The 288,358-nt window shown below is 38.7% G+C and overlaps 2 protein-coding genes across 2 annotated transcripts in view; one reads left to right on the top strand and one right to left on the bottom strand.

Moving 5' to 3' along the window:
- Positions 1-24,564, top strand: part of Col3a1 (collagen type III alpha 1 chain) — a 36,344-nt gene extending 11,780 nt beyond the window's left edge. Inside the window, exons 6-51 of the mRNA XM_028887056.2 lie at positions 1,587-1,640; positions 2,166-2,219; positions 2,884-2,937; positions 4,062-4,115; positions 4,275-4,328; positions 4,719-4,772; positions 5,153-5,197; positions 5,332-5,385; positions 5,796-5,840; positions 6,470-6,523; positions 6,967-7,065; positions 7,557-7,601; positions 7,710-7,808; positions 7,996-8,049; positions 8,159-8,266; positions 8,909-8,962; positions 9,518-9,616; positions 9,941-9,994; positions 10,145-10,243; positions 10,554-10,607; positions 10,718-10,771; positions 11,093-11,146; positions 11,631-11,684; positions 12,170-12,214; positions 12,751-12,849; positions 12,936-13,043; positions 13,282-13,335; positions 13,925-13,978; positions 14,061-14,114; positions 14,770-14,823; positions 15,382-15,489; positions 15,761-15,814; positions 16,094-16,147; positions 16,341-16,502; positions 16,613-16,720; positions 17,581-17,688; positions 18,657-18,710; positions 18,795-18,902; positions 19,424-19,477; positions 19,949-20,056; positions 20,332-20,385; positions 20,483-20,590; positions 21,419-21,710; positions 22,640-22,827; positions 23,157-23,399; positions 24,135-24,564. Coding sequence (XP_028742889.1) covers positions 1,587-1,640; positions 2,166-2,219; positions 2,884-2,937; positions 4,062-4,115; positions 4,275-4,328; positions 4,719-4,772; positions 5,153-5,197; positions 5,332-5,385; positions 5,796-5,840; positions 6,470-6,523; positions 6,967-7,065; positions 7,557-7,601; positions 7,710-7,808; positions 7,996-8,049; positions 8,159-8,266; positions 8,909-8,962; positions 9,518-9,616; positions 9,941-9,994; positions 10,145-10,243; positions 10,554-10,607; positions 10,718-10,771; positions 11,093-11,146; positions 11,631-11,684; positions 12,170-12,214; positions 12,751-12,849; positions 12,936-13,043; positions 13,282-13,335; positions 13,925-13,978; positions 14,061-14,114; positions 14,770-14,823; positions 15,382-15,489; positions 15,761-15,814; positions 16,094-16,147; positions 16,341-16,502; positions 16,613-16,720; positions 17,581-17,688; positions 18,657-18,710; positions 18,795-18,902; positions 19,424-19,477; positions 19,949-20,056; positions 20,332-20,385; positions 20,483-20,590; positions 21,419-21,710; positions 22,640-22,827; positions 23,157-23,399; positions 24,135-24,281 — 3,867 coding nt within the window. The 3' untranslated portion in view covers positions 24,282-24,564. The remainder of the gene's footprint in view (positions 1-1,586; positions 1,641-2,165; positions 2,220-2,883; positions 2,938-4,061; positions 4,116-4,274; positions 4,329-4,718; positions 4,773-5,152; positions 5,198-5,331; positions 5,386-5,795; positions 5,841-6,469; positions 6,524-6,966; positions 7,066-7,556; positions 7,602-7,709; positions 7,809-7,995; positions 8,050-8,158; positions 8,267-8,908; positions 8,963-9,517; positions 9,617-9,940; positions 9,995-10,144; positions 10,244-10,553; positions 10,608-10,717; positions 10,772-11,092; positions 11,147-11,630; positions 11,685-12,169; positions 12,215-12,750; positions 12,850-12,935; positions 13,044-13,281; positions 13,336-13,924; positions 13,979-14,060; positions 14,115-14,769; positions 14,824-15,381; positions 15,490-15,760; positions 15,815-16,093; positions 16,148-16,340; positions 16,503-16,612; positions 16,721-17,580; positions 17,689-18,656; positions 18,711-18,794; positions 18,903-19,423; positions 19,478-19,948; positions 20,057-20,331; positions 20,386-20,482; positions 20,591-21,418; positions 21,711-22,639; positions 22,828-23,156; positions 23,400-24,134) is intronic.
- Positions 24,565-52,452: 27,888 nt separating this feature from the next.
- Col5a2 (collagen type V alpha 2 chain) lies at positions 52,453-183,965 on the bottom strand. The gene is made up of 54 exons (XM_028887045.2): positions 183,501-183,965; positions 117,236-117,460; positions 112,478-112,491; positions 110,186-110,218; positions 109,211-109,243; positions 107,568-107,621; positions 103,192-103,302; positions 101,364-101,441; positions 98,886-98,930; positions 97,571-97,624; positions 97,162-97,215; positions 96,431-96,484; positions 93,971-94,024; positions 92,980-93,033; positions 91,833-91,877; positions 91,333-91,386; positions 89,997-90,041; positions 87,893-87,946; positions 84,042-84,140; positions 83,699-83,743; positions 83,497-83,595; positions 82,997-83,050; positions 82,688-82,795; positions 81,469-81,522; positions 80,868-80,966; positions 80,341-80,394; positions 79,535-79,633; positions 79,373-79,426; positions 79,225-79,278; positions 78,260-78,313; positions 77,157-77,210; positions 75,292-75,336; positions 74,693-74,791; positions 73,242-73,349; positions 72,903-72,956; positions 71,377-71,430; positions 71,143-71,196; positions 70,629-70,682; positions 70,141-70,248; positions 69,979-70,032; positions 69,425-69,478; positions 68,363-68,524; positions 67,697-67,804; positions 66,554-66,661; positions 65,453-65,506; positions 63,598-63,705; positions 63,029-63,082; positions 62,103-62,210; positions 61,675-61,728; positions 59,437-59,544; positions 57,343-57,634; positions 55,129-55,316; positions 53,598-53,837; positions 52,453-53,327 (listed from the first exon to the last, which is right to left on the bottom strand). The coding sequence occupies exons 1-54, from the start codon at positions 183,589-183,591 to the stop codon at positions 53,181-53,183; spliced, it is 4,494 nt and encodes a 1,497-aa protein (XP_028742878.1). The 5' UTR covers positions 183,592-183,965; the 3' UTR covers positions 52,453-53,180.
- Positions 183,966-288,358: the final 104,393 nt, after the last annotated feature.

Raw genomic sequence — 288,358 nt, 5'->3', positions numbered from 1 at the left:
ATACTTTGGTACATATTCTCCTCATAGACTGTCTAATTGAATGTACTTTTGCTAAGGCTTGTTTCTACTTTTCACTTTCCCATTCAAGTTGCTCAGTATCTTCTTTTCATGTTTTAGTTCACTGAATTTTTCAGTTAAATTTTTCATTCTAAATGAGAGTTTAAGTCATGAGTGTTCAATATCACATTCCATATTTTCTTCAAGTTTTAAATCAAGCATGAACATTTTTAGAAATCATTGATCTTTTATGTTCATCTATCTTAAACAATGCCTATTCACCTTGACTGTGAAGGACTTTCCGAATGTAAATGGCCTGGAGTTTTAATAACAGAAAACAGCAAAAATCATTCAAAGCTGGACTTGGATGTATAATAATATGATAAATGTTGATGACTCTTGCTTTGGAATACCTCTCAGGAAGAGGAATAATATTGAAATTCATAATTTACTGCAAGTAACAGAAGTATCAGTGTAAATAAATACAATATGCCAATACATTTGTGGCTTCTAAAGTTTAAAAAGTTTTATCAGTACATCCAAAAGATCTGCTAAAGAGTGTTGTAAGTGGTATAGATGAAATTGGAAAAATAGATGTTTATAATTTTCTAAGTTTTTGATATTTTTTAATCTTTGAAAGTCACATGGAAAATCAATAATTTTTGTAAACATTGGTTATTACTACACTCATGTTATAAATCCTTCTTTAATAATATACACAAAACTGAATAAAACTACCATTTATTGACATTCCAGAGAGATAATCTAAAATTAACTTAAAAATCTGTTGTCAGAATTTAGAAATAGTATACTACTGGTTTTCTAGTTTAGTCTGCATTTCTGAATGATTATATCAATTTGCTTTAAGTTGTGAATGGCCCATACATAATGTTTACACTTAAGTCTTCACATCAAAATGACTGTGACATATCAATACAGTCATGAGGTTTGGAGCTGACTGACATGATTATTTAAGAAAATTGCATCACAAGATCTATAGTGTCAAGATATTTTCCACACAATGCTTAGAACAAAAAACAAGAAATTGTTTACAATCCAGAGTGGTATCCATGAAACATTATAAAGCTTATCAGGACATTTTCTACTGACTTTCTTCCCTCTGAATTCACTTTCTTAAGGGTTGAGGTTAATATTTTTTTAAAATTTTACTTATTTATAATTTATTTATGAGTGCTCTGCATATATGCCTGAGGCCAGAAGAGGGCATCAGATCCTATTACACATGGTTGTGAGCCACCATGTGGGTGCTAGGAATTGAACTCAGGTCCTCTGGAAGAGCAGCCAATGCTCTTAACCACTGAGCCATCTCTCCAGCCCCGAGGATAATATTTTTAATACTGATTAATAATCTAGATTGACTCTCTAATTTCATCTGGAGTAAGGTTTTCATGCAAAGATCTTTATTGGAAATTTCATAGAAATAAGCATGCCCAGACTTGTTACCAGATAACAGGATTTAGTTGTATATGTTTTAAAACATGTTGGCATCATGTCTGAAAATATGTAACTCTGTGTAATGCACTTCACATTTATGTACTTTGTGCTTATTATTCAAATTTACATTCTAGGGTCCCCCAGGCCCTCCAGGTCCCCCTGGTTCTTCTGGACATCCTGGCTCCCCTGTAAGTATAATTTCTAATGGTGTTTCCATCTTCATGAATATATGAATCAAGTTAATATAGATATGGATATAATTCATCCATTTTAGCATGCACAATTCCAGCTAAATAAAGCAGTTACAACAATAAGCATTATTTTTAAATGTTACAACTTTATATTTACTTTACTTCCTAACAACTATTATCAATTAAAACCTTGATAAAGTTAAAATACGTTTCTTTTGTACACAATATTCCTTTGAGTTAAGAATCATTCAGTGCCAACTTCAATGAAACAAATTCAATGGAATATGTTAACTTTATCTGATCCGGAAAAGATGTTTTAAATCTTTATAAACTGTAATGAGATTCCTGACTACATTCACTAATCATGACTTCTCACTATCCTCAAGATATAAATTACTCATATGAAGCTGTTGTTACTGTATTTACATAAACATATTACATAATATAATAATGTAATTATTATGTAATAATGGAAATATTATATAAGGTACAAAATATATTTACAATATTATTCTACTTTAGGGTTCTCCAGGATACCAAGGTCCCCCCGGTGAACCTGGTCAAGCTGGTCCTGCTGTAAGTAACCCTTAAGGATTACTGAACACATTGACAATTCACTTCCCACATGAAATCTATCAATCCCTAAGTCATTCATGGCTTCATATAAAGTGTAGATTGCATATATGCTTGAACTTATACATAATAACTTAGCATTTTTGTGGTGTTTGAGGTAAATCCAAAGATTTTAGAGTTTCCTAACTGGTTAGCCATCAAAATCGTCCACTTCCCAGAGTTAACAAAAATCATCTGCCTTGTGTCTATTCTATCACTGTGCTTATAGGTTTATATGCATCTACATATAGTGGAGATAAAGATTAGAGTCCTCCAGAATCATATAGCATACAAATATGCAGAAATTAAAATGAATGTTATCTTAATACAATATTTCAAAATATTGAGAATGTATAATATTTTTATATTGTCAGTGTCTCAAAACGTAAAATTGTCATAGACATTTTAATATGATATAGATATATGATATTTAAAAATTTCATTAAATTTTAATCAACAGTAAAAATAAAATATAATGAAGGTATATTATTAATTTGGTGTAATTTTCATGGTGAGAAGGACAGAAGGATGTCTCAGAGATAGATTTCCTTCCAGAAGGCACTTAACATACAATGACAAAATGTAACAGAAAGTTCTGAACTTATCTATTTCAATTTTCTCATTTCAGGGCCCTCCAGGACCTCCTGGTGCTATTGGTCCATCTGGTCCTGCTGGAAAGGATGTAAGTGTTCATAGGTTGGATAGGAATACAGCAAAACTCAACTTGAATGATAGATAATCCATCTGTACCTCATGCCACTATAGAAAAATCTTAGTAAACCTTAAAAACCTTTATTCAAAAGAATTTTGAAACTGGGTGGTAGTAGCACATCTTTAATCCCAGATGTCAGGAGGCAGAGGCAGGCGGATCTCTGTGAGTTCCAGGCCAGCCAGGTCTATAATGGGTTTCAGAACAGCCAGGGCTGTTACACAGAGAAACTATGTCTTGAAATACATAAATTGTACCCTAACAAACATCTTCTGTTATATTGGTGGTTGTTAGGATTCTCATACTCATAGCATTTTATACTGAATTTCCTACCTTCTAAATTCCCCTTCTTAAGGGTGATGGCTAGCACTGATCAGGACTTCTTATTGCTTCCAGGGTCATTTCATGGAGAGTCATGTTCTCTTGCTGAGATCTTCATTAGAAATCTTGTAACACTCATGTCTCTCAATCACCGTGAGACAAGATTGTTGTTTTCACTTTTCAGGGTGTTAGCATTGTATCTACACACTAATCTCTGTGCTGTATTTGCAAAGTTAGACATTACAAATTCTAAGGTGATAGAACTCTCAGATATGCTTCATTTTCATTCCAGAAGTAACAAGATTTTTCCCTTACATTCTGTAACATATAATCACTATATTAATATCATTACTTTATGAGCATAAATCTATAAATATTAAATATTCTTCCTTTTCCTCAATTAATTTCCAATGGTAAATTCTTTTCATTGACTTGGGAAAAATTTGAATATTTCAAGGATGAGAGACATCTGTACTAGTACTTCATAGGTTTATGTCAAGGTGGGAAGAGCCTCCCTCAGTCCTTCTGTTGAGAAAACTGATGTCACTCAGAGCAGGTGGCTCTCACCTGTAATTCCAGCACTCCAGAGGTGGGCACAGGAGGATCAGGAGCGCAGCATCAGCCAGGGCTGCCTATGGAGACTGTGTCTCAAATGAATACATAAGCAGGAGCAGTCTGAGCTCACAGCTATATGTTTAGCCCAGCCAGATTGCTCCTGAGTTGCACCACATTTGCTCCCACATAAGCCTTTATGCATTTTTTATTTCTCTGCCTAGGGAGAGTCAGGCAGACCTGGACGACCTGGAGAACGTGGACTGCCTGGACCTCCAGTAAGTCTTCTCCATTTGATCAACTCTTTAGTCATAAGTATTTTCAGTTCAAAAATGCATAATCAAATTGAAATAAATGTTGAAGTAAAATGTATTTTATCACTGGATTTTGATTCTATTTGAATGTTAATTAGCATCTTTCCCATTCATTACTTTTAGGGTATCAAAGGCCCAAGTGGCATGCCTGGATTCCCTGGTATGAAAGGACACAGAGTAAGTGACCCTAAGCATAATCCTAACCCTAACATTATATTCATGGACTTAGCAGATATAATTTATAAAAGGACAAAATATCTTTATTTTTAACTAGGCGTTAGATAAAATCAACCAAGTCAAAAATGTATTAATCTAATAAGAACAAGATCCATCAAACTAAGTTTTACTCTTCTACACTGAAGGCAACTTTCTAATCAGACTAAATTGAAATTTTTTTCTTCTATAAAAACTATGCCAATATTTAATGCATAAAATACTTTATATTATTTAAATTATCATTGCAGATAGTCATATTTAATAAAAGCCAGTAATGAAAATTCAGCGTAAAACTTCCATTCTGAATTGTGAGCAAATTTTAATAATTTTTCTGTTTTTAAACATTTCTAGGGCTTTGATGGACGGAACGGAGAAAAGGGTGAAACGGGTGCTCCTGGATTGAAGGTGAGTTGCAGCACACTGTGTTCGTGAGTAAACTCATTTAGTCTCGAGCCATGTTAGATTCAATTTATGGGACCTAGCTTTGTTCATCAACTGCTCTTTTCATATTATTGATTGTTTAGGGTATCCCTTAACGCTCCAATGACAGCCAATAACAAAGAATCTGCATAGAAATGTTTGTGCATCCCAGTGTGACTAATGAATCTGTATAGTTGTTGTATACTTAAAATTCAGAAATTTAAATTTCTGGTAATTAAAATTAAATGCTTACAGCAATTTAATATTACTAAGAATATATTTTCCTTAGTATTTCCTATGATACAGTATTTGTATTATCAAAGTGTTTGTTATACAAAATAGTAACATTTTGTCTTACCTCCTAGGGTGAAAATGGTCTTCCGGGAGATAACGGAGCTCCTGGCCCCATGGTAACTATGTTTCCTTTCACATGATTTTCAGTATTCGTTTAGCCATCCGGCTCATGCCATTGCCTTTCTCTTTTCCATCTGTTCTCACACATGTCAGGTCCACAGTAAGATCATACTCTCCATTTTGCCTGCAGGGTCCCAGAGGTGCTCCTGGTGAGCGAGGACGGCCAGGCCTTCCTGGAGCTGCAGTGAGTATTGCCACTGTGTACCCAGATGAAAGTGGGGGCTGTCGTTGTGTAAAACTGTCTTTAAGATCAGCTCACTCAAGATTCGGATGCAATGAAATTTGAAGGAATGTCTTGCATTCGATCTCTCTACTGGTTATGTCAGCTGATGTGGGATGTCAGTTTCATACATTCACTAAAGCCACGTGTCTGGACTCAGTTCTGAAAACCCAGACTTCAGGCCTGCTCGACGCCACCAGTGTGGTGTCTCAACAGCCTGACACTGACTCTAAAAATAGGTGAGAGTAAGTGGATTTTAAAATATTTGAGGACAATTCAGTTAGTTCATCTGATCTTGAATTGTAGTCAGACATTACTGGTTATTAACCTTTCATAAATAAGAAAGTAATTGAGACAAACTTCTCTTTTTTTAGGGTGCTCGAGGCAATGATGGTGCTCGGGGCAGTGATGGCCAGCCAGTGAGTAACTTTGCATCTAAACCTGCATTGTTCCAAAGTACTTAGAGCTTATGGATTATATATTCATTATCATATCATTATATAACAAACCCATATTGCCTCTTGATGACTGTTTTTAACCTTAAAAATGGAAACAATTTGTAGATCTAGTACTCCATAGTATCCATCAAGATATCATTCAAATTGATACTGATCCAATAAACTATGCCTCCATTCTAGCCATGACCGTTATTCCCAGTCACTTGCTGACATGTATTTAACATGCACTTGTGTTTAATATCCAATATTGGATATGCCAATTAAGAGACATGCAAAATAGATGGTGATACTACCTCTATGTGGTAAATAAGATATAAAAGCTCAGGAGTAAGTATCCTGCACAGTCACAGGATGTATGGAAAAGTGGAAAGGAATACAGATGTTCTCACCTCAGATTTAACCCTCTTCTTATCTTACACAATGTTCCTCTATAGAATACTCATGTGAATGGCAAACGCTCTTTCATTCATATGGTGTCTTTTGTATTTTAGATTATTCACGTATCATTTCCTAGGAGGCCTCATTTGATTGTTATTCTAGGTGTTCAGTCTAGCCAATTTTATTACATGCAGATTGTACATTGTTTATAGGGTCCCCCTGGTCCTCCCGGAACTGCAGGATTCCCTGGATCCCCTGGTGCTAAGGTAAGCATGTAGTTCTTTAGAAGAATGTATAAATATCTTATAGACAAAAATGCTTTGGATTACTTCTCAAAGTTGATTTGTAAGATAATCAAATCTATATTTTCATCTACAGAGAACTTTAATGCCCTATTCTTAATTCTAATATATGTATATATAATCTTGATTCATATGTATATACATACATATACACAAATATAATCATTAATATTCTACCATTCTGATATTTATTCTGATGACTTCTGCCTTTTCCCAGGTCCTTTCTGGGAAACAACTAGATCATGGGCAAGCCCAAAGCTACATTTGTCTTGTCTTTATGATTGATGATCCTTTATTTTATTATATTAACCACAGTACTATAGCTTTAGGGAAATGCAGAACTGAAGGGTAAACTAAGTTATTAGACGTGGAAAGGAAAACTGACATGTTGGGATTTGACTCTTTAGGGTGAAATTGGACCCGCAGGGTCCCCTGGCTCAAATGGATCTCCAGGACAAAGAGGGGAACCTGGACCACAAGGACATGCTGGTGCTCAAGGCCCTCCTGTAAGTAGCAGATAAGGCCTGAGAGGAACCAAGCTGCTAGGCTTACTTCTTCGAAGCATGCTTCAACATTGCTAGCAATCAAAATAGATTCCTTGAAAAAGTGTAGTTTCTTGCTCTATCATAATTCAATCAGTATTGGAAACGGGAGTTTGCGCATTCAGGAATTCATGAATTTTACATTAACATAGTACAAAGTAGAGAATGGATAGGCTAATTATCCGATGCTAGGCAGGTTGCCTGCACTAACCACCAACCAGAAAATAAACAAAGCAGAAAACTTCTCTTATTCGTGTATTATTTAATAATTTAAACCAAGTACACATTATCTCTGACAATTCATAATTAGTTTTCCTACTTTTATACGTTGTGCTACTGTTAGAGAAATGACAGATTCTCTACAGTACATAAATAAATTCCCTAAACAAAGAGCTCCAAATACGTGCATGCTATTGGCATTCCTGCTAATCTGCTCTGTTCCCTTGTGTGACTAGGGCCCTCCTGGAAACAATGGCAGTCCTGGCGGCAAAGGTGAAATGGTAAGCTGCGCCACCCTCCACTCCTCCCACACAGATTTATGTCTTTAAGTCTGATGGTAGAAAAGAAGGTCCGTTCGTGGCTCATGTTGGTGTTTGTGTTGTTCTTAGGGTCCTGCTGGCATTCCTGGAGCTCCTGGACTAATGGGAGCGAGGGGTCCCCCTGGACCAGCTGGGACTAATGGTATACCCGGCCAGCGAGGTCCTTCAGTAAGTTCGCCTCTCCTTTAATGCCTGAAGTTCATACTTAACTCTCACAACAAAATATTGATAGTCCTTTTGCTCCGTCTCAGCTGAGTTTATATGGCTCTCCCTCTAGCTGTGTAACATCTGGCTGGTTATGATTTTTTTAGTCAAAACCTCTTTGTTTTTACATAGAGATTTTCTTCCATTTTAGGGTGAACCCGGCAAGAACGGTGCCAAGGGAGAGCCGGGAGCCCGTGGTGAACGGGTCAGTACTGCACCAACATTCTGGGCTACTTAGAAAACTACTGTGCAATGAGAAAATAATAGGTGAAAGTTTCTCTACTAAATTTCACCGCAATTCTTTACGTTTTTAGGGAGAAGCTGGTTCCCCAGGAATCCCAGGACCTAAGGGTGAAGACGGCAAAGATGGATCCCCTGGGGAACCTGGTGCAAATGGACTTCCAGGAGCTGCTGGAGAAAGGGTAGGCTTCCATAATTACCTGCTCCACCTTGTTGAGACAGGGTCTTATTTATAGATTAGGTTAGCTTGGACCTTACTCTGTAGCCCAAGCTAGTCTCAAACTCATGGCAATCCTCCTGCTTCAACTTCCCCTAGTACTTGGATTAGAGGTACGAACCATCACACCGGTTTAAAAGATAACAAATCCTGTAATAGTGAATTGCTTTTACACAGTGTTTCGCTACAGACTGACCTCAAATTTAGAATTTCTCCCAACTCTGCATCACAAGTGTGGGGATTAAAAGTGTACACACACACCCTTCTGTAAATTGTTTTTCTTTGAGTACTCAATTTAAACTTAAAGCCCTGGAGAGTTTCAGTTTGCTTATTTCTGTTTCGTCTGTGCATTTGGTTGATTAGTTGTTCTGTATGTTGGTCTTTTTCATGGTCTCAGAGTTTTGGTTTTGTCTTCTTTAGTTTTATTTTTTCAGTTCTGGGAAGTGACAGCATGACCTCTACTTGATGGGCAATGCTCTACCACTAAATCAATACCTAGCTCCTGTTTAAAGAACTTTGTAACATAAGAAAATCTGTATTGCTACCCATGAATTTTGAACAAGTTCTAATCTTTTAGACTGAAATATTTAACTGTCATTGTTTCCAGGGTGCTCCTGGCTTCCGAGGACCCGCAGGGCCAAACGGCATCCCAGGAGAAAAGGTAAACACTTCAGTTCTTAAATGTCATTAGTACACATAGCTATTTCTTCTATACATTATCCCATTAATGGAAAGATAAATATCAGGAGGGGATGTATCAGAATAACAAAGCACAAATCATCTCCTCGTGACTCTAGTCCCTGTCTCATTACTTGCTGGGCTTTGTGATGAGTGAAGTTACTTCAACTGTCCTGAGTGAGAATCACTAATTCCAATGTCACCATAAGAACCAGAGAAAGCCGGTGGAAGTGCAGTGAAATCTCTAAAGTAACTTCTAACCATTAATGATGCTTAACTTTAAACATACATACACCATACACATATAGCTAAGTCCAATTAATAATGTTTGTTACAATCATGGGATATTCCTCACAGTTCCCTCAACTTTTTTTTCCCCAACATGACATTCCAGGATAAACCACATGATCTTAAAGAGCAGAACTCAGCAATAGAACAACTCTCCTTGAGAAGTCAAATAACTCCACTAGTCACTGATTAAGTGTGTCATCGTCTAAATCAATCAAAAATATCTAAGATTTGTTATCTTACAACTTAGGGTCCTGCTGGGGAGCGTGGTGGCCCAGGTCCTGCAGGGCCCCGAGGAACGCCTGGAGAGCCTGGACGAGATGGAGCCCCAGGAAGCCCAGGAGTGAGGGTAAGGAGACATAATTGTTTGAATGACATAATGTGGTAAGAAGAGAGACAAAGCAAATGATGACAGATCAAAACCAACTCCAACCAGACAATACCTTTCAGAAGACTCAAACTAAACAAACCAAATTCCTTTAAGAAAACATGGGTTAAGACAGATGAAGAAAAAAAGGAAAATTCAATATTTGACTAAGATGAATTTTTTTAACAGAAAATAGGGAGTACATTTATAAGGCTACATCTAAGCATGAAAATCTGGAAATTGTTCAAGTTGAATATGTTGTACTTTTTCATTTTAAGTCACATGACTTTTATATTTTTCATTTAGGGTGTGCCCGGCAGCCCAGGAGGACCAGGCAATGATGGGAAACCAGGACCTCCCGTATGTACAATTATGATGTGCCTTTTAATTAGCCCAGTAAAAAAAAGGGAGGGAATGCATCCTTTGGCTAGATTTGAATATGTGTATGTGTATTATACTTAGATTATGTGTTCATCAAACTCTGACTAAGGCAATTGTTTTTCTTACTAGGGAAGTCAAGGAGAAATTGGCCGCTCTGGTCCACCTGGCCCATCTGGCCCCCGGGGTCAGCCTGGTGTCATGGGTTTCCCTGGTCCTAAAGGAAATGATGTAAGTGCTACCATTACTTTCTCCAATAAATACTTGATAGATGGCCTTTCATTCTATATGAAATGCAAAGATGCCCAAGACTTAGTGTCTTCCTCAAACTTGGAAGAATATGTGAAGTTGAGTAGCATGTCAGAGACAAACATATAATTTACCCTGTGTGTGAGTGTGTGAGTGTGTGCATGTGTGTGTGTGTGTGTGTGTGTGTGTGTGTGTGTGTGTATGTATGTAACTTTGCATGTGTAGGAGGATCAAAAAATGGGGTTTAGACTTTGATTAGGTTTTTTATATAAACACTTGTCCTTTTCTTTAGGGTGCTCCTGGCAAGAATGGAGAACGGGGTGGCCCTGGAGGACCTGGCCTTCCAGTATGTGGCTTTCTTTTGTCTTTTTCTGGCTAGCTAAGCAATTTAGTCATCTCCAGTCTCAGAACTGGCTTCATGTATTAATTCTGCTTCCCTAACTGTCATTGTTGTAGGGCCCTGCTGGAAAGAATGGTGAAACTGGACCTCAGGGTCCCCCAGGCCCTACTGTAAGTACTTACATAACTGAGGATAGAGGCAGAGTGGAAATAGAGCAGGGCAAGCCTTCAGAAATTATGCTATCGCTACACTGTGTTATAATATTTCACCAAAAAGTAACTATGCTTCCTTATTTTGTTATTGAGTTAAATGCTGACATTAACTGTCTGTTGTACTACCTTGGCTTGAGTATCTTCTATAGCCCAAGTTTTCCCTAATCTTCATATTCTTAACCCTTAAAGTAAGCAATAGGCCTGTGGAGATGTGAACAGTATACTAACCAGGAAAGGACGATTTTACAATGGAGTATATCATTGTGTTTCTCAATATAGGGTCCAGCTGGTGACAAGGGAGAGTCCGGACCCCCTGGTCCACAAGGATTACAAGTAAGAGCTTATTCTTTGAATGTTATTGGCTTTTCACAGACAATTCCATAATTTCATTTCATACCTATTTTGTGCCATATACTTCAAAATTTTTGTTACCATGCTACATGTTCACAGAAACAAAATGTTAATAGTAGTTTCTTCTTTGACTATTCTAGAATGTACATGTAAAGCTATTAAACATGAACTGAGCTTCTACAATTCTATATGCTTTCTATCACAATAAAAAGTCAATGTAGCTAAATTCATCTTCCCTTATTCATCAATCCATCTGTATATACAGAAACAAAAATACAGGTATGAGCACAGGTTTGTAAGGCACAATCACACTCTATCTGCCATTAGTTTAAATAGGGCAAACATTCTATACCTTAAAAAATATGAAAATCGTGTCATGTACTACCTTCAAAAATATGATTACTTGTGAGAAGCTTTCACAAAGCCGTGTTTGAAGTGATCACACGGTGTTACTGTTCATTTGCAGGGAATACCTGGTACCGGTGGTCCTCCAGGAGAAAATGGAAAGCCAGGTGAACCAGTAAGTTGCACTTTATTTTTTAAAAGTTAGCAACTACATAAAAAAATCAAAAGCATTGATCTATTAACTTTGTATGACCTAGTAGCTGAGTTTTGATGGTGTAGATCAATTGAAAGAATGGCTTGCTTGCATGTGTGAAACCCTCTGTTAGATTGCTAGCAGAGTATACACTAAGTACCTACCTGTCTGTCCATTTCCTTTGGTGAGGTATATAGGATTATCAGAAGTTCAAGGTCATCCTTGGCTACACAGTGAGTTTGAGTTACATGAGACCCTGTCTCAGAAGCAACAACAAAACAAAGATTAGTTACTTATGTCATTCATACAGTTTAAACTTTTCTATAAAACAACAGAGCTAATTAAAGTGCATAGCTTTGAAATTTAAACAACTGTACAACATACAGACACAGCAGATATCGATGCGACTTATTAATTGTGCAAAGGATACTGGCAAATGCTTACCATACATAATGCTGATCTTCTAGGGTCCAAAGGGTGAAGCTGGTGCACCTGGAGCTCCTGGTGGCAAGGTAATTTCTATGTTAACTTTTTAACTATGTTATGGAGCAACTGATTAGGGGAACACTTTTGTTTTCTTTTAGTACATTGAACCAAAAGGTTCTTTGCTTTGAAGGTAAATCCATGTAAGCGCACTGCATGCATTTCCAATGCGTTGCACTTCTTGCTCCATTGGCACACTCTGTTTCTCTAACATTAATAAGCACCACAGCCTCAGCCACTCAAGAAGAAATGCTGCTAATATGTGGGTTTCCTACAGATATTGTCCTGCTGGAAGAAATGTAAACTTTACCTCTATGAATAATAGCAGTAATTATTTCAAAGACACTTTTACCTTAACCAGAACATATACACATTTCATTGTTTTACACTTGCTAAAGATCCCTGTTCTCAGACAACTAATCAAGGTTTTATACTCATAAGAATTTCAAAACTATTAATAAGTATAAGTTAAAAAACCTAGTAGACAATCAAAATTATATAATTTACAGTGGTTTTCTTTTCTAATAATGTGTTTCTGATGTGGATGTTACATTTTCATTGATAGGGTGACTCCGGTGCCCCTGGAGAACGGGGACCCCCTGGAAATGCAGGGACCCCTGGTCTTAGAGGAGGAGCTGGACCCCCTGGCCCTGAGGGAGGAAAGGTAAATGTAGTTTCTGATTGCCCTGGACTTTAGAAGATAAACTTCTGTTGCTTTCTTGTCATCTGCCGTTCATCTTTTCATTGCAGGGCCCTGCTGGTCCCCCTGGTCCCCCTGGTGCTTCTGGTTCTCCTGGTCTACAAGGGATGCCTGGAGAGAGAGGAGGTCCTGGGAGTCCTGGTCCAAAGGGTGAAAAGGTATTGATTGTTTTATCTTGATTCTAAAAAAAAAAAAACCAGACTTTGTAGATTAAAGGAAAGCTACATTGCTAGAAACTAATTTCAAAATTATTGCTATTTTATTTTAAGTGAAATTTGACATAGAGTCCTACAGCAATTATTAATCCAACTACCAACTTTAATGCCAGCAAATCCTGAGGGCTTCCCTTCTTGTTCGACTTTCACTGGGTGGATGACACTGGCTTTTGTTTGGCAGGGTGAACCAGGAGGTGCAGGAGCTGATGGAGCTCCAGGAAAGGATGGGCCAAGGGTGAGTATTCATATTTCTGAGAAATGAGTCTTGATAATATGCAATGTGTGGTATACCCTACTTCAGCTTCCACTGCTTCAAAAAACTACTCTCATTAAATGAAACCATGTTACCACATTCTGGACATTAAAAAGACACTAATCACTTGACTTTTTAAATTCTTAGTTTGTATCTATCACTCCCTGATAGTTCTACAGTGCCATAAGGATGAAGAGAATCCTTAATAATATAAAAATCAAAAGCCAGGAATGACTATCATAATGAGTCAACAAAATCCAAAGCAATTAGTATTGTTAAATAGTTTTTAAAAGATATTATACAATCTTACATCACTTTTTATTTATCTTCTCTAATAAAGGTTAAAAAAAGAATGAATCAGTGAACTCACTGAATTAAATTACCTTCTATGATCATACTCACAGAATATTGAATTTACTAGGCTCTCTCATATTCACACATAGCAATGAAGGTATCATTGAGCTAGGAGAGAACAAAAACCTTTCCACTTTAGTAGATGAGTGTCTCTATACTCTGATTAATACAAGAAAGGATGTTCATTTCTCTCAAGCTAAAACCTATCTTTCTGCAGGGTCCTACTGGTCCTATTGGCCCCCCTGGCCCAGCTGGTCAGCCTGGAGATAAGGTAATGACACTTTTGGAAACAAAAGTCAACCTTTGCTTTAGTAGATACAGAACAACGACAGCATCATTTGGCTTTTTCTCAGGGTGAAGGTGGTGCCCCTGGACTTCCGGGTATAGCTGGACCTCGAGGTGGCCCGGTAAGTGTTAAAGGCATTTTCAACATACTCGACCCCACACAGGTCATTGTCTTGTTTTAGTAGCTTTGCCCCTGGTACTCTACCTCATGCTTGGCTCTACCTTTAAAATACAGGTGATGCAAGAAAATATTTAAAAATTTTAAAATCCACATGAGGTTATTTTAAGATACTGTTATTTCCTGAATAACTCTGGGGAAAGTACAAAAATTGAAAAATACTATACATTTCTAAATGATCATTTCTTAAATTTTGTAAGAAGCATCTTCCAAATAAAAAGATCCTTTGCCTTTAAAAAGGCTTGAAACTCAAAGCTACAGCCCATGCTTTTGTTTAATCAATATATTAATTGATGTCTTAACCTTTTGCCATATTTTAAATACTTTATATTTAGAAGTTATATAATTAAATGTATTCATATTTGAACACTTTGAAGACATATTCCTTTCAAGTTGCACCACAGTCCGGAGACAGAAGAAATCAACAGTTCCGGTGTTCCTTTCTAATTTTGATGAGAAGTAAAAAAGGCTTTTAGGTTAAACTGTGTTTGCTGCATTAGCACATTTCCCATGTAAGGATGACGAGATGATACAGAAGACACTGCATGATCCGTGTGGGGAAGGTCTTCACTGTGAACTAACACTATCTTTCCCTTCAGGGTGAGAGAGGTGAACACGGGCCTCCAGGACCTGCGGGCTTCCCTGGTGCTCCTGTAAGTATGGATGTCTAAGCATGAATGTCACAATACCCATTTTACCATTGTGCTGAACACTAGCATATACAAGTTACTCTGGTTCTGGTCTTTCTTCAGCCTCTTTACCCTTTGAAGTTACTTTACCAGTTTTTAAGTTGATGTTTAATTAATTTTCAGTGTTTAAGTTTTAGGCAGATTAAACACCAATCCTCCTTAATGCTTCGACAAGGAGGCAATGCAGCATCATGATGCTCACTTTCAAATTTACAGCCCTTGGAAACACTTTCTCCCTAATGGCAAATCATGTCTTCTTCTTCTTCTTCTTCCTTTTCTTCCTCTACCTCTTCCTTCTTCTTGTTCTTGTTTCCTCCTCCTCCTCTTCCTCTTGCTCCTCCTCTTCGTCTTCCTCTTTTTCTCTCACAATATTTTGACTGATTTTGCTTTGGCATGTCTTCAGAGAGCCTCCTATTCCTATTTGATGGCAACATCTTCCCAGTTTTAAACATGTTTCTATGTTCTAAAAAAGTGCATTGTGAAGGAAGCCGGCTCACAGGCTGTGGCTGTTGCTCTGTGCAGGGACAGAATGGCGAACCTGGTGCTAAAGGAGAAAGAGGTGCCCCTGGAGAGAAGGGTGAGGGAGGCGCTCCTGGACCTGCAGGGCCCGCTGGAGGTTCTGGACCCGCTGTAAGTCTTATTGCTAAACAATCCCATAAAACATTTTGGTTTATTAATAATTTAACATTCCATGTAAGATTTTTGTGTTATGGGAGAATATAATCTCTATAGGAATATAGTCCTTAATTTGAATTTTGGATTCAGTAGTCTAGCTATGATCAGATGTGAGCTATTTTAATCTCTTCAGGGGAACATTGCTAGTCGCCTAATGCTTAATGCTTTTGTCATATTTTTATTTCAGTGCTCTGCTTAATATGCCCTTCTTCCCTTTTGTGTTTAGGGTCCTCCTGGTCCTCAGGGTGTCAAGGGTGAACGTGGCAGTCCTGGTGGTCCTGTGAGTACTGATCCTCTTAACCATCACTCTATGAATCGTTACTGAAAAGATTTATTGAGTCCAATCTACTTAAAGACCACCTAATGACACTAGAGCCTCAGAGAGAAAGTGAAAGTCAGTTAGTCAATGATAGCGGTGTGTGAATTTGAAGCAGAGGGGGCAAACCATAAATAACCTTAAGATGGAATTCAGGTCCTGGCCCATTCCTTATCTTCACATTTGTGTGTGCACAGATTCATGTTTCAGTGTTGCACTAATGAGAGTGTTTCCATTTCACAGGGTGCTGCTGGCTTTCCTGGTGGGCGTGGTCTTCCTGGTCCTCCTGGTAACAATGTGAGTAAAGTACTTTCCAGCCTTTTTTCAATATATCTTGGAGAAAGACTTCGTATATCTAGAATGAGGAAGTGGTATTTTGATATGCATCTGCCAAATCCCACATGAAATTGAAAATAAGTAAAAGGCAAGGACAAAAATAAAACAAAACAAAAACTATTAATGTGCATATTTAAATTTCAATTATTCGCAGGGTAACCCGGGCCCTCCAGGGCCTAGCGGTGCTCCTGGCAAGGACGGCCCTCCAGGTCCTGCTGGTAACAGTGGTGCTCCTGGCAACCCTGGAGTAGCTGGACCAAAAGGCGATGCTGGCCAACCTGGAGAGAAGGGACCACCTGGTGCTCAGGGACCTCCTGTAAGTGTCTCTGTTGTTCTGTTGATCGACCATATATTTTGAAAACAGATTTGATAAGGGAAATATAACTGTGTAGAACTGAGCTTCATCTTCCTTATCTATTGCAACAGGGATCCCCAGGCCCACTTGGAATTGCAGGACTTACAGGAGCACGAGGTCTTGCTGGACCACCAGGCATGCCAGGTCCCAGGGGCAGCCCTGGGCCTCAAGGTATCAAGGTAAGTGTAGTGACCCTGCACCGGATTCTTGTTTCCCTTCCTGGAGGCAGAGATTTGCTCACTGTATCAGATATGAGATGGTTTCTGGTGAATATGAAAGAGCAGACCTTCTTGACACTTCTAGGCTTGCAAAAAGAAAACTTTTATTAAATCATTCCGAAATATATAGGCAAAGCAAGTCATAAACAAGCCTTGAATCAAGACAAGCCAAGATCACAGAAAAACAATCTTGCATTTTCAAACACCACTGTTTGGAAACTTGTGAGCATTCTTCAATTTATTCACTATAACTATGAAGGGAGAAACTGTTTCAGCTCATAAATACATGAGGCTTTAATTGATGTCAATTACTCATCACTTCAAGTCATTTTTGCACTCTTGGTTTTCTTTCATTGACATTACCATAACATTACAGTGCTTGGTATCTGAAATGTGCATTCAGCAAATAAGCTAACACAGTTCCATTTGTATCAGATTTCATAATGTGACACTTCATGCATCATTTTCAAAATAAGTCAGAAAAATAATAGCAGGAAATTGATAGGAATTAGCATATCTAGCAATATCTAATAAATCCTGATTTTCATGGTCACCAAGATGATAGTGTCATTATTATTTCTATTGCTCTACAATCAAATTTTTTAAAAGAGCTTTTTGCCATTCTAAATCCCTGTGCAGTTAGGAAAACCCAAAAAGCTTGCTCTCCCAATTTTTCCCCTATGAAGGACATGGTTTCAAGAAAGCTGAACATCAATAGAAATTGAATAAAACGCATTTCCCCCCTCCAAAATAAATAAATCTTGTAACACCCTACTAGTTGGTGTCTTAAAGTGAAATGTCTTTTATTTATTTTTACACAGGGTGAAAGTGGAAAACCGGGAACCAGTGGCCATAATGGGGAACGAGGTCCTCCTGGACCCCAAGGTCTTCCTGGTCAACCTGGTACAGCTGGTGAACCTGGGAGGGATGTAAGTAGCAATTCAAAGAATGTGTTCAACCAGTTAGCTAAAATTCAAAATTGTTTGATCTACTTTCTTTTTCAATTATACTTACTTGGTTGTGTTTGTGTGTGTGCGCGCACATGTAGCTCCCCTGGACTGAACTCCAGTCATCAGATTTAGTCAGAAGTCCCTCTAGCCACTGAACCATCTCTGCCGTCTGAAATTCAAGTATTAGTTAGAGAACCCCTAATGTCTGTGAAAATATAGGTGTGGGTCCATGTAGCCTCTCTGATAATCATCCTGTTGTAAGTTAGGATAGCATAAAAGCCTATGACCAATATGTCCCAAAAAATTTATTAATGAGAAAAATGTAGCTGCTTAACTGATTTAGGAAATGGGTTAATAAAGAAAATTACAACATATAATTTTGTATAAAATTTCTTTATTCATTGATAATTACACTTAATTTTTCAGTTAATATTTACATTAACAAAATACATTTTAACAGGGTGCTATGTGATTTTTGAGAGCTGTATTTAATGTGGGAATGTTAAGTAAACTTTAGCTTTAGATTTCCATCATAATTATAGATCTGCATTTCTCAAACTTATTTGTTAGCTGTACCATAAATACCATTTTAAGGTTGTTTTTTCCATTATTATTCTCTTCACATTATTTTGTGAAATTTTAAGAAAATAGACATCCTACATGTCTGCCAAAGAATTATAATTCTTCAAAGAGCTAAACCACGTTGTAATATATGGAATTTCTTGTCACCAATAAACAACCTTTTGCTCCCACTGGGAGACAGGGGCAGCAAGAGGATAGGACATGAGAGGGAAGGAAAATTTACTAAAATATTCTTTGTTCAAAAATGTCATAGTGGTATCTAATACTGTGAATACTAATTAGACATGATCTTTAAAAAGAATAAAAGGCTTGCATAGTATTTGGATAATTTCAAGTCGTCCGTCTCCTCTTCCCCTTTTAACCAGGGAAACCCTGGATCAGACGGTCAGCCAGGAAGAGATGGATCTCCCGGTGGCAAGGTATAACAAACCCATGTATGGCAGACAAACATAATTAAATCCGATGGCCGTCGTAGTTACGTGAGATCTGTGAATGTGTTCCAGGGTGATCGGGGTGAAAACGGTTCTCCTGGTGCTCCGGGCGCTCCTGGTCATCCAGGCCCACCTGGTCCCGTGGGTCCATCTGGGAAAAGCGGAGACAGAGGCGAAACCGTGAGTTCTGACCCGCTCTTTCTCTACATCTGTGCCCTCAGAAAGAGAATGGGGTCTGATAGGATGTCACCGTGCACATCCTGATCTGTCTGTGTGGATTTCTGTCAGTATGAATCGGGGTGTCTGTCTCTTTGCTGCAGGAATGCAGTCAGAATTAACAGAACTCTTTTCCTGCTTCTTTTGTTTAGACTCCTTTGTAAAGATGGAGGAAGGGAACAGATTTTGAAAGACAGAGCAATCTTAGCTTCCAATAGTAGTATGTGTACTATTACCAAACCACAATGAAGCCAGGAGAACTATTTTCTTTTTTGTGAAATTTCAGAACTGTTCATTGTATTTAATTTTTTAATTAAATTACATTTTTTAGTTAACTTTTTATACAATATATCTTAATCATGTTTCCCCTCCCTTAGTCCTCTCAGATCGTCCTGTCCTCCCTACACTCAACTTTTTAGATGGAGTTGAATGAGTGACTGTGCTCAGTCCCCATGCAGGCGCTCACCTGTGTGTTTGCCTCCTAGGGGCCTGCTGGTCCTTCTGGTGCTCCAGGACCTGCTGGAGCTCGAGGTGCTCCTGTAAGTATTGAGTGCTGTTGTGTTCTTAAACTCATGTTAGAGTGTAAAAAACATGCTGCTGCTTTTTGAAATGTCTAGAAAATGGTTAGGATGACAGACACACAACTATGAAGAAAATACAAACTTAAATTTGATGATACAGAAAACAGTTCAGCTTCTAAACTCCAAGTTCCATGCAGCTAATCATACAGACATCAGTGATGAGGACTGCAATCACCAATCCAAACTTTAAACTGAAATAACCTTTGTTATTTGTGAAGTATCTCTGGGTGGGGATTTCTAGCTAATGGGATTCTATAGAATATGATACATTTATTACAACAATCTAGCAGGATGCTATATAATATAACAGATTTATTATTATAAAGCTAATAGAATTCTGTAAATTATAATAGGCTTATTATGAATTCAATTTTATTCTCTCAATATGTCTGTGTACTAATGACCCTAATTTGAAATATATTTCTATAGGGTCCCCAAGGTCCACGAGGAGACAAGGGTGAAACTGGTGAGCGTGGTTCCAATGGCATCAAAGGACACCGAGGATTCCCCGGCAATCCAGGTCCCCCAGGTTCTCCCGTAAGTGCGTCTGCTTTCACAAGCACTCCTTCACTGCGTGACTGATGAGAGACACTCAGACGAGAACACTTCCCACCTCTGAACTTATAAACTACAAGAGATGAGATGCGAACTCAAGAGCTTATTGAAAATAATGGTTTGGCATGGAAAAAAAAATGAAGTGAAAGGGAGAAGTTTAGTTCATCATGACCATTGCATTCTGGACTGATCTTTAACAGTCCCTTCCCTAAGCCGTGGGAGATCTTCACTGGATTTTATCTTTCCTTGCTTTCCAGGGTGCTGCCGGTCACCAGGGTGCAGTTGGTAGTCCTGGACCTGCAGGTCCCAGAGTAAGTGTCATAGAAGTACATCAGAAGGTGCACATTTCGCAATGCTTACACTGCAGGAATACATTCTAGCATCATAACACCGTGTTCATGTCTTAAGGGACCAGTTGGACCACATGGGCCTCCTGGAAAAGATGGAACGAGTGGGCATCCGGGTCCCATTGGACCGCCAGGACCTCGAGGCAACAGAGGTGAAAGAGGATCTGAGGTAAACGCTGCTCACATTCACATGATTTAACTTGGTGTAGTCCATTGTTTCTCAAACACAGCCTTGCTTTTAAACTGAGGTAGTCAGTTGAGTACAGTGTAATCACTTACTGTAAAAAATGAGGGTTAATTCAACACAGTCTTGATTACATTAAGACTTTTTATGCCACAGCAACTTAGAGAAAAAAAATTATAGTTGGATGAGTGATATGTTGATATAATGACATCTATTCAACTAACCAAATAAACTATGCCATGTTGATCTCACACCAAAGAACTCACAGAAATAATTTTATTTTTGTAGACATTTTACAATTAAACAACTTTTACAATTCCTGTCTTGCTACTGATAAAGTCATGGCTAGTGCCTTCATACTCCACAGCTTTGGGGCAAATGCAGTAACAAGTCATTGTTTTGACAAATATACATGTGACAAATGAAAAACCAATTAAGTTGAAAGCACAAAGATACAATGGTAATGGGGAATTTGATCCAGAAGATAAAGTCCCTGTTTTATTCTTTCTCATGGCCATATTTAAATTGTGCCTTCTGGGCTGTTTGCTTACATCTTCATACAGGAGAAACGATGAAGTTTTTGCTCAATCCTGTTTATTCTTACATAATAAAATAATGTATTTGTTGGTAATGAATTACATTTGCTATAAATTGACAATCATGAGACTACAAAATCATCTACATTTTTTAAAATTAAAGTAATTGTGGAAGCGTATGTGGATTGCTTACAATCCATTTTCCTAGACAAATGGCACAGTCCTTCAGTGGAGATCCAAGGAAAACACTTCAATGTGCATATTTTTACTCACCTAGGGCTCGCCAGGCCACCCTGGGCAGCCAGGCCCCCCTGGACCTCCTGGTGCACCTGGTCCTTGCTGTGGTGGAGGTGCTGCTGCCCTTGGAGGTGGAGGTGAAAAGTCTGGTGGATTTTCACCATATTATGGTGATGAACCAATGGATTTCAAGATCAACACCGAGGAGATTATGTCTTCACTCAAATCTGTCAATGGACAAATAGAGAGTCTCATTAGTCCTGATGGTTCTCGTAAAAACCCTGCTCGGAACTGCAGAGACCTGAAATTCTGTCACCCAGAACTCAAGAGTGGTATGTTTGAGTCTTTATCACTTGTGGCTGTAGGCTTACAGAGAAATCTGCCTCTATTAGAATTTGGCCAAGAAAATTTTTCTGATAGAAAATATTTTAAAGCCATTATACTATTCAAACATTGTTAATTAAGTTTAAAACACTTGATAGTAAAGGGGAAAAACAATATTTGAAGGTCTATTTGAAGTATAACATAAATAACTGAAAAATATTTCAAATATAAGAAATTTTAAGGACAGTTTCACAAAAAATTTAGTACAAATATTTCTAAATATCAAAACAAAAATTATTTAAATGATCAAATGGCATGTATCATTCTCTTCCCATAGTTAGATATGCATTATTTTATTATTTAATTGTTTTTATTATATATTTATTAGAATTCATTTTAATGAAATAATGATTAAATTTCAATTTTTTTCCTTAAACTATTTCTGTCTTCTATCTACTATTGGATGTCTAATTTTATTTTTATTACTAAATATATTTATTATAATCAATATAAAATTGGTCTATTATTTTCAAATTTTGAAATATCTTTTAAATATCTTGACATAGATCACTGCTTTTGCTCAGAGTAACCTTTGGGCATTACTTAACACAGGAAGTAAGTATCAGTTAAGTTAAACTATGGTGCTGTAAATCTGGACTAGAATGTTATCTTTAAAACAAAAGTGAGATTTAGACAAGTACAACACACCAATCTATATATCAGTCAATGACAATACTATTTTTAATTTTAGTACTTACATAGTTCTTACTATCTTATCACTTCAGAAATATCAACCAGTTGTGCTATATATATATATAAAAAACAAATGCATTAGCACTCAATACTCTCAACCAAATAAACAAGCAAATCTTCTGGCCTAGGCTCCAATTCTGAATTTTATAACCAATTCCCATTATCTGTTTTGGTGACTTTTCAGGAGAATATTGGGTTGATCCTAACCAAGGTTGCAAGATGGATGCTATCAAAGTGTTCTGTAACATGGAAACTGGGGAAACATGTATAAATGCCAGCCCTATGACTGTTCCACGGAAGAACTGGTGGACAGACTCGGCTGCTGAAAAGAAACATGTTTGGTTTGGAGAATCTATGAATGGTGGATTTCAGGTAAGAAAAGATATACCTTTTAAATCAGGGTATGTCTAAGTACCTGACATTTTATTTTTCCTTTTACTTCTTTATGGTTACTAAGTAGAACACCACAAACACTTGTTTGTTTAGAAAACTATTACTCCTATAAAAGACTAAATTGTACCAGATCAGTTGAGTATAAACCCTTTCTTTATTTGCTAAGGCATTTACTTCTGCATACACTAAAATATAATTATATAACGTATATGAAGAACTTACAGTGCAATATATGTGCTAATATTGCATGAATTCTTTGCCTTGGGCTGCAGTCATGACCTTTGATATATTCTTTTGTCTTGTTACAGTTCAGCTATGGCAATCCCGATCTTCCTGAAGATGTCCTTGACGTACAGCTGGCATACCTCAGGCTCCTCTCCAGCAGGGCCTCCCAGAACATTACATACCACTGCAAGAACAGTATTGCCTACATGGATCAGGCCAGTGGCAATGTCAAGAAGTCTCTAAAGCTGATGGGCTCCAACGAAGGGGAATTCAAGGCTGAAGGAAACAGCAAATTCACTTACACAGTTCTGGAGGACGGCTGTGCTGTAAGTAACAACGTCTTTGAAAGCAGGATGGCAAATATTGTCAGAATTTGTTGCTTAATCATCCAAACTATTTTGTTAAGAGGAAACAGAAACAATAAGGGAGACAGAAGCTGTCTAGTGGCATGAATTACTTAACATCTACCTATTTGTTCTAGAAAATGTTAAACATTGCAAAAATTGAATATACCCTAACTTCTAGATGGAAAAATGTTGAAATGAAAATGATTGAAATTTAAACTCATAAAACTCTAATAACTGGGATATTGGCTGTATATTATACATAATATTTATTATATAAGGTCTATCAGACATTACTATGCTTTTAAAAATGTAAAGATGTAAAGTCTGTCTTAAAATCTATTCTTTTTTTCTCATAATTTATTAAAAGGAGAACTCACTTCTAACACTAGCCACTCCCATTGTGAGTGACTCACCCACTTCTTACTAAAGCAGCTATAATATGAAAGCAACAATCAGAACCAGACTTGAGAATGGGTTAGGCTATGGTAATCCCCCTTCTGGGTTAACTATTGAGTCTTACCAGGCTTTGACTAATACTTTTATTTATCAACCAAGAGATTTAAAGCTTCAAATACAGAAGTTCCCATATGTCTAGAAGGTTCCATGTGCACTTCAGAGCAGAAGACAGTTTTCCAACATGATCAGTTAAGTAGACTATCTATGTAAATATAATGCCATGGCTCTTTTCTTACAATTTTTTTCTCTTTTGAATAGAAACACACCGGGGAATGGAGCAAAACAGTCTTTGAATATCGAACACGCAAGGCCCTGAGACTACCCATCATAGACATCGCACCCTATGACATCGGTGGTCCCGATCAAGAATTTGGTGTGGACATTGGCCCTGTTTGCTTTTTATAAGCCAAACTCTATCTGAAACCCCAGCAAAACAAAATTCGCATCCATGTGTTCTTTTTGTTATAATCTTGTCAATCAGTGCAAGTGACCTACTAAATTCCAGTTATTTATTTCCAAATTTTTGGAAAAAAAGTATAATTTGACAAAAAAATAATACAATCTTTTTTGCCCTTCCATCCACCCAGTACAGTTCAAATGCTTTTGTTTTATTTTTTTTTCTACCAATTCCAACTTCAAAATGTCTCAATGGTGCTATAATAAATAAATGTCAACACTTTTATGATAACACTGTGTTACATTCTTTGGACTCTAGCCCACCTGCAGAACAACGGTCACACTCACCAGCAAAAGAATATCTTTCTTTTCTAAACAGGCAAAGGTGAAATTAGAAATGACCTCCCTATTCTAACTACCTCAACTGGTCAGACAGATAAATTCTGAGTTCTAGAAGACTACACCATTATGTATAACTTGACAAAACTTATGAATTTCATCGGTTACATGTAGAATGTTGGTAAAATAGAAAAGTAGACTGCAGAGTAGGAGTTTGAAGGAGTGCTTTCAGTTCACAAGTGTCTTCATCATAGATACCAATGCTTTTAAAGGTGCTTTTCTTCTGTTATTGCTGGTGAACTTTCAAATATTTGGGAGGGCTTTAAAGATACATGTTATGGTGCTAATGTATTTTTACTTTCAGAACTCTAGATCAAAATTAGTGAACATCATTCAAGCCATAAGTGCATAACATCTGTCCCTGTCATCTACTAGAAAGATTAATTGGCATACTGCAGGAGCCTTTCTCCCTTTATCCTGTAAAAATCAACAACAAAAAAACAAGTTTGGGGTTGTTTTTGTCACAATAATACAGAGAATATTTTAAACATTTTCTTTTGTAAGCTTGTATGTGGTTGTTGATTTTTTTCTCTCTTACAGTCACTCATAATAAAATATCATAATGAAACATTCCTGTTTTTGTCACTTCTCACAGATTTCACAATGGCATGTTTACATGCAAGAACTTCAGTAATTTTCTAGAAATTTTCTAACTGTATTTCAGTAATACAATGATTTAAAAATATAACATATATGTGCAGAATAAAGATATGTGTCCTAGTGAATTCTGTACATTTTAGATCATATTTATTAGAAACTTTAATGTTATTTAAAACTGAGAACACTAAATTTGAAGGGACCAATCCCAAGAAAGAGTTCCAGAGAACACTGGGTTTTCCTCCATGTGGGAATTACAAAAAAAGGATGCTAGCAAGTTAACAGGAAGTGATCAGCTCTAGCCCAATGCCAATACTAGGTCCCTTCACCTGCATGTGGAATGTGAAGATGTTGAAGAGAAATAGAAAATTGATTACCAGGGGCTGTGAGTAGGGTAATATTGGGGCCATTTTATCAATAGATATAAAATAATAGATAACAGGAATAAGTTCAAAGTATCTACTGGCGACTGCAATACTTGGAGTAACTTTTAATTTTTTGTTGTCCAAGTCCTCAAATAAACCACTTTTTTTTTTTTGAGACAGGTCTTGCTAAGTTGCCTTCCTTGCTAAGTCTCTTAATGTCAGTGTGTAGGTTAAGAATTCTGATCCAGGCGGTGGGACCGGGTCCTGTGCTCAATGCATGAGCTGGCTGTCTGAAACCTGGGGCTCATGCAGGGACGCTTGGCTCAGTCTGGGAGGAGGGGACTGGACCTGCCTGGACTGAGTCTACCAAGTTGATCTCAGTCCTTGGGGGAGGCTTTGCCTTGGAGGAGGTAGGAATGGGAGGTGGGCTGGGGGGAAGGGGAGGGGGGCAGGAGAGGGGAGAACAAGGGAATCCGTGGCTGATATGTAGAACTGAATGGTATTGTAAAATAAAATAAAAGGAAAAAAAAAAAAAGAATTCTGAAATGTGATGCTTCTGTCCTAGACTCCTGGGAGGTTAGAATTTTAAGCATAGCTATCATGTTCAAGTAATAATAGACTTCTTCATGAGACTTCCACACATGCATTTAATATATTTTGTTCATTTCCATTTTCAATTTGAAATGTTTTCCTTAGTAATATATAGAGTGGTAAAACATTCAATTATAAAGCGAAATGTCCTGATTGATTCTGTTGTTAATTGTGGTAACTAAAACAGTAAGAACAACACACAGAAGGACCAACTGAGTCATCAGCAAGGCGATGTGTAGAGCTAGGAGTATAATCCAGTGTAGTATTTGCCTAGCAGATGAATAATAAGGAAATCCATTATTTTAGACAGTCAATATACCCTTATAAGAAATGTCTAATAAAATCTTTCCAATCAAATATTAACCTAGAAACAATCTGTGTTAACTGCCTCTTGTTTTGTCATTAGGATATGTTTAGTTTGTACATGTATGATGTTATAATGCATTCTGTACATATGATTTACATATAAATTATATATGCATAATAATTTTAGACATAAGGAAAAAATGAGTGCAAACTAAGAATATTAATTAAGATTTATTAGAATTTTATTTTTTGTCAAGAGAAAAACATAAAGTATAACATTCTACCTCCTGCATCTATAGCTCAATATATCATGGAGCTTTAATGCATTGTGTGCTACTAATATTTAATATTCAGTTTAATGCATAGAATAACAGTTTTTAAGCATCTAAATCTAAACTAAGCATCTAAACATCTAAGCATCCTGCAAGGAACTTACAATTGGATGTAACTTATTTTATCTTGGAAAACCCAAAGACATTTTATTTCCCAGAGACCCACCTTTCCAGAGACCCATCTCACTGAGTAGGGTGATCTGAATTTGATCAATCAGAGCACATGCCTGCAACTGTCTGTCTAAAATACCTGTGTTAGTTCCAAATTACTGCTGAAGCACATATACAACATTTGGGCTTTTACATGTCTGGAGAACAAATAGTAAACTGGATTGACTGAGCTAACATGAGGTGTCAACCAAGTCTATGTTCCTCCTGAGAGACTCTGGGGCAAAGTATTATTGTCCTTTTCCAGGCTTCTGGAGATCACTGAGTTTCCTTTGTCCATGTGCTACTTTCATTTTTAAAGCCACAGTGTTTGCTTGAGTATTTCTCACATCGCCAGACTCTGATGTTGCCTCTTTTATTCTTTCACATAAAAGCACCTTTCTGACAATGTAGGCCCAACTGGAAGATCTGGGACAATCTATTTTCAAAACATGGCAATATATCTGATATTCTTAAAAGACTAAATAACTACAAGGTCATTTCTCCTAATATCCTATTCCCAATACAGCGTGGTTTATCTAGACTTATAACTAGAATCAGATCTCAGAATGTTTCATGGAGTAAAAATTAAATGTCAGTCTCAGGAGGAGGCTGACAAACAAAAAGAATGAGCAGACTTCATTAATTTATACGGCCTAAAATTTGGAAAATACGTGTGTCAGTTCTGAGAAACATGACAAGGGATAGTACATTTTAGGAAAAAAATGATCAATACATGAACATAGTAGGAAGTTGTAGGAATATTTATTAACATGGCTATTTAAGTACACTTAGATCTCAGATATGCTGAAACTGAACAAATTTGAGACTTCAGAAACTTCCTCGCAGGCAAAAAATGTCATTCCAAAATATTAGAAGACAGAAATGCTGGCATAAATTTATAGCTCCTGATGGACCATTCCTTTTCTAATGGGTGTCACTTTCTGTATAAGATATCTGTCTTTTTTTCTGCAACAAAGTACCATACAAAGGCATCTTAAGGAAAGGTTTGGAGGCCAAAGTTTTTGGGGATCCTCCCATCAGGGTAAAGATGTTATGAAGGCAGGCCCAAGAGGCATCTAGTCATATGTGTCCATGTCAAGAAGCAGAGAACTTTGAATACTTGGGCTCAGCTAGCTTTTCACTTTTTATTCAGTTCCGGAAACCCAGCCCATGAAATAGTGCTGCTCATTTCAGGAAGGGTTTTCTCTTCTCAATTTATATTATCTAGATAATAGTTCACAGGTGTTCTCAGAGGGCATCATAATCTAGATAGTCCCTTGAGGCATACCAAGTGGCTTATCTCCTAGGCCATTATAGATGCTCTCAATTTGGCAAACAATATTCATGCTTTGATGGTATAGAATATCTATTTTTATTGAGCCATGTGAAGGTTTTGGCCATTGCTCTCAGGGAGCAATGGGAGATGAGGAACACCATATTAACAGATGTTATGACATAGTTAGCACAGAGTACTCTGCTGAGGCTGATTTTGTGAGATAATATTGCATGAGGAAAAGAGTTCAAGATTTAGTAGTCTGTTACAATAATCTTAGCCATGGATGATGGTAGCCTCTACCAATGTGGTCATGGTAGATGGGATGTAAGTAATTGTATTTTGAATGCATTTTGGGTACATGGCCGACAGGAATTTCTAACAAATTTGTATGTGGTCTAAGACAAAGAGCACAAACCAAGGCATATGACATGATTAACTAAAGAGTTGCATGATGGCACACATCATTAATCCCAGTGCTCAGCAGGCTCAGGCAGGAAGATGCTGTGGAGCTGGAGACACATGTGTTACATAGTCATACCCAGTCTCAAAAATACAACAAATTAATTAAAATAAGAGTTGCCAGAAATTGTCAAAGTACAAAATACCAAGGGGTTCAACATTCCTAACAGGATATATTATGTTTTAGATACTTCATTGATCCAAGGAAATAATTGAGATTATAAATCTATTGAGTATAGAAAAAAAAAGAGAGAAAATACAGAAGCTAAGACCTATCTGCATTTCAATGTTTACAAACTACCAAAATGAACAGAAAGCAGTCAAGGAAAGAGCAAAGGAATGGAAGTAATGTGGGGAAGTGTAGTAACATAGATGACAAAGTTTGCTGATCACATTTTGGGGCTATGACATATCAAAAGTTGTAAAACTTATAGGCCCCTCCCAAAAGCCATACAACAACAAGCAAACAATTGACTTCAGTGGAGCAACCAGCAAGTTGGGCATGGGGCTCTAGCCACGTAGCTTCTGTGAGTTTTTGTGCCTGCTGTGGTGAGTGCTTTGGTGGTGCAATTGCCTTTGAGCCACACATGCACCTGTAAGTAACCCTCAGCCATGTCACTGTAATTCTAACACACCCATTGGTTTGCCAAGCTAGACTTGGATGCATTCTTTATTTGGTCTATTGTAAGTACCCCATCTGAAATGAATAGATATTTGTTCTGTTGTGATGAGTGTCCAACCTAGTACCAACATACCCAAAGACATGTTGGGGAAGAGAAGTTACATGGATGATACAGTGTGCAACTAAGGTTGATCTACCTGAGGGTAAAACGTTCATGGAGACAATGACAATACAGCTATCTTTAAATGTGCGGTGTGAGATTGAGTGCTTTGTTGATGTAGTGACAGTTGTGTGCTCCATATGATAGGTGACAACACTTGGAACCAAGGATGAGCCTTCTGGAAGTAGTGTCTTTAGGGGAACTCTAAGGGCAGCTGCTTTCCTCTATGTGGTATGGGGTGGCATGTGTGGATGAAATCTGCCACACAAATCTAGGAATACACCCAAAATGACTGATGGACTAGTGAGTGGACTCCCTGAAAAACACATATGAATATGAATGTTAGCAAACTGTGAAGGCTGCTGAATGGCCTTTGCTGTGGATAATAAAACAGAAACTGGGGCTCTGCAGTCTGTCCAGAAAGAACTTGCCAAGTGAGGGAGAAATTGCAATGGGAAAAATACCTGTGGGTGCTCTCCTCTGTTCTCACGTCTGATGTGGCAGAAAAAAAAATAAAAGGAAAGGAAAATGCAATGGAAAGATTGGCTTGTTGTTCCTCACAGCTGGTAGGAAAGAGAAGACCCATGAGATATGTGCTTCCTCAGATCCAAAAGCTTGAAACCCAGGGCAATAATCAGATGGTGGGAGGAAAGAAAGTAGACACTCTATAAGCTTCTACTAAGGTCAGAACTTTAATACAGAGGAAGTGGAAATCAGAGTTGAACATGCAAATAGAGTCCTAAATTGTGCCCCAGAAAAGGAAACTGATAACCACACAAGAATTAGCATTCAAAGTGCTCGAATTGAAAGACTTTTAAACAAAGAATAATAGAAGTCCTGGGGCTGTGGGTCATGGAGGGGGATGGGATTGGTCTGCTCACTCTTTAAAAGTGGAGAAACTGAGTGATATACTTATTCATTCTTACTTGAAATAAGGGCTGCATAACCCAAGACATTAGGGAAATTAGTCTCTGATGGATTGACTTGTATAAGTCAGCAGAGAAACTCGTTTTTGTCATTTGAGATCTCGTGAATATGAGGAACTGGACAACAATAGAGGAAGGCAAACATTACTGAGGGAACAGGGCATGCAGGATGCCATGCTTTTTACAGCCCAGTGAGCCAAATAATACTGTTCATTAGAGAACTACAAATGATTCAGCAAGGACCTCTGGGCTGGTATGTGTCTTTAAAGTCTTTGTTGGGCCCCATAATAAGATGTGATCTTTATGAGGTAGAAGATGCTCTGTGCTTTATATGATTTAGCCCATCATGTAAATTGGGTTAAAATAATATAACATGCAGAAGGACATGAAAAGAGGAAAACCGTACAATGCAGGCTGTCCATGTTACCAAGAAGCAAACTCTTCAAGATTTGTGTAGGCCGAGTTCCTAGTAGAAAAACTGACAGAAAGTTAAGTTCTGTGTCACCACGCTTCTGGAAAGATTTAAAGCTACAGCAATTGCTTTTTAGCAGTGGAGAAGGATGTCAAAGACAGAGCAGGACAAGTACAAAATTTCAGCTTGATCTTGGCATGGGCACTTATCTTCACAGAGGATGTGCTGTCCATTTCTCCTTCGCAAGGAACGATGCTCAGGTTAGAGATAAAGAAAAGGACACCCCAGCACCTTTCCAACAGCCAAGTATGGCCAATGGAGGAGCATGGGGCAGGGAGTTAGCTCTAGTAGCAGCCATGGCAGGCAAGAGTATATATAGTCCAAGCCAGGCCAAGCCACATAAGACTTCAAAAAAAACCAATGATGGCAGCCCAAAAGCAGTGCTCTTGAATAAGGAGACACAATGGCTTACGGGGAATGATCATGTATTTTGAAAAGACAGATGGAATAGTGTCCCCACATCCATCTTACTTCCATCATGGTTTGTTTGAGAAAAGAAATGACACAACTAAGGGGATCATTCTTGCTCTTTTGGCCCTTGCTTACTTTTTAAGTGTCTTCCTAGCTATTTAATCACAAGTCCATTTGGGACATACTTGGGATATACACTAGTGGGAGGGACTTCAGGAGTCATGTTCACCCCTACAAACAGGTTTACTCACATACAGCTTATATTGGCTATCTGACAGTGTAGCAGGAATCTTAAAAGTACTTATTAATAAAATCAAACCCCAGGCCAGTTATTGGGGTCCATGCTGGTAGATCAGAGAGACAGAACAAGCCACAGCTAACCTCACCTGGCCAATTCCTCAGCTGGTCCTGTTTCCTCAGACTGGAAGCTTCTGTGTCCTCATCCCAATAGCTCTCAGCTGAACTGCTGCTTAAAAGCCTGAATGCTTAATCAGCCAAATGCTTAACCAGCCAAATGCCTCTAGTTTCTGGTCCTCAAGCCTTATATACCTTTCTGCTTTCTAACATCACTCCCTAGGATTAAAGGCTGGCTTCCTGGGATTAAAGGCGTGAGTCACCATGCCTGGCTGTTTCCAATGTGGCCTTGAACTCACAGAGATCCCAGATGGATTTCTGCCTCTGGAATGCTAGGACTAAAGGCGTGTGCTATCACTGTCTAACTAGTGGCTTTTCTGTTCTCTGACCCCAGATAAGTTTATTAAGGTACACAATATTTTGGGGAACACAATACCACCACATGACAGATTTGGAAAGGCATCTGGAAGGACAATAAAAATCATCAACTAAATAATTTTAACACTGTCTTACCACGTGGATGCAAAAAGAAATGCACGAAAGCCATGCAGTTACAGATTATTATTTGAAGCCCCATACTTCAAGGACATGACCGCTTACCTGAAACCTCATGTCACCTGTGTTAGGTTCATACTGATAATAGATTCTAAGTCCTTGTTGGCAGAGCTACCACACACATGGTTCCAGGGCACGGAGGAATTGAGCTAAGACTAGGTTGGAAGCTCCTTCCTTCTTGGTTGGTTTTTGTAGTTCTAGAAGGCATGGTACCCGCTGCTAATGGAAAATTGACAGTGCACACTACACTGTTGTGTGAGTTACTTGTTTTATTTCTGTGACAAAGTATTCTGATGAAAGCAAATTAAGGAAAAAATGTTTATTTTGGCTCAGAATATGAAGTTGGGTTTTATCATGGCAGGGAAGAGGTGACATCAGGAATGGGGCTGATGGTAATATGCTTTCTGTTGTCAAGAAGCTGAGAATTGAATGCTCATGCTTAGCTAGCTTTTTCTCCATTATTCAGTCAACTTCTTGTCCCTGTACCTTTGGAATGGTAATACCCACATGCAAGGTGTGTTTTCCCACTCAATTAACCCAATCAATGAGTCCCTAACAGACCTAACCAGGGTTTTGTGTGGTGATATATTGTGTACCCTGAGAAAACTTATCTGGGTATCAGAGGACAAAGCCAGCCACTAAATTAGACATAGGGGTCAGGCAGTGGTGGCAAATGCCTTTAATTCTATCACTCAGGAGGCAGAGATCCATCTGGATCTCTGTGAGTTCAAGGCCACACTGGGAACAGTGTCAGGCTTGGTAGCACATGCCTTTAATCCCAGCACTTGAGATCTCATGCTTTTGCTTGGGAAGCACACACGCCTTTAATCCCAGGAAGTAATATGACAGGACACAGAAAGGTATTTAAGGCATGAGCAAACAGGAACTTGCTCTCTTTAGACTGAGGATTTCGTAGAGGTAAGCTAGTGGCTGCAGCAGTTCAGCTGAGACCTCAGGGGTGAGGACTCAGAGGCTTTCAGTCTGAAGATTTGTGGAAACAGGATCAGCTGAGGAGTTGGTGAAGTGAGGTTGGTTGTGGCTTGCTCTGCTTCTCTGATCTTTCAGCTTTCACCCCAATATCTAGCTCTGCGTTGTTGTTGTTGTTGTTGTTAAATAACATTGTTTAGCAATTGGTGTTACAGGCTTGTTTTCTTGGTGATTCTAAGTCCTACATGTAACTAGAGTTTTCCTGCCTTTGCCCACAGTCAGGACAAATCTGTCACCCGCCAGTCCCACAGCCACTCAGACCCAACCAAGTAAACACAGAGACTTATATTGCTTACAAACTGTATGGCCGTGGCAGGCTTCTTGCTAACTGTTCTTATAATAAATTAAATCATTTCCATAAATCTATACCTTGCCATGTGGCTTGTGGCTTACCGGCATCTTCACATGCCATGTGAATGCCACATGTCATGGCGGCGGCTGGCAGTGACTCCCTTCCTCAGCCTTCTGCTTCCCAGAATTCTCTTTTCTGCTTGTCCTGCCAATACTTCCTGCCTGGCCACTGGCCAATCAGTGTTTTATTTATACAAAACAATATCCACAGCACCTACCAAGTTGAAAATCAAGTTTAACCATCAAAACTATCAAAATAACCAAGATGTCAGCATGAATCAAGAGTGGCATGACTGTTATGGACATAACCAAATGTTTTTCAATTGGATTTAAATATTGCTCTACAAGAATGAAATTATATTTGATATGATAAGTTAGGACAAAAGCCTGTGGCTAGGAAGGTGATAGGCCCCAAAATGCAAGCAATTGCTATTGTTTTCTTAAGCGAATATAATGTGTCTTGCTTATTAAATTGCTTTATGAATATTTATGATTACACTGATAGATTACTACTGTTGGCAGGCTTTGTTGTGAAAGGAAACTTCTTTGTGGCAGTTAATGTGGTGCTTCATAACTGGTCAAGCTACTGAGATTAAATAATTCTTACAAGTGTCTTAGTTATAGGTCTGTTACAGTGAAGAGACATCATGACCAAGCTGACTATTATGCTATGGGCTTGCTTACACTTTTAGAGGGTTAGTCCATGATCACTATGGTAATAAGCAGATAGGTCTGGCATTGGAGCAGTAGCTGAGAGCTTTATATCCTGATCTGCCGGCATCAGGCAAACAGAAAGACTTGGTCTAGTATGGGCTTTAGAAATCCCAGTGATACACCTCCTCCAACAAGGCCACATCTCCTAATCCTTCCCAAACTATTTCACTAACTAGTGACTAAATATTTAAATATAAGCCTATGGGGGGTCACACCCATTCAAACTACCACACTATGGCACAGTGAAAAAAATAAGAAAAACAACTAAAACATTCACCAAGCTATACTTGACCAGAATAATATCTTTATCACTATGCCTTATCTGGGATAAATAGACATTTTCTTATAACACTTTAATGTTGTATGAACTTTTCCTGGAGAGATAAACAAATGTTTATTCATTCCAGATGGGATGAGTAGCAATAGACCAAAGAAATCCCCTAAGTCTAGCTTGGTGAAGTAATGAGTTTAATTAGGGCTGCTTACAGGAGTGTGAATGAAGAGTTACTTCCAGGTCCAAGATGGACTTCTGGGTGGCTGTGCCACAGAAGAAAAGAAAATCTCCCCGCAGTGGCCATTAATTATCTATATATCCTTGAGGATGACTTTGGCCTCATGAGCCTTCTCTCCTTGTAATCATGAACTAGACATTCTATAAATCATGAGTGGCCTTGTGAGACTCTTCACCTATCATTGAGAGTTAATGGACCAATTCTAAAGTAGTTCTCCTTCAGATGATTATAGCTGCTGAGTATTCCAGAGTTCAGCAGCCATGTCATGACTAGAAGAGAGAATTCCACGATAAACAGGAAAAGCCATACAACAATAATCATTAAAGTACATTAGTAAACTATTTATAAAAAAGGTATTATCCAAGACCATATTGGTGAACATTACCCTCACATATTACAGGTATATTTTAAGGTGATTGTGACAATACTTGGTATGCAATTCTGTATGCTGCCGATTTAGTTAAGCATGAAACAATTTTTATCCATGAAGGAAGTATTATTCTAGATTTAATAATAATTGAGAAAATACAAAGCCATTTGAAGTAATATTCTGAAACTAAAAACCATGTCAAGGGGCATTAATTTTGTCTGGTTTATACTAAAATTATATTTGTCTGGGTTCTATCTTAGAGGAATGTTCCTATTTTTATAAGTGAGTCAGAAACTTTGAAAAATATTTTCCATACAAATATTATTCTCTAGCGAGGTAAAACTCACTAGGAAATCCTAGTAAAATATTAGAGCATTCTATATGAACATCTACACACAAAAGTTCTCTGCCATACCAAAGGTTTACAGAAATATTGTGAATAATTTGTTGAGCTAATGCCATAAAACAAAAAGGTTTGTCATCCATGGCCATTAATCATGGCCATTATCATATGCTGTTCTCCATGGTCAGCATTGTTAAAACAAATTCTTCTCTGATGATGTCTTTTCACTTCTCGTCTCCATAACCTTTCTCCAAAAACATGTTTCTCTTTAAAACTCCTGAATGCTTTCACTGAGGTGCACTGAATTACTTTGTTGCAGGTCTATATTTGACATGGTGCTTAGTAAGTAGCAAGAGTCAGGCTGTATTTTGTGATCTATAAAATTTAGAAGTAGTAATTATCGTGTTGTATAATATCAGCTTAGTGATTACGTGAAATGAGTGCTATACTTGCTAAACTCTTAGAAGTGAGAAATTCTATCATTTAATAAGTGTGATAAAATAATATTCAAACTCTGTTTTAGGATGAGTTCTTTGTAAACTGGCTCTAAGGTCACAAATTATTTACTTGGCATTTGTTAAGGAGTCATTTCAAGATGTGTTTGCAAGAATATGTAGAAGGCAAGATGGGCAGAGAGAGGTTGACCCTCATGCAGTAAACACTGGCTTCAGAAACCTTACAAGGTCTCCAATTTAGAAGACAGATTATTTTATCCCTGAATTAAATCACTATTCTGTGGACCAGAGCCAAGAAGATCTTGGGGATCTTCAACAAGACAGCCTTAGCAACTGAGGAGACTCATCAGTAATGGCACATCTGTGAACTCTATGTAGCTCTCTGAAAACAGTGGAGGGGAACATAAGTGAAATACCAAATTGTCTACTATAAAGTCCTCCAGCATATTCAATCCTATACTATACAGATCATTATAGAAGAAAATCGCATGCAATTGTTTCTACGTAGAAATGCATTATCTAGGACAGATAGACAAAAATGGGCCCAAAATGTAAATAATCTAATTAACAAAACAATTAGATATAAATTTAACTTTGCTACACATAAGGGATATCAAGAGTCAATTAGAAAAAAAATTGGCCTGTGTGGTTGTAGTGTCATGATGTTCTTTAAAAAGATAAAAATTTGTATATAAATCGAGACTGTAAGTGCCAGATAAAAGCCATTGCTGACTGAGAAAGAGAACAAAAGTAGAAATAGAACCAGGACTTTTAGCCTATGTTCATAAGACACTGAAAACTCCAGACTCACCCCTGAGTCATTAATAAACATAGGGGTCAGAGCAAAGCACTGAGCAAGACCCAGTGAGAATGTGAGACCATGGCATTTGGTAAAAGCGTGGTGACATAAATATTCATGCCAGAAGACTCAGCATAAGTTGTATTAGAGAAACCTGGAATACTAGAAAGGAGCAAGGAAGAGACAATTGTGTTTACTTTCAACATTCATACAGTGAGTAGTAAATAAGGACAATTTTATATAATACTGTATTTTCAATTAGATAAAGAACTAAAGAACCAGGTCCAGTGCTGTTAGGCGCCATTGGCAAGTTAAACATTCTCATTTCAAGATGGATATAGTTTTTACAAGAACAGTAAGAGATAAAGCTAGAACTGTTGTGTAGAGCAGAGAGCTCAGAATAACAAAACGAGGCATTTTCTTACCTATTCTACAACACAGGGCCACATGAAGTTTATTTCATTTTGTTTTGTTTTATGTTGCTGAAGCTGGAACCCAGAGCCTGGTCCACAGATGAAAGCAGCTGCTCTGCCACTGAGCTACTTCTACAGGCTCAGGGTAAGCGTTTTTACCTGTGGAGAAATGTTGCCAGAAGAAAGTACAAACGAAAGGACACTAGAGGAGCCATTATCCCCTTACGGGCCATGAAAGACGGTCCTAGTCGCTATCCTGTCATTCATAACGTAAGTGACTAGGTTATAAAGACAGCAGGTTTGTTTTGGCTAATGGTTTTCACTCTAGGAAGAAGGTACATAGCTGGTGACCATCTCCTGGCTAGCAGCATCATGAGCTGGAAGTTTACAACGTAAGAATCGTTGAACAAGTACACTTTCAACATAATCACTAAGACAGTAATGCATTAATCTTATAATGGATTAAACCATTCATGAGGACAGAAGCCTGGTACTTTATTAATGGTACCATCTGGACCCTGGCCCTTTGCAAAAAAAAAAAAAAGCTTTACAAAAAACTAAGTTTTTGAGGTTTTATTCATAGCAATCAAATTAAACACAAATTTTAAAAATATTTTTATAGAACTATTATTTCTTATTCTTATGAAAAAATGTTTTTTTTTGTTTTTTTTTTGCTGTGACTCTTTTTTTTTAAAGTAAATTTATTTTACAACATCATTTAGTTCAACATAATAGCCACAGATTCCCCTGTTCTCCCACTCTCGCCCCCTCCCCCTCCCCCCACCCATCCCCCATTCCCACCTCCTCCAGATCAAGGTCTCCCCCGAGGACCGGGATCGACCTGGTAGATTCAGTCCAGCCAGGTCCAGTCCCCCCCTCCCAGACCGAGCCAAGCGTCCCTGCATAGGTCCCAGGATTCAAACAGCCAACTCATGCAAACTAGCCCAGGACCCGGCACCAACACACAGCTGCCTCCCAAACAGATCAAGCCAAATGACTGTCTCACCCATTCAGGGGGCCTGATCCAGTTGGGGGCCCCTCAGCCTTTGGTTCATAGGTCCTGTGCTTCCATTCATTTGGTTATTTGTCCCTGTGCTTTATCCAACCTTGGCTTCAACAATTCTCGCTCATATAAACCCTCTTCTTTCTCACTAATTAGACTCCCAGTGCTCCACCAGGGGCCCAGCCGTGGATGTCTGCATCCAGATTCCTCAGTCCTTGGATGGGGTTTATGGCACAACTAACAGGGTGTCTGGCCATCCCATCACCAGAGTAGGTCAGTTCCTGCCGTCTCTCGACCATTGCCAGCAGTCTTTTGTGGGGGTATCTTTGTGGATCTCCGTGGGCCTCCCTAGCTCTCTGCTTCCTCCCCTTCTAGAGCAAAGAACAAATTTTCTATTTCAATTTATTTTTATATGTCCACATGATAAAACTAGTAAAATGGTATTTAGTTTACATTAAGCAATGAGTTCCAGACTTTATAAACAGTATGTCTTAATGAATAATTAAAACACACACACACATTTCTGTTGAAGCAACCACTCATGTAGAGAAAACAGTGTTTTACAGCATCCCTCCCCATTCTCTGGCTTTTACATTCTCCTTTTCTGTGATATTTTCAGGCAGAGTAAGGCCTGATAGAGATGTCCTCTTTATGGCTGATTTTCAGCAATTACTTATAGTTAACTACTTAAATAGTTTTAAGTCTTTTAAGTTACTTCTTCCCACTGCAAACAGACAAAAATTGACATCAGCAATAACCTGTGGGTATAAACATAATCATTTACAGTGATTCTCAACCTATGGATCATGACCCTCACAGCCTTGCAGGGGTCACACATCAGATATCCTGCATGTCAGATATTTACATTACAATTCGTAACAGTAACACAATCAGAGCTACGAAGTAGCAATAGAATAATTTTATTGTCATGGGTCACCATAACATGAGGAACTGCATAAAGGGGTCGAAGCATTGGGAAGTTTGAGAACCACTGCTCTAGAAGGTCATGTGACCTGGCCTCGCTGCTTAATATCTCGTAATGAAGATTCAAAATTTGTTTCAAAGGTAACAAATCACATTAAAAACAGCAATACTTATGGTGAAAAAAGAAAGATGGTTCTACAATTTATAGAAAAAGATGAGACAAACATAGCAATGGGTACAGCACCTCTTCAGAGAAGAGTTACAGAGTGTAGAGAAATGTGCTGTAAAATAAGGCCAAGGAGGGGATGGGGCAGCTGAAGGAAGCCTTCAAGAGTCCTGTGAGAGAGATCTCCTTTCAGAAAACACTAAGTACAAAGTCACTCAACTCTAGCCTTGCTCACAGCCTCCTACGTGGAAGCTCACACCAAAGGGACTCATTTGGAAGGGTGGCTGAACATGACAAAATGTGTGACTGGTTGGAGAATTCTAGGTCAGGGGTGGCTGAATAGATGTGGAAACTCTCCTTGAACAGATGGCCGATGAAGTCATCTGACTCCCAAACAATGACCTCAGAGAACAGAACATCCCACGATGGGCAAAGGTACTTATTGGAAGGAGGGTGTGGACAAAGGGCCATTCAAGCTTAGGTTCCAGAATTTGAGAATAAGAAGATTTGATTTTGAGAGATGACAAGGGCTATAGGGATACAAATATATAGGATACAATAGGAAATTAAACAGAAGGCAGAAACCACTGCTGTAATGATTTAAAAAAAAAAGAACAAATCTGGTTTTCAAAACTCCCCTTGGATTTTCCCTCACTGGAGCCCACAGAAGCATACTCTGAAGGCAGGAAGGCCACTGCTGTCCATCAGAGCCTGCAGCACTCAGCATCACACAAGGAAACCTGTATGAGGACTCAATGCTTTGAATCTCAGTATGCCCGTGAGCCTTACAGCTCCAATTCTAAATAAAGATGTTTTCAATTCATGTTTCATTTTTCTCATTAAATGAACAGTTGTAGTCATTCTGTGTCTCCAGCTGCCTTTTATTATGAGATGTACTTCATAATAGCCTTGGATGCTGGGAAAACTATTCACATTACCGACACAGTCCTGCCTCCCTCCACTTCCTCCATTTCAGTCTCCATTTTGTATTTCACACATCTGCTGTCCAATTACTTACAAATATAGATGGTATTTAACCCAACATGTTTCTATGTATGTAGTTCCAATATGTTATCCCTTAGCTTATGACAAATCACATTCACTGATAAAAATTAGGTACATTTTTCACTTTTTAAAAATTGTAAATTAGATTACCTAAGGTTTTTTATTATGGCAGAAAATTGTAAATAAAAAATCATATAGAATTTTGCAAAATAAGCACAATATTATCTCTGTGGCTCCTTGAGAGTCTCACAATGTTTCTACCTTGTAATTTTCAACCAGAATTTTCAACTTCCACCATATTTCCTTACACTGATTTTCATGAACTAAATCAAGAAATTTTGGAAATGAGAGGAAAAACAAAGATGTGTCATCACAGAGTCAGAGGTGGAGTAAAATTTTCTTCCTTTAAAGTTTCTCTTTCCTTTAAAAATCTTTCTACCTCCCTCTCCCTCCCTTTTCCTTCTCATTTTTTCCCTCTACTCCAAATCCCCTAAGAGCAACTTTCCCAGAGACCTGTTCTTGGCCAACTGTTCAACTCTTATAGCCTTTGTGCATGATTCAATGCACCAACAGCTACTTGATGAGTCTTGTCTACTTTTTTTTAAACCTATTTTTCTTAAAATAGATTTTTTAAACATATTTTATTAAAGATAGATTCTTTCACCAGGAAGTGGTGGTGCATGTCTTTAATCCTAGTACTTGGGAGGCAGAGGTAGGTGGATCTTTTAGTTTGAGGCCAGCCTGTTCTGCAGAATGAGATCCAGAACAGCCAGGGCTATACAGAGAAACTCTGTCTCAAAAACAAAACAAAGCAAAACAACAAAACAAAACAAAATATTCTTTTTACCTCACCAGGAAATGAATGCTCCCTGTTTCCAGTCATCTCTCTCAGTACCTTCTCCTCCACTTACCCCACCTGATTCCTTCCTTACCTGCCACCAGTTTGCCTACGAAATTTATTATATTTCCCCTTCCTAGGGAGATCCAAGGGTCCCCCCTTGATCCCTCCTTGTTTCCTAGCCTCTCTAGTTCTGTGAACTATAGCATGGTTACCCTTTACTTTATAGCTAATATCCACCTAGTCCAAGGGAAACTCTCAGGAATCTACAAGGATGACCCCAGCTAAGACTCCTAACTATAGTGAATACATAGCCTGAACTGGCCTTCTCTTGTGACCAGGCAAGACTTCAAGTGCAGGGAATTGAGACACCAACCCAGCCACATAACCTTTGGCCTATCCTGCCTATGGGATGTGCCAGGATTGGTGCCTAGCCCAGTTGACATCAGAGAGGCTTCATCCATCAACTGATGGAATCAGACAGAGAGATCCACAGCCAAACATTAAGCAGAGCTCTGGGGATCTTGTGAGAGAGGGGGAAGAAGGGTTGTAAGAGTCAGAACTGTCAAGGACACCACACACACGAAAGAAAGAAAGAAAGAAAGAAAGAAAGAAAGAAAGAAAGAAAGAAAGAAAGAAAGAAAGAAGGAAGGAAGGAAGGAAGGAAGGAAAGAAAGAAAGAAAGAAAGAAAGAAAGAGAGAGAGAAAGAGGGAGGGAGGGAGAAAAGAAAAGAAAAGAAAAGAAAAGAAAAGAAAAGAAAAGAAAAGAAAAGAAAAGAACCTGGTACCACTGCGGGACTGGACCTGCCTGGACTGAGTCTATCAGGTCGATCCCAGTCCTCGGGGGAGACCTTGATCTGGAGGAGGTGGGAATGGGGTGTGGGCTGGGGGAAGGGGAGGGGGGCAGGAAGGGAGAGAACAAGGGAATCTGTGGCTATTAAGTAGAACTGAATAGTATTGTAAAACAAAAAAATATAAAAAAATATAATCCAATGGGAAAAAATGAAAGGAAAAGAAAAGAAAAGAAAAAAAACACAGAATCAGCTAACCTGGGCTCACAGGGGCTCATAGAGACTGAACCAACAACCAGAGAGCCTGCGTGGGACTGACCTAGGCCCTCTGCATATATGTTACAGTTGTGTAGCTTGGTCTTCTTGTTGGATTCCTAAGAGTGGGAGCAGGGACTGCCTCTGACTCTTTTGCTGGTTTTTGGAACCCTATTCTTCATACTGCGTTGTCTGTTCAGCCTTAATACGAGGGGAGGTGCTTAGTCTTACTACAACTTGATATGGTATATTTTGTTGATATTCATGGGAAGCCCACCCTTTTTTTCTTTAATAAAAATGGAGAAGTGGATGGGGAGGCAGAGGGGAGGTAGAAGAGAGGGTCAGGGAGGAGAGGAGGGAGGGGAAACTGAAGTTGGGATGGAAAAAAAGAAAGAGAGAAAGAGAAAGAAAGAAAGAAAGAGAGAGAGAGAGAGAAAGCTTAAACAAAACAAAAAGATTCTTTTTTTTCACAAAATATACCCTGATTACAATTTCCCCTCCCCCCACTCCTTCTACCCACCCACCCCCACTCCCATCTGGATCTACTTCCTTCCTATCTCTCATTAAACAGACAGACTTCAAAGAAAACAAAAACTAACACATCAGAACTGGACAAAACCAACCAAAGGAAAAGAGGCCAAGAGAGGGCACAAGAATCAGGAATCTAAAAAAAACAAGACAAAAAAACCCCACTAAATTGGTAGACCTAACACAAGCAGAGAGGACCTGGTGCAGACTGGTGCAGGTCCTGTGCATGCTGCTGCAGACTCTGTGAGTTCACATGAGCTTTGCTCATGTTTGTGGTGATATTTTATTTGTACTGAAATGTGATTTTATTTGTATGTTAATAAATAAAGTTGCCTGGGGGTCAGCACTATTAGAGCCATAGCAGAGCCAGGCATTGGTGGTGCATGCCTTTTATCCCAGCACTTGGGAGGCAGAGCTAGGCAGATCTCTGTGTGTTCAAGGATACAGCCAGCATGGAAACACACGCCTTTAATCTCAATACCAACCACAGAAGACCTATACATCTAGACTGTGTATAGATGGGTAGTGATGAGGAAGTCATGTGGTTGGGTTAACAACCAATGAGAAGGCAGAATAGAAAGGCAATTAAAAGGACAAACACAGAGGATGTAGCTCTCTAGCTGAAGAGGACAACAGCAGCAGTGAAGGGTAAGGTTTTTAGCTCTGACCTCTTGGGCTTTCATCTCTGCATTGGCTCTGTGTTTCTTATTTAACAAGACTGTTGATCTACACATGTTGATTTAGAGGATCTTGTTTTCTTGGTGTCCTCTATCCTCTCTGGCTCTTCCACTATTTTGGCTTCTTCTTCCTCAGAGTTCCCTGAGCCCTGAAGAGAGGAATTTGATGGAGCCATCCCATTTGGGGCTAAGTGTTCTGAGGTCTCTCACTCTCTGCATAGTGTCTGGCTGTGACTCTCTAAACAGTCCTGACACAGCTCCAGCTGGCCTGAGGACAGCACCCCACAGCCTCATCAGCTCTCTCTCCCATTGTCCTTCTCAATCAAAGCTGTCACAATTCCACCAGCTACCTAAATGAGAAACTAAAGAATAATCATAAATAACCTGCTTCCTCATCTCATCACTTTCAGTAGATTCTTTGATTCTGTTTCTTAAACATCTCCCAGATGCTGCTCTTTTGCCAGCTAAAATGGTATTGACTTTTCATTTCCTGCTTTAGTCTCATTAAAAGTTCTTCCCGAGAATTTTTACCAAAGTGACTTCTCTCCCATGTAAACCTCTGCACACACTTTACTTTCCTAAGACCAGTGTCTTCTGCGGTGAAAGTTCCATTGATATGTTTTGGTTGTTCAACTTTGGTCAGTGGAGATTGCTGTGCATGTAAAATTTTCAACGTGCTTGGCACCTTCACAAAGGCCAACCACAGGCATCCTTCTCACTCATGCTGGAAGGCCTCTAGAGGGTGTGGTTGCTCTCTCAACTCAGAACCAGTTCCCTAAAACACTTTCAGAATAATTTTCAATGTCTTCAGCTTTACATACACATCCATTTATGGCACATTTTCCATCTCTCTGTCTTTCCCATCAACCTTTTGCATTCCATCTACTGAACACCAACCTAGTAGGGGTCCCCCAAACAAAGCAGACTTGGAAGAACTTTGCGTCTGTCCGTGTTGCTGCTGTGCTGGCCTACTCTTTTCATTACTCACCACTGTCTTTGTGAGTAGTTTTTCGCTAAGAAAAAGCAGCTTCCGAGTTGTTCTTGCCTGTGCTCCTCTTCAAACCCCAATCTGTTGGCCATAATTCCCCCACACATAACCCAAGCCACATGTTTACTCAATATAGTGATAGGTTTTATAGTTTTGTCGAGTAAATGATAGAAATGGTATAGAAAGCTTAGAGTCACTTTCTGTAGCATCAGATGGCAACTCATTTTATACTCCAAAGCAAAAAGTACCAATATGTGCAGAAAATTCAGATGAAAACATGTGGTTCCAAGTGTTTCTTGGGCTACAATGTGTACATCAGTCTGTCATCGTGGCTCCTGTTTTTGCCATGTGATTTTTTTTTGTACATTTATGTATGTATTTATATGCTGTCTTTCAAATCATGAATCAAATTACTTGAAATCAAATAAAATGAATATTCTGAGAGGTCACCCCAATTTATTCCATTCCTTGACTTTGATCATGAATCTTCTCATACTTATGTGAACTCTAAATAAAATCACTTGAAAAGATAATTTTATGCCGCATGCAATCCAATGAACCAAAGAGATAAAGTATTTATGAGAATTTTACTTCATCTGGTATCAAGTACATTGACATTGTGAGACACAAACTGTGAAAACTGATAGAATTTAGTGTTATTTCCATTGTTTTTATTTCCTATGAGGTCATCTGTCTCCCACAGGTTCAGCAGCTCAGTAAATCACCTACAAAGTTCTTCATGCATCTTAAATATCTACTTTGTCTTTTCAAATAAACTTTATTCAGTCTTTTGTGTCATATTTATTGCAGGTTTTTTCCAGTTTGAACATACTTTAAGGATATGTACTGAGTGTCATGATGCACATAAAGATGTCTTATGGAACGTATTCCTTCAGTCTTTACTTGGTGTAGATTTCTTTTCATTCCCATGTCAAAAGTATTAAACTACTCAATAATTCTTATGTCAATAAACTTAGAGATTTTAAAAAATTGTAATATTCTGTCCATTTTGAAACTGTTTTGTTACAATATTTAAAAAAGAAATGTGCTCTCAAATGATGAATGACAAATGATAAACTGAAGCTAGTTTTGATAATATGTTAAAGTCTAGCCAGCTACATAGATTAATTCTCACTATGCTTTTTCCGTGACAAGTAACTTTTCATTACTGTGTCATCTGGGCGACATGCAGGGCCTGCTTTCCCAAGTGCCACAGTTGGTGAGAGGCAGGACCAGCTCTGTGGAGCCCTATCCCCTGCTTTTGATGGCAGCAGGAGCCACAGACCTCACCACAGACAGGCTTCAGCAGGGCTGAGGACCCAGCCCCAGCCCCAGGTGGCAACATCAAGGTCCCAGATGGCAGCACAGGCCATCTACATCTGTATGGCCCAGCAGAGGCTCAGCCCTTGGGCACTAAGATGGCAGTAGGTGGCAGCCCAGACCTCTGACATCCGGGTAGCCCTTGGTGACAACACAGACTACGGAAATCCACACAGATCCCAGCTGTGGTTGGACTATAAACCCAGATATGGTCCTTGGCAGCAGCTCAGGCTGGATGTCGCCTTGGCCTCTGCTGGCAGCGCAGGTCACTCAGGCAGGCATGGACCCAGCAGCGGCAGCAGAGCCCTCGAACACTCACCTGGCCCAGGGTGATGGCCTAGACGCGAGTCATCCACGTGGTCTTTAATGGCAACAGGGACCTCGGACAACTAAGACCCTGGCTGTGGCAGCGCCACGGACCCAAACACGGCCTTCAGACACAGTTTGGGTCTGGAAGACACCGTGGCCCCAGGTGGCAGCTCAGGTCCGTGTGGTCTGAGCAGCAGCTCAATACTCAAAGACCAATATAGCCTCATGTGTCAGCCTAGACTGTGGCCTTTGCACAGCCCTCAGTGGTAACAGGAGCCACGGATGTCACTTCAGAGCCTGGCCACAGCAGGGCCGTGGACCTAGACATGTTCCCCCAGACGTGGACCTGGACGACACCATGGTCCTGGGTGGTAGCACAGGCCTCCTGAATCAGCATGGCCCCACGGTGCCAGGTGGCAATGCAAGCCTCTTAGGTTGGCATGGATCTGAGGATGGCACATCCCTCAGACACTGACTTGCTCACAAATGGTGGCTCAGACTCTGGGCCGTCAGTGCTAACAGGAGCCACAAACATCACCAGCCACAGCTGCATCAGGACCACAGATAAAGACTTAGCCCTTGGCAACAGCCCAGGTCCAGACATCATCATGACCCTAGGTGGCAAGCAAGCCATCTACTTCAAGCATGTTCCTCACCACCCTCACGAATTCAGATCTGCCTCTCTCCCCAGCACATGAATCATTCTGCCCCTCTCTCTCCCGTTTCTCTACCCTGTACTCACTCATCATAATGGTGGTTGACTGCCTGGCACCTCTGGTGCCAGACAGGCTCATGGTTAAATCTGCTCCTGCAAGGCCAGGGTGCCTTGGGGAAACTGTGTCGATCATCTGGGCACTGCTGACCGCCCCCTTTTGTCCCTTGCCACCCCCTGCCACCCGTGGCAGGCGGGGAAGTTGGCCCTGCCCCACACCAGCTGCAGCAGAGCAGAGAGTGGTCACTGCACACCTCGCGAGGGGCGCACACAAAAGCTGCCGCTGTTGGTAGGGTCTCAGGCTAGCAAGTCCTGTGAATGCGAGAAGAGGAGAGTGGCACCGGCCCCCTCCCTTGTTTGCCATGTGGTGTCATGGGTGAGGGAACTATGCCCTCCCTCCACCCCTTGCCAGCTGAGGCAGGTGGGAGAGCCGGCCTCAGGGACATGAGAATGGAAGAGCTGGCCCTATCCCTCACCAACTGTAGAAATAGGGAGAGCGGGTTCCGTACCTTGCTGGGCAAAACAGGAGCGCTGGTCCTGGCAGTGCGGGTGTGGGCAAGCTGACCCGAGGGCAGGAGAACGGGCTCTGCTGCTCCTTGCTGCCTGCTGCATTGGGTGAGCTAGCAGAGGCAGTGCTGGAGACCTTGCCCTGGTGGTGATGATAAGGGAAAGCTGGCGGGCTGACTAGCCCAGCTACCACCCAAGCCCAGAACCAGGGCAGTGAGTTAGCCCACACCAACATTCATCTCATCTATGAACTGCTGATGTATGTGAAGGAACCAGATCTGCAGGTCCAAGGCTACAAGATCTCTGTGACACATCCTCCAACAACAGGATATCCAAGAAGAGTCCCAGTGAGGCCCATTATGGATACGGTAGCAGAAGCCAGAGGCTTCAAACCAGATCAACAATTCAACGATCCAGTGCGATGAACACTTGACAGTAAAGATGTATGGACTAAGATGTATACTGTGTGACTCACTATATCATGCCACAGCCTCTACAGAGAGATTTTTTTCTTCTTCTTGTTTGTTTTTGTTTTGTTTTGTTTTTTGTGGCTATACTTTTAAATTTTGTTTTGTTTGAGGGGTAGGTCGCAAGGGCAGAGGGCAGAGGTGAGGGGACAGGAGATGAAGGGGATCGGGATGCAGGATGTGAAATCCACAAACAATAGAATGTTCAAAAAAAATTGTAGAGACAGTTTCTCGCCTTAATTCATTATTTTCTTTCATATTTTTCACACAAAGAGCTTGAGCCTGTCATATTTCGTATTTGAAAAAGTCCATGATGACTGAATTTAGCTATTAACTTAAAAATAATACATTTTTCAAGTATTAATTTCCCAATGGGAGAATAAGTCGTTACTTTTATTAGTTTTATTTCATGTAGCTCACTCTAATCTTCCTGTTTTGCTTCATTAATTCCTAAAAGTTAATTGTATGACACTATTGCCATGAACAAAATTAATTTCTTCCATTGTGCATTCTGTATGCTAGGACTAATATAGTAATGATGATATATGCATAAAATAGTACATGAATCAAGTATGAACATACCCTGAGTGCACTTTGCAATTATATAGTATTACATTTTTATCATTCATTCAACAAATATGCAGTAATCTGGAAAAAAATGCTAAGAAAATTTATGTTTCTCTGTAAATATGTTTCCTTGCCTTTGTAAAAAATCTGTAGAAAATAGTACCAATCACTATACTCATAAAAATGAAATAAAACATCATAGTTTTTCATAAATGAAAAGTAGAATGTTAAGAAAAATTTTAAGATGTAAACATTTAACCTGGATGTGGTAAGGGGGAGGGGAAGCTTGCTAGGAAAAGATAATGGACAGGCCTCTGAAACATGAGGGATGTCAACTGGGAATGTCTCAAGCTCCAAAGAGAATGGTTGGGATTACATTTTAAGCTGTTGACACTCAGATGATAACTAAATGCATAGGTATGGATAAAATCAGATGAGGGTATTGAGTATGAACATTAAGATAATATTGTCCCCTAGGGAACAGATACACTGAAGCAGCTGGAAAAATAGCTCACTGGCAAAGACAGAGGTGTGGTGATATTGTGTTCTCCAATATTGTGCACCCTAATAAACTTATCTGGGGTCAGAGAAGAGAACAGCCACTAGATATAGAGGCCAGAAAATGGTGGCACACACGCCTTTAATCCTAGCATTCCAGAGCCAGAGATCTGTCTGGATCTCTGTGAATTTAAAGCCACACAGGAAACAGCTAGGCATGGTGACACATGCATTTAATCCCAGGAAGTGATAGCAGGAAGCAAAAAGGTATATAAGGCATGAGGACCAGGAACTAGAGGCTGGTTAAGCTTTTAGGCTTTTAGCAGCAGTTCAGCTGAGATCCATTTAGATGAGGACTCAGAGGCTTCCAGTTTGAGGAAACAGGATCAGCTGAGGAATTGGTGAGGTGAGGTTAGCTGTGGCTTGTGTTATATTTCTCTGATCTTTCAGTGTTCATCCAAATACCTGGCTCCAGGTTTGTTTTTACAAATAAGACCTTCTAACAATTCGTGCTACACAGAGGAAAAGTTCCTTTGGAATGGAGTAGTTGTTTTGATTTTAAAAAGAAAGTCAGCTGACTGCCATGCTCCATGTTCTACAGATTGTCTGTGGCTCAGGGCATTCATTGCCACTGTTAGTTTTTTTTTTTTTTTCTCCAAAATCATCTTTTAATGGTTTTTCACAATGTCTTCTGAAATCTTTATAATTTCAAAGTAAAATGGGTTCCCTTGGTAGGATAGCATTTCATAAGTGTGATAGTTTCAATCATTACTCTGTCCGGATTTTTTTTCTTTTGTATTTTCTTACTGAACCTGGGCTAGGTAGTGTTTTCTCAACTTGACATAGCTAGGATCACTTGGGAAGAAAGAATCTCAATTGAGCCAGTGCCCATGGGATAGGACTGTATGCAAGTCTATAGGACATTTTCTTATTAATGATCGATGTGGGAGGGCTCAGCCTTTGGTGAGTGGTACTACCTCTGGGGGAAAAATGTCCTACCTAGTATAAGAAAGCAGGCTGAGCAAGCCATGAAGGACAAGGCAATAAGAAGCCCTCCTCCATGGCCTCTGCATCAGCTCCAGCCTCCAGGTTCCTGCCCAGCTTGAGTTCTTGCTCTGACTTCCTTTAAAGATTGACTATAATGAGCAAGTGTAAGCGAGATAAATCCCTTCCTCCCCAAGTTGCTTTTGGTCATGATTGTAGCAGGAATCTTAAAAGTTCTTATTAATAAAATCAAACCTGAGGCCAGTTATTTGGGGTCAATGCTGGTAGATCAGAGAGACAGAACAAGCCACAGCTATCTCACCTCGCCGGATCCTCAGCTGGTCTTGTCTCCTCAGACTGGAGGCCTCTGAGTCTTCATCCGGAATGGGTCTCAGCTGAATTACTGCTCAAAAGCCTGAATGCTTAACCAGCCAAAATCTTAACCAGCCAAATGCCTCTAGTTTCTGGTCCTCACGCCTTATATATCTTTCTGTTTTCTACCACCACTCCTTGGGATTAAAGGCTGGCTTTCTGGGATTAAAGGTGTGTGTCACCATGCTTGGCTATTTCCAATGTGGCCTTGAACTCACAGAGATCCAGAGGGATTTCTATCTCTGGAATGCTAGGGTTAAAGGTGTGAGTGCCACCATTTTCTAGCCTTTGTATCTAGTGGCTGTCTGTTCTCTGACCCCAGATAAATTTATTAGAGTATACAATATTTTGGGGAACACAATACCCCCACACATGATATTATATTACAGTAATAAAAACCCTAACTGAAACAGACCCTAAATCCATAATACCATTTTTGGGAAAGTATGATGTTTATAATTTATAAAATTGAATTTTTTTAAAACTGGGAACAAATTATGGTAAAGGTAGTTGGGATTTATCAAATTGTGTGGTGAGTTTAGGATTTTTTTCTCACATCACTCATTTGCTATCTTTGCTTCATTTTCTTCATTTAAGTTAATTTGATTAACTTTTTAATTGTATTTTTAATAAATTAGCAATAAAGAAATGCCACTATCCCCCCCCCACACAATGTAGATCTATCATCTGAGACACCTCTAGGTCATGAAGGTAAAGAAGTCTACTTGCTCTGAAGAGACCTGTGTACCTAGAACACAGAGTGAGATTTGAAGCTTTGTTGTAGTGTGGATGAACTGCCCTTGTAGCATCCCTGACATTCAGGTAAGAACTGGTATTTCTGTGGGTGGAAACTATTAGTATTTCTATTTAATGGAAATCAGCATGAGTTTCTGGATTACTTATATGAACCTGTACAACTTATACAGGTTGGAATAAAAAAGAACCCAAGAAAACTTACTCATATCCTTAGTTATATAGCCAAATTAAAGATAGAGAGCTCAGATAATAATCAAATTAGAAAAATGAAGTTGTGAAACAGACACTGGAAAAAAAACACTGATAATGCTCAGGCTAAATTCATACTTGATACACATTGAGGCAGTTTTATTATCAGTTTATTCAACCATGGAATTTTCATTTCCTTTACTCCTTATCAATCACTAACCGGAGTTTTCTAAGGCATAGACTGTCTTCATTGATGTCTTCATGCCTTTGAGGGCAGTTCACAGATAGATTTTTATTTGTAAGCCAGTGCAGACATAATGGAAGGTGCTCATTGCATCTTCTATTAAATGATAAACAACAACTACCAAAAGACCTTAGTTTTCACTATTGGAAACCAGAAAGATCTAATATGTTCAAAGGAATTCAACAAACAGAATGACTGACAGAAGCGTGCATTTAATTCCTTGCTTTGCAGAGATACATGACAAAAGTTGTGTGCGTGGCTTGTCCTTTGGGAAGGTCCGAACTATTTATTTTTAAGTAAGAAATAACAATGGAGCAAAAAAAAAAATCACAATTAAGAAAAAAATAATCTTGAGGCACAAAGGGACCTGTGTGTCTTGGACTAAGACATATGCAAGCAATACAAAGTATTCCAAATACAGTATGAGAACAGTCAACAGGCCCTGGAATGATGTTCTGTCTCTCAGAAATGGGATGTTTAACAGTTCTGTGTTCACAAATGGCATTGATGAAATAATCTTTATTTTTAAAGGATTTTATAGAAATAATTTTAGCACCATCATTAAAAGAAAAAATAATACTATTTCAGCCCTGCCTATCTCCAGTCTCGGATTAACAACAGAAGCGCAGCACCTTTCAATATCTAAAGTATAAACAAGAACAGGAAGTCTATCCCAGCTTCTAGAGATGAGGTAGCTCATGCTAAGAAATGTTGGGTCATATTTTCTTACGAATGTTCTAATTCTAATCCTCACATTTGATTTGAGTGATCATCACAACTCTGGGTTTCTAGATCTTTCCTTTATGACAGGCTTCAGAAAAATGAGATTGTACCTGTAGGGAGTCTCAACTTTGGTTACTGAGTGTGTTTAGAAAGTTATGTGGGTATTTGAGTTTTTTGTTATTGTTGCTGCATTCAATATCTTCTTACATAAAAACACAAATATAACTTCTATCTTATTGAAAGATTACAACATGGGAGACCTCAATTTGGGGGATGTGGGGATGCGGGGTGGCTTGGGAAAGAGGGCTGGGGATGGGAGGAGGGAGGAGGGGGATCTGTGGATGGTATGTGGAGTGAGTAGAAAATTTCTTAATAAAGAAAAATGAAAAAAATTGAATGAGGAAAAAAATATAAATGAATCAGACTTTACAAAGTAAATTGGAATGTTGAAGCAATTTTATGGGTTTTTTTTTCTCCTGAAATTCAATGAATTCTATGAAGTTCTATGTGTTGGTTAAAGATTTCATTTAAGAACGTGGAAAGGTGATATATTATTCTCATTTAAGAATTTCTATAATTGTAGTACAATATCAAGACCTGCATGAGAGGTTCAGCCACAAAGTAAAATATTTTGCATTCATTTTTCATGGATGATCTGGGACTAAGAGGACACAGAAGGGCACTGCTCTCTACTTTCCAGACTGCAGCCAAGCAAAATCAACATGTGCTGAGGTTTGACTCACCCCGCTCTGTAAGCTACCTGCTAGGAAGAAGAGTTTCCTCATAAATACTAAGCAACTTATTTACTCATTACAGTGAAATGGATTGATGAAAATGTATTTATTTTTTTAATCAGTTTACTATTTGGTAAAGGTGGTCATTGTCATTGGTCATCTGAAATCTAAACTGCCGTATTGAAAAATATTTTAAGTCAATTAAACTTGAGGATTGTAAGTAAAATAAATATTCTGAAGGATCAGGAGGCCAGGCACTTCAGACTGTATGTACAAAAGCTGATACAGGACCAGCCATTGCTTCAAGAGTCTCAGGATCAACCTCAAACAGGCAAAGTTCTTGTGAACGGTGGTGGTCATTGGTAGCAGTGCGCATTGCCGAGGTGGTGGTCATCGATGGCAGTGCTCATTGTTGATGCTTCTGGGCTTCTGTTACATGAAACAAACTGGCCCAATTTCAATGCCAAATTCCTGGTCTGTGCTGCCAATATCCACAGGAGCAAGATCTATGATGGGCAAGCGGGCCACATTCTGTGTTCTGTATTCAAAGATAGTCTTGCCTACATTTCCATTTCGCTTCTGGAATTCAATAGGGAAATAGGTGAATGGTATACACTCTTTTTCTAAGAATTTTGCACAGCAGCACCCTCCCAAGGCAGCTTTTTTGTATTATAAAAGCAGTGGTCTATACAGCTCTGGGAAGTGTGACACCACTTCCCAGAAAGGAGACATGCAAATCAGCGTTTCTCTATTGTAGACTTACAGAAGTTTATGATTGAAAGTGAGATTCAGTAACTTTACTTGCTGAGAAAAGAAGCTACAAAAAAAGTGTAGTTCAAAAGCACTTACAGAACAGGTATCTTGAAGAACGGTGTATCTGAATCTAATGTTTCCCTCTCCTTTGATTTCTAAGTCATTTGATCCTTTGAGCACCACAGCTTTCTTGAGGTTTTTGGCTTGGTCATCCATGTACCCCACAGTGTTCCTACAGACGTAAGTAATGTTCTGGGAGGCTTCTTTGGATAAAAGGCGCAGGAAGGTCATCTGAGTAATAGCTGTATTAGGTGACTGGTAATCTCCATATGTGAACTAGAGAAACAGAGTAGTTTATGTAACGTGACATACCTAGGATTAAAACTGCTACCCGAAGAGATGGCAGATTTATGACAGGTAGACAGACGATAGAGGACTGACTATAGATAAATCAAATGTGAAAAATATTACTTAGTTTTTATATAATAAGATATTGTACCTATACAAAGGAAAATATTTTCAAATATCTATCCATAGTCACAAGTACCTGTGTCCTTATGACCTCAAAGGAGAGGTGAACAAAAAAGTTATTTTAATTTCCCAGAGAAAAATTAAATATTTTTAAATCTGATTTAATTTTATATATATTCTATACATTATACTTAATAAATACAATTCAGTTTTTTCACTAATTAGAATAAAATAGGAATTAAGTGTAAGTATAAATCTATTTTACTGAACAGTTACATACATATCAGAAATATTATTTTGTATAACACAAATGCCCAAAACTCATTTCCAGTGAGCTCTTTCTCTTCATTTGCAGCTTTGACTTCTGCATTCAAGGGCAGCATTGTGGATTCTGACAGATTATTTTGGTTCAGCTACATTTCACCTGTTTGTGTTTAAATTTTCATTTTCACTAAATGAAAGTAGAGTCTAGCTTATCATATGCTGAATTAAAACACTTTCATAAAATGTTAATTGGGGCAAAGTTGGAATCAGAGGAAGTAAGCTGGGGTGAAACGCTGACTTTGTAACATGAAACACCAAGATCTGATAAACTCTGAAAAATTATAACGTAATTCACCTAATTAGAAAAATGAGTAGACTTTAAGTAACACCTCACAGATTTCAAGGGATTTCCTTCTTTTAAGAATTTATCTAACATGTATCATCATTTATCTTTCTAAACACTACACTAACCACTAACATGCACAGAGACAGTGACATTAGTCTTACCACCTTTACTTTAAAGTAGCTATAAGGTTTTAAAAGGTGCAGTAATTTCATAAGTTCCAATTATGACCCAGGTCTCCTGGAGCTGAGACAAGACCAACCGCTCCCACTGTACTCCATAGTCAGTGACATGTATTAAAGGAACTAATATTAACAATTATTTATTTCATTCTACTAAAAAGAAAAATAAAAATTATAAATTCCTATTAATTAATCTTGATAAAACTTTTTAGAAAAATATTTTGCATTTCTAGTGAGAACATATCATTTAAAAGTAAGCATAGTAAACTTAAACCCAGTCAAAAATAATAGCACAGTTTTAATAAATGTGGAAGCATAATAAATAATAAAAAGTAAGAACTATAATTCAGAGTGCACATTAAATCACCTGAGACCCTCTGTTCATGTCGAGACCGTACCACACAGGCTTACTGTCAGGAGACTTGCTGGCCCACCAGGTTTTAAGTGGAACGCTGGCTGGGTTTGCTGAAATACATGTCTCTCCTGTTTCCATATTACAGTAAACTTTGATTGCATCTTCCGCTGACCCCTGGTTAGGGTCAATCCAATATTCACCTATTTTTCAAGATAGAAATATTTGTTAAATGAAGATTATCTCAAATATGATTGAATCTCTAAAATAATCAATAGAGATTTGATCCTTCATTCAAAATGGAATTGTTACAGGAATGGGGAGAAGACTCAGCAGGGAAGGTGTTTGCTGTAAAAGCATGAGGACTTGAGTTGGGATCCCCCAAATCTGTACAAACTAGGTAGTTATGGTGGCCCAGTTGCAGTCCCAGTGTGTACAAAGATAGAAACAGGAATCCCAGGGTAAGTTGACCAGCTAGACTATCTAAAACAATAAGCTATGCACTCAGCTAAAAAATGAGACTTAACAAGTAAGATGTACAGTAATTGAGGAAAATATCTAATGTCAACTTTCTCCACGTAGTCATATGCACTCACACACGTGTGAACACACAAATACACATGCATGCAACCACTCAGATACACATATAGGGAAGAATGTAACTGTTAAGCATGGGGAGCCTTCCCCAGTTCAAAAGCACTTTTCCAAATTGTGTATTTGAGACTCAAAACATCCAAGTGATTCTAAAACAAAATATACCAAGACAGTGCTTGATGTTTGATATATAGTCACATATATATACAAACAAATATATTTACTCATATGTATTTAGTTAGGTAGGTCCATACATATGTGTATGCTATTATATGCAAATTATAAAAAATAAATTTTGAATAAAATGAGAAGGGAGATATCAATTATACAGTTAATAAGAAAAGTGTATTTTTTTAAAGAGAACATTTTTAATTGTCCCTGTTGGTGTCATTTCAAAATTAACTGAAGCTCTGGTATTTTACAGCTCATTTTCACGGAGTTAGATACCCCTTTTCTGGGTCTAATTAGATTATTTAAAATTATTGGAGAAAGCAAACTTGGAACACGGCCATACTACTAAGGTAGAAACACTACTTCATTCCAAACTGCCTTAAAAGCTCACTCTACATGATCCTGCCAGGAAGGACTGCAAAAGAGTGATTGTCAGGACATTAAACTACAACAAATAGATTCCATATGCAAATAATTTAGGGAAACATACTTTACTGGGCTCTCAATGGTTCACCTAATTACAATTCTGAATGATCATGTAGGTAAAAAAAAAAAAAAAAAAAGCATCTTTAATCATGCAGGAGCAAGTATTTTCTGAATGTACATATGTATGTGTTGGGACCACTTCCTCAAAATTAGGTTTTAGATAGGATTTTATTTTATTTACTCTATTTTATTTTACTCTATTTTATATGTTACCTGTTAGGGTCCTGGAGAAGTACCACAAAGACCATCATCCATGTATGCAATCAACAAGAGTGTTTGTTACCAGCATGTTGGGGCTGTTCATCCCACATAAAGGCAAAATAGTGATGAACCCCAGAGAAGCTCACAGGCTTCTTTTAAGCATAGCTAAGGAGAGTTCCTAGGACAGTGAGGTCATTTCAGATATGATTGGTTTAAGCAAGTGGCAATCATATTAGTATGTTCTAATTGGCTAGGGCTAGTCAGAGGCTGGCTAAGGCTACAGTTTTCCCAATTTTGGTCAGGCCTGGACAAGTTCTAAATGTCCTTATTTGATTATTACCTTGAGCTTATTGACTGTGGAGGCTGATTGGCCTAGTATGTGCTGATTGTGGGGGCTGGCTCAGGCCTGGTACTGCACATACCAGGCCTCCTCATCCTTGCTATCAGAGGTTTTGGAAATTGATTGTCCTTTGTTCATGGCTCTTCCTCAGAACCTGCCTGCTCAGTACCAAGAAGCAGGGACAGAGGTCTAGTTCTTAATTGAGTTATTAGGGCAGGCTGTCAAAGATATTTGCCTGGCCTTCTCATAACCTATCATCTTGACTCTGTAGTTTTTCATGTAATTGTCTCTACCACAAAACTATAAGATCTGTGGCATGTTGAAAGTTTTCTTTGTGCCTATCATTAATTATAAAGTTAAAAACTATTTGGGGCTGTGGTTGAGAATAACTCAACCCAAACAACATGCTTTGCTCGCACAGGCTCCTATCTACTCACCACTCTGCTTGGTGGAATGGCAAAGTTTTAAGTCATCACAAGTCCGGGCTGGGTGCTTCTTGGAACCATCAGGGCTGCGCATGGTTTCAATCTGGCTGCTGAGAGACTTCAGGGTCGCATGGACCCCAGGATCAGTTTTGTTTGTGTCATCAGGAGCCGCCTGGTCTTCGGTAAACTCTGGAAGTGGATCTGGCATGTTTTCATCATAGTGGCCCATGATATCACCAAGAGCAGCAGTAAGATGGCCAGGGGGACCCGGAGGACCAGGGGGCCCAGGTTCACCAGGAGGACCCTAGTACAGAGAAATTGGGAAGACATTTAAAAGTGTTTTGACAGTTACAACTTGGCACACCAGTTCATCATTACTGAAGAAGTGTGACTCATGCTTTTTAAACAGGCAGGGCTGGCCTGTCCAAGCAATAGCATTGCAAGAATGGGGAGTGATGTAGAGCTGTTTTTCAGGCAAATATCTACAAGTCAGGCTCTGAGATAAACAAAGCTTAAAGCCAAACTCTTCACTTTGATGTCTTCTTTGAAGACACCATGTATCTCATGTGAAGAACATTCAGAGTTACATTCTTTTCAAACAATTTTGGACAAGATACAACTGGAATTCTTCAAAAGCAGCTATGTGCAGAAGGCAAAAGGGCTGCCAGGGAGTGGGATCTGGTTCTGAAGTCTGCATGTAAATACCAGGGAAACAACCACAAGACCCCCAATGTGGAACTTCTAGCTCCTCCAAATCAAAAAGAAAGACAGAAAGTCTTTTTGTGTGTACATGAATTATGGTAAATGTAAAAATTTTCAGTACTGAACAAAGTTGAAGAAAAGTTCCCATTAGCCTTTTCGTAGCCATAAGGGTGTGTCCTGATCTTCTATTTTCAGGAACAACTTAAGGAATGTGAGGTCTCAAATAAGCCCCAAAAAGTGGCAAAGTTTATGAGTTGAGTACATTCCATTAATTCCTCTGCATTTTCAGAGGAAGAACTGAGTCCTGAAATAGCCCCATAACTAAAGAGAGGTGGAGTCCACATCTCAGGTAGAGAGCACAGCCCTGGGTATCAGAGCCTGATGTGCCAATAACAGCTCTGCCATTCACCAGGTAAAGTGTCCTAACCTTTATGCCAATACTTTCTGATTCCTAAAAGACTGGTGATAGGGATACAGTCAGACAATAGATAGATGGATAGGCAGATGACTGATTTTCTGGGATGTCATCATGATTCCATACATCCTATTACATTAATCTGAGAAGAGCCTTATCTCACCAAGACCACGGAGCCATAAAAAAGTAAATCAAGAGCCACACAAGTCAAAGATAAATTGTATAGCTGTCTTCTTTTCATGGAGTAAGAAGTAGGAAACTTTCTTGACTATGACAAAAATAAACCTACATACCTACATAAAAAGTAATAAGTATTTGAATCAATGGCACTGTCACTGGGGGAATAAAGACTAACATGGTAAGGTCCAATAAATAAAATGAAAGAAACACCAGATCAATAAATGCACACAGCACACATGTGTAGATAAATGATGCATGTCTGAGGACAGAGAAGCTACAGACTAACTAATATGGTTTATTAATTGATATTACCTTATACTAAATACCCTTAGATTTGGATTTGGAAACTTCCAATTGAAATCTTGAATGTCATTTTCAGCAAAGAAAACTTTCAAACTTACATACTCATCTTGTTCCAAGCTCCTGCTACCTTGATTTCCCTACTGTACCATGAACTACAAGTTAAAATAAACTCTTTCATAATTTGATTTTTTCAGAGTATTTAACAGCAACAGGAAAGCAAACTAAGACAAATGTAATTTCAAACAATACATTAGCTGCACAACTTCTATAAGAATGCAATCATAGCTTGATATTTATCAATTCAAGGACTTGGTATCTTGAGCTCTCATTTTGTATGCTCTAAATACTATATATTAAAAGATTTTAAATAATTAATTAAGTGGATAACCTTGTGATTTCTAGGTTTATTTTAGGAGTCTCAAGACTTGTTGGCAAGGTTGCTCAGATACTATTGGGTAGACTCCATCTGGCGTCAGCATCTCCCATGCAAACACTTGTGAGCTCACCTCTGGCCCTGCTTCTCCTACACTTCCCCGCACACCAGGAGGTCCAATGGGTCCAAGTGGCCCAGGGTTTCCTTCTTTGCCTGAAGGACCTACTGGTCCTGGAGGACCCTGTCAGAACACAAAAACTGCATTTTAGAAGAAAGACTTTGCAATGTTTCTCTGATAATAAAAGAACTGTTACAGAGATTGAATAATTACCATGATTGCTCAAATTCCAGTCTTAATAACTAATAAGTGTCCTTTCAACATTTTGTTACATTTACAATTTCACTGAGTGGGAACTGTCCATCATTAATTCTGGTTAAAGGACCAACATTAAGTTAAAGACACTAATAGGCTGTGGTGGTTTGAAAGAAAATGGCCCCCAAGGGAAGTAACACCATTAAGAGGTATGGTCTTCGGCGCCCCAATGCCAGCTTGAAGCAGTTCCAGAAGAGAATATGTCATCCCATTTTCCTTGTTCAGAAAAGGTTGAAATGCTGGGTCAAAAGAAAACTCCCTGGCATAGAGACAAGATGGCTAATTACACATGGACTATGCACGGCCATTACAGGCCAGGAGTTACTAAAATAGGTCATGAGTTACCAAATATAATACCATAATTTTAAGATTAAAATTTGCCAAAAAGAAAATGGGGGAATGAAAGACCCTAACCCTTCAGGCTTACACCCCCAAGCCTCAGGAAAAGAGAAACTTCAAGCACCAGGAAATGAGAAACTAAAAATCGAGTTCCAAGGGCAACCTGACTTAGCCATTGTTCAATCTCCCCTGCAACCATATAATAATGTAAAGAGATTTCTGTTAAGAGATGTGCTCAACTGTGACTGGGATAGTTGCAGGTGTTCCAGGAAGGACCACTGTGACCTTTGTGTAAACTCCACTCCGGACCTGATATCCCCCATTGAGGTTTCAGGAAGAATATACCTGTTGACGTAACTGTACCCCCTCTGTGATCACTCTGTACCCAGTTCATGATCTTGTGAAATGAAATTGTATGGGAATTGTAATCTTATGGCTTTTGTGGGTTTTTCCTTTAAAAATCCCATGTGGCTGCAGTAAGATGCGCTCTTGCTCTTAGGAGCGGGGTTTGCCCTTCTATATAGAAGCTTTAATAAATCCTCTTGCGTTTGCATCAAACAAAAAAAAAAAAAAAAAAAAAAAAAAAAAAAAAAAAAAGAGGTATGGTCTTGTTGGAGGAAGTGTGTCACTGTGGAGGCAGGCTTTCAGGTCTCACATATGCTCAAGATATTACTCATTGTCTCAGACCATGTCTTATGGCCTGAAAGATGATGGACTCTCAGCTACTTCTCCAGCACCACGTCTGCCTACATGCTGCCATGTCCCACCATGATGATAATGGACTGAACCTCTGAAGTGTAAGAGAGCCACCAAAATTAAATGTTTTCCTTTATAAGAGTAGCCATGATCCTGGTGTCTCTTCACAGCAATGGAAATCCTAACTAAAACACATGCTAATCACTGACTTTCATTGGTAACAACTGTTTCATTTAATTGTTAATAAATTTGGTTGGAATTTCAATTACTTTAGAAGGAAATGGTGTAAGTTGAGTGTTTGCTGTAGTTGAACCTCTCAGTACTTATATCACAGAACCTCATCACATCTTAGCACTCTTCTTAATATTGGTCTCAATTTATGTAAATTTATGTTGTACTTAAATATAGTGTTTTATTTTGCTAATTCATCTTTCTAAATTTTTCTGTTTTCCTAAGTATCTGTGTGAATTGTCTTATGACACAATGACTTACAAGAAGTAGATTTATATGAGTTTAGAATTTCTAAAAGCCTCCCTATTGATTCTCTTTTATGATTTGTTTCCAAATTATCTTTGTATAAATGTCTTCTAGAGCTTTATCACAATTAAAGAACAAAATATGTCTATCTCCAAAATCTATTCCACTTCATGAGTATGTCCAGTCATGTCTAAGAATTCATGTTTAATGGAAATTTAACCCCAAATAAGAAACTGAATAGAAGAACATATAAAAATCTGGGTAAGAGATTTTTACTGTGGACTCACAGTACAACACATAATGTGCCATATTTCAGGGTATTTCTATTTTAAATCATTTGCTAAGTTTGTCCCATACATTTAATGTCAACCTCAATGAACATGAGCAATCAATATTTAATAGCAGGAATATTGTCCTCAAGAAACAATATTGTGTCACTAAAGCGTGTATTATACACACTGACACTTAGGAGTTTCTGTTACTTACTCTTGGGCCAAAAGGACCAGGGATTCCAGCACTTCCTTGTTCTCCATTTGGACCCTACACAGAAAGAATATTCAAAGTGCTGCTAAGACATTTAAATCTTGCATCAGGCTGCATTCTATGTTTAAAAGTATGCTGTTACCAACTTTAGCACTAGAAATGAAGCCATTAACTTCCTTAACATCCAACTAGTACTAGAGACAACTGTATAGGTAACGGGGTATGTAGCTCTTTGCTCCATTTCTTCCCCATAATATTATAGCTTATGTATGCATACTTATATTAGGTAATTATATAATTATTCATCAAGATAATTTTTAATTAAAATGATATACAAAAGCATTCATCTATTTCATGGAGGGATAGGTGGTCCTGTGAATACACCAGTATATCCTCACATGCAGGGAAGGACCTTTAAACAAGTAACTTACAGGAGGGCCAGGCAGACCCTGAAGGCCAGTGAAGCCTCTGTGGCCTTTCTGACCCCGGTCACCTCTGTCTCCATTGTCACCCTTGTCACCTCGAGGTCCTTGGGGTCCCTGTAAACAGTCAGTCGTTAATATTACTCCTTAGACTACAATTTCTTTGTGATCTTACTCTTTATGATTATATTTACTATAGTTTTTAAAATTTCTTTGAAATTATAACTCAATAACTTTTACTTCCCATACTTCAGCTTACCTCGACATGCCTCAGCATAGCTTTTGCCATAAGTTATATAAACAGTCCCTAAACTAGCATCCCACTGGCAACTCATCCTTGAGACACACTCTTGCTGTTCAGGACAGCTTGCTTCCTGTCTCTCTAGCTCTCATCTATGACCTACGGCAAACTTTTTTAAAAACTCACCATCCATGTTGTCCATGAAATCTACATGGACCTGGAAGCCACTAGTTGGGGAAGCTTTGTCAGTCTTTGATTTCTCAGGACCTCATCTCCCCTGGGCCCCCTGAACTACTGTCCATTTGATGCAAGAGAGTTTCTGTTACTCTGAAGTGTCCTCAATCTTCTCCTTATCACTTAAAATTCAATTCCCTTGTGCTTTTTAGTGCAGCTCTAAAATGCACTGCCATTTGCATAGTTTCTTTGTAATAAAATCTTTCAAAAAAATCTATCTTCTACCTTTCTGAAATATTCCTTATTACTGTTACCTTTCCCAGCACATATCATTACCACTACCCATCCCACTACACATCATTACTGCTACCGTCTCACAGAGTTTCTGGCTTCTCTGGGTCAGTAATTATCCAGCAGCCTTTCTTTTCCTTGCTATTTAAGAATCTTAAATTATATTTCTTCTTTAGGTATACATTTTATATAAGAAAACATTTATTTGTTCATAAAAAATAGAGCTTACAGGTAAACCACGTTTTCCAGCTCGGCCAGGGGGTCCTACAGGGCCGCGAGAACCCTAGAAAACATTTCATAAAATTTATTATCTTAAAATATAAATGTAAATAGGAATGTAAAGATAATAGTAATACATTAACATAAGCATAAACATATACATAAATATAATGTACACAATTATAAGTAATTAAATGAAGGCCAGCAAATGTCTCTACATCAAGTAAAAATGCACTAACTCTAATAACAGATTATAGTGAATATTTTTATTAGCTTTACCAAACGAGGTTCAACTTAGTTGACTATTAAATGACATTGTTTACTTAATTTTATTTATATGTATCACAGTTAATATAAATCACAACCTGTTTAGATTATTAAAGTAATCCTGATAGAAGAATCATACCCACATTCAAGAAGCAACTCATTTTTAAACTATGCATATATTTCATTCATAATTGTCTATTATTAATTAGAGTTCTTAGCTAACAACATATACAGGATAGGATGCATATACTCATCATTACAGAATAGCATATCAGTGTCATATAAATGTCAATGTGAAATTGACTTTCTTACAGGATCTCCTCTTTGTCCCGCATCTCCTGGTGCACCAACAGGCCCGGGAGTCCCAGGAGCACCCTGAGAGCCTGGCAGACCTGCAGGCCCGGGATCTCCACGGTCACCCTGACAACAACAGACAGAATATTGTTCTTTAAACATTTATTCTATATCAGCAACAATATTATATATTGCTCACATTATATACAATATGAAAATATACCATTTCAAACATGTTGGTTTATTATTTACTTAAATATTTTACTTTTATTCACTAGTCAATAAATTAAATTCAAGGGAATAGGATTGTTTCTCCTCAGCTTCAGATCTTACCAACCTTTGACTCTTGTTTCCTACACTCACATTGTTAGAGTACAGGAGTGTTCACCTCCAGAAGTTAACATTTACTAGTCTGATTTCCTAGACTAGCAGTCTTCAAAGGACTGTCCACATTTGTAAAACACAATGTAATTCCAGAGTGGGAAAACGTTAAGGAGACCACTTCCTATATTTTCAGCTCCACAGAGTCTCTCAGAAAACTGGTTCTGAGAGTTCTTTGCTTCCTAGCTTTCCCACCTCATGGAAGAAGAGCAAACAGCATGCTAGCTGCAGTCCTGGATGGTACAATGCCCTTGAAAGCAACTGCTTCTGGGAGGCAAACAAAGATGTCTTCAGATTGGAAGAATTGGGAGACAAAGAGTCTACCCTCCTTTCACTCAGATGACCCATCTGACAGGGCTCCAGACAGTATCTCACTATGCTGGTACAGGTGAAATCAATGTGACATGAGCTTGCATAATTAATGTGGACATAATTAATGACTCAAAAATGGAGTCAAACTTTATCTCCTGGCAGAAATTAATTCTTACTTAACTTATTAATTTGGCAGCTAGAACAAATACTTGCATCTAAGTTAAAGAACACACATACAATACACTTAAGAGAAAATTTTGAAAAGTAAGTTATTTAAAGCATACAACTGGAATTTATAGGGAATTGCCTGTGTTGTATGCATTTAACTTTGTGATTAAAAATGAAATAGCAATTTAAAGTACATGTGAGGGTTCAAGAAGCTGCAATAATATTTCAGGGAGTACACATCAAGACCTTTGAATGCTTTCTGCATTGCATGTGTACACCAGCAAAGGCAAAGACTCCAGATGTTAGAAAAATTTCTGTGGCTATGATAGATAAGGAGAGTCTTAGCCCAAGAACCTCTAAGCTTCTCCATCCCCTTGTTAATAATATGATAGCATTCTTGAGTCGTTACTCTGCAGAAGTATTTTAAGTCTGGTATTAGCATATAAACACTAGTACTAAGCATATTTAAGGTATTTGGAAATAGATTCAGAAAACTCAGTGTCATGTGGTTGACTTGTCGGTGGTGGCCAGATCTGTTTCCTAACAGCTGTGCAACCACCAAAAGGGACTCAGCTGCCGACATACCTGGGAAAATTGTCAGCACAACACAGGCCTCATTTAAAAATACACAGCATATCTATCATTTAGAAATCATCATTGCTTATATCCTTGTAAGTTATTCTCTTTAGGGAATGAGTAGAAAAATGTAGGTGTCATTCAGCTATGTGAGTGATATGGAAATTCAGAAGATCCATTTACATCTTCATCCAAATATGAAAGCAATTTGTTTCCTTGCTCTTGAAAATGTGTGTAATACTTTGTCAAGCATTCAAATATTATTTCATTTAAAAGATTATCCAAGGTTATAACCTTACTAAAAAGCTTGCCATCAGAAAAGTCAGAGCTGCACTGGGGAGAAAGAGTAGTTATTATTGTTGTTGTTGTTACACTAGAATAAAATGATTTCAGGTTTATGTGGCTCTAATATTCTAATCAGTAGCATTCCACTTACCCGTTCTCCAACTGCACCATCCCGTCCTGGGGTACCATCATTACCAGCTGGTCCCTAAAAAGAACAGTGTTTGAGACGTTGGCTCAGGAGGAGATTTTTAAACTCTCATCCCAGTTAACAGGAAATGGACCAATATGTTTTATTTGTCTTTGAACTATAAAATAGCACTCAACAAGAGCCTCAGCAGGAGAAAGATGGCTACCAATTTCTTTTTATTTTCAATTGTTTGTAAAGTTACCATATTCTTATTTACTCTAATTATTCATTTCTAGTTCTCAATTTTAAAAAGAAGTCTTCAGGCACATTGAAATAGATCACATCTACAGTGCTGCTCTTTTACATTTTGTCTGAATTCTCATTTTGTTTTTCCAAATAATATTTTTAAGGTTTTGAAACCAGATGACTGCATCTATATTATATAATATTCCATTTTAAAGTGTATATTATTATTTCCTCATTTTACTTTGATTTTTTTCAGAACTACGTTTTTATCTTTTGATAAAATTAGCTGTGAAATCCCTGACTAATTCTTTCAGGAACGTGTGATCCTTTGGTAATTCACTCATTAAGTTGCTCAGCAGAGGGTATTCCAGCCTTTAGCTTCTGAAATTGCCTGTCATCACTGTATTTCCTCTCAAAAGAGACTAAAGGGACATGACAACCATAATGTTACTTCACAGTGACAAAGAAAAATGCCCTCTACTTCCTCTCCCTTCTTCATGAGCTGTAAGAGTTTCATTAATCCTATCATGGCAATGCTTGGCAATTGTGATAAATATCCCATCGCAGAACAAAATAATAACCGGGGAAAGATGAATGGCTGTGTCCTTCCACCTTCAAAACCATTTCCACAGGCTAAATCAACCGAAATGCTCACTGCAGCTTTTCCGAAAGTCAGTACAAGGGCACTGATTGGGTTTCTCTCTCATTTAGCTAAGTCTCTAGAAAGGCTGAGTACGTCAAACAGCATGACAAAAATCTTTCTTAAGCTCATGTGTGCAGTCTATCTCTAAATATCCACATCAGCTTCATAACAGAAGAATTATCCCCACCACACTTAGCTAAAATAGGAGGTATTTTCCTTAGGATTGCAGCACTCACTTCTGGCCCAGGTTCTCCGACTGGACCATTGGAGCCTGGGGGTCCTACGGGCCCAGGGGGACCTTTATCTCCTGTAGCACCGGTTGGTCCTACTTTCCCTGGTGTGCCCTGAAATTAAAGCACAAGTATGTCAACCCTTGCACAAAGAATCAAGAATATCAGTCTTCATAAGGCTTCATTTATTCAGTAGTACGTCAGTCTCTTCTCCTATAGAAACAGTTGTCCAGTATCCTACAGCAACCCATGTTTGCTCAAAGACATGCCCACTTCTGATCACATTAGTCCTGACATATCAAAGAGATGAAAAGTACCCTGTACCACCTCCTTGCATTTTGTGTTTGAAACATATGTAGTAAATTATGACTGCCTTTCTGGAGTCTGTATCACTACAAAGATATACACACCCTTATCACTCCTGTTTTTCTGCTCGTTTGTTTTAAATGTGTTCCAGTACTTCACGCTCATCACTAAAAAATTTTAGTTTCCAGTTCTTGGCTCAACTCTGATATCACCAAGATAAACTTTAACTCCTAATGTGTTAGCTTCATATTTCTACCCAAAGGTCTTCTAGTTTATCGTACCAGGAGTCCAACCTCTGTCCACATTCCATAAAAGCACCATTTTCCCCTCAAATACTGTAAACACTCACTGGTAAAATCAGTCACTTCAGAGTTTTTACAGCATCAAACTCTCCTCCATATTCCAAAGAATATGAGATCCTCAAGCACCCATGGGAAACAGGAGATTATAGTTCATCCACAATCACTTCTAACGTGACCTCAGCTCACCTAGTTCTTCTCTTTGTTGATTAACTGTGAAGTATGGCTGTTTTGTTAAGGTTGTTTCTTTTAAAAGATACTAGCAAACCACCAGAAGTAATCCCCCTTTGCTAGCATCATTTTTATCTTTGAAGAAATATTTGAGTCACCAAAAATCCAAACACTTGTTATCTACTTCTGTAGCTCCAAGGTTAAACAAATGTTTGTCAAGGTGGTTAAGCATTTAACATTTAAGATCAAAGGTTTTTAAAAGCTAGGAATTTATGTCAGCTTAAGGCTGTTTGAACCAACTCATCTAGCAAAACAAATCAAGTCTTTCTGCAAAAGTTATATCGGATGAATATTGACCAACACAGCTACTCACCGCTGGGCCAGGAAGGCCGGGCATGCCTCGCTCCCCACGTTGTCCAGGCATTCCTACAATCCCTCTTTGCCCAGTGGTACCAGCCGGACCAGGAGGACCATCTGGACCCTAATGGTGATATCAGACTATAATTACTACTCTATAGGATGAGTCTATATCTGAGTAATTTATATAGTTGACTATAGTTTTATAGACTTTGAGGAAGTATGAGGATGAAAACCTCTCTTTTCAGTAGCCCCAACATTATTCAACACTTGGGAAGGAACTTGATAGCTAATGAAAATAAAAGGAGAGAGCTATTCAAAAAATTTGTTTCCTCTTTTTAAAAGGATGAAAAGAAAATTTAGAAGCATTATATTTCTAAAAATAGTAATATTTAGTAGTATGTAAATATTAAATATGATAATATATGTTTTATTTTCTTCACATAGGAGACAGTCAATAATGAACGTTTTTTTGGTTTAGTTTAAGAAAACCATGTCCTTTACCATTTTGTAAACTTTTATATATACACTTTCACAGCAGAGGATTAGAAATTGAAAATGTATATAACTTAGTGAGATAAAAGCATTTAGGAATGTTTCCAGATGGATTTTATGGCAGTGATTATTACAGTGATTATAAGTATTTCAATTAGAGTTGCAGTAAAACAGATGCTAAACTTACAGTTTGTCCGTCTTCTCCTGGGTCCCCTTTGTCTCCTGGGCCGCCAGGTGGGCCAGCTGGTCCTCTATCACCCACTCGCCCATGAGAGCCAGGGTCCCCACGAAGACCGGGAGGTCCCTCCTTCCCAGGCTCCCCTATGGGCCCTGCAGGTCCTGGAGCTCCCTGACATCACACAAAAAGAAGCAATGAGGAGGGCAAAGTAGAAACTAAGTAAGAAGAACTGACCCAGAGTGCTCTGCCTCAGACATCGAGGGCACTGTCCTACTGATGGTTGGTTATCTTCTTAGATAATCGGTCACTTCGGATACTTAAGAAAGTAAGGCATACCACTGGGAAAAGCCAAAATTTCATTTTTAGATGATTATTTACTCCCTCATTATTACAAGTTATGAAATTAATTTTAATTTTCAAACTTATTTAGGGCACTGTTCCAACTATAGTTTATGTTTTATTTTACTTGGACTGGTCTGAACTGGTCATATGACAGATTTACTAAAGAAACTCTCAGGGGCTGGCGCAATGGTGAAGCTATGAAGAACCCCCTTGGCTCTGGCGTATGACATGGGTTTGATGCCTGGCACCCACGTGGTGAGCACAGCTGCCTCTAACTCTAGTCCTAGAGGATTCAACACCCTCTCTGGCCTCGACCAGCTTCTGCATGTACATGGAACATAAACTTATGCAGGCACACACACATGTATACATAAAAAGACTGAATTTTTAAGAAGAAAGTTTCAGAGATTCTGCAGATGCTTTCTAACTGAGATTTATTATTAGCACATAACAAAAAAGTATTTAATACTCAAACAAAATCATGCTCAAACATTAGGTTAGAAAATACATGCAAATAAACTTCCAAGTTTGTTGATTGGTAACTTTGGATTTGTTTTGGTGAAATGTCAATATAATGCAAGAAGCCTTAACGAAGAGGAAAACAAATCAGTAAGAGATTAAATACAACTAATTAAAATTAGTTGTAATTAGTTGCTACATGTGTTGTGGTACACATACAAGTACATGCATTAAATTTACTACCAATGATTTAAATCAAAGTTGACTTACAGCAGGGCCTGGGGGCCCAACTCTGCCGGCAGAACCAGGAAATCCTGTAGCACCCTGAGAACAAAATACCACACAATCAGTCCAGATAAGAAGTTATTTCTTTATTTTCCTGAAGCCTACATTTCACACAGGAGACTCCAGGCCTGTTGATTCCCTTATTTAGGACCATGTAGCTTTTTACTCTTCTCATTCCTCAAATGTTTTAGAGAATCTGGATTAACTGATAGAGTTAAACAGTTTTTCTGTTTTGACTTTTTCTTTTAAACATATAAAAGGAGAGCTAAAACCACACAGGTTCTTTTGTGTAATCAGCTACATAATTTGATACTTAATACTTCTGCTCCACATGAAGCAACTGGGTTTTCACGATTAACAAAACTGATTTTCACCCAGATCTCCAGCTTAAGCTAAGCACCCTTTGCTCTATAATACAGCGGATACATAGGATAACATGTTATTGCATCCTAAGATGACAGTTAACATTTATATAACCAGGTCACATTCAATATTTGCAACTGGCTGCGCACAATTCCCAGAATAACAAAGAGACTCACAGGTGGACCCTGGGTTCCGCGACCGCCTTTCAGTCCAGGAACGCCATGAGGACCCTAAGTGGAAAAAAAATAAAAGACCACAACAGTAAGCCACATGCAGGCACTGCACATTGTAAATATTGGGCCCTGGTATCAAATTTTCCGTTTTAGTTTTTAACTCACATGAGGACCAGGTGATCCTGCTAGCCCTTGGGGTCCAGGAGAACCAGCATCTCCCTTCTGCCCAGGTTCTCCAGGCTCACCCTTGACTCCAGGCTGCCCATCAGGACCCTAAATGCAATTTTTCAAATGAGTAATTATTTTTAAGATTTATAAATAAATTATTTCATAGTTTATTATTAACATGCAATTTAGTCTTATAGAATGTTTCTGTATAACTAGTCTAAGTCTGGTATAAAAAAACTCAATAACTTCTTTAACACTTTCTAGGAAAAATCTTAGACTATTTTCATCAAAGAAAATAATTACATATACCAAAATATTATAAGCACCAACTTTTGTTCCACCTATGAAAAATATGTTGAATAATACATAAAATATTTTAAAATTTATAGATTTTAATATATCTTAAAACATATGAAAATAACACAAACTCATTTCTCTACTAAGAAGAGTATTTGTTTGAAGTTAGAAACATTTACAAATTTTACCTGGGGTCCAGCAAAACCAACAGCTCCAGTTGGACCATTTTCACCACGAGAACCCTAAAAGAAGACAAATAGTAATGAAGCTTCCACATTTAATATACATTTTATGTAGCTAACTGTATATAGAGAAGTCAGCTACATTGCTTGAGGAAGATCCTTAAGTGAAATAATAAATTGGAGGTCATTGAACAAAATTCTCAAGATCAAAGAAATGTCTTATTACTTATAAAAAAAACTACTTGCCTAGATTTAATTCATTGTGCAACTGATAATTTTTTAAGTTTAATGAAAATAAAATTTGAAAGACAGGGAGATATAACATAACACAATAAGCATGAAAGTTACATTAAAGATTCTACAGACAGTGATTAATGATGATAGATAGATGATAGATAGATGATAGATAGATAGATAGATAGATAGATAGATAGATAGATAGATAGATGATAGGTCAAAAAGAGGAAAATTCTTTAGGATAAAACCTCACACTAAAGAATGTCAAAAGATTTTCACTTACAGGATTGCCACGCGATCCAGGAGGACCAACTAAACCTCGAGGACCAGATTCTCCCTAGAAAGTAGATTTTAGATAGCTAAGTATCCAATGCACAGTACAATTAGAGACAAATAGGCACCTTGTATAGGTAGACAAAACTCTGAGATAATCTATCTCAAGCACAGTGGTGAGAAACAGCAACACTTTAGGTAGGCCTTCTTATTTTGGAGTGCACAGTGACATCTTTCAACTTACCTTTTCTCCAGTAGGGCCTGCAGGACCTGGCGGTCCCAAGGGACCTGGAAGACCCTGGAAATTAATAGAACAAAGTACACTGAGGGAAAATATGTACAGAAATTTTCATGTTTAAGTAAATAAGCAAACAAGCCAGCTATTATTTTTATAGCATGATCTACAAGTCATGCAAGTCATTATCTACCATAGATGACATCACCTCTACATTGTCAAGACTTTTGCAATGTTGTCCATATACTAGCAACTAGATTTTCTTTACAAAATGTTTTTCCCTCTTTCATGTAAGTCTGTTCAGTATATGAAACTGTCTTAAAATTAGATCTAAATTAGCAGCTTTCTTTGACAATGTTTATTTGCTTTTTATAACCTGTTACATTTTGCTAGTATCTATTTTGAAATTTAGGTATAGATTGAAAATTGGCTTTTCTTTTGTGATATTTTCTTAAATGTTAATGTCATAACAAAATATAATTCTTTTATGAAAAATGCAATTATACTACTAAACACATCTTCAGTGTCTAAGATGAAAGTGTCATTCACAACTAAGGTTCACTGCTGCTGATGTAGTTCTCTACACGGGAAGTGTAGGACAGCCACCACCTGGGGCAGTACCTGGAGCTTCAGGACACATAATCACAATATTTAAATGGCCAGATTGATGGGGTTCTTTAGGAACAAGTGCTCTGTTGATTTTCTGTTTCTTCTTCATAGGTAACTCAATATTTTTTTGTCGTTAAAGTTATATATGCATTGTTGAAAGAATGCAAGGAATCAAATTTACTTATTAATTGTATATTCTTAAGAAAAAAAGATTCTGTTTTCTTCATATCTATAAGAGAAAAACATATTCTTCTCATAATTTTCCTAGAATACCTCCTGAAACCTGAGTAAAAACCAGCTCATTGCTTATATGCTAGAAAATAAAAGTGCCCTGTTCATATAGGGGAGGATGTTATTAACACAGAGCAAACATGTTATTGTTTTCTTACAGCAGATGCCTCTCCCCTAAAACAATACATTGCATTTACTACAAATAATGCGATCATTCTATTTGCCCTGATCGTTCACACATAGTTTTATAAGCACGGTAGATATAGAGATAGCTCTGTGTGTTCTAGCTCATTCTTTCAGGTCGAATTTTCTTTCTCTCTTCCTTCCTTCCTTCCTTCCTTCCTTCCTTCCTTCCTTCCTTCCTTCCTTCCTTCCTTCCTTCCTTCCTTCCTTCCTTTGCTCCCTCCCTTCCTCCCTCCCTCCCTCCCTCCTTCCCTCCCTCCCTCCCTCCATCCATCCATCCATCCCTCCCTCCCTTTCCCCGTTTCTTTCTTCTTTTATTGAATTGCTGTAATGCAGGGTAAATAAAATAAGTACCCACTGTCAGTCTACATCATGTCTCAAATGACATCATTATTGCAGTCTTGATGATAAGTCAGCGTGAGTAACTTGACTGTTAAAATTTAAAGCAAGTTTGTAGGATAAGGAACAATGAGTCAGTCTGTAGCCCACGCGAGAAGACAGCTTTCCCTTACCCTTGCTCCATCATTTCCAGCTGTCCCTTCAGCACCTTTTTCTCCTATACCACCCTGGGAAAACACAAACAACAAGATATCAGCTGTGCACTTAACTGTGCTTCCTATGCTCCAGATGACACTCCATGAGGGCAAGCATCTACTTGTCTCCTTCACAGTTCCACCCCCTACAGACTACAGCAGTACCTGACTTTGCATATTCTCAATAAATAAATGATTAGAAGGAAAAATGGCTCTTAACTCAGCCTGAGAGAAATAAAAGTCTGCTCAAGAAATCACTATCATAGAAAGTCTAGAGACATGCAATGGGAAAATTAATTAATAAGAAACAGAACTTACTCTGTCACCCTTGGGGCCAGGTGTTCCTGCAATTCCTCTTTCTCCGGGCATACCTTGAAGACCTGGTGGCCCTGTGTCCCCAACTGTCCCAGTTGGACCTGGATTGCCCTAAAGTGAATAAATGATGAGATAATATTAATATGTTAATATTAAAACCTGTGAAGTTGCTGCTTTAGTCAGTTTAAATAATTAAATGTCAGCAATTAGATAAGAATTTGGATTAATGCTTAGATTTGCACTTAGGAAATATGTGTCTTAGTGGGGTTTCTTGAAAACCACATAGATTTACATTCTGAGTTTTGGTTTGCATTCTTAACTTCTTTTTTGTTCACTTCAACCCTTCTATCATGTTATTCTCTTTTCTGACTTACCTCTTTGGTAATATAATTTTAATTTTTATTTGCCATTAGTATATAAATTATTGGTTTCGATTTGGAATCTTGAACATAATTTGTTTCGATGCCTTCCCAACCCTCTTGGCATCTCTTGTACTATACCACTTCCGGTGGCTTCTTTTCTACTTTCATGTCACATATGTGACATGCTGCCCTCCCCAAAGTCAACATCACTTCCCCCCTCTCATGGCTCTCACCCTAGTTTCATGACCCACACCCATCCTGTCTTTATAGATAATTAAACACTAATTCCAATAAAAAGAAAAATAAATGTTCTGTCAAATAAAATTAATTGAATTGACCTTGCTTTCCCCTTCATTGACCATGACAGACATATTAATAAAGAAAGAAGATACTGTATTTAGGGAAAAGAGGCATTTCTCTATTTCCTTGGGAAACTTGTGAGATTAAGCTTGTTCCCAGATTACTGCACAATCAAATCAAGATTGGCTTCATTCCATCATCCCAGACCTTGATGATGTTAAAGCCCTCTCAGTCATATGACCATGAATTCCACTTCGGTTTCACACATGAAACTTTGCTACACTGTTGTCTGCCAATCCTAAGACGGCACATGAATGCACACAGGGATGTTCTCTGCACTATATTCTCTGTGTTGCACTATGTTCAAAGCTGTATCTTTTCAAAAAGGTAGTAACTGTAATCACAGAGCCAAGATGTAGAGCATGGCACATGGCTTAACACACCTACTAATAAACTGTGATGCTCCATTCCTTGTTTCTTTCACTCACAGATGCTACCAACAAGTGACTTTCCATTTCTCATCTCTGCTAATTCATAAATGTTACCAACAAAACGCAAGGGCATCAGGGACACGTGCATGTACGACAGAGCATCCTGAGCCTGAGCTCCTCATTCCTACCACAGAAAGTTCACTCTCTAGGTGCCAGAAAAAAAGGTCAAAATGCAGCCACTAAAGATTTGTTGAAGAAATAATTCAATCAAGTTATCCTAGAAAATCAAGAGAAAATGCATTCCAGAGGAAGCTGGTAAGTTCCAAAGCTTTTGGAAAGCCCAGGTCAGAACTGCACTCACCTTTGGACCATCAGGGCCATGTCCTCCAGCCATGCCTTTCTCCCCAGGCAGCCCGGTAATTCCTGGCTCTCCTCTTTCTCCAGGGTTCCCTCTTTCTCCCTAGTATAACACCAGAATGTCAAATAACCTCAATATTAATCTAAAATGAGTTTTAAAAGTTCTTACAAAATGTATTCGACTGGAGATTTTTTTCTTTTTTCTTTTCTTTTTTTCTTTATTTTCAGTTTCTCAAGACAGGGTTTCTCTATGTATCTACCCACCAGGACTGTCCTGGAACTCACTCTGTAGACCAGGCTGGCCTTGAACTCACAGAGATCCACCTGCCTCCTGAGAGCTGGGATTAAAGGCGTGTGCCTCAACAGCCAGGCTGGAGAAATTTTTTTAATAGAGCCACTATAATGGCTCAGGTTTTCTAATTTAGTACCAAGAAATGAATAAAACCAAAGATACTCTTATGTTCACAGGACAGGTATCCCATGAATTTTTCAGACAATAGAACAATTTAATACTTAAAGTAAAATACCCCTTAAGATAAAAGACTTCATTTTGTTCTGAGGCCAACGGGAAACAAAATGAATCACACAACAGAAAATACCTACCCGAGGTCCTAAAGGGCCAACCGCTCCAGGCTCTCCAGGAACACCCTAGACAATTTGAAAAAAGTGGAAGAAAAACATGCATCTAGTTCTTGTATTATTGGAATTATTTCCAGATCAAACATCACATTTTCTGCAGTGTGCCATTAAAATAAATATTAAAGAGTGAAAAATATATATACTTTTACAATTGAGGGAATATCATATTTTTCTGAAAAAATTTACATTAACACAAAAGTCTGAATTTTTGGCAATGAGAATGTGTAGAATATTCCCTCACAAAGATAGCATATTAGATTTCTCAGAGATAGCAGAGCATAGTTATAGTGTCTTTTTTAAAACAGAGTATTAGAAAGTGTTTAAATATTAGGAAAGACACATACAAAAGCACATAAGAGCTGGTCATTTCAACTAACTCAATTTCAATTACATTGAATCTAGAATGAATATATATATTCCACTAAGAATTCCGGGATCAAAATAGCAGTAATGCTATTTCAAAACTTCTTCCTTTGATAAGCTTGGGGAAGCCCATGGAAGATGGGGAGGAAGGATTATAGGAGCCAGAGAGGTTGAGGACACCAGGAGAACACAACCCATATAATCAGCTAAACAGTGCTCAAAGGAGCGCTCGGAGACTGAAGTGGCAATCACAGAGCCTGTGTGGGTCTGTGCTAAGCCCTTGTGGTTGTTTAGCTTGGGGTTTTTGTGGGACTCCTAAAAGTGGAAGCAGGGGTGTTTCTGACTCTTTTGTCTGCTCTTGGGACCCTTTTCCTCCTACTGGGTTGCCTCTTCCAGTCATGATATGAGGGTTTGTGCCTTGTCTTAGTGTAACTTGTTATGCTATGTTCAGTTGATATCCCTGGGAGGCCTGCTCTTTTCTGAAGGATGGGGAGAGGGGAGGTGGGGAGGAGGAATTCGGGGGAGTGGAGGGGGGAAACTGTGGTCAAACAATAGTATGAGAGAATTATTTTTTTAAAAAGATAACTTTATCAAGTCTGCCTCCAGATTTCTCTTTGGAAATGTATTGCTCTCACTGTGGTTTCATAGTCCTGAAACCCAAGTCTGGCTGCAGCACTTCCTACTTAAAAGCCTTTTGCCAGATTCCCTCTACTCTAAGAATGAACAGATGAAGCTCGGTTTAGGACTCCCTTCAATCTAGTCCCTGGTCCACACCTCCAGCCTCTTCCCCACCACCTCATGCTGTGCCCCCCACTGCTGACACTGCATTTTTATGGTACCTTAAATTGTTCAGCAAGCATTTGAACTTGTTATTCCAACTTCCTGAAATACTTTTCCACCTTTCATCCTTCAGATTTTATGTACAATATTACTTTTGGAAAGTCTTACTATATCATGAAATCTACACATATAGTGCCTCTCCTGCTGTATGCAGCATTTGGGTCATGCTAGTATTATGCTGTTTTCCTATATTCTCTTTCTTCCATTATTTGGAAATATAGAGCTACACAGTCACCCACCAACTGTCCAGCTGAGAAGGTTGAGTGATTAATAGAGCCAAGCAAATAGAATGTTCAGCAAATGTTTATTGAACAGTAATGGTAATAAACAAATTAATCTATCAAAGATAAAAGAGCAAATCTGCACCATTAAGGTGTTTATATCAATTCCTGACGGTGAGTCATCCAGTACTACTGTATGCATAAGATACATAGAAACTGTGTGAGATGGATTGAAAGTGGAGGAGTTGTGTGACTTTGGGGAAATCACACAACATCTGAGTTCTTTCATCTGTAAATGGTCATAATTGAATCATTAAACAGAAAAAAATCCTAGAGCTTTACCAATCAAAGATGATATTATAATCTACCAATTTATACTTTTGATGCTATTACTTAAAAACTTACTTGGTCACCTGACTTTCCACCTTCCCCAGGAGGTCCTGGAGGCCCAGGAAGCCCCTAAAACAAAAGTGATAAATAAAACTAGTGATTCACTGGAAGTTTATCAGCTACAAAACCAAAAAGTTTACATTTTATACTTCATTCAACTTCCATGCAAAAGACATTGCATGGACATATTAAGCAAAAGTTATGAAAAATATTGTCCAAATACATTAGGAAGCCACCTATTAGAAGGCATGGGGATTGTCGATTTATAAGGCTGGATTCTTATTTATCCATACCACTTAAAAATTAAGGTAAGAGCTGGGTGGCAGTGGCACACGCCTTTAATCCCAGCACTTGGGAGGCAGAGCCAGGCAGATCTCTGTGAGTTTGAGGCCGGCCTGGTCTACAGAGTGAGAGCCAGGACAGGCACCAAAACTACACAGAGAAACTCTGTCTCAAAAAACCAAAAAAATAAAAAATAAAAAAAATTAAGATACAAATATAATACAAGGCTCTTCATGTTTCTTTTGACTCTAGCATGTTTGAACCTGCTAGAATATTATTGGAAGAAGGTCTGATGTTTCCACAAACTGACTTTTTCATGCCCTTAAATAATGTATACTATATGGAAGCATTCTGTGAACAAGTCTTAGTGAGTACACCAATAAAACCAGGTAAGCTCAAGTTTAATGAGCCTGTTGAGATGTTGGGAACATTCTATTATCATTAATTTCTTACCCGCTATGTGTTTAATCATTTTTTTGGAGGAAGGTCATTCCCTATTTTTGATCAATGATGTTTGACTATACACAACTATCCTAAAAGATGTCTGCTTTGAAAATTAAAGGACTTTGCCTCATTTAAATGTTCTATCATGTGCATGCATACATGTATACATACATATTCATACATGTAGGTCTCACTCTATACTCTAGCCTGGTCTGGAATTTAATAGGTAGCATGGGTTGGCTGTGTACTCGAAGCAATCACTCTAACTCAGTCTCCCAGCTGGTAGGAATGCAGGTGTGAGCATTCACAATCGGCTAGTTTCTGTGTTAAAAAAAAAAAAGTATTTCTATAAACAATTCATGGAATAAATAAAAGCCTAAATTAGTGCATACCTGAAAGCCAGTAGGGCCTGGAGGTCCCTGCTCTCCTCTTTCCCCAGCTAGGCCCTAAGTAAAAGAGAAAAAAAACGCATGAATCCCACCAGACGTTTATGTCTGTTTTTCATTTACATGAGCCAGGGTTATTGATCTATTGGTATTTCTTCCAACCATCTGATCTACATATTAGCCAGATAATACATTAGTAGTAAGAATCACCAAATTACATTATTTGAAGTCCTTGAAAGTGAGAAAATTTTATTTAAAAAGCCAGTGAAGAAATTATAGCATGGTTTTTGTTTTTGTTTTGGTTTGGTTTTAATTCAAACATAAAAGGCCTAGAGCAAACCATAGATGGAATATAGGAAATCCATTATTTCCTAAATCTAATTTGAAGGGTTGTATTTCTATTAAAGTTTATTTCTATTCATTGTAATTTCAAATAAAATGATTAAAGAAGGCAATGCCATCATTTCAGAGGCTACTTAAGCTGACCCCATGAAAACTAAATATGTCAAAACACTTTTGATAAACAATTAAAAAGTCTCAAGATAAAAACATAGCATGGAAAGATGAACATTTCTTTTTACCTTTTCAAAACCAGTCAACTTAAATACATTTTTATAAGATACATTATCAGAATGGAAGTATAATTCTGCATTTATACATCTTAAGTGACTACATTATAAATATCTTCAAAAACTATTCTTGTCAACTGATATATTCTTCAAGTATGGTGTACAGAGGGTAACCACCTCTGTCACTAGATGCCATTTTACAGTTTAAAATGAGATCAGTCTTTTTACCCAAGAAGGAGAGAGCAATACACCAATAAAATGAAAAGAGAACAGAAGGAATAAAATGAAAACACATATCCAGTCCCTTATTTCCTCATTCTCTTCCCTGAAACTTATTCATGAGTAATCTTGGAGAAACACTGAGAAATACAATGTACAATATCATCGAAGAAAGTCACATACCGGAGGCCCCACGGGTCCTGAAGGACCAACTTCTCCATCTTTGCCAGGAGCCCCCTAGGGTCACATGGACATGACATTTTAGGTGAGGCCATCAGAATTTGGATGGTTTTATATCTTCTTTATTCAATATCAGAAAATGGATGCCTACCCTTTGCCCAGGAACACCAGCATTCCCTGCTTCTCCCGGTTTTCCAAGGTCACCCTAAAAAAGTACATGGACACTATTCTAAATTCATGCAGTTCAAGAAATATACCTTGATCTCCAACCGCAGATTCCAATGATCTGTTAAATGTTGTTCACTGTACTCACACTGCTACCTTTGGGGCCTGGAAGGCCCATGCTTCCAGGCTGCCCTCTGATGCCAACTGAGCCTGGAGGACCTGACCGGCCATCTTCCCCAGGAGCGCCCTGCAGGGTTGACAGCAGGCAGGTAAGTTGAGTTCTAAGCACAGCCATGTGTGTACCCATTGTCATCTGAGTTAGATAACCTTAAAAGTCATCTTAACTAAACATTAATTTTCTTGTGCTTATGAATAAGAAAGAGTGAATGAGAAAACCCGAATAGTTGTTTTTTGTTTGTTTGTTTGCTTGTTTTGGGGGGTTGGTTTGATTTGGTTTGTAAGGCCCTGAGGTACTTTGAGCATTTAGAGCAGAAATTCTAATCCTGCTCCATTCATAAGCCTCATTGTCCCCATCTCCTGGCCCTCTCATGTTAAGGGCAGGTCTTCTCTTCTTTCATTCATTCTGTTTTGTGGTCTTGAATATTTAAAATTCCCATTTCACACTAAAGCAAAGACTTAGGATACATAAGCTGACAGCATATTTATTTCTAAAACATGTGAAAGTGGAATGCCATCAGGAAACGAGAATAATGTTAAACAAATTTTAACAATATTAAAATACATTGTCAACTTTTTCACTGAATAAATTTTAATTATCTAATTGAGAAAATTCAACTTACATTTTGCTCCATTTGAAAATTCATAGATACTAAGAAATTGTTGCTAGGGACACTTAAAGAATGTAATCATGAACATCATTCACGGGATAAATAAATATAACTTACACGTCTAGTGGGAAATGTTAAAAGTGACGGAATTGTTTAAACTACTTACCAAAGGCCCAAGTTTTCCTTCAGGACCTTGAACCCCAGGGTTTCCTGTCAGGCCCTGACAATGAAAATCAACTGTTAATTTGTTGCTGAATAGCAGTTGATGTAAAGACTTTAAGTAGAAAAACAATACTTTATTGTAAACAACTAAACAGAGGGGCAATTTCACAGTTCAGGTAAAATTTTAAATGACATTTTGTTAAATTGAAACAACAACTTTCTTTACCAAAGTTCAAACAGGTTATTTTTTAGCATAAAAATTAGAAGTTGTAAAAATTTATAGATACCCTTCCCAAGAAGAGCAGTGGAGCTGTTTGTATACACTCCTTTAAAAGGCTCTTTTAGAAATTACTGTACTTTATGTACATGTCAAAAATAGCACACCAGTGTTTCTAAAACAATGCATATATTCAAAACATTTAAAATGACGCTCTATGTTGTACAACAAGCTAAACATAAAAATAGGAAATGAAACACCAATGAATTCAGAAGTACTTGGATGCTGACAACATATAGCTACAGAGCTCTTACCCGAGCACCTGGCAACCCAGGTTCACCGGGACGTCCTGGGTCTCCTTGGCCTCCTTTAGGCCCCGAAGAGCCTACAGGACCACGCTCTCCCTGAGCACCCTATTCCAAAGAAGACAGGGCAGAATTGAAACAAAGCAAGAAGATGTTAAGTTCTTATCTTCCAAATACACATTAATATGCGGTCATTTTATCAAAGATTTGACAAAGATGTATTTGAAAACAATGTCATGGAATGTTTAGTTCTAACTTGTATCCTCTGTGAAAATGGTCTTTTTCACCATTAATTAAAGAAAAATGAAATCACAGCCTCACTTCAACAAGGAATGTTGGAGCTTAAATTTCATCTAAAGGTTGCATCATCCATACTAAGGTTCTACAACCTTTTGCTCTCAGAAGTGACCTTGGAAAGTCTGGAAGCCAGGCCTCATATTATTCAAACAACCATCTATTTCCCAGGACCTCCTAATGCTAAAAAGAAAAAGAAATAGGACAGGTTTGGGGTTTCGCCCAATACCTGCTTCTGTGTCCCATATGGGCATGGACTCGTGTGGTCCAGGGACACATCCCCATCCTGAAAATGTCAGCCTTGCTGTGGTCTTACCTTTGGTCCAGGTAACCCATCAGATCCTGGAAAACCACGATTGCCAGGAGCACCCTACAATGAATCAAAATGCAGTTCTGAGATGCTGTCGTTCATCGTGTGATATAACTAGTGAAGAGGCTTTGTTTTCAGTATTATAAAGTTTTCAGAGCTCTGATCAAGTTAACACAGCAAAAGATATATATATATATATAAGATATATACAAAAGATATTTATATATATAAAGAAGATAATCTTACTAGAAAAAAATTAATTGAAAATTTGATGACTATGAGTATTGAACCAAACCTTCAAGAAGAAATCTTGAAGAAATAATTAATTGTAAAATAAACACAGAAAAAAAAACTAATGTGTAGACCCAAGAAGCAAAATCACTGTCCATAGCGATCAAAATGCCAGCGTTAGCATGCTTCATATTATCTTATAGAGGAAGAAGACCATGGATTTCACTCAAACTGCTTGCAAATGAAGATGATTACAGTCCCTTCAGGTCTGTTTTCTTATACTCCACTGACACTAACCTCTTCTACTCTTAAAACCACTAAGTCCTTTCCTGTCTCCTCTGCTAGGAATGGGAATGCTCTGTCTCCCACGCTCCATCGCAGGCTTTGCTTCCACCTCAGCCAAGCTGCTGCCTTCTCAAACAACCCTCTCTCCCACTCACAACCTAGCACCCATCACTGTCACACACTCCTTCTCCACTCACTGACCTAGCACCTAGCACCGTCACACACTCCTTCTCCACTCACTGACCTAGCACCCATCACTGTCACACACTCCTTCTCACACTCACTGACCTAGCACCCATCACTGTCACATACCCGAAGTCACTGTACACTATCACCAATTATTGAATACCGTATGGGGCACCTATTAAACAGTTTTGTTTAACTGTTGACTTATTGTTTACCACTCAGTAAAGTAGACCTGTTCACAACCCACATGAGGATTAGAACCCAGGCTGCTTGGTGGCTGATGTATCCTGAGCACTTAAAGCCCCAAGTGGCTTACACTAACCAGTCAGCCAGCATTTGATGAGCACATGAGTGAAGTTTAAATAGGCACTTGTCTCTTTTTACACAGAGATAAACATAGTACACTCTGCAAGGCGTCTACACTGTCTCCTAATTTATGTTCCTTCCTATTCACAAAGTTACTCATGCGACCTCCTAAAGCACACACAGGAAAAGAGAGAAAATGAAATTTATTCAAATGTACCCTTTCTCCCATTGGGCCTGGAGGACCAACTGTGCCTGGGTCACCTCGAGGGCCTCTTTTGCCTTCTTCACCAGGTGGGCCTATGGGACCCTGGACACCATGTGGCCCCTATTAAAACAGAAGAAGGGGTCCAGGAATAGTCAGCCGTTAAGTTTAAGTTAGGAAACTTACATAACTAAGTCAGTAAAAAATTTAAATATATTAAATGATTATTTTGTGCCATTACTATATTACATACATGAAAATTTTCAGTAATACACCTCTAGACAATATTTATACTTTTCATCATTAAAATAATTGAAGGCTTACCGGTTCTCCCTTTGGGCCAGCTTCTCCTTTGAAACCTGGAACTCCTGGATCACCCTAAAACAAAATATCAGCAGTTGAAAGAACCGGGAAATTTAGCTAACCTCCTGCTCTAATTGAGAACAGTGAATGGGCTGCTGGGTCTATGTTGAATTAGTACTAAAATGAAATACAGTATTTTGTGTGGGTGTGTGCACATTCGTGTGGAGTCGGAGAACACGTATGGGGGGAATCGGCACAAGTATTACAAGTACAATCCCCCACGCCCGGCATATACATATATACATACACACATGCATGCACACACACACACACACACACACACACACACACACACACACACACACACGTACATATCAACAATGAATGGAAAAAGAGGTCATGAATTTGAAAGAGAGCAAGGAGGGGGTCTATGAGAGAGTTTGGAGGGAGGAAAAAGAAAGGGGAAATGATGTAATTACACTAAAATCTGAAAACATTTTAAAAATAATGTGAGACATTACTGGTTGTCCTCGGATTCCCTGAGGTCCAGTGCTGCCCTGAGGGCCAGGAGATCCAGGAGGCCCCGACAAGCCAGGAGGACCAGAGGTTCCCGCAGAACCCTGACAGCAACAAGAGTGACATGATGAACATAGACCTCGTAGTAATCTAGAACCAAGGACCGCATCCCTTTCAAAACCACCGGACATAAATACTGTTACTTACTGTGGGGCCTTTGGCACCAGGAGTACCATCAGTTCCCACTGCACCCTAAAAAGTACATGAAACATTTTTGGAAATATTAGGCTATATCTGACCCATGTCACATAGTATTCAGGTCATCTAAGAAAAGGCAGGAAATTTTCAAACAAAAAAAAAAATCCACAATTTTATCAAAACAGCACTTTTCAAGAATAACTTTTTCTATAAGACAGACAAAGAAGGATGTATTGACAGGTAAAATGTTCTTTTTCTGAGTGTTAATTGGTTATATTAAATAAGTTATGTCTTCTGACACTGTAGCACATAAGCATCCTTCTGGGCTAGCTCTTAGATGTGAGACACTTACAGGAAGGCCGTGAGAGCCCACTGGGCCAGGCGGTCCTGTTTCACCTCTCTGCCCCTGAGGACCTTCAGGGCCTCGGGCCCCAGTGGGACCTGCTTCTCCCTAAAGGGATGGAAAAGAAAACATTAACTCAAGTAAAATACTAGGGTTGTGGTCTAGGGGTAATTACACGTTTGGAGTTTTTCATTTGAAATCTACGTGTCTGAAGCTAAGAGCTCGTTTATGTTCAGTGTAAACCTGGATATTTGAAGTCTAACCTAGAACCACACGGTTAAAGCTTGACGGAAACACAGAAGGCAACAGACGATTTCTGAATGCCTCCGCCATCCAGTGCTGTTTTATAGCTAAAATTTGTTACAGGGCCCAATAGCTCTTTGAATGGATTGAACTCACTGTAAAATTACACGTGAAATTTCACACTATACTTTAGAGGCAAGAAAACCATTTCCTTTCTATAGAAGCAATATAGCAAATCATGTTTCAGAGTAAAGAATAAGCTTTGACTTATTAAACATTCACTTATTGACCTTCAAATAAATGTTTATTCAATAAGATGGAAAACACCTGGTTTTGAAGTGGCTAATAAACTTGATGACTTCTAGCAACGTAAAAGCAAAAGCCAATGCATTATCAAAATAAATAACACTTTCTCTTCTAGGAACTAGAAGATATTAAAATAACAGCATTAATAACAGAGCAAAGGGCCATGGCAACTTGTACTTCAGTCCAAGATGACAGTCAAAATAGCAAGTCCAAATCCAGCATATTAGGGTAACTTTTGGTTCATATAAACAAATTCAGTATGAGTTTCTTCTAAGCAATTTTTAAGATACACTGTTACCACAAACATTTCCTATGTTTCTCTGAAATTCAAGGTTGGTCCTGTATTTTTATCCCTCATATTCCTTATGGAAACTAAGAAAACTAAAATTGTAAGCTTTAGGAGGCTAATTTATAATAATAAAACATATTAAATTCCTTTCACCCTTTACTGAAATGCAAATGACTGGATGTGAAAGTTGATCCATATACAGTCAGAAACTATGGTATAGTCTTAGAGAAATAGCTAAGACCAAGGACCCAGAGATTTTATGATTAGGAAATGGGGAGGCAGAGACAGTGAAATAAATTCTGAGATATACCTAACTTAGTACATGTTTGAGTTTTATTAAGGAAGATTCAATGGCCAAAAATGAGTCCCACCAACACACAGGGGTACAGGGCAGTATGCCAAAATAACCAATTGTGCATGTCGCGAGAGAAGCTGAACTAATGTCCAATTGCCGGTGCAGTGAGAAGACACTCCTTTCTGCAAGTTCACAGATCATGGCTCAGTGAGTATCATTTCATTATTTTCCTAGCCAGCACTCAGTTTAAGGGTGGGGAGTCTCCATGGAAGTGTGTAGGAATATTCTATATGTTTTAAGAAGAGCATAAAGGGAGGTTGGGTCAAGAGTCAATAATAAAAAAAAATTGGACTTCAGGGCTGGGGTTGTAACACAGTGGTGGATACCTACTTAAATAGCATCAGAAAAACAGGGAGGGAGGGGGTCAAGAAGGAAGAAAGAGGGGGAAGAAGAAGAATGAATGGCCAGTATTATGTAAGAGAAACAGGAAGAGAAAAGGAGGATGAGGAGACAGAGGAGAGGAAGGAAGAGGAAGAAGAGGAATGTGGGCTTTTGAGAGATCAGAATCCTAAAGGAACAGATTCTCAGGAAAGCAGGGACCAGTTACTGAGATGACTTAAGACTTCAACTTAAAGCTCAGCCTAGAGAATAATTTGAGTAAATGTGTGGTAGTATCGTGTTCCCCAAAATATTGTGCACCCTAATAAACTTATCTGGGGTCAGAGACAGAACAGCCACTAGATGCAAAGGCTAGAAAATGGTGGCTCTCACACCTTTAATCCTAGCATTCCAGAGGCAGAAATCCCTCTGGATCTCTGTGAGTTCAAGGCCACATTGGAAACAGCCAGGCATGGTGACACACGCCTTTAATCCCAAGAGGTGAGCCTTTAATCCCAGGGAGTGATGGCAAAAACAGAAAGATATATAAGGTGTGAAGTCCAGAAACTAGAAGCATTTGGCTGGTTAAGCATTTGGCTGGTTAAGCTTTCAGGCTTCTAGTAGCAGTTCGGCTGAGTTTTATTTTGGATGAGGACTCAGAGGCTTCCAGTCTGAGGAAACAGAACCAGTTCAGGAACTGGCGAGGTGAGGTGGCTGTGGCCTGTTCTGTCTCTCTGATCTTCCAGCATTTACCCCAATAATTGGCCTCAGGTTTGTTTTTATTAATAAGAACTTTTAAGATTTCTGCTACATAAATTATTCTCATATTTCAAATAATACTTAAAATGGCAGCTTCTTTCTATTTCTAAATTCACATTCTGTCTGACTACGGCTTAAGAAGCATGAGCCTGTTCTATATTGGCTGGACCAGCCCCCATATTAAGGATTTACACAAATCATCACACTGAAACCTGGACAGAATTCTATTGGAAAAGGAGGCACAGAGCAGCTCCTGATGGGCCAGCTGTGGATGCAGTTGCTTTTGCAAGATGAATGTTATAAGGAAATTTGTTTTCAAGACCAAGAAAGTAACTGCTCCTGGGGCAAAGGGAAATCAAATCCTGTGGCTCCCAACTTAGAATCAGTGTTGTGAATTTATTTGTGATTTAGCGAGTATACTCTTTTTGTCCTCCTACTATATTCTTTGACTCTCTCCAGAGAGCTGAGAGAAAGAACAAGCTGTGACACAACACAATGCCACAGAATGCTTTATTCCATTCCCACATGGAAAGCCAAGTGTTCTCCCTACTCACTTCTTTAAGGGCTTGGGTGGAGAGGAACTGAGGAATGGCCAGCATGTTGGAACAGAACAGCTTTTGTTTTTTTTCAAGATCTAATTTATTTTAACTTCCTATTGTTTAAAACAGTCTGCTATTAGTTACTTCCCACACTCTATCCAAGAACAGAGTGTCCACTCGCTCCAAGATGTTCTTTCTTACCTTACAGCCAATTCAAAAATTTGTCTATAGAGTTCAGTTATGTGACTCTAAGTACGTTTTCCTTAATGGCACATCATATAACATGTTTCATTTTTCCATTTCCTTTTTTAATTCCCTTGCATAAGGACCACGAGCATACTACTCTAGGCTCTTTCTCTTGTGAAATGTGAGTGGAAAAAAACAATAGTCAATAAATGATTCCTAATGATATTCTGCTACACTCATATGTTCCCTAGCACAGTTGTTATCAGTCAGGCTTCACTCAGCAACAGATGGAAACAGATGCAGAGACTAACAGCTAAACCTTAGGTGGACCTCAGGGAATCCTGGGAAATGAGGGGGAGGATTATGGGAGCCAGAGAGTCCAAGGACACCACAAGAAAATCCACAAAACCAATTAACCTGGGCTCCTAGGGGCTCACAGAACCTGAGCTGACAACCAAAGAGCTTTCTTGGAACTGACCTAGGCCTTTGGCACATAGCTTGGTCTTCTTGTAGTACAGTGGAAGTGGGGTCTGTCTCTGACTCTGTTACCTGCTTTTGGGACCCTTTCCTCCTACTGGGTTGCCTCTTCCAAACTCAATAGGAGAGGAGATGCCTAGTCTTATTGCATCTTGATATGCCATAGCTGACTGATACACGTGGGAAGCCTGCCCTTTTCTGAAGAGAAAAGAGTGGATGGTGGGGGGAGTCTGTGGGGAGGGACTGGGAGGAGAGGGGGGAGGGAGGAAAGGAGGGAAAACTGTAATTGGGCTAGAAAAAAATCAATCAACTAATTAAAAAAGAATAACCCACACACTCTTCAGCTACTTAAATGCCCATCACTCATCAAGTGCTGTTACTATTTTACCTTCATTCCAGGATTTCCTGGAAAACCAGAAGAGCCCGGTATCCCAAGGGGACCCTATGAAAAAGAAACCAGTAAAGCAATCACATATTTTTAGTCCGTATACGATGATGTCATTTTTCTATTCTTTGGAGGGGGAAATCTGTATTTATAACAGATAGGAACAATCTGTACATCATAAAAAACAATGTGGTTATATTACAAGTATCATCCAACATTGGCCTAAAGTAGTGCTCAAAGATGTATACAATGGCATCAACCATAAGAACTGAATTTCCAGGCCTGAGGAGATGGCACAGCAGCAAAGATCACTTGCTGTTTTTGCAGAAAACCTGGGTTAAGTTCCCAGCACCTACATGCAGCTCACAGCTGTCTGGATGCCAGACATGAATATGGTATACACACACACTAGGCAAAATACTCCTACACATAAAATAAAATTAATAGATCTCATCCAGAAGCACACATTTCCTAATTGTACCACATAAAATTGATTAAATCACAGTTGAAACACTTGTCTTTTGAAAGGTGCGCCTTGGTTTGTCCATGTTGAGTCACAAGGACAGTTTAACACTTCAGCACACAGCTGGAGTGATCACTGTAAACCAGTTTAGAGGCTATGACTTTGGGATACAGTGCTAAATTACCACACTTCTTTGAAGAGCATGTTTTGATTCTTGGAGTTTTGAATTAATAAAATTCTTTCAAAGTATATTCCTTTTATCCTATATTTCACTTCATTTTTTGAGTGACAAGGGGAAGAAAAATCCACAGGGTCAAGAATTTTGATTAATATATTTCTATTTCACCTGACAATACCCTATTATGTATATTTTATGAATAACCATCTTGATTGTAAATGGAAAATTCCACCTTTCAAAAACTACAGTACCACTACTAAAGAACTAAAGAGCCACTAAAAATTATGCAATTTGATAAAGAAAAAGAATCAATTTCTTTATAGCTCAGGAAAAAATTAGATCACACATCTATTAGAGAGAATTGGTTTTGCTTTGCTTATAGAGGTGTAATTTAAGAGTTCTTGGCATAATAAATGCATAATATAGAGAGAGATTTATATCGACTGCAATCCCTTTTTTTCCATAGATACATGAATACCCTTTATACCTTTGGGTAACTCAACAGTTAACAAGTAAAGATTGAAGATATACACAGGGGAGAACCACAAGTAAGGCAAAACTGAATGACATGACATGTTTATCAAATTAGAGAACTATGACTTTGTCCTGATGAACGTAGATTCAAAAATTCTAATAAAATACTTGCAAACAGAATACACACGCACACACACACACACACACACACACACACACACACACACACACCAATTTCAGATAAATGTCATCATGTGCCGAACTCCTTAAACCAGAAAACCAATGTGTAATTGTACTTTTTTAGCTCACTAATATGTAACTGAACTTCACTGCCAATATAAGAGATTTAGTTTACAATTTTACAGTCCCTTTCTGGAATTAAGCTAATGGTGCTTTCACACTCAATCTTGACCACCTTCATCCATCTACAACATCAATAACTGATGCTCTTTCTGGTAATATATGCCTACACTTAATGCCACAGAATGGTTTCTCAATACCTGTGATAGGAAAGAGATCAAGCATTCCTTAGCATAATAAATGTAACTGTGTGAACGATTTATTACCTGCCAGCCAGTTCAGCTCTTTCTTTAATATTGCCCTGAGTTCACCATATTTTTTTATTTACTCATTCTATAGATGAAATTACACAACTGCTATTTTATGTACCAATAACTGAAGATTTATTTGATAATTATTCAGTTTTAATTCTTTATTTACATACTTCATGTATTGGAGGTTTAAGCAATCCTCCTCTGTGCTCTATATTTCAAATTCACTCTACATTACATCATTGACAATAGTAATCCACGTTTATATCCAGTTTTCAAAAATAAGACCTATGCTTTTCAGATTTTTATTTCAAGTGTCTAGAACACTTGTGTAATTGTATACACAAAAGTAAATAAAATATGAATAAATACATAAATGTGAAAATATACAAATTAATAATGGATTACTTGATCAGTTAATACTAAAATAACACAACTCACCATTGGTCCAGGTTTTCCAGGCATACCATGGGCACCTCGTTGTCCCTAATTTAAAAAGAGAGAGAGAGAATTAAAAGAGGGAATTGCATCTTCCACAGTGTTTCCTCATAATTCATTTACTTCCCAAACAATTTCCCCTGAAAAATATTGAAAAAATATTAAGTCTGACTGACAACAAGGGCCACTGAACTACTAATGGCAATAAAAGCATGAGTTTATTCAAGACAGATTATATATATATATATATATACACATATATATATACATATAAATGCAATAAACATATTTATCCTTTATCCGTAAAAAACAATTAAAAGTCAAGATTAAAGAAGGAAAACAGATCCAAATGTTGGCTTTACTTAACTACATCACCTTGTGTCATGTAAACTCAGATCCAATGATAGTTTGGGCATCTTGTCTTTCTTACTGACCAGATTAACTCTGAGGACAAGTGCTTTTACAAAATAAACAAACAAAATAAGAACACAGGAGGCACAAACAAAAATTAAGTTCAAATTAATTCTTTCTAGTTCAGAGATCCCTGTCAGGATGGAATATCACAGAAGGGTCCACTGAGTCATCTGGAACAACACCTGCTGAGGGCTACAGTCAGACTCTCCCTGGAGACGGCAATGGCTCTTCCCATTGCTGCCCTTTCTTTGGTCACGTCTACATAGGCTGAGGATTCCCTGGGTATTTGCTGAGGTCTTTGCTGTAATTGCAACACTACCCAGCTTCTTCTCTCAGAGTCTGCTTCCTTATTCATATTTCATGGATATATTTTCTAATGTACTCCCTCATCAATTTCCCATATACAAGTCACAGTTTTCAAGCTGTTGTCTAGGAAAACTGACACAAGGCCCAAAGTCTACTGGTGTCAAATGTGCTACAAGACGGCAGATGTGGAAGTAGACATTTTAAGCTGTATTCCTCACTGGCCAGTTAGCATTGCATGGAGGGGATCATCCTCAGCTTGTTGTACAGAGTTAGTGTTGGCTCCTGCAATGAACTGAGACAGCATACAGAGTAGAGGAATGGTCTGAGCATACAATAGCTGTCTCAGGAATTTAGAAAGGCCTACTGGAGAATAGACCAAAAGGATGATGGTGGCTGAACCTGGGGGAGGTGTGTTCTGTGAATTCTCCCAACAGCTTTCAGAATGTCAGGGCACGCTGTCTAGTATTTCAAACTTCAAGTTTGTTTCAGAATAAAAATAATCCAACCATTAAGTTACATGCCCTCCTATTACTCTCATTTAAAAACCATATCTACTAAAACCAAACTGAAAAAAAGGTGAATATAGTTCTCAGTAAATACATGATCCAGGTATACTTACAGGGGCACCCTGCGGCCCAAGTCTTCCTCTCTCTCCTGGCATTCCTCTTGGTCCCTACAAGTGACATAGAAAAAAGTCTCCTGAGACATCTAACGTGAGTTCTAGGCTGGTTTGATTTCACTGTGTCATCTGATTTAGACATAATATAAATAAAAATAAAGAGACCTGTGAAATATAATGGATATAAAAAGCAGTGTTGAAAGGAGCGAATTTGGATGTGAAAATCTGTTCATCTATGGAGATGCATACCTGATACAAACATATTCCACATGACATGGGTTCAAAAGCTAAACAGACAAGAGTAACTTTTTGTTATTGTGCTAAAAGAAAAACAGTGGAATCCCAGAAGGGCTAACTTCCAAATGGAGAGCAGCATTCTCTCTGCTTGCTTTTCTATCAGCTACTTTTCAGAATTATTTACTATCCAGTATGTGGACTTTTATTTGGACATTTTCTTATTGTGATATGAAAAACAAAGAAGTAAGGAATGTGAGTCTTACCAGAGGGCCTGTGGCACCCATTGGACCAGTGGGGCCAGCTTCACCCTAGAGCACAGGAGAGAGCGCAGTACAGTGTGAGAGATCCAAACGTGGTCACCAGAATGCTGTTCCATAGGGGCGTGATGTCGAAGGCACAGTTTCAAAAAGGACGTTTGCAAAGTGCACTTTCAAAGGAAGATCTCAGAGTTTGTTTTTACTAGATCTTCTTAAAATTAAGTGAAAGTATAGTTACCATAAAAATAAAGTCTAAAACTGGGATATTAAGCAAGATTGATATAAACTGTCACCTCTAGTCAGTGGGCACTTACATGTCTGATACATTCCAAATAAAATTCACAGTGCTAAAAGTAACTAGGCCACTTTCTTAGGAAATTTAAGAAAAAAAATTTAAAGCCTATTTTCTGTGTGTATATCCCATAATGATATTTTCCTCTTAAGAAGTCCTTGATGTTTCTGTGTTATTTTCTCTGCTTACAAAAGTAAATCACTTTGGGAAGAAAGAATGGCTAGAAGTTCTTGGAAAACAGTAGAGTAACCAGGAAGCTGAGTCAGGGTCAGTGCTGTCCATGGCAGCCGCAGTGAGTCAGGGTTAGTGCTGTCCACGGCAGCCGCAGTGAGTCAGGGTCAGTGCTGTCCACAGCAGCCGCAGTGAGTCGGGGTCAGTACTGTCCATGGCAGCCGCCACAGCGAGTCTGGGTCAGTGCTGTCCATGGCAGCTGCAGTGAGTCAGGGTCAGTGCTGTCCACGGCAGCTGCACTGCGCAGTGAGTCAGAGTCAGTGCTGTCCATAGCAGCCGCAGTGAGTCAGGGTTAGTGCTGTCCATGGCAGCTGCACTGCGCAGTGAGTCTGGGTCAATGCTCTCTACGGCAGCCACAGTGAGTCAGGGTCAGTGCTGTCCACGGCAGCTGCACTGCGCAGTGAGTCAGGGTCAGTGATGTCCACGGCAGCCACAGTGAGTCAGGGTCAGTGCTGTCCATGGCAGCCGTAATGAGTCAGGGTTAGTGCTGTCCACGGCAGCCGCAGTGAGTCAAGGTTAGTGCTGTCTACGGCAGCCACAGTGAGTCAGGGTCAGTGCAGTCCACAGCAGCTGCAGTGAGTCAGGGTTAGTGCTGTCCACGGCAGCTGCAGTGAGTCAGGGACCAAATACCTTGGCACCAGTTGCTCCAACTTCACCTTTGGGGCCTTCCAGACCTTTGTGTCCCTGCAAAGAACCATGCAAATTTATGAATATTTCTAGCTCTCTTCAGTCTTCAAAAGGACAAAAACACATTTACACACAGGGCCATGTGGAGACAAGCATTACAGATGAAATAGTTGCTCACTATTTTTCTAAAATTTTGATACTTTCTTGAAATGTATTAGAAGAAAAAAAATAAGATTTCACAAACAATGTTCTAAGTTTAAAGCACTGGTAATAAAAATATGGCCTCTTAGAAAGATAATCTACACTACAAAAACATGTAGTGACCCTAAACAGGTTACAAGGTTTACATAGTTTTTTTTTTAATGTATTCTTGGGTGGGGGTTGTCCTAGAACCTTTCCCCAACAGACGTCAAAAAGTAATGTTATTTGGTAACTCTTACAGCAACACACATTCTACTCATAATTTCAATGCTCAAAAAGTGACTACCCAGTATACCGTAACTGATAATGGCCTTTCTTTTTGATACATAATTTTGATGGAAGGTAGAACGGGTGATACCTACATTCCAATACAGACACATATATAATATATGGCTGATGATGGATTACATTTGTGAGCACTGTATTTAATAGTTACTTATTCATTATCTCTGGTTTAAAAAACTTCTACCGTCTTCCAAGTTGGACCCTTTTTTGACCTCGTGTACTCCATTTAAACCACATCACTCATTGATGATTGTCTCTTTTCCTAAGTGTGTCCATTTATCAGTTGAGGTTGTAAATCAGACACTCTTCTTGCTCACCATGGCATCATTTCATGTAACAGTATTTCTTCATAGACTCAAAGGGAAATTTATGGCAGCCTTAGGATTTCAGTAGTGCAGATGAATATTGCAATGATAAGTATAAGGACACTTGGCACAGGGAATTGCAAAGGTTTTGACTGAATTATCCCCAGGCCCCACTCAGTAAAACAGAGAATAAGACAACTTACTCTGTGACCTTTCAGGCCTGGGAGACCGGGAGCACCAGGGAAGCCTCGAGCACCCTGTCAGAGAGATACGTAGGCACATTATGGTCATTAATAAAAACAGAAAATGACTTCATATGCCTTTGCCCCCAGGCAACTGACACATCTTTCTTACCAACATATTAAAGTAAAGAACAGGATACTTTCTCTATAAAAATGTTACTAGGGTAATCAAACTAAACCAACCAACAAACAAAAAAACCCAAGCACATTGTTGGAAATGGAAGCACAACACATAGAGGTGCGGATTAAAGGGTCAGCTACTCATGTGGTGATGCTTCACTGTCTACTGACAAGGGACGAGAAAAAGGAATGATGAAATATTCATGGATCAATATGTGCAGTGTGTAGATTGACTAGGTCTGCAAAGGGAAGAAACTTCAGGAGAGGACACTGGCGTTTCCCCATTTTCTCCTTATTATTTTGACTACATGAATTTAGTATTTCATTGAATTCCCATTACCGCTGCCACTGGAAGGTTCTATACCCAGATAGCACGAATGGGTGCCATCAAACAACTGTCAAATTTCAACTGTGGTCATTAATCATCCAATCCCTAACACTTAGCCTTATGCTCGGTTAGTGAGCAATCAATAAATAATCATTAGCTTGACAACAGACTGAATTAGAGTTTCAATGCCTCAAAGCCAGGCCATGGCTTTCACCAGCCCTTTCCAGAGGAACCTCCTTTGCCCCAGCACTTACATAAATGACAGTCCTTTTGCTCCACACACCATAGTCTTTATTCACTATTTACTAAATGAATGGATAATAACCAAATTTTAAAAAAATCAGTTGATGAGATTAGAGCAGTGTTTTCTGTGACTTCTTGCAGGGAAAGCACCTTAGTGTTTTGAGAATATCACAGTAAAGATATACTAATCATCTGTGAAAAGATGAGGTGCCACTAATTCTTCTGTGGACACAACCATGCTAAGAAAATCTTTCACATCAAGAAGTCCCTTAAAGGTTTTTTACTGGCACCCTCCCTTTCACTGAGATACGTCTCCCATCATGCTGAACAAGCAACTTAGTGCACACCCATCCAAGCCTATGGGGGAATAACTGAGCTGTTATTTCAAATAACTAGTTGACTTCAGCTTTTATGACTGTGGGGGAAATTCCCATGTGATTGCATATTCTAGTGTAACACGGAAATGAACTAGATGTACTAACGCTCATAAAGAACGCTCCCTTTGCTGACCCAGGGCTGTCATCACAGCACAAACCTATGCTGTGGCAGTGAGCTTGCCGAGTTCATCTGCGCTGTGCTGGCAAGATCCCTCTCCTCCCCGTGGAGATACATGTTGTGAGTACATGCAGCGGTGCGGAAGACCACAGGAGTCTCCAGCCTGAGCGGGTTGAAAGGACATCTGTCCGCGTAGCTAAACCTCATGTCTTTGTCTGCACCTCTACCCCAGGCTGGTAGGGGAGCAAAGGAAAGGAAGAGGAAGAGGGGGGTTTGGTTTCTGAATTGAAACTAAGCAATCCTTAGAGCCCTATAAATCCTGGTTAAAGATCAACATTCCTCTGTTTGGAAAAAAAAATAATCCCAGCAATGAATCTCATCAATTTTCAGAAAGTAGACAGAGTCATGCAGTATTGGGTGGTTATAATAAGGGTAAACACATTAGAAAATTACAGGAACTAAACAAAGTGGCTGGATTAAGCTGTTGGGTGAGAGAAATACACTGGCATGTTTGAGGAGGATTTTTGCTCACTTGGTTTCTGATTTTCTCCATTCTGTTCTAGCACACCCTAAAAGAAACTAAACAAAGCAACATGCAGATTTGGAGGCCGTTCAAGGTCCCAGATCTTGAATTCCGGTTGACACATATGTGCTCCTTGAATTAGTTAAGGAGGAATAAAACAGCTGTGTTAGGCAGCCTGGCAATGAATGCATCTTGTCCTGAGATTTTAGGGCCCAGGATACTAATAAAGGATTTCAGGCAACTTCGGGACTTGGGGAGCAGCCAAAGGAGCAGCCTGTCCACAGTTTAGTTCTCAGCTGATTAAAAACACACATAAGGCAACAAACTCAAGCTGTTATTTCAGACAGATGGGCTGCTATACAATAAAAATATTTAGAGATCAACAGAACTCAGGTGTTATGAATTGTAAATGGGTCCCTTTGGTGACTTCTTAATTGTGGAAATGTTGAGTTTTGGGAGTATCCATGAGTATTATAGTTATGATACAATTGTTTGGCTCCAGGGTTTCCATCTAGTGCCAATACAATTCTGGGAACTAGAATTCACTGTAATGCTGGCAAAATGTCCCTCCACATCTTGCATTTTGACACAAGGGGACATCGCTTGGGTGTCTGCATTTACCTAGTGTCTAATGCATGTGTGTACAATGAGCTGCAAGTTTCACGTTCTTTATTCAGTCTTTGTGCCATTATAACAATAATCATTAACTTACCGGTGACCCTGAAAACCCCACTTCGCCAGTATTGCCATTTCTTCCAGGTTCACCCTTTACAGAAAAAAAAGAGGGTGAGAAGCATGGAGACATTAAATATTCTTCTCTGAGATTTCATGATAAATCGCAGATGAAAAGCCTGTAGCAAGTTTTTGTGTTATACTGCAAACAGTGTAAAAACAGAACACAGGTTCTGTTTCTGGAAACATTTAATCCTGCAGTTCAATTTATGGTGCTTCCATTAAGTTATCACTGAGAATAAATGGATGCAAAGTAACCTGTTCTGATCTAGTCATTTTCAGAACATCAGAATTTACTTGCAGAGGGCTGGGATACAGGTCAAAGTACAGACCCTATCTAACATGCAAAATGCCCCAAGTTTGATCCCTACCTAGCACAGCAAAAACTAAAATAAACATATGTCATATGTTCAGATTGAGTCGTCTTCCCAGCCTTCTAAAAGACAAACTTGTTTGTTTTCAAAGATAAACATTAATAAAAGTCCTGGATAATTCAGTAGAGATAATATCTAGTAATTTAACACTCTCATAATAAAGAGACCTTTCAGATTTTGAAAAACTTTAATCTGTGTTCTCCAGTTTAGAGTGGATTTAATGGGAGCTGAAGAGATGAGGAAATGAAATGAGAATTAGGTCAGAATGTTTTCCTGACCCCTGTACCTCCTTGGTAGCCTCTTCCACACTCCAAAGCAAAATGCATTAGAAACTTACATCTTCTCCAGGCTTCCCAGGAGGTCCCTCTGGTCCACGGGCACCAATTGGACCCTAAGGAAAAAGCAAAGAATATTCATCTTCTCCTTCCAATGCTATTCAAATACTATTGAGACAATGAAAAAAATATCAAATAGCATTACTAATGTTTTGATTCTTATCTGTGTGTCTCAGATCCTCTGCTTAACAATAGAAACAATGAAGTGTACAAATCTACGTATCCATACTTTCCACAACACCCAGACTCTGGGTTAAAGTACTGTGACTTAGAAACATAGAATTTAAGTATAATCGACAGTACAGAGCCTCCAGGATTATCATTTCTTGTTATTGTGGCCTAGAAATTCTCACAACACTTCACAGAGGTAGAGCCCTGTGAAATGGGCTGACATGCTCACTCCACACTCACCATTGGTCCAGGCTCACCAGGCTCACCGGGAGGTCCTGCTGGCCCCACGCCACCCTAAAATTGAAAACAAATGATAAATGAACCGAAGGAAAGAAGAATATCAAGTTGCGTGTTCTTAGCAATGTGTAGTGTGGGGGTTGCTCTCGGTCACTGTCCAGATACAGAATTTCAGGTAAATTACTTGAGTCTGAATATAATGGAGTTTCACAATCTGAAAAAGTTAGATTAATATTAGGACTCAGTTTATTTATTATTTAGATAAATGAGTCTCTTAAAATTAAATAGCGCTAGCACAGAATGGGTGTTTAGTCAATAGTAATCATCATCATCATCTTCCTCACCATTATCAACTACCTCTATGTTCATCAATGTAAAGAAATAAAATCCATACAGGTGATCATGACAATGTGATTACCTTGACTGAGCTAAAGATTTTTTTCTTTTGAATTATTCTTAGCTAATACCCACTAGATCGTTACAAAGAGTAAAATAGTCTGAATCATAGTTTTACTAGCATTTGATAGGTGTAGAGAGAAAGTATATAGTATTAGGATCTTAAAGATTCCACAAAATAATCACCTGGGCCTTAATTTATAATAATACTAATTGGAAATGACCTTTTTTTATCTGACTGTAAAGCCTGAGAGTTGGCAATAATCAATTATGGAAATCATCACTACATAAGATGATGTTCTATTAGTTTAGAACCAAAGACATGCGAATCCTAGTGCTAGAGGTCAGTCACATAAAGAAATCAGATGATGAAAATTGAGGGCCCTTAAGAAACTATGAGGACTAGGGAGACAGCTTGGTGGATTAAGCATTTGCTGTGCAGGCATGAGGAGGATGGGACTGTGGGCCTCCAGCACACATGTAAAGGCTGGGCAGATAGATAGCCAGTTCTAGGTAGACAGAGCCCAGGACAGGCCATCTCTGAAGCAAGCCAGCCAGATGACTGGCCAAACTGGTGAGCTATCAGTTCAGCAAGAGACCCTGCCTGCAATAGAGAGGCTCTGCCTCAAGAAATAAAGTAGAGAAAGATCAAAGAAGATGTACAACTTCAGTCTCTGGTGTACACACACACACACACACACACACACACACACACACACACACACACACGCATGCACACGTTATCAAGAAGCTTTGAAAAAAGCTGCATATGTTTCTAAGTGGGTGAGTATTATTTGGTAGCTGTCATTCCAAGTGATAACTATGCAGTTTAATGGTCTGCCCAAAATAGTTATGAAACATGAACCTTATTTGTGCTCTTTCTTTATGTTACAGTCTATAATTTATTTATAGACACACTTACTTGCTGTCCTTGTAAGCCTTGAGGTCCCCTTGGGCCAACAGGACCCTTAAAAACAAGTGGAAGAAAAGTTACTTTATATTCAAGTCATGTTATAATTATTTTTATTTATTTTTAGATTTATTTATTTTATTTTATGTGTATGAGTGTTTTGCTCATGTGTGTGTCTGTGTGCCACATGTGTGCCTGGTGCTCTTGGAGGTCATAAGAGGGTATTGTATCCTCTGAAACTGGAGTTATGATAGCTGTGAGCCACTGTGAGGGCACTGAGAATCAAACCCCGGTTCTCTGCAAGAATAGGTGCTCTTAACAGCTGAGCAATCTCTTCAGCCCCTCAACTCATACTTTTAAAATGTTGAATGTGTTTTAGAACCTGGAAAGTGACAGTTGACTAGAGGGCCAGGCTGACATGACCTGGCTTTGCTCTTCTGGGAGGCGGATGGACTCAGAGAGATTAAATTTGAGTGACATGTGGGATGATTTCATTGTGTACCCTCTGTGCTGTAAAGAGAGATAAATATGCCTGTGCACACCCAACGTCTTTAAGGACAAGGGTCCTCACATGTGCAAATGGGTGGCTCTGACAGAGCAGAACATCTGCAGAGGGAGAGTCTTGGCAGGCACACAGTACTTACAGATAGCCTGTTTGGTGCTTTGGCTCTAGGGAGAGCTAGCTTAAATACCAAGCTAAATTAACCGTTTATGAAACCAACAAGATTAGCCAGATTATTTTCAATGTCAGTTTAAAATTATCTGGGAACTGAGTTTTCTGGAACATTTCTTTCTTCCATAACACGTATTAAAAGTATGAGGTTTCCCTCATCTAAACATGAAACAATTCCCCTGAAGAAAAGGGGTGTAGTGGGAAGCAAAAACTTAGGGAATTTTAATTCCATATGAGGACAACAGAAATTAATGTCAAATCTTATAAAGTAAAATCAGTTTTACTAAAATTAAGTTCAATCAAGTAAAAGCTGCTAATTTTAATTTTAGTTCAACCTATATTCTATCTACTAAGGAGAAAAAGCACCTTTGAAAATGTGGAAGTTGAAAGATGGCCACTTGGAAAGAGAAAGACAGGGAGTAGGAAGAGGCAAGCATGGGAAACTTAAGAATGAATGTGATCAAATTGTGGACATGTATAAGGACAACAAAATGAAACCCATCACATGTACAATTTAATTAATTTTAAGTTAAAGAACTTTAAAAATAAAATTTTGATAAGATACTAGTATAGATATATGTGTATTTTAAATTTGAATATATAAAACATTAGGTATCTCAGAAAGCTATCACAAAACAAGCACTGAACAGTGCCACCATAACTTAGAAAACATACAAACCATATTTAGGGAAAGCTACAGCTGGCCTTCAAGGTGGGGAGAGGCATGGGTATCTATGAGGTGTGACTTTATTCTTTATTGTCTGAAAGTCCATTAACATGGAACAATTTTAAATTATTATGATCAAAGGCTTGGGAGAAGTGGTATGAAGAGTGTTAATTCTTTCCATGGGTCTGGAATCCTTCAAATAGCCACGTTAAGAATTCTCCCAAGAAGATGGAAAATTCAAGAGGCCAAAGATGAAAGAGGACCAGCCAGGGAAGCAGAGTTGTTGGAATAAAGAGTCAAAGCATGTAAGGTCAGTAGGAACTCATAAAAATGGAAATGGTGGAGTATCTATTTGAAAATTCTGCCAAGTTAATGTTTCTAATTGGCACAATAAAACATAATAAATACACTTTTATTATAAAGAAACAGTCTTTGTTTGATGGTGGTAGTTATGTCTTCTACTTCTTCAAGTACAAAATGAAATATGCAGACAGATGTTTACTGATGTTCACAAAGGGTTGGCATGGTTATGACTGGAATATCCCTGAGTTTTTAACTTGCACACAGTAGGACTTGCTAAGTAAGTTAAATGTATTGATAGGCATGTTTTAAAATATTTTAATATACTTTATATTTATAAAGTATGTGTGTATGCATGTGTGCGTGTGTGTATGTATGTGTGAATGTTTGTGTGTATATGTTTGTATGTGTGTCTCTGTGTGTTTATGTTTGTGTGTGCATGTGTGTGTATGCATTTGTGTGTGTATGTGCGTGTGAATGTGTGTATGTGTGTCTGTGAATGTATGTGCTTATGTTTGTGTGTGCATATATGTGCATGTGTGTGTGTTTCTGTATATGTATATTTTCCGTGTGTGTTAGTATGTATATCTGTGTGTGAGTGTGTTTCTCTCTCTCACTTTAGGTGTGTGTGTGTGTATGTGTCATGGTGTGCACATGTGGAAATCATAAGAGTCTATTCTCTCCTCCCGTATGTTTCTTGGGGGATAATCTCAAAACAGCAGGCTCGGCAGCAGCTGCCTTCACCAGCTGAGTCACCTCATTGGCTTACGATTTTATCTCACTAGCTCACTCAGGCTTCTCTGTTTATGTGTCTTTCATTCAATACTTCATCAGTAAACTTCACGCTTACCACAGAGCCAGGCATGAGTCCTACTTGACTCCCCAGTCCAGATTTTTCATCCAACCCAGCCATCTGAGCTGAAAAGGGCTGTAAGGTAAAGTGTTGACATTATTTACACTGTGAAAGATGTGCATTGACACACTTTTAATAGTGAACAATGTGCACACCCTGCCATTCTCCTATAAGACCCTTCTAGGAGCCATTTTAAACACTGACTTTAAAACATGGGGAAAAATTCAAGTTGCTTTTCAATGTGTGTGTGTGAGAGGGCTACTCTTCCCCCAGGGTGTTTTGTAAGTATTCTGTTCCAGAAAAACTGCTGCAACCAGGCAAAAGCACGGATCATCCTGACGGGTTCTCGGTTGCCTGCTGAAGATTTGGTATCTTCATCTGGCGGCTTCCCATCCCTGGAACATGCTAGTAACAGAACAAAGCTTAAAGGATGTATTTTAAATATTTACCCTAAAGACACCAGATTCCATTTTAGACAGTTTTAAGAAAATAGTGTTTTTTATTCACTCATGGAAAATAACCTAAAAATTATAATCCTTCCCATAAATCTCTGATTATTCTAAAAATTGGAAACAGTCTTACTTATTCTGTGACCTTTAAAATACTCTGACAATTAAAGTGACTGAAATTGTTCATCTATTTTCTAGTAGTTTCATTAATTTCCAGATTTTAGTGAGAAAATATGTGTGTTGTCCAAAATATAAAGACAATTCCTTCTGCAATCAGCTGGTAAGCAAATATATCAACAGTTGAAAAATAATAATCTCCAGACTCTACAAGGTCACTTTTACTATGCAATATACTCCTGAATGCCATGAGCAGCCACCAAGAGTTCAACAGGGCAGGTAGAAAGAAGCATTTTATTTGATTAAAGAAGGAAATTAAAATTTAAAAAAATATTTTAATGCTATTATGGTTTGATATAGCTCCCCCAACACACCCTAAAGGCTTGTGCTAAAATCTCGGTCCCCAGTGTGATGTTCACAGGTGGAGTGTTGGGAAGGAACTGGACCATGGAACTTCCCAATCAATGAATTCATGCACTGATGGAGTCATAAGTCAATAGCACTGTTGGGAGGTGGTAGAAACATTCAGAAGTGAGGTCTAGTTGGATAAAATTAGTCAAGTAACTGACGGTGTGTTTGGGGGAGCCGTGTCTTGTCCTAAACCCCTTCCTTTATTTGTTTTCTTCCTGACTGTGGAAACAGGGAAGAAGATAGAACATTTGCTCTATCAGTGTTTGGCCATGACGCTCTGCCCAGCACAGGCCCAGAAACTGGAGCCAGCAGCCCTGGATGGAAACTTCTCACACTGTAAACTAAAGCAAATCCTCTCTCCTTTAGACTGTTTTTCACCAGTATCTGACATGGTGACAAAAATGTCTACCCCAAGAGCCTTACAACTTCCTGCTCTTTCCATTATCACAGATATGACATCCTCTCTCAGAAGAACACGGGTTTGGTTTTGGCAGTGTTTGGGGAGCCTGAAGGAAGGCAGGATAAATATGTATGTTCCCCAGTTCATTGTGTGAACAGTGCAGTGGTCTCTCGGCATCACCAGAAAAAAGCAAAGGTTTGGGGGTCTAGAACTACCACAGGGAAAAACAAGTAATTTGATGCAAGCCTTTAGAAAATGATGCTTTGAATTTTCCAACAATTCACTGTAGATTTATAAGCTTCACTGTTGTTTATAGTAGGCCTGCATTCATTCCAAAGGTTTGGAGTGAAGCATCAACCTTTGAACTGAAACAGTCTTAACACCATAAGATTGAATTAATGATTTGTGTGTAACCTAATTGTTAGACTGACCAGAACACACAACTCACCCTGCTCATGCCATCAGGTCCTGGATGAGAGGGATGTCCAGGAGGCCCTGGGGCACCTGGCTGACCAGGAACACCTGGCTCTCCATCAATTCCCTGAGGACCACGAGGACCCTAGGAAAGAAAACCAGTAGACATTAGAACCACTTCCAAATATGTACTTAGTAGAAAGCTAAGTGCACAGCATTTAGCGGATGGAAATCATGGTAATTACAACAGACAATCTAAGCACTGTCAATTCCAGCATTGGTCAGGGTTTCTGTTATAGAGACACAGTCTTGGTAAGAATTTCACTTGATGTGTTAAATCTTAGAATAATTAGAAAATCGTGTCACCTCAGCAGCATTCTAGAATGAGTTTTACTTGATGAGATTTTCTTAAGTATATTTAATAAGCAGTTTCTAAATGTACCTGCCTGTCTTATATTACAGTTAACTATGAATGTGCCTGCTTGGCCTATTTTTTTTTTTTTTTACCCTATCTTCTCCTAAAATATAAAGGCTCTTGGTAGAGTTTGTGGGTCTATTTCATCTCCCAAATTGCATGAGGCTTGCAGAATTTGTGGTGCAGAGTTGACATTTAATACTGTGGATAACATTTGCACATTTCACTCTTCTTTACTTTAAGTCTGGCACATTTTCTTTCCCTTCCCACCCAAGTGGTCAACCAGACGAATGAGAAATCAGAGGCAAGGCACCGTGATCCAGCCAAGTCTAATTCTCAGAGAAGTGAACAAAGACCCTCATTGCCAAGCCCCACCCTCTTCCTAACCCACATTCTGAGGGAAGCTTGGGGAACAGCCACGTCCTCAGGTCTGGAAAGGCTCCATCTCCCAGCTTCATCATTCCCATCAGGCATATGTGTGTGTGTGTGTGTGTGTGTGTGTGTGTGTGTGTGTGTGTGTCTAAAAGTCTTAAGCTCTGATAGAAAAAAAGAAGAACAAAGAAGTCACAAGATAATTTCATTTTTATCACTAAACATCGGGATTCAGTAAAGCAGTAAGTTGACGTTTAGTAGTAAAAGGGCTTCTAATTCTTAGCCAAGAGAGTAGCCCTACCTGGCCCACAATCAGCAATTCAAAAATGAACCAACAACACAGGCCAGAAGGCTGGACAAGCTGAAGAAGCTGACTAATCGCAATTTGCTGTACTCAAACATCCGTATCTTTCAGTAGTGAGCCAAATAACATTTATGTCTTTGAATTGAGGTAGAAAAAATTAGCCTCGAAAATCAAAACATAATTTCTTGAAAAACATTCTTATATTTTAAAAATCAACCCCCTTCTTGCCCCTAGACCATTGACAATTCACTATACTCTCTCTAATGCATAATCCGGCTTATTCTGCTGTTATCTCAGGTTCCTGGGTCACACAATGTGACCTCAACCTTTTGCACCAGGGCACACAGGGTAATACTTGAGGTTATTCATAGTTCTTTTTCTTCCCAAAATTCAACTGCTAAATGAAAACTATTATTATAAACAGAAACAAATGCTTACTCCCAAAGCATTTCCAAAATAAACAGAAAACTATATTTATTTTATATGTGACTAGAATGAGATCTGGTTAATATTAATTCTCTAAATTGTTCATGTATTAGTTAAGCCTGATCAGATACCATGCAAGGGCTGATCTGAAGGCAGCCTACATTTTTATTGACTTCCAATCTCTTTTGTATTCTTCTGGAATTATCTCTAAATATCCCTGGTGTTAGTCTAACACAATTTGAGATTTTAAGTTAATAAACATTTGTGAAAATTTTCTAAAACAAAGTGAACATAAGCAATTTAGTGAGAATAAGAAAAATATAATGTAGAAAGTTTACTGTTTAAAGACTAAAAATGAACTATAATTGGGAATCCATTAAAATACATTTTTTATTTCCAATTAAACTTAATCACATAATTTGTGTGTTAAGTTTCTATGTGTATCTAATGATCTATGTATCACTCTTTTCTCCCATCCCCCAGAATACTCTGCAGATGGCCACTAGGTGGCGAACTTTAAACGTCCACATGAAGAAAATAGCTGCACAATCCTCAAGAACTTATCTGCTGTGGGTTAGTAGTTTGATGCACAAACACAGGCCCACATAAGCATGCACACAGGTACACTATGTAATGTTGCAGTTGTAATAACTGGTTCATGTTTCACTGCACATGATGATCGTTGTAAGTGTCATATGTCATTTGTATTCAATATAGCGCTGAATGTCTATCTCCAGATCAGTGGCCAGTTTGTCACTGTGAAGGGACCTGGATAGCAATACACTCTAAACTGAAGACCCTAGACTGTGAAGTGACCTGGACAACACACTAAACCGAGGACTTTTGATTAAAGAGTCATGGCGGTCACTGATTTGATGGGTTTCTTTGTATCAGTACTCAATCCAGCACAATTTTGCCTGGATTTAGCAGCATCAAGCCATTTTTATTTGTGACAATTAGATGGAAGATGAGGGTTGCTCATGGCATCTGGTAGGTAGGGCGGACAACAATCCCACAATGTAAGTCCCAAACTTCAATAGTGTTGAATCTGAGAAACCACACTACATTATGGTCTTCTGTATTGTTTGATAGTAATGGAAACTGGAGATGGGAACTGGTACCTATGATTTTAACACCACTCCTTATTGTGACAGTAAAGACCTTCATCCAGAGAACATCTCTGATGAGTTTGTGTCCTGAATCCAAACCTTCTATCTATGGGTATTCAGTGGTATGTTTGTAGCTAGAAATTGGTGATGATAATTACACCAGGACAACCAGCAAAAGTTACAAATCAAAGGGAGAAATTAACTCAAGAGTGTGGATTGTCAATCTGTCCCCCCCATATCTCACCACGGCTAGTATTAACAGAGAAATGTATTTCACACTAAGAAGCCTGTCAGGGTTGCCCTATGCTCACATCAGTAACTGCTCTCCATTCTTTTTATTCCAAACACACAGACTCCCATCTGATCAACATTCTTTACCATGGGGCTAAGATAGGAAACAGGCACCTACCTCATTAAAAAGGAAAAAGGAAGAAGGGTTGGGAATTTTACATTCATTGATTCCTAACCAATAATTCTAAAACTGTGATCATTATTTCTATAGCAACCGTCATGTAAACATTGAATAGTGTCACCAAATATATTCAAGGACACCTTTTCTGTGTAACCATCCAGGCTCCACCTCATTTAACTCACCTTCTGCCTGTCATTTTTATTCTGTGGTGACACCGGGAGAACTAAAAGCATTTAAACTACTAAAGCCACTCAACAGAACAATGAAGTATACACAAGAGAATGAGAACATGTCATTTCTTCCCCTAATATGGCCTCAGTTTGCTGGGGCACTGCCATTCACCTACAGGGCTACAAATTCCAACCACACTCACAGCTCTATTCTAGAAGTATTGACATCACATTCTCTGCTTGGTTTGATATGTAGATGCTTTTTAAGAAAACTAGCAGAAAGAGTTCATAGCAGTGTGACTTAAATAGATTCTGCTCTTTCCTAAATATTCAAAGTTGTGCATCATCACCTCACTTATCTATTTCTTCCACTTACATATTAACAAACACATATTGGGATACCCAAGATTCCATTAAAAGTTAAGTTTTAGTAGCTACAATTATACATAAAAATTAAACAACACAATTTTTTTTCTAACCGAAACATGGGATAATGATAGCCACAGAAACTTAATCCAGTTCTTCAATATATGAAACATCTTAGATTTTTAGGGTGAGATGTAAGAAAGAATATAATTAAGAAGAGAATAACATAGCTTGTATGCAAACAGATGATGAGAGAAGAGGCTACACAGTGCATGTATGCCATCATGCTTTAGTTCAAGGACACACGGGATTTAGTTTTAACTCATCCCCTTTGATGAGTGTTAATTTTTTTAATCCTTGAATCTCTGTAGCATCTACACCATGGAAAGGAAAGAATTCTTCTCAGGAAATAAATTTTATTCACCAATAATTTCTTTTTCCTCTCTCTCCAGGTGGATATTTCCACAGCAACCATAAATCACAGAGTTCAGGTGTTTTACCTTAACCGAACATTCTTGGCATTGTTTACTCATGAGTGACAACTTCCGAACTCAACATGATGTGTTAATCATGTGTCTCTCATCAGCTTGGTTGTGATTTGACCTTATAAACTGTAATTGATTACAGTTGTGCTATCTCTAGTAAGTACCGGGTAATCATTTTCATGCAATAATTTTCCCTAAATTTGGAGAGTTTAAGTTCATTTCATGACAGAAGTCTTTGTCATGGAAGTGACAGAGTAACAGTGTCTCTGGCACCTTCACTGCACTCAAAGGAAAAGTGCAAATCAGACCATTTGACAAACATTTGGGGGTGGGGAACAGCCGCCAACTTACAGGTCTTCCTTTGGGGCCTCGGTCCCCTCTTGGTCCTTGTGATCCTGGAGGGCCCTAAAATACAAATTATGATTATGGATATAAACATTCATGAATTTTTAAAGGATTTAATTGGTAAAAGAACACTGAAACAGAAACATCACATTTCCAATTTAGTGCAGTTGGAGACTGGATAACAAAGCCTGTGTGTATGAATGTACTATAAACAAAAGGGCCGAGTGTTTCAGGAGTGAGGTTCAAAGATCTGCAAACAATTAGGTACCACATAAAGGTACTGTGGAACTAAACATACTAGCATAGCTACTAATTACAAATTAAACATCATTTTCATAGATTTGTCCTAATGTAAATCTCTGGCAATTAAGTTATAGGTACAAAAACTTAAGAGTTCATGTCTGGAGACACACATAAAAGTGCAAACCCTAAATTATCAATTATCTGGTGGAATGTGGGAATTCAGATTGGTACAGAATGCTCCAGACCACTCATCACTGGCCTACCTGCTGCTTCCAGTCTACTGTTGCTTCATGTACATTCAAACAGCGACTTAACTATTATTTCTACTGCATATATACGTGCACATACATAAAGTCTGCTTATAATTTCTCAAATTATAATTGCCACAGTTTCTGCCTTGCTAAAAAAAAATACTTTATTTAAAAATTGTTATTCATTTCAACCAACAACACTGTTTCTGTTGTTTTATTTAATTTTTTATTAAGATTTCCAGACTGGCCGGGCGGTGGTGGCGCACGCCTTTAATCCCAGCACTCGGGAGGCAGAGCCAGGCGGATCTCTGTGAGTTCGAGGTCAGCCTGGGCTACCAAGTGAGTTCCAGGAAAGGCACAAAGCTACACAGAGAAACCCTGTCTCGAAAAACAAACAAACAAAGAAAAAAAAAAAAAAAAGAAAGAAAGAAAGAAAAAAAAAAAAAAAAAGATTTCCAGACTGGCCCTGCAACTCCTTTGGCTCAAGGATCTTCTTCCTCAGCCTCCTGAAAAGCAGGAACTATGTGTCTTGTTGCCAAGCCCTGCTCAGCGTCACTGTGTAAAAGCAGAAACTTCCAAAGTAAAAAAAGTAAAATGAGTTTGTTAGATCTATGTTAGTATTTTATTTCAAGAGATCTGATGTATTTTGATATTTAAATGGTATGTATGTGAGTGTGTGTGTGTGTGTGTGTGTGTGTGTGTGTGTGTGTGTGTGTAGCTATTGATAGTCCAAACCTGAGATAAATAGCCTTTATGTAAAGCCAGGAATCTGTCATGCTGGTATATAACTTCTCAAATTCTACTGCAATATATTATTTAAGTAAATAAATAAATCTCTCTTAATCAGTAAGTATACAAGTATGCTCTCATTTCAAGAACAAGGTCTGCCTAAATTAACAATGTAAACATAGATTGTTTTTCCTTTCACTAACAGCAAGACTAATGCATAAGAAAAAATACAGTTTTTCAGCTTCAGGATGAACTGACCCTGTGTGCCATGTACTGCTTCAAAATACAATGTCTAAATCTGAAGCCAGTTTAAAGTAACACACTTTGGGATGTCAAGCATCCTTTTGTGCGTTGCTGTTTTCTTGTGTTAGTCTGGCCAGCAAAAATGTTCAGCATTCACAACAAATACTGGAGAGAAGTACTTACTGCAGGTCCTGGACGACCGCGTATGCCCGTTACCTAAACGCCAAACAAGAAAATATGTAAAGACAAAGTTTGCAGAGACTTGGAAAGCTCAACAGTCTAATGAATAAAAACAAAATTACAGTGGAATCTTTTCAAGGGTGTTACCAACTAGCTGCACTTCCTCTGCCTTGAGTTAAAATATCACCTATTTTGAACTCTAATATAGGAAAATAGTGTTGGCATGGAAAGTGATACACCCACATTGAAGACAGGGGTACTGCACTAAATCTTCGCTCTCACGGCAGCTGTGTGGCCTTGAACTAATTACTATTCTCTCTATACTGTTTCTTTAAGTGGAAATTTATATGCAGACTCAAAAGCAAATGGTGTCTATGAAATAATCTTACTCATAGAATTATGTGGATTGATAACTGTTTGTCAAATACTTAGAATCTAAGATATGTTAAACATGAAAAGGGGAAACTATAGGAAGTGTTTACTTTTCAGGCAAACTGAGAAAATAGGGTTTAAAGATAAAGCAAAAATGTGTATACTACCAAATAATTAACATGTGACTTTTTCTCTTAATAGATTGGTAAAAACTGATGTAAAACCTACGGTTTGAAATGATATCAACTCAATAATATCTATGATGTATCTTCTGGTCACTGACAAGGATAAAGATGTCCTGAGAATTCTGAATTAATGTGGAATTTCGAGCAGGATCAAGAAATGACATACTTCCAAAAGTGTGGAACATCACTATATATACATGTCAGTCATGTAAATATAAAATTTAATGTTATAAAGTATTAGATAGTGTATCAAATACTGTATTTGTCTTGTGCATATTATATTAAAATTTTTCTTTATAAAATAACTTTGTTTTTAAAGGAAACAATATCCAACTACTACAGTTATGCTTGAAAAATGATACATATAATGTTTCATATATAAATATATAACATATAATATAGAACACACATATATACTTACAACAGGCACTAATCCTGGTTCTCCTTTTTGTCCCTAGGAAGATTTTTTTTTTAAAGAAGAAACCAATTAGTAGAATACAAATTATTTTGAGCAATATCATGTCATACTAGGCTACAGAAACACTGGGAATGTCTACAAAACACTAACAATGAGACAAAAAGTTTACATTCCATAATCAAAGCATTTAGTCAGATATTATTTGTGAACACAACTTCTACTTAGCTGAAGAAGGTAAAATAAATCTAGCATATGAAATGAGAAAAGCTTCATTTCACTTTGTCTTTCACAGATCAAAAGCAAAGAGCTGACTAGAATAAGAAAGAGTCAGGAGGAAAGACATAAAGATGAGGTGTCATGGAGTCACCTCCCCAAAGATTAAAATCATAGAAGAAACCCAGAGAGGTGTGTTTGTGTGCGCGTTTCCCACACATACTAAGTGGCAGGGTTATCGTTATAAACAGAAACCATCATTGCCACCTGTTCTCCTTTCATAGAATTCATGGAGAACATCAGATGTGACAAGTGCTTATCTCTTCAGAAGAGAAGACAACTGTTCCAGTTGTACACTTCTCAGTCTCCGAAGGAAAAGCTGGAAAAAGTCAACTGCACAGGAAGAGTTGCCAAGTCAACCTATGTGCTTCCGCAAAGGAGCAACAAGGAAACTAGACATGAGAGGCATTTCGTTTGAGCACAGAGCTATAGATTTTTGAAGTGCATATACTGATTTTATGATCTCAGTATGTAGGGTAAATAATGTTGGGTGGCCTGATATACATGTATTTCCTCATATATTAATTAGTGTTTATACATGTATTTCCTCATATATTAATTAGTGTTATCTGCTTCAGTGTTTGTCTTCCAGTGATTTGGGTTTCCTTGATACCATCATTGTGTCTGCCTATTTTGCTTCCTCGATGATCTTCATGAGCCAATTAGTATCAATTAACACAATATAAAATGCCCTCTTCTGTTAAGCAACTGAGGAGAGCAAGTGTGACTTCAACTCACATCCTACTTGCAAGGACTGCAGGAGGGGAGTGTCTGAGTTTAATTTCTTCTCTCACATATAATATTATTTCATCTAATTATAAAATCAAATATGTGGCTAGTAGGGAATTTTGGAAGCAGAGGAAATACACAGAAGAAATTATCTCACTCAGTACCTTGCAGATATCCAGGGATACCATTCTGACATGTCCCCATCATTTTTATGCCCTCTCACTTATCTGTCAAAGCTACACTGGTACATCCCTAAACTGTCATATTAAAAATAAATAAACTATAGTGAACATCCTTGAGTATCAATGCTTGGATGGCATCATGGTTGATATGTAAGAGATGCTTCTAGAAAGTATGTGGGTTAAAAGTCATACTGCTTTTGTTTTTTGTTTTATTGTTCTTTTTTTGGTCTAGGTCACCAAATTGTATACTCCAAGGAGGCAATCTAATTAAATCTTTCCAACATTACCTCACACATGAAAAACTGATGCAATCGCAATATTAAAACTTTTATAATTTTAATGATCATAATGACAGACTCAGTGGCAGGATATACAACACAGTGATCACATCAATTGATGTGAGTCTGGAGCAGGCAATGATTCACAGAAGGGAAGTGGCCTTAGAGCAAAGGCAGTTGTTAGGGTAACAGTTATGACTACTGATGTCCTCATATGCATGAAGCTCTTCTCTAGGAGAACATTTTAAGGTCCTGAAGGTGAAGGAGGGGGAAAAGGGCAAGTAGTGTGCTTTAGAAAAACATTAATTTATTTTGGATCAATTAATTCTCCTTCAATGGAAAAACCAACTCATTAAAGAAGAACTCTCTTCACTTTCTTTCCTTTTCTTATCATCCCTCCTTCCTCTTCCTCAATCTATCCCTGCCAGCAGATTAACATCATGTTTCTAATACATATAAAATATTTACTAAGTGCAATGATTAATAAAAAGTTGGAAACAGTAGAACATGTTCCAAAATCTCTAATATAGTTCATAACTTTCTGACAGAAATGGACATATAAAAAATTAGATCAGTGGTTGAATGCTTGTCTAGTATATGGAAAGCCCGGGCTCTCCCACACTGAAGAAGTAAAAGACAAATGAACTGTAGAGCCCACAGGTTAGTGGCCTCTATAACTAAGTAGTCAAGGAACTGTGTTCATTTGGTCTCAGTAGATTTCAGGCTACTTTATACCCATGCCAAGCTTCCAGACATTTCAGAGCACAGTTCTGTATGAATAGTATCAGAAAAAAAATGCTTGTGAAAAATAAATTATACAAAGTAATACTCACCTTTCTTCCTCTACCTACAAAAAGAAAAAATAAATATGTCATTTTATGGAGAAACAACTATGAAAAACAGGCAACACATATGCTTTCAATAGTATATTTCTTATAGATACAGATTTCAACATAGACAGGTTATCTGCCCACTAATATGGTACAGCTCAAAAACTGTCTTAAATCAATTCCAACAAAGAAAATAGTATGTATATTTGGAATATTCTCATGTGGTCATAATTTTCCTCATAGCATTCAGAGATTCCAGTGTTAACAAAACCAAGAAAACTAATCATTTTTATCATAAATTATTTTTAATGAATGTTCCTTGTTGGTTTTAATATTGTAAATTAGTCAAGTAGTTTAGTTAAATGCAAAGTGTATTAAATGCCCAATTCTGCAATGAAAATCTGCATCCTGCATCCTGTCCTCTGTCCCTTGATTCCCGGTCTCTGTCAAGCCTTGTACCATCAGAAGTCACTACTCTTGGTTTCTTGTATATTATTATAATCTTCATAAATAAGCAAATTATACCAGGCACCTAACTTTTCCTTGTTCTCCTTTTCTTATCTGCATATAGCTGTAGGTATTTAAATCATACAAATGTTTGCATAAAAGTTGTTTTTCTGTTTCATTTTCAAATCAGGATCTCTTTTCAGGAATCCAGCACATTCCATTTAACAGCATTACTTTCCTCACAATTAATTATTTGGCTTGTTTCTGTTTTATTTTTTTTCCTCTTTGCTGAAGACAGCTTATTGTCCTACCGCAATATTTCAAAGAATGGATGTGAGAGCTATAGGTATAATTTTGGGGCTTTGGTGGACTAGCCAGAAACCATATTAGTTATTATAAATAATGCTATAATGAATAATGATTTTATATATATGACCAGCTGTAAGCATATTTGTAACATAAATTTTCTTAAATTCTTTGAATCAATGAATAGAAAAATGTATTTTGATGTACTATCAACATACAGTCTCCTGAGGTTATAACCACTTTATTATACACCTGCGGTCAGGGAGCAAAGCTCTCAGAACAACAGCTGGTAATACAACGCACTAACAATCACTACAACATTGTCCAGTTTGCTAAGTGAAACAATGTGACTGAAGTCCCAATTCTGATTTTGAGGGAATTTGACAGTATCATACTCAATTTCCTTTAAAACTTATGTTATTTCCTCTCCTATCTTTTATTATTGCTATTTTATTATTTGTAGCTGAAATTTCTTTATACATAAAATATAGTCATCATTTGTAACTTGAATTGCAAATTTGCTTGATTTCTTGCATGCCAATGTGCTGTGGGATGTCTTTCTGTATGCTGTAAATGTGTTACTCTGATTGGTTGATAAATAAAACGCTGATTGGTCAGTAGCTAGGCAGGAAGTATAGGCGGGATAAACAGACAAGCAGAATTCTAGGAAGTGGAAGTCTGAGTCAGGAGACACCAGCCTGCCATTCAGGGAGCAGCATGTAACAGCACACAGGTAAAGCCGCGGAACATGTGGCAACATATAGATGAACAGAAATGGGCTGAGTTTAAATATAAGAGCTAGTTAGTGGTAGGCCTGAGCTAATGGCTGAGCAGTTTTAATTAATATAAGCTTCAGAGTGATTATTTTATAAGCAGCTGTGGGGTCTGTGGGGCTGGGCAGGACCAGAGAAAACTTCAGCTACACCAATGTTTGTTTTTTATTTTGTTTTCTTTGTTTGCGTGCTGGCAATTAACCTAAGGCCTCACTCATGGTGTCTGAATACTCTACCACTGGACTGAACCAAAGCCTCAGAAAAAGCTTTCTATATTTCATGACTACAAAAGAATTCTGCATCTTTGACATGAGTAGAATTCCCTTTTATCTCATTTTAGCCCACTATTTGTGTTTGCCCTGTGTGACTATTATGAATCTAAGATTTGTCTAAGATTCAGCTGTTCTAAAGGTCTTATGATATTTAGTATTCATGACTGACTATGATAAGACATTCAAATTTTTAAGCTTTTGCTTATCTATTATAATTTTATCAGCTATTTCTTGTGTGTTTTGTCTTAATTATAGATATTTGTTATTGCTACAAATGGGATATGTTTTATCTCATTATTTATATTATAAGACAATTTTTACCCAGCAAATCTGTATATTTCTACTGGTTAATTTTATATTACACTGCCTTGTAGTAACTTTTTACTCAGTTTATTTAGGTTTTATAAATGCACACTTTTGTTTTTGTGGAAACTACAATGTTTATTGCTGTAAAGGAACATGTCTTTATGCTACCGTAAGGGAACCTACTGTATGCTACCAGTCATACAAAATGCATAGAAGGCAAAATTATAATTTTCAAATTTCTGTTCAATTTTCCCAACTAACTAAATGTTTTCCCAGGCACTGTCAGGGCTACAGAGTTTTCTTGAATAACATCATGGTTTGTTCTGTTCCATTGTGTTAGTTGCTTCTTTGGAGACTTTTCAATAATATATATGACTGTGGTAATATTGTATTCCCCAATATATTGTACACCTTAATAACCTTATCTGGGGTCAGAGAACAGAACAGCCACTAGATATAGAGGCCAGAAAATGGTGGCACACACGCCTTTAATCCTACCACTTGGGAGGCAGAGATCCATGTGCATCTCTGTGAATTTAAAACCACACTGGAAACAACCAGGCATGGTGACTCACGCCTTTAATACCAGGAAGTGATGGCAGGAGGCAGAATGGACTATAAGGCGTGAGGACCAGGAACTAGAGCTGGTTATGCTTTTAGGCTTTTGAGCAGCAGTTCAGCTGAGATTCATTCTGGATAAGGACTCAAAGACTTCTAGTTTAAGGAAACAAGATCAGCTAAGGAAATAGCGAGGTGAGGTTAGCTGTGGCTTGTTCTGCTTCTCTGATCTTCAAGCATTCACCCCAATCTGGCTCTGGGTTTGTTTTTATTAATAAGACCTTCCAATAATTTGTGCTACATATGGCTATCTTCTACATATATTCTGCCTTTTACTGTGTTCAATTCTTCTTGATTAATGTACTGTTTTTCTCTTCCCACGGGTGACATCAATAACTCTTTTGTCATCTGTGCACTATTACCTCGTTGGTCAACTTCCTAGTTCATCTTTCAGTTTTACTTTTCCTGTTTCTTCCACATCACTGCACATTGATCCTGCTAACAGCTTTTTTTCTTAGATACAATTATGACTTTACTAAGTTCTGACCTGGAGGTACATCTTAGCACTTAATAAGTCTTATATAAAGTACCCAGTACTCTGAAAGTTCAGGACTATCCTTGGCTAAATCACTTAAAGGCAGCTTGGTATACAGGAGAACTTGTCTCAAAAAAAAAAGCTGTATAATTGGTTAGAATATTGTTGGCTCATTTTGGTATGGGTTCATTTTGTTTGGATTTGGTTCTTAGTTCCTGCTAGCCTAATGTGTAGCTCAGACTGACTTTGAACTCTTAATCTTTCTACCTCACTTCCCAAGTCCCGAAATAAAGGTAAGCACCACTATATTCAGCCTCAGAAATTGAATGTGAGCTATGGCCACACATATGCCAATGTGTTCTGTGTCTCATAAATTTAACAGAAACCAGTTACCCTTCTCTCATGTTTCATTTGTATAAATTTGTTGCCATTCAGTTTTCACTACTGTGCTTGGAATGAGTTGCATTCTCCTACACTGACTATTCGCAGAAAGTTATAGATTTTGCTTTCTGACATTGTTGACATATTCCCACTTACTTTTGTTTATCCCCAAGGGTTAATTGTGCTGATTCCTGGGCATCTGTGGGATTATGTCTGCTTCCAGGAGCTTTTGTGTCTTTATCATTCTATTACACGTTTATCATGCTGCACAAATTTGAGTTTAAGTATTTATTTTAGGTGCATTGTTTCTGCTAAATAATATCCAAGATGAAAAGATATAAGTTGCTGTATAATATTTCCATGTATGTACTGCTGAATACTTCATTTTTTTTTGTTATTTTCAATGGAATTTGTCAAAAGAAAAAGGAAACTTTGATAATGTCTTGACAATGACTAGTACAAGGACTAAAGCAAGCAACTTAAAAGCTTAATGTTGGTCTTATATAACTCATTAAAATATGCAAATGATAACACATGCCTGTCCCTTTGATTAAAATCAAATATATATCAATTAAACACAAATACTTTTTTCTATAAAAATATTTAAAAACCCAGTAACTTGTATCATTCTTTTCTCTAAGAACTTGGCTCCACTTCCTTCTATTATATGGTTCACATTAATCACACCCTGGATTTTTAAGGCAATGTAAGAGAAACTGCTAGAGCAGTAATTATATTATAAATAATTATCATATTCTGTAGGGTGAAGCTTATACATTCTGCATTTTCTCTTGGCAATGAAACAGAAGGCCAACAAAATATCTTGGAGGCACCTTTTATAAACACAATGACAGCAGCCATCTATAATGCACAATCATTCTCTAATTTGGCATAACCATTCAAAACAAGATCCTCTAATAGTTAAGAAAACAAGAAATCACTGTCTACTTCTACGCTAATTGACCTCAGAGGGGGAAACTAGGTTCCTTACTTGCTCCAGGAGGCTCATCACACTTTTAAAAGAAATATGTTTAGTTTTCTGGTTTCAAAGTTATTAACCCCTGGGGTCACAGAGTTAGTTGCTATGATTATTCACTTGGATTGTTCAACTCTGAGGACAATAATCACTGGAAAATAAAGGTGGGCCATCGGCTCTATTCTAAACAGATTTGAGCATTCTTACCAAAATTAGTATCTCCACCTCCAGATGTTTGTGGGCATACTTGACAGCATTCCCCAGCAGGTGTTATAGGATTGGCACAGTTGAGCACATCTAGGCACTTTATCTTGTCACAAAGAATGGCACCATTGTCGCAGACACAGATCTCACATGGAGAAGGTTTCCAAATGTCTCTGTTTAAATACATCTGGCCATTTTGAGTACATGCTATTTCTTCACCATATTCATCTGAAATAAAAAGAAAAGATATTAATAATCTGAAATTTTATAATCTATGGAATGTTTGAGATAATAAGGTATCATTTTGGTTTTAAAAAAATTCAAAGATGTACCCTCCTAGGCTTGAGACCTACATCAGTCAGCAAAGTCCCTATTGTGCAAGCAAAGGGGAGCTGAATTTAGGTCCATAGCACCCATGCACAAGGCTGGGCAAGTGTCGTCACATGTGCCTGTGACTCTAGTGCTGGCAGGTGGATTCCCAGAGACCTAACCACTCAATCTAGACAAGTTCAATGAAAGATTCCTTCTCAACACAGATAGAAAGCAATTGTGGAAGATACCCAACATCAGTCTTTGGCTTTAACTCTCTCTCTCTCTCTCTCTCTCTCTCTCTCTCTCTCTCTCTCTCTCTCTCTCACCAATGCATGAACACACAGAGAGAGGGAGTATGAGGAAGAGGGGGAGGAGAAAAGAGAAGGGGTTAATCTCTTGAGGAGACGAAAGATCAATTAACTTATTCACATAAAACAGTGAATAGTTCATCATGAAATGGTGAATGAAATACAAATTCCCCTAATAGGTGGAGAAGAAAAAAATGAACCAAAGTAAGTATGCTTTTTAGCCAAAGAATGTTTCTAACAAGATTTTATTTTTGAAATTATAAGTGATTGAATGTAATAAAGTTTTGTAAAGAGGGACAGAAAGAAGCCATTTGAAAAGAGAGCAAAAAGGATTTCCAAAGGGAATGAGTAACTTCAGTACATGTAAACCCTACATGATTTTCAACTTACTAGAGATTTTATACAAGTAAATCTCAAGCAAGGAATTCAAGTGGACTCATGTACTGAGAGAAACTTCCAAATAATAGCATATAGGCTTCTGAGAATTATTTTAAACATGAATTGAAAATGAAATAACCATTTCCTATCTCTTGGATTAGGTTTCCATTAACCATACCAAACTGAGGGTATTCATTTTTAAACTGTAATAGAAACACAAAACTCACAAAGATAATGAGAGGATTATCTTTACATTGAAATTAATTAAGGAAAGTTATAGCAAAAGCAATATGTTTTATATAACTTTACTAATTACCTTTCTATATTTAGATAAAAGTTATTTTTAATATTGGGAAATATGTATGCATGTATATATATGAAGCAACAACCATTGCCATAGGGAGAGTTCTGGTGCTAGGAGCTGAGAAGCGCCTGAGTATTTAGAACTGCAATAATTCACTTGTGTTTTATTATGTGTAGGTTGGTCTCTTATAAAAATTGAAACCAATCACATAATACAAGTACTTTTTCGTTGTTGCTTCATATGTTTTTTGTTGTTGCTGCTTTCTGTTCTGCACAAATGATCCTGCTGCCTGGTTCAGAGTTCTGTCAGTTATGCTATATCGTCATGGCTATCACAGCCTACAGCTACCAAGAGTTTTGCTTCAGGGTTCCACCCCACATGGCCTTCTTCAACAAGGAGACAATGGGTTCCCTTGTTTAGACCCACCTACTCCCCTCTGGAACTTCCTGCAACAACCACACAGAGGAAAATAGGCATCTCAACCCTACTAGATTTAGTCCTCACCTGACATTTTAAATACCTCCACTGAAAGAAGAAAGGCAATTGAACAGAGGAGTGAGGGAGCACTCAACCAACAAACTTCTTCAGATGCTGAAGTCTCAGGAAAGAAAGAGAATGGTACCCAGTTCTCAGAAACAGACAGGTCATCTGTCAAGTGCTTAGAACAAGACTGCTGGGGGACACTGATATCACAACCTTACCCTCTAGACTCAGTTATTATTGCAGAGGAGGAGGCAATAAGATTGTGAGGGCCTGTCCAGGCCACCCATCACTACATAGTGAAGCTCTGTATCAATATTTCAAAATAGAGAGGGAGGGAGGGAGGGAGGGAGGGAGGGAGGGAGGGAGGGAGGGAGGGAAAAGAAGGAAGGAAGGATTGTAAGATGCAGAAACAGTGGCTGTCTGTGGTGGTATTGTGTTCCCCAAAATGTTGTGTACTCTAATAAACTTACCTGGGGTCAGAGAACAGACAAGCCACTAGTTAGGCAGTGATAGCACACGCCTTTAATCCTAGCATTCCAGAGACAGAAATCCCTCTGGATCTCCGTGAGTTCAAGGCCACATTGGAAATAGCCAAGCATGGTGACACACGCCTTTAATCCCAGAAAGCCAGCCTTTAATCCCAGGGAGTGGTGGTAGAAAGAAGAAAGATATACTAGAAGCATTTGGCTGGTTAAACATTTGGCCTGGTTAAGCTTCAGGTTTTTGAGCAGTAATTCAGCTGAGACCAATTCCGGATGAGGACTCAGAGGCCTCCAGTCTGAGGAGACAAGACCAGCTGAGGATCCGACGAGGTGAGATAGCTGTGGCGTGTTCTGTCTCTCTGATCTACCAGCATGGACCCCAATAACTCGCCTCAGGTTTGATTTTATTAATAAGAACTTTTAAGATTCATGCTACAGCTGTCTACAGTCAACAGTTATGTCCCAGACATATGATAGTTGCACACATGAATTCACATCAGATGTAACTGACTGCACAAGACCAGACCAATCAAAATCCCACCCTTAGTTGAGAATGGTTGGCAATTTATGGCTTCTAGGGGACAGAGAGTCAAGTTATTTTCAAAGATGCCCCATGAATGGCTATCCACACACATGCACATTCAGGCAGCACTGCATGAACTCTAAGTTTAAAGTAAAAGAGCAAACAATACTGGGAAAACTAAGTGGTGAAGGGATGATAGAGTAATTAGATAGGATAAAATTGAGGGGTAGTTATTAAATTGCATTATGTACATGTATGAAATTCTCAATAAAATGTGTTATAGCTGCATTAAAAAATGAGTTGTAAGCATTCTACTCCCAAAGTAAACATTCCAAAACATGATCTATAAACATGGACTCACGTTCATAATCAATTGAATAATTACAATAAGTAGATAAATTTAAAATAACTTCTGAGTGGCAAGATGGCTCAGTAGGTAAAGGCTCCTGTAGTAAAGCCTGAGCTTAACCCCGGGGGAACCCACAGAGTGGAAAGAGAGCAACCCGAAGATTTCCTCTGTCTTCCATGCTCTCGTTCTGTGTTCCCCATCTCCTGCATGCAAACATGTGGGCAGGCACACAGAATAAATGCATAAAAGTAATTTTTAAAGTGAAAAGAACTTTGTTCACCAAGTTTTGGTTGAGTAAGCAGCATCTGTTCACTGGTTTTAAAGTCCTTGCTTGAAAATGAAATACTACATAATGTCCAATTGCTATTTCTCTCACAATTTGGGTGGTCAAGGTTGGGGATTGTGTACATTAATGGGGATGAGGTGGTAGTGGGTATGTGCTGATTGTTCAAATATTGAAAGCATATATATATATATATATATCACTTGGAATATCTTATATTAATATGGATTGTTACATATAACATTTTATACAACATTATGAAGTTATAATTACTGATAAAATAAAAACAAATTTATATAAATTATTATACAATGCATTAACATCAATTAACTATGGAATTGTTATACTATATAATTCCATTTTGTAACACTTAATGTACTACAAACTACTAATTTAAATTTGCATATGTATAATGAAATATTCTTAGATACAGCATATTATTAGATGTATTAGATGTGGTAATATATACAATATAACTGAAATGAACTAAAAGCTGGGAAGTCAAAATATACAAGATTGCATGCAAATTTTCAATTAGATATAAATATTAAGCAGATGGCTTAATCATATTGCTGCAGCTACTTCTGGAAAGGAGGTTTTGAGAATTCTTTCCCCAGTTCACTAGTCCATTTACATTGTTCAGAGTACTTTTGTCTTTGTCAATAAAGCTACTTCTATTCAATCCCTAACTCAAAAGGCATTTCTTGTTTTATATCTTCTGATGACTGCTGGGATTTTCAAATAATCTGTACTGTTTTCTCTGAAAGTCAAATAAACTTGTTCTTGAACCTGATATGAGAGTGGGAGAGGAGGGGAAGAGAGAGAGAGAGAGAGAGAGAGAGAGAGAGAGAGAGAGAGAGAGAGAGAGAGAGAGAGAGAGAGATTGGAAGAAAAGACTCACCCTTTCAGTTCTGTGTTAACACAAATAATAGCAATTTCTTCCTGAAAGTTTAAGACAATGTGATCTCAACCCAAGGGGCAGAGGGGGGGGGGTGTCACTGTATTGCTTTCTTTAAATGGCAATGCCAAAAGCTGGTTTTATACTTTGATTCATCACTGATCTCTTTCTCCTGAGAATTTATAATTAAATTTAAGATGATATGGACATGTAGTTGGAACGCTTTTAAATGGCAAGGAGATGAAAAACCACATTCACTACTGAGGCATGCCTTCTCTTCGCCCACACAAGAATCTGTTCCCATTACAGAGGGCTCAGTGAAGTCTCGTTGTGCATGTCTGAATGAAAGATGTGTGCAAACCAAGAGTGGTTAGAAAATAGAGCTCATGCACTCCTCTGTGCTTCTACATGGCGGATGTGCATAATATGTCATCCTTTATGCTTCTATGGCCATTTACTTAAATGAAAAGCAGAATAGGAAACAAAATGGTGGTCAGTTTGTTGAAAAGAATTACAAAGATGTTGTCATGAAATAACTGTTGTATGAATAAAAACAAAAAAGTAAGAATTTTTAAATGACATCTTGAGAAATCTAATAGTGCCCTCACGACTCTGCTACTCAACTCAGAAACATAATCCAGGCTCACATCTATAGTCTAGATTTGAGTCCTAGAAAACACACACACACACACACACACACACACACACACACACACACTCACATCCTGCAAATCTGTGACTTTTTGCTACTTACACTTTTTGGTACTTATAGTTTATTAATGTCTCTAAAATTTAAAAGAGTTTGAAATCTGGTCATATTTTTATTCTTTTCTAATTTCCATGATGTAGTTTCCCATATCTTAACTTCCATGCTACAGGATTGTTTTCTCCTTACTAAATACCCCAGCACACTGTCTCCATTGTGAAGTCACCCGCAAAGCTCTGGCATGGCTGTCTAGATGGAGAGGTGTATTTTGTTTGATCATATTTTACTTGAAACCAACTCAATTGTCCTATGTTTGTAAAAAACTTTCATAGATCTGTTTTCTTACAAATTTTATGTGCTTTCCAATTTAATTGTCTAAATTCAGTTCTTAATCACTAGATGGCAGAGCAATCTTATAACAATAAACAATCAGAAACCTAAGATTTTAAAGCTGCCGTTTGCCAACTATGGGCTAACATGCCCCACATTTCCATTCCTTCATACATAGTATGTGTGAAAAAGATACCACATAGAAGATCTCAAGTTCAAAGCCAACTAGGGCTATGTCATGATACTTTATCTCAAAAATAAAGAGGTGGGGGAGGAGGGGACAGACTGGAGAGATATTAGGAGGGGTTATGAACAGTTGCTATGCTTGCAGAGGACTTGAATTTGGTTCCCAGCACCCAAAGTTCATAATGCCCTGTGACTCCAGCTCCAGGGAATTCAATAACCTCTTCTGGCCTCCATGAATATCCCCACACACATGATATATACACATGCACACACACACACACACACACACACACACACACAAATACATAGATAGATAAATAGATAAAATAAATCTTGAGAAATGAAAGAATACATATTCCTAAGACACATGATTCCTAAATCATATAACTAAAGTTCTTCTTTATAGATCCTGAAGAAAATAAATTTAATTCCATATGCATACTACTATTATATCTTAAAACTAAAATTGCAAATAACCTAAGGGCCTTTAACTATGGTTAATTGAAGGTCTTCCCTGTAGAAATTATGCAGTGCATTTTTTACTACAACAATTTCTCCTCTCTTGTTCAAACAAATGTTTGCTCTGATCAATTTCTTCTCCTGAGCTGTAAAATCCTTGGGTCCCCAAATGCTGCCCATCTCAGGAATGTTTGCCTGATGTCTTATAAATTTTTTTTTATAAATTTATCTCTCTCATAGTGTGGATGAGGGTCAAAGAAATATATCTAGCCTGTGAACAAACATATTGAAAAATAGAACTTTCATCTCTTTCCTCTCACTTAAATTCCCAGAGGACATGTACTTTGGACCCTTATTTTGAATGAAAGGAAATGGGTAACATGGTGGTTCTTGACAGAGTGTCTCGACCTCTGTGAGGCCAGACAGGAAGAAGAAAGTGTTGGTTCTAACAACTTGTATTTCAGAACATTCCATGCTATGGTCGTGAAGTTCTGAGATACCATTATTTAAAGCTTCTGTGAGTGTCATGCTCACTTCACTGTCTTCTTGTGGTACAAAGGAAGCAACAGCAAATGGTACCACCCATCTTTTCAGACCTGTCCACAGACACTGTCTCTCAAGGCATGGCCAGTCTCAGCTCTCTGGACCTCTCCACAGACACTGTCACTCAAGGCATGGCCAACCTTAGCTTGGTCTGGCTTCCAGAGACTCTTCTAAGCAAAGTCCCTACTTCCGTGGAGTGCCTATTACCACAGGAAAAGACAAGGAGAGGAACATTCATTTTTCCCTTTAGCCTCTGCTGAGTAAGTACCAGCAGTACCATGTCCTTGTTTCTCATGCTTTAAAAGTCAGAAGCATCTGAAGCCACCAGAGACTACTGAAGGGGACTGTGATTTGGCAATGTGTTTTCATCTCAGCTTCAAGGTTGTGGCATGTAGGCAGGCAGGTAAGTATGAAAGGGTTGTGGGAACTTTCACCTTCTGTTGTTAAATCTTCTAAGTTTTATTGTAATAAGATACCAAATGTAAATACACTTTTAGGATATTCATCCAAATTGTTATTTTCTGTGCTCTCTGCCATTGGTCTAAGTGAACAGGAGTAGGCATTTGTTGTGTTTGAATATGAAGTGCCAAGTCTTGGTCCCCAGCTTGCTCTATTCAGAGATGGTTGGATCATGAATGTATAAACTTCATCAATGGATTAAAGCATTGAGTTCACAGCTGAAAGGGTTATTACTATATGGGGCCCAGCTGGAAGAAATGGGTCACTAGGAGTTGTCACTGAATGATATATCCTGTCCCTGGACACTTTCTATTGGTTTGCTCTCCTCCAATTTGCCAAGGTGAGCCACTTATCTCTACCCACCCTGAAACTGTCTCACCACATATAGGCCATGAAGCAGAAACATCCAGTGAGCACTGACTGGAACTTTGGAAATTTTAACAAAACATTCCCTTACGTTGTTTGTCAGAGCTTCTGTCATAGACAAAAGAATTGTCTACCACAGCATCCAAAGGCTACTGAGCTGAGCTAAATTCCTGTTCTACTAAGAATGATTTTATTTTATAATCTAAAGCAACATGAAAAATTGTTATTAAAATCTGAGAAATTACAAAGAAGATGACCTCAACACAGTTTCAGGGCTGCCTACAAATGAACAGGCTTGGTAAATGATGACAGAGATAATATCCTGAGGACTGCCATTAAAGGTTTTTTTTAATCACACACAAAAGCTTTTCAGTTAACTAGCAAAACTGCTGGTTTTACTTGACTTAAAATGGAAAAAATGAAACGCAAAGACAAGACTCTCTTATTAGGTATTACTTAGGTTTCTTTCCATGTGCCATTTGGAAACGCAAATAATTGTGGCCAAGTTATGAAACTAAAATTACACATACTTGTGTGCAATGCTCATCTATAATTCTGTCTGCAAGAATGACTTTTCAGGCTGTTATGGGTTTGTCGTTACTGTTGTTAGTTTCCTCACATACAGAGATGCAACACATAGCTCAAGCCCCTGAATATTTGCAAAAGCACTACAGAGAATGTGGTGAACCTATCCACCTATCCTCATACAGTACTGAGGAGGTACTAACATACTTCATACAAGTAAACTTTATAGGTAGGTAGATGATAGATAGATAGATAGATAGATAGATAGATAGATGATAAAAGGGGATCTAAATAGTAATTTTATGTAATTAAATATCCTTAGATAGATAGATAGATAGATAGATGAGATGATATAAACAGATAGATGATAGATGATAGATAGATGATAGATTGAGATCTAAGTAGTAATTTTTATGTAATTAAATATCTATCCTTAGTAAGTAAAAATATATACATACATACATACATTCATACATATCCCACAGCTGCCTAGCCTTTAGGCTAAGGTTGAGGGAAAATATTCACCTTCCTGATTTCCCTCTTCGCCTACAGGTCCCTCCCAAAGGTTACTTCCTGCCTAAAGCCCACCCTGACTACTGCACGAAAAGTCTCAAAGTATCACACACATATAAAACCAGGATACTCTAACCCACTGACTCTTGTGACTTTCTCCCTTAATTATTGTGTTTTGTTTTATTTTGATATATTTTTGAGGCACTATGTAACCCAGGCCAGCCTGGACCTGGGGTAGTCTTAAACCCTTGAGCCTTCTGAATTGTTGTGCTGGGATTGTAGATCACCATGACTACATCGAGCTTTGCTTATGCCTGCTTCCCTGTTTTTCTTTATGTGACAGCTCTCACTGCTGTATGCATTGTTGGTCTCTTTATGATACAACTACAACTTATAACGCATTTGGCTTCCCTCCTTAACATATGCCGATATCCTAAAACAGGGCCAGGATTTCATTAAGTGTTCCATCAGTATTTGTTGAATTGATTTGGTGAATATTGTTTACTTATGATTCTTTAGGTTGTAGAATCATTCAGTAATACCCATTCATACACACACACACACAAAAACCTTCCTTCTGAAAGCCAATGGTAGTACCATTGCTGTGGATATGTTCTGTATGCTGTGAATGTATTTCTCTGATTGGATGATAAATAAAACACTGATTGGCCAGTAGCCAGACAGGAAGTATAGGTGGGAGAAGCAGAAAGGAGAATGCTGTGTAGAAGAAGGATGAGTCAAGAGATGCTGCCAGTCGCCAGCCAGACACGGAGGAAGTGAGATGTAAATATACCAGTAAGCCACAAGCCACATGGCTACTTATAGATTAATAGAAATGGGTTAATTTAAGATATAAGAACAGAGAGCAAGAAGCCTGTCACAGCCATACAGTTTATAAGTAATATAAGTCTCTGTGTGTTTACTTGGGTCTGAGCAGCTGGCCACAGAGCCACAGGAATTGAACAGAAAGAACCAGGAAAACATTAGCTACATACCATCAATGAGATTTAGAACACACTGGATGAAAACATGACTTATTTTAATCCTGGACCATTACTTGATTTTCAAAGAAATATCATTTTATTTGTTTCTTTCTTTCTTTTTGATTTTTCTTTTTTTGGTTTTTTCGAGACAGGGTTTCTCTGTGTAGTTTTGGTGCCTGTCCTATTTGTTTATTTCAAGTGTGGTTCATACTTACAAGAACATCAAATAATTGAGATTGTGATGATACTGCATTTTAACATTTTCATTTCAGATATCTTAATCTAAAATGGACATTTCATACATTTTAATTTTTTTACTTATGGAACTTATTTCAAAGATAATGTGGTATTTTAAGATAATATTAACTACAAGAGACTCAGGTGGGTACAAAATTAGGTAGTTTGTCTAAGACAGTTTTTCAAATTCACTTCAAGTCTTTGTCGTTTAACTATCTTTACACTGTATTTAGCCTTCTCTCTCATTCTTCCTAATACAAAAGAATAATTAGTGTCTATAGACAAAAACCTCTATTTTGGAGGCTATGGATTAGCCTGGTTGGAACAGTACTTGCCTCATATGCTCAAAGTCTGGGTTCCAGCATTAGTACCACATAATTAAACTGGTGGTATACATCTATAATCCAAGCAATGGGGAGGCAGGAGCAGAAAGATTAGGGTTCAAGGTCAACCTCAGCTATGTATTGAGTTCAAAGCCAACTTGAACTAATGTTGAGAGAGAAAGAGGAGAGAGAGAGAGAGAGAGAGAGAGAGAGAGAGAATATCCAGATATTGTAGTAGTCAAGTTATTTGTTCTAATTTGTTCTTTATCCACTTGCTGCTTATTCAGTGCTCTTTTATTAACCATCTTGGATTTTTTTTATTTCACAATCAACAGAACAGCATACAAGTCTTAAGGGGTCTTTGATTTGATTCTTTTCATTAAAAAGAGTTTGATAATACTTGAGAGAAAGTTCCTCAAGCATTGCCTCTTTCTCCTCTCTTCCCTCTAAACCGGGCTCCAAAAGATGGGGCAAGGGGCAAGGGGCACTGGACCTTCCATCCAAAGGGACATTCCTAGTTTTATCAAATACATGGACTATACAGAAAAGTAAACTAATACCAAATTTTGTTCTGTTCTGCATAGACTTCATTTACATTGTTTTGTAACTAATACAATCAGGTGATTTCACTGAAGAACAAAAGCAAACATCAATTTTTCCTTGTATCTTCCTTCCGAGTCCTTGCCAGAGCAGACAGTGGATTCTAAGTAAGGCTGGAATCATTATTGGATAGCCTAAGTCCATTTCTTAGTCTTTACCCCCAGTTTATCCTTTATAACATGCATTCACAATTATATAAGAGTCAACTTACCATAGGTTTAAAGTCAAGACTAGCTGTGATTGAATCTCAGACCCAGCTGAACATCAAAGCAATATCTGGAAATTTATATAATTAACTTTCTATTTTCTCAGAAAAGCTACTCACTGGACACTTTTATACTTCCAGAGAACAAAAGACAAGAAAAGCAAAGGAAGGAAGAGGGAGGAAGACAGGGAAGGAGGGCCAACATCCAACAAGCAAAGCCAGTGTCTCCCTTGTATCTCTATTGTGAGGGGGATTTCCATGTCCCTTTAGTACACAACAAAGGCGAGTTCAAGACATCCCCTTGTACTATGGTTAGACAGGGAAAAGGTATTTGCAAACCCATGTCACTCCGAGCAACATTACTGTCTTCTTAACAAGTAAACAAACACAAATCAAAAGTCTTGCACAGAGGGAAGTTGAATAATTTTAAAGCTCTTAAGTGTTAATGCCTTTTAGTTATCTTCAATTATTAACTTAATCATTATTGCAAATTTGTTGAAACACCATGTGCTGGGGATGTCTCTCTGCATGCTGTGAATGTGTTGCTCTGATTGATTGATAAATAAAATGCTGGTTGGCCAGTAGCCAGGCAGGAAGTATAGTATAGGTGGGATAGAATTCTGGGAACAGGGAGGCAGAGTAAGGAGTCGCCAGCCAGACACAGAGGAAGGAAGATATAAAAGTACCGGTAAGCCACAAGCCACGAGGCAACTTATAGAATAATAGAAATGGGTTAATTTAAGATATAAGAACAGATAGCAAGAAGCCTGCCATGGCCATATAGTTTATAAGTAATATAAGTCTGTGTGTTTACTTGGGTCTGAGATGCAGTGGGCCTGAGCGGGACTGGAGAAAATTCCAACAACAACTATGACTTTGAAGAAAATGTAAAGGAAGAGTACACTGCTAGAATTATCTTCAAATTTCCATAGAAAGATTTAAGATTTTAATTATTTTTCAGTAATTAGTTGTTAACCAACTAGCTAAAGAAAACATATTTTGTACTAACAAACCATTTAACCAGTGTGGAGATCATAGAACATATAAATATTTGTTATAATGTGGAATATAAAATTAAGTTTGTACTAAAACATTAAGTCCTTTTCTAGTTAGTGACTTATTACTAAGTTAATGAAGTAAAAGTATGCCTCAATTTCTCTACTCATTAACATATAAAAAAGACAAAATATGAGCACTTAATTTAGAGGGGAAATATTTCAATAGTATTATAAATAAATTTGCCTTGAAATGTGAGTTGATCCCAAAGAATTAGTCAATCTGAAAAAGAAATAGAAATCTACTTATTTACTTAATAGTCACTTATCCATCAAACTTTATTGAACATTATCTACTACAAGAACACACTCGGGGCCTTGGAAAGAGAAATTTAGGGTACAGTTTCCTGCTAACAAATAATCAAAATATACAAAAGTTACAGAAAGTTATGATGCATATTTGTGCACATTTGCACACGTGTCCTTTATATACATTCTGAATTTTATATGTACATTGATTGTCTTAGTTACTCTTCTATTACCATGACAAAACACCGTGACCAAGGCAACTTATAAAAGACAGACTCAGAGGGTTAGGGTCTATGACCATCATGGAGGGAGCATGGTGGCAGGCAGGCAGTGATGGCACTGGGCAGTAGCTGAGAGCTTACTATCTGATCCACAAGCACAAGGCAGAGAGAGAATTTCCTAGGAATGCATGAGCTTTTGAAACCTCACGGACTCTCCCCTACCGCCGTGACAGATTTACTTCCTCCAACAAGACCACACTTCCTAGTCCTCCCCAAACAGCTGTGCCAACTGGAGACCAAACATTCAAAGATAAGAGCTTCTGGGGGCTCTTCTCTTCAGAGCACCATACAGAAGTCATAAACGCAATTCTGTTTCCCATTCTATGTGCTCTTCAGAACTTTTTAAATAGTATCTCAGAACCATCCTCTGAGTTTAATTCTGTTTATTTTCCTTAATCACAATGAAATCTGAGACTTTCCTAGAATGTAAAACAACAGCAATCATCAGTCATTTTGAAATGAGTTGAGGATACCTTTGTAAGAACAGACATCAAATAAGCTAGGAGTGAAAGGAATATGGAGTTTCACTTGGAATTAAGTTATCTTAAAGGAAATGCCATATTCAGCCATCTTACTTGGTAATGGAACAGAGTTGAGCCTTAAGAAATAGGGTTTATGGCAGGAAACAAGTGGAAATCCAATACTGTACGTCGAACATGGAGCCTTTGGGTGTAGCAGGCAGAATGAGTAAGTCAGGGTTCCCTGTGTGGGTTCAGTCTTTCTTAAATGTTTTAGTTGTTCATTACTGTTTATAATAAAAATGTTTTCAAATTATGAAATAGACAATTTACCCATGAAAGAAACAACCTAACAGTATAATGCATGCCTGTTGATAATGCTATTTGTTCAACAAAAATCTATCATTGTTGATAATCTATATTATTATGCCAAGCACTAGAAATAAAAGCTAAGGTAGTGAATGTATTCTTTCCTGCCTTTATAGACTGAAGAAGGAGCCAATGTGGCAATAGGACCTCATTCTTTAAACATAGAACTTGGGCAAAGCTGGATGTTGAAACACTCAGTAAGTACTGCTCACCTAGGCTGGAGGGCAGAGACATCAAAAACTTCAATGATTCTAATTCTGTAATGCTTTATTTCCTTTCTTTACTGCGCTGAAGGTCATTCTTTTTTAAGGAAGAAAACCAAAATCCAAAGTGGTTCCTTCCAAAAACCCTTTTCTAAGATGTATAATAGTGTTACTCCTGGCTCATGCTGGCAATTGGCAACAGATTCATTTTGCCTGCCAGCTGTCCAGCATACATCTGAAGAAACATAGTACTTCCTCAAACCCACTGCTCCTACTTTGATTCCTTTACCATCTTTCCCCTTTTCCCTTGCCTAAGGGGGAAACAATGGCACTCTTGTTTCTAAATCTGTTGGTAAGTCCACAGTAGGAGCCTTGGGAGAAGGCTGTGTCTCAGGAGCCTGAGTTATGCCCCAGAAGCCGGGACATAGGTGCACAGTAAAACAGGGAGGGGATATTTGTTGCCAATGACTAACTCTGGCAACACTAGGATATGCTACAAATGTATTTTTCCAAGTCCAATTCCATAGCCATTTTTCAAATTTAGATTCAGAATTCTGGATTATATCCTCATGACATTTTCAATTTCAAAAAATAAAAAGGTGTGTTATGCAATGGCTAGTTTCAAAAATTTTCCCTCACAGTGCTAATTTAGAATTTAGTAAACACTGAGCATTAAGATAGTTACCAAAGCCGGGCGGTGGTGGCGCACGCCTTTAATCCCAGCACTCGGGAGGCAGAGGCAGGCGGATCTCTGTGAGTTCGAGGCCAGCCTGGGCTACCAAGTGAGTCCCAGGAAAGGCACAAAGCTACACAGAGAAACCTTTTCTCGAAAAACCAAAAAAAAAAAAAAAAAAAAGATAGTTACCAAAAACTCATACTAGATTTCACTTTTAGTTTATACTCAGAAAATCTACTTATAGCCATTTTTATAGATTATTTGTGTCTATTTACTGTATGCTTGATTACATCCATTCTAGAGATACAAGAGTTATACATACTACTCCAGAAAAGCTTTTAGGTGAAAAGGGGGAGCATTCATAAAATCATATTTTAAAAGAAATATTTTTGCTAAGGACTTTTTAAATGAAGTATGTTCTAGCTGGTTACTTTTTAAATGATTTCAAGTAGTCATAATGGCATTATAACTAGACTTTCACCTCCTCTAACACTTAAACCTTATTATATTGTGGAATGGAGGCAGAAAATATGAAAGATGGAAAAATAAGGTGAAGGTCTGCAAAATACCATTCTTTGGACTCAATGTAACCATTTCAACCATTAATTCACAAAAGCTGTAGTTATCTGCACTGGGCCCATACTGAACAACACTGCCATCAATCAAGGAAACAAGGGAGGGGTAGGGCAGCTCAGTAGTCCCCTATTCTTTGTTGCTGAACTCGTGGCCCTTAATAGATTCTGGGAGAGGAGGAATGGATGTCTTTAGTTGTGTACCCACTGCTGAGTCCACCAGGCTCCAACGAATAGCTCCATAAGCAAGTTCATACATACAGTCCTGGTTTATCTCAGTGGGTCACAAAACAGAACAAAACAAATATATCTAAATGTGAGAACGATTTAAGCAGAGAAGAGACCATGAACAAGGGTGGGGGGGGGTGAAAGCAGTCAGCATCCATGGCATAAATGTTCAAAATTGTCTAAGAGCAAATTTAATAATTTTTGAAAGTAAGGAAAAACAGATTCTTAAGCAGGCCTTGAAAAGTTCAAGGAATTCCACGTGGTGCAGTGAAAAAGACTTCCTGGGAGGTGAGAGAGGTTCCCATGAATAATCATTGAGAAGAGGGAAAGTATCATCTGGGTAGGACCAGAAGGGAGGGGATATTGATTACATAAAAGAAGTGCTGGGAGGTTTTGGTAAAAGGTGAGTAACTTCCTAAGGCACAATCAAAAGCTAGTGAGTTGTACAGCTGATGCTTGGATACCTAAGCCCTCATCATTCTTATGCTTCATTAGACAACCAGACTTCTACATTAGGGAGAAGACAATTTTACACAAATAAAATTTTGAAATTCAAAATCTAAAGTGGAAATTGATTAACAGGATGCAACAAAATGGATCCTAGAGCTTGCATAAAGGAAAGAAGTCCAAGAGTGGGAATTAGCTTGAAAGAAAAAAAAGGAAGTAAGTAACTTTAGACATCTTGAAATGAGAGGTTAAAGCAATCAATGTTTAAAACTGAGATTGTTGTTATAGGGAAGAATGTGAGCTCCGTGATTTCTATTCAGTTCCTGGCCCTTAATAACAAGTATTTCATCTCCAGGTACATGGTCTATGCAGCCACCAAATGTCCCTGTCTTAATATCCGGTGAAAATTCCCACAGCTTTCCTGAGATCCTGTAGGATATTTATGGGGAAACCAAGTCCATGTCATGAATAGGTCTTGAGATATTTGCATGAATATCATTAGCAAATGGCTGCATACCAGATACTATTTCCCTTTTTAGATTAGTTTATAGGACACAGGAAATGAATTTTCCCCAGAATATTCTGGTTTTATTGCATAAAAGTGACTCCCATTCATAGCAAACAATAACATTGTGCTCTATGTTTTCTTTAAACTAACCAGATAATATTTGCTTGTTTGTTTTCAAAATTTTGAGGAATATACACCTTGAAAAGTACAAATTAAAGCTATCAACTACCCAAATTTTAGATTACATGATATACAGCTCTTTCTTTCTTTCTCTCACTCTTTTTTTAAAGTCTTAAAACTTAACTAGTTTTAAGAACTAGTCTTAATGGTTGTATAGCCTGGTGTTCTTGTGGGACTCCCAATAATGGGAGTCAGGGTGTCTCTGACTCTTTTGCCTGAGCTTGGGACTCTTTTCCTCCTACTAGGTTACCATGTCCAGTCTTGATATTAGGGTTTGTGTTCATTCTTATTGTATCTTATTAGGCCATGCTCAATGGATGTCCCTGGGAGGCCTGTTTTTTTGGGGGGAGGGAGGGGAAACAGAGGAGAAGCTGATCTGGGGGAAGGTACTTTATATTATATATACATTTGTATAATATACAAATAAAATAAAATTTTTAAAAAGAAAAACATTCCCAGCTCTGTTTCTGGTTTTTGTTTTTGTGGGTTTATAAAGGAATTTGAAAACAAGCATCCTCTAGCAACACAGCACAGGTTCAACTGTCTTCTTTGTGCTTGTTAAGTTGGGTGCAATGAATTAGTTGGTTTTTGGAATTTGAAAGAAAATGAAATAAAAGAAAAATATGATTGTAGATTTTTTTATAATACTAAAAGCATGTCCTCCATAAAATTCAAATGTGATCATTTGAATATTTGCATAATAGAAGATATATGGGTAAATTTGGATGTTCTTGTGACATCAATGAAATATCGATGACTAAGAGGTCATTATCAATTATGAGATTTTCATGATCTCAAACATACTTGGTATGACTGGACTGCATGATCAAATGAGGTAACATGTCTGATGCAAAGAGAAACAGAAGGCCTGTCTCCAACAGTCTTTATCTCTGACACTGTAGGGTTCAGCTACAGGAAAGGAAGGTGTCTGTAGGTTCTGGATTGGTAAACAGAAGAGTTGATGAAAGGCATTATTAAACCCATCTGAATGTACCTAGACTTCTCTGCAAGTTAGGAACTCCAAGAAATCATTCTCTGTGTCCATATCAAACTGCAAGTGTATCAGTACCCATGTGCTCAACATTGTTCTACCTCAGAGTACCAGTACCCATGTGCTCAACATTATCCTGTATCATATCATACAATAAGATAAGCTTATTTGTACCTGTGAACTCTGGGTTTTGTGGTCCTTGAACAGTATAACAAGTAAAAAGTTTATTCAGAACTTAGAGGAATATAAAAAGTGTAGTGAATATACTCTTTAAGCCATGACCTTATGCTAGCTTATATATGATGAACTGTAAACTGTAGTATTTAAAGTTTCCAAAAAAACAATAGTCAGAAAATTAAAGACTAGTTCTTTTATAGGAACTAACTAACTGTTAAATTTGTTGGATATTAATTTAACATCATTGGACTTAAGAGCTAACTAGAAATGTTAGTAAACATACTTTTGTTTTGTTTTGTTTTGTTTTTTACTCTTTGTGGGCCTGCCACCCAGCTCCCAAATAAATACAGGGAGACTTATTTCTACTTTGAATGCCCGGCCTTAGCGTAGCTTATTTCTATCCAGCTTTTACTAACTTAAATTATCCCATCTACCTTTTGCCTCTGGGCTTTTATCACTCTCTATTCTATAATCCTTTCTTTCCTTCTTACTCTGTGGCTGGTTGTGTGGCTGTGTGGCTGGTCCCCGGCATCCTCTCTCCTTCTCCTTTCTCACTCCTCATTCTTTCTCTCTCTATTCTGCCTGCCAGACTCACCTATTTCTCTCTCCTACCTAGCTGTTGGCCATTCAGCTCTTTATTAGACCAATCAGGTGCTTTAGGCAGGCAAAGTAACACAACTTTACAGAGTTAAACAAATATAACATAAAAGAATGCAACACATCTTTGCATCATTAAACAAATATTTTACAGCATAAACTAATGTGATACATTTTAAACTAAATATTTCACAAGTTAAAAAAAGTAAAGGTGATGATAAGATAGGAAAATGAATGTTATCTTAGTGTGAGAATACATGGATTTTCACAATGGTAAAATTGTGGGTAATGAGAAGTTTTCATATCAAATTTGTGTTCCTATTAATATACTGTTAATAGATTAGACTACTACCAACAGTGCTGAGGGTGCCTGAACAGTACCCTGGTAATCAGATTGGTGAGTACCCTAACTGTCATCATAGAGCCTTCACCCAGTAGCTGATGGGACAGATGCAGAGATCCACAACCATGCACTAGGCTGAACACTGAGAGTCCAGTCAAAGAGAGGGAAGAAGGAATTATATGAGCAAGGGGGGGAGGGTGGTCAAGATCATGATGGGGAAATCTACAGAGACAACTGAACCAAGTTCAAAAGAACTCACGAACCTTAGAGTGATAGCTGAGGAACCTGCATGGAACCAGACTAGGCCCTCTGCATACAGGAGACAATTGTGTACCTGGGTCTGTTTGAGGGGCTGGTGTGATCATGATCTATCCCTGGCCCATGAGCCGGCTTTCTGGATTCCATTACCTATGGTCAGACACCTAGCTCACCCCTGATAAAGTGGGGAGGGGCTTGGTCCTGCCTCAACTGAATGTACCAGGCTTAGCTGTCCCCCTGTGGAAGAACTTAACCCTGTTGGAGGAGGGGAAGGAAGGCAGGGGTAGAGAGAGCAGGAGGAGGGATGAGAGAGGGATCTGTGGTTGGTATATAAAATGAATTTTAAAAATTTAATTAAATTAAATAAAGTACTATTAATAACTTATCTCATTAAAACTCATTCATCCTGGACCTGGAAGATGGCTCAGTGGTAAAATGTAGGTGCACAAGCGTTAACCTGAGTTCAGATCCCCAGCATTCACATAAAAGCTGGAGCAGAACACATCTATTACACTAGTGCTGAGGGGATGGATGTGGATCCCTGGAGCTCACTGGCCATTCAAGTCCAGGTTCAGTAAAAGACCTTGTTTGTTATGGTGAGAGAAAGTCTAACTTGAAGGTCTTCTGCAAGTCCCTCTCCTGGGAGCTCAGGGAATCCCAGGAACAAGAAGAGGAAAGATTGTAGGAGTCAACGGGGATGGAGGACAGCAAGAAAACATGACCCACACTGAATCAACTAAGCCAGGCACATATGGGCTGAAGCAGCAAGCACCGGCCTGCGGGGGTCTGCACCAGGTCCTCTGCATATGTTAGGGCTGTTAGTGTGCTGTTTTGTGGGATTCCTAACAGGGAGTGTTTTATATATAATAAATGTACATGTATTTTTTTCCCACATCTAACAAAATACTTCCAACACAGTGTTGTTGTTGCATAGGGGTATTAGAAAGGCCTTGACAGAGTGAGGAACAAATTAGGCCTCCACAGAATTACATATAGGAATCCTGCAAGGAATGCTGAGGCAATGGATACAGAGAATAAATGGCTTTTATTACCCAGCAAATGTTGAGGACCTACTACTACACTTTTTTCAATTAGGCTCTAGAAAATGTATCATTATAATTCCAAACAGCTATAGTCTAATGAATGAGGCATCCAAATAGGCAATTAAAATATGTAAAGACAAAAATTTTGACACAACTGTTGTGGCATTGTCGGGGAGCATATTCCAGCTTGTTAATGGCACTTTGTGGGGGGATCAGGTTCATCTTTTAGGCAGAAGTGCTGCACCAGCGGAGAACTGAGGAGAAAAAGAGTTTATCCAGAAATAAAACATAATTCAGTATGGTTACAAGTAAAGCAGGGAAAGAGAAAGAACAAAAAAGAAGAGAGCCTGAGGTTGGGTGTCGCAGAGCACACCTTTGATCCTAGTACTCAAAAGGCAGAGGCAGACAGATATCTGTGAGGTCACGGCCAGCCTGGGATACACAGTTCCGGTACACCCAGGACTGTGTAGAGAGGCCCTGTCTCAAGAGAGTGAAGGGACTCTGGCCAGCCTGAGCATGGCAAACACGCCTCTGGCAGGCCTTGCCCTTCTCCTCCATCCTCTCTGACTGGCTAAAATCCATCAGATTACATTCCTAAAGCTAGCCACCAATGTCTCTTCCCTTTTTTGACCATTTCCTCCTCCTGAGGCTGACTAACAAGATCCAGCTATCAATGGATTGAAGTCAGTTTCACAAACCCCCTTTGGCTCACCAAATTAACATGCTCAATTAAAATTAAACACCTCATCCTAGCAGGAAGTTTCCCTTTACCTTTATAAACTGCCGTTTTCCCATGTGCCATGTCTGCTGCCTCTCTATCTAGAGACAGTCCCTTGCGCCTCCCTCCAGGACAAATACCTCTGCCCCCTTTCCCTTGTTCCTTTCCTGATGGGTGATGTCTTTCTGTAGGCTGTGAATATGTGTTGCTCTGATTGGTTGATAAATAAAGCCATTTGGCCTATGGCAAGGCAGCTTAGAGGCAGGCGGAAAATCCAAAGAGAGACAGAAAGAAGGCAGGGATGCCTGCTGCCACCAAAGGAGAAGCAACATGCCAACAGACCGGTAAAGCCACGGAACACATGGCAAAACATAGATGAATGGAAATGAGTTATTTTAAGATATAAGAGCTAGCTAGCAAGAAGCTTGCCATAGACCATACAGTTTATAATTAATATAAGCCTCTGCGTGTTTACTTGGGGGACAGACATGAGTGGGAGAGATTGGGACCCAGGAAAACTTTCAGCTACACTTTCCCTTCTCCCTAGTCCTCTACCCCTGTCTTTGTCTCTCATTCACTGCCCCCTGTGCCTCTGGGGCAAATAAATCTTTGTGCTAAGAACGTGGTCCTGGGTTGTCCTGAGCTGATACCGGATGCTGCAGAGAGAGGAGGGAACCTGAGCAGTGGTGAAAGACTCTGGAAGGGAGGCTGGTGTGGAGTGCTGGGAACACAGATTTCTGTTGTGCTTTGATGGCTGCATCTTCAAAGAGAGCAGGACACCCTCAACCCAGAGCAAGAGAACGGAAAATGGAGAGGGCACATTTACAACCCCAACTGATAAGATTTCAGTTACATTTTGGCTGTTAAACTAGTCGTTGGGAAACATCAATGAAGAGGAAGATCCTGAATAATTAGGGGAACCTAAGTTTTTCATGTTCCTTTACTTTTTCACCCTGGCTCTGAAAAATTATATGTTCTTCAGCCTTTGGTAAATGAATTTTTTGGTCCTCAGTTTATTCTTAAACTTTGGCCCAGTACACCATCTCTTAAAATTGTTCTACAAATTGAACCATTATAAAAATGGTTTAGAAAAATCCATTCATGTTCATCAAACACAAACAGTTACTCTCCCAGACCCTTCTTCACTCACTCAGCTATTTTTGTGTAAGTGTAAGCAGAGTCCCTCCACTGTTCTCTTTAAGAGCGGCCTATCAGAATGTACACTGGGCAGGGAAAAGGTCACATTGTAGTGTGCGGGCAGAATCCATTCACACAGGACTGTGTTAACAATGTCCTGGAGGAATCCTGCCCTTCCACAGAACATACTGGGATCAATTCAGTGCTAAACAATATCACAAACCTGCAACATTCATATTTCAAGAGCTTAAGTGACAAGGGTAGGGAATAGGAAGACCCTAGTTTCTCAGGGGTAAGAAAAATGGTTCTGAGTCAGTATGTGATACAGAACAAAGCCATTGTAGCAATTAATTGAGTCTGTTAACATCACAATGCCTGAGCAACTTGCCCGGAGCAACACACCTGTGTTTAACAGCATCACAGATGGAAACTTCTGAAGCTAATTACAAGGCTTCTTGACAAGAGGCTCTTAAGTGATGAAGAGTCTTCTGAGATTTCTGCCAACATAACCTATAGTTTGCCAGTTATAATTTTAAAAAGTAAATGCTCTGCTTGTGGGATGGGAGGCAGGTCCCAGTGTTATCTTTTAGAGCCATTTAAAGCTTCAGGTTGTTTTTAAGACCATATATTTATAATCTTCAACTTCCTTAATTCAGACATTTTGCTGAAAATCAGTTCCATAAAAATTATATGTATTTTGTGATTTTAAATACAGCGTATTTCTCAAATTGAAGGTTTTTAATTTCATTTTAAATTTAGCCTTGATTTTAACTTGGTGCTTCTAAAACTCAGCTCTAATCAGAAACACAGGTCTTTTTTTCTTTTCTTTTTTTAAATACTAATTCCTACCTCCTGCTCTTACTGATTCTATTTTTTTGCTTTGAGTCTGGAAAGTTCTGTTTATTAGATGCTTCACTCATAGTTTGGGTGCAGATGTGAGAATGGTTACCATTGTCCTCACAACAAAGCACTTCCAATGATGTCTTTTCTATCAAATGGAGGAATAAGATGACTGCCATGCCCAAGTATGACTATTCTCATTGAGGGCTTTTCCTGCCTCAACTTTGTGACAATAGAGATAAACTCAAACTGGTGTTTTTTTATAAGAAAGCCTGCTGCTGACAGCTACCACCAACTTGAACGCTCTCTTAATACTCATCTAAAGTGAAAAAAACCTTTAAAGTAAAGAAGTCCTTTAATTACTAGGACCATTCAGTAAGTCAACCAATAACATCTCTGCTAAGGTCTGGTTTATGTCAGATCAGTGAGCTTCTGGTGTGAATGTAGGTTGCAAAGGTCTCCCAGAATGCTCATGTGCTTCTATGGTCCCCTAGTGTGTTTTTTCATGGGATAGAATTGACAAAGCAAAAAAAGAAATCTCAAGAAAAACATTTCACATGGAGAACTTAACAAGGAAAAACAACTGCTTTACAGAAAACAGATGGCTGGAGTTGCCAACCCTGAAAGGCTGTCAGCTGGGCCAGCCTGCATTGTCTACATTTTATAAATGAGCGAGGGGAAGGTGGGGAGAAAAATCCTTCACCAAGGGAGGCCAAGTCTGCATCTCAAATTCAAAATTCATGTTTTGAATGTGAAATCTGCAAGATGATTAAGGAATGTTTGTTGTTGCTGTTGTTCCTTTTGAAAGATTCTGACACAACACTTAAAACATATGGGAATGTAGAAAGGAAAAGTAGTGTAGATAAAATATTTTAAGCCAGATGTGGTGATGCATGCCTGTGATCCTATGAGGCTGAAGCAAGAGGGTCTTGAGTTTGAGTTTCGCCTGGGCTACAGGAAAGATACCCTGTCTCAAGTGGCAGTAGTAGTGACAGTGGTATTGATAATATTTACAGTTTTATGTCACATTTCATTTTTCCTTGATTGTCTAAAACTTTATGGTACAAATAAAAGCCTTGGATGATCAGTGATACTTCCAAAGTCATCTTTTTGTTTGATTTCACAAAGGAAATTATTTTCAGATTTTTATTCCATTAGGGTTGCTGGATTTTCAAACTTAGGGAATTATTTTGAAATTAAAGAATATATTAACTATTGTTCATTGGTTCAAACCTTATTCTAATATCTATGAAAGGGACTAAGGGTGTGGCTCAGTTGGTTGAGTGTCTGCCTAGTATGCATGGAACACTGGGTTTGATAGATATCTTATAAAGCTGGCATGGTGATACTTGCCTGTAATACCAGTACTTGGGAGGTAGAAACTTGAGGATTAGAAGTTCGAGGTCATCCTTTGATACAACATAATTTTGAGGCCAACCTAAGCTACATAAAATCCCCTCTCTAAATAAATAAATAAAAGCTCTGGGGAAAGAATTTACAATATTTTTTAATTTATCAAAGAAGCATTATAATATCAGGAGAAACAGCATCTTCAAGTAAATCATTCGCATATAGGACATGACTGAGAGCTAAGTGCCTCATGCATGCAATAGGACAAAGAGACTCAGTGGAAGGAAAACCACATGATTCTATGTGTGTGAAATTGGGCTTCAGCAAAAATTACTCATCATATCTTCTTTTGTCTGAAAAGATAAAACTCTAGCAAATCTAGCAAATCTAGTGAAATGTGCATTATTGTTGACCTTTAGCAATACTCCAAGTCTGTTTTAATAAGATTAAAATCCTTCCAAGAGGTTTTCCTCTGAACTAAATTTGCCTCTTAGACTTCAGAAAACTGGAGGAAAAGGGGTAAGATTCTATGTGTAAATCAATAAATCATACTGGAATATTTCAAACAATAATTATATGTATGAGAAATAAATGTTGAACTTTGAGTTAATTCAGGTAACGATAAATATTGTAATATTGATATTCCATCACCCACTTGGATTTATTTTTGATTATCATATACTAACATCTATTTTTGAAAAAAATTACTGCTGACATGTACAGACACGTGATTAAGCAACCTCATGGACACCAAGAAGCAAGAGTAGCCATATTTTGCATCTATTTTTATGATATGTCATCATGGCCTAGATTCTAGAGACATAAGTAGAAGTTTCCTACCACATCACCATTCCTGAATAACAGTGTCACTTTGGTACAGACAACTTCATAAAATCAAAGAAAGAAATGGCCCTATGAAAACACTCTGGGAAAGATTACAAACTTAATTGTACACTTTAAAAAATTTATTAATCAGAGAAAATTAATTTTGTACACTTTTAGAGATGAAAAACACATTATTATCCATGGCTTTTAATATTAAGTAAAAGCTATCTTAGTTTTCTAACAGTATAATTGCATTTAATTTTAACCACATACTATTAACATTCTTTGAAAAGAATAACAGGATTAAAAAACAATAAGTGAAAGTAAAATAAGCAAAGATATAGGAATAAAAATGCATTTTATATAATGCTAACTCTTTGGCTAATTCACTGTCAAAACAATAAATTAATATCGACTGTCAAGGAGTGTCAGAGATAATAACTCCAGAAATAGCCAAGCAATTACTCAGAAATTAAGAAGTCTGGGATGGAATGTGTTTGGACACTGTGGTAGAGATTGCTTTGATGGGAAGTAGACAAAATGCCAGAGAGCACTGGCTGCCTCCAAACAACAGAATATAAGCTAATAATGCAGGACTGGATTTCATTGTTGATGATGTGATATCTTAAATGCCTTTACTTCAGAGAGCAAAAAAATGGAAAATAACAAGACTGAATCCCCAGAGACGCTAAAAAAATAATAATAAAGTTCATCGGAAAAGTGGTTAAGAATGCACTTAGCAAATCCACAGGGTAGTCTACTGGGAGCTAAGAAGGGTCACTCCTACAAACAGAGGCGGTAAAGAAGGGCAGCAAATGGAAAGACATGTCGCCCATCGCCTAAGTGTCAGCGTCAGAAACAGAAGTTTTGAAATTACATTTCATATAAGAAAACACACTGCCTTGCTCTGCCCTGAAGAGTTTATGCCCTATTTCTCTGTTGTTGTTGTTTTTTTTTTTTGGGGGGGGGGGCGGCAAGCTGGGGTGAAGGTTGGGTGTTCTGAACAAGGCATGGGGAAATGCACATGGACTCTGCTCCTACACCTCAATGTATTGAAGATACAGCCAGATAGACTCCCCTCAACCTTTCCAAAATATCAAGAAAAGTATATTGAAATCACATACTGACAATCATAGTTAGCTTCTCTGTTGACCTGACAAAACAATAACACAAAGCAACTTGAGGAGCAAAGGGTTTATTTTATCTTAAGCTTCCCAGTGACAGTTCGTCATCCAGGGACTCCAAGGCAGTAACTCAAGGCAGGAACCTGGAGACACGAACTGATTCAAAGATCACAGGGAAACTATTTATTAGCTTGCTTTCTTACATGACCCTGGGTCCTCAGGCACCAGGGTGGCACCACCCACAGTGGCCCATGCCCTCCAATAGCAACATTAATCAAGAAAATAACAAACAAACGTGCTGACAGACCAGTCTGGTGTAGGCCGTTCCTCAGTTGAGATTCCGTCTTCCCAATTCACTGGAGTTTATGTGAAATTGACAAAACTAATCAGCACACTGAGCAGGTTTGTCTGAATCCACAAAGGTGGATATTTGGTATTTTCTACATTCCATTTATAAAGTTATTAGTGCCTGTTGCACACCTAGCACCACATTTTCTCCACTCAGGCAGGTTTGCAGAAGCAATAATAATCTATGACTTCATCCCGAAATGTCCTCTATGGTAGAAGAGAGGTAAACAAAGCCTTTTGACAACTTCCTGGACTCTACTGTAGTATATAATTTTCAACAATTCTTCATAAAGTAGAATTTTACATTCAATGAATGAAATTTTTAAATCATACACAAAATACCTCTCTGGAATCCGAATATTACAAAACACCAGCCACAGGCAAATTCCAGAAAAATGAAGTGAATTATATTATAAAAATACTTCTAACTACATCCCATAATGTTGGATAAAAGAATGGAGATGGAGAATCAGGGAGAGTCTGCCTGAATCTTTACAAAGGGAACATCTTCTAATCCTAAATTTATCTTTGTAGCTCTATCTCCTGCATAAAGCTACAGATTCATTCATTTGAAGAAGCATTAGTTGCAAAGCTTCAAAGGTATTCTTTCCACTGAAGACTGTATCTATATTGCAGTATCTATATTCCAGTATTAGCTGGAAAAGACAGATGAGAGAGAGAGAGAGAGAATAGATAGAATATAAAGGTTTTGTATTGCATAAAATAAATTTTCAAGTTATAGGAATTTTCCTGACTTTTCTATTTCCATTTTCCATTTCAACTTACAATTATGGGTACACTCAAATAAGGTAAGAAAGAGGGTTGATTTAAAATACACAGATTTTAATTCAAGCTAGTCACCTAAACAGAACCTACCATGGATGACCATGTACTAGCATCTCAACTCCTTAGAAAACTTCTTCTTACCAAGCCTGGACATTGGCGCAGTTTGTAATTTATGACTGAAATGGTTTATGGGAAATTATTGCCGTACATGCAGTTGGGTGTTTGTAATAGTGCCCCAAGCGCTTTGAATGTTCCCTGAAATGGCCAGTGCCTCCCCACTAAGAGAAATACTGCTCCCACTCACAAAAGAGGCGGCGATGCAATGACTTCTGTTGAGCCCTACTACTTGGTGTCGTGAGTGTTGCTTACAAACAGTGATGTAAAAAACAAAGTGTTGTTTTTTTTTTAAATGAGTAATGCACAGATTAATCTTAGTTTTCTAATTCTTTGTTCTTAGATTGTAAACACTAAGACCATATCCCAAAACTTGTGAAATCTTCAGGTTAATGGCAAATAACTAGAAACTGAACACTCAATATTGGTCTCTTTAATAATTTCATAAATGACATTAAAATAAAAACATTTTAATTTAAATGTATGTTTAAATTGGCAGTGGTTATAATTGTAAGAGAACAGAAACTTAGAAACTAACATTTAATTGAGAACTTAAAATATGCTAAGCATAGTTCTGTTCTACATTTTAGATACAATTAACCCTAAAACACAGTTTCTAGAGAGTTAATTAAAATCCACTGGCAGGATTATTGTTGTGTATGAACAATGGGTCTAGTTAAAAGGTACATGTATATTTGTATATAATTTTATATCTGTGTATTATGTATATAGACATTGTCTTTTATATCAATACCTATACATTGGCAGCTATAGATTTTGTTCTTTTTATAAATATTATATGTACATAATACTCTATATATGCAAAATGGTGAAATTTTATGTTTGTGTATTCATACATCCAGAGAGATGCATGTAAGCATTCTGAAATATGATCCTAGCAAATAATGTGCCAATGTGGAGGACAGGAAAGAAGAAAGTCAAGTTTCCATACTTGATGTACATTTTAATGTTATTTAACTACAAATGACTTTTTTTTTGCTTTAAGCTACATTTATTTTAATACCTTTAACTAAATTTATTTAAACTTAACTAAATTTATTTATTTAACTAAATAAATTTAACTAAATTCATCCTCATTTGCATAACTACAATCCTTTTACCTGCAAGTGGATTTTTTTTTACTTTATAGTACATTTATTTTAATACATTGAATTTAACTAAATTCATCCTCATTCACTCAACTACAATCCTTTTTTTTCATAATATTGTAAACCCATTGTCTTGAAACATAAGTTTAGTTTAGTCAGTAACACTTAGAAAGCTGCCAGCTTGCTTCACTCCCAGATTCTCACAATTTGGATTTTATTTGCATTTTGACTATTGATGGCTCAGATTTTTTATTGTTGCATAATATTTCCTAGAGCAGAAGTCAGATGTCAAATAAAATACTTTATACCTTTGGGATAACAGAAATATTTTTTATAATTAATACCTATTTCTTAATTCATGTCCTTTCTCAATAAAGCCAGATTGGTCCATCTTGAAATTGGTTGCTTTGTTTTCTTTTGCAGTATTGGGGACTGATCTAAGGTCATATGTGTTCACCATGAGCACTCTGCCACTTTCTATCCTCGGGCCTTAAGACTAATCAAACTGACTCTACAAACAAAACCATAAGCCTGAGTCCTCAGATGTAGTTAAAGTGTGTGAATTATACAACTGGCTTTTTACAGGATACGTTATAGTTCAAGATATAAAAAAAATTGTGAAAGAAAATAAAATTTTATCTTAACATAAGAAATATCTTCTGGTATTTTAATATATAGGTCATATAATAACAGCATATTTATCAGGCCACCTCAAAATCTAAATTTAAAAGATTTATTGTTTTTAATTATGTGTAAGTATGTAATTCCGTGTTTTTAATTCTGTATACAGGTATATGTACACTGATTGCAGGTGCCTTTGGAGGCCAGAGTTGTTGGAGTCTCTGGAGCTTGAGTTACATATGGTTGTGAACTGTGTGACATGGGTCTGGGAACTGAAATCAGGTCCTTTGCAAGAACAGGACCCGCTCAGCCTTTTCTCCCGCCCTCCAGATCCAACTTTTATATTGATTCATATTACTTAAGTCATTTTAAATGAATGGCCAGGAAGGCAGACTTATGATTACCATTTGACAATCAGGATTTGGGCAGACGTCAAAATTTACTGAGGTACTTTTATTTTGCACTGGAATTTTATGTAGTATTTCAATAGAGTTCACACTTTTCTACTTAAAGAGAGATATTATTCACTTAGACAAATGAAATTATTTTTCTCATTTTCCAAATTTGTTAGCCATGGGTTCAAGAAACAATTTCCTTTCTTTTGTATTAGAATAGAGCAATAGTTCATGTGCATTTGGGGCCTGAGTTGGCTCCCAGGGCACAGGAGATGGTGAGTTGGGTGGGGGGATGGGTAGATCACCTGAGAAAGAGATGCTTGTGTGGTTCTCACTAAGGTTGGTCCTGCCAATCCGTGCAAGACTCTTGTCAAACACAGAACACAGGTGCAGGGTTTCTCAGGCCTGACAAAGTTCAGAACATCTAAAGGGAGCATCGCATTTGACCTCCCAGTGTATTTTACTCAGTGATGCAATTAAAACTGTTTACAAAGTTTTCCATGAGTGGAACAAAATGCATGGGCAAATATATCCAGCCCAAGACTCTGGGTAGAAACATTTGACTTATGGTATATTCTCAAAATATTCTTTCTAACCTCTGCCTACTTTTAGTATCCATTAAGGGCTTGGTTTGCTTCCTTTAGTGATTTCATAAGAAATGCAGAAGTCTAGGTCATTTTACTGTGTCTACTCCCAAAATTTTAATAACTGTATAGTTCACTGAAATAATTATGTGTCTATTAATATGTAGATACACACACATCTCTTTGTTTGGCGGCTAAGTGGTTACAGAAGCAAGCAAGCACACCTAGATCACAGATCATGGTTTTTCATATACCTCAACAGAAGATGTAGGGCCACTTTGAAGAAATGCAAGATCTTGGGACTAGGCCAAGGTATACATAAAATGGATCATATTGAAATGTCAAAGAAGAAGTGAAAATTTGAAAAGGGGTACATATGGTGGGGTTGTATCAGAATTTGAAAGGAGGTACATATGATGGAGTTGTATCAGAATTTGAAAGGGGTATACATGATGGTGTCATGTCAGAATTTAAAAAGGTAGCATGCATGATGGGGTTTAGTCACAGGCACAGAAGCCAACAGTTCTAGAAGTATAAATCAGTGTCTGAGAATACATACTGACAAATAAACAAACAACTCACAAAGAATTTCAAATAATTTGTGTGATACTCCAACTTCAAGGAGATAGAGAGTAACTCCACTCTTTTAAGTATGTGCTATTCACAGAGTCCTTTCTAAGAGCACAGTATGAAGAGAAGTAATAAAGTGAAGATAGCAAGTGACCACTACACAAGTCAGCTGTTCAAGTTCAACATCATTGCTGTAAATCGCACTGACAGTCAAGTATTATACCGTACCTGTGAAAGTTTCCTCTCAAATACTCACACACCAGTCTATCCATGAAAAAAAAAAAATCACATCCCAAATGAGGGACATTCTACAAAATACCTCATTAGATCTCCTCAGCTTTTCCAAGTCATGAAAACAAAGAAAGATTGGTAAACTGTCATAGCCAAAGGGCACCTAAGGAAATGTTCTCATCAGATGCAATGTGGTGTTGACTGGGATACTGGTCATGAGGTAAAAGCCAAAGAAATGCAAATAAAGCTTGTTTCTTAACAATGAAGTATCAATATTAGTTCATTATGTCTCAATATGATGTCTAGAAGAGGGAAAATTGGACCTGTAGTACCCTTGGAAACTTTTATACTGTGAACCAAGCCAAATATATGTGCAAAAATAATTCAGCCTGAAGAATTCATGTTAAGACGTCAGATTTAGTGTATATTTTCAAGAAGTGTATTTTTTTAATGACCAGCTATTAAGGCATAATTAAAGTATAATTGGTTAGCATTCAAAACTACCCAGGTATATAAAAACAAGAAAATAAAAATAAATTTCTAAGTTAAAAAATTATTAGCAAAATAATATCACTTTGACATATAAATACACCATAAAATCCATGTAGAATAGAAAAAAAAATGTACTCTGGGGCTTTACGGCATAAAAAAATCATCACAGAGGCCCCAAGGCTGAACTGAGCCCTGTGATTCCCGCTTTAGCACCCTGCCCTGGAGGGCGTGTTCCCTTGTGTCCTTTATTCTTAGACTAGGGAATTAATTATGAAGATTAATATTCTACATATTAATACACTGTAAGGCTTGAGCCACATTTGACACGACTATGATGAAGTTTATTGAACAGAAAGCCGGACATAGCAGTGTCATCATGGTTCCATGCAGCTAGTGATAAGGACGCTGAAACTTAGTAGGTGTGTCTTCAGGTGTGCACACAGCATGGAAGAAAAGGATGAGGTTTAAATTAGTCAAAGAGCGTCACGCTATAGCTAGAGAGTTAAAATTCATTACTTTCCTTTGGATTTTTATCGTGACTCTCTTCCCTCTTTTTTTTTTCTGTGTCATCTGGCTTTGTAAAGGTTTGGTGTGTAAGAGAAGAACCAGGTTCCATCTTTGGAAGACACAGTCATAATTTTCATTGTAATTAGAATTACCAACAGGGAAACCTGAAGAAGTCTTATGCCTTAGGCCCTGTTCTTCTAATGAGAAAAGTCCCTTTAACAATTCTTACGTCAACGGCAATGAGAGAAGTTGCGTGAAAAACCGTTTTCAGTTACTAAGCACTCCACAAGCACGCCTTGCTAGCTGGCCCACACTTGTGTTCTATTTTAGGGTCGATATTGAACTTGGGATGATGACACAGGAGACTTTTCATCTGGAGACCAGCCTAGGTTACACTGTAAGATCCCATCTCAAAAACAAACCAATCTACTTAAAATACACCAAAAAGTATACCTTACTTTTAAAGTATTTTAGTGATAATCATTATTATTTTATTTAAAATAAGTTACAAAGTAGCGCTATGCACTCCCTTTAGGAGACAATCACTGTGAGCTCGGGAAAGTGGAGACTATAACAGACATAGTGGGGAGATGGGTAGCATGAGCTATGATTCCAAATTGCTTGGTGTAGAGTCACAGTTGGAATTGTATGAGCATCACCTGAGAAAAAGCAACAACGGTGTTCTCAGACACTCTCAGTCTGTAGTATGAATAATGATAGGGCCACATATTCATACATGCACTTTCCGCATCTTATCTGATGCATACTTATATCAAACTGAAGCAGAAATTAGTTTCCTACTTTATAGATAAAGCAAGTAGAGCTCTTGAGGCAAAATAATTTTACCAAGTTAATGGAGAGCCCATTCTCAAGACTTTTTCTACATGACACCAGGAGTCCATGCTTCTGAGACCTTAGCTGGGCTGTGTGAGTCATACGAAGTGGAGGACCCAATTTGACTGGGATGAGTTATTAGTATTTCTAGTTCTTTCACTCACTAAAATATATAGTCACATGGATCATATGGTGAAAGAAGGGATAAAATTATAGGTTAGCTATACTTGCTTAAAACAATTTTGAACAAAAATTTCTTTAAAATTGTGAAGTCCTTTCTGATGAAAATCTACTCTTCACTCTAGACATATCTAAACATGTATAATTCTCCAACAAAATACCAGTCTTCTTATTTTTATAATAAATGCTTAACCTTTATGACAAACACACACTGTGCAGATAAGTTCTCCCATGTTTCACACTATTTTACCATAACTACAATTTTATGCGCATTCCTATATACTAGGTGCCATTATTTTTATGTATTTTTTATTAAAGATACACTTTTTCATTTACTTTTTAATACAGTACACCCTATTCAGTATTTAATACTGAATACCCTAGGCTTTACTGGCACTCACTCTGTAGACCAGACTGGCCTTGAACTCAAAAATCCATCTGCCTCTGCCTCCTGAGTGCTGGGATTAAAGGCATGTGCCACTACACCTGGCTCATTAAGATCTACTTTAAATTGACTTCCATATAATACAGAATGTGAACATTCAAATTTGACCATTTATGTAGTTTTCTCTATCATATGTACAAAGATAATGTGGATGCATAAAATAATACCTGTTCTTTAAAATTATCTATTGGGCCACTGCTGACTAAAGTCGCACTTTGGGGAAATACACAAATGATTCACAGGATTTCAGAATGTGGCTAAGTCAGAAGATAGATCTTGACATAAAAATATAGTTTGTAAATTGATTAAACCAAATTATTCTATTAAAATAATATTGGAAGCCTATATAAAGAAAATATTGCTAATGCCATCATAATAGTCCTTGCTTTATTTATAAGAATGTACTGTATGTAGGCCTAATAACTCATTCTGCTCATTAGGATTTTAACAAATAGTAACTTTAAAATAATAAATATTATTATTAAATATTCATGAAAATATAATACTTATCATTATTTATTCCATCCCCTTAATTTCCTAAGCACTCTTTCATAGATTTCAAGTTTACAGAGTCAACCATAAGTTGCGTGTATTTCACCTTAATTGTTTCTCTATTTTTTCAGTATTTAATATCACAGACTAACAAATATATTCTTACTCTAACTATCCTGCAATCTATTTTCAATGTAGCCATTAAAATCATCCTCTTAAATGGCATGTCATCCATGTCATCTTCTTCAAGACTCAGTAATGGCACCCAAACACGTTCTGTCCTGTTAACAAATTCATTCTCACCTCTGCTGCTCTCTTACCATTGTTGCTCCCCATTCTCTGGACTATTCATTCTCATTATGATTATTTTCTTGTGCCATTTAAAAACCTATATACCCATCAGCAAGAACTACTTACATCTTTCTCCTGAAACGACACATAAAATTCCCAGATGCCTGGTCTCTAGTTTCATACTACCACACAGAATATGCAATATTAGCTGCCTCATAATCCACTGAGCCCTTCACCTACCTCATCTGTCACAGTGGAGAACTGAGGAAATTGTGGGTAAGTTTGTAAACTCACACAGGCTCCCAGTGGCCACTGGGAGCTGGCATTTGATCCAGAGTTTCTTTTCCATCTTGTACTATGAGCCCTAGCTTGAAGTAGTGCCTACTGTGGGATGCATTTCTGGTTTGGTTGTTGCTTGTGTGTTTTTTTCACAGTGTTCCTCTCTGCCCAGTTGTGTAGGATAAAAGAAAGTGACACTACGTCCTAAGTTTCTGACTGCATTTTTTTTTTATAAACTTAATCTTTCATTTACTCTGTTAGAATTAGGCTTCTTCAAAGGCATTGATTTAGTAGTATCAGTTCAACAGCTGGGTCCTGAATGCCCTGTGTCCCTTGTATTGGGACTGCAAAACAAAATAAAAAGAATCCTGTTATCAGTTAAATTACAGTCTGATTAAACAGATGAGGCATTTAAGCAAATATAAATCAATTTGGGGTAATGAAAGATCCATGGAGTCAGACTTGAGAGACTTCACAGAACAGCAGCACTTAAACCTGATTTGAAAAAGGAGTGAGATATGACGAGGCTTCAGCAAAGAACGACAGCATCACAGCAGCAATAAATGTCCTGCGGATGGCATTCACAGGTGTGATGTGTGCGTTCCTGAAATAAACAAGAGCTCATGGATGAAATTCCTGAACAACTTGAGGCAAGTATGAAGATTAATTTGCTAAGCATTACTGGGTTAGAATTTTGTTTCCAGTCTGTTTTTCAGACCTTGCAGAAAGAGAAAAAACAATGCTTGTGTGGATCATCTGCAGAGCAGATGGTGGTAGGACTGGGCGTGGAGACTCAGGCATTCCTCCCAAGCAGAACCCCTGCTGCTGTGGCGCAAGCTTGGGCCTCTGAAAACAGAGAGCATGAGCTTCCTTGAGAGTTCTCCTAGCAATTCAAACACCAAAACACAGACAAAAGAAAGAAATTATTCACCCCTACTAAGAACCTTGATTTCAGTAAACGAATGGGTAGGAAATTGATTACTTTTACCTAGTTAGGAGAGCAAATGCTATATTTTGCTCAAAGGAGAGAGTAGAGAAATAAATGAGGCTTTTTTGTTCTAAATTTTAAGTTACAAAACTGGACTTGTTAATGGCGATATAGGCTAGCCTCATAAGGAAAAGCAGTGGCTGCAATATATTCTTTGTAATCATATTCAGTAAAGTCAAACAAAGATATGTGTGCATACATAATATGCATGTACGTTTTTAGAATTTGTACTTTGTATTGTACTTCTGAGTTTTCAAATAATCTGACAATAAAATTCACTATATATCACATGAAATACAGAGTTACACATATATATATACTCTCATCAGAAAGTTTGTTTTAATACTGATGAATTTGGAAATAACTAGTACTTATAATTCCAGCAAATAGCATGAGACACCAAATCACTAACAAGTCCGTGTAGTAAGTTTCTGTAGCCTGAAGCACACTATGGGCACTAAGCAGCATGACTAATGCAGATGAAGCATTCTCTATTGGCTTCTGAGTAGGAACAGATGCCTCATATCCTTTAGAGAGGAAATTACGATCTACAGAAAAGGACATCAGTCCTGCCAAATTAATAAGATAAGAGATTTCAATAACTCCTGGGGTGCATTAGCACACAATTCTCTATTATTACAATGGCCCATTCTGAACTGGTACTTCCTTGAGTTTGGAACATTGTAGAAAGCTGAATTTTTGTACTCCACAACAAGAATCACCTTCAAAGATTGCAAGCTACTTCCTCAGTCCCTACATGTATGAAAAAGTGGACATGATGAGCGTTTCCATGTCCATAGATAAGGAAAAGTGGACATGATGAGTGTTTCTATGTCCATAGATAAGGAAAAGTAGACATGATGAGTGCTTCCATGTCACAAAGCAGCAGAAACAATTTAGCAATTATTATTAAGTAGTGAGCAGAAGAGTTTCTCCAGTAGGATCTCTACTATGCAATTATTGTATTTTAAAGAAAAGCAAGCACTTGCACAGCTCCTTAGATCATAAAGGAAAACTAATATATGAAGGATGAGGAGGGGAGACTATGAAAGTGACTGAGTTACATGAGAGAGGGAAGTACAAGAAAGAAATTGAGACCCTAGTCCTTAATAACATGGCATTTCCATAGGACCTTAATACCCAGTTAACTTAATAAATTCACAAAGATATTGAATGAGTGGAGTTCATCATATAGAAGAATAAAACTCTGAGTCTCATATTTGGACACACTCTGATTGAAACAGTAGACTTAAGGCAAAAGACCATAAATTTGGACCATGTTACATGTACTTCAACTATAGAATAGCCTACAGAGAGGGTTTTGATCTCAGTGAGGACATTTAGATAATATTTGAGTAGATGAGCAATAAAGAAACCATAAAAATACTTTACAAAAAACTATCAGGATACATAAATACTTAAGAGAATACATAATTTACAAAGATCTGTAGTGTAAAAAATTTCACAACTGGTTTGAAAGATAAATTGATCAAGGATAACATGATGAAAGTCTTGATTATTGTCTAAAAACATTAAAGTTACACTGTACCTACAGCTGGCTTTTAAATTAAAATTATCAAAATAATATATAAAAATTAGGAAAGTAAACATAATTGATAAAACAGAAGTAATGTGAATTTTTATGGTTCATCCTCTTATCAGCAGAAGGAACACATATTGAAATGCAAGAAGACTCTAAATGTCTGTTTTCTTAAATTTTATTCTCATATCATTGTGGTATGTTTCTATTTCCTACTCACAATTAGGCCCAGTGTTTTGGTGAAAAAAAGACTGCCATAAAAATAATTTAATTTTAGGAAAAAATGAAAATTCTACATTATTTTTAAACAAGTAAAAAGGAATACTTTATTAGATGAGCCACAGAAGTTCTGGAGTCTATTTAAGTAACCATTAGAAGCCCAAGATGGTTATTTTGTCATGAATCATAAAAACAAGATAGATGAAAAAAAATAAAAGAAAGAAAACTAATTTCAGATCAAACTTTTGTATTAAAAGCTGACTAGGAGGAGAAACGGCATGAAATGGAAAGCTTACAAATGAACGGGGCGAAAAAAGCTTCCAAAGTGTCAGAGAAATTAGGCAGACCAGAAAACTATTTGTGAAACTATGTTACAAGGCTTTTCAAAGCCACCAAGAAGATCATTTAAAATGTCAAATAGAAGAAAGGAATCCAACCAGAGAATCCAAAGGAATCCTAACAATAAAATGGTGTATTTCAAGAATATTCAATGGATCATTGGTTTTCAGTCCATTTTGATTTATTTATTTGATAATTTCAGTACTTAAAGTACAGTTTCAGTGAACATTTCAGAAATACTAAATAAATTTTCAAAAACATCATTTATTCACCATAAAATTTGACACAGAGAAATACTTGAGAAACTATATTTTACACACAAAATTATGAGAGAACATAAAAGTTAGATATTGAACAATGAACAAATCATGTGACCTCTCAGAAAAAAATTAAGCAAAATTTTTTTTTAAAAGTGAATTATCAACATTATCCCCATTTGTAAACAGAATCCTTTGAATGTTTTGGTAATCTAAATTTTAGTGACACCCATGTGATCCGGTGGAATCTACTTTATTGATGTGATACATACATCATATGTGCTTAATATAACAGATCGCACAGAGGGAATCAGGGGCTTGGAAATGAAAATGATGCTTAATTAGTTCGTTAGAATTGTCAGGCTAAGTAGGCATTTAACATGAGAACTGACAGATGTAGGTAATTTGTGTTTTCAAAGAGTATATAACAAGGATCAGAACAAGACTACTTAAATATTGACTCCCCACTGGATTCAGAAGATGCTTTGACAGAAAATCTCCCCAAAAGTGTTTCTTCAGATAGAGAGAAGCCCAAATATGGACCTTTACAAGATTTTGAATGCTATAACTACTCCAGCTAGCAGAGTAACCCAGATTATCACAGATAATATCAGAGTGATATTTTTTGAGTTTTATATTGAAATCTACCTACCTATCTTCCTTCGGACCCTGGGCTTCCCCAGTCAGATTTTTGGATAAGAAGATTAAGAAGAAAAGGACAAAGAGGAAGAAAAGGTAGAAGAGTCGTGGAACAAAGGAGAGCAGGTCTCTCTCCTCCCTGGTACTGTGTGCACACCTATGGGTAAATCAGCGCTTCAGCATTTGGACCCAAATCTTCACAGACACTACTGGATAATCCTAAGACTCCTCTGGAGAATAAAATAAAAAAAAATTACAAGTGACTATCCTTAAAGATGATCCTTGATAGGCATATGAGGGACTAATGAACTTCCTCATTTGCATTCATAGAGAAGATACTTTTATTCTGTCAGGAGAAAACTTCACATACAAAACAAGCTCATTGTGATGGGAAGAACCCAGAGAAATAATCTCAGAATTTTGTAAAATAATTCTTGAAGATAGTCAATCAAGGTGTTAGTTTTAATACTAACATTTTTGGTTAACTAACTAACACACATATATATTAATTAACTAATACACACACACATATATATATTATGCATATACATATATATATATAGTAATATAGAACTTAGAGAAATGTAGCATTCAGGTTAGGTTTCTACATTTAAATAAATATTTATAGAAATAGATAAGACAAACACAGATGCAAAAGAGTGTGGACTCTGGGTGAATCTATACATAAAATAGTCTCAACTTTGAGCCTGGGAAGTTAAAGAAGTCAACAAGAATGTGGTCCAGTAAGCCATGAAAGTTATGTCATGAGACTTGAAACATGAAAATAAAAGTTTAAAAAGAAAACATTATAAAGTTGGTAAAGGAAAAAAACCATGAAATCCTTAATGATGTCTAATACGGCATCAAAAATTTAAAATGTTGCATCAATCAAACAGATTTAGTTAGGAATTATAAGGTGTAAATAGGTTAAGAAGTATGTTTAAAAGCTTTGTCTTGAGCTGTCTGCTACTGTGGTAAAACACCATGACCAAAAGCAACTTGGGGAGGAAAGGGTTGATTTCATCTTACACTTGCAGTTAATAGTCAATCCCTGGAAGGAGTCAGGGCAGGAACTCAAGCAGGGCAGGAGGTGGGTCAGAAGCCATGGAAGAATGCTACTTACTGACTTGCTCCTCAACTTGTTCGTCCTTCTATACACCCCAAGACCAACATCATAGGGCTGGTGTTACCTACAGTGGGCTGGGCTTTCCTGAATTAACTGTTAATCAAGAAAATGCCCACATACTTGCCTGCAGGACAGTCTTGTTACTCGGTTCTTATCTCTTCTTTACTTATTTGTCTAAGCTTTTGTCAAGCTGACAGAATTCAACCAGGGTGTCTTCTAATGCTCATATATTCTATAATCAAAGTTGTTTTTTTTTTCCTGAAACCTCATTTTGCTACAAAGATGTTTCATCTCAAAAACACAATCCATTATAGAGATCATTAATTTGCATAGACTTTACCCTTAGCCAAAAATAAAAATTCCTAAACTATAAGAGTAGTGGTGGAGTTCATGTTAACTCTGATACCATCTCCAATAACAATGCTAATAAAAATTTTGGAAAATGCAATATAATTTCTCCAGGCAAAGTCATGTCAACTTTCTTCTTATCAAAAAAGAAAATAGGCTCTTTATATCTGACTTGGGTCAGGAAGAAACTACTCTCAGTCTTAACCATAGAAGCCACTCATTGCATTAAACAGAGGTAAATGCCAAGACCCATGGCTGTACAGATGCTAAAAATAAAGGATGGTTGAGAGAATAGCCCTAAACAAGACATTTATACCGCCTCTCTAAGGCTCAGAACATTGTGGAAGAGGATCTGGAAAGAATGTAACAGATAGGGGATGTGAAGAAGTCTGAGCAATATCACTTTCTAAACAAGACACAGACATGGCAACCAGAGACTTAGAGCTGTCTATACTGACACTTGGGTCACAGAAGTCAGTTCCTCCTAACAGTCACCTATATAGAGAGAAAGGACTTATGAGGCCTTATCACATATTGTTGTTCTATTGTTGGATAATGGATTCTGGAAGAGAGGGAGTCATAGTACCCAGTTGTCTACCCAGAGGTGAGCCAGCCAGGCTATAATGGTTAGTTCCAAACTCAGGATTCATGGGGACAGCCCTAATTAAACTCTGTGAGACTCTAAACAAAACCAAAGTCAGTAAACAGTGGAAAGACATTAAGGGGGAGGAAGCGGCACTGTTTGGAGTGGGAAGGAAATAGGAGAGGGTGCAGAGGAGAGGGATTAGAATATATAGCATACATGTGTGAAATTGGAAAAGAGCAAAAGTTACAAAAGGGAAAGAGAAAACCAGTGAGGGTTCAGCGAAGGTTTTTTCCTTTCACTAACCTTGTATGTGGCTCCAGAAACTAGCTGGGAAGATGACTGACTGCAAACTTCAAACAAAATCATTTTAGAGGTAAAATGAATGTAATAATACTTGCTGATTAATAATCTTGGAACATGAATATTTGAAAGATAACTAAAACTTTCCACAATCAAGAAGAAAATATTAGTTAATATATTTAGTGTGAGGTATAAATTACATCAAATTCTAAACATGAGCAATTCTTAAAGAAGCACACAATGCAATTTTACTCATAGACATCTTATAGACACCAAGAAAAAGCAATGACTAACCCCTCAAATCACATTTTATAAGGACTACTTGTCCAGTTAAATTGCATTTAGAAGTTATAAATGCAACAAAAGATGGCTTCTCTTCATTGAGTTGAATCTAAACTCTTTTTCTGTTCATTTTTTAAAATTGTTTGCTAGTTTTATATAAATTTTTATATAATTTTTTTGAGACAAGGTTTCTCTGTGTAGCCCTAGCTGTCTTATAACTCGCTCTGTAGACTAGGCTGGCCTCAAACTCACAGAGACCCTCCGGCCTCCACCTCCTGAGTGCTGGGATTAAAGGCACGAGCCACCACCACCCAGCTTGTTTGGTAGTTTTGAAGCAGCTTGGAATCCCAGCTTTAGAAACTTTTATCAAGACAAAACAAGAAAATCAGTGAGTAAATAAATAAATAAATAAATAAATGTCCATGGTTAGTGATATTGGCATTTCTCTTACTTAATAGACAGATTTAAAAAAAAAATAAAAAACAGGAAATGAAGAATTTTTTACATTTAATTATTTTAATATGTGTGAGTGTGTGTGTATGTGTGTGTGTATGTGTGTGTGTGTGTGTGTGTGTGTGTGTGTGTGCATGTCCACAAGTGCACACATGTGGAGGTCAGAAGACAGTTTGTGGATGTTGGTTCCATGTAAATTCCAGGAATGGCATTTAGTTTTCTAAATTTCAATAACTTACTACACCATTTGGTAGTAGGAAGCATAGGTAGGCCAATGTTTACAATGATATATTCATTGATTAACATACAGATCACCTGCTGTGGGGCTCCATATTTATACTCTCTAATGTGCCATGTGACATTCTACCATGTAGGTCCCAGGAATGCAATTCAGCTGTCAGGTTTGCCAGCAAACACCTTTACCCAATAAGCCAACCCACTAGCCAGACTTTTCAAGGGAGAGACTCCACCATAACATTTATTAAAAGAGAACCTTTATTTCCAGCTCTTAGAAGGGCTTTAAATGCATATTTTCAAAAATGATATAGGTGCTGTATGGCATGTAATTTCAAGCTTAGTGCAGTGCAAGGGCTGTAAAATTTTATGTGTAGCCTCGGTTGTTATGCTTTGCTTTAATTTATGTAATTATGTAGGAGGTCAATATGGAAAATTAGCCATCACAGATAACTGGTAAACATTCCTGAACAATGTATCCTTTAGGAACCAAACTAAGAGACTCACAGTCTGCAAGGTCAAATGAAAGCAGTCAGCGGTCCGGCCACTAAACGGCTGTGATTGCTTCCTTCCCGACATTACAACCGCACTTCGGAGATGGTTTATCAGGCAGTAAATTATATCAGAATGTGCTCTGGTGACCTAAAATCCCAGTGTCTCTGTAGGCAGTGGTTATTTTTTAACTTACAAGATAACCTCATCGTGGTTTTGATCTCTTCACTCCTGCTTTTAAAAGTGGTCGTTAAAAAATGATTCTGCATGTAATAAATGCTCCCCTATTCTTCCCAGGCTTTTGTCCTACAGTGAGCTTAGGGACCTTTGCATTAGTCACTGGGTCACTATTCAAATACGCAGAACTTCAGAAGAGAACAAGAAGCTATTTATTCTAATTTCTTAGGAATTCCTTAGAAAGTATCCATGGTAATAGACCCATTGACTGGTTACTTTCAAAAATGAATATGTTACCTCCGAGGGATCCAGTTCCATTTTTTTAGGTCAAAGTATTAAAAAATATCCTTTGTAGAGGATGCCACATGTCACATTAGAGAGTATAAATATGGAACCCACAGCAGATGATCTGTATATTGCTCATTAAATATGTCATTGAAAGCTTTCTAAACCACGTGATTGCAGGAAGTTATTGGAGTTTGGAGAAATAAATGCCATTTATTTCCTATTTTATTCATCTCTACAGCAAAAACTTTTCCAAACATTTTGAGATATATTAATAACCCTTCCCATTTTATTTTTATTTTCTGTGATTTGGACACAGTAACCTTTCCCTTTTCTGTTACAATGGATATCCATATTCTCTCCTTTATATACTTCCAAAATGCATCTTCTTTTAACTAAAATAACCTTTGTTAAGGTAGGTTACAAATGGCTTGACTCTTTATATTAAATAATTGCATAATGCCAAGGGAAGTTATCTTCATTGTGAAGATATAATCTAGACTACAGACTTCACACACACACAAGCTCACAGTGAAACTGTCAGCTTTCTGTTGTGCTCACAACTGGGGACACAAAGTGCTTCAGGAGAAATGGAAATGAAGATCACCTGCAGACTGGATGGATTCCTGGCATGTACCTATCACTTCTGTTAAGGTCCTATTTCAGTTAGTCACCATCCAAAATGAATTATCAAATTGTACTTGCAAAATCTAAGCAACAGGGTCAGGAGCTGTACCTAAGTGATACAGTTCCTACATAGCATGTGCATGGCTCTTGGTTACATCCTCAAACTGCCAGAAAATAAAATGCATAAAACCCACACACATTATTCCATAACTCTTTTGTTTATATCTTAACTACAAAGACCACTAGGGTGGCCTCTAAATTTAGTCTCCATAATTATTTAAAATTCAACATTAACTGAGATTCTTCCACTAATTACACATTTCATAGTTCTAAATAGCTTTGGTAAACTCTCTTTGGAGTAATGATATGAACGCTATTTTGATTTTAAAAGTCCCTTTGCTTTTGACAAAGAAATTACATAAGCATAGAGATCATCTCAAATTGAATGTCTGGGCCTAAGAGTCTGCTAGTTACATCACCAGGAAAATGTCACGCTATTTTTCTTACTCAAGAGCTTTAAAATAAGAAAAATCACTCCCTATTCCTGAATCAGTAAGAAGAATCAAATAATCAGGATATGAGCAGAATTTCCACATTCTCAGTGCATTACTAAGAAGGGTTGACACCCTCTGCTTTACATACCACAAACATACACAATACTACTCCTGGCATACCACAAACTAATCCCAAGACAGTATTACCATTACTATTTGCACTTTGTGACCTATATCCTGAGATTTAAGTATAAGGTTGAAATACAGGATCGTTTAGCTAGTGCTTGATGGAGCTAGAATTTAAGCTGGGGTTTCTAACACCAAGCACAATATAAGTAAGGTCACTGGTCTGTGATTTCTAGACGACAGATCAAGATTCCAAAATCTTCTGGCTTAGCCTTCTGTTGTTTCTTCAGGTACATTAGCAGGTCAAAGAGTATGGACAGCCAAGACGGTAAATATCACACAAAAGTCAAGGTACAATGAACACTGGAAAAGCTTCTGGGAAAATGCAGTTACAGCACACTCACTGCTCCAGTCCTGGACTGAATTAGCTCCCTACAGGAATCCCTGCCATGTTACCTGGTCCTACTGCTCCACCCCTTGTGAAAATAGCTGGGACAGGAATTGGGATTTTATGTTCCAACTTCTGCAGAGGCTGACTCTTTGGAAGGGCCTGGCCTTTTCTGGACCAGGACCAGAGTTACCACAGAGATTGCCAAAAAGTCTTTATTTTATGGAGAGTTGAAGTGGAGAGCACTGTAGAGGGGAAAGGCACAATCGAAACAATTTAGAAAGAAAGGGAAAAAGTTCACAAAAATGTAGAGTTAGATGAACACTCATTTACCTAGAGCAGGTTGGCACAGGCTGACTACTTCAGGACAACAATTTCTTGTCTCCGTTTGAAAGTCCACATGTACATTTAAAAATGTCGGGGAAAGAAGCACTTAGTCAATATAGGTATCTAATCAAAGATAGATTTTTATTTTAGCATTTCTCACCTTTTAGAAATTAATCCCAAAACAAAACCCAGGAGAGTACTTAGTTGCCCATGAGACTTGTAAAACCTCATGGAAAGTCAATCTGACTAAAAATAAAACAGCCGACCCTGTCAACATTGCCTTCCATTTTGATAGGTAGAGAGCTGCACTACAAGTCTATATTCTTCTTGAGAGAATGAAGGAAGAGAGAAACTGGAGAAATTCTGCTCTGCTGGGGTCTTGCCCCTTGCACAATACCAAAGTTGTCTCTCTGGTTATTCCACATCCTTGTTCAACTCTGGCAACAACACATATGGCAGGAGTGGAGGCTGCACATAGGAGTCAGCAACTGCCTTGGAAAACGAACAGTGTTCCGTTAAACTGTGGGTTCTTCTTCAGTGAGTCTGGAACTAGAGACTCAGTCTTGAAAGTGTTCTGTTCCTGCTATGCTTTCCTTTTTTATCACATTTTGCAGCTAATGACAATAACTTTCGCCAACTCATATCAGCGAGCATAAGAAATTGTATCTGGACGCAGGTTTCTTCCTTAAGGAAGATTGAAGACTCTGTGTGAGAGTCCATGTGAACTTTTTTGTTTCTTTAATTTTCTTTTTTAAAATATGAGTTGATTATACTAAAACATTCACTTATAAAATGTTATTATTAATTTTATAGGAAGTGCCAAAGTGTGTAGTCAGTGAACAGCAACTTTCCATAGCCAGGAAATATTGGAAAGCTGTTATCCAAAGGTACTGTGGAATCTCAGGGGGTCTGTATGGGAACTACCTTTTAAGGCAAATGCATCTTACTGGTGAAAGTGATGGAGGATGATTTCCAGATGTTTAAATGCTTGTTTTGGCAACTGCTACAGAAGACTGAAATATGGTGCCAGAACAACTGAAAGGGATGTGAAGTACTGATCTAAGAGGGACTGGACACACACAAAGCAAGACGTGCAGAATCCAGAGAGGATATTCAGGGTGTGTACCTGAGTGAAGAGAGCGGTAAGCAGAGCTGCAGGAGTTGCATGGCGTGAAAGAAGGTGGGCCTCCATGTTAGTGTGCACCCACGCTCATTACATTACTGCTGTGTGCTCCACTTCCCTATACTATCTTATTATCTTCCCCATAACTGTCAATGTTACCATAGTAACCAGAGAAAACATGCCTGGCTAATATCTTGTCAGAGGTTATGTGGTTAATCAAATGTACTTGGTAGTAGAATCACAAAGCGGATTGTGTTTAAACCCTGCATCCATCATTTGCTACTAAAGTAGACTTGACTAAGTCACTTGCCCTCTATGGTTGTAACCAATGGCCTCTGAAACCATCAAAAGGAGTGATAATTTTACAAGAGAATAATTAATTATACTTGACTGTAAGTCCCGTGCACATCCACTTTTGTGTATGTATTTACCAGGCAAAACCTCAGTACTAAAATAGACTATCAGTAAATGTTTGGTAAATGAAAGAACGAGCAGTTGCCACTACCTAGTAGTGAAATAACAATTGTGTTACTAGAGCACTCTGATGAGCTTAAGATGTGCTGTGTCATGTGTCTCTTTTATCTATTTTATAATTCTGCATTTTGTTCCTGCACCTGGAATGTCTTACTAGTCTGTCTCATGTCTGATTCCCCCTCTTATCTGGATCTACCCTATATAGTGCCACATTCAGAATGACACTGGCCAAGACCGTTTCTGTCATGATGGGAAGTTCTAATATCTGTACTAATACAGGAGCCACTAGTTACACTATAATTGAAATTGTAATTAATTTAAATTAAATTTAAATAGCATGTTGTTAGTTGATTATATTTGACATCAAGATTCTAGACACCTACCCAGTTTTTAATCCATTTGGGGGCATTTGTTACATTGAAGTATTTTTTAAAATAATATACATAGCTATTTTATTCATTTATTATCTATATCTCTATACTTATTTCTGGTGGTTGCAATAATAACCTACCACAGACAGCAATTTAAACAAAAACACTTAGTCTGAGGAGTCAGAAATCCCAAAAAGGTGTCCCTTGCACTTCAAGGAGTTGGCATTACTTTGGGAAGGATGAGTAAAACACTCATTTTCTTGGCTTTTCTAGCTTCTAGAAGCTTCAAATATATCTCTGACTGATGATTCCTCCCCATTGTCAAGGCCTACAAATCAGGCAATTCCACCTCACACTGCCATCCTATATCTCACTTTCATTTTGATATTATTATATTCATTTCCTATCACTGCTGTAACCATTTTCTACTCACTGAATGGCACGAAAAGCCTATACATATGTTACTTAGAGTTTTGACATTAGAAATCTAAAATGGGTTTCATCAGGCTAACATCAAGGTGTAGACAGGCTTGCCCCTCTGGAGACCTTTTCTAGTTCCTTAGAAGAAGCCTGAACTCCTCTTGTTCTTGTTTGTCACAGTCAGAGGAACAGCACCTTCAAATCTCCCTCTGGCTCTGATGTCTTCCTTCCAGGCTGCATCTCTTCTACCTCTTTCCTTCATTTGCACCCTTGTGCTCCCCAGAAGGCCTAGCCAGTTAATCTGGAAGTTCATTGTTGGCAGCCATGGTTTCAATAAATGTTACTTTCCTTTTCTACACAAGGCAGTATGTACACAGGTTACAGAGACTGAAGGGTGGAAATGACTCATCCACGCCCACTCTAGTGTATAACTCAGATTCTGTGTGCTCATGACTTCTTCATTACTCTATCCTAAGAGACATGGTTGTATCTGCCACATAAACACAATAAGTGAGTATTTACTGAATAAATTAATTTTCAAATTCCTTTTTAACATTCATGGTTGTACATACCTGTAATCCAAATACTCAGGAATTGGAGGCAAGAAGACCATGGCCTAACAAACAGCCTAGCAGGTGGAGCAATGGCTCAGCAATAAAAAACACTTGCTTGGTTTGGTTCCCAACACCCAAATGACGGCTCACAACAGCCTGTAACTCCAGTTCCTCAGACTTAGATCCCCTCTTCTGTCCTCTGAGGTCACCAGTCTCACAAATGGTAAATATGCAAATATTCAGGCAAAGCACTTCTACATATAAAATAAAAATTAGTAAATCTTGGGGGAGTGGGAAGAAGCCAGCCTGGACTAGGGAAACACCTTGTTTCAATAAAACTTAAATTTATTTATTTATTTATTTACTTATTTATTTATTTATTTATTTAGGTTTTTCAAGACAGGGTTTTTCTGTGTGTCTGTACTGGAACTTGCTTTGTAGATTAGGCTAGCCTCCAACTCATGTAGATTCTCTTGCCTCTTTCTCTGAGTGCTGGGATTAAAGGCATGCACCACCCCTGCCTGGTCAAATTTAAACATGTTTAAAGAGCCAAAATAATCTTTCTCCCCCTCTTCCTCCCCTCCCTCCCTCCCTCCCTTCTTCCCTCGCTCTTCCCTTGCCCGTGTATATGTGTGTTGTATATGTGCATATTCCCCTGTACAGACACAGGACTGTGTCCAGGTATGTGCGCATATGCATAGAGGCCTGAAGATGACATCAAGTCTCTTCCTCAATCACACTCCACTTATTTATTGAGTCAGGGTCTCATACTGAGCCTGGAGATGATCCAATTCAAGCTAGACATGCTAGCCAGCTTGTCTCAGGAAACCAGCTCTGCCTCCAGAGTGCTGGAATTACAGACCTACCTTTTTACTTTGTCTGATGAGCCATCTCCCTAACTCTAAAATTTATTTTTAAAGAAACCATTTCTGGCTATGTATTTTGAGAATTAGAGAATTTAAAATATAAAAGAATACAAAATAATAATTCATATTATACTTTCAAGGACATATTAAATTATTTTTCTATATTGTCCCTTTATAGAACCTTTTCAAACCTTCAAAACATTAAAAATTGGTTTTCTGATATATATCCATGGTCTTACCCTCATAAAGTAATTTTAAAAGTGTCTCATTACCCTTCCTTGTTAAAAAGGCTGAACCAATGAAATGTAAACTTATATAAGCAGAATAATATCTCAATTGGTATTTTTATATAAAGATTAGTTCCTTTGAGTACCTAACATAAATATCAGTGCCTGTGTCTCTCAGATGTATTTTTATGAATATTTATCTACTATAAATTCCTGTAAACTCACAATGTAAAAATCACATTATCTCTTAAAACATTCAAGTCAGCCAACAGAACATGCAGTGTTAATTCTCACTGGGGAATACAATAAGCATACAATCTAATAAATCATTTAAAATTTTACAATGAAGTAGTGGAATTACAGTTGAAGATTAGCTGCCATAGTAACTGAAAAAATGGAAGGAAAATGAAAAATTCAGTCTAAGCAATTAGTAATATGATTACAGTTCTGTGTATTTTATCTATCACGATGGATGACATGATTGCTATGTTGAAGGAAGCAGCCAAACATTCTTCATAGTCTAAAAAAGTCATAAACTATTTTATACATGTATATTTTTCCTAAATGATGTTTCTGGCATAAACGGTACTCCAAATATAATCCATACTAAAATTATTTGATTATTAAAATACTTTCTTTTTCCCTCTTTGTTGTTGTTCCTATGGTGATTGTTAGGACCAGTTGCTTTTTGAGATGGTGTCTTATTATGTACCCCAGTTGACCTCGGTCTAAAAACTAGAAAGACCCAGCGATTTTTCCCATCTCCTTGCTCTTCAGGCATGTACAGGATAGATGGCTTTCACATGGCTGCTGGCATCTGAGATCTTGTCCTCAGGATTGCACACCAAATGCTCTTAGCCACTGAGTCATCTTTAGTCCTAAAAGGTTTTGTTATTGGTGCATGTTTTAATACACTTGGAAAAAAAATTTCCAAAAGGAGAATTTAGAGATGGGCTTTATGATTCTAGAATTTGGAAAGCTGCAATGAAAAAAGAATTTTGAGATGGAGAGCCGCAAGCCTTGGGTTCACAGAGAGACTTTGTCTCAAAGAAATAGAAGTTAAAAGAAGACATCTATAGCCCTCCTCTCTGTCTCTGTCTCTGTCTCTCTGACACACACACACACACACACACACACACACACACACACAAATAAACCTTAAAAATATATGTACAGGGGCTGGTTAAGAGCACTGTCTGCTCTTCCAATGGACCCACGTTCAATTCCCAGCACCCACATGGCAGCTCACAACTACTTATAATTCCAGTTCCAGGGGATCTGATTTGATACCCTCACACAGACATACATGCAGGCAGAACACCAATGTACACACACACACACACAGAGAGAGAGAGAGAGAGAGAGAGAGAGAGAGAGAGAGAGAGAGAGAAATAGAGTTTAACTGTAAGCAAAAGCAAAAAACCAAACAGTTATACAGACAAGTCTCAAACATTCACTAAAGGACTTTCTAAGAACATTTAAATAAAATATATAAAAGGCACAAGAATATATATATTAATGCATCTTCAATAATAATCACACAACATGGCCCTGCTATCTACTTGAGGAGGTGATAGCTGGATAGCTTTGCAACCTGAATGAGCAGAATCTACTGAATTCCCATCTAGATTATTGTCTACCTCAAAATGTCTGTCATACGTACCAGTAAAAGAAAGACTGGAATGTAATGTGCTTTGGATGAAAAAGTAAAAATGTGAGCTAATTTTTCAGTGGAAATAAATATTTTGTGGTATTCTCATTTGAACTAAATCTTTGCCAAAGGTTTGTTCAAAATGCCCTATTCCCTCTGGTATGTGTTGGCTTAAAGACAACTTTTTAGCATCAATAAAGTCACTAGGATTATAAGCTATTTAAAACATGACATATTCATACATTATAATTTCTTTTTTACTTAAATAGAAAAATATAGAAAGGCATTTAATTTTTATACATTCCTATTCTATGCCTTTACCTCTCTTTCTCTTCATGGACAAGTTCATGTGTTACACACTATAGCATTTCTATAATCTAGCATAATAACCAAAACAGAGTAGATACCCAATGAATATTTACTGAATTTTAATTGCAAGTATTGTAGATAATTACTCAGTAATGATTAGATGCAATCCTGAGACTCATCACAGTAATTCCCATTGTAGCTAGAGTTTTCCTGCCTTGCCCACAGTCAGGACAAATCTTTGTCACCTGCCAATCCCACAGCCGCTCAGACCCAACCATGTAAACACAGAGACTTATATTGCTTACAAACTGTATGGTCGTGGCAGGCTTCTTGCTAACTGTTCTTATATCTTAAATTAATCCATTTCCATAAATCTATACCTTGCCACATGGCTTGTGGCTTACCGGCATCTTCACATTCTGCTTGTCCTGGCTGCAGCTGGCAGTGACCCCTTCTGCCTTCTTGTTCTCTCTTTTCTCCTCTCTGTTAGTCCCGCCTATACTTCCTGCCTAGCCACGGGCCAATCAGTGTTTTATTTATTGACCAATCAGAGGAACACATTTGCCATACAGAACATCCCACAGCATCCCATAGTTAAGAGAAATGACTGGCACCATAGTAATGAATTATTTGTGAAAAATTATGTTATATTATATTTATGACAGAAACTATCATCACATATAGATTAAACTTTTCCAAGCCAAGAATTTCATGAACTCTTAATTAAATCATAGTTCTTTGCTTTACATAATATTTTAATGTCACTATAAACATTTCTTAGTATTAAATTATACTAACACAATGGAAAACCTAAAAGATCACATTCATCATTTCACTAACACCCAAGAGGCCCTTATGTTGAAAAAGCAGTGTGCAAATAGCAGAAATTACCTGAGTTAGATTTCAGTTAATTATAACAGTATAAATGGTTATTACACAAAGTTAGTTCAGAAGTCAACATATTTGAATATATCCAAACATCTAGAAATTTTAATTTGTGGACATATCCTTAACCTTGTGGATATGTTATGGAAGGCCATCAGAAAACTTCACATAACCAGATTTTAAGGATACAATGACTTATATTCCCTAAAAAAGCAAAATATATTCACGTGCTTTTGGATGGCTGAGTACGTGTCTCACTTACTGCAGAGCCCATTTAGCTGGTAGCAGTGTGTTCTGTCTGTAGTCTCTAATTCAGCATGGATGCATTTGGGGTTAAGTGTCAGTTTTATTAAAGTGTACCATGCACTTTGACCATATTCACTGGTTGTCATCCTTTCCTGCCTCACTCTCTTCTCCCACTACCCTTTCCTCTTCTCCAATAGTCCTCCTAATAATTGCTTACCATTCATTTATACACACAGACACACAGACACAGACACACACACACACACACACACATATATATGTATATATATATATATATATATATATATATATATATATATATATATATATAATCCAGGTTATATGAGAAAAAAACATATTTGCTTTCTAGAGAGGCACTTAACATGGTTGATTTCCAGTTCCAGCTAAGTTCTTACAAACGACATAATTTTATATTTTATGGCTGAAATATGATGAGACATGAATAAGGAAAAGACAATAATTAATAAAACCCCATTATACATACATATTACATTTCCTTTATGCATTCAGCTTTTGTTAGACAACAAGACTGATTCTATGATTTGTCTACCAGACTTTAATCTTAACATTTCATGCACATGAGCTAGAAATACAATGTAGAGATGTTTTTAATAGAGAGGATTTGTGTGTCTGTCAGTAAGTCATTCAGTCTTATTTCCTGCTTAGAATGTCTCAAAGTGAAATTCCAGCAGGACTCTGGAACATAAATGTTCACATATTTTATTCACGGTTTGTGAAGAAAGGAAATGGGAGAGGGAAACACAGAAATGGAAGAAGGGCAGACAGCATGATTTAAAGTGTTCTGGGCTCATGAAATACCAGTACAGTGAATCACAGCTCCATATTCAGACTGAACATTTTCATACCTTCCAATTAACATTATTATAAAGAAAAATAATAAATCAAGAAATAACACAATTCTATGGCCGACTCTTCAGACAAGGCCCCACAGACAGTTAAAATAATGCTTCCTTTCATCTTTCAAACCCTCCATTTTCTATCCTCCTCTTCTCTTTTTGCCTTCCACCTTTTCTTGTTAGTTCTATATGATTACTGCTATGACAATATGGGTGAACTGTCAGCTTAGTAGGTACATTATGTTGTTGGGGAAAGTTAGCACCTATAACTCATAGCTAAATCCTCCAAGAAATAACTAGAAACCTGGATCAAAACTTTAAACCCTAATTTAAAAGGACACAAATATGTCACCTACAGAAAATATGCATTATTCCCAATGACCAAACTGTGTGCATGATATAAGTATTATAACACTAGTCTGACCTAGGTGAAGAAAATTTACATAAATACTCTGTTATTGTAGGCTTTCAGAGTTTAACAATACTATACCACATGCTTTGAAGAGAGTTCTGAGGCCCAGAAAATTTGAGTCACTTCCACAAAATCACTAAGTGAACCCATGGCAGAGCTGCAATTAGAATGAAGAATTCCTGTGTCCTGGTACAGTTTGCAGTTATAAGCTTTTCATTACAATTATTTCAACAATTCATTCATGGAAGAAAGTTACAGCCTGTTTAGTTGAAGCTCTCATCCCGTTAACTGCATGTTTCCCTCTGTACAGAGTCCTAAAATACACCAGAAGGCAGACAGGCCAGAGAGATGATGGAGCCTTCGTGTAAACACTCAGCTGATTGCTGGGGATTTTTGTCCGCTTTTTTGCTCCAAGTCACTTTCAACCCACTGAAAAAGAGATGCCAAGCTACAAACAGGACCTCAGAGCTACCTAGTTTTGAGACAAGCTTCCTGATGAGACATGCATAAGAAAGAATAATGATTACGGTATATCCCACCTTCTAACAGGAAGCTGCAATTTGCTCACAGAAAAATTCAAGTCTGGTTATAAAGTAGGAAAATGTATCATGGAACCTTACATTTTATTCTCTTTCAGTTCAGTTATCTCACTCAACTGATCGGAATTGCTTGCATCTCTCAGGGGTCCCTTCTTTGCATAGACTTAATGCTTTCTAAACCCTCTCTCCCGAGTCCCACACACTGCTGACTGCACAGGAGCGTAAGAGTTTGTGCAAGTGTGACTTGAACCTTGCTGTTGAGATTTTTCAGAATGAAAAGACAAATCAAAACTTTCAATCACCTACAGCAGGAAAAGGAAGGCAGTGCAGGCAGAGGGGTAGAGAAGAAGGGCTTGGAAAACACCCATTCAGAAGTCATTGCAAGGATTTGTTTATTGGGAATCAAATCCCAATTCCATCGACCAGTTCACCTGAGGCATGTCTGATATGGCAACTTTAGGTCTATATCCTGAAGAACTTTAAATCTTCTGTTCCTGTCATAATAGAATTGAGGTGATTGCAATGTTCTGATGGGGAATCCATTGACAAGGATGGAGCATCTATGACAAACTGAAGTTCACCTTCCAGAGATGAGCCCTAGAGTCTAGCCAAGACGATGAGGCAAATGTCAGCACATTCCAATGGCCAGAGAACATTGGGGAAAGTGTTTCAAGTACAAATGGCCATATGTGGAGCTCACATTACAGGAAAAACTTACTCAATCTGTACACTAAGCAATAATGAGGAGACCATGTGGAGCATAGCAGTTCCCTGCAGAGTAGCGTATCAGTAAATACTACAGCAGGCAATTCTGATAGGAGGTCCAGCTATGAGGGAGAGTCTCAAATTTGAAGTAAAATGTAAGAAGGTTAAGAAGGTGGCACCCAAAGTTGGGTGTGGCGACACATGCCTTTAATCCCAGAACATGGGAAACAGAAATAAGCATATCTCTGTGAGTTTCAGGCCAGCCTGGTCTACAATAGTGAGTTCCAGGACAAGCAGGGCTATGTAGAGAGATTCTGTCTCCAAAACAAAACAAACAAACAAACAAAAAAGGAGGTGGCACCCACACAAACTTAAGACCCTGGAAAGGCAAATGTAAATATGGGATCAAAATTCTGAACATTTTTTTTCCTTTAGAGGAAATTAAAAATATGTTTCCCATTTTAGAAAAATGAAACTAAATTAAAATGTCATGTATATTAAAATTGATTTTTTCTTTATTAAGAACTAGAACTGCCCTTCCTTCTAGCACAGTGGTTCTCAAACTGAATCAGGACCTCTTTGAGGTTTGAATGACCCTTTCACAGGGGTCTCCTAAGACCATCAGAAAACACAGATATTTACATTACGATTCATAGTAGCAAAATTAAAGTTACAAAATAGCAAAGAAAATAATCTTGGGGGTCATCATAGCATGAGGAACTGTATTAAAGGATTACAGCATTAGGAAAGTTGAGAACCACAGTTCTAGCATATTCCACTGAAACAACAGATGTCAGGAACATGAGGAAGTCGAGATGAGCTGCATATTTACCAAGTGTATGAGGCACACTTTACATGTCAATTGTATGGAAATATCATACATTGTACTAATTTAATTTCATTTTGTCATCCTCCATTTATCTGAACACAAATATCCACAGTGGAACCTGGAGTGTCTTCTTTGATTCATCTTAGATGAAGTCTACTGCAACTTGCCCTGGTTCTATATAAAAGAGTTGAAATGACTCCAATCTTTTCCCCTTTTAGCAAACTTAACAGATTCTGAGAATAATGAAAGCATCCTGAGCTGTAAGATTGTAAAAGACAGAGACTGGAGATGATTGGGGCAAACTGTCCTCTGGACATACAGGACTGTTGTACTCATGAACACATAACAGCTGTGGTTCCTGCACAAGATCAAGCCAGTCAACATTTCAGGGTGGATGAAGGAGGGACTTGTGAATCCCAACCCCATCAGAGGAACTAATGGCAGTGATGGCTGCTTTGGAAGGAAAGGTCAGTTTTCTTTAAAGTTATGATCCCCTGCTGTGCTGACATGCTCCAGTGGAGGGCTATACATTCATACATATATGTACGAAACTCTTATTGGACTCACTGGGCCATATTTTTTTAAATAAGAAGAAAAGAGTATGAAACTGAAAGGGGAATATGGGGTGGGGAATTGAAGGAAAGAGTAAGAAGGATGTGACAGAAATGTACACATGCATAGATTGTGAAAGAATAAAATATTATATTAAAAAATAAATAAGAAAAGATTAAAGCAACCAAGAAATTTTTCTTAAAAACATCCAAAAAGACATCCTGCTATGATACTGTGCTGGTTGGCCTTTGTCAACTTGAACAAACTGAGACACATGTGGTTAGAGGGACTCCAGTTGAGAAAATGCCCCCATCAGACTGCCTGTGGGCAAGTATAGAGCACATTTATTTTTTTATTGAAATGACACAACACAGCCCACTATGTGTGTGGTGATCCTGGGTTTTATAAGGAAGCAAGCTGAGCAAGACAACAGGAAAGGCAGTGAGCAGTGTTTGTCCATGCCTTGGTTTCCATCAACAATGAGTTGTGTCTGTAAGTCAAATAGATCCTGTCCTCCCAAGTTGCTTTTGATGGTAGTGTTTAATCACAACAGTGGACACATAACTAAGACAGGCACCTTCACACTTGACTGTAAGTTCCTTGGTAGAATTTTCCATTGTTCCTTTTTCATTGACCTCAGATAATTTTTTCTTTTCTTTTTCTGGTTTTGTTCTGTTTTGCTATTTTTGTTTTTTGTTTTACAGTACAAATTTTTACAAAAGATTATTACATCAGGTATTTTCATTTGCCTTGAAATAGCCATTTCTCTTCTGGAAAAATGGAGTTTCAAAGAAAAATATAGGTTTTCTGATCAAATGTCAGAGAGATTTTGTTTCTCAAGCCAAGGCCAGAAATCATTTTATTTTCTCATGATAGATGTCCACCATCCATCTTATCGTAATAAATTTCAACTAAACCTTTTAGTACTTACATGAGAAACATGATTCTCAGAATTAAACGGTAACTTGTTACTTATTCAAGATAAAGCCCTGGAAAATTGAGAATGAAGAGGCTCTAAAAATACTTTGAAATTAACATGAATGGACCTGGTAGATTCTTTTACTGAAGGAGAAAATGAACATATAACAGGTAAAAAAAAGTAAGAAAAAATATCTCTAAAAGTAAAGTATATTTGCTATAAGACCACCCCCATATCTTCAGAATTACATAATAAGAAAACTTAAAGCTGATGGGCAGAGAACAACCATGTTGGATATCTCAGATTAAATAAAAGAATTTCACTGTAACAAATTATTCAGTGAAATTCTATCCAAATCTCTGTTGAATTAATCCCATCATGTTGTTGATTGCTGTTGTGGTTTCCTTTACATTTGTAGAACTGAGAAGCAAGAAAAGTCCTGCAGTCAGAAGGTTGCTTAGTACTCCAGCCATGTTTACTCTCTGGAGTCAACCACAATGCTCTCCTGCAGTGGAGGAAGTGAAGGGCATTCACAGCTGCTAGAGAATGAGGAGACCCATTGCAGAGTCTGGGAAAGATGCTCAACTTGCTACTATATCCAGGGAGTCCTGGAGCTGCCTTGTACCTCCCTGTGCCATGAGGCAACTCCTCTTACTGCAAATGTAAACCCAGAGCAAGGCAGGGTAGAAAGTTGGCTTCCCATTTTCAATAGAGACTTTTAAGACTCACATATTTTCAGAAAATCAATGCTGAAGCAGACTGAGTTGGTAGAGACACAGAGTGGCACTGGGATATGGATGGAGTGTGCTTGGCTTGCATGCCTCTGAGACAATCCAAGAGGAGAGTGCACACCAGGAAGGCATGCAGCCTCCTGGCACAAGCTCACCAGGCAGCCTCTTTGTTTCCCTGCTTTTGTCTTGGCACTAAAGAGATGACCATTAAAGGTGGGAACCACAAGTCAACTTTAAATCTGAGCCTATCTATCTGAACACAAACACATACACGCACACATAGTAGGCTTAAGAGAGTCTTTTGACATATATAAGCACAAATGATGTGATTTTAGATATGCAGTAGATAAAACTTATACTTTGAGTTTTAACAATAGATTTTTATCACTTTGAATACAACTATTCCATAACAAATATCTTTGTTCTTAAAAGCACCGCAAGCATTTGTTACTTTTGCTGTTGTTATTGTCGATATAATAATAATAACTATCATCTTATGAGCTAATACTAGTAGGAAACAAGCTATAATCAGATGACATGTATACTTTTTTTTTTGGTTTTTCGAGACAGGGTTTCTCTGTGTAGCTTTGTGCCTTTCCTGGAACTCACTTTGGAGACCAGGCTGGCCTCGAACTCACAGAGATCCGCCTGCCTCTGCCTCCCGAGTGCTGGGATTAAAGGCGTGCGCCACCACCGCCTGGCTTTTTTTTTTTTTTTTTTTTACATGTATACTTGATAGTCATCCTATTAATTACTTGAAGTAAATTATATTATTATAATTTTATGTATAAAGAAATCAAGATTGAGGAATGTTAAGAAAATTTCCAAGACTTTGCAAATATAATTTGAAAATCATGAATCTGAATTCAGTTCATTCACACTGAATGAATAGTAATAATATTTTTCAAATTTTGACAAAAATTTTAAACTACTATATATGCATGAAATAAATATCATGTACAAATTGGTTCTATAGAAAGGTATCAATCATGATACAGCAAGTTCCCCAAGGAGATGAAGAACAGGCAAAAGGCATTCTCAGAAAGGCTGAGTGCAAAACAATTCAAAGATTTGCTAAAAGGAAAATACATGAAATTAATTCATGGTATGGTCTCTGTTTCTCAAAAGTCAGTGACTTAGCATCAATACATCTAATCACTTAGAGAACATGTAGAGAAATAAAAGGGGTTAATCATTGCAGACTAATCAACTAAAACACTGTAATGACCTGGGAAAGGATGCCATGTGATATTAAGCATAAATAAAAGTAATTATAGCTGTTTGCATAGAGGAAATGAGATCAGGAGCCTTGGAAAGGAGTGGGATAATTTTGACATTCTGTAGTTAAAGAAAAATGACATGGAGAATCAATAATCAGTGGAATATATTAAGCATGGTACAGTGGGCAAGTCAGAATAAATTGCCAAGTTGGAATATTCTGAGGTAAACATAAGGTTTAAAAAAATAAAATTTCATCTTACAAGAGCAGGTGGAATAGACACAAGGGAAGAAATTCTCCACATACGGTTCATGCAGGGAGTTAAGTTCTGTGAGATAAAAACGGAGGAACACTGGGTTTAACTAAGAGAAAATTAAAACTCAGTGCACTCTGAAAAGTAGAGGTTTGGAAAAAGAAGGAATGTGTGGGTGTGCATGTGTGTGCATGGGTATGTGTATACGTGTGTGCGTGCGCACATGTGTGTATGTGTGTGCACGCGCGCGCACGTGTGCCGTGTGTGTGTGTGTGTGTGTGTGTGTGTGTGTGTGTGTGTGTGTGTGTGGTCACAGGCACGTTTGAGGCTCATTGGGGATGAAAACTACAAGAAACTTTATTGTGAGGCAAAGAATGACAGGACACATTAAGAATACTAATGTATTATTAACAAACACGATCATTGCTCTCTCTTCAAACCATGAGTTCCCATGGAAGAATTATAAAGTAAAAGCAGGCTTACATCTAGTTTTGGATTACACCAGCAAAAAGGAGGTATATTTATGCACTGATAGGAAATGGCCACAAGAGAGACAAGAAGATGAATTTGGCTGTCAGTGCGGTAAACCAGGGATGGATAATAAGGGCTTGAACTGAGAAATTTGTAATAAAAGTGAGTAAGAGTTGTATATGAGAAATATTCAGTAAATAAAATGGCAAAATTAGTGACTGGTTGGAAATTCACTGACTGAATGATACAATGATGTTACCATTAACTGACATAAATATTATGTAAGAAAACAGCCCATTCTTGGAGGGTAGATAGTCAACTGAGTTTTAGATACATAAACTCAAAATGGTTCTTGGTGTCTAGACATGTACTCCAGAGTTCGTGTGAAAGATGGGGATTGGTGGGAGAGTTATGAGTTGGCATTAGTCACCAAGCAAAACTCTTGAAATTGTGGAAACTTCCTGAATGACCTAAAAAGGCAATATCCTAACAGAACCAATAAAGAGGGAAGAAAAGACTAGGTGGGAGAAAAGGACAGAACCAATAAACAAGGAAAAAAGACTAGGTGGCAGACAAGGGGGGAGCCTAAGAGTGAACACGAAAAGAAAGGAGAGCTCAGTGGTACTAACGCAGGAGAAAGGCCTTAAAAACTGAGGAGAGAGAGGTCATCGGATTAGTATGTGTGCTGTTCCTACTGCCCCAGCTGTTCCTACTGCCCCAGCTGTTCCTACTGCCCCAGCTGTTCCTACTGCACCAGCTACTCCTTACTGTGCCAGCTATTCCTTAGTGCTCCAGCAATTCCTTACTGCCTGAGCTGTTCCTAACTGCACCAGATATTCCTGCTGCACCAGCTACTCCTTACTGTACCAGCTATTCCTTAGTGCTCCAGCAATTCCTTACTGCCCGAGCTGTTCCTAACTGCACCAGATACTCCTGCTGCACCAGCTACTCCTTACTGCACCAGCTACTCCTGACTGCACCAGCTACTCCTAACTGCACTAGCTTACATGAATCGGAGGGTCCAAAGTCAGAGTCCAGTGGGAAAAGTGAGGCACAAGAGGGATTCGAGACAGAGACAGAAAACCCAACTACTTTCCTTGAAAGCAGCTGGGCTCAGAAAGAAGACACGAATTCTAAGAGATGATTGAACTTGCTCAGAGGCTGGGAAGAAAGAGCCTATAGCAAGGAGCAGTTGAAGAGGTCGTGATTGACACTAGTTCCTCAGGAAGATGGAAAACAAGCACAATACAGGACAAATACATAGAATACTTAAAAAAGAAGTCTAAGATTTGTTTGAATTAAAAAATTATGAAGCTGGAGCTTATATCTGTCATGACTGGGATAAATTTTCATATTCTGTGCCTCAGTTAAAGCTCCAGAATCCAATTGCAAGGCTGTGTCTTATTTCCTGACATTTTCAGTAAAGGACTTGGAAGGTTGCAAAGCCACAGCAATGCCCAGAGCACAGTTTTTACACACGCTAGAGGGATCGAGGCTGACTCCTTGAGAAGTGACCAAGGCATGCTTGTTCTCATCTAAAAACTGAAGCCACAGTTCTGACTGAAGACATAAAAATACATAAGAAATAAAACTATGATACTTCTTCTTTCTATATCTAAGCTGTGAAAAAGTAAACATTTCAATTTGAACATTACACCAAAATGTTGAAGGGATAAAGTTGCATGAATGTATTTGTAGTAATTTATTAATGTTGATGACATGAATGATTTCTCCCTAAAAGGTAAGGAGTAGTTAGGAAAATATTGCTTCACCAGATTTCCTCTTATTGAATAAATTCAGTAGAAGATGGATTCACATTAATTTCATTTGAAGTACAGCTTATTTGTAAAGATTAAGATAAGATAAAAAAAAATGCCCCATACAGTTGCACCTTAAATACAAAGCTTTCTGTTTTAATGACTGCTCCCCATGTACATGGGACATGGAAAGCACCGCTCTCGCTCTTATATGAAACTGACATAAAAGGATATTTAAAGGTAAGGGAATTGTCTGCATCTTTCTGATTATTCTAATTTTAGTGTGAATTTTTTAGTTGTAAAATGATCAGGTACTATGGAGATAGCAAGTTGATAAAGTGTTTGCTATGGAGACATGAGAACCTGGGTTAGGATAAACAGTGCCCACATAAAAAGTTGGGTTGGATTCCTAGCACAGGGGAGGCAGAGAGAGGAGCCTTGCTGGCTATCTGTTCTAGACAATCAGTGAATGACCCTTCCTCAAAACAAAACAGGGCATGAGAGGGCGGGCTCTCCTGTTGCTCTTTCGGAGGACCCAGGTTTGGTTCTTAGCACCCATGTGACAGCTCACAACCACTTATGACTCCACTTCCAAATCTGATACCCTGGCTTCTGAGGGCACCACACACACACACATACATGCAGGCAAAATACTCAGAAGCATAAAATAAAAATAAATGGATAATCTTTGAAAAATAAAAGGTAAAATTGAAGGCCAAGAACTCATCTGGTAAATCCTGCCTCCCTTAATTTTATCTCCAGAACCCACATAAAAATGGAAGAAGAGAACCGATCCCACAAAGTATACTCTCTCTCTCTCTCTCTCTCTCTCTCTCTCTCTCTCTCTCTCTCTCTCTCTCTCTCTCTCTCTCTCTCACACACACACACACACACACACACAGAGAGTAACAGTAAATTTTAAAAGTAAGATTGAGAAGGAAAAGAAGACACCTAATGGCAATTTAAGGCCTCCACTTACATGTGGTACCCACACCCAAGTACACACACATGAACATGTACACACCCATGGAAAAAAGTTCAAAGAATTTGAATTTTCAGTAAATTGATAATATCTCATGTCATATCCTGGTCTCCAAAAATAAATCAATGAGAAAAATACATACAAGAATGTCAATTACCACTAAGATAAATTTGGGTTTTAATAACCATATACAACCTACTCAAATTTGCATGATAGTTTAATTACTAGCAAGTCTAACCTTTTCCTCATACCATTACTGTATCTCTCATTTGAAAACATACACTTCTCAATGTTGTGATCTCAGAGTCCAAAAACATTAGGTTAAAATGTCCCCAATCCAACCCTAGCATATGCACCATTAGGCCAAAGACACGTGATTTATCCTGACATGCAACAAACTGTATGGCTAAAATGATTTCATACTACCATGTCAGGTTAGCCCAATTCCAGTCTCCTCACCACACCTTCTCAAGACAAAACCTCTTTCTGTTTTAGTCTCCCATCTTGCACTGAATGCATGTTTGGGATGGTCACAATAATCTATTCCACGCTTGAGGCAATAGTGTTAAGTATGTAAAAAACAGGAACAGGAGGGATGGGAGATGAACTCACATTTGCCAGGAAATATATCGAAATTATACATGTCCTCTGTATAGCAGAATTATTCACCTAATACCATGTGGAGGTTAGGTTTTGAATTATTTTTCCTCGAATGATGCTAAATTTATAATGGTTTGCCAACAAACTTCAGTCAGCCTTACAAAGTAAAATAGATAACTAAGAAATCAAAGTCCCAGAGTTTACACTTTAGTGCACAGAGGCCATATACCACACCAATATCAGAAGAAGGCTGGTCAAAGACTTAATATAGTGCTTCACCAGTGTGAACAAAGGTCACCCAATGGAGGTCTGATTCTCAGACCATATCCAACCTTACTAGACATATTTAAAAAGGATAAGACCTGAAAGCTGTGTCAGGAACCAGATCTGCAGGGGACCCCTTATGCAGTACTAAATCATGGAGGAAATCACACACCACACTGGTCAATATAATAGATTCCCTAACTTCCCATGTAGAGAGAGAGAAGCATTCAGAGTGACACTTCACTGTGGTTTAGAGAATAATTATATATTTATCACACACATACACACACACACACACACACACACACACACACACACACTTTTCTGCTGTGTTCTTGGCTTTTCACTCTGCTCAGAAATGATCAGTACCCAGAGTGCACCACTCAAGTATTTTGTCCACTGAAACAATTCTTTCTAGTGTCCTCAGTAGCAGAGCATTGTAGCATCATGGTCCACCTGAAAATCAACATATTCCTACCCATTCTTGCATATTTGTGTGACCATATGCCTAAATTCCAGCCAACCATGAATAAGTTTAAATGTTTTGAAGACAAAGGATTCCATTTAAGCAATGCAGAGTCACGGCTTTCTCATTCTCTAACCAGATGCCTAGGAAACTACATGCAATTGCTGGATCTCTAGCGGCCACCAAGGACTGTAAAATCAAAGACTGTATACTAGGGATAAAAGAACAGAGAGAGAAAAAGATGGAGTCCCCACCTGTTTTTTAAGGCACCACCTCTTCACTCTACTTGAGAGCTTCTTTTGCATAAGAAAAAAGCATCTGTTATATTTTTCTTGATTGAAACTGTATACTAACACATGAAGCACTCTAAAATAAATAGTAGTGAGTGTAGAACAACGTATGAATGTAAATATCTTAAGCGATATAGTCATTCTCCATTCCTTTGTACCTCCTTTGAAATGACATCATCCAAGCACTGCTTCCTGTCTGTATTCTAACAAGATAAATCACAGATGTAACATCATAAAAAATTCAAGAGACCCCCAACATTAAAAAAAAAAAAAACCTGTGTGCACTTTTTCTCTTGCTAGTTTAAAGCTAGCTCGGGATCAAGTTTCAGTGTAGGGTTGTAGCATGAGTATTGACAATTTGTAATCCATGAGCCAGATTTGGCCTTTAGACATATTAAAGTTGGCTTATGCAATGCTTTCTGAAAAAAAATGTTAATTTGGAATGCTTAAAGTGGGCATGCATGTGTCTTCAGTTCTCCACAAGTCCCATCATCCCCTGCTAATACACAAAACTATTGCGTCACTGTTTATGTTGCATGCTAGCTTCTGGACGCACTAAAGTTCACAGTATGTACTCCCTTCCAAACCTTCTTTCTTCATCACTCACGCAGTGTTGAATAAAATGATTCATACCGAAGATTATTCTCTAAGGTTAAGTATGCCTAGTGCTAATAACAAAAATGTGCATAGTTCCCTAGATGTTACATTTTGATTTGGAAATAAAATTTTACTGTAAATGCCCTAGTATTTTTCTTTTACAAAAAACAAATGTGGAACATTCCAAAGCCTCCCTACACCATACACACCAGAAGGAAGGGTGGGGGGAGATCTCAAATAGCTGATTTTATCATCTTGGCTCTGATTTTGGCTACATTATGCTTTCAACTAAAGTTAGCCTAACTCCAAAACTCTTCATTTTTTAGTTTCTAACTAACTTTTAAAATCTAAATCAATCTTTAAACTTTAGTAAGAGGTTCTATTTTGACCAGAAATGTCTAAAACTTTATTTACTCTATCTTAGCATCCATATGTGTGTTCCTGTCAGGCTGACACTGTGCTTACATTTCATATTCCACAGTCAAAAAGAAAATAGCTATACCTTAAACTAACAAAAGAAAAGGCTAAGCTTATAAGTATATACTTACAAATAATGCCAGCTTTCTATAACACATATTCAAAGGAACACAAAGGAAATACCACCATCCATGCTACTTATAGCAACAATTTGAAATTTGTATGTTCTTGACATGCAAGCCTTCGACTTTTCTTTAATATTAAAGCATTCTCCACATTTACTCTTCCTCAGATACAAAAATTACATGGAACTACTAGAATCTGACAGGGGAAATGAAGTATAACAAGTGTCCTCACGGTATCAGTGTGTACCCATGCATGCATGGAAAGGGAGTCAAGTGTAACTTAAGTGGCTCCGAATACACTGGATTACTGAGTTACAAATACTATCCTTACTTAGACATACACTTTTCTGCAATTAATTCTTGTCACGTCTATTTGAACTATTACCGACAATGTCTATGAGAGAAATTACTTTCTTTGTAAAAACCTGTTGTTTGGGGCTTGAGTTTCTTTGCTGTTTAATGACACCAGGGTAAAAGAGATTGGTTCGGAGGCAGAACTGTTTTTGAAATAACCTCATATTCTTAATTTATGTAAATGAATATTAGAGAAAGGTAACCCTCCCCCCCTTTTTTTTTCAGTAACACGTACAGAATAAATGGGATGGGTTAGAAGGTTTTTAGCATCTGGCCTACCCTACGAGATTCTCAAACATCTTACATCTTTCGTTTGTGCATGCAGTTCATTACTTCCACACTTTACAAAAGTTAAGCACTTAATTTTAATATAAGTTGGGAATGAAGTCTCCAGGACATTTTAAAGTTGGCCCACTGGTGGGGGAGGGGAGTGAGCAGATTCCTGATCATCTTTCTACTTTTTACTGTTATCCTAACGCCTGTTTGTTCTCCTCTTGCCTAACTTCTCTGTCCTTGCATTTACAAGCAGCACATACTTCTCATGGCACTGTGAAGAAACACGTTAAGTTTCACCTTTTATAAATTCCCTCGCTTTTTGAAACATAGAAACTGACTTAAAAAGTTTCACGGTTTCAGAAAAGGGCCCCCTCTATGGGACTATGACAGACTTGAAATTCTTCAACAGAATCTTCCTTTCCCTCCTTATAGTTTTCTAGAACATATAGTTGCTAAACACAGTTTCTAAACATTTTTAGAGGGAAAAATGCGGGGGGCAGGAGACAAATGTATAGGGAAGGGTTGGCACACACATGGAGAAGACGGTAACAGACATACTAACGTGTGTGCTCCGTTAAAGGCTGAGTTCCGTGCTAGCAATGACTCGGATCTATGCTGGCCTGTTGCAGATGAGAACATGTCTGAATCTGGCATTTCAGCCCTCGAAAGTTAAGGATTTAAGAATCAATGGAGCCAGTTGTTTTCTGTTGTTGTCTTGTGTTGTTTTTTTATAATATTCCACAGTAGCCATGCCATTTTGCTTAACAGCATGACCCAAGCAAGATATACCTTAAAAGGAAGGAAAGGGAAAGAGGAATGAGCAGAGGGAGGGAGGAAAGAAAGAAGGAAGCAAGGATCTAAGGGAAATGTCCTTATCGATACTCCATGCCAAATTAGTTATATATAAGGCGTGCTGATTTCCTGCCCTCAGCCATTCCCCACCCCACCCCCCACTCTCATCCCGGGGAACCACACTGTCCTGATAACCAAGTCAATGGGGTGGGAAAATGCTGCAGTTAAGAAATCTGGCTTCTATCAGTCTCTGTCACGGAGAAATAAACTTGACTCTATCTCAGTAAGCAAACACGATTTTAAGATCACAGATGAAAACGTTGGGAAGGGAGGATGAGGCTGTGAGGAGAAAGGAATGAAGAGCAAAGACAAAGGAAATTCCAAGCTATCAGAGTTGCCGCAGAGGTTTTTTCTAAACAAAGACTTTCATGAAGCTGCTGAAGTTCGCACAGGAAAGACTCCACCCTGCCCAGCTTCTGCAGCGGCTTTCCCTGCTCAGAAAGCGCCAGCCCACACAACTGACTCTAACTAAAAGTGCCTTCGGGGCTCCGTTTTAAGCACTCTTCTTTTCTTTTAAACATCCCACTCTTAGGCTCAGGCAAAAAGACTGATCTGATCCTGGCTCTTCCTGGACGTCAAAGCCTCCTCTGCCAGGACAGGCACAGAAGCTCCAGAGTCAAGCCCGTTCCCAGGTGCAAGTCCCACAGCCCCCTTCTCAAACTTCAAACCAGAATCTCCTCTTCATGCTCTTCCTGAAGCTTAACATTCCATCTAGTTCCCAAACCAAGCCATAAACACCATAAGCAAAGCAAAAGGCAAACTCACCAATCTCTTGTTCCTGGGCTTTTATTGAGACACAGTGCCCTAATAAAATAGTGAGAATGAGCAGAGGTCTTGCTACCACCCAGTTTGCCATCACGTCTAAATATGAGACATGGGTCCTCCTGGGAACGAAGAGTAGATACTGAGGTCACTGCAGCACCCTGAATTCCTCTGGGGGCTCTTTTTCAGCACCAGCCCCCAGGCAGCCTCAGCCTGTTTCAGCACCAGCTCCGGCACAGTCTGCGAAAACTTTTTTCAAGCGATGCAGCTTTAAATAGGAAGAATGCTGCCTCCACTTCGTTTCCTGCCCCTTTCAGCTTGTTCAGGCTCATAACCATCCAGTGTCTGCCAAGCAACCGTCTGATTGATGGTAAACAACCAAATCAGAGCGCGCGCTTCTGAGACTGGAGTTTTCACTACTTCTTGTAGGTTTTAAGTGCAGATGGAGCAAAACAGAGACAAACTTTTATTTCTTTCTGTTGAGTGTGTGGTTTTTCTTTTCTTTCTTCTTTTTTTTTTTAAAGAAAGCCTATTAGGAGTCTGATCCTCCCCTCCCTACCCATCCCCCAGACACACACCCACTGACTTTTCCAGAGACACAAAAAAAGCTTTAGGGAGGATGTACAGCCTGTTAGTGGAATTTTTCTTTTCTTTTGCATTTAGGTAATTCAAATTATCTTCGCCACCTTAATCCTTTAAAAGGTCCTATTTTTAACCCTTTCTTTTGACTGCAGAGGAAAAATTCTTGTCTACTTTTTCATGCCCTGAGAGGATTCTTGAGGAAGAGAGGCAGGAAAGAACAATTGCAAAATGAACTTGAGGTATTTTTTTTTTTGTTTCTTCTATATTTTATTTATTGTATATGTCTCCAGGCATATGCATGTCACAGAGTGTGAGAGTCAGAAGACAATTCTTGGAATTCAATTCTTTTTTTTTTTTTTTACCTCCTTCATAGTTTGCCATTAGTTATTAGTTATATCTTTTTGTTTTCCCAATAAAGAAAATGCATAATGAGTAATATTTCTAATACACAGAGTGCATCTATTTTCTTTTTTTTCCTTCTTTTTTTAAAATTTATTTTACAACACCATTCAGTTCAACATAATAGCCACAGATTCCCCTGTTCTCCCCCTCTCGCCCCCCCCCTCTCCCCAGCCCACCCCCCATTCCCACCTCCTCCAGATCAAGGTCTCCCCCGAGGACCGGGGTCGACCTGGTAGACTCAGTCCAGGCAGGTCCAGTCCCCCCCTCCCAGACCGAGCCAAGCATCCCTGCATAAGTCCCAGGATTCAAACAGCCAACACATGCAACGAGCCCAGGACCCGGCACCAACACACAGCTGCCTCCCAAACAGATCAAGCCAAATGACTGTCTCACCCATTCAGGGGGCCTGATCCAGTTGGGGGCACCTCAGCCTTTGGTTCATAGATCCTGTGCTTCCATTCATTTGGTTATTTGTCCCTGTGCTTTATCCAACCTTGGCTTCAACAATTCTCGCTCATATAAACCCTCTTCTTTCTCACTAATTAGACTCCCAGTGCTCCACCAGGGGCCCAGCCGTGGATGTCTGCATCCAGATTCCTCAGTCCTTGGATGGGGTTTATGGCACAACTATCAGGGTGTCTGGCCATCCCATCACCAGAGTAGGTCAGTTCCTGCCGTCTTTCGACCATTGCCAGCAGTCTTTTGCAGGGGTATCTTTGTGGATCTCCGTGGGCCTCCCTAGCTCTCTGCTTCCTCCCCTTCTCATGTGGTCTTCATTTACCTTGGTCTCCTATTCCTTGTTCTCTCTCTCTTTTCTTGATCCAGCTAGGATCTCCCACTCTCTTTCCCTCGACCGTCACTCTTCATTGTTCCCACTCATGACCAGGCTGTTCATGTAGATCTCATCCATTTCTCCATGTCTTTTTTGGGGTCCCGTTTTCCAGGTAGCCTCACTGGTGATGTGAGTAGCAGTCTAGTCATCCTTGTTCCACATCTAGCATCTTCCTATGAGTGAGTACATACCATATTTGTCTTTCTGAGTCTGGGTTACCTCACTCAGGATGATTTTTTTCCAGATCCATCCATTTGCCTGCAAACCTCATGATGTCATTGTTTTTCTCTGCTGAGTAGTATTCCATTGTGTATATGTGCCACAATTTATTTATCCATTCTTCAGTTGAAGGGCATCTAGGTTGTTTCCAGGTTTTGGCTATTACAAATAATGCTGATATGAACATAGCTGAGCAAGTGCTCTTGTGGTATGATTGAGCATTTCTTGGGTATATGCCCAGGAGTGGTATAGCTGGATCTTGGGGGAGATTGATTCCCAATTTTCTAAGAAAGTGCCATATTGATTTCCAAAGTGGTTGTACAAGCTTGCATTCCCACCAGCAGTGGAGGAGAGTTCCCCTAGTTCCACATCCTCTCCAGCATAAAGTGTCTTCAGTGTTTTTGATCTTAGCCATTCTGACAGGCGTAAGGTGGTATTTTAAATTAACTTATTTCCACACTTCCTAAGGAGCAATATGTGATGTTTTCCTCATCACAGAGTATTTTATTATGTTAAAAAAGAAAAATCTACTGAAGGTTGTGTAGACTGAGGAAAACACATTGCTTTTGGCTGCTGAAAGGGTGGGTTCCAGCATCAGATCTGCCACTCACCAATTTTGTGAATTTACACATAGTCCTTATCTCTGTGCGCTCCAATTTTCTTGTTGAAAAAAAGGGCTTTTCCCTGACCAGTGTGTGCAGGGTCTGGTGACACTAAAATGAGCAATGTGCTATTAACTGCATTCCAAATTGCAAAGAGCTACACAAAAGTGGATGGTGCTGTTATTAACCCTAAACCAGCTTTCCAGGGAACATGGTAGTCTCAGCTGCACATTCCTGTTAAGCGCAAAAGCCATTAACTTTGTGCCCTACTCAGGCTGTACAAGATCCCGACGCCTTCAGTGCATTTGAAATATTTGGTACTGTGAGTCCTCAATGATCATGACTATGTCACACACAATGTGAGTGACTCAACTGTTAATAATTATTCGGCACTGATCAGGTAACTTGACCCACAGTGAACACTGGAGCGAGGATGGCTTTGGTAGTTTGAATGTAATTGTCCCCATAAGCTCATAGTGAGTGTCATTATTAGGAGGTGTGACCTTGTTGGAGTGGGTATGGCCTTGTTAGAGGAAGTGTGTCATTGTGGACATGGCCTTTGAGGTCTCATATATGCTCAAGCTAGGGCCAAGTGTTTCAGTTCACTTCCTGTTGCCTGCGGATCAAAGATGTGGAACTCTCAGCTCCGTCTCCAGCCCCATGTCTGCCTGCACACCACCATGTCCTACCATGATGATAATGGACTAATCCTCTGAACTTTGCGCCACCCAATTAAATGATTTTCTTTATAAGAGTGACCATGGTCATGGTGTCTCTTCATAGCAATAGATACCCTAACTAAGATAATGGCACACTAGAAACTAAGGCCACATCTATCATCTTTAAGAAACATATGTAAGTGATGAAAAAAAGTCTATGTAAAACAAAAAACATAAACCAAATATATAACTATGTGTGAAATGATTTAACCCAAAATAAATTTAAAAAGAAACAGTCTATAATTAGAATAGGAACACAGATTTGATTTACTATTTAATTTCCTTAATAAAAAAATCCCAGAGGCTTCAGTTTGAGGGGTGCAGGTAGACACTGGAGAAGTTTCAAGAACAGCTTTCCAGCCCTGTGCAGTGACTTCCCTCACCAACATAGCTGTTCCATGGCTGTCTTTCTCCCACTTAATGAATGGGCTAAATGAAGAGCAAAAATCAACCTTCTTCTAATTCTTTGAACAATGTCTGAGAAAAACCACGATGCCAATACTCTTGTTAATCCCTCATCAAGGAAAGTTCCTTTTGCAACAAATGGAGATCACTTCAGAAAACTACAACCAATTAAAATGCAGAGTTGTGTAGCCAAGTCCCAACAGAAACATCTACAAAGCAGCTCCTGAACCTAAGGCTCAGAGAACTAGGAAGCAGAAACAGAAAGAGTCAAAGAATCAAGAAGTTTGCTGGGGGACAGTGTCTCCTACTAACAATGTCAGAAGCTACACCCATAAAGTCTCACCACCATGACTGCCTAACCATGACAACACCAATAGACATGCCAACAATGGCAAAGGAAAGACCAGGAGGCCTCAACCTGACACAGGGAACTACAGGCAACTAAAGAATGCTGAGCATGGCAGAAGTAGCCTTCCCCAGGGAAGAGCATACCAATTGGTTACCCAATACCAAATGGTAACCTCTGAAAATATACATGCAAGTAACCTGATACAGACCGAGTAGGTTGCATTTATGCACTTAGAAATAGATATATCTGTGTATGTGTGTACATATATGCATTTAACTATAATTAATGAAAATGTAGGCCATAAGTTTGAAAAAGAAAGGGTGTTTGAGAGGGAAGGGAGGGAAGAAATTATATTAATTATATACAATATAATAAGGGAGGGAGGAAAGGGAAGAGAGAAATGATGTAATTATGTTATAATTTCAAAAAGCAAAGAAAAGGTATCTTGTTAAATAATCAAATGGGAGTGACAGAAAAACAAATAAATACAGGAAAACATAATCTTCTCTGAGATTACCAGTTTTCTTCTACTACAAGACCATTTGAGATGCAAACATTATCCTGGCACCGAAACTGGGCCAACTTTTTGTGTATATTGTGATCTTCACTGAAGCACTGAGATAACGAATGTTTGTGGAGAATCTACAACTCTTGGAAACTATTTCCAGGATGAAAATTCAAAGATGATAAGGTAAGATTGCAGGATCTGGAGCACAGGGAACAAATCTACTCCTCAGTATCTGCTGCCACCAGCTTCCATTTGCTGTTATAACAGTTATTATATGCTTGCTAATATAGGTATTTTAAGTTTACGTGTAGGCACAGCTTTCATAGGGGAAACTAAAAACACAGCCCTTTTCCAGATACTCATAGCTTTTACCATCTCTTTGCATCAAACCAGAAGTCTGTGATAAGACCATAGGAAACATTTTCCTGAGAGCTGAGGTAAATTAGTGTTCACATTGTAGTACTCTATGAGTGTCTGTCATCTGTTGCCATGAAGCCAAAAATAGTGATTTTTTTTCCAACTAGGGCTTTTCTACCGCATTTGGTCCTACACAACAATGTGAGAAATTCTAAAATGTACACAGGTGTCAGCAGATATACCAGTTTAACAGATGTAGTTGAATTCCCGGGAAATCAAGTGCCATTATTTCTTAGTCTTTTTAAAAATTTTTTATTAAGAAAATTTTTTCATTCATTTTACACACCAATCAAAGATCCCCCTCTTCCCTCCTCCTGACCCCCTAAGCCTCCCCCCCCCACCCCACACTCCCACCCACAAGAAGGCAAGGTCTCCCATGGGGAGGCACATCCAGTAAAGGCAAGTCCACACCCTCCCCCCTGCCTCAAGACTGCATGAGGTGTCCCATCATAAGTAGTGGGCTCCACAAAGCCTCCTCATGCACCAGAGATGCATTCTGATCCCACTGCCAGGAGGCCTCCCAAGCAGATCAAGCTACACAACTGTCTCACCATGCAGAGTGCCTAGTCCAGTCCCATGTAGGCTCCACAGCCATTGATCCAACTTTCACAAGATCCCTCTAATTTGGTTTGGTCGTCCCTGCAGGTTTCCCCATCATGATTTTTAGAGAAGTAAAGAATAAGCTCTAGCCATTGCTTTTGGATCAGAGCTGTCAGAACCCAGGCCCAGTTCTCATGAGGCATGCCAGCAATCCACCACCACAAGTATTGGAGTGAATCTATAGCAGTTCTCATAACAATCCTAAAAGCTTACTATTGGTTTTCAAACTCTGTATAAAAACTATGCTGGAAAGAAGCTTATTTGGTCAAGTTTGCCTAACTCGTACATGTAAGCTTCTACTTGTGCGGTAGTCAACTTCAAAGTGAGGGTTACCGTTGCTTCCTGGTTCTTCCTAGACCTGCCTGACACCATGTTCCAGTCTCAGGGAAAAAAAAAATACATCTTAGCATTCTTTCTGAGTTTATCTCTCCCTTTCCATTCTTCTCATCTCTTCAATTTATCTTGGAACATAATGTTCTTTCTCTTCTTTGCTAATCTGATGGTCACTCTTCAATGTCAACATAACCACATCTAGAGTCAAACCTAAACAACTTGAACATGCTTGTGAGGAATTTTCTTGATTACATTATTTAAGGTGGGAAGCCTCACTCACATATTCAGCACCATATTCTGGTGACGAACAACATAAAAGAATGTGGAAGGAGGTTTTTCCTTTTTTCCTGTTTCCCTCACTGCCATTAGCAATTTCATCTATCTTGTCGCCAAGGCATCTCTCTGCTGATATGAGAACCAGTTTCTTTGGGATTCCAACATAGACTGAAGACTAGCAGCTCTCCAGGAATTCTCTGGAACTCTAGGCCCAGAATGGGACTGCTGAGACATCCAGCATCCAGTCTCAGAGACTGAGCAAAAACTGGATTTTTGACCTTTCTACCATGAGACAGCTAGTGTGGGGCTATCCAGACCACAGCCTGTAAGCCACTCTAATATCTCTCCCCACTTCCCCGTGTGTGTGTGTGTGTGTGTGTGTGTGTGTGTGTGTGTGTGTGTGTGTGTGTGAGAGAGAGAGAGAGAGAGTATACATACATATATTCTTTCTTCTATCAGTTCTATTCCTCTCTCTAGAGGAGGAACCCTACTACAGCATCTCTTCCTCTCTTTAGTCCATTTCCTGAAGCCTGTTCCCCTACCAACTACCTGTAGCTTACTTTCTGTGCATGTGTATGTGTGTATGTCTGTGTTGTATAAATGAGCGTGCATGTGCCTATGCTTGTGCGTGATGCTGGACATCTCCATCTTCCTCTGCCACTTTCTACCTTAGTTTTTAAGACAGGGTCTCTAACTCTACTTGGAGTCCACTGATTGACTAGACTGGCTGGTCACAAGGCCCCGGAATCCTGTCTCCACCTTCCATCACTGGGACGATAATAATGCCTGACTTTTTACAAGGGAGCTTGGGATCCAAAATCAAGTCTTTATTCTTGTGCAGCAACTACTTTAACCATTGAGCTATTTCTGCAGCCTTTATAACTTTAAAAGTTTCTAGTGAGTTTTCTCTTAATTTCACTTCTTTTGCATCCATTCCTTTACCTCCCAATCATGACTCTACCTCTGCATCAGGATTCCAACACCAGAACTATACGCTGGGTTGCATTTTCAAAGTGATCAACAACCTCTTTGCTAGTAAACTATCTTCTTTCTTTCTGTATTAGCTTCTGTGTTAGTCAGGGTTCTCTATAGGAACCAAACCAATGGGATGAATATGTATATCCTTATTCTTATACTTAAAATGAGTATATATTATATGCATAATGTTACAAATGGGGATTTGTTAGAGTGGCTTACACAAGACCTGGGGAGTCTAGCATTTGTTGTGTGTGCTTAGGAAGAGCTGAGAACCCAGTAGGCCATGAGGGTGGATCAGCAATTCCAATCTGTCACTAAACGCTTGGAGGAGTGTTGGAGGGGCCGCACTGCAGAGCTGAAGAAGCTGGTTCTGATATTAAAGAAGGATGTGACATCTGGCCACTGTCAACAGGCACTGCCCTCTCAAGGTAAGGATCTTCCTTCTCAGCTAATCCTTCCAGGAAATACCCTCACAGACTAGCCCAGCATATCTTTTGGTTGATCCAATCAAGCCGACAATCCAAGATTAACCATCAAAGTTACCTTTGTCTTACTCTATCCATAACACCTGACAGAAACAACTCAAGGGGGTGGGCAGGTGATTTTGGCTCATGGTTTCAGTTAATCGTGGCTGGGAAGGCATGCTGGAGCAACTCAGTTCAGGGAGGTAGCAGAAGGCAGTGGAAACTGGTCACATGATAGCCTACCAGGAAGTAGGGAGTGACATAGGAAATGATATGTCCAAGGACTCGATCCCAATACCTTTCTTCCTCCAGCTAGTTTCCACCTCCCACAGGTTGTACAGCCTCCTAAAACAGTGCCACCAGCTAGGAAATAAGCATTCAAAAGACGAACTGGCAGAGAGCATTTCAGATTTAACCATAATGCCGTCCTATAATGTTTGATATTTTGATTATTCCCTTCCTCTTTTTGAAACCCTTTTCTCTCTGTGTCTCTGTTTCACTACTCCAATTTCCTTTGGTATGCCCTAACTGAAAGAGGTTTGTGTTTTCAATTGTGTCTGTCCTGTTAGAATTTTCTTGACTTGCTCATTGACTTGGGCTATAGTAGCAATTAGCTCCCCTTAGCTTTATTTACATGCTAATGAGGTTCAGCCAAGACTCTCCCCTTGAGCGTGCTGGAATTACAGATATGCATGAGCACACCTGGGTAAACTGTTTAATTAATTTATTTAAGGGCTGGAAAGATGGCTCTGCAGTTAAAAGCATTTGCTGTTCTTGTATAGGATCAGAGGTTGGTTCCCTGCATCTGCTTTATTGAGTGATTCACAACCCCTGGAACTCCAGCTCCATGGCATCCAATGCTCTCTTCAGGCTTCCAGAGGCACCCATACTCACAAGCAAATACTCATACACAGGCACAGGCACATACACATGGATAAAAATAAAAAGAAATAATTTGTGCGCATCCTGGAAAATAATGGTTTCTTTATTGCACTTACACACACACACACACACACACACACACACGAAATTTCTTCATATATCTTACTATATTTTGCTCATTTTTGCTGAATCATCTCCCCTTATCCCCACTGCCTGCTCTCACTGGTCCCCTTCTTACCTCCAAATAGTCCCCCTTCTGTTTTCATTTCCCGTACATACATATAAATCTAGGTCCCATATAGGAGAGGAATTGTGATATTTGTTGTTCTATTCTCACTCCCACTATTCTGTTGTGTAGCCTTATGCCTTCCTCTAGAAACATCATCTCACTCCACATATTTTCCTTTCTACATTCATATACATTTATATCTCTTAATCTGGAGTTTCCATATGAAAGAATCGTGAAATACTTGTTTTCCTGAGTCAGGGTAATTTTCTTAATATGATTATCTCCAGGTCCATCCCTTTTCCTTCAAACAGCATAATTTCACTCCACTGTACATATACATAAATACGTACCATATTTTCTTTACCCATTCCTCTCCAACAAAGGATTGGAAACTAACTGATTTTATAAACAGCTGAATGGCATGTAAGAAATGTATTGTATTAGGTAAAGATAAAGGCAGGGACTCAAATTAAGTAGCACTTTATTTCAATGAGAGATGATAATATTTTGGACTGAGGAAGCAAAATAAAAAGGAGTCGGGGAACCTTAAGGCTGCTCATCCACTAAAAATGGCAGACAAGTGGATTCCATAGGGACAACACTTCTGCCACCGATGTAGATGATAGAGCCGGAGAAGCTTAGTCATTGCCTCCTGGACCAGCCATTCTTCTCTTCCTCGATACAGACTGACATGTTTGTAGAGATCCGATACCACACTGTGTTTATCTGCGTCTTCTACCACATTGAAGGCTCTTGATGGCAAGCACATTTGTTGGTTATTTATCCCTAGTAGCTATTTGTTGAATACATATTGTTGAGTAAAGAATCAAAATGTGGTTTACAACAAAGAGAAATGGAAGTGAACAGAAATAAAGGTGCTCACATAATGTCAACTCCAGATTACTAGAAAAATGATAGAAATATCTATTCTATATAAGGAAGAAGAATAGGTAATGGAGCAGAAAGAGAAAATGTCATTTGTTAGGTACGCCTATACATATAAACTCTTTAAAACAGCAACATGGGAGTTTGAACAGAAAAACAATATTTTATTAATAGAGTCTCATCAGGAGCCACTGTGAAAATAATAAGCACAGTAATAATATGGTTAGTATTATTAAATACGACGTAAGCACTGCATGTATATTAACTAAGTTAATCTTCAAATTAAGCATATGGAGGTAGAACAGTAATTGCCTGTTTTCTGGATGGTGAAGGAGATTGAGGTTCACAGAAGTTTAATAACTTGGATCAATCAACATGCCAGGGGAGCACTAGATCCAGGTCTGAAGCCCTGGCTGCGGGTTCTAGCAGAGGCTGGAAATCCAGTTATTGTGCAATGTTTAATTCGTTATCCTAAACTCTGTCAGCAAATTTTTGAAACGTGGCAATAGTGTAAAATTCATATTATCTGCCTAATATCTTTAAGTTTTTAAAATTGCAACTGGTTAGTTTGTTTTGTGTATGTGTATGTGTGTGCATGTATGTGTGCATATGTGTGGACATTCTAATGCTATGGCACAAATGTGAATTTCAGAGCATAAGAAACAGATTGTGGCAGCCTATTTTCAGTGAAAGGCGCACTTCACGTAGAGAACATCAGAGTTACAGGTAAGCAGGAGGCGCTGGGACCTCTCTTCCCCAGCTGATGGTGAGCACCTGCCTCCCTCAGAGTTCTGAGAAATGGAATATTACAGGTGGTCTGCGAAGTGGTTGATCACACAACCGGAAGAGGTTTTCTCAGGACCCAAATTATTCATTAGATCATCCATTGTCTCAAATGAGAAGGGAACAGGTTCAGCCATGGAAGAAAAGGACGGGAATGTCTTGCAGTCAGGAGACTTTAAAAGCCAGTGTCTTTTACCAAATCAGTACTCCAGCCATTTCTACATCTTCTCTATGCTGGCATTCTTTCTGTATATTGAAAACTGCTTCATTTTCTATAATTTGCTATTATCTCATTTTTAGTAAGAAGAGCTTGCAAAAGGCAGTTCTTTCTGAAGCACAAATTTTGGGGATCAAACTGAGCTTTGTGCATCTTTACCTGATGAGCTATTCATGGGTGCCATGGGATCTCTTCAAGTAAATAAACACATGTGTTAACTGATTTATTATAAATGTTATCAATATCCAAACTTCATAAATATGTTACTTCTATCTAAATGCCCATACTGAAAATGTCTTTATATATTTACATAATTTGGGATCTTTTTATATTAGAAGATCATAAATTCCTACTACATGACTTTTCTATTTAGTAGGCAATTATACTTCAGCTGAGTCATATTTTAAGAAAATTTTGATATTTAAAATTTTAAACTATCTGATTATCTTCTAAGGCAATAAACACTCACGTTGAGAATTTATGGAGAGTTCTCCAAGCCAAGGTGATAGACATAACTTAATAAAAAGTGTTGGTGATTATCGCACCATACTCTACAAGCACTATTTAAGTTCAGAAATCTCTGCAACTCACAGTAATACAGATTTGATGATAATTCCCTTTTGCTACTGATATTAATAACAATTAAGAGCTATGTAGCTATTTTTCTCTGAATTAAAACAATCCTTCCTGGACAGAGGCCCTGGTAGGAATGGAAAATGATAGGATTCATGAAGCAAGCAAAACTCACAAACATAGGAAGTGCCTGAAAATTTACAAGATCCACAAGATCCCTCCACGAAGTCACATTAGCAGTCAGGATTACTGGGGAAAGGAGACTCTCCAAGGAGCCTTGCTTTGTAAGTCATCACCCGTGTTGGTGGGTTTTTCAGTGACATAGCTGTCTTTGAGTTACCACAGGTTCTTAAGTACCTTCGGTAAACTTACTGGTTTACCCAGCTACATAGATAGAGTGTTCCTTGATCTGTCGTCAGTGACACTGAATAGGAAGAACAGATGTTTGCTTATATATCCCTAGGAAATGTCAACAACATTAATTAATTTTTTCACAATTCTCCTGAGTCCAAGAATGGTTGTCAAATATAACTTTCCTAAGTCTTATCATTCCTTGCATTGTCTTTGATAATTTGTTTCCCAACTTTCATTAATTAGGAAAAGAGCTTTAAAAATTCCATGGAATGAAGCAAATATGGCTCTGAAACCAAATGGAAGCTCAAAAAGATCATGCGATCATCTACAAGATGGGTGATCCATGCCTTCTCTTTGACTCAATCTTTTCATCTGCAAAATGGGGATAATAATATCATGTACCTCATAGGGTTGTTATGAGAACCTATGAGTTAATATTGTAAATATTTTAGAAATTATCTAGCATAAAAATAGTAATATAAGTGCTGATATAATAAAAAGTTTGTCATCAGACTATTAAGTTTACTTAAAATAATAATAAAAAAAACAGTGACTAGAAAATTTAATCACAACATATGTTCTACTTGCTCCCCTCTTTACTATTGTGTTTTTTAGAGATCATTTATACAGAACACAAGTTGTATTTTAAGGTATACAGTTCTTTGGATTATGACTAATGTGTGAGATCATAATCATGGTCATAATCTGTAAGACATTATCTTTGCCTCCCCAAACTCCTCAATCTGGAGTCAGTGTTTACTGCCATCTAGGCCCTGGCAAGCTGACCTGATTTCCTTTTCTATGGCTTTGCTGTTCTATGATGTTAGATAAATAGATTCATTCTATTCTCAGACTTCTGTGTCTGGGCCTAAGGCTCACCCATGCTGACCTTTCAGTAGCCTGTTTTTAACTTTTTGTATTTAGATTTTCAAGTTTTGTTCCTTTTTAATCCACTAATCCATTATTTACTTTTAAGTCTAATAAGTTTGAGGCATGGATGATTGTTTGTACTGGAATAGACAATTCTCAGTAGCTAAAATAAGAGTCATGAGTCAGGGCTTCCCCAGGGGAAACTTTTTAAATGGCAAGGCTAGGTACAGGCTACAAAGGAGAAATTGTCTAGAAGCTCACTGACACCAGAGGCCATTTCTACCAAATGCGCACGCTGCCCTGCATGTCTGCTGTAAGGAAGTTCAAGTACTACAAGTTTCAAGATGGTTTTTACAGAAAGCACCATTCAGCCCATCAAGGCCTTACATTGTTCAATTAACCACTGTGTGGTGGCCAGGGCTCTGGAAATTGGTCTTTTCTTGATATAGAGAGGGCAGTAGAGAGCAGGGAAGCCACGTGATATATTTTATCCTGTTTTATATGTCTTGGTATTTGTTAATTTTAATATTTCCTGGGCTTGGGGGTGCTGTGGATATCACTCTATATAAATAAAACACTGACGGCCAGTGACCAGACAGGAAGTATAGGCGGGACAGGGAGAGAGGAGAATTGGGGAAACAGGAAGAAGGAGGGAGAGACACTGCAGCCACCGCCATGACAAGCAGCATGTAAAGACGCCAGTAAGCCACCAGCCACGTGGCAAGGTATAGATTTATAGAAATGGGTTAATTTAAGATATAAGAACAGTTAGCAAGAAGCCTGCCACGGCCATACAGTTTATAAGTGATATAAGCGTCTGAGTGATTATTTTATACGTGGATTGTGGGACTGCGGGGTTTGGTGGAACCTGGAGAGAAGCCCTCCAGCAACGTGGGGGAGCTGTTTTCTGTGCCCTTTAATGAATTGTTTTGAAGTTTGGGGATTCTCTGCTTTTGCAGGGGCTTGCAGGAAGCTGCTGTAACCTAGCTCTCAGGCAGGATGAACAGACACATGAACCCGCTTGAAGTCATTTTCTGCTGTGTTCTGTTTTATAAGTTATAGTTGTGTTAAGATTTGAATGAAAGTAGTTATCCCATCGATCAATGTGTCAGAAGTGTGAAATGCTAAACTTCTGGAAAATATTTTTAGATGATTTTTGAGTAATAACAAATATCATCTGTTCTTCCTCTCTTAGGTGGAGTGTGTCACATGGGAAATGAATAGTAGGGTTCAACCTTGAATAATATAAAACAGTAGAAACAGCTGCTCAGAATCCCTATGAACACAATTCTTTACACACATGCATAAATAATAGATAAAAAGCTAAGTTTACATTATTGGCTTAAAATATATGACATATTTAAACCATAATTTTTCTTTAAATATCTTCATGTAATCCCTGAGTTCACAAATGTGTATTAAAGTAAACTTTAACCATGGTAATTGAAGTTTGAATTATAAATAGAAATACAGTTACCATGTAGTGAGGTTTTTTCCAATATTCTAAATACCATGAGGCTGCTCACTCATCGATTATACCATTTTGACATCAGAAGCATTCTGTATATCTTCCAAAATTGTTATTTAATTAATACAGTATATATGCACATACTAAATAAATACCCCTACAAAAGAGTTGTTAAAAAGCAGTTTATGAACTTGATTTTAAGTACATTGTCAATTATTGTGTCGTTATAAGCCCGGATCCTCCTTGGCAGCTAAACTAAAAGTCAAAATCCAATGTGATCACTTCCTATGAAAATACATAGGAAATTCTAGCTCATAGGAAATTCTAACACAGGTTTCATTCACCAGTAGGAAAAGTACTATTTTAATTTGGGGGGATGAGTGGCATGCTCTCATAAGATTTGAAAAAGCACATGTGTCTCCTGTGCTATGTTACTGTGACTTTTTTTTTTTTTTTTGCTCTGGTATTATTGTATGAGTGGATTTTATAAATGTCCTCTGGCTTCCTTTCCATTGGTGTGCTTACCACCCTCATTCAGGAACCAAAGGAGTCTTGAAAAGTGTTATTAGACTGTCTGGAATCTCTTTCTGGATATAAAATACCGAGCATAGACAACTGAATGGTTCCTAGAACACCTGGCCATTTCTTGTTGACCTACTGAAATTCAAGCTACATCCATTTGTCTGCAAAAGATAATTTTATTAATTCATGTTCATAGTCAATCTCCAAAGCTCATCAATTCCTGAAGCTATAATATACTTTATTTCCTACTCGAATTCTGGGCACTACTAAATTTTTAAGAATCTGTTCAAATCTCCTGAAATATTTCAGCTACGTGGAACATGAAAATTACAAGTGGCAAGAAGAATTAAGAAGTTACTGTACTCCTGAGACATGAGCATTAGTGACCACACACTTGTCTCAAATGTACCTTGTTCTTAATGTCCTTACCCAACTTAAGGACGAAGGGGGTTCCAGTTTCAAAGTTGTACGTCACTCCATGTAATGCACAATTGCTAAGAAAATGCCTTAGGGATATAAACATGTACAGGGTGGAGTCCCGGCCCTGTACTAGATTGGGTAATAAGCCCAACCACTGATATCTGTATCACGTACGGTACAGGGGTGAGTTCTGTGGAGGTACACAAAACATTGGAAGAATGAGGGTGAAATCTTGGAAGAGACACTCATTTTGATGGAATGAAAACGTAACTTTAGAAAATACACTAAACCAGCAATAGTAGTTGAATCAGATGGTTACAGAAAATTTAGGTGGCATTAAAAATTATTACTAGTCAAGCAGAGTCAAGTCACTCGTCCCTCACCCAAATGGACAAACCAAAATCCCAACCAAAACTCTTAAAATTTTAAGAGTACATATGATGGGAAGAATTACCAAGAATGTCTTAGAAATCCAACTGTAATAGCACCAGCTTTGACAATGGTCTAGTCAGGAGGCCAAGATAACTTCTATAATAATCACTGAATTTTGGAACCTTTAAAAGTATTTTTATGTTATAATCAATTTAATTTTACATATCAGCCATGGATTTCCCCTGTCCTCCCTCCTTCCACCCTCAGCCTTCCCAACAAACCACCTCCCATTCCCACCTCCTCCAAGGCAAGGTCTCCCCTGGGGATTCAGCCCAGCCTGGTAGATTCAGTTGAGGCAGTCCAGTCCCCTCCTCCCTGGACCAAGGCTGAGCAAAGTGTCTCAGCATAGGCCCTAGGTTCCAAAAGCCAGCTCATGCACCAAGGACAAGTCCCGGTCTCACTGCCTGGGGGCCTCCTAAACAGTTCAAACTCATCAACTGTCTCATTTAACCAGAAAGCCTGGTCCAGTTCCACGGGTGCTCCTCAGCTATTGGTTCACAGTTCTTGTGCTTCCACTAGCTTGACTATTTGTCTCTGTGCTTTTCCCATCATGGTCTTGATATCTCTTGCTCATATAATCCCTTCTCTTTCTCACTGGTTGGACTCCTGGAGCTCTACCTGGGGTTTGGCTGTGGATCTCTGCATCTGCTTCCACCAGTGACCGGATGAGAGTTCTATCATGACAGTTAGGGTGTTCGGCCATCCGATCACCAGAGTAGACCTACTCTGATATTTTGGAACTTTTAAAATTATTTCATTAGCCAGGCTGCTGAACTGGAATCTCTATAGTATCATGCCACTGGGGAGACAGAAAAATACTTGAATAATATCCCCCACATCTTTATTCTTGTTGAAAAAAATAAACGTTTCTACAACTCTGCTTGGTTTTGTTGGAGAACCACACCCATGGCTTTCCTTCCCAAAGAAGACAGGGAGCAACAAAAGCTGTGGTAGAGGAAGCGACCACATGTAGATCAGAATTCTGTTTTTCACATAGTGATGTCATCCCATCACCCAGGCTCACTCTGACGTCTTTTTCAGCAGCTTACCTCAATATATCAGAGTGAAGCGAAACACACACATAGGTAGGCCCCTTCTAATTTGATCTAGGAAGTTTCTACTTCAAATACAGTTTTAATGCAAAACATTAAAGAGATGAGTATAATCAAATTTAACTTTATATGAAAACAAATGGAGTGAAAAATCCACATTTTGTGAAGTAAGAAGTCTCCAAGAGGACTGTTGTTCAGAGTATTAATGCTGGCATAAGGGCCGTGGGAAATGTGAGGTCTGAACTCTTTACATAAGGAAAGTCTCAGAGCTCCCTAGAGCCCAGTGTCCTTCTTTGTAAAATAGGATGGTAAAAGCATTTTGTACTTCCAAGATTTCTACAAGAAACATTCATGAGTACATTTTGTAAATTCTAAAAATTAAATTACAGATTATTATTACTTACCAATATAGTAGTAATAATACTATTTCAATTATTGCTTAAGAATACAAGATTCTGACATTATTTTTAACCAAACAAAGTACTTTATCCTGGGTAAAAGGAGGTGGGGAGTAGGTGATGCAATGATTGTTGATTTTGCAGTTTCCTTCAAACTCCCTGGCTTTGGTTGAGCCTTGACTTAAAAAACATCAGCCGAAAGAAAGAATAGCAACAGAGAGTCTCAGAGGCTACTGGATAAAACAAGCTTTACAGTTTCCTAAATATCAGACACAGAATCAAATTATTATTATTTTACCATTTATGACCATAAGCACTCCAAATATCATTACTCTTAAGAGAATTTTTTTTGATGTTGTAGTTTAAAAATGCCTGTTACATCCCCTCTGTTTTGATGTCGAGACGGTTTTCACAATGTCCCACTGATTTTTCTCAACCACACAATGAGTTACACACACATTTTGCAGATAATTATCCTCTGATTAAAAGATACTAAATCATATGCAAAAATTATACGAGTGAGCCACTCAGAACTTAGTCCCATATCTGACTTCTGTTTATTTCTCTATATTACAGACAGAATAAATACACTTGGGTGCTCCTAAAATTTTTATAAGGAAAGGAAACAGGGTAAATCTGTGAGATCTTTCTTTTCTTCTTTTTAAAAATTTTTTATTTTTTTTTACTTTTACTGAAAATAGATTTGTTTTCACATAATACATTCTGATTAGATCTCCCCCTCCCTCTAATCCTCTCAGCTCTTCCTCCCCTACCCCCATCCAGATCCACCCCTTTTCTGTCTCTCATTAGAAAACAGAGAGTCATCTAATGGATAATAATATAATAAAATATAAGATAAAAACAAAAACTAACTTATTGAAATAGGACAAAATAAACAGAAGGGAAAGATCCCAAAAGAAGGCACAAGAGAGAACCATTCATTTGTACACTCAGAAATTCCATAAAAACACTCAACAGAAGACCTGTAGGGTAACTGTGTGTGTGTGTGTGTGTGTGTGTGTGTGTGTGTGTGTGTGCAATGTATAATATATATAATATAATTTTTGAGATTAATTTTTTTAAAAAGAATAAAAAGCCTTGATATGACATTCTGAGACAAGGAACCTCCTAAGATGCTGTTAAGTTTCTTTCCTGTAGGTCATCTACTTATGGGTATGCAGCCTAACCTTGGTGTAATTTATTTTCCCAGTAAGATTTCTTGGAGAAAACTAAGTTTTCATTTACAAGTGGCAATTAGTTGAAGATTGCTTCTGGGTTAAGGGTAGGGGCATGCATCCATGTCTTCTTTCAGCCCCAAGTCTTCTTGTGCTGCAGACCTATGCAGGCCCTGGGCATGCTCCCTCAGACTCGGTGAGTTCATACACTCAATGATTCTGCTGATATAGAGGGCATTGTTCTCCTGGTGTCCTCCATCACCTCTGGCTCTAACACTCTTTCTACATTATTTTCCCCAGGATCCCCTGAGCCCTGCGGGGAGGGATTTGATGGGAGAGATTTTCTCTTTTAACTATGTGTCTGCATGAAGCCAGAATTTTTCAGATCCTTTAAGCATAACTTATGTCAGTAGATTGAAATCAGCTGTAAATATAAAAATTCTACTGCATTCTATTAAATCAAATGTTAAAGGTATTTTTTTAAAAATATAAAGTAATGTTCCCCTTCTAATTAAATTTTAGTTTTATATTTGTCAATATGTAATTGTTATTATTATTTTAAATTAATTAATAACTTAAAACTAAGAGTGAGTCAATAAAATGGTTAGTATCAATTGATATGATCCCCCCAAATTTATTTAGGATCCTTAATAATTATAATGGTTTGAAGAACTCCTGAAACCAAACCAAAAGTTTAACATTGCTTGACAAATACTGCTCCACTTTATGATCCAAGAATATCCATCTCTTGTCTTTATTTTTACCACGGTATTTACTTTTCAAGTTTGCAAATGCACCTTGTTATTTTTATTCCACTCACGGAAGGAAAAACACAGAGAATTAAAGAAAGTAATTGTATCAGCTACCCCTGTGTAGTCATTGTTTCACACTTATAACACCAATCGCTTTTCACGGATTTTTTTTTCCATCTCATAATGTGATGGAATTGACAATCCAATTTAATAAGAGGTCAAGGACTTTGGGAAGAAGAATATTTGCATGGCTAAATGACTTGTATTTTCTTGCTTGATGTCCTATCCTTTTCTAGCTACTACTTTAACATCACTATTAAATTTGTACATGTACAGTTCTTTCAATGGCTGCTGATAATCCATAACTAATTCAAACATTCTTGTCAAATTCTTCAACTAATTCTCAGTTTACAATAATATAATAGGAGGTAGAAACAGTTCCTGGAGAAATTGAGTAAGCATCTGGGTACTAGATGAAGGGACCTGGAGACAGTCCTACACTTTGTGTTGTTAGATAAGGATATCCTGAACAAATTTATGCTTGTTTTTTACCTTGATAGAGTACAAATAGCACCAAGGAACCATAAAACAAAAGAAACCACGATTTGAAGAAATCTAGTGATCTTTTCTTAAAGGTAGGGAAGAAATGTTGATAGAAGGACTGGGGGAAATCACAGAGGATTTCTTGTTTTGTTTGCAAATGGAAGCCAAATAAATGAACAAAGCCATTTATCAGAAACCTTCCTTAATTATATGTCTGAGAAATCAAAGTCATCCAAAAATTTTTTGTAATAGTAAATGGTTTTAATGATTAAAAATGAATTCCGTTTTTTTTTTTTTTTTTTTTGGTTTTTCGAGACAGGGTTTCTCTATGTAGCTTTGCGCCGTTCCTGGAACTCACTTGGTAGCCCAGGCTGGCCTCGAACTCACAGAGATCCGCCTGGCTCTGCCTCCCGAGTGCTGGGATTAAAGGCGTGCGCCACCACTGCCCGGCAATGAATTCCGTTTTTAAAATATCTATAATACACATAAGTTTTGTATATAAATATATATATATATATTTCAAAGGAAATTTTTCCATCTGGGCTGACAATGTTCCCTTCAAGAGCCAAAGGCCACATATTGAAATTCCCAAAATCAGGCATGAGAAGCCCTCTTTTGAGTTGTTAGGGTTGTCCAAGAGATTTCCAAAACATTACAGGCTATTGCTATTGCCCTTGGTTGCCGCCAGAGGTAGAAGTAAGTCCCTGTTGGTAAAGATATTACGTACTTCAGACAAAGGGTTCAGAGGACCCTGACCTGAAATTGACCCTAAAACCTGCTTTCTGAGGACTGGTTTCCATTGTACAAGAAGCTTTGTATACTTTTGGCATGAAAACACCAGGCCAGCCTCCAAATGAGGGAAGCATCCAATAATCCTACACAAATATGATGCCTGTGAGCCACAGCAATGATCCGCCCATAGGAATGAGAGTCCTGAGGATACAGTAGTAGCATTGCCTACTTTGGTGGCAATGAACAGTCCTCTAATCAGAATAAGATTTTCTCAAAAGAGGGAAGCCATGCCTGGTACTGGAAACCTAGCTCTTGAATGTGAATCAACAACCACCACTTTACTACCAACATACTCCCTAAGCACATTCTAAATATTTGACTTATACCCATAGATAAGTGTCGTCCATCCTCATCACTCTTCAAAGAAACTTCTCTTCACAGCAGATGGAGAACACCACAGAAAACCACAACAAATCCGAATGCAGAGTTGTGGAGCTAAGATCCAATGATACATCTACAATGCAATACCTGTACCTAAAGCTCAGAGATCATTGTAGAAAAGGGACAGAAGTACTGTAAAAGCCAGAGGAGCAGGCAGTTTGCTGTGAGACTCTGCCTCCTTGTAGAATCAGATGTGTGGTGGTTTGAATGTCTTTGGCCCCCATAAGCCCATTGGGAGTGGCACTATTAGGAGGTGTGGCTTTGTTGGAGTAGGTGTGGCCTTGTTGAAGGAAGTGTGTCACTGTGGAGGTGGGGTTTGAGGTCTCACATATGCTCAAGCCACACCCAGTGTCTCAGACCACTTCTTGTTGCCTGTAGGTCAAGATGTAGGAATCTCAGCTCCTTCTCCTGCACCATGTCTGCCTGCATGCAGTCATGTAGGACCATGATGATAAAGGACTAACCCTCTGAAAACGTAACCCTGCCCAATTAACTGTTTTTTACTTTATAAGAGTTGTGGTGGCCACGGTGTCTCATAACAGCAATAGAAACCCTAAGACAAGAGGTTACACTCATACCATAAAGTCTCATCACCGTGACTGCTAAACATGAGCTGAACAAGGACAAAAATAGATATGCCAAAAAGGATGGAAAAAACCAGAAGGCCTCAATCCTACACAAAAAACTATATGTAACTAAGGAATGCTGAGAATTGGAGAAATAGTCTTCTCGGGGAAAATCACCCTAATTGGTTGTCTAATACCAAATGGTCATCTCTGCAAAACTACATACAAGTAACATTTTATGGACTGAGAAAGTAGTACTTACGTATTTAGGAGTATGGATATGTATACAAGTACATGTACATGTGCATATGTACATATATAACAACAACTAATTTAAAAATAGGCCAGCCATTAATTTGAAAAAAAAAATCAAGATGTTTTATATACAGGGTTTGAAGGAAGAAAGCGAAGGGAGAAGTGATGTAATTATAATATAAGCTTAAAGGAATAAAAAAGTAATTTAAAATAAAATGTAAAAAGCTTTATTTCATAACCACCTTTAACGCAGTGTGACATTGAAAATACAGAGATCCAGTTCCATTGGTACTTGCCTGATCTAACTGTAATGTATGTGTATATACTGAAGGAAGTTCACAGTACACTAAAAATGACTAAAGGTGTAAAAACTAACATTTTACTTACAATTCCAGATAGATGTTATCATTTTTGAGAACTATAGAAAAGTAGTAATAAAATGAAATTATTGGAAAAAGGTCATCACTGATATCATTATCAAATGAGTAAACTATGAGGATTATGGACAAGTGGAGATCAGAAGCATAAAATCCATCTACTATCCTGTTCTAGCAGAAGTTTCCCTCATTTTACTCCCTGCTAAACTGATAAATACTAAGAGCAACTCTTCATTCTTAAAAGGAGTTAAACTTAACAAACGAATTTCCCAGAATAATATCATGAGTGATGTCTTTTAAAACCTTTTCATCAGTGTATGGTTTTCTGTGGCACACAGAATTTAAAATGGTAGGAACGAGATTCAGTTTTTCTACTCTTAACTGGTATAGGCAAAATACAAATCTATAATGGAGTTTTTTTTTATTTATATTTTGGAAAGGAGAGAAATGGTGAGCACTTCAAACATACATATGGTCCAGAGACACATAATGAGGATACATCATGAGCATAATGTAATTGTCTGGCCGTATTTCTTTGCACCCTCCCAAATCTAAAAGTGGCATTGCTTTCAAGTTCTAACCAAAAACACATAGAATGAACTTAAGTACAACGTAGCTGGGAACCAAACACCAGAACCCCAGCTTATAATCAGCATGCCCATCCCGTAAGTACAGGAGAGATTCTGGTGGAGTGGTAGAATTACAGGGAGAGGCCAGTATTTGCTTTGGCAGATGTTGGCGTCTGTGCAAGTGGGAACACAGCTGTATGCAGAATGTTTCAGCATTTCTGAAACTGCTGAACTAGACATAAAGGAATACCCAACTTACAATGTATCAGCGAGTTTAGAGAAAAAAAGTACCATTTTGTCCCTTTTTAGAAATTGTGTAGAATAAGCAAGCAGTATTAAACCACCAGTGAGTGGGTCCATTATAATTTGTTTTATGACCCCATCTACATCTAAATTCATGTTTTCTCGCTTTCCATATTTTATATTTTCCATGTCACAGAGAGAAAAGCTGGTGATCCTGAAGTCTAAAGCATGATTGATAGGTTACATGTGAGTGGGAAGTTCAATAAAAGTGGAATGTCTCATATTTGACTTCAGAAATGTCATGCTGCAAAACTGAGAATACAGTTTGGGAACTGAAAAAAGGATTTTCACAGAGGGCTGTTCAGTTCCCTTCACTTAGTCAAATATGCTGCTTCTTGGAGAAATTTAAGTCCTTAACATGTGAAAAGAAAGAGCAGCAGCATTTCATCCTCCAAGCCAGGCTCTACGTGAAGGCATTTGTTACATGAATACGGACACACAGAATGTCTTGCTGCTCCCGGTCTCAGACTTTGCAGACTTCTCTTGGGCTGACTGATCATGACTGGCTGCAGCAACTGATTCTAAATTGAGTTTGTGTGTCCAACTCCTCTACTAATTCAGTGTTAGACCTACTTGTGTTTCAGCATTAGCTGGATTAACAGAATTATTTTCAATTTTTTTAATCTATTGTTTCTCAAATTTAATTTGGCACACCAGAATATCTCTTCATAACTTCATTTTCTTTTTCAGCTTTAATCTCTAGACTATTTTTAAATGTTTGTGTAGTGTGTTGGATTGATTATACGTGCCCTGGGCATAGAATGCTATTATGCAAAATGATAGGATATCTGCCATATATCTGTGACTCTGCCCCCAGGATTCCACTGGTAGAGCTTACCATTTTAGATCGTAGAACACTAAGCTAAAACTACTAAACATCTTCCACATTCTCTGTGTTCTGTTTTTCATATGTTTGAGGTGGAAAGAGAATAGCAGCATTGCTGTGTTACCTACACTCTCCTTACTTACTTCAAGATTTTACTGAGAGTCGACTTTATCCCTTCGCCTTCCCAGTGAAACAACTTCCTTCTCACGGGGGTATGAAGACTTCTCCCTTTCTAACACAGTTTACCGTTACCTGCTTTGTTAACCAAGAAAAGGCATTTTTAAAAGCAAAATACCTAAATTCATGAAAGAAGAATGATTTTGTGTTTGTCGCACACCAGCCACTGTGTTCTGTGCTTTGCAAGGTTTATCTCAGCTCATGCCGACATTGTCTTGCAGCTGTTCGGAAAGACACGCTCAAGGTTCCAGTGCAGGTGAAAAAAGAGTAAGAGTAAGAAAAGAAAGGGGCTGGGAACCCAGGGAGTCTGTTTCTTAAACATGGTGTGAGGTGATGTCTGTAAGTGGAGTGACCATTCTTAGTGCGACAGATGAACTGGGGCTCAGTGGTGAAAAGCGCTCAACTGTACTTGAAGAGGATCAGGGTTCAGGTCTCATTACATGACATGACTCGTGGTTAATTCTGTCTTCCCGATAGCCATTTCTCTACGAGCCACTTTTGTATGTGTGGATAATGTTCTCTAAGCGTGGAAATAATTAATTATGAGAATTCATAAAATAATTGTATGTTAATACATCTAGGCAATAGTAGGTGTCAGCAATTGTGTGTTTCTATATTCATATTTTAACTTCTGGTTCCTATAGAAAACAATCATCTTAGGTTTTAGAAAAAGTTAAAATTGACTAGAAAGCAAATGTAATGAATACTTTTGTCAATCATATTTGTGTAATATAGTAGAACTGGTACATCACATTTACTAAGAAAAAAATGGTAAAAGGTAAAATGTGATGAATTTCTTACTACACAAACAAAAATTATTATTTATGAAAAGGAATTGCTTAAAGTAGGAGGGCAATTACTCCCCCTCCCTACAACAACGTGCTCCATGCTCTCTGAAGTCTACAGTAAAATTTCCAATAGTTACTAGATCTGTGTGTCATGTCATGGGCTGGAAGGAGACACTGAGTGGGAAACGGGAATTGAGAAAAGAGTTGCTTTCGGTGAGTTTGGGCTCATAGTGGAGTCTGCAAGAACAGCTACAGTAGAAATTTGTCAAAGCCAGAGAGATGTCTGGAGCCACACAAATAAGTAGCAAAACAAACAACAGCCAAGATGGAACTAACCAAATACTGAAAAACTTCAGAAGCAAACGTTTAGCAAAAACCATCAGTCCTTAACTGTCACAACATCTCAGAGTCCCAGGGGCCCTGCACGCTGTAAAGAGGCATGTACTTCTGTGTGGAACATGCATAACCTCAAACACTCTCAGAGTCCCAGGGGCGCTGCACGCTGTAAAGAGGCATGTACTTCTGTGTGGAACATGCATGACCTGAGGGAAAACTGCATGGGCAGCAGAGACAGAGACTGGTGTATTGATTTGAGAGAAAACGTTGTTATTTCTCCACAATAGATCCTGTGACGAAGAAATTCCTTCCAACTAAGCATGGGTTCCAGGATCCAGGCAGGAAGAGCCAGGCCCAGCTGGAATACCCATAGGAGCAGGAAGGAAAGTCCACCAATCTCCATGTGCCATTTACAGTCGTCCGAAAAAGTATTTGCACAAACTGTTCACACTGACAGACAATTTAAGGGAGTTGCTTGAGACCCAGAAAATACAGGAGGCAGGGAACACACGAAGGCTCAGAAGATAGAAGGGTCAGGTGACAGAGACACAGGATAAGTGTGGTAAGTGTGGAAGCATATGCATGGTCATTCGGCAATTTGTTTCCAAGAGCATTGTGAGCAGTTCTTAAATAAGAACATACAATACTATTAAACACTAGTCTAGATTAAAATCATTTTGTCTTGTAATATCACAAATAATGAGAAGAAATAATTTAAAAATATGCTTCCAAAGAGAACAAGTATGATATTGAAATAAACTAGATTGTATGTAAATTAAATTAAAATTTGTCATAAGATTACAAGATTAGAGAATACACTTTGAAAGAAAATAGCAAAAATATAAACAAAGCTTAGCTTTTCAAATATGTTTATATTAAAGTGGGGTACATGTTTGAGTCCTCAAACAAAAGCTATGAATTTTGTTTTTGGACTTTTCAAAACCCAGGTTTATTTTCCATTTATTCCTATAACTTCTTCTTCTAGTTTTTAGTATAGAAAATGTTTTTATGTTGTTGAAACAGCCTCAGAATTAGAAAAGAATGAACAAATCTTGTCATTGGGGAAATTGGGATCCCTTTCAAACTCTTAGCCTTGTTAACAAAAGAATTTTGAAACAGATTCAGAAGGAAACTCAAGCACCATTTTATTTGTGTGTCAGAGGAAAGCAGGACAGGAAAGCTGTAAATCTTGGCGGCACCCAGCAGGAGAGAGATGGGGGAAGGGTCCAAGGACACCACGCTGTGTGGCAGTGGATGTGCTCAGTAATGGAGGTCCACAATGACCGGTACAAGGGTCAAGTGGAGCTTCAGATAACTAGTGAGATAGCGCAGAATGTCAGTAAGGCTTGTTTACACAGGAAAAAATATGTCTAGGCTTTTGGGAAAAGATGTGGATCAGAAAATTATGTTATTTAAGCTTAGAATATGTACTTTTTTAAAAAGTGGTCAAGTTTAACAGTGCTGACTTAAGGGAAGTGTGTTTGTGGCGCACTGAAGGAGAGCTTTGGGCAAAGCACATTATCTCAGTAAGTTGGTAACTATTCCTCCCATCCCCTTACATTGTATTGAGATTTCCGGTGGGGTGGCCTCCTAACCAGGTAATTGACAGGCCCAACTACATTTACTTCCTGAAAAATATATTCTACTCTATTCTTTTGGCCAAGAGGCCTAAGGAAGGGCAGTCATGATGTTTTCCTTTCCATTATTACCAGGAAAGTCAGAGGTGGTGTCAAAGCCCATCATGAGGGAAGGATCCATCTTCAGCAACCTCTAAGGTTGTTGATCCCTACCCAAGTTGTGGAGATATATTGTGTCCCCCAATATATTGTGCACCCTAATAAAGCTTATCTGAGATCAGAGGGGAAAACCAGCCACTATAGTAAACATAGAAGTCAGGCAGAGGTAGCACACGCCTTTAATCTTAGCATTTGGGAGGCAGAGATCCATCCGGATCTCTGTGAGTTCAAGGCCACACTGGAAACAGAACCAAGCATGGTGGCACACACCTTAGTCCCAGCACTGACCATAGAGATCTGGAGGTCTGTACAGACAGACAGGAAGTGGTGTAACTGGGCAGAGAGAGGAAGTGAGATGGCAGAACAGAAAGGCATATAGACCCAGGTATACAGGAAAAAGGTCTCTCTGGAAGCTGAGGAGTCGGTAAGGTGAGGTTGGCTATGGCTTATCCTATTCCTCTGATCTCTCGGCTTTCACCCCAATATCTGGCTCCAGGTTTTTTTTTTTATTAATAAGACCATTTAGCAATTCATCTTACACCAAGTTATAAAAATCTTGCTGTTATTTTATTATTAAATTTATATTTTAAAAATAACTTCCATCAGTCACACAATTCCTTTATCAGTTCCTGATGCAAATGATAAGTCTGCAAATATTGATAACTGCCCAAAGGAAGTTTATGTGCTGTTTAAAGAATCAGTACCAATAGCAAATGCAATACAGTAAAATCAGTACCTTGGCACTGGTGAGATGCCTCAGTGAGTAAGGGCACTAGTAGCCTCACCTGATGACCTAAGTTCAAAACCCAGGACCCACGTGGTGGGAAGAAAAAGTCAACTGCCACAAGCTTTCCTCTGTACAAGTGCACTCTGTGTCATGTGACATGCATACACACACACACACACAGAGAGAGAGAGGGGGGGGGAAGAGACAGACAGATAGATGGACAGAGAGAGGGAAAGAATCAGAGATAGACAAATACACACATGCACACAGACAGACAGACACATAGACTGACAGAAACAGACAGAAAGACAGGGACAGTGAGAGAGAGAGAGAGAAAGAGACAGACACACACACACACACACACACAATCAAAAGAGAGAGAAGAGACAGAGAAAGAGAGACATTCATACAAAATAAGTTCATTTTTTTTTCCAGTCAAATTTCTCAAGCAAGCTCTTTACAACAGCCATCTCCATTTCCATTCCGTTTTGTCCTGCTTCCTGTAACAGGGCTCTCATTCTGCTGTAAAGGATCTCTTTGTGTTTTCTAGTGAGACTACCAATCCAGTAAAAAAAACCCCTGTATGCTGGCCTTAATACCTTCAAGAATGCCCAAGGCTATGATTTCTCTACATTTTGAGATTTTTTTTTTCTCCCTGGCTCTGTTCCTCTCTGAACATCCCTCTTCTTACAGATGAAGCCACTCAGTAGACTCGTGTGTCAATTGCTGTCAGCCATAGTCTTCCTCTTTACTCTCCTTAGCATTTCAGTTAGGATGCACACCCAGATTCCAAACGCATCTCTCCAGTCAGCCATCACTTTAGACTTCTACACTCATTTGCACCACAACTTTCTAAGTTCTCCTCTTAGATGTCTCAGAGGAAAAACAAAATCAAGGTTGACTTGTCTAAAACCTCCCCAATCCGTCTTCTCTTTCCTAGTTTCCACTAGTTACCGCAGATTCCAGTTCCAGGCTCAGTTCCACAGGGTGGTCAGCACAGCAGAGACCAAGGAAGCTGTCGCTCATTACTGTGTGTCAGCACTTTGCACAATGTCTCTTACTTGGTAAGAGCTCAATACATACTTTATTTGAATGGATGAAGAAATGGTTCATGGACCTACAGAAGAACAAGTGAGGCTGATTGAATGAGAATGACCACCCCCACCCCCACCCCACCCCATCCCCACCGACGCCGACGCCTGGGTTCACATGTTTGAATAGTTGCTCCCCTGTTAGTGAAACTGTTTGAGGAAGGATTAAGAGTTGTGCTCTTGTGTCATTGGGAACAGGCTGTGAAGTTTCAAAAGCCCATGCCATCCATTCCCAGCCCCCCTCCCTCTCCTCTCACCCACCTCTCTCTCCCCCTCTCTCTCTCCCAGTTAGCATCTCTCTCTATGTCTCCCCCCTCTCCTCTCTCCCCCTTCTCTTTCCCTCTCTCTCTCCCAATTAGTCTCTCTCCCTCTTCCTCTCTCTCCCCACCTCTCTCCCTCTCTCTCTCTCCCAGTTAATCTCCCCTCCCACCCCATGGTTGTATCTCAAGATACAAGCTCTCAGCCACTGCCTACAGCTCGAGCACCATGCTTGCCTGTTGTCATGCTTCCCACCACGATGGTCATGAACTCTACCCCTCTGGGACTGTGAACCCCCAGTTAAACACTTCCTTTTATAAACTGCCTTGGTCACAGTGTCTTGTTTAAGAAATTAAAAAGTAACTATGACAACAGGTTATTAATTTTGCCTGGGAATTTCAATTCAATAGTAGAGATGAATCTTGAATGATGAAGATTCCATTAAAATATAAAGGAAAACCAAAGAGGCAATTAGAGGAAAACACTAGAGGAAATAAAGGTTTCAAGAGAATGAATCAAAACCTGCAACGTCAAGGGCCTTGCCATTCGGGATAATGGTGAGGAAATAAAGGATTTGGAGAAGGAACTGGAAAAGTACATGTTGCCCGAAGTTTGAGGCATCTGAATTTTGTCACCTGAGCACTCAACAGGCAATTGATTTTTTCAGGCAAAGGAGAGGTTGTGTGTTTCACACAATGCTGCTGTGCTGTGTATGTCTTATCCAGTTCACCATCCTCTACTCTGTCCATGTGATGCTGCAAATCACTTCATTGTATCAGCTGGTGCTATGGGATGGTCTGTATGTCAAATTGCTCTGATTGGTCAATAAATAAAACACTGATTGGCCAGTGGCCAGGCAAGAAGTAGGTGGGACAAGGAGAGAGGAGAATTCCGGGAAGCGGAAGGCTGAGGCGGAGAGACACTGCCAACCTCAGCCATGACCAGCAGCATGTGAAGACGCCGGTAAGCCACCAGCCACATGGCAAGGTATAGATTTATGGAAATGGATTAATTTAAGATATAAGTACAGTTAGCAAGAAGCCTGCCACGGCCATACAGTTTGTATGCAATATAAGTCTCTGTGTTTACTTGGTTGGGTCTGAGCGGCTGTGGGACTGGCGGGTGACAAAGATTTGTCCTGACTGTGGGCAAGGCAGGAAAACTCTAGCTACTAGCTGGTTCTGTTAGAATCTGAAAACTGTAGCTATAAGGGGGAATGGAAAACAGCTCCTCTTCTGCATGTTGCAAATTTTTGTCAACATCACCTTCCATTTGGAACTTCATCTAGCATCTCTATGTGTGGTTTCATCTGTTCCCTGGGGAGTTACGAGGGGCATCCAAGCCATGCCCCCTGCTCTAAGTTTAACTCCTGCTTTATGGAACCTTTAATTTAGCTCCTGAGCAACCCAGCCTCCTGCCTTGTTGCCTCTGCTTTAGAGGAGAGAGAAGTTATTCATCTGGTTCCTTCTTTGTCTTACTTTCTTCGTTCTAATAAATGACAGTCATCCCATCTTTGATTCTGTATATTGAAATACCTAGTGTGACTTTATAGGGCTCTGACTGGGTCCTTGATTGGCAGGAAATCTGCTGTGGATTTGAAATGGAATGAGTAAAGTTGCAGACAGAAGGCTAGTTAAATAACTCAGTACCCTAGGCAGAAATAAAGTGAAGGACCATGTGACTGAAGACAATAATTAAAAAAAAAAAAAAAGATACCTGCTGACATCTAGAGAACTCTTTCAACATGCTAGTCTAAGTCCATGATTCTTTCGAGACTGGCATCACATTATCTCTATTTCATAGGAGACCCAGGGAAGTTTGAAGCAACAGGTCTCAGGCAAGAAGTGGAACACAGGGATTAAACTCCAGTTTTCTGGTTTTAATTTAAGCAAGGCTGGGGCCAGGCTTGCACCTCAGTAGGAAATCACTCACCTGGCATGTATAAGGTACTGGGTTCTGTCCTCAGCACCACAAAAATGAAAAAGAAAAAAAATACATGAGACTTCCAGGGGTGCCGGTCCTTCTATCTAGAACAAAGCAATGGCATTTGGCTACTAGTTCACCAGAAAGTCAAGAAAGAGAAATCAAAATCATCTTAGAAACTCAGTTTTGATGCCCGGTGACTGATGAAGCTTTTCACAACAGTGGAAAACAGGAATAGTCAGACAGAGGTTTAAGACGTCTGAGGCATGACGTTGGCTGGATGCTGGATCTGAGTCAGATACTGTAAACAGGCTGACGTGAAGATAAAGAGTTCAGGGCCTAGATAAACCATGAAAGTAGAGAGCAATGCCTGAACTTAGAGGAAAGCTGGATGGAGTGGGAAGAACTCTCAAACTGTTAAATATAGGTCTATGTTGTTCTTTTTCTGTCCATAAAGAATAACAGTCATGAAAAAATATGTATTAACCAGTGGAATAGGACAGGAGGGATGAAAAGAAATGTATGTGGTATGGCACACAAGAAAGCATGCAACTATTCCAGAGATTTACATTCACCCTTATTTCTTTCCTTTTTATGAGGAGAGAAGAAAACAAAAGGAGGAGGAAAAGGAGATAAGAGAGCTTGCAACAATGTTTTCCTTTCCAACCTAAAAGCAGGGTCTGCTAGATTGATTATTCTCCTTAGAACTGTTTGGCCACCACAACGGGAATGACATCAGCAACCCAATCCCTGGCTGAGCAGAATGAGTCTTTTTTTTTTTTTTAAATCCGTTTTCACTTGATTAAAATATTTTACATTTGTTGAGAAAAAACAAAACAAAACAAAACAGAAAACCCACAGACAGAGGAACCCAGTGAAGGGAGAGAACTGACAACCCAAATATGGAGAGCTTCTGATTCGTCGGAACTGCAGAGGCCTGAGCACTAGTGAAGTTCACAGTGTGAAAAGCAAAAGGCTACTCAAGAAATGTCACCATAAATCGCACGGACTTCAGAGCTTGAACTTGTGAGGACAGATGGGGGTGGGTCTGGAAAGGGGCAATCCTCTGTTCTCAAGAACGAAGTTGCAGACCTTGCTAACTGTAGGGAAACAAGCAATATTGCAACATCATCTGTTCTCCATAATGCATTCTGCTCACATTAGTATAAACTTCTGTCGAGGTTTCAAATGTATCTAAATATTTGTTTCCTTGGAACGAGGCAGGCAGGAAACACAGAGTAAAGGGGTGGGGCGGGAACTTGCTCCCTCATAGCACTCTATGCCAAGCAATCTGCAAACACTCCATTTCTTGGCAAATGTCCACTAGCTGATTTGTCCATGATCTGTTTGAGACCAAGGCTGCTAATGCTGACCTTTACATCCCTCAGCAATGGGAGATTTATAATTAGGGGGCTTCGTTTGGAAAAGGAATCCCATTTGGCCACTTTCAGTAGTTACTTTTCTAAAGAACCACTACAGGCTCAGAAATGTGTGAGGAATAAGGCTCTTAAACTGTTGTGAGTGTGTGCATCACAGACTACAAAGAGCACCATGTCGTCTTATTTCTCAATAAGAAGACGTGCAGTCTCCAAGATCCCACTGCTCGTTATTTTATACAGATATTAATTAAATATTATCAAGAAAGCCTACAAAATTCCATAACAACAATAAATGAAAAACACAAAACAGATAAATTCATTCTCTGAAATTCTTTAAAGGTTAGTTTTTAATGTGTAATTGTGTATGTGTGGTGTGTGTCTGTTGTGGTGATATATTGTGTCCCCAAATATATTGTGCATCCTAATAAACTTATCTGGGGTCAGAGGACAGAGCAGCCACTAGACAGACATAGAGGCCAGAAAATGGTGGCACACACACCTTTAATCCTATCACCTGGGAGGCAGAGATCTATCCAGATCTCTGTGAGTTCAAAGCCACACTGGAGACAGCCAGGCATGGTGACTCGCACCTTTAATCCCAGCAAGTGATGGCAGAAAGCAGAAAGGTATATAAGGCGTGAGGACCAAGAGCTAGAGCTGGTTAAGCTTTTAAGCTTTTGAGCAGCAGTTCGGCTGAGATTCATTTGGATGAGGACTCAGAGGCTTCCAGTCTGAGGAAACAGGACCAGCTGAGGAACTGGCGAGGTGAGGAAGCTATGGCCTTTTCTGTCTCTCTGATCTTCCAGTGTTCACCCCAATACCTGACTCCGGGTTTGATTTTATTAATAAGACCTTTTAAGATTTGTGCTACAGTCTGGTGTGTGTGTGTGTGTGTGTGTGTGTGTGTGTGTGTGTGTGTGTGTCTGCGGTATAGTGTGTATGTTTGTGTTTGTGTATTTGCATGTGGTATAGTATGTGGTGTGTGTGTGTGTGTGTGTGTGTGTGTGTGTGTGTGTGTGTTTTAGGCCTCCTGAAGGCCTCTCTGCCAATGCTGCAAACCGAATCAGACTGAATTGGAAAGCCCAGGTTTAATGGGTAAAGCATTCCCAGGTGATTCCCAACCCCTCAGAGAGGAGACAGGGCCATGAGACCAGAAGAAAAACATGTCTGTTTTCTGGGAGGTAGCTTATATATCCTGTGGGAGTAGTCTTGAGTCTCTCTGGGGGAGGAGCTGTGTTTGGTGGGCTTTATAGGGGTGAGTTTGGGGAAAGAGATGAGGAGGGGAGTTGAGGTGGATCTTCCACCAGACTCCTTTGGGTGTAGGGATGCCAGGGTGCCAGGGGTTGAGGTGGAACTCCCACCCAAACATTTCAGACTCCTTTGGGTATAGGGTCGCTGGTTCAAGTCTGACTACTTCCTGCAGGCAAGGGGTGACATGGGGAAGAGGAGTTGGGAGTTGGTGAGCTCACATTCACATCCAGAAGGAGGTGTGAGTGAAGGAGCATCCGGTTAATTGTCATCCTGGAGACCTCAGGCATCTGTTTCTGGAGGAAGCAAAGAAGGCAATTTTCTAGGGGAAAAAAAAAACACAGATCATTAACATCTGCCCTAGTTGTACTGTAAAGATGAATGTACAGAGCAGAAGAGCAGATAGGCCCTTTAGTGGGACATCTTGGAAAACTGGAGGGTGGAGAGTCCCAGCTGCTGGACAGACCATGTATCCTGAATAGGTGCCCTCTTGAGCCTGGAGAGATGGTACCAGCATGGATGTCCCAGGAGCTTGGCAGCCAAGTGGGCAGTGAGAATCACAGTATGAACAGAGAAGGGACCTCAGAAGAGAGAGATAGGGGAGGTACCTTGCCAGTGGGGGAGTTTGGGCTGGGCAGTAGTGACTGAGGAGGAAGGGCCATCCATAAAGGATCTCAAAAGGGGTCAAACCTGTAGGAGAGTGTGGGGTGGTCTGGAGGCAGGTAAAGGCAATGGGGAGAAGGGAGGGCCAAGATAACCTGAGTTCAATGGAGATCTTCGTGAGCTGTCATTTCATGGGTCTGTTGGCCTTTGCAACCTTTCCTGAGGATAAAGGTGTCAACCATAGTTAGGAAGTAATGGAGTTCTTTAGGTGTGGGCATGTAAGTGAAGTCCACCTGCCAATCCTTGCCTGGTTGGTGTCCTCAAAGTTGGTGCAGAGGCTGACATATCTGGAGGGCCCCTGGGAATGGACCTGTGAAATACTCAGGAGAGTGTGGGGGCCAAGGTGAGTGTGGCCCCCAAAAGGCTGAGAACATTGCGACCAAGCAGAGGTGCAGGGCAAGCAGATATGACCAGAAAAGGAGTGTAAGAAGAATTGCCCTGCAGGAATGCAGGGAAGTGTCAGGGTCTTAAGTGGGAAGGTAGGGATCCCATCCACCCCCATGACATAAGTTGTCAAGGGAACTGCAGGACCTGAGTGAGATGCCAAAGCAGAATAGTAGTTCCCGTGTCCAAAAGAACGTCAATAGTCTTACCGGTTACCTGCAGCGTCACCCTAGACTTGGAGAGGGCAATGGGAGTCAGCAGGTCTAGGCCATGTCAGTTTTACACCAGGCTTAGGAGTTCTCAGTTGCCAGTGTTGGTGAGGCTGGACCACCACGGCACAGCATAGAGGATGAGCCCGCACAGGGGCATTCCGATTTCCAGTGACCAAGCTGTCGGCAGACAGGGCATGGCCTCCTGGGTGGCTGGGGATCAGGGCAATACCGTGACCAGTGTCCCTGCTTGCCGCATTTGAAGCAAGTTTTTGGCGGAGTTGACTTGGGCTGAGCTCTGGTGAGATGGAGCCTCGTGGCCAACTTCCCTTGTCCCCTTGTGGGGCCCTGGTGGCTTCAGAGCAGCTGCTAAGGCTTGGGCTTGGAGTGTATTCTGTTGCAGCCTTGTCTGTCGGGTTGACTTGGCTGTCATTCTTGAGCATTAAAAACTTTAAAAGCCATTTTCACCAATTCCTGTAGGGGAGTTTGGGGACACACCTCAACCTTTTTGAATTTTTTCTAATATCTGGTGCTAACTGAGAAATGAAATGGGTGGGAAGGCAGGAGTCTGGCGAGACCAAGTATAAGAAGAAACCAGGGAAGATTTGGGGGCGTTGGGCCAGTGTGCAGGTTGAGGCATTGGGAGATAGGGAGGAGCAGTAAGGGGAGGGGAGGACAGGAAGGAGGGTAAGGAGGAGGAATTTGGTCTTAGATTTGTGGCCCTGGAGGAGGGGGTTGGGTAGGTAGAGTTTGGGGGAAGTTGGGGAGTGGTCAGTGTCTCCAGCAGTGAATGGACCAGTGCTGTGACACATTGGACCCTGTAGAGAAGGCAGGCACACAGAACCCAAAAACCATGGATGTAGGGCACTTCTATAGCCCCAGTTTGAATAGATTTTGTAAAAGACCCCACAGGGGCGTTTGGGGATCAGGCTTTGAATGGCAAGTGCCGTTTCTCAAGTCTATGCCGGGGATCCCAAGCCTAGCACAATGCATTCACTGTGGTAAGTCTTGGGTCAAGAAAATGGGGGTGTGTGGGAAATTCCCTTCAACAGAACGTCTTATGAAGAAGGGGTCCCATGGAACAAAGGTAGCCCTTTGCTCCAGAATGGGTTGGGTGGAGCAAAGGCAGCCATGTGCTCCGGAACAGGTCGGGGGGTCTGGTGCAGCCACGTTTTTGAGAAGACACCCCGAAAAATGAAGAGGCCCTGGGCCTCCTAGGCAAGGACTTGGAAAGGGCAACTTACCCAACTGAGAGCCGATCTTAGTCTAACAGAGAGCAGGTGTTGGGGAAAGGGGTGTTTTCCCACCATGTGGCCCTGGGCCAGTGAGGAAAAATGAGCCCCCCTCGGCGGAACCTCCAGATGATAAGTTTTTGCACCCTGATAGGCCTCTCAGCCAATGCAGCAATCCAAATCAGACCGAATTAGGAAAAGCCCAGGTTTATTGGGTAAAGCATTCCCAGGTGATTCCTGGCCCCTCAGAGAGGAGACGGGGCCATGAAACCAGAACGACTGTCTATTTTCTGGGATGCAGCTTATATACCCTGTGGGAGTGGTCTTGAGCCTCGCTGGGAGAGGAGCTGTGTTGGCGGGCTTTGAAGGGACAAGTTTAGGGAAAGAGCTAGGGGAAGGGAGTTGAGGTGGATCTTCCACCAGACTCCTTCCGAACAGTATCAACGCCGAAAATCCTGAGACATCATTGAACAGTGAGGACGAACGTACAGAAACTGCAAAACTCAGCCCCAAGAGAGGATAAAATAAGAAAGAAAAATGACAGCAGATGTGTATATGACTGCACTCTGTCCAGGCTGTCTGGGTTGATAAAATATTCTTCCAAAAATAAAGAAAAATGAGAAAGCAACAGAAATTCTTCAATACTCATAGCAGTGAGCATTGCTTTTTTAAAATAACAGAAAAGACAGCTTTGTTAGCGAATGTTCTTATATTCGGGGCTTTTGTTGATGAGAATAGGAGCATTATTCTAATTCTTTTAAGTAGAAAAAAAACCCATTAAGAACAATATCTAGGACTACCGATAAAAATCTGGGGTTTTTGCAACTCAGAATCTCAGAATATAATTAAGATGTTGTTACTCGCTGAGACATAGAAACTTAAATTCTAAGGGGAGAGGGTGTGATGCTGGGAGAAAGGATAAAAAGGAGGAAATGAGCACAGTAACATTAACACTGGAAATAAGTGTCCAAGCCTTAAGATGTCCTCACCTCAAAGTAAAGAATAAAGAAATGCAACCCAGCTAAGCTGACATTTGACACATGGTATTCAAACAGAGGCTGTTCTTCCCCCTTGCAGATCAACATCCCCCATTGTTACTCCATACCTAAGAAAAGTTCATTCACTCTTCCATACTTAGCACACCAAATCTGTGCCTTTCTGGTGCAAAATTGTGGGTATTGGCATTATCAAAGTGGGACTAAAATCTGAGAAACTAATGACACCTGAACTCCACTGTTACTTTGTCTCTGAAGCGAAAAGCATTTATATTTGGATTCCCATCAGTTATTTACATTTTACTGCTAACTTTTCTTTTATTCTCAAATGAGTGCTAGCAGTCAGTTCAACAAGGCCTAAAGATCAGGCCACAGAGACAGAAGTGGTCGTTTACCTGGAGCCATCTGAGATAACTGACAGAAGTGATGTTTTTAGGTCTCTTTACTGGAGATGCAGATTCGACAGGAGCAGGGACATGGTCCACATATTGAGAAATCCTAGAATAAATGCCCAAGTTTCAAGCTTTCTAGTACTCTAAATATCATTAAAATACTGTGCAGCGTGTATGATGAATATTTAATGAATAAACTATTATCAGGGATAATTGTTTTATAATATATCCAACTCTTTATAGGTCTATGAAAATTATTTTCTATCTCATAGTAGATATATCCTCATATCTAGGAAAATAGCCAGTTCAGATCCATTCCCCTACAGAACTGAAAGAAACAGATGTGTACTAATAGATGCCAGAACAGAAATGATTGGGTAATTTCCTTCTTAGGCTACCTTGACTGATCCTCAAAGAGACTAGCTTAGGCACTTGAAAAAGCACTTAAGGGCTTGACTCTGGGCCATGGGGTTTTAGCCAAGGCAAACTGGCCTGCTTTCCTCCTCAGAAGGGGCATCACTGCTCATAGTTCAGGAAAGGAAATCACTTGCATCCAGTAGACAGCCTCACAGAATACCAGCTGTACAATTCTGTAACAGGCAGAGTGAAGAGCCATCACTGACCATATGAAAAACAGATCTCAGACCAAAAGAAGTCAGCTTTGCTCCTGTGAGCTACATTCACACGAATTCAGCCTGGACTGCTAGGTTGAAAATTTCTCATTTATTTATTATAGTATTCCCAGGAGGTATGTTAGAATAATTCATGGATAACAACCAACTACTATAAATAAATAAATTCTAAGTTAAAAAGGTCAAATAAGTAGTTTTATCATAACCAGCCCAGCTAAAAAAATATACCCATCTAAAGCAATTTTATATTAAAATATCTTAATGTCTTGAATTCATTAAAATAAATTTCTTCAAATTATCCACTAAAATAATTACTGAGTAAAGCCATGATGGAAAAGGCATTTTTTAATTCTAAATATGCTTCTTCTCCCAATTTACCTTATGTATAAGAGTTAGACACAAAACCATGTGCAGGAGCAATATTTTATGAAAAACTATGTCTGACAGACATTTGCCAAGTCCATCATTCCTTGCAATTCTGAATGCATATTATTCTTTTCATTTATGGAGTCCTCATGAATATTAGACCAAGCTAGCCAATAAAAGACAAAAAAATAAGCCAGAGAATTTAGACAAACCTAATTTGATTCTAAGTAATCTATCTGTTTGCTAATGAAAAGTCATAAACAAGAATATTCACTCCAGAGCTATTCCTAAAACAATGACAACTACTCAAATACATATCAACAGCATAATGGATAAATTTGTGATTATAATCACACAGCAACAATGATAAATGATCTACAATGACACAATGTTGCAAAAATATTTCAAATATAGTTTTGAGTAAAAGAAACCAAAATCAGTTTGTTTTATACTATATATTTCAAATTATACAAAGTGAAAAATTAATCTTTCATGGTATAAATATAAACTATGCTTAACACGGGAAGTAGAAGACGTGATACTGACTGAAGTTGAGTACAGGAAGAGTGCATGAGTTGTTATGAGCCTTGGTGTACTTTCTGGGTCCTAGTGGTGTGGGTTTGTTTACTTTGAGAATATGAGCCCATGAGAAACTAAGAAAAATAAGTGTGTGTGCTTGTGTTTGTACACACACATGTGCATGTGCATTCATGCATATGTTTGAATGTTCACAAACAATATGCACTTTCTGTGTGAATCACACAACAGTGAAAAGATCATTTTCAAAACTGTTGTGATATTTGATACATCTGAGGGAAAAATATATTAGCAACAAGGATGAGACAAAACAAAGAAAAGAACTGCCAGAGAAAGCCAGCAAAGAAGGTAGTAGGTGAAAGAACATTCGTATGAAATGACTGCTGCTCTCTTTGTGGATCACAAAGAAGCTGTATAGAACAAAATATAAACTAAATTGTCTGGGGAAACACTGAAGACCACAAATACTAAACATACAAATAATCCAATTCACCCAATGAACAGAACAAATTAAAGGATGAACAGAACAATATAGAAATCACAAGATCATCACAGTAGATGTAGATAAGGTGTTTGATAAACTTAATCACATTTAAATAATAAAAGCACTTAAAAAGCTAGGAACACAAGAAAATTATCTCACTATAAGCAAAGTCATATATGAAAATCCCATAGGTAATATCTTACTTGGTAATAAAACTGATAGCTTTTCCCTCCAATCAGAAGCAAGACACAAATACACACTGTAGCCACTTTGATTCAATATAATGCTAGAGTCCTTAGCAATTAGGCAAGAAAAACAATAAGAGACATCCAAATTAGAAGAAGGTGAAACTATCTTTTATACTTATTAAGAATGATGTGACCTTATACAGAGAGAAAATTTTTATCCTCAAAAGAACTCATCATCCTAGTTAACTTTAGCTGTTACCTTGAGGCTAGAGTTATCTGCAAGACTTGACTGAGGAACTGCTCAGATCAGATTGGCCTGTGAGCATGTCTTTGGGACATTTTAATTGCCTTATTTGATGTAGGGGGGACCAGCCCAGTGTGGGTAGCACCATTCCCTGGGCAGGTGGTTTTAAGCTTCGTAAGAAAGCAAGCCAAACAGCAGAGTTCCTCCATGATTTTTACTTCACTGCTTGCATCCCCACCCTGACTTCCCTTAATGATAGACTGTGACCTGGAAGTATAAGCCAAAGAAATCATTCCCTCTCCTGAGCTGCTTTTAAAAGATCATAGTGTTTGTTTGTATGGGAACAGAATTATACTAGAAATAGAAACAATATTTTTTTAATCAGTGAAGTTCCAGGATGTAAGAGCACAAAAATCAGCTGTGTTTTCATTACATCCAGTGAACTTCTAAAAAGAAGCTAGGGAAATAATCCCATTTACATCTGCATATTAGAGGAGAAAGACTTGGAAATAATCTTAACCAAGGATGCATTTTTTTTTCTATGTTTTAGTTTTGATTATTGCAGACAGGGATTCACTGTTTAGTTCTAAAGGTCCTGGAATTCACTCAATAGACAAGGCTGGCCTCAGACTCAGAGATCCACCTGCCTCTGCCTCCTGAGTGCTGGGATTAAAGGCACATGCCACCATGACTGGCAAGGATGCATTTTTAACCCCAAAAATTGAGTGAGGAAAATTAAATGAGCACAAATAATATAGGAAGACATTTCTGTTTGTGGATTTAAAAAACTAACATTAAAATGCTGATACAGCCTAAATCAGTACACAGTGTAAACTCTCATCAAAATCTCAATGACCAAAAGAATTCTATTTCTATGAAACCACAAAGGACTTCAAACAGCTGAATTAATTTAAGAAGAACAAAGTTAAAGATTTCATACTTTCTGATTTCAAAACATTACAAGACTATATACAATGGTGTATCATTGGCATAGATAAATAAAGCTATGAGTATATGACAGATTCTTCTTTGAAAAGAGTGCCAGGAATAAGATAGACATACTCGTTAACAACTGGGGCTAGAAAAACTCAATATCATATGCAATAGAAACAAAAATGACCTTCATCTTATACCATAAACTAGAGAGAGAGAGAGAGAGAGAGAGAGAGAGAGAGAGAGAGAGAGAGAGCGCTAAAATTGTATTAGAGATTTAAATACAAACCAGGAAGGAGCCCTCACTTGATTCTAAATTTCAGCCTAAAGAACTATGAAACACAAATATGCATGCATACCTGTTCCTGTAGGTGTTCCCGTGTGCTTGCGTGTGTGCGTGTGGTATTCATGCAGGCATTTGTGCAGGCATGGGTGCTGCTGAGTATGCATGTATATGCATCTGTGTGTGGAGGGCAGAGGTCAGCCTTCCCCATGATTCCTAAGGAGCTCTGTGTTTTGAAAAAGATCTCTTGCTTGCCTGGCTGGAGGCTGCTGTTTAGGCTAAACTGTTTGGCCAGAAGTTCCCAGGGATCCACTTTTCTCTGTCTCTCTGTTCTGGGATAACAAGCATTCACCAACAGGCCTGACATTTATGTGCATCCTGGGACTGAACTCAAGTAATCATGGTTATATGGCAAGCACTTTACTGTCTCCCCAACCCAAGAAGGAAATTTCCATGATTTATAAACTACATCATCTATAATATTTTTGTAATTGTAGCCTAAATTGACTAAGATTTTTTTTTAATTAAAATTTAACTGGATTTTCTTTGTTTTGTCTAGTGACACTAACAAGAGTCATAAAGACAAGCTGGTCTGTAATGAAGGAGTACTGTGAGGAACTAAAGTTGTGGTTTAAGGGTATGATTATCAGCTGAGGGTGAGGACAGGTCTAACTATCATTGTGCCTATCCAAAAATGTCCTCACAGCCCCTAACATGAATACTGAAGAGAAAGGGTTATGATTTAAGAGTGAGTAACACCAAGAAAGATCCAAGCTGTGTCGGTACAGAGATCATCAGTGTCAGTCCAGGACACGGGAAATGTGAGCGCTGATGCCAACAGCTTCAACAGGAACCACGGTGAGATAGAACCACTGAACTTGTGATAGCAAGAAAATGAAAAGGATGACAGGTTATCCCAGCCCCCGACGCGGGGCGCCAGCCATCACCCACATCCACGCTGAAATACAGCTGAGCGTCCACGACGGAGCTAAACCAGAAAGAAGAAGCTGCAAGCTTCTTCCACGGCGGAATCTGAAGTGAACACGCCTGAAACAGTGGTTCGTTGTTGGAAAGGCAGGAAACACTGCTGTAATGAAGAGAAATAACCAAAGAAGAGCTGACACGCGCCAGTTGATTGTAGGATTCCCGCCTGGGGGAAACGCTTTCTGCTTGTGACTTACACTGAGACTTAAGTTTGAGCCCACGGGTGCTGTTGACTACAGACACCGATACATCAATAACATAGAGCTAAATAAACAGGTTTCTAGTATCCTGGGTTTTCTTTTAAAAAATTTACCAAAGCCCAGCAAGACATTTTTAGTCGAGAGGAAGCACATAGAAACCACAGCCCTGGCGGCAGAAATGCACATGCTCGTTACATCAAGTGCACATACCTTAGTTTGCCGGTTAGCATCTGCACATGCGCTCTCGCTGCCTTCACGGTGTTTCTGGGTAATTACAGGCTGGAATCCAGGAAAGATATTTTAAATAGTTGCATTAAGTGATATTTTACAGCTAATCTGCATGCAGCCATAAGTCAAGATAATTGAAAATAAGACATTAACATTTGTGACTCATATGCCTGTTTGTCAGTGGACATAAACATTTATTTTCACAGCCTCTAGGATCGGAGAGCCTAAGGAGTTCTGAAGACACCTCACTAGACTAGAATACAGAGTTGGATGCCTGAGGATCAATGAGAACAACTTGGTTAGAATTTTGGTATTTAGAAACTAATCAAATAGAGAATGTGCCTATTTCTATCTTCACTATTAATGACATGATTCATACTAACGTTAAATGAAATGTAGTATGAGCCACATATACAGTTCTAATTTTGAAAAATCATATTAAAGTGTAAAGAGACTACTTTAAACAATTTATTTTAAATGTGCTCAATAATGCATGTTAACTCTGCAACAATAAAATCCTGAGATGTGACACAATCGTTTATATTAAGAACCCACAACTGGTCTGTATTTTGTGCTTAGAGCAGTAGCTAAGACAAACAGTTATGGAATAGACATAGGAATGCATCAGTGTGAAATGGCCACATTTCAAGCTCTAAGTAGAAATTGTGTATGGTGTCACCATATGGACAGTACAAAGCTCTGTAATGCCACACTCAGTGAACTTTCTGGCATAATATTACTAAATTGTTCATAACTTTACTGTCTCATTTTAATAATATAAAACTATTAGAAATTCTAAACATTTTTTTCTAAGTGATATATTTTTCCAACCCTTTTATCTGCTTTTTTCCAGGATAAACATGCTCACCAGTAAACTTTTCATTGAAATAAAACATAAAACGACATCTAAATTGAAATGTTTGACTCAATGGCTCAAATGCACTCAATACTCAGATTCTATTACCTCCCCAAGTAATGAAATGCTACGGTGTTTAATTTGATGCATTTTTGAACTTCAAACAAAAGCATACTGTACATATTCTTTAATGCTGTGTTTCTTTAGTTCTGAATTGCATTCATCTACATTGCCACAGAAGAGTGTGTAATTATATTTTTTCCCTCTTGTTTGGCAAGCTACTGCATGTATGTGCTACTTTGCACCCATTATTCCAGTCTAGAGTTGACAGACTTCAACAATCCTGTTCCCCTGAATAGTGATGGAAACCCATGCTAAGAAATGTATGACCAGATGACTTCATCAGTACGAAAGCGTTAAAAGTCCTTGCTCAAGTGACCTCAGTGCAATGTAACTAATGGCACAGTATTTGGAAGCCATACAAAGCAGCTGCTGGTTTAATGGTTTTTTTCTAAACATTCTTTGTGTGCCTATAAGCTGTACACCCTAGCATAATGATTAGAACATAGTAGCTACACCAGTGAGTAGCATAGTTGTCCGCCACTACTGAGCATCCTTTACTATGCGTATGTGCATGTGGATGCTTTCACAGGAATGGCAGGTGATAGGCTTGCCCACACCTATATCACCACAAGTATGTGAGGAATAAGTCTTGCTAGAGCTTTAGGGCAGCTGTGGCACCAGTGGTTTGTAGGGCTGTGGGTCCATTAGAATGCTGTACAGCATCTCGTTTTACAGAAACATGCACTGCATGGCTGCAATCCCAGGCAGAGGCTTGTGCAGAAAAGGTTTAGCACAGCAGGTTGAACTGCTACACCTAGTCAGGCTTGTCTGTCCTTCTGTTCATTCCTTGGCTGGCAAGAGGGAATTTGGATTTTGTAGTAACTAACCAGTTAGAAGCACTTCACTCTGCACAAATGGTTAATAAAATAACACAACTTCATGCTGAGCACCTGCTTTCCTCCCTGAAGTCTGTGTGCCAGGCAGAGACCATGGACTTGACCGTTGCCCAATAAACACCAGACACTGGTAAAGGACTAGTGGGAACAGAGAGAGCTCCTTTAGAAAGGCAATAGAATAAATAGTTATGAATGGATGGAGGTTCTGGAATGGGAGGATCAAGAGTGGGGGGAAGGAAAAGAGTCATCCTTTTGGATGCGGGGGAGAGACATAAAATTAAGGGTCATTTGAGGGGCAGAATGGACAGCTAATACAGTAGAAGTTTTCTAAAATATATACATATATGAAGGCAATATAAATGAAATTGCCAAATAATGAGGGAGACAGAGGCCCAACAGGACATTCCTTGTCACCAATGAAGCTTCTTGTCTTGGGATTCAGTCACATCAAGTTTAGTTTTTAGCCAAAGTGGTCGCATGGGAATCTCCAAATAATGCAGGCTGTTGTCAAGACTATAGGTTGATCTCCACAAACTGAGCGAGGCCCTACTCCTGAAGACAATATCCTACACAACTCATTGAACATAGAAAAGTTGAGCTGGTGTCTACATAGAACCTTCACCCACACACACTAGTGTCTTTGGTATAGGAAGGTGCTCTGCAGGCTACCAAAAGAGAAACAAACACCAACCCAGCTACAAACCCTTTGATCTACAATGATGTCCTGCCTACAAGACATCTTAGTGCCATGGCTGGACAAAGCTTGAGGAAATAACCAACCAATATTTGATTTGACTTAAGCCCCATTCCTTGAGGTGGATACCAAACCCAGCAATGTTTGGGTGGCCAAGAACATGAGACTAGATAACTCAGGGACTTAGGGTAAAACCAAATATGACTGTCCTTAAAAAAAAAAAAAAAGCAATATCAGTACCTTGCTCAGCCATCATCAGAGAAGCTTCATCCTGCATCAGATGGGAACAAATACAGAGATCCTCAGCCAGACTTTATGCACAGAATGAAGAATGAAGAATGATAGGCCTTGGAACACTCAGTCCTAAGCTGCATGTCTCCATCAAATCCCTCCCCACAGGGCTCAGTGAACCCCATGGAAGAGGAGGCAGAAAGAATATAAGAGCCAGAGGGGATTCAGGACACCAAGACTGGCTCTAATACTTTTGAAGCGTATATGCTATCACATTATAGTAAGAGATTCAGCATGCTTAACAGTAATGAGCTCTAGAGAAATATAAATGTGTTCTAATCTATATAGAAATAAAATTAATTGTAATTACCTTGGAAATATTTTGCTCTCTAAATAAAACTATACTTTGTATTTATCTTATTTACATTTTTCTTATCTTTTGACTGAGTGAAAACATAAACTCATACATCCTAATTGGTTCCACATACATAGTGTTTGATGCATTTGCACATTACATAATGTTTCAAATCAGGCTAAGCTTATTTATGTCCTCAAACACCATTTCTTTAAATCCCCCCTCTTCTGGCTTATTGACATGAACTGTACATTACTGTTATCTATGGTCACTGTACTTTGGAATGGTACCTGAGAACATCCTGTACCTACCTAACTGTAACACAGTACCCTTTGTTACCCTGTCCTCATCCCCCTCCTGTTCCTTTCCTCAGCCTCTGGGAACTACTATTCTGCTCTCTTATATGAAAGTCAACATTTTCAGATTCCATGCATGTGAGATGTCGTACTTACCTTCCTGTCCCTGACTTAGGATAATAATCTACAATGATGCACTTTCAGATTCCATGTATGTGAGATATTGTACTTACCTTTCTGTCCCCGACTTAGGATAATAGTCCACAATGATGCAAATGACACAGCTTCTGTTATTTTCTGGCTGAATTTATGGCTCCCTTGCTTGTAAGTGAGAGGACCAGGCAGACGCCATAACAGGCTGCTCAGTCTTCTCTCAGAGATCAGGCCTTGATTTCAGTTTCCTGAGACTGGACAGGCAGTTTCTGAAAGAGCCACAAACAAAGGACAATCAGTCTCCAACACTCCTTGACAGCAAGGACAAGGATGCCTGGAACATGCAGGACAGGCCCGATTCACAGTCAGTAAGCTCAAGGTGATAACCAAATAAAGACAAAGACTGGTTCAGACTTGCCCCAAAATTGAAAACTGTAGCCCTGACCAGCCCCTGACTAGCCCTGGCCAATTAGAATGTACTAATATGCAGGGAGGTGGTGGCGCACGCCTTTAATCCGAGCACTCGGGAGGCAGAGGCAAGCTGATCTCTGTGAGTTCGAGGCCAGCCTGGTCTCCAAAGCTAGTTCCAGGAAAGGCGCAAAGCTACACAGAGAAACCCTGTCTCAAAGAAAAAAAAAAAATGTACTAATATGATTGCCACTGCTTAAGCCAATCATATCTAAAGTGACTTAATTGCTCCAGGAACTTCCCTTCTGCTGTGCTTAAAAGGAGCACACACATCCTTCTCAGGGTCTCTGCCATCTTGTCTTTGTGTGGGGTGGCAGACCCAGCATGCTGGGATGAAAATGTTCTTGCTGATTGCATATGAGGATGGTGGTCTTTTATGGGACTTCTCCAGGACCCTAACAATAAATACTACATTGTCCCTTTTTCTTTCATCACTGATGATACTTAGGGGTTTTTTTGTTTGTTTGTTTTCTTGGCTGTTATGAATAATGTTACAATGAACATGTGTAAGAAATATTAATATGAGATTTTTCTATCAAAAAGACTTTAAAACTTGTTTTAAGCGAAAGAAATTCAAATCTTTTTATCTCCGCCATCTTGTAAGACTTTTATGCAAGTTTTTTTTTTTTTTTTAATCTCTCCACCCAGTACACTCTTTGTTTATACAAAGGCTCTACTACATTCTCTGATTAAAGTGGCTGGCCTCTTCCCTCTTCACTTCCTGTGTGCCAATTCTTTTAAAAGGAGCCAATTGAGTAAGACTGTGAGGTGGGACTCCAGCCAATGTGAGAAAGACCCAGTCACCACCCAAGTTAGAACAAAACCATGTGCACTCTGTGTCTCTGCATATCCCTTCCTTCTAACACACCCTCTTGAGTAAAGTCTTGCATTGTCCAGACACTTCATCTGGAGTGGCTGTGTCTTTCTTTGTGACCCCAAACTTATTTCTAACACAAGGAAGTATGGAACCTCTTCGATAAACTGATTTCACTTCCTTTGGATATCTACCCATAGTAGGGTTAATAGCTCAAGCATTGGTTCTAATGTTAATTTTCAAGGAATCTCTATGCCATAATGTCTGCACTAATTTACATGACCATCAGTAGTGTGCAAGGGTCCATTTTCTCCACAGCTTCAGCATGTGTTATTTTAGTCTCTCTGCTGCTCCTGCTGGGGTTAGGTGGTGCCTCGTGATTCTTGCATTTTCCTAATGGCCTGTGATGTTGACCATTTTCTTTTATGTGATCATTGGCCTTTAAAATGTTATCTTTTAAGAAATGTCTGTTGCCCATTTTTTTAATCCAGTTGTTTTTGTTTGACTGTTTTGGTATTGAATTTTTTTAGAGTTTCTTAAGCTATACTTTTTGAAAACATTTATTCTTACCACTGCCTCTAATGTACTGGAAACAGGCATTATATGTGCTTAATCTTTTTAAAAGTCACAGTTACGCTGGGCGGTGGTGGCACACGCCTTTAATCCCAGCACCCGGAAGGCAGAGTCCATCCTGGTCTCCAAATCGAGTTCCAGGAAAGGCACAAAGCTACACAGAGAAACCCTGTTTCAAAAAACCAAAAAAAAAAAAAAGTCACAGTTACTATTATAATAGCAAATACGTTTTTCAATGTTACAAATTAGTAGTTTGCATTCCCAAGACAAAGCTGTATATATTATAAGTTATATTTATACAGCATAATCTGGCATTTCACTTTCCCTTATCTTCAGCGATTTCCATGTTTTGAAAAATTAGAGAAAAAACAGATGGTGAATGGTGAGACACATTTTAAACTATTGCAGAAATGTTTGGCAGCAACTACAGAAATGTTAGTGGAAGAATAGCTCTGTAGAAATGGCAGTTCTATTTTACATGTACTTCCTTGAAGGAAATAATTCAAAATGAGATAAAGAATAACTTATTGAATGTGTACTACATAGACATATGTTGGCACGCGTGCAGGTTTCTGGTGAGTACTGTATGTCATCATGATTCCGAGTCTCAAATCGCTGCATCATACACTGAAAATCCCTTGACCTCATTCTGCCTTCTACAATCTGTGACTTTCTTTCTTTCTTTCTTTCTTTCTTTCTTTCTTTCTTTCTTTCTTTCTTTCTTTCTTTCTTTCTTTCTTTCTTTCTTTCTTTCTTTCGTTTTTTAAGATTTATTTATTATGTATACAATGTTCTGCCTGCATGTATGTCTGCAGGCCAGAAGAGGGTGCCAGATCTCATTACGGGTGGTTGTGAGCCACCATGTGGTTGCTGGGAATTGAACTCAGGACCTCTGGAAGAGCAGTCAGTGCTCTTAATTGCTGAACCAGCTCTCCAGCCCCAATCTGTGACTTTCTACACTAGTCCTTTTCCCACTTTTTATGTCAATTATAGTTTTTAAACTACTCAACATTTCAAAAAATGGACCCGTTTGTGACACAGTATTCATCAACAATTTTCTGGAATTTTCTCATAATTTGAGTAAATACTCTAAGCTTCTGCATATGTATTGTCATTTGACATTATGTTTTCATTTTATTCCTGTTTCTCTTTTATTAAAATAGTTTTAAGCCATTCTTAAGGCTATTATTGGTAAGATAATAAAAGATAAGTCTAATAATATTAAGGAGGCTGTTACAATATTTCAAAGTATTTAGAAAAAAATAGTGAAATGACAACTTGAAATTATACCATATTTGTTTTTATCATTTGTAACAAAAATTGCCCATTTGTAGTTTTTCTTTGGCAAACTCCTCAAATTAAATTTTATTAAAACAAACTTTGAGGAAACAAAAACAGTGAAAAACAAGTATGCACATATTTATAACAAAAGAACATTGGCTTTGTTTTTGTGGCAACTCAGAATCAAAGGTTATTTGTTCAAAAATAACCCAGAACTCATTAGAGAACTTGAGTGTAATTGAAGTATCCTAAATTATGATTTTATTCCAGTGGTCCAATGTAAAGTTTTAAAAGTACTTATTTTTTTTTCTCTGCTTTCCCTTGGTCAAACAATCTTGTTTATTTAATCAAAAATTAAAAAGTTCAAATAACATTAAGTGGCACTCAATTATAAACTTCTGGATAGGAAGGCCAGGGTAGTTATTTGTGTCATTCTGTGTGCTGGACATGGATGTAAAGGAAAGGGGGAAAAATCATATTCCCTACTGTTGCATACCTAAGCCATATCTTCCACTGAACATTCATACTGAATTACATGACTAGCACAACCCAAACATGGAAGATGCAGTGCACACGGACCCCAGGGTGGCAGCAGCCCCCACTTGCATAAGGCTTTCTGTGTACATTTCTTAAAACACATTAGTCTGTACCACAAGTCTTATGAGGCTCTACTATACCACCTCATCACTGAAGAAGGCTGAAGGGTCACGAGGTCAAGTTACTTGCCAAAATCATGGGTTGTTAAATGAAGCAGCCGGGATAAAATCCAGACCATTTGACTTGCTTGTAACCGAGCAGTGAAGTTTAACCAAGTTCTTGTTCATCTGTGGCAGGAACTGCCTAGCCATTAGTTCAGATTTTACTTGACTACTTTGGAGTTACATTTGGTAAAATTTCAAAGGAATGAATAATGGAACTTACAAGATTTTCTGCAACCTCCTTCCCTCTTCTTCTTGAATGGCTATAGTGGATTTTCCATTTTCTCTACATTTTTCATCACTGGAGAATGCGTACTTCTAACTCTTTAAGGGTAGCTACAGCTGCCACTTCAGCAGCAAATTCTATTTGCCACCACACCCACAAGCTAGATGCATAATTGTCCAGACACCTTTGCAGAGATTTGTTTTTCCTTGTCCAGGTGTGTATAGCTCTACTTCCTTTGAGACAATGAGTTCTTTGACAACCTGCTCCTCTTTTAACTGCTGTACCGTCTTCCTTCATCTCTTTAACTGTGGTATTCTTACTTTAAGGGAAGGTAAACAACAACGAGTCAAATCAGTTTCACATTTCAGTCAGAGACCCATAAGGAATCATGATGTGAATCTTTCAATTGGTGTGTTATAAAGACAACAGGCCTCCATAGCCAAAAGTCTACCCAGTCTAGTGGTGTGAACTCTGTGCAATCATGTGGTGGTAGGGGTGGTGATAGCATTGGACTCCTGTAATGATTACATGCATTTGAGATGAGAAAGCCTCCAAACTGACCTTGCAACAGTAAATAACTGGGAAATAGTTGTGAAATATTAATTATAATGATTGCAATATGAACGTTAGAAGACTATCCTTTAAAATCAATAAGCAATATGACTAGGATGAAAAAGGAAGAGTGAATGTGTGAAAGAGAGAGAGAGAAGTAGAGATCAAAATGGAGAAGAGATTGTGTGGTAGAAATACTAATTCCTGGAGGTTTTCTAGAGTCCCTTCATTTAGCAATATTTGCATATAATCTCGGTGGTGTCCTGTGCACCTGAAATGATTCATAGTGAATGAAGCAGCCAAGACTGACACGGTAAACTACCACAAATCCTTCTAAAACCACAAGAATGGACAGTTTTCCTTGTTTAAAAGTTTGAGTTACCTGATACTGGGGTGGCAATGCTCCTGCTAGATACCACAAGCTAAGGAGCAAAAAGCCTAATACCAACAGTGGATTACCTCTTTTGGAGTGTGTGATCAGTGAACTGCCATAGACCCTTAAATATCACTGCGCTATTGGCTACCCTCCAGAACTTGATAGAAAGGCCCCATTGATGAAGACACTACACATTTGAGTCATAGAACAGGAAATCAAACTGGTAGTGACCTGAAGCTTCATTTCCACTAACTACTTTTCATAGTTCTGGAAGGTGCTATGTGTGCTACTGGAGGATAAAAATAATCATCATTTGTACCCAGCTACAAACCTTATGAGTTACAACCATGACTGGTCCAGCCAGACATGCCAGTAGGTACGATAGTAGCATGAGCATCATAGAACTAACCATTTTCTCTTCAGATTTAAAGCACACACCACAAGATGAAAGCCAGGAACTTGGGGTAGAGAGGTCATGGGCCCCAAGGGAGAAACTACTACTATTATTCTACTACGTGGATATAGTACTAAACTGACTGCTGGTGATTTATCACTGCACCCCTTAAAGAATGCAGCTCTCAACCTTCATCAGAAAAGCTTCTGCTTATAGTAGAAGTTGATTAACACAGGGCCCCACAACTGGCCAAGGCACAAAGAATAAGACTGAAATTCTCAGCATAAGATGGGATATCTGTATCAATCACATCCCCTCCTCTAAAAGTTCAGAAACCAGGATGAAAACGGGAGTAGAAAGATTGTAAAGCCACAAGTGGAGGAGACGACAAGGAAACAGTGTTCTCGGGGGACAGAATGGCAGGTGCACATGAACTCAGTGCTTGTGATAGGACAGCATGCATAAGACCTGGGCAAGCTCAAACCAGACAAAATCACAGCACAGAGAGGGCAGATAGGCACAAAGTCCCAACCCTTACTGAGGAACAACTGATAGTTGTTGGACAGTCATCTTTGTTTAGGAGTGTAGTCCCTGACAGTATGTAGCACAGTGGGAGGCTGGTGTCTGGTCTTAAAGGCAATCCCACACTGTTTTAACAATGAATTATTATGATCAGGTCTGTGTTTTAAAAAGGAATAGGTTTAGGGTGAATTTGAAAATGACAAATCTATGGTATGAGGCAGCCAAGAGAATAGTTGCCATGATAAGGGATGGTCACAGATCCATAAACAATGCAGGAGAATTGATGGAGTAAGGGATCTCATTCATAAGAAACATCTCAACTATCATCCTCAGGGATAGGAAGAGTTGGTACAGTGACTTAATGGTTGTGTGAGTCTGGAGTCAGACTTCCCTTGCCCCAGACCTGTCCTTCCTACTTGCTAATAAACCTGCGACTTTGGTCAACTTTTCATACCTCCATTAGATACAATTTAATCACTTGTAAAGGTAATCTACCATCACTATCTCCATAGCAGCTGTGAGAATTAAAGCCAATAATCTCCACTGAGTTCTTGACACCAAAAAATGGCCCATAAAATGCTCTGTGAACATCAGCTATGAACTGTACCCTGAAAATGTGGAGTCATTCAGACCTCAGGTCGTGCTCTCCACTTCCATGCCCTCCTGACACACTTGTGCAGCATTTCTGCCTCTTTCAGGTCAATGTTCAAGGCATCTTTTTTTACTCCAGTGTCTGTCTGTAAAAACCCAACATACATTTAGAGTCCCTGGTTTAATCATCTTTGTATTTTCAGCATTCTATATTTTGAAGCTTAATGAAAGTTTCCTGAAAATCTCATCAAACAGAGTTTTCCTGTTTGTGGATGTGTCAGGGACTTGGTATTATTCTTCATTCTTTCTAAGAGTCTTACATTTGAATACTTGACTATGGAAACAATGTCCATTTGTTTCCCCAAAAGTCACTTCCCTATCAAAACTCTTGTGGTGCTTTACACATGATAAGACTGGCATGCTGAAAAAGTAAATCTGATACATTTGATGATTCATCCTCTTAGTGATAATTGAAAGGAAAGCCACCAATTAGGTTACAAACCCATTGTAATAAGCCCATTGACATGAATGCTTGCTTCTGATGTTCTGCTTCTGGAACCTGTTACTGGGGAAGCAATCTGAATGGTGTTCACTAGTTAGGGTTGAGTTCATACCCTCTGATTCACTGTTGATTGCTGTTTGGTGTTTTTATTTTTCATGAAATATTTCCAAAATGTAAAAGTTGAATTTCCTCAATTAAGAAAAAATTAAGTTTTAAGCACAAGCTTTGTTATAATTTAACAGACATGATGGCTGTTGACCCTATGTGAATTGTATTACTTTAATCATATAGGCAGGCATCAGAAACCGGGGTGTAAATGTCGGCTGGCTTAACTTAGTATAAAAACTCAAAGGCAGCTTGGCCAGTGAACTAAACCAGCATCTCTGTGCCAATGGAAGACCTGCAGCAAGACTTTAAAATGTCCCCAGAGGGCAGCCAGCCAAATGCACGCACCATCCAGTCCTCCAAGTCTGGATAGTGAAAGGGGAGCATGCTCAGGCTGACCGCGGTCCTGTGGTGGCCACTTCTCTTGCACTCAGCCTGGTGTGGAACTTCTGCCTCTGCCGCTGGCAGTTCGCCTGCTCTAACTGTGTCTTTCCATGCCCTATGGCACAGAGCATTTCCTTGGACATGACACCAGAAACAGAGGTGACAGGCTGCCTGTCACCAGGAGCCAAAAGACAGGATTCCATGGTTGAGAGAAGCCAGGAAAACTGAATCTGAGGCCAATTTGGGAAGTAAACCACCTCACAGATTCTTGCTCTGCCTGGGAACAAAATTTCTGTCCTGTGAAGGCATGAGTACACACCCCTTTCATCCCAAGGAAACTGTACTCACAGGACAAAACTTCTGTCCTGTGAAGACATGAGTACACACCCCTGTCATCCCAAGGAAACCACGCTCTCAGGCCTGTCGGAGCTTTGTCCTGCTGCTCACTGCCTGCTGGTATACCAACTCATCAAGCACAGCAGAAGTTCCTTTCTAGGCTCTCCCTTGCCAAGGATCATGATTGACAAGCATAATGTACAAGTCCACCTTCCACCAAACAACCAGAAAACAGCTAGAAAACTCCTCCCATGCTTTAGAAACATGTCTCTGAGCCAGAGACTCTTGGTTGATGAGAGTCTCAGAATCCAAACATAAATTCCTAATGTTAATTAATACAATATGCGATTAAGTTAATTTTAAAAATAAACAGTTAAGACCCAAACAAATTAGAAGTCTGGTTCACATATAAATTCCGAAAAGAAAAAAAAAAGCTGCATTCCCCAATTAATCATTAAAACAGTAAAGTATGTGTAGCCATTCAACATTCTTTCCAGAGAATAAAATTCATAGGGTGATTTTATTAACATCTGTATTTTTTCTTTTCTCCATTCAAATGGGAACTTTTCTTCTCTAATCTCAACAATCAAAGTGTCTTTGATGTTGGATATTTTTTTTCACTCAGACCCACTGTTATTTGAACAACTGTTTACAAATGCTGATATTCTCATGATAAAATATCTCCATCCCCCTTTCAATTTGATCATAGGTATTAATTCTTACCTTATGTTGACTTAAATAGACTCTATATACAATTAAAATAAGCCTGTGTGGAGCTTATAACAAAAGAGTAAAGCAGATGTAAAAATATCTCTTGTGTAGGTCAGAATGATATAACAAAGTAAATCGAAACTGAGAGAAAATATCCATTGGGACAAAAGACGCTGGGCATGTTTTATTAAGGACTTTGCACTGAATCACCTTGGAAGGTGTGTGACCTCATGGTAGAAAAACACAGAATCTAGAGCCTGATGACTTAAAAATACAGGGAAAATGGAAGACCTTACTGCTGGGGCAGAAACTCTGAGACAGCTCACAATAAAACCTCTCGAGATATTTGAGAACAAACAGCTAGGAAAAAAATAAAAAGAATTAATATGGTGATATTTTATTTGTACTAAAATGTGATTTTATTTGTATGTTAATAAATAAAGTTGCCTGGGGTTCAGAGCTATTAACAAACCATAACAAAATCTGGGCGGTGATGGTGCACACCTTTAATCCCAGCTCTTAGGAGGCAGAGCTAGGCGAATCTCTGTGTGTTCAAGGATACAGCCAACATGGAGACACACGCCTTTAATCTCAATACCAACCATAGAAGACCTGGAGGTCTGTACAGACGGACAGTGACGAGGAGGTCATGTGGTTGGGTTAACAACCAATGAGAAGACAAAAAAAGTCTGTATAAAGACAAACACAAAAAGTAGGTCTCTTGGTTAAAGAGGATAACTACAACAGTAAAGGGTAAGGCTCTTAGCTCTGACCTCTTGGGCTTTTATCTTTGCATTGGCTCTGTGTTTCTTATTTAATAAGAAACTTCTACAAATTAACACATGAAATTAAAATGTTTCTACACAGCAAAGGGTACAGCTAAGTGATGAGACAGCTTATAGAAGGGAAAACATCTTCATTTTCTATATATCTGATGGAGGATTAAAAAAAACGTAAACACCCCAAACTTCAAAAAACCCAAAAGTAGGCAAATTAAAAGAAGTAGAAATGGCCAGTAGACATTCAAAATCCTCAGCCATCAGGGAAATGCAAATGGAAACTTCATGGGATCCCATTTCACTAAGGTCAGAAGTAAACTGATGACAAAGGCGTCTACTGTTCTGGGGATGGTCACACCACCAGTGGGCATTCAAACTAGAGTGGGTATCCATATATTAGTTACTTACTATGAACTCTGTCGTGCCTGCAGTGCCCCAGACCCAGGAACTGGTGATGAATCAATGTAGACTGAGCTTAGCCTTCCTTCTGGTCTAGAACATCCAGAGAGAAGAGTTAAGGTTTTAAATTTATTTCTACAGCAAGAAGAAGCTCCTGAAGGGCCTTATGGAAAGGCCTGTGAGCAGTGGCCTGTGTTCTGAGACCACTGCTCTTTCACAGCATACTAGGCAGGTTTGTGGAACAAAAAGTTCAGAAAAGAAGATGTGATGTTTCACACTTCCCTAACCCTGTGTTGTGTTCTTTGTGGTGGAACAAGAGCCATCAGCAACACTCAAAGCTGGCTGAGTCACCAAAAATGTTATAATACATGCATTGTATTCTCTTTGGAGAATATAAAAAATGTATTTAAACAGTGTATTATGTGGGGAAACTTAAGATATTAGCCAGTTTTTCTATTATAAACAATACTGCAGTTAATGATATGCACACATCTCAATTCACACGTATCTAGAGGATAAACACCCAGAAATGAAAGGCTGTGTTCTTGATTTCCATGCATATGTAAATTTCTCCCTTTTTTGTCTTTTTGTGTGTAATGTGATTATGTGTAAGTACAGGTGAGTGAGAAAGTGAGTGAGTGAGCGAGTGAGTGAGAGAATTTGTAGAGGACAACTTAGGTTGTCTGTTATCCTCTTCCACCTCATTTGAGGTAGGATCTCTTGTTCATTGCTGCCTAAATTAGCTAACTGGCTTATATCCCCCCAGGAATTCTTCACTGAAGTTCTGGAATTACAGAAATAATCTACTGGCTCCATGTGTATTCCAGAAAAACACTCTTAGGTCTTCACACTTCTGGGGCATGGCAAGAGCTTGACTTGTTGAGCCATGTCTCCAGCCTGTGATTCCTCCATTTTCAGACATCTTGTTTTCTAATTGGTATAAGGTGAAAGTCTACATTCTTATCACTACTATGTGATGATTATCTATTTAAATAATTTATAAGATTCTGAAACATTAAAATCATGTAAGGGATCTGAAGAGACATTTCAGTAGCTAAGAGTGTTTGCTGCAGATGGGAACAAATACAAAAACCCACAATCATGCATGATGCAGAGAGTGAGAAACCTTGGAACACACAGCTCTAAACGGATGTCTCCTTCAATCTGCTCCCTCATGCTCAGGGAACTCTGCAGAAGAGGAGATGGAAAGAGTGTTCATGAGTATGTGGTGATGTATTGTGTCCCCAATATATTGTGCACCCTAATAAAGTTTATCTGAGGATCAGAGGAAAAAGCCAGCCTCTATAGTAAACAGAAGTCAGGCAGTGGTAGCACACGCCCTTAATCCTAGCATTCGGGAGGCAGAGATCCATGTGGATCTCTGTGAGTTCAAGGCCACACTGGGCACAGGGGTACATACCTTTAATCCCAGCCCTAACCATGAAGGTCTGGAGGCCTGTACAGACAGACAGGAAGTGACAGAGCTGGGCAGGGAGAGGAAGTGATGTAGCTGAGCAGAGAGAGGAAATGAGATGGCAGAACAGAAAGGCATATATGCTGGGTATACAGAAAGTAGGTCTTTTTGGAGACTGAGGTATAAGTGAAATGAGGTTGGCTGTGGCTTTTCCTATTCCTCTGATTTCTCAGTTTTTCACCCCAATATGTGGCTCTGGGTTCTTATTAATAAGACTGCCTAGTAATTCATCTTACATGACTATGTTATTATGGCTTCTGGTTCAGTGTTTTTATGGGATTGGTGAGTGTGTGAATGAGTGGGATTTCTGAGAGTGTGAATGAGTAGGATTTCTGAGTGTGTGAATGAGTGGGATTTGTGGGTGTGTGAATGAGGGGTCTCTGCATCTCTATCTGTTTCTAGTGCCTTTTTGCAGGGGAGGGCTCTTTTCTTCCGTTTGTTTTGTCCTGTTACAATGTATCAGTTTTTGTTTTATCTTATTATATTTTATTTTATTATTATCTGCTGTGGGATGTTAATGTATGTCCTGTGGGAGCCCTTCTTGGGTTCCTTGTGGCGTTACCCAGCAGGTTTGCATAGAGAATGATTAGGACCATGGGCCTGAGTGCAGGTGTCTGGGATGGTCTGCACTTGGCTGTACTGGGGGATGGTCTGTATGTCAAGTTGCTCTGATTGGTCAATAAATAAAACCTGATTGGTCGTGGCTAGGCAGGAAGTATAGGCGGGACTAACAGAGGAGAAATAAAAGAACAGGAAGGCAGAAGGAGACGCTGCAGCCGCCGCCATGACCAGCAGCATGTGAAGACGCCGATAAGCCACCAGCCACGTGGCGAGGTATAGATTTGTAGAAATGCGTTACTTTAAGATATAAGAACAGTTAACAAGAAGCCTGCCACGGCCATACAGTTTGTAAGCAATATAAGTCTCTGTGTTTACTTGGTTGGGTCTGAGCGGCTGTGGGACTGGCGGGTGACAGAGATTTGTCCTGACTGTGGGCAAGGCAGGAAAACTCTAGCTACAATTATCCTTTATAAGCCTATTTGTCTTCTAAAGAGAGACAGAAAGGGAATAGATACATATGGGAGGGGGGTAGGGAGGAAAAACTGTAATCAGGGTATATTTTGTGGGGAGGGAAAAGCTATTTTTTAATAAAGGGAAAAGAGAGCTTGGTGTTCTTGCAACCAGACTATGGTTCTGATCTTAACACCCACATTGGGCACCTTGAAACTTCCTACAATTCCAGCTCCAGGGGATCTGATGTCTTTTTTGTAGACTCTAAGTGCACCCGTACATGTATGGGTATACATACATGTAGAACACACACACACACACACACACACACACACAAATTTAAAGGTTTTTAATTTAGAATTTTAAAATTCACATAAGCCTCAAAGTGTATCAAATCTTTCAAATATATGTCTTGTCAAGAGAGATCTCATCTATTTCAATATAAATAAAAAAAACCAGAGCCTCATATAATCAAGGGTCACCCTTAGAACATGACTATAAAACACATTTTGCTTTTCTCAGTTGGAATTTGCAGTGTTTATTACTACAGATTTAATCATGCCATCATTGTCAATCAGATGTGCTCAATATGTGTAATATGCAGAGAAATAGACTGGATCTGGAGCTCAGAGGAAAAAAACAATAGGCACCCCTGCCCACAAAGCAGTTGTCATACATTAGAAGTTTCCACAGCATCTAATTTACAAATAAAACTTCTAAGTACAATAAAAGGCTAAATAGAAATGTCTATAAAAATATGCTACCTAAAATATGCTATGAAAAACCTTTTTAGTTACAAAATACTATCTTCTATTAATATGTACATTTAATACTTTCTCATTGAATCTTTTTCTGTAATACAGCAAATTTAAATTCACTGTGAAAATGTTTTCTACTGGGGTAATTTATATGACTTCTGCTGTGAACATAATTTATGTTGGCACAAAAATAAGTCTCCAGATGATCAAGCAGACACTTGGGCTTCTCACTTTTCCTCTAGTCCATAAAGACCACAATATTTTGCATAGTACTTAGCTTACTCTACAAAATCTAATTTTGTATGTATAATAATTCATTTACAAGATTGTTCTTCTCCACAATTTGAAGTGAATAGTCTTTTCAAAACAGATGTCTTAGCTCAAGATACCAGATTGTTTTATTGGGAACAAATGATAACTAATTCTGCAAAAAGCCAGAAATATATATACTTATGGTCATAATTCTAATCCTATGACTACTGAAAAAAATAAAATGATTTAGTTATGAAATTCATAACAAAATCTTGCCCCTTAAGTTGAAGATTATGGAGAACATAGCATGTATTTGTATCTGTGTACGCTAATGAAGGTTTATAATGTAATATTCTTTTGGGGAGATTGGTTGTATGGTAGTGTTTGAGATATTATTCATCTTTTGTATGAAGAAAGGAAGTTGCAGGTGCCCAGAAAATAGCCAATTGCCAGAGAGCAATATGGAGAGACAGGAATAACATGCACCAGGGTCCAGAAGAGCTGAGTGCCAATTCCAGCTGTGATAACCAAATGACCCGAGCCAACCTCTAGCCAAACTTTGACCTATTCCTGTAGCTGAAAAGCTTGACTAGACAGTCTCCAAGACTCCTTCATGGACCAACCTCATCTAACACCTTTTACTTCCAGCATCCTAACAGAACAGTTTGGTGCATCAAAGACTTGAGTTTAATCTGAATAAAATAGGACTGACTTCAATTTTGCTATTCACACACACTAGCCAACCCATCTATAGTGAGTCCCTGGTCCTCTGTGGCCCAGAAATGACCTTTATGGCAAAGCAGTTACTATTGAAGAGGGGCACAAAAACGGGGGAAACATGCATTGCTTCTTTCTCCAAGTGTGACTGTGTCCTGGGTGGCACACCTGGGAAGAAAGAACACCAACTTGCTTTGATCAGGTTGGACTATGGACATTTTTGCAAGGTTTTTTTCCTTGATTGCTACTTGATGTAGGTGGACCCATCTCACTGTGGTGGTGCCACTCTTGGAAAGAAGGTCCTAGGCTGCGTAAATGAGGTAGCTGAAAGAGACAAGAACAAGCCATTAAGCAGCATTCTTCCATGGTTTCTACTTCAAGTTCCTGCCCTGCTAGAGTGTTCCACTGGCTACCTTCCATCATGGACTGTTACCTGGATGTAGGAGACAAATAAACCATTTTTGATACAAGATGGTTTTTGCTGTTTACCAAATCAGTAAGAAGCAAACTAGAATGGCCCTACCTACCCTAAGAACTGTGAGTTACAAATCTTGTGGTAACATTCATTCAAGATCTAATTATCCTTGATTATTTTGAACCACATACACTAATAATATAAATATTCTAATTCATTACAGTGACTATATGCCATGCATTTTTCCAAAGGAACCTCAACTCCAATGGATTTGTCCCAAATTTAAACTAGGTTTCAGACCTTATCCTTTTTTGAAGTTTAGGAAATAGTATTTCCTATATTTTTCATTCCTTGCCTCTGACTTTCTTCCCTGATTATAATAACAAAAACAACATGAAAAGAAAAGATAAAGAAAAAACCCAGATTCTCATATTTTACACCCTTGAATTTGGCAAATGATCTCATGAGTTGTCATGGTGACAGAAGTGGTTGAAACCTAATGTAAGATTTACCCATTAAGTAATAAGTGAACACACAGAGTTTAAGATACATGACAAAGCAAACCAGAATTGTTCTAATGCTAACTACATTCCCTATAAAAGATATTAAGAACCTTATTGGGTAACAACACCAACCAATTTCACAAATGTGCAAATTGTCTTCTGGGCAGAATACAGAAGGGTCACAAAGCTTGATAACTTAGTTAATACCCTGGTTGCTGCATGAGAAGCCACACAAGACACAGAAGAGGGCATAAATCTTATCAGACACAGCTAACAAAGGACACAAAAGTACATGGAATAATAAAGGCATTCGTTTCTTTAATTTTATTTTACTTTTGCTAGAAATATAGTAAGACCACCAGTGCACAAAATATAAGCATGTTCTTAGACTTTGTTTCATGATATTACTCTAGGCAATTCTTAAAAACTATAGGTTTTCCAAATCAAATGTGCATACACACACACACACACACACACACACTGTTGAATGGCTACCTTATGATCATACCTCTTCATCAGACATCAACTCAAAACCTGCAGCAAGTAAAGATAAACCTGCAAGGTATCCTAGGAGGACAGTGGCCAGAGAGTCTTAGTCTGGCTGGCCACTGAGACTGTGGAAAGCTTAATGACTTCAGGCTCCAGTTTCTAAAACAAAGAGGATCACTAAGGCTGCCCCAAGGGTGGTTAGCTCTGTTTATTACCACCTTCTGACTCTCTAAAGTAGCTCAGAGTGTAGAGTCATGGTATGAAAATAGGTGAGCCCAGGACTGGGAGCTAAATGTAGAGAGCCAAAAGAAGGTGTGTTCAACGAGGCTGAGGAAAACAAAAAAGCCATGGCTGTGCACTCTGCCCTACAACAGACAAAAATAAAGTGGGACTTTTTAAGGGTCAAACTTGAGTGGTAAAGGTCAGAGGAGATAGTTCTGCCGACGGCATTTGGCAAAGATGAAAAGAGAGCAAGATGGTGAGCAGATGGTCTCCATTCAGAATTTGTAAAAGGGAAATTACATTACAGAAGTAGGAATTCAGGTTACATAAGAGAAAAGGCATGAGACATGGTCACTTAAAAACATTGCTATTCTCCTTCTATGAAGCATTTGAAAATACATCAGACACCTTTGTGTCTGTGGCAACTAGCATACAAGCCTGAAGGAACAAGAATTCAGGTCAGACATATATGAGATAGTCATATATTGGTATATTGCATATATAAATTGTACATGCATACACTTTATTATAATAAGTTTGGTAATTATTTTAAAAATCCATTGAGTTCCTGAAACCTGACACTTCACCCCAATTTTTCTCTATAAAGGTACTGAGAATAAAATGCATGTTTCATATAATTCACATCAATATAATCACAGTATTCATTCAGCATGTTAAGAATGCTTATTAATTCAAATAAGTGTGTATTAATAAGAATTGGGGATGAAACATTAGGAAGTCACCATCAAGTTATAAATGTTTAATGGAAATTATATTTCAAAGAAAATGTCTATAATCGCTACATAAATGCATTGAAATAGTGTCTTAGGTAAAGGACATTCTCAAAAACCACAAAGAAAATAAGAGAAAAGTAAATACAAAAGAAGTCTGGAAAGACTGTTAGAAAAGTAATGAGATTTACAGGTTGACCAAAAACATCAAGAAATCCTCCAAAGGATATTTGACATTTGGTCAGTCAGTCAGAAGAGACTTGGCAGTTGGTCAAGAGAAATATGAATCATAAAAGTTTCTCTCCTCCATCATACAGTGCACTCGAATCAGATGTCAGCTAGCTAGTTCTTGGTCTCAATCCTAAGAGTCAGTAACGTAAATATTTGGCTTTATGATCCAGCTTAGATTTCCTTTTTTCCTTCAGCTTGGAAGACATGGCGCTCACGCTCACACAGGAACTGGGGAAGGCTATAATGATCATCCCACTCATCGGCACTGGTCTTGACTTTGGCCAGTGGCTGGGGCAAAGCTGCCATGTCTACCACTCACTGCACAAGCCTGAGCTTCCAGCCAAGTGTTAGGAAGCACATTCTGCTATAGCAACAGACTAAACAGAGAGACAGAGTGAGAAGAGTGAGTGCTTCCAAACTCAGGGAGTTACGGGAGGAAGACATTTCCAAAGCATACCACAGCACACATGAAGCGAGATCATGTGCGTCTTAGTTGATGGCAAGCTTAGTAAAAGTATAAATAAATATTTTTGACTAGTGTTTTGCTAATATATCCTTTTATGACTCTGTGGATGATTTAATTTGAATTTCTCATGAAATATATATCCAAAGAATAACTTCAAAATAATTCTCGTGTAGTTTTCAAATGCTAATTCCTTAAATAAGAATATGGAACTAGTTCATCCTTTAAAGGCATTTCCCTACAGGCTTAAAGGTGAAAAAGAAAGCTTTAATAGAACCAAATGTAAGTCACAGAGGAAAAGAAAAGCTCGACCTGTCAGATCCCCCTCTGTGTTTCACAAGCATGCATGTGCATGTGCACACACACAAACATACATGCATACACACCATCTCATCACCTGGGAAAAATATCTTTTTTTTTTTTTTTTTACAAACTACTATAAACAAAAGAATACAAGTATGGCCAGCCTGGTCCACTATGTTGTGGAGCTGGGTGAATTTTAAAACTGCATTGAGAGCAGGCCATCTGTGGTTCATGAACTTGTTCTCTATTTTAGATCAGTAACTGGCTCTTAGTTGATCTAATGCAGTGCTTCATTTTATAAAATATTTAAACACTTCTACTATGACAGTATGAAATTCTTAGAAATACCATGTATGTACATGCCAACTTTTAACAAATCAGTATACCCTAACTGCAATACACACAAAAACTGAAAAAGACTCTCATTCCTCGACTATGACTACACAAGGAATAATAAAATCCTACACCTACTCATAATCAACTAATGAAGATTAAACATGAGTACTGAAGCATCACCGGAAGGCTGGAGAGATGGTTCAAGAGTTAAGGACACTTGCTGCTCCTTCCAAGGATGAGAGTTCAGATGTAACATCCACCTTAGGAAGCTAATAATCACCTGAAATTCTAACTCCAGCTCCAGAGCATCCAGTGCCCTCTCCTGGTCTCTGCAGCACCTGCACACACATGGCATATACACATGAATAAAAATAAAAAATATGAATGTTTAAAACACTCATCAGCTTATTGAAGGGACTTTGTATTGAACATCTAAGCATATGACTAAATGTAATCAGCTAAAATATACTTGGCAGTTGCATTCCAGAAAAATTTAGTGCATTCAGAAACCATTCTGAACACAAGCTTTGTTTGTATATAAAAAAAATGAAATTATTTCCAGGCTTAATGAATTGCAAATGGATTTTTTTCTTTGTATGAATAACTGACAAGATCTTCAATTGATACAGAACATGGCCCAACTTTTTACATTCCAAGAAAGGTAGTTTCCCCAGGTTCAGACACTAAATGTCAATTCCAATTATCATTATACAAAAAATGAATGTTTTTGTAACAGTCTAGAATCCTCATGGAGAGCAGAGCTCCATGTTTCACCTCAGCCTCGAAAGCACAGGTCTAGGCACATGCATACCTTTGAGCTCACAGTGGGTCTGTAGGGAGATGTGCAGTGGTGTCTTCCAGGACTATAACAAGACCTTTGTGGGTCACTGCAAACACATTCAAATTTTAAAACTTGGAATTATGCAAACTGGGTTCTCTGACTGTAAGGAAAATAATTTAACAGTTAATAGTGGAAAGATAAGCATAAAATTAACTATGGAAAAAATTAATTTCTTCTCTATACACCACTTACAAACAGCTAAAAAAGGTATGTGTATAAATAGCAAAAGAAAATCCAAATAAACAAAAAATAATAACAAAATTTGTACACGAACTCCCATAAGAACATTTTTAAAATCTTACTGAATTTCACTAGAGCAAAAAAGAAGAAAGCTACTCATTGAAAGGAAAACCTATTATGGCATATCTATTATCAAGTGACATAAATATCAAACAATATCTCAGTCAAAGTTCTAAAATTAATGCACAATAAACTTTTATAAGATGGTATTCTTCAGAGAAGGACAATAGAGCAATGAATGGGATGAAAACATAATAACTCCTTCCATTGTAAGATCTTTTGGAGAGAGCACTGAAGAACTATAAGTAAAACAATGAAATATCTCAAATTGATGGAGAATGTCAATGGAGTAAAAAGGATTATTAAATTCTGGAAAAATTATGGGCTAAATTCCTGACTGCATTGTACTTTCTTAAGTAAAACACGGATATAAACTATAACATTAATTGTCCAGAAAATACTATTTACACTATATATAGTAGTTCATTTTTACTCTGGTTATATAGCAGTGTTTTATATGGTTCATATCTCAAAATAACAGTTAATTCTAGATTGAAATACATTCTAAGAGGGATAGTCATGTGAGGGCCTCCATATATTATATATACACACTTATATAAAGTATGGTATAGATATACTAAAATAGACAAGGAAATGAGTTATTAGACTCAAGAATAGCAAAAAAAAAGTCATAATAAAACTGTAATCCAAAATCAATTTCAAGTCCATAAAAACCCCAGTGATACACAAAGAACATTTTTATAGAATAGTACTGTCAGAGCACTGAGGCAAAATACTGTCCAATTATTATAAAAGGTGGAGGGTCAAAGAGAACCAGAAATGGACTGAGTAAAAAACTAGTCGTTTATTGATCATCTCAGTGATCAGAGGAATATGCGATGCTCACACTCTTGGCTTGTGTGTAGTGCAGAACTAGCAAGCAGGTAAAACCCTGGGAAGGGAAGGAAAAGGCCAAATACTACACAATCTCCTTTGAAGACTGAGACTACATAGAGAAATCACTCATAATCAGTGATCTTTTTAAATGTATGGGACAGCCCATAAACTCTTAGAAGAAAACATGCAAGTAGATCATAGTAGCCTTAGATCAGGCAACGATTTCTTACCTAACAACAAACACCAAATTGCTATAAACTTGGCATCTTAAAATGACATGTATCAATTCTCTCCCAGCTCTGGAGAATACAACTCCAAAGCCAAGGTGTCAGCGTGCCCGTGTCCCCTCTGAAGGCCATAGGAGAGGGGTCAGCGTGCCCATGTCCCCTCTGAAGGTCATAGGAGAGGGGTCAGTGTGCCCATGTCCCCTCTGAAGGCCATAGGAGAGGAACCTCCTTTTCTTTCCAGTTTCTTTTGATTGTGGACAGTCTTTCCTCTCCCTGGATTATAAGGGAGTCACTCCAGTCTTCACTGTCAAGTGACGTTCCCCATATGTCCAGACGTCCCTCAAATAAAAATACTCATCACTGAGTTAAAGGGTATTATCTCTTCTTAGTTATATTTTCAAAGATTCTATTACCAAATGAGTCACAGTCACAGGTCCTGGGAGATAAGATTTCAATAAATCATCTTAAGGAAAACAACCCACAGTAATTTGAATAAATACTTCTAAAGAAAACATCAAAATGGCCCATCAGCACAGAAAAAATAATGCAGTATGATTAGCCACCTGGAAACAAAATCACATTATGATAAGACTTAATAAGAATTCAACTCCAGGGACAAACAATACTGAATATTGATGAGCACATGGAAAAACAATGGAAGCTTCACATACTGTCGGTATGATGGAAAACATTGAGTGAGCCACTTATGAATTTGGTACCTGCAGGTCATTAAGTGGCTAGACATAGAACAACCATTTGACTCTACTATTCTACCCTTATATAAAAATGAGCTAAGATATTAATTCTATCATTTAGCCCTGAAAGTAATGAATTATGGATGCATGCCACCATGCAAGGGACTCTTGAAAGCTTATGTTAAGTGAAAGGACTCAAAAGGTGTAAAAAGTTATGTGATATAATTTCGTATATACAAAATATCTGCAATAAACACTGTGGTAGTTTGGGTGTAATTGGCCCCCATAAGCCCATAGGGAGTGCCAATATTAGGAGGCGTGGCTTTGTTGGAGTAGTATGACCTTGTTGGAGGAAGTGTGTCACTGTGTGGGCTGGCTTTGAGATCTCATGTATGCTCAAGCCATGCCCAGTGTCTCAGACCACTTCCTTTTGCCTGAAGATCAAGCTGCATTAACTCTCAGCTCCTTCTCCAGCACCATGTCTGTCTTCAGGACACCATGTCCTACCATGATGACAATGGACTAAACCGAAAATGTAAGCACACCAATGAAAGGTTTTTCCTTTATAAGAGTTGCCGTGGCCATGATGTCTCTCCACAGCGATGGAAGCCCTAACTGAGATGAGCATCAAGCAAAAGGTGGCTGACAATGGGAGCACAACTAAGAGTGCAATGCAGGTGCAGAGTGTCTTCTGGAGGCGATGAAATGTTCTTCAATTTTGGAGCAGTGATCATTGAATTCTGAATATTCTAAAACACTGGCAATATACTTCAGAGGATGAGCTGATGGCCTTTGAGTTATATCTCAATAAAAACTTTTCTAAAATATTGCTTTAACGATGCTTTCCATCATACATGTACTAGACAGGTAGTCTGTTGGACAGTCACATGATAGCATCTCTGAAAATGCTTGTATAGTGTAGCGTGTAGCACTGGCATGTTGAAGGTATGCTGTGGCTTAGCACATTTGTTTGAAAATGCAGGCACCTCAGTGGATAAAGAAGCCATCTCCAAGCCTGCTGAGCCGAGTTTCAGGTTCCACCTAGTGAAAGGAGAGAGCCAACTCCCACAAACTCTCCTCTAGTCTCCACACACATCAATTAAACAACAACAATAATAATAATTAGTATTAAAACAGAATAAAATTTCCTTTTAAATTTTAAAATATTCTATTTTTAAATTAAAATGCAATTACATGGTTTTTCCTTTCCTTTCCTCCCTCCAGCCCTTTTCATGAACCCTACATGTATAAACACACCTGTTTAGTCTATGTAATGTGTGTGTATGTGTGTGTATATGTGTGTGTGTATATTTGTGTGTATGTGTGTGTATATGTGTGTGTATATGTCTGTGTGTGTGTATGTGTGTGTGTATTTGTGTGTGTGTGTGTGTGTGTGTGTGTGTGTGTGTGTGTGTGTGATTTCAGGGCTAACAGCTTGCTATTGCACCCCTCATCAAAGAAACATCTTGCAGTAGATGAAGACCCACAACAAATCAAAATACAAAGAGCGAATGATAGTGTGGTGCCCAGTCCCACTGACGTGTGCAAACCTGCACCTAAGGATCAGAGATCACAGCAGAAGAGGGGTCAGAAAGAGCATCCGTGCCAGAGAAATGGGAAATGTCCTGAGATTTTGTCTCCGAGAAGTGTCAGAGAAGCTACACCCATGCAGCCTCAACAACATGACTGTCTAAACAAGACCTGGACAGGAAATGACACCAACAAACAGACTAACAAGGAAGGGGGAAGCTCACAACTGAACCCTAGACAAAGAACTAAAAGCAGTTAAGGAGTGCTGAGAGCTGGAAAAATAGTTTTCCCTGTCCCAAATAAGGTTTAATAAACTTTTAAAAGATTTATTTATTTGTATTTTTGTGTGCATGAGGGTTTTGCCTACTTGAATGGATACATTGCTCTTGGGGTCCAAAGAGGGCATCACGTCCCTTGGAATTGTAGTTAGGGACCTTTGTGAGTCAGGACTCTCAAACTCTGAGCCATCTCTCTAGCTCCCAAATAAAATGAGAATGTCATAAAGCTGGGAACCCAGGATATTAAATGAAGAACATGATGGAAGTTTTTCATGCTCCTAGAAACATGGTTCACAGAGTCAGGGCATCTCCACTTAAAAGAGTAGGGATGGCGTAACATGCCTTGTTACATTTGCCAAAATGCTTCTGTATAAAGAGTATTTTGCTGAAAATCATCTGGTCCACCATGAAAATGACTCTATCAAATAAAATTGGTCAGCTGAAGTAGCACCACAACATTCTCCATTATATATGGCTTTGTTGGTTTTGTAACCCAATGACTTTAATCAATTCCATACATTAAAAAATACATCTGTGCCTATGTTTCTTCCTCTGTGGTTTTTGTTAGCTAATTTAGGACAGAAACAACTAATACTTGAGTTTTCTGTGTCTCCATATTCAAAATTGACATCAAATTGTGTTATTCACTATTTATCCATGAGTAAATATTAATCAAATCTAGTTTTATTTTTCCCACACTCTTTGAGACACAACTTTTTTAAAACAAAATTTTAAAGAAAATACATCACTCCTATATTTTACTTTATGCAGAATTACAATATCTAAACTAAGAATTCTTAAGAAATGGTATTATTGCTACCAAAAAAGGTAATTGTTTCATTTGTGAGAAAACATTCTCTTCTCTTTGGATAAAATGTGTCAGCTGTTCCATTTCTCTGGCCTCCTGATTCTGTTGCAGAAGTTTAAATCATTTCCAGACTTTATGCTATTTTTATATTAGTGCTCTGAACAAATTTTATTCGGCATACTCTCCACTTAGAAATAATTTTTCGGGCAAAATATCCTACCTCAAAGAGAAGTGCAGGAAATTGGTTTGTTTGGTCTGTGCAGGTTTGTTTTACGTGAATTGTTTAAAGAAGATGAAATTTAGCTGCAAGTGGCCCTGGAGAAGACAGTGTACTTCGTCTGGAGAGGCTCTGAGAAGACACGAGACACTTTACCAGTTGGCCAAAAATGAGTCTTCTCTTTGTAACAAACAATATTTGGGGAGAGAATACAAGTAGCAGCTATGATGAATGAATGTAATTCTCCCCTGAAGCACATCAACACATTAGAGAAGACTGAGAAAGCACACAGCTTTTGGTCAAGAAGGCACTTTTTTTTTTTATCAATCATCAGATATGTGTGTTAGGTCCAGCTTGCTAGTCATCAGTCACTTAAATTCTCAGTCCTTATGGTAAGGACATTGAATATGCTGGGTACATGTCTCCCTAAAAACTTATGATACTCTGAAGCCAAGCTCCAACGTTAACTTAAAGGAATGCAAGGAAGGAAGCCATGGATTTGGTTGACTAAAAACTCTAATACCCAACCTTTTCCACAGTAAGGAAATTCTTTTGAGCTCCCTTAAATCTGAAAGCCTTCCAATAATTCTTTCTATAATGTGGTTGGAAAACAGATGATAGTTTTTCTCAGAAAAATTAATTCCATACTTGAGTAAAGTTAATAAATCACACCTCACTTTTTCTTCTTCTCCAGACTGGATAGTCACAGGCTTTCCTTTAAAAAAAAATCTCAATTTTCCACAATTTACCATGTAATAGCTTTACAGTGATCCTACTCCAAATTTTCTAGACTTTTAAACTCTAGATCTCAGAAGCAGATGACAAAATCCATGAAGCATGTGTAGAGGGCTGGGTGTTCTCTACCAGTGTGAGCGCATGGACAAATATGATAGTTATTTTGGAAACTAAGGAGATCTTTGTTCTGTGTGTATTATGACCACCAATTTGTGAAATGATTATAACTTTCTTCATGCCCAGAATATCATTGTAAATGACTGGGTGGTTCTCCTCTGCTATCCACAAACCAACAGGAGGCACAAATAGCTCTTCTTTATAATATCCTAAGTAAAGATAGATTTCAAATTAGATGGATCAAAACACTGGTCATTTTCAGATCATTTACAATAGCAATGTAGATTTATGCTGTGTTTTTGTGCATAAGTCAGTACAGAAAATTAAATATATATGATGAAAGGTATTATGACAGTGGAAAGCATAGAATATTTAAAATTGTGCATATCATTGAACAGTATATGCTTGCATACTATTGAAAGCATATGTGCTTTTGGTCCATGCAATATTACTTAATTTCTTTAGGCATTATTTTTGCAAATGTGATTACAAACAGAGTTATTGCCTCACATCTATAGGAAGTTACATTAACTGTCAAAAAGGGAAAAAGTAACAAATGTTTTTCAAGGATGTGAATACATAGATAAACATTTCATAATCTCAAAAATAAAAAGCAAACCAAGCTGGGCAGTGGTGGCACATGCCTTTAATTCTAGCACTTGGCAGGGAGAGGCAGGTGGATCTCTGTGAGTTCAACACCAGCCTGGTCTACAGAGCTAATTACACAAGGGAAGCCTGTCTTGAAAAATGATAAATAAATAAATTAATAAATAATAAAATACTTGGAGTTTTTATCATACAGGTCTTTTACTTGCTTGGTTAGGGGTAACCCCAATATATTTTATATTATTTGTGGCTATTGTGAAGGGTATTGTTTCTCTGATTTCTTTTTCAGCCCATTCGTTTCTGATTTTTTTTTTACTTAATCTCATATCCTGCTACATTACTGAAGGTGTTTATCAGCTATAGGAGTTCCCTGGTAAAATTTTTGGGGTCACTTATGCATACTGTCATATCATCTGCAAATAGGAAAATTTGACTTCTTCTGTTCCAATTTGTATCCCCTTGATCTCCTTTTGTTGTCTTATTGTTCTAGTTAGAACTATGAGTACTATACTGAATAGATGTGAAGAAAGTGGATAGTCTTGTCTTGCTCCTGATTTTAGTGGAATCGATTTGAGTTTCTCTCCATTTAATTTGGTTTGGCTATAGGCTTGCTGTATATTGGCTTTATCACATTTAGGTATGCCCTTGTATGCCTGATCTCTCTAACACTTTATAACGAAGGGGTGTTGGCTTCTGTGAAAAGCTTTTTCAGCATCCAATAAGATGATCATATAGGTTTTTTTTTCTTTCAGTTTGTTTATATGAAATTACCACAAATCCTAGAAAGCAATGTTGTTTCTAAATAAGCAATACCCTTTTTTGATTATTTACAACAAGCTAATATGATTGAGCAGTTGACACTTGCCTGTATTAGGATGAGCATTTTAAATCAAAACTGGCTAAATATCAGAAATTTTGCTTATTTCAACTAATAATCATTTCTTTGTCCAAAAAAGGAAGATACTGACATATATTTATTCTCATTAGTTACTCAAGAAAGCTACTAAGAAACTGATGACTGTCCCTGCTTATGGCCACAAATATTTATCTCAGTTCAAATTAACTCTTAAACACTTTTTAGCCAAATTAGGTAGTTGGTACTGTGAGACCAGAGCCAGGCAGCGAGGGGTGGGGGGGCTGTGGCTCAGTGTGTGGACTGACCACAGCATGCTGCTCACCGTCCATCACACAGCTGGTGAGTTGTCTGAACCCCACTGCTCGCTTACAGTAAATGCCTCCTATGTGGTTTCAAAAATGGAGAAGTCTGAGGCTTTTCCCTTCTGACTTACAGAATAACATCAGATTTCTAAAGGACTTCAAAATGTGGGCTGGAATTTCAAACTCTGCCTTTGCCACATTGCATACAGTTGTCTGATTGCCACATTTAAAATTTCCTTAAGAATTGCTCACTTATGACTCATATTACAAAAATGTGACCTACTTAGAGCTCTACCAGTTTAGAAAACTACTTAAAAAGATATGTGAGTAGAAGCTGATATATTTCTATACTGTTTCCAAAAGAAAAAAAAAACAGAATGAAAACTTAGATTAATACATCTTTTAAATACATGGCCTTGTTCATGTGGAACTAATGATTATTCACACTCAATTGGTTAGCAGGATTCTCACCTTCTTTTCTCTATAGCATCCATTACTTGAATGTGTTTTATAGTGACATATAAAAATACACTTTATAGCAAATTATTCCTAAAATTACATTTTAACTTATTAATGATTATTTTTTCTTAACTTTCTACTGCAGAAAATTCAAGTTAATTAATTTGATTTTTGTGTAAAATAGATTTATGTTTGAATCTCAGTTTTGCCATGTACTATGAAAGTACAAGCTATGAAACTCGCTAAAATCAATTAACTCATTAATTCTTCTTTCTTTTTGATAGGATGATTTTTTTTTTAAATGGGCTAGGGTGAGACCAAATAATAAATATAAAATACATAACTTAACAAGTGGTCTATATTAACTGATGTAAAAGAGTACTATATATTAATAGTACTAATATCTTCTAGCTAAGAAACCAAACTAAGAAGTCCACTAATCATAGATACTTTCACTATATAAAGACTATATATTTTATACGTTATCATAATATATATGTGTGTGTGATCAACTGATGAATATCACAGAATTAACACAAATCAAACAAGCTAAAAAGAACAGTTTCATTAACTAAAACCAGGTTGAAAACGTAAGGACAGGGCTAATTATTACCTGCAAGTTCAGGTCAACATCAAACATCCTTAGCTCTCTCCATATTCCTAAATAGCAAAGCATCCCAGGTATTACAAAGGCCTGCTTAGCCATCACTCCTAGCAAGAATCCCAAAGAGAGGAGGTTCTTGGGCGTCGCTGCAGAGACGGGATTCACAAACAAGATCCTTGCCAGCCAGAGTGTCACCTGTAAGCCTTGACAGAACAGGGCTCCTCTGTCAGTTACAGAGGTGGTATTTGAATGAGGGTTTGGCAGTCAGGAACTCTTTTCCTTTCAGGAAAATTCTGAGGCTGTTTAGGTTTCCAACATGGGAACATCTACAGAAACGCTCCCACTAAAAATAGGGAACTTCCTGTGGTAAAATGAAAAGCCCTTTCCCAACAGGCCAGCAGAGAAGTTCAGACAAGAACTAGAACAGAAAATCATAGAAACATTAGAGGTGCAAAGTGATGTAAGCAGTGTGGCTGGAGATGGAATCTTTTGTCACAGAAACCATAGAATCACATTGGAGGGGAATATTAAGAACATGCAGACATGCCTTCACAGGACTTGAGATAGGGCATGAAAAACACAGCACTGCTCTAGAGACCAGGTTCTCCAAATGGAGAAGTAACTTCTCACTGATTTGCTGGGGTCAGCTAAGGTTGGTAATTTTACAGTTGCCTTGAGCATGGTATTGAAGTTTTTTTCTTCTTCTTTTGTGCAAATATCCTGTCTTTGTAGTTAGAAGGATAATCAGCAGCCAGCTTGTCCTGGACATTGTCGAGTTTCTTTAGCAAATGGTTTGAGCGTCCTGTACATTCTTGTTTGTGGTCCATCTGGGCCAAGTGATAAGGCTGGTGGTGTTGGTGTACCAGCTGCTAAAGCTGCAGAAGGAGCACAGGGACAGAGCATGAGAAAACACACCCCATGCTGTCCGTGGACAACCAAGATGTCTACATGAAGAGCTGAGTAGAATCTGATCCAGAAATTCTGGCAACAAGAAGCCAGGAACAATCTGAAGACAGAAATGCCAAGCCTTTTTTCCCATTGCCGCCACCCATCAAACACCTGAAAGCACAAGTGAAGAGGCAATGTTTTGGCACAAGTGGCCATCAGATTTCTGTCTCAGGGTTACTATTGCTGTGATGAAAACCATGAACAAAAGCAGCTTGTTGAAAAAGGGTTTATTTGGCTGCTGTGTCCTGAATTGCAATCCACTGAGAGAAGCTAAAGCAAGAATTCAAAACAGGGCAGGAACCTGGAGGCAAGAACTGATGCAGAGTCCATGGAGGGGTGCTGCTTACTGGCTTGCTCCCCATGGCTTGCTCAGCCTGCTTTCTTATAGAACCCAGGACCAGCAGCCTAGGGATGGTACCACCATGGGCTAGGCTCTCCCCTATCAATCACTGATTAAGGAAATACCTTACAGGTTTGCTTGCAGCCCAGTCTTCTGGAGGCATTTTCTCAATTGAGGTTTCCTCCTCTCAGATAACTTCAGCTCCTGTCAACTTGACATAAAACTAACCAGTGCAGTCCCTGAAAAGTAACCTGTACCCTGTTGCCACAACCCACTTGCGGGGGTAGAGGGTGGGGATAGGAGGTGGGATATATGTAACAAAGCCAGGAAAACTATGATGTGTTTCCAGCCTGGCTGATCTCCAAAATCAGCGGTTTTCAAGTCAGTTCAGAGCAGGTGATTAATTAGGTTTTTCTTTACCCATCAACTGAGAATGGACAGCCTGTGGCTAGTTGGAAGGCAGAGATATATTGGTCAGAGTAGCTCTGGAGACTAGGTAACATATACATGATGGCAATATGCAAATGGCTTATGTGAAAGATGAGGTAATTAACTATGCTCATGTGCTAAAGCAGAATTTCCTGAAGAAATGAGAAATATGATGGCCATTCTTAGTGGTTCTAGCAAAAAAATAATGTAGTGCTGGGAAGGAACTATGAAAACATATTTAAGCCTCAAACTTCATGGTGCATCAGCTGAAACCCAAAGATATACTTGACTCAATATGCATTACTTACATGTGAGAAGTCCCACAGTAAGATCAGTCCTGGTCTGAAGTCTTTAAAGGGAGTGGGGTGACTCCAGAGCAGTGTTCTCAACCTTCCTAATGCCGCGACCCTTGAATGCAGTTCCTCATATTGTGGCGATTCCCAGCCATAAAATTGCTTCATTGCTACTTCATAACTGTAATTTCACTACTGCTATGAATCATAATGTAAATATTTGATATGCAACCCCTGTGAAAGCATCATTTGACCCTAGGGGGTCATGACCCACAGGTTGAGAAGCACTGCTCTAGAGTGAATCATGACCAGAAAGAAAATTCTACTGCTAAATAAAAGAGGTTTCAGGAAATATCTTCTGAAACATTTCAGACCACAGTGTGATAGTTTTTCTTGTGGTCCTCCTTTGTGGAAGGTGAAGTGGAGATTCTACACCTTTCCAAACAATGGTAGTCAGACTTAGGAAAAGATTACACATCTCTTGGATCAACCTCTTTTTCCCCTAAGTTCTGGAAAATTAACTAATGAGGTCATTTCTCAGTAGGATTTGTCAGTGATTCTCACTTAGGAATATTGATGGTGAAAACAAATGGTGTCAGTCACCTCTTCTAGTAACGCAGAACACAAAAGAGTTTAGTTTGTTCGCATGTCACACAACAACCTTGACCAATTTTAGAACATTTTCATCACTCAAAAAAGACACTTTGAACTTGAGAAATGACTTACCCCATAAAGTGCTTGCCTTGCAAACAAGGACCTGAGTTCAATTCCCAGAAACCTCCAAAAAAGAAAGAAAAAAAAAGAGCTGAGTATAGTAGTACATGCCTTTAATGCCAGCTCTGGGAAAGCAGAAGTGGGAGAATTCCTGGGGCTTACTGGCCAGCTAGCCTACCCAAATTGGAGAGTCACAGGTCTTGGTGAGAGACCCTGCTTCATAGCACAAGGTGAAAAGTTCGTAAGGAATGACTCCTGAACGTGCCCTCTAACCTACACATGTACTTGCACATATGTGTGCATGTGCACACATGCAATTTCTCTCACACAAACTTCGTAATCATTAGTACTATTCTCTCATCCTCTCCGTTCTTCCCACCAACCCAATGTAATTTATACATGTACTTTTTGTCTCTGCATATTTTTATCATGTGTTTTTCTATATCCCTCCTGTCTAACTGTAATTCTGTACTCATTGATCAACATCTCCCCGTCTGCTTTTTACCATTACCCTCTCCCTCTGAACTCAGTTTTCTCAGATTTCATATAACATACAATTTTCTTCTTGTGGACTGTGAGATCATGAAGTTATTGTTTTTCAATATCTGGATTATTTCACTTAACATTTTGTTCTCTCTCTCTCTCTCTTTCTGTGTGTGTGTGTGTCACATTTTCTTTACTCATTTGTTGTTATGTACTTAGATTCACTCTACATCTTTGCTATTGTGTTAGCACTGCACAAAACGTAAGTGTTAAGTATGTCTTCCACATACTATTTCATTTCCTTTGGCAATACACCCGACAGTGGGCTCTCTGTGCCATATGGATATCTTTAATAATCAAGTTTTTTCATAACCAGCATCTCAAATGTGGCATATGCTTCTGCCACATTTTCACTACACTATGCTGCCAGTCTGACAACACTTATTGTAAACATCTTTCTGTCTTCTTAGTACTTTCTTCCTACGGAACTCATTGTTCCAGATGAGTAGTACATTGGCGAATGTGACTCCTTCAGCTCAGAGTCTTAGATCTTACCTTAGATCTTAAAGTCTATTTTAATTTCATACTAAAACATCCAAGTTCAAAAAGAAAAAGAATGGAAAGATTTTAAGGAGAAAAGGATGAACAACAAAAACAAAACAGACATACCACATACAGTACAGAAAAAAAACTGATAAAAGTAAGAAGATGGGCTAAAGGGAAGAGTTCAAGATTAAAGAATCATGGCTTTTAAGTTATAAGCTAGTAGTTTAAAAACAGATTTCTAGAAGATAGAAAAGAAAAATGGTTAGAAATTATTGACAGAGATTTTTTTTCGAAAGTAAATATACATCATGCATAAGAAAACAGTCATTTTGAATTTGGGTTACTCATATAAAAGTGGATTATATATACACAAAAATGTTGGTTTCCAGCAAACATGTAGTAATCTGTGTATTTATTATAAAATGATGGTGTTATTTTTTAGAAAAATACTAGCTCAGCCACAAATACTTCTATACTAATATCAAAACTAATTTTTAAAAAAGCTAAAACCAATAAAATTCACATGTCAAGAATTTATTTTTGTACCTAGTATATTACACTAGGGTTTCTTTGTAAAGATCTGCGGTAGACTGTTATACAGCTCCTTGACAGAACACTTGCCTAGTATCCAAGGGTCCTGAGTTACATCCCCGGCACTGCAAATCCAAACAAAATGAGAGAACAAAGCAAAAGGCCTGGCACACAATTTGCTTGCTTCAGAAGATTTTCCTGACTCCGTATAGTCCCCAAATGAGCATCTCCAAACAATGTTGGTTCAATTATTTCTATATTTTCCAAGACAGAGTATATGTATTCAACATTTAAGCAAAATTGTGAAGTACTTTTGTAATGAATAAGCTAAATAGCCTGAATCTCACAGTGTTATAGTTCTCTATACAGAGTAAGATCCGAGCAGTTTTCTAGGAGGAATATACTCCTCAGTCAGGAAGAAGCTAACATTCACTGGGTCCACCTAAAAGCCCTCACTTCAAAAGCATAGGACTGCAACCTGTCATTAACCGCTGCTGTGGTGTGAGTCGGAAATTCCCCAAACATGATCATGCTTCAAATTGTCCACTATTTCGAGAGGCTTTGGAAGATGTTGGAGGTGGGGCCTGTCTGAGGAAAGTAGGTCACTGTAGATGAGCCTTTGAAGGTTATAGGCAGCCCTGGTGCCAGCACATTACCTACTTCCTTGGTCACTATGACATGAACAGTCATTGTCTCATGTTCCTGCTACTACACACAGCTGTCTTACCATGTCTCCCCTACTGTTGGACAAGTACTCTAGAACTGTGAGTGAAAATAAACCCCCCTTATGTTATTTCTGTCACACTACACAAAAGAAACTAATGTAACCACCAATTCCAGAGCTAATGAAAAAATACTATTTTTTTCTTCAGAAACACATGAAAGTGAATTTAAAGAAATACATATTTAAATGTTTTATAATAAATTCCCATTATTTAGAATACATTTGAATAACTGTCTTTTAATATTTATAGAAACCATATGATATTGTCAGGCTAGATTTTTTTTATTATTTTACAAAGAGAACCCTTAAGGGCAGCTATTGATATACCACTACAATATGACCAGAAGGGTGAAACGGGGGAGGGGGGGAAGATATCTAGCCAGAAATCGGATTGAACACCATAAACAGCAGGAGTAAAAGGAGCTTAAAATTTATGCATCAAACCACTGACGAAAAGTGTTCCACGGTCATGAATAACTAGGAAAGAATGACAGCTGTGTGATCTGTCTGGTATAAAACTCCAATGAATGGAGCCTCTCATTTGGAGAGGGAAAACCCTTCAATTTACTGGATATTTATTAGACAGTCTAAAAGTCAGACACCAGGAAATGACTAAAGAAGGACATAGAGGCATTTGTCATTAATTTGTAGCCTCAACATCATACCAAATTATAGTTGACCATTACATGCTATGATAATAATGGCTACTAGTAATATTTTACCACTAAAATCAGTAAGTCCAACTATCTACAAACTTCATTCCCTCAACAAATAGTTACCAAGTGTGCACTCTATGCAGGAGTATTGTGAGGACGTGTAGCAATGTGCAGAACCAAGTCTCTGATCTTTTGGGACTTTTCCTCTAAAAGTATTAAAAATAAAATGTTAACAATGATGTAATTAACATTAAGAGTGGATCTGGAGGAAAAGGAGGCTGGGGGAGGTGGGAGGAGTAGAGGGAGGGGAAACTGTGGATAGGATTATTGAGTGAGAGAAGACTCTATTTTCAATAGAAGAAGGAGGAAGAGGAGGAAGAGAAAGAAGAATGAAAGCAAAGGGTAGACAGAAGGCCTCTCTGGGGAGGTGATTTGAACAGAGGCTTACAGAAGGTGAAAGATGGGGCAGTGGTGGCGCATGCCTTTAACCCCAGTACTTGGGAGGCAGAGCCAGGAAGATCTCTGAGTTCCAGGCCAGTCTGCATTACAGAGTGAGTTACAGGACAGCCAGAGCTGCTCAGAGAAACCCTGTCTTTAATAATAATAATAATAATAATAATAATAATAATAATAATAATAATAATGTAAAAGATGAACATACTGGTCAAGAGAATAAGCAGACTACCCAAAGATTACTACAGAGGGTTTGACACAGGTGTTTGCTCAGCATATAAAAATAAAAATCCTTCTCTCATCAGGCCGTTGATGGAACAGGACAAGGCTGATTAGACAGAAGGAAGAAATGAAAGAGAGAGGCTAGGGAGATGCCTCTTCAGTAAAGTGCTTGTCAAGAAAGCATGAGGAATGAGTTTGACCTTCAAAACCCACATAAAAAGCTGTGTGCAGTTTGAATCCCAGTACTGGGAAGGTGAAGACAGGAAGTTCCCTGAAGCATGCTGACAGCCAGCCTAGCCTCCAAGCTACCCCAACTAGATACCTCATACTAGCAAATAAAAGCCCCATTATCTTGGAAAAAGCACAGGGACAAACAGCCAAACGAATGGAAACAGATGAACTATGAACCAATATCTGAGGGGCCCCCAACTGGATCAGGCCCTCTGGATAAGTGAGACAGTTGATTAGCTTGATCTGTTTGGGAGGCATCCACGCAGTGGGACCAGGACCTGTCCTCAGTGCATGAGCTGGCGGTTTGGAACCTGGGGCTTATACAGGGAAACTTGGCTCAGCCTGGGAGGAGGGGACCGGACCTGCCTGGACTGAATCTACTAGGGTGAACTCAATCCCCAGGGGAGTCTTTGCCCTGGAGGAGATGGGAATGGGGGGTTGGCTGGGGGAAGGCGGGGGAGGGGGGAGGGGCATGGAAGTGGGGAGAATAAGGGAATCTGTGGTTGATATGTAAAATTAAATTAAATTATAAAAACTTTGAAAAAAGCCCCATTATCAGAAGTGGATTGCCTCTTTTTGCATTGATGGTCAATGGAGTCATACAGACTCCTAAACATTACAGTCTATCGCCACCGCTCTTGGCTACCCTCTAGAATTTGATGGTAAGATTATATCACCAAAGCTACCACATACTTGGGACCTTGGAGATATGAAGCTGATACTCACCTGGAAGCTGCATTCTTACCGGTGCTGGCAAGTGCTATGCATGTTGCTAGAGGAGAAAGGAGTACTCAGTCTCATCCAGATATGAACAAGATGTACCCACTGGTGTGAGGGTGGCATCAATGTTATGGGAACAGCCAACCACTTTCTGATGAGATCTGAGACCTACTGTGTGAGATGGAACCTATATCCAGCATCATTAAAAAGGCCAAAAATCTGTGGCTAGATAGGTCATTGGCTCTATAGAAGAACCCAATACTATTATTCTGCTAAGTTGGCATATTATTAATATGACTCCTAGTGACTTATTATTATCCCCATAGCTCAGAGCATCTTTCAACCCTCATCACTGTAGCTTCTCGTTGCAGTAGACAGCACACAGAGACACGCCCCCCCCCACTGGTCAACATTCAGAGACTAAGAGACTGTGGACACACACACACACACACACACACACACACACACACACACACACACGCAATGGAAATGAGTTTACTGGAGAATCAGAGAGAAATCGGTGTGGTGAAATTTCCTAAGCTGTCACAGGAGCAACTAGAACAAGCTCTAACATGCAGATTGTTAGAGCAGGCCACAGAGAAGCCCTAGTCACTGTAACAAAATATTCTTACTTCATCATCAGCCTATTAATACTCTCATTTCATCCACACACCAGGGAAAACTCAAGAAACTCCAGAGGTGGACTGTCCTCTATCACTACCACCACTACCAGTAGAAAATTTCCTATACTGAAAACTATGTTTAAATGCACGTATCAAAATTCAATTCTTGTGACTCATTCAAACAGAAGTGTGTCTTTTCATTTCTAGGTTTTAGAGGTTAGCAATCTTGTGATGACCCAGCAATGATATAATATTACCAGCATTTTCTACAACTTAATGGTCACGTGGCTGTTCCACATCAGTTTGCCACTGTCAAGACCTACTCAAAATCCAATGGCAGGAGAGGACTAAGGACTCGGGACAATTTGATTCTATTCATTGGCTAAATTGATACAGTGTCTGAATAGATATGTTTATATTCATAGACAGTTTTCACTCTCAGCCTGAATGAGAAAAAACTCTCTTTCCAGCTAGCTAGGGTGAATTCAGAGTTTATGGATTCACAGGGTGCTGAGGATGAGTGACAGTTTGGTGTTCAGCCCTAAACAGGACATTGACATCAGCCTCTCTAAGGCTCAGTGGACATCACTGGGAAAGGAAGCAGAAAGATTGTAAGAGCTGGAACACAGGGAGAAGGGCTGTAAAATCCATCTGGAAAATATACAACCATTGTCATCTCAAACTCTCAACCACGACACACAGCTGCAAGAGAATAGACACATCAACAGCCATAAGGAAATGGAAGAGATACTCAGGGCCCCGACTCCTCAGTGCTGAGCTAGTTCCTGTGGACAGATTCAGGGAAAGGGGAAGCCATTGCCTTCAGTGGTATGTCCCTTGGTGATTCCATCAGGCTTCAATGGATAGTGGTAATCTAATGGTCACATAGATGTCCCCTGTTAAACAAAAGAGGTCACATGACAAAAATCAAACATCTTTAATCTGAAAAAAGAACAGGTGGTGGAGAGAGGTGATTCGGGAGGAATGGAGGAAGATGAGAGAGGGGGGGATAGAGGGAGATGAGGGAGGGAAGGATGGAGGGAGATGAGGGAGGGAGGGAGGGAGGGAGATGAGGGAGGGAAGGATGGATGTAGGGAGGGAGGGATAGAAGGAGATGAGGGAGGGAGGGATAGAGGGAGATGAGGGAGGGAGGGATAGAAGGAGATGAGGGAGGGAGGGATAGAGGGAGATGAGGGAGGGAAGGAGGGATAGAGGGAGATGAGGGAGGGAGGGATAGAAGGAGATGAGGGAGGGAAGGAGGGAAGAAGATGAGAGGGGGAATGGAGGGAGGTGAGAGAGGGAGAGATGGAGGGAGAAGAGCAAGAGGGTGATAGTGACCAAAACATTATGTAAAAAATTTACTTAATGTATGTGAGAGAGAGACTGATAGAGAAAGAGAGAGAGAGGAGAGGAAGGGAGGGAGGGAGAGAGGAAGGGAGGGAGGAAGGAAGGAAAGGAATTTGGAGGGAAAATTAACAAAAAGAGTAAATGTGAGTTTAATCTTTGTGGTCTTCCTCCAAGAAAAGAATCCCAGTCTAAATGTGAGACAAATGTTATAGAAAGTAGCTGTAGCATTCTATAAGACACCTGGTTAGGCTTCAAAACTACAAGAAAAATAAGGAAGCACATGGAACTCTGAGACAGTACAAAGGAACCAGAGGAGACACGATGGCTACACGCAATGTGATATCTTAGATGAGGTCTTGGAACAAAAAGAAATATTAGGGAAAAGCTGGGGTATCTGGGTAAAGCAGAGGTGACTCTTCACGGTAGTGAGTCTATATTAGTTAACTCATTGTGACAAATGTGTCATGCTAAATGTAGTGATTTAAATGAGAATGACCCCCATAGGCTCATGTATTTGAATTTTTGGTTCCCAGTTGGTGGACTGTGTTGTGGGGCATTTGTACACTGTGTGAAGGTGTATTGCTGTGATTGGTGTAATAAAAAGCTGAACAGCCAATAACTAGGCAGGAGGTATAGGTGGGACTTATGGGCAGAGAGAGAACTCTGGGAAGAAGAAGGCAGATTTACCAGCCAGATGCAGAGGAAGCAGCATGAGCAGTACCAAGAGATGAGAGAATGAGCCATGTGACAGAATGTAGATTAAAATAAATACAAATTAAAATAAAATAAGTATAAATTACAAGAGCTACTGAGGCAAGCCTAAGCTAAGGCTGAGCTTTCATAATTATTAAGAAGCCTTGGTGTCATTATATGAGAACTGCCTGTAGTGACAGAAAGAGTCATTGCAGTATGTGACCGGAGGTGTGTCTTGCTCTAGATCCAGTCTTAGCTCTCCTCCACTCAAGTATTACAGTTGCTGCATAAATATTCTTAATAATGCAATTTTACCCTGCCTCCTTCTTGGGATTCAGATGTCAGCACCATGCTTGCTTATCAGTCACCATGCTCCTGGCCATGATGATCATAGACTAGCCCTATGAAACTGTAAGCAGGCCACCAATCAAATGGTTTCTTTTATATGTTGCCTTGGTCATGGTATCTCTTCACAGCAATAGAACAGTAACAAAGACACTAATATAAGGCCTTAACACAGACAAAATGAGGTCAAGTAGATGGAAACTCTCCATATTACCCTCACAAGATTTCTATCAGTAGTCATCCCAGATTACTTAAAAAAATATAGCCTAACTCTAAAAACTTCAAAAACTACCATGTGAATTTAGAGTTTCTCTCTAATCTGGACCACATTCACCATTAATTTTTAAAATATCCTAAAATTGCATGCTATATAGAATAATTCTGCTTGGTCTAAGTAATTAAAACCAGAATTAAGATGCTTGAAATAAATGGCACCTCTCCTGCTTCCTCGGCTGGTAGGCTGCCTTTCTTCATTGGGCTCTTCTTCTCACAAATAGAAGAGGGAGATCGTGCAGTGCTTAACACAGGAATATAAGCTCTTCCTCTTCATAGCCTTCTCATTAAATGTAGACATCCATGACTGTAGACTTTTGAAGGCTGAAGTCTATAGTTGCTGCCTCTAGGGTCAGAGAGATCTCAGTTTAACCCTCGCTGCATCTGTTCCACTGGATGAATCATTTACTATTTCTCATCTGTTTTTCCAGTTTTAGAACAGAGGCCGTAATTTAACTCACTTCATGGTTTCAATGTGTGATTTACATGAGAACCTATGTGGGAATCATTTCACACGGGACTTAACACATAACTCTCAAGGAAAATGTTAGCAAAAGTTTTCACATTCAACTTCTAAAATTTATTATACAAAGGGGTTGTGATGATATTTCCACACATGCACATGATTTACTTTCATCATGTCAATCCCTGGTATTGCTCTTTCTTATCTCCCTTTTACTTTTCCTCTTTCTGCATCCCTAATTATTCACCTTCATTTCATGTTTCTTTTTTTCTTAGCTCCTGCATAAGAAAGGAAACATATACTTATTTTTATAGGACTAACTTATTTCACGTACCATAACGATCTCCAGTTAATGTCCATCAACTCCATCTTCACTTTTAGTCATTAGAGCTGTTTACCAAATGGTTCTGCTCCTACTCCTTTCTGTTCTAGGACATGGTAAATTTCACTTTCTGGTGTGCGCGCGCGTGGGGTGGGGGAGTGGGGGGTGTAAAGAGGGTAGAAAATGTGACTCATTCTGTCTAAAAGATGTGAGACCAAGTGATGCGTGTTAATTCTAGGACAATAGGAAACTCTACAGTCCTCTCTATTGCAACAGGCAAGTTTAAGGAGACAGCTAGACATTCCATCAGTGTCCAGCACTGAGCAGCACCAGTGAGCAGGACTCTGATGTTAGTCTGCAATGACATCTCAGCCTCTTGGGGCTGAAATGGCTTGGTGGAATGGTGACATTTTATTTGTGCTGAAATGTGATTTTATTTGTATGTTAATAAGTAAAGTTTGCCTGGAGATCAGAGGTCATAGCCAGCCAGGAACAGCAGTCAGGCAGTGGTAGACCACACCCTTAATCCAATCACATGGCAGGCAGTCTCTGTGTGGTCAAGGACACAGCCAAGGTGGTGACATGAACCTTTAATCCCAGAACCAACCATAGAGACCTGGAGGTCTGTTTAAACAGGCAGTGACGAGGAAGTCATGTGGTTGGGTTTAGAGTCAATGAGAAGGCAGAACAGAAAGGCAATAAAAACACAAGTCAGGCAGGAAGAAACACTGTCTAGGGAAGCGACGGTGTTGAGGTGGTAAGATAAGATAGCCATGACTCTCTGATCTCCTTAGCTATTTATCTCTGTATTTGGCTCTGTGTTTCTTATTTACTAAGACTGTTTAGAATTTCGTCTACGTAGTGGTTAAGAATGCTCAAACTGAAAGCAAGAGACTGGAGTTCAAATCCCCAGGACCCACGTAAAGAGCCAGTTTTGTCTGTGGACATCTGTAACCACAGCATTGTGGATCGGGAGGCAAGTGGATTCCAAGAGCTCACTGTGGCTGAAATGGCAAGGGTCTTTTGGTGAAAGACCCTCTTCCAAGGTAGTAACACAAAGAACAATAGAGAACACCCAACATTCTCCTCTAGCCTCTGCATGTATACTTGTAAATGCATACCTGGACACTCAGGTGTATACACCACACACACATACAACACAACAGCACATACACACACCAAGAGGCAAACCCAGCTGAAGAGACAGATCAGTGAACAAGAATACATATGGCACTTGCAGAGAACCCAAATTCAGTTCCCAGCACCCATGTCAGGAGGCTCACAGGAAATGTGATGCCCATAGCCTCTGCAGACATCTGCACTCGTGGACACACTCACAGACACAGACAGACACACAGACAGGTACACACATACACACAATTAAAATTTAAAAAAGACCTGAAATACTTTTTATTTTAAAAAAGGAAATGCTTCAATTGCTAAGCTATTGAGATCTGAAAAGTATAATCTAGTCAATAGTACCTGATATCGTTGATCTTAATATTATACTATATAATTCAAATTAATATGCCATGTTGAAACAGTGGTTCTGTTAAGAGAAATCTAAAAATATCTCTAAGAATGCTCAGTACATGTATAAGAAATAGTGACAAATTGCCTACTTCAGATAAAAATATCAAAATTATTCCAATACTATGAAAGATATTCTTATCTAATGAGATTTTCTATGCTGCTAGTTTTCTTTACTCAAATATCCTATTAAATATAATTTAATATGTATAGTTTTTTCAAAGCATAGTAAATAATCAATTATAGGATCATCAAAGCCTTTTAATTCTATTTGTTTAATATTTGAGTATGCCTCACCAATGACCACTCTTTTGTTTAATAATTCAGTCATTTTGTTTAATAAGTCATAGTCAGTTCTTACAAACCCAAGGAAAGAGGGGAGTTCTATTTGGATAACACAAATTTCCTAAGGTCTTATTTAAGAAAGAGTGCATCCCTCTGTTGTCTGTAATTTCGAGCATCTAACAAAGTCCATAAAAAGTCAATCCAGCTTATAATTCCCAAGCCATGTGACAAATGGCACCATCTATAGGGCTCTCTTCTTCTTTCTGTATCCTTTCATTTAATGTTCAAAGCAAAAATCTCATGGCATAGGCAAAGTAGAAAATACTTTAGAGAGAAAAGCATGAAGTTGAGATGAAATAATTGATTTTCAGAAGGTCACATACCGCAACTACCACAGCAGAACTACCAAGATCCTGAGTCATCTACTCCATGCCTCCCCACAAGCTGCTCTGCTTCTGATCAAGAATGCTGTCTGAGACATGGCTTCTGAGTTACTGGTAAAGTAGAATGCTGAGGTTAAAGGGAGCAGAGATTTCAAAGGTATGTGTCAACAAGGAAATGCCTTTTACAATATAGTTTGTTCTTTAAAATTTAAAATTTAAACTTCTCAGTCCTCTATAACATTTCACACATATTCCTTATGTGAATTGTAACCTGAGAATCTCCATGAAGCAAATGAGTGGTCAGCTGATACAGGAACACTTACAGTTTCACAGATCACATAATTAGCATATTCTCCACCTTCCTGCCTTATCTCAGAGAACACACTTGAAGCCGTGATTATAATATCCCACTTGTCTTGTATTTCAGATACTACCCTATCCAATGGAACAGTTCTTGGTTTTACTTTAAAATGAAGTACCTAGAGTCTTTGGGTGGCCTAAAGGTGCCTCCACAGGAGCAAATGGTAACAAACAAATGAGTGAACGCAAAAGACATCAGTAAATAGCAGGAGCAGGTCAGGTGCATTAAGTAAATTGTAGGTGAGTAACTCATACCTGCATTCTAACTGTCCATTTTTTCCAAAGGTACTTCTGCCAGACACTAGATCACCACTGGATTTAAAAAGTTCAAACAGCATGTTCAGATTTGAAACTATAGGTCTCATTTATTTCTACTTTTTCAGCTGGCAAACATGGAAAGCTCTCAAGCAATAAAAGATGAAGAAATAACTTACAGTGGGTGGAAAATGTTAGGAAAGCACAGGCTAGACAATTCTATGAGTCACTTCTGAGATAGCTAACGGGATAGGGATTCCAGTCCACTCATTAAAGTGTGGGTTGAAACGTTGCTTTAGTTTTCAAGAATTTCCATGGGAGGCACTTGGAGAGAAAAACAGGAGGTAGTCATACTCAACTGCAGCCAGGAAAGGACCTTTGAGAGCAGCGAGATATTGGCACAAGCAGAAGATACTCTCCAGCACAGATAGAGTCCCAGTCTTCCATGATTTTTAGAAGGCTTTATGGCACTATTTCAACAGTACGCTGCAGTCTTCAAAAGCTTACCTTAAGTGAATAAATGCTGCTTATAAGTCACTTTTCATTTTCTTCCAGGTTCATAAATAAAGCATGGAGTTTTCTAAAATTTAAGTATTAGAAGTGTCTATTTCTTGCAAAGGAAAAAAAGAACATTCTAAAATAGAAAATAGTGTTAGATTCACAATTTTCTTTGTGAGAAGAAATTATTAGCTATTATTATTTCAAAGGTGAATTTTAAAAAGAATGCTTGCCTTTCAGATAGTAAGTTAGGATAATACCAAGATATTTATTACTTGCCTCATGGGAAAATATGTTTTACACTCTCCAAACAATCTTTCCAAATTAGACAAATGTCCACTATATCTGGTGAGGACAAATGGTACAAAGAAGACATCACAAGTCCTGGTTCTTTCACATGCTAAAGTTGTGACACCTCTAAGAAGATGAGAAAATAATAGCATCTAATGCTGGGGATTATGTGATAGAAACATGCAAACAATCCGTGTTAAATTACAGTGTGTGCAAAACCAGCTACAGAAACATTCTGGTTAACTTCGTAGACTTCAAGTTGACAAAGTCTACTCATTTGGTCCCTTTACTTCAGACAAATATTTTACTTGAGTTTTGTCAATTAAGCAACAAAATCCACTAATTTCAGTTTTTCTTTTTTAATTTTAAATGTATCTTTTACTTAAGAATTTCTCAAATGTTTCAAAGATGTGAACATAAGGTTATATTTTCACTCTTTATGAACCCAAATTATTTAATGATTTCCATCTAACACAGGATATAACATACCCCAAGAGACAGATCAAGAACAGATCAACAAAACTCACCATCAGTGTGGGGAGAAAGATCAGAAAGGAAAGCATGCCCCCTGCTGTTTATGGAGTGACACTGGCCAACAGTACTTAATCTGAATGCGTGAGTCTGGAACATACAAGAGGATGAATGCTTTCCCTGAGTCCCTACATCCTACTTGCAGCATGTGGCAACACACTTGTGACCAAAAGGACATAACCAAATTAGTACAGACAGTTCTAGCTTCTGTCTTTCTCTGCACACTGCAGAGGTTTGAACTTGTGTGTCTCGTATTTGATCTCTGAAGCATCTGGATGATATGTGTCCATAAATATGATTGTGTAATTATTAAAGAGTTTTGCATGCTCTATTTGGCCAGCAGTGATGGTTGCCTGGTGACAGAGCAAAAAGAATCATCTGAAGAAATTTCTTCATTACTTCTGCCTTTTGCCTAAAAGAGAAACAAGTGTAAATGGCACTCTGCCTTGTGAGAAGACAAGCACTTATAAATTGCCTATGGATGGTTTCATAGACTTCTGGAAAGTTCACACTATTCAACAAATATTTTACAATAATTGGCAAGTGAATTTTACACACGCCTGTTGATCCAGGGTACAGGTGTGGTTGGGGCTCTTGATTTACATCACCTGCTGTAAATCTTATCAGTGTGAGCAGGTGTACAAGCTTGGACTATTTGCTCAGTTTTTATGTATGCTCTTCCTCATCCACAAATTAGGATCACACTTACAGTTATCTAACTAAGCGGCATAAGATTTAATATAGAGATAATGGCATTTAATACAAGTGATTAAAAGTATAAATACTATATATTATTATTATTTCTTTAGAATTTGTTACAATGAGGAACGAAGTTCCCATAATGAAATATTTTAAAATATATTAGAGTGTCCAGTAACAATTAAGAGATAAATATCTGGGTCTGAAGAGGTGGCTCTGAGGTTAAGAGCACTTGATGCTCTTCCAGAGGACAGGGGATGGATTTCCAGTTCTCTCATGGCAGCTCACGTCATCTATAAATCCAGTTCCACGGTATCTGATGCCCTCTTCTGGCCCCTATTGACACTACACACATGTGGTGCACAAAGATACATCCAGGCAAAACACCCACTATATAAAATAAAGATAAATCTTTTAAAAAGAGATACTCTCAAGATAGAAAAAAAGATATAAGTAGCTATTCATAGAAAACAGCACAACACAGCCAACATATACAAAAGTATGTTTTTTAAGTACCTGGACAAGGCAAACTTTACTCTTGATCAAGATGGTGCACTTGAAAGAGAGGTCGGAGAGGCAGGGAGCGCATTTGGCTTTATTCTAAGTCTAGCTGTGGTTTTGCCTCATTAGCTGTGGTCCGAACTCAGTCTTATTCAACTGGCTAGTCTGAAAATAACTGGAGCACAGAAAGTGAAGGAGGAAAGGGAAAGGGGCCATAGTTCCAAGGAGAAAGGGTCGCTGCTCACGTCACCAAATGTCTAGAATAGAGCCATGGGCTTTTTTTGTAAACAAAGGTTTTACTGGGTGGGCAGTTAAAATATTTTCATGCAAATGTTACAAGGTGGAGGGAGATAAAAAGGATTTTAATTCCTTGTCCTACATACATGTTTTATAGTATTTGATAGAAAGAAAATTATATTTGATATTTCTCACAGACGTCTCTTTAAAAAAAAAAACACTCAAGTTCAATAAGGTATTGGCCCTCTTTTTCTGTTCTGTCTTGGAGTAAGAAACTGCAATAGGGAAGGACTACCCTTCAGTAATAGTTGACTCAATTATCCTGAGATAGACCCCCAATACAAAGAATTAATTAGTCCATCTATTTCGTTAGCACAGCTTAAGGTGATTCCCAACTTCCTAGGAATGGTTCCTTGGCCAGGAGAATGATCAGACTCCATTGGAATGTTATGTCTATGCCCAAGCCAGAGATTCTATTCTCTTGACCCAGAGGCATTTTCTCTTCAAAGGCCTTTGTTGCTACTTTAACATTCCACCTACCTAAAAACCCTGATCACTTGGGAACTAGATGAGATATCGGGCTTCCCAAAACACTTTTAGCATCGTTAGCCTTTGGCAGGGATGAAACTGTTAGGAATCCCAAGGACATATCTAGCTTTTAGACAAGAACGAAACGGTTTACTTTTCTTTGGGTGTCTTTGTAGCATAAGCTGCCTAGCCAGGTTCTACCTCATCCCTCTCCCTTATCATCCCTCATTCCTCTGAAGAGACAATCCTGTCATTATGAGATTGGGGCAATGATCCCCTGGCTTCTCCTAGGTGAATGTAGAATGCTGGGTGTAGTAGTATTGTAGTACTGCTCCAGAGGGCCTGTCAGATGCATGAAGGAAAGGAAGCCCTTAACTGGTGTCTGGAGAGGGTCTTAAAATGTCCAAATCAAACTCCATTAGAATTTCTTGATGGGATCCCAAGAGCCTCCATCTTTTGGAGTCTTTGTTTTCCTTTGACCTCTAAGCTTGACCTCCAGAGTGATGAATCTGTTAGATCCCAAGAGGTCTCCCAAATGGCAGTACTAATGACAAAAACAGAAGGACTCCTGGGTAAACAGAAGTGTAAGGTGGGTTTCTGTTTATCAGACACCTTAACTCACCCCTGAAGGTCAACTACCTCAGACAAGTGCATCTAGTTCCTGGTTAATTCAAACAGCCTGTGTCAGCCCAAAGACACCCCCTCGCCCCCCCTGCTGACTGTCATATGAAATCTTCTGCCCCACTAGAGACAGGCTTGCTGGTTTGACTCCCAATAAGACTTTCTTTCCACCCATGGAGTGGTCCAGTTTGGTGATGTCACTGTACCCTCACTTACAGAGCCAACAGTCTGCTTTTGTGCCTTTTGATAGCTATTGCATCAGCAAAAAGTCAGCATAATGCCCTTCTCATTTGGCTTCTAGATGGGGAAAGAAGTGTTTATCCATCATTCAGTTCTTAGGTTAAAACAATAGTGGACTTGTCTCCCTTGGCTGTGGGAAGGTGCTACAGTGAGCCAAGATCAGAAGTCTTATACCTGGGCAATTTCTTTTTATCAAGAAGAAAATCTTAGTGAGATATAGTTGTCTAAATAACATCTCATGGAGACTTACATCTAATGTGAAGGGAGTTCAATCCCTTGTACTGTTACCAATCCTCTTAGGTCTTGTTTATACTTTCCTGATAGACGTTTAAGACTGAAATGGCCAGGATTAACTTTTATTTTTGTACTGTCAAGGTCAGTTAAGGATCTGGTCCTCGGGGATCCCTCAGCCTTGAGAGTAACCTCTAACTCCTCTTGCCTTTCTTTTCCTAGTTATCCATCAGTGTCAGGATAACTTAGCGTGACTGAAGCTTCCCATGGAAGTACTCAGGAACTCTTTCCTCTTCATTGACTTTCCATTATTAGAGAAGATTTTTGAGAGATGAGCCACAGTCCTCTGGGACCTCATTGACCTTGGAGGTCTGGGGAAAATAGTCTCTCTTTCAATTTCTCTGACCACATTAGAATAGCCTCCAAATGTGATTATCAAATGCCTAAATCAGTCACACAAGTCTGGTTCTTGTAATTATTGCATAATATTTTAATAACCAGAAATTTCTAAATTAACTTTGATTAGACATACATTTTAGCCAATCCTTGTAATTGGTATCTTTGTCCTTACAAACTTTAATATCGTAGGCATCATCTCTAAGATTCATCCTCTATGTACCTTATATAATTTCCTCCAAACTTCACAGCTTGCAAAAGCTTTCTACTCTTTTCTGTTTGGAAAATATCTAACCCTCTTAATCTTCAACCAAAGTTCAGTCTCACCAAAGATCCCCCTGGGGAAACAATGAGTGTATTGGGTTTACTCACTGAGTGTGGGTACAGGGTTACTGACGGGGATGTGGGTATTTCCAAAGCAGCCAAACCTGGAAGCCTCCACACAAGCTATGGCTTTCCCATAGCTGCATTAGTGATCTTTCTCAGCCTACACACACTATCTCCCATGCCAGACCACGAGGCCACGTTGATTAGGGCACAATGCATACAAATGGCTGGAAGAGAAGCTAGATATTCAGAATGAAAATCCAATAACCCTCTTTACCCACTCCCTCTGTGAAAGAATAGGAACAGTCAACAAACCCAGTGGTGGCCATCTTTTGTAAGCAAGCAAGGCTGGTCTTAGGAAGATAGCAGTTGTTTGGCTTAGAATAGTGCAACACAATACCACTTTAATAATAATAATAATAATAATAATAATAATAATAATAATAAAAACCTGAATATAGGAAACTGTATACATAAAATAATCCAGTAAATTAATATTTCCTAGGGACATACTTGTGGTGGTATTGTGTTCCCCAAAATATTGTACACTCTAATAAACTTATCTGGGGTCAGAGACAGAACAGACACTAGATACAAAGGCTAGAAAATGGTGACACTCAAACCTTTAATCCTAGCACTCCAGAGGCAGAAATCCATGTGTTCAAGGATACAGCCAAGCATGGTGACTCGCGCCTTTAATCCCAGAAAGCGAGCCTTTAATCCCAGGGAGTGATGGTAGAAGGCAGAAAGATATATAAGGTATGAGGACCAGAAACTAGAAGCATTTGGCTGGTTAAGCTTCAGGCTTTCGAGCAGCAGTTCAGCTGAGAGCCATTGGGATGAGGACTCAGAAGTTTGCAGTCTGAGGAAACTAGACCAGCTGAGAAGTTGGCCAGGTGAGGAAGCTGTGGCTTGTTCTGTCTCTCTGATCTTCCAGTGTTCATCCCAATACTTGTCTCTGGGTTTGTTTTATTAATAAGACTCTTTAAATTCATGCTACACATACTGTTAGGCTGAATCTTATTTTTAAAAAAATACCACAAGGCAGTTTTTATGTAGACCATGGAGTCACTACCCATAACCTTGCATTAGGTTTTGAATGAGTATATGTAGAAGACATAAAGCAGCAGAAATGTATAGCAAAATATCACCAAATTGATGCTTGCAACATCCGGTAAAACTAGGCTAAGAAATCTGTTAAAACTATGATGCTAGAGTTACTATAAAGAGATCTTTAAGCAGAAGGTCTGCTCTAGCCTTTCCATGGATGAGCATCCCATTAGATGTTTTTACTACAGGCATCTTTATCTCATGAGATAAATATCAATATACATAAGAGGTGCTGTTCCTTTATAAAGCTGCATCCATGGGTTTACATTCAACAAGAGACTTGATGCTGAATCCAGTGACAACTAGCAGGACCAAAAGCACCAATCTTCCTCAGTTCCTTATAACCCTTACAAATTTGTTTACATAACTCATTGTCTTTTGGGTTGTGCCCTCAGAACAGGGATTAATAGATGAAATATATGAGTCAGAGTACCTCACCGAACAGAAAATTAGGATCTGAAGAGTCACCTTCTGATGTCTTCATCAAGAATGAGTGGCAGTCAGTCAGTACCCATGATAAAGGAGGGCCAAGCCAACAGAAGTATCTGTCTTCACAAATATCCATACTGAGACCCTTCCTGGCTAGACTTGGGGTGACTAATACCCACAATCTATTTAAGTACATCTGTAAACAGAGGCAGGCAACCTGAAAAACTTAGTAAGTACCCTCCCTCCTACAAAAACATCAAGTTGTAGGACAATACAATATTTTTTTTTCTATAAGACCACTCTTTATCCTCTAGTTCATATTCAGGCCAGGACTATGTACAGGAAAGCCTTAGACATTCCTTCCTTAAGGCTCCTGGATGGAAGAGATCCCAATGGGTAAAGATACAGTGAGAGAGAGTCTTCACTGATAGCTACCCATCTGTATGACAAAACTTTATTGAAAGATAGTCCACATCCTTGTCTCCTTCTCCAGAATGTCCACTGGAGTTCCTAGTTCTTATTCCTTTTCTCATGAGTAAACATAAGAAATGGAGATATCTATCTGGTAAGTTACTTTGCTATTTATATAAATAATATATCTGTATGGCCCTACCGCAGCCAGGATTTATGCTGATATCCAGGATTCCTGCTACAATTGAAGGCTGAGCAGATGCTCAGGGTCTGGGCTGCCTTCTGGGGACATGTTGGTGTTCGAAGGCCATGCTGCCACTGGGGCCATGCCAATCTAGGTGACCTGCGATACCAGGTAGGGCCATAATGACATTTGAGCCCAAGCTGCTGCCAAGGACCGTGTCTGGGTCCATGGTCCTACCACAGCCTGGGTCTGTGTTGATGTCCATGGCCAATGTTGCCACCAAAGACTACACAGCTATCCAGGATCTAGTCCACCAACTAGGCCATGTTAGTGCCTGAGGGCCATGCCACTGCTAGGGACATACAGACCTGAATGGCATGCACTGCCACTCTGTGCCATGGCATCATATGAGCCTGAGCTATGGAAGGGCCATATCTGGGTCCGTGGTCCCACCACAACCAATGCCTATGTTGATGTTGGAGGCTCCTATCACCATCAAGGGCCATGCAGATACCCAGGATCTGGGCCACCACCTGGAGCCATGCTAGTGTTCAAGGGTCATGTTGCCACTGGGTTCATGCCAATCTGAGTGACCTACACCACCAACTGGGGCCATGGTGACATCTGGGCTGCTGACAAGGACCATGTGTGGGTCTGTAGTCCAACCACAGCTGGGGTCCGTGTTGATATCCATAGTCCATGTTGCCACCAAGGGCCACATGAATGCCCAGGGTCTGAGCCACCACCTAGGGCCATGTTAGTGTCTAAGGGCCATGCTGCTGCTGGGGTCATATAGATCTGAGCGGCCTGTGCTGCTACCCAGGGCCATGGTGTTCTCCAGTCCTGGGCTGCTACCAAGGGCCATATCTAGGTCTGTTGCTCTGCTGCAGCCATGGTCTGTGTTGATGTCCCTGGCTCCTGTTATCACCAAAGACAGTGAGGCTAGGGCTACACAGAGTTGGCCCCACCCTCACTGGCTACAGTGCTAGGGAGAACTGGCCCTGACCCTCACCAGCTGCAGCACTCAGGAGAGCTGCTGAGGGAGTATACAGCTAGTGTTCGACACCAGATGTGCAGCTCCCTGGTGGGGAGCCCCACCTGGCAAAGCTGTGGGGTCACTGGCTGTGGAAACAGCTTGTTTTCTGCCTGTGACTTTCTCAGGTGCCACTGCTATGCCTCCCCAATAAGAGCAGCTGTGGGGTGCTTTCCAAAGCCATTTGGTAGTGCGTTTTACATCTCTGGGCACACATATAGTTGTGGATGTTCAGGAAGATGATTTCTGTTTAAGCTATATAATTCTGATGTATAAAAATAGTACCAGAATATTCTTCTTTACTGACACGGGAAAGTAACAGTATTCTCAGTCTCAAAGACAGCATTTTACACTTTTTGCAAAAGTCTTAGAACTAGACCAAAACAGACTAAGCTGCCCCTGCAGAATATACACAAAGACTAATCCCCAGGTCTGGTCTATTACTAAATCAAGGCCAGGATGTTTACATCAAGACATAGTCCTTGCAGTAGCTCCCTTTCTGCACCTACCCTGACCACTAAAGTTTCAGCCAATTGTTTAATGTCTGGGACCCCTCACCAACTTAGAGCTATATGCATGGGTCAGTGTGACGTACTAGCCTGAGAGAAACTACATGACTTATCCTGTGTTTTGAGAATGGGTAGGGCTCTGAAAATATAACTTATAATTGTCCAGATTTTGGCTGTGGAACAGAGCAGGAGTGATGTAGAGAGAGGGGATGATGAGGAGCAGCAAAGGAGAGCAGGGCAGTGGAGGTGGAGAGAGAGAGAGAGAGAGAGAGAGAGAGAGAGAGAGAGAGAGAGAGAGAGAGAGAATGAGAGAGAGCAGAGGAAGGACGGGGGGGGAGAGAGAGAGAGAATGAGAGAGAGCAGAGGAAGGACAGAGAGAGAGAGAGAGAGAGAGAGAGAGAGAGAGAGAGAGAGAGCAGAGGAAGGACAGAGAGAGATGTGGAGGCAGTGAAGGGGAGTTAGAAAAGCTGCTGAGTAGAGAATGAGAAGGGATGAAGAGCAAATTAGGAAGCTGTGAAGAGAGATTATTTTCAAAGAGATTTTTCAAGATGAAGTAAGGAGAAGGTTATCATCAGAAAGCGTCTGTTTCTTTATTTTTCCCCTCTGATAGACAAGGTCTAGCCCTCAGGTGAGAATTTTTCCTAAACCCTCGCTACTCTGAGGTCTTCTTTTTGCTACTCCAGAGCAGATTGGGAGCTGGTCTCTCCGTCTGTGATAGAGAACAGGCCCTGCATCTCACCTGGGCAGTACAGTAGAGTGGACCCTGTTGGCAGGAGCACAGGTGAGCTGGCCCTGCTCCTTGCTGGCTGCTTCACTGGGTGAGCTAGCTGGGGCAGAGGTGATGATGAGGGAAAGCTGGCAGGCTGACCAACCCAGCTACCACCCAGCCCCAGAACCAGGGCTATAAATTAGCCCACCCCAGCATCCACCTTATCTCTAAGCTGCTGGAGCATGTGAAGGGGCCAGACCTGCAGATCCAAAACTGTAGGATCTCGACGACACAGGACAACAACAGGATAGTCAGGAGTCCCCAGTGAGGGCCCAGTATCAATAGTGCAGCAAAAGCCAGAGGCCTCGTACCAAACCAACGGCTCATTGCTATAAACACAACTAAAGATGCATAGACTAAAGAGAATACTGTGTGATACACTGGCCCACACTTCAGCTCTGCGGGAAGATTTTGTTGTTGTTTTTGTTTTTCTTTTAAATTTTATTTTGGGAGGAAGGTTGCAAAGGCAAAGGATGGACACATATGCGAGGTGAGGGGGATCAGGATGCATGATGTGAAATCTACAAAGAATCAATAAAAAGTTTTAAAAAATAAATAATATATCTGATATAAATAGAATACCTAATGAAGAATGGCCTGAATATCTGTATTGGACCATGAAACAGACAATCTGTTTGGATTCCCCACTCCTAAAGACGTGACTCTTTTAATACTTGTGAACTTACTGAATTATCTCTGTATTTTATCTGGCTAATTTTAACGTGTTTGTGCTGGATCTTCATCCATCAAAACTCCTGGAATACATACATTGAAGCTCATATGCCAAAGAAATCAGTAAACTTTGAATGACCCTAAGTTAGGTGGGGGTTGGCTCCTTTGTGGGCTAAACTTTCAATATTTCCTTTAAACATTCCCGTTGACCCTTTCTTTCAAAGGTATAAACTATTGATTACTTTTTTTGATCTAGATAGGAGGCAAGCAGTAATGGTAAAGTCTCCTTTTTTAAAGTTAATTTTCTGATAGAATCCCTCTTCTCTCTCTTTGACTGGACTCCTGGAGCTCTGCCTGGTGTTTGGCTGTAGATCTCTGCAGGTACTTCCATCAATCACTGGAGAAAAGCTCTGTGATGACAGTTAGGGTATTCACCGATCTGGTCACTGGGGTAAGCCAGTACAGATCAGGCACCCTCTCCACTATTTCTAGTAGTCCAAGCTGGGTCATCCTTGGGGGTTCCTGGGAACTTCCCTAGCCCCAGGTTTCTCTCTATCCCCATGATGTCTCCCTCTATCATGGTATCACTTTCATTGCTTTCCCACTCCATCCCTGTTCCAGCTCGACCATCCCATTCCCTTATGTTCTCATCCCCTAACCTGTACCCTCCATTGTCCACCCCCTCATCCCCAGTTTACTCATGGAAATATAATCTATTTCCCCTTCCCAGGGTGACCCATGCATCCTTCTTAGGGTTCTCCTTGTTAGGTAGCTTCTCTGGAGCTGTGGGTTGCAGTCTGGTTATCCTTTGCTTTAGATCTAGATCCACTTATGAGTAAGTACATACCATGTTTGTCCTTCTGAGTTTGGGTTACCTCACTCAGGGTGACATTTTCTAGAAGAGGGATTCTATGAGCAAGTGCAACAAGATTATGATGGGAAACCTGCAGACATGACCAAACCAAACTAGTGGGAACTCATGAAAGTTGGATCAATAGTTGTGGAGACTGCATGGGACTGGGCTAGGCCCTCTGCATGGCAAGACAGTTGTGTAGCCTGATCTTCTTGGGGGGCTCCCTGGTGGTAGAATCAGAATCCACCCCTGGTGCATAAGTGGGCTTATTGGAGCCCACTACCTATGATAGGACACCTTACACAGCCTTGAGGCAGGGGGAGGGGCTTGGACTTGCCTCTGCTGGATGTGCCTCCCCATGGGAGGCCTAGCCTTCTTGTGGGGAGGAATGGGGGGCAGGTTGGGAGGGGAAGGCTGGGGGGTGGGAAGAGGAAAGAGGGGACCTTTGATTGATATGTAAAATTAATGGAAAATTTTTCTTAATTAAAAGAAAGAAATCTCAAGAACACATGTTGAAATAATCAAATACTCAAAAAAAAAAATAAAGTTAATTTTCTGTAAGTCACCCTGCCTGGATTAGAAATGCCATATTGTAATTTACCATACACAATCATGAATTATGTACACATACTTTAGAGCAATGGTTCTCAACCTTCCTAATGCTGTGATCCTTTAACATAGTTCCTCATGTTGTGGTAACTCCAAACATAAAATTATTTCATTGCTACTTCATAACTATAATATTGGTGTTGTTATAAATCATCATAATGTAAATATCTGATATATGGCCCCTCCCCAAGGGGTCATGAACCACATGTTGAGAACCACTGGTTTAAAGACACAAAAACAGAAAATATCTAAAATACCTTAAAGATAACATGAGAATGTTCTTTTTCCTTAGCCTGCTTATGTCACAGCAACTAGAGAATGAAAACAAAAGCATGTTCCCAAAATAAAGTTCCCGGGGCATGATGGGGCAGAAAAAAGAGTGGACAGCAAGCATAGAGCAAAGGAGTCTCAGGTATCCTAGAGACATGCAGGCTTGGGCATTCCAGACATTAGCACTGAGCACATCCTGCATCTCCAGCCTCCCACCCAAGAAAACTGATTCCCACTGGCAGCAGCTTGCTAGCACCTGGAAATCTGTTCTTTCGGTTCCCCTTAGGATCTGTGTTTTCCCAAGACATGGCTCTAGGCTGATCATTTTCATGAGCCTTCCAAGTCTAGCCATTTTCCAGTGCCAGCTTCCTTTGATACCTGGCAAGTATTGGAAACACATGGCTGGGAATACTCTTAAACCAAATACATCATTTAAGACAATGTGTAGAAGTTAAACAAAACAAACACCATGGAGATACAGTGTTACTCCCTAAGTATAATATAGAAGAAGTAAAACCCTGAGGACTCAGCATCACCAAGAAGTTTATGGGTGCCACCAATTTGGTTCATGCCATGTAATTACATTAACCAAGATAGTAGCAAAGTCATATGGCTTTCACCATCATTATGATGTCATTAGCACAGGTAGTGGCCAAATCATATAGTTGCCTCCATTCCCCTCCCCTTGGTTTTTTAAGACAAGGCTTCTTTGTGTAGCCTTGGCTGTCCTGGAACTAGCTCTGTATACCAGGCTGACCTCAAATTCATAGAGATCCACCTGCCTCTGCCTCCCAAGTGCTAGAATTAAAGTTGTGCACTTGGAAGGAAGTAGTGTGATAGTGTCCCTCCCATTTAGGATTGAAGGATCCAGAATTTCTTATTCTCTTCCCATCAACCAGTTATGGATCCCTGAATCAATCGCCATCTGATGCAAATAAACACTTCTTAGATGAAGGCAGAGATATGCATTCATCTATAGGTATAATGATAACTTGTTAGAAGTCAGTTAGTACTATTTTAGCAGAATAATAGTACTCAGTTCTTCACTAGAGCCTAGTAGAGGGCCTTTCTAGCCACAGGCTCCTGTCCTGACAATGGTGTCAGGTATAGTTTTCATCTTGTAGAGTATACCTTAAATCCACTCAGAAATTTGAATTTGATTGGTTACTCTCATGGTGTTAGTGTCACTATTACACAGAGGATATGCCTTGATAGGTTGGCCACTCATTGTTGTAGTTCTCAGGGTTCACAGCTGGGTATCACTGATGATTACATTTCTCCTTCAGTATCATGCATAGCACTTTCTGGAACCTTAGAAGCTAGCCAGTATGGATAAAGCTTCCAACTCAGAACTAGCTTGATTCCCCCACTCAAGTATATGCTGTCTTTAACAACAGGATCTTACTGTCGAGTTCTGGAGGGTAACCAAGAGCAATGGTAATAGCCTATAATGTTTGGGGGTCTATAGTACCTCACTGTCCAACAACTTTAAAAGATGTAACCCTGGTACTGCACTTTTTATTTATTATAAATTTCAGTGTCTAGTTGGAACATTTTTAAATATTTTTCCATTTAAATTCTTTTTATATGTGTGTAAGTATATATTTTAGGAAGCTTCTACAGTAATAGGTTTCCATATGACATTTTCAAAATGTTTTTTGTGTTCCTCTTTCCACACATCCTTACCAGAATTTTTTGTCAATATTTATTTGTTATAGACATTCTGATTGAGGTAAGATGGAATCTCAAAGTAATTTTAATTTTTCTGAGAGATAAAAATGTTGAACTTTTTTATTAATTAACTTTTTTATTTATCTTACATCCCAACTGCAATTTTCCTTCCCTCCTCTCCTTCCATCCCCCCCCCCACCTCCCCTCTACCCCCAGTCCACGCCTCCTCTGCTGGATGGAAGCATAGACCCATTGCTTCACAGAGTCAGCGATGAGCATGGCTCCCCCAGAGCTGGTGGTAAACGTAGTTCCGCCATGTTGGAAGGCTGAGGTGGGTGGAGCCAGCAGCCAAAACTGCCATTTCAGTCCTAGTAATGCTGCAGTTTAAAGCAATAGATTCACAATAAGACAGATTCAGATGGAATAAGACTTTAAATGGTTTACAGTGTGTGTAAAAATGTATGTAAGCTTGAAAGACAGAAAAAATGAATATAGACAGTTATATAAAGAAATAGTTTTAAAAAATAAAGTCTTTAAAGAGACAGTGAAAATAATATAAAAAATAAGCCACATAAAGATTGAAATCCCACAGAGAGTCTGGATTATATTGTCTTTGGGATTTTTAACTGCAGAGAGACATTTGATTGTAAAACCTGCTGAGTTCAATCAATGTGTATATTTTAAAAGTATCTTGATTTCAAAATTTATGTCTAAGGATATGTTGCTTTAGAAAAGAGGTTCTGCTTTTGTTTCCACAGAAGATGAAAACCTATGGATTACTTCCAGGTTAATATGGTTTGATCACAGAAGACCCATTGACAGGCCCAGATGATCCAACATCCAAACAGCTTCAAGGCAATTAGCTCAAAAAATACAACATCATAGGCTATTCTTCTAGTCAGGACTTGATCACAATTCTTAATTTTCTCAGGATCCCCATAAGAATACAGGACCCTTTATGAGCAAGAAGTAGCCTAGAAAACTATGCCCACATTCCCCCAAAAAATGGATTGTGAATATTTGTTTAGGTTGTTGGTTAAAAATTGTTATTGGTCATAGTCAATATCTGTCTAAAAGAAGAAAGGGGGATATGATATAGGAAAATAGGATATAGATATGATAGGATGTAAGGTTGGATTGTTAAATCTACTTTTAAAGAGCAACTTGTTATAAAGATTTTACATTGCTATAGATTTTAGTTTATTGATACAAATTTAAAGTTAATTTTGTATTACTTTATATATAATTCTACTCTTGTTTAAGGTATTATGTTTGTGTAACTCATTTAAATTGTAATGGATAATTGAAAAACACAGATTAATAATTAGTCTTCTATGATAGTCAAACTTATAGTCATGTTAAGTTTTCTAGGTATATATAGATATAATTCAATTAGGTAGATAATCTTCAAACACTTCAAAGACCTACAGAATATGGCATTTAAAATGTTTTAAAAACTTATACTTCCCCGAACAATGAGACACATCTGCTCCTGGCAGCACCAAATTTACTTCAGAGAGAAATATGGACATCGAAGATACTCCATATGGAGTTTATCTTCTTCTTGGCAGAAATAGCCATTTGGGCAAGAAACTGTTCTTGCCTGGACTGCTTGACAAAATGGTGTATCAACTGGACATGCAGGACCCATAGAAAGGTGACCACTGAACTTTACAAGGCAAATGGTCCTTCAGGTTCCTGCTTCGCAGAAGAAACTGCCAGACATTCTACAGGACACAGAGAGAAGTGACTGAGAGACTCTAGAACTATAGGCTGAAGATGGTTGTCCCAATGTTACAGAGGAACAGCTGTCTCTGTCATTCTAGATTTTTGGAAGTTGCTTACAATTCTCTTGCTGTTTACTTAGGTAATATTATATCCTTCTGGGGTCTTTGATGTAGTTGAAGACTAGACAGTTATAATTTTCTTTGCTTATGATAAAAGATAAATTAGATATGAAACTTTAGACTCACAAATATAGGATAGATAGAATATTTTCTTTAATTTTGCCAAATACAAATAGACTAGATATTGTAACTGTAATTCTTGCTTGATAACTGTTTTATTATATGTAATTTTACCATGTTAAAATTAAAACCTTCCTTTTTGTTTAGACAGAAAAGGGGAAATGCTGTAGGATAATACTTTTGTACACAGGTTTAATAAAACACTGATTGGCCAGCAGCCAGGCAGGAAGTATAGGTGGGGAGAGCGGACTAAAAGAATGCTGGGAAAAGGAAAAGCAGAGTCAGGAGTCATCATCCAGACACAGAGGAGGTAAGATGACAAGGCAGAACTGAGAAAAGGTACCAAGCCACGTAGCTAAACTTAGATAAGAATCATGGGTTAATTTAAGTGCAAGAGTGAGTCAGTAATAACCCTGAGCTAATAATGGCTGAGCAGTTGTAAATAATATTAAGCCTCTGTGTGATTACTTTATACAAGTCTGTAGGACTGTGAGTGAGAGATTTGCCCCAACTGCCGTCCAGGTGGGACACAGGAAAACATTCAGCTACATTTGACTTTGTACACTTGAGTATAGCCTTCTCTTTTATGAAGTTTAAAGAAAGTTAAATGCCCTGGCAGATATCTTTATGTTCATTCAGAAGAAAAAAATAGAGAGGTTTAAATTTCACTGCTGTCTCAGGTTCTGTGATTGACTCTGTAATCTTAGCTACACACTGGCAGGAAATACAAAGTCTGTTTTGTGCATTTTGCTACACATGCTCTTTTAACAAATCATTATCTATAAGGGCTTAACAATAAATGACAAAATCCATGTAACTGTAAAATTCATTTCACTTTACAATTTTTCTTACTTATACTTGAAATTAATTGTATGATTCCTGAACTTATTCCCACAACTTTATTATGATATTAAATTAAATTTCCACATGATTTTAATAAAAAATACATTCTTTCAGAATATAGTTTATCTTGTGTCAGAAGTGCTTCTGACATATCACACAGTGTGGTGGTTAGCCACACTCTCAAAGAAACTCCAGGGAAAATATGACTCACTATATGGGCGAGGTCATTTCTTTTTATATGAACTTTTTTTAATCTGAGTGAATTTTGCTTTAATTATGTAGTACTGAAATTTTTCTGTTGAATTTTTTCCCTCTGGAGAATTAAGCTTCTCGATTTAAAAGGAGAGTTTGTTGTATAGCTATTTCCTCCTAATTGAAACATTCCCTCCTGGAGTGAAAGGGTGGCTTATAAGACTTGGGTGGCTAATAAAACTCAGTGAACTCAGAAAATTCTGGAAAGGTACAGGATTCACAGAATACTTATGCAGAGTTATCTAAGCAGTAAACAATTATCTGGGGGGAAAGAGATGGCTGCTGGGGCATCTACAAGTTATACAAGGATGTGGCATTCATGATTTGTCACTCATGATAAGACGAGGAGATAAAGCTGCATTTCAGTCACAAATGCACTCTATAAGCAACCTCTCACCAATACCCCTATAAAATAACTGCAATAAACTTATCAATTCATCAAGCTAGAGTTGGCTGGAACTATTTATTTGGTCTGTTGTTGGTGCCCTACCTATTGTGAATAGACAGTTGAACCCATCTCTCCAAAAGTCACACAATACAGTTAGACAAAACAGGGCCCAACAGAACCACACATGAGCTGGGAAGACACAGGTGTCTGGATTATGTAATGGGTGATAAGACATGCAACTTAGGCTGATCAACCTGAGACTGAGCACTATGTAAACAGCCTCAATGTGGCTACCTTGGCCAGTTCACAAAGAAATGATGTGCCTTCTTGATGTAGTATAAGTTGTATGCTCCCTTCAATGAGTGATAAGACTTGCACCAAGGTCAAGCTATCCGAAAGTGTATAATCCTAAGGTGGAATACTAAGGTGGCTGTCTTTCTCCATGCATTTTGGGATGGCATGCTTCTCTACTGAGTGTAGTCTGTCAATAAGGAATGGAGATTTCCCCCTAAATAGTATATATTGCAACATAACTTTTGGATGTGGATGTGGCATCAGTTGTGTGGTCTTTGTTGTGATTAATAAGACATGCAACTGAGACTCAGCTCTTTACACCCCCCCCCAAAAAAAAAAACTTGCCTGTGTAAGGGAGGAATTATAATGAGCAAAAGAGATATAGATTCTACCATCCACATTAGCCTCTGATTTGATTAAAAAAAATTTGGAGATGAGAGAAAGGAATGATGGAAGTGTTAGCTTGCTATTCTTACTGAAGGCAAGATGAGAGAGAAAGAGAAACAGCGAGAGAGAATAAAATGTAACCCTTCCTGGAATCCAGAGATTTAGAGCAGAGGGAGAGGGAAAAGAGATGGGAAAGTCTGGGGTAGAAATGGTAAAAGATACCCCTCAGGTCTAGTCTCTAAGACAGGAAGGGGAATCGAAATCCCTGTTTCAGCATTCAATGGGAGCCTTAATAATGACCAATTGTGGAAAACCAATGCAATCAGGGAATGTTCTGTTTCTGAATTCCTTGATTTGGAAGAGGCCTGGGTTATCAGGCTGTGGAACATGGGGTGAATGGTCATGGAAGCAGGAAACTGCATGATATAACTATCCATTCTTC

This window comes from Peromyscus leucopus, chromosome 13 (assembly GCF_004664715.2).
Source record: "Peromyscus leucopus breed LL Stock chromosome 13, UCI_PerLeu_2.1, whole genome shotgun sequence".
Taxonomy (NCBI): Eukaryota; Metazoa; Chordata; class Mammalia; order Rodentia; family Cricetidae; genus Peromyscus; species Peromyscus leucopus.
This window is presented reverse-complemented; position numbering and strand designations above follow the sequence as displayed.

Bases quoted from the DNA above. Each gene is read 5' to 3' on its own strand.
- Col5a2 (XM_028887045.2), bottom strand. From the start codon at position 183,591: ATGGCAAACTGGGTGGTAGCAAGACCTCTGCTCATTCTCACTATTTTA. The intron at 101,442-103,191 runs GTGAGTTGTGTG...TTTACCTTACAG, and splicing joins GACCTGATGGCATGAGCAGG to CCCTTTTCAGCTCAGATGGC. The intron at 96,485-97,161 runs GTAAGTTTCTAA...TTTTCTGTAAAG, and splicing joins CTGGGAAGCCTGGAGAAGAT to GGTGAACCTGGAAGAAATGG.